Here is a 240,636-nt window from a genome sequence, read left to right as displayed (position 1 = left end):
GAGGTCAAGAGGTTGACTTGCTGTTTGGGGTTTGGATATTGTTTTCAAGTCTGTTGGGGTGTGAACTGTTTTGAAGAAAGTTGATTTTTCCTGCCAAGGGAAAAGGAACCGCCCAGCTCACCTCTTTCTCTACCTCTTTCTAGAAACCCTGCAAAGATCCAGTGTGGGAGAGCTAAAATCCCTGGTGCTGCATCTCTCCCAAGAAGCTGGAAAACCTTGTGATTCAAGTGTGCTGTCTGAAACCCCTGATGCCACACGTCCTGGAAAACCTACCAGACAATTTCTCGACACCTCCAGAACGAATTGTTTCTGAAAAGATCCCAGTGACCCATCTCTGTCTACCCGGATGCCAGACAAAACAGGACAGTTAACATCCTTCCATATCTTCTCTTTTTTCTTCAAGAATTAGCAAGTATTTGGCCAAAGTATTCTTTTTTGTCTTTTTTTTTGTAACAGACCTCTGCAGAGAGAATTTCTGTTTTTTTTGGTATGTGTGTGTGGGGAATTTAAAAAGGGAACTTTCATATTTCAATCTGTGTGTTAATGTTTTGCTTCATTACTGGTTAAGTCTTGTTTTATAATAAACTGATAATTTTGTTGTTTATTAAAGAAACCTGGTTAGTGTGTTTTATCTGGGAAAGATAAGAGTATATAGATTAACTGTATTGGTAAGTGGGAAAATTGAAATATATATTGTGACCTGTGGAGAAGTGGGACTGGAAAAGACAGTGCACTCCTTCCACCTCGGTCGTAACGGTTTTTCAGACTGAAGGAAGGAATACAGTGGGGTTCCCCAGGGTTTGGTGCTGGGACCCCTGCTTTTCTTGATGTATATTAATGACCTAGACTTGGGTGTATGGGACACAATTTCAAAACTTGCGGATGACACAAAAATTTGAAGTATTAGGAACATAGGAAATAGGAGCAGGAGTAGGCCATTCAACCCCTCAATCCTTCTCCACCATTCAACCAGATCATCTTCTACTTCAACGTAATTTTTCCGCACTATCCCTGTAATCCTTGATATCTTTAATATCAAGATACATACCATTTGCCCTCCTTATTGCTTGCTGGATCTGCATGTTAGCTTTCAGTGACTTATGAACAAGGACACCCAGGTCCCTTTGGACATCAACACTTCCCAATCTCTCACCATTTAAGAAATACTCTGCATTTCTGATTTTCCTACCAAAGTGGATAACTTCACATTTTTCACATTATATTCCATCTGCCAAGTTCTTGCCCACACACGGAGCTTGACTAAATCCCCTTGAAGCCACTTTGCATCTTCCTCACAACTCACATTTGTGTCATCAGCAAACTTGGAAATATTACAATTGGTCCCACATTCAAATCATTGAGATTGATTGTGGAAACACTGATCCTTGCGGTACCCTTGCAGTATTGTGAACTGTGAGGAGGATAGTGATAAACTTCAAGAGAACCTGAAACAGTTGATGGAATGGGCAGAAAAGTGACAGATGAAATTTAATGCAGAGAAGTGAGAAATGATTCATTTAGGCAGGAAGAATGAGGAACGGCAATATAAAGGGTACAATTCTGAAAGGGGGCGCAGGAACAGAGAGGTTTTTTTTATTCATTCATGGGTTGTGGGCGTCACTGGCTATGCCAGCATTTATTGCCCATCCCTAATTGCCCTTGAGAAGGTGGTGGTGAGCTGCCTTCTTGAACTGCTGCAGCCTATGGGAGGTAGGTACACCCACAGTGCTGTTAGGAAGGGAGTTCCAGGATTTTGACCCAGCGACAGTGAAGGAACGGCGATATAGTTCCAAGTCAGGATGGTGTGTGACTTGGAGGGGAACTTGCAGGTGGTGGTGTTCCCATGCATCTGCTGTCCTTGTCCTTCTAGTTGGTAGAGGTCGCGGGTTTGGAAGGTGCTGTCGAAGGAGCCTTGGTGCAGTTTATCTTGTAGATGGTACACACTGCTGCCACTGTGCGTCTGTGGTGGAGGGAGTGAATGTTTGTAGATGGGGTGCCAATCAAGCGGGCTGCTTTGTCCTGGATGTTGTCGAGCTTCTTGAGTGTTGTTGGAGCTGCACCCATCCAGGCTAGTTACAAACTGTGTGGTTATGCTTTACTTTATTAATGGTTAAGAATTGTTTTATAATATAATGTTGTTGTTTATTCAAGACACCTGGTTGGTGTGTTTTATTCTGCGATAAAAATAGAGTCTATGATTGACCGTATCGGTAAGTGGGAAAAAATGTAAATATATGTTGTGACTCGTGCAGAAGTGGAACTAGAATAAACAGTGCACTCCTCCCACCTCGGTCATGACAATAGTGAATATTAGTCAGTAGGCTAGCTGCAGAACTGGTGACAGAGAAGTCAAGGAAGGGAAGGGAAGAATCAGACATGGAGAAAGTGAAGTTGAACCAAGGGTCAGAATTGGAAGCAAAGTTGAAGAAGTTTTCTGATTGAGGGCTCTGATGTATTCCGGTACCGGAAGAGGAGGTAAGGGAGGGGGGCCCGAGTACAACTGGAACAAGAGATGTTCGACATATCCCACAAAAAGACAGGGACAGCTCGGACCTGTGCGGGTAGCCATGCAACACCTTTTATTTGGAGGAAGTGAGTGGAGTTGAAAGAGAAGTTGTTCAATGTGAGAACAAGTTCGATGTGGTTCTCACTTGTATTATCTATTGTGGCTTTCAAAAGGGAATTGTACAAGCAGCTTGTGCTGGGATATGAACAGTGTGGGATCTCTGCACTTGTGCTGAGATATGAACAGTGTGGGGATCTCTGCACTTGTGCTGGGATGTGAACAGTGTGGGGATCTCTGCACTTGTGCTGGGATGTGAACAGTGTGGGGATCTCTGCACTTGTGCTGGGATGTGAACAGTGTGGGGATCTCTGCACTTGTGCTGGGATGTGAACAGTGTGGGGATCTCTGCACTTGTGCTGGGATGTGAACAGTGTGGGGATCTCTGCACTTTTCCAAGGTGCAGAAAAGTATTACTCATCCACCACTAGATGGCGCTCTCTGTCTATTTAACCCTTCACCTGATTGGTTACTGGAAATGGTAATCAAAGCTGCTTCTGCCGCACGAATTCCCGCCTCCCGGTTTCCATTGGACAACATGGTTACAAGTGTAATAAAAACAAGAAATGCTGGAACCACTCAGTAGGTCTGGCAGCCTCTGTGGAAGGAGAAGCAGAGTTAACGTTTCGGGTTAGTGACCATTCTTCGGAAGTTACCGATTAGGCACACTACAGCATGCCGGACTGAACATTGAATTTCAATAATTTCAGAGCATGTCGGGCCCCCCATTTTACTTTTATTTTTAGTTATTTTTTCTTTTTTACATTTTTTACAACTTTTTTTTTCATGTGTATTTCATTTCATCTTAGTTTGAGTTTGCTTACCCACTGTTTTTTGCATGTCTGTACTTGCTGGTGTTCAACCTTCAGTCCATTAACACCCTATCTGTACTAATGCTTTGTCTTTCAACACACCATTAACATATTGTTTGCCTTTGCTCCGTGACCTTTTGGTCAGCTATGTGGCCTGGTCCAATCTGCACCTTCTCCTTTGTTATCTCTTGCCCCACCCCCACCTCACTTGTTTATAACCTGTGACTTTTCTAATATTTGCTAGTTCCAAAGAAGGGTCACTGACCCGAAACGTTAACTCTGCTTCTCTTTTCACAGATGCTGCCAGACCTGCTGAGTGATTCCAGCATTTCTTGTTTTTATTTCAGATTTCCAGCATCCGCAGTATTTTGCTTTTATTTATTATGTTTACCAATGTAGCCTGATTGGCCAGTTCAGATGTCAATCCTGCCGTTCTCAGCTTTTCCAGTCCCCACACGGGGGCCGCTACAGCGCGCACGCGCGGCCCATCTGCGGCGTGGGGCGGGGTGAGGGGGGGGGGACATTCGCTGCACCAATCAGACACCTGATCCCGTCCTCCTGCCTGTGATTGACATTCCGAATCGCACATTCAGCCACACTGGGATGGAGGAGGAGGAGGAGGCGGGGCCAGGCTGACTGACAGGCGGACGCACCATTAAGAGACCAGTACAGTGTGCATTTGATCCAATCGTCAGCAGGGGGTGGGCGCTGGATTCTTGGAGCGCTCGCGCTGCAAAGTTTGAGGTTCAGAGCGCGAGTCAGTGACAGTTAGAGCGCGAGTCGGTGACAGTTAGAGCGCGAGTCGGTGACAGACAGAGCGCGAGTCGGTGACAGTTAGAGCGCGAGTCAGTGACAGACAGAGCGCGAGTCGGTGACAGACAGAGCGCGAGTCGGTGACAGTTAGAGCGCGAGTCGGTGACAGACAGAGCGCGAGTCGGTGACAGTTAGAGCGCGAGTCGGTGACAGACAGAGCGCGAGTCGGTGACAGACAGAGCGCGAGTCGGTGACAGTTAGAGCGCGAGTCGGTGACAGTTAGAGCGCGAGTCAGTGACAGACAGAGCGCGAGTCGGTGACAGACAGAGCGCGAGTCGGTGACAGAGCGCGAGTCAGTGACAGTTAGAGCGCGAGTCGGTGACAGTTAGAGCGCGAGTCGGTGACAGACAGAGCGCGAGTCGGTGACAGAGCGCGAGTCGGTGACAGAGCGCGAGTCGGTGACAGACAGAGCGCGAGTCGGTGACAGAGCGCGAGTCAGTGACAGTTAGAGCGCGAGTCAGTGACAGACAGAGCGCGAGTCAGTGACAGACAGAGCGCGAGTCGGTGACAGTTAGAGCGCGAGTTAGTGACAGTTAGAGCGCGAGTCGGTGACAGAGCGCGAGTCAGTGACAGTTAGAGCGCGAGTCGGTGACAGAGCGCGAGTCGGTGACAGAGCGCGAGTCAGTGACAGTTAGAGCGCGAGTCAGTGACAGTTAGAGCGCGAGTCAGTGACAGACAGAGCGCGAGTCAGTGACAGAGCGCGAGTCGGTGACAGACAGAGCGCTAGTCTGTGACAGACAGAGCGCGAGTCGGTGACAGTTAGAGCGCGAGTCAGTGACAGACAGAGCGCGAGTCAGTGACAGTTAGAGCGCGAGTCGATGACAGACAGAGCGCGAGTCGGTGACAGTTAGAGCGCGAGTCAGTGACAGTTAGAGCGCGAGTCGGTGACAGTTAGAGCGCGAGTCGGTGACAGACAGAGCGCGAGTCGGTGACAGACAGAGCGCGAGTCAGTGACAGTTAGAGCGCGAGTCGGTGACAGACAGAGCGCGGGTCGGTGACAGTTAGAGCGCGAGTCAGTGACAGTTAGAGCGCGAGTCAGTGACAGACAGAGCGCGAGTCGGTGACAGACAGAGCGCGAGTCGGTGACAGACAGAGCGCGAGTCAGTGACAGTTAGAGCGCGAGTCGGTGACAGACAGAGCGCGGGTCAGTGACAGAGCGCGAGTCAGTGACAGACAGAGCGCGAGTCAGTGACAGACAGAGCGCGAGTCAGTGACAGTTAGAGCGCGAGTCAGTGACAGACAGAGCGCGAGTCAGTGACAGAGCGCGAGTCGGTGACAGACAGAGCGCTAGTCTGTGACAGACAGAGCGCGAGTCGGTGACAGTTAGAGCGCGAGTCAGTGACAGACAGAGCGCGAGTCAGTGACAGTTAGAGCGCGAGTCGATGACAGACAGAGCGCGAGTCGGTGACAGTTAGAGCGCGAGTCAGTGACAGTTAGAGCGCGAGTCAGTGACAGACAGAGCGCGTTAGAGCGCGAGTCGGTGACAGACAGAGCGCGAGTCGGTGACAGTTAGAGCGCGAGTCAGTGACAGTTAGAGCGCGAGTCAGTGACAGACAGAGCGCGAGTCAGTGACAGACAGAGCGCGAGTCGGTGACAGACAGAGCGCGAGTCGGTGACAGACAGAGCGCGAGTCAGTGACAGTTAGAGCGCGAGTCGGTGACAGACAGAGCGCGGGTCATTGACAGAGCGCGAGTCAGTGACAGACAGAGCGCGAGTCAGTGACAGTTAGAGCGCGAGTCGGTGACAGACAGAGCGCGAGTCGGTGACAGGGCGCGAGTCAGTGACAGACAGAGCGCGAGTCGGTGACAGACAGAGCGCGAGTCGGTGACAGAGCGCGAGTCGGTGACAGAGCGCGAGTCAGTGACAGTTAGAGCGCGAGTCAGTGACAATTAGAGCGCGAGTCAGTGACAGACAGAGCGCGAGTCGGTGACAGACAGAGCGCGAGTCGGTGACAGAGCGCGAGTCGGTGACAGAGCGCGAGTCAGTGACAGTTAGAGCGCGAGTCAGTGACAGTTAGAGCGCGAGTCGGTGACAGACAGAGCGCGAGTCGGTGACAGACAGAGCGCTAGTCTGTGACAGACAGAGCGCTAGTCTGTGACAGACAGAGCGCGAGTCGGTGACAGAGCGCGAGTCAGTGACAGTTAGAGCGCGAGTCAGTGACAGTTAGAGCGCGAGTCAGTGACAGACAGAGCGCGTTAGAGCGCGAGTCGGTGACAGACAGAGCGCGAGTCGGTGACAGTTAGGGCGCGAGTTAGTGACAGTTAGAGCGCGAGTCAGTGACAGACAGAGCGCGAGTCAGTGACAGACAGAGCGCGAGTCAGTGACAGAGCGCGAGTCGGTGACAGACAGAGCGCGAGTCGGTGACAGTTAGAGCGCGAGTCAGTGACAGTTAGAGCGTGAGTCGGTAACAGACAGAGCGCGAGTCGGTGACAGACAGAGCGCGAGTCAGTGACAGAGCGCGAGTCGGTGACAGACAGAGCGCGGGTCAGTGACAGAGCGCGAGTCAGTGACAGTTAGAGCGCGAGTCAGTGACAGTTAGAGGGCGAGTCGGTGACAGACAGAGCGCGAGTCAGTGCCAGTTAGAGCGCGAGTCAGTGCCAGTTAGAGCGCGAGTCAGTGCCAGTTAGAGCGCGAGTCAGTGACAGTTAGAGCGCGAGTCGGTGACAGTTAGAGCGCGAGTCACTGACAGTTAGAGTGCGAGTTGGTGACAGACAGAACGCGAGTCAGTGACAGAGCGCGAGTCAGTGACAGTTAGAGCGCGGGTCGGTGACAGAGCGCGAATCAGTGACAGTCAGAGCGCGAATCAGTGACAATCAGAGCGCGAGACAGTGACAGACAGAGCGCGAATCAGTGACGGTCAGAGCGCGAGGCAGTGACGGTCAGAGCGCGAGGGAGTAACAGACAGAGCGCGAGACAGTGACAGACAGAGCGCGAGACTGTGACAGTCAGAGCGCGAGACTGTGACAGACAGAGCTCGAGTCAGTGACAGTCAGAGCGCGAGACAGTGACAGACAGAGCTCGAGTCAGTGACAGTCAGAGCGCGAGACTGTGACAGACAGAGCTCGAGTCAGTGACAGTCAGAGCGCGAGACAGTGACAGACAGAGCGCGAGACAGTGACAGACAGAGCTCGAGTCAGTGACAGTCAGAGCGCGAGTCAGTGACAGTCAGAGCGCGAGACAGTGACAGACAGAGCTCGAGTCAGTGACAGTCAGAGCGCGAGTCAGTGACAGACAGAGCGCGAGTCAGTGACAGAGAGCGTGAGTCAGTGGCAGTCAGAGCGCGAGTCAGTGACAGACAGAGCCTGAGTCAGTGACAGAGTGTGAGAAGAGAACCAGACAGACACAGTGTGAGATGCACAGTGTCTGACACACACATACACAAACAGACACAGCGTCAGACACACACACACACAGACAGTGACAGACAGACAAACACATAGACACACAGACTGACACGCACACAAGCAAACACAGTCTCAGACAGGCGCACACAGACTGTGCCAGACAGTGACAGACAGATATAGGTATATACACCGAAAGGCTGGAACAGGGGAGGGTAGCCTGAAAGGCAGATACTGAATGAGAGGGACAGTGAGATAGACAGACGGGAAACAGAGCCAATTACATATACATAGCCAGCACCATAGGGATATATTGACACAGATATAGGCGATACACAATATAGTGAGAAAGCTGTCAGTCAGTAACCCTGAGAAAGGGATAGGTAATAGAGAGAGAGAAAGAGAAAAACTGCAGTATAAATACAGAGAGTGGTTCGGCAGATGTCCAAATAGTGAGAGAGGCCAGTCAGGGAGACAGAGAACGGTGTCAAGGCCATTTCATGAAGAAGACTGAATCAAACAAAAGATCTACAGGCACGAGAAGGTCACAAGGATGGCATCATTCTGCCCCAAGTGTACTAAACCTGTCTACTACGGTAAGTGCACTGTCCTAACAGAGGCCCATGATTCACAAAACGGATCCGAGTCTATTTATCAGGAGGAGGGGGAATGATCCCTGATGTGTTCCATCCCCATTGATAAGGAGGAGGAGGAATTATCCCTGACGTGTTCCATCCCCATTGATCAGCAGGAGGAGGAATGATCCCTGACGTGTTCCATCCCCATTGATCAGGAGGAGGAGGAATGATCCCTGACATGTTCCATCCCCATTGATCAGGAGGAGGAGGAATGATCCCTGACGTGTTCTATCCCATTGATCAATTGGAGGAGGAATTATCCCTGACGTATTCCATCCAATTGATCAGGAGGAGGAGGAATGTTCACTGACGTGTTCTATCCCATTGATCAATTGGAGGAGGAATGATCCCTGACATGTTCCATCCCCATTGATCAGGTGGAGTAGGAATGATCCCTGACGTGTTCGATCCCCATTGATCAGCAGGAGGAGGAATGATCCCTGACGTGTTCCATCCCCATTGATCAGGTGGAGGAGGAATGATCCCTGACGTGTTCCATCCCCATTCATCAGGAGGAGGAGGAATGATCCCTGACGTGTTCTATCCCATTGATCAGGTGGAGGAGGAATGATCCCTGACGTGTTCTATCCCCATTGATCAGGTGGAGGAGGAATGATCCCTGATGTGTTCCATCCCCATTGATCAGGTGGAGGAGGAATGATCCCTGACGTGTTCCATCCCCATTCATCAGGAGGAGGAGGAGGAATGATCCCTGACGTGTTCTATCCCATTGATCAGATGGAGGAGGAATGATCCCTGACGTGTTCTATCCCATTGATCAGGTGGAGGAGGAATGATCCCTGACGTGTTCCATCCCCATTGATCAGGTGGAGGAGGAATGATCTCTGACGTGTTCCATCCCCATTGATCAGGTGGAGGAGGAATGATCCCTGACATGTTCCATCCCCATTGATCAGGTGGAGGAGGAAAGATCCCTGACGTGTTCCATCCCCATTGATAGGGTGGAGGAGGAATGATCCCTGACGTGTTCCATCCCCTATGATCAGGAGGAGGAGGAATGATCCCTGACGTGGTCCATCCAATTGATCAGGTGGAGGAGGAATGATCCCTGACGTGTTCCATCCCCACTGATCAGGAGGAGGAGGAATGATCCCTGACGTGTTCTATCCCATTGATCAATTGGAGGAGGAATTATCCCTGACGTGTTCCATCCAATTGATCAGGAGGAGAGGAATGTTCCCTGACATGTTCTATCCCATTGATCAATTGGAGGAGGAATTATCCCTGACGTGTTCCATCCAATTGATCAGGAGGAGGAGGAGGAATGATCCCTGACATGTTCCATCCCACTGATCAATTGGAGGTGGAATGATCCCTGACGTGTTCCATCCCCATTGTTCGGGAGGAGGAGGAAGGATCCCTGACGTGTTCCATCCCCATTGATCAGGAGGAGGAGGAGGAATGATCCCTGACGTGTTCCATCCCCATTGATCAGGAGGAGGAGGAGGAATGATTCCTGATGTGTTCCATCCCCATTGATCAATTTGAGGAGGAATGATCCCTGACGTGTTCCATCCCCATTGATCAATTGGAGGAGGAATGATCCCTGACGTTGTCTATCCCATTGATCGGGACGAGGAGGAATGATCCCTGACTTGTTCCATCCCAATTGATCAGTAGGAGGAGGAATGATCCCTGACGTGTTCCATCCCCATTGATCAATTGGAGGAGAAATGATTCCTGACGTGTTCCCTCCCCATTGATCAGGAGGAGGAGGAATGATCTCTCACGTGTTCCATCCCCATTGATCAGGAGGAGGAGCAAGGATCCCTGACGTGTTCCATCCCCATTGATCAGGAGGAGGAGGAATGATCCCTGACGTGTTCGATCCCCATTGATCAGGAGGAGGAGGAATGATCCCTGACGTGTTCTATCCCATTGATCAGGTGGAGGAGGAATGATCCCTGACGTGTTCCATCCCCATTGTTCGGGAGGAGGAGGAAGGATCCCTGACGTGTTCCATCCCCATTGATCAATTGGAGGAGGAGGAGGAATGATCCCTGACGTGTTCCATCCCCATTGATCAGGAGGAGGAGGAGGAATGATTCCTGATGTGTTCCATCCCCATTGATCAATTGGAGGAGGAATGATCCCTGACGTGTTCCATCCCCATTGATCAATTGGAGGAGGAATGATCCCTGACGTTGTCTATCCCATTGATCGGGACGAGGAGGAATGATCCCTGACTTGTTCCATCCCAATTGATCAGTAGGAGGAGGAATGATCCCTGACGTGTTCCATCCCCATTGATCAATTGGAGGAGAAATGATTCCTGACGTGTTCCCTCCCCATTGCTCAGGAGGAGGAGGAATGATCTCTCACGTGTTCCATCCCCATTGATCAGGAGGAGGAGCAAGGATCCCTGACGTGTTCCATCCCCATTGATCAGGAGGAGGAGGAATGATCCCTGACGTGTTCTATCCCATTGATCAGGTGGAGGAGGAATGATCCCTGACGTGTTCTATCCCCATTGATCAGGTGGAGGAGGAATGATCCCTGACGTGTTCCATCCCCATTGATCAGGTGGAGGAGGAATGATCCCTGACGTGTTCCATCCCCATTCATCAGGAGGAGGAGGAATGATCCCTGACGTGTTCTATCCCATTGATCAGGTGGAGGAGGAATGATCCCTGACGTGTTCTATCCCATTGATCAGGTGGAGGAGGAATGATCCCTGACGTGTTCCATCCCCATTGATCAGGTGGAGGAGGAATGATCTCTGACGTGTTCCATCCCCATTGATCAGGTGGAGGAGGAATGATCCCTGACGTGTTCCATCCCCATTGATCAGGTGGAGGAGGAAAGATCCCTGACGTGTTCCATCCCCATTGATAGGGTGGAGGAGGAATGATCCCTGACGTGTTCCATCCCCTATGATCAGGAGGAGGAGGAATGATCCCTGACGTGTTCCATCCAATTGATCAGGTGGAGGAGGAATGATCCCTGACGTGTTCCATCCCCACTGATCAGGAGGAGGAGGAATGATCCCTGACGTGTTCTATCCCATTGATCAATTGGAGGAGGAATTATCCCTGACGTGTTCCATCCAATTGATCAGGAGGAGAGGCATGTTCCCTGACATGTTCTATCCCATTGATCAATTGGAGGAGGAATTATCCCTGACGTGTTCCATCCAATTGATCAGGAGGAGGAGGAGGAATGATCCCTGACATGTTCCATCCCACTGATCAATTGGAGGTGGAATGATCCCTGACGTGTTCCATCCCCATTGTTCGGGAGGAGCAGGAAGGATCCCTGACGTGTTCCATCCCCATTGATCAGGAGGAGGAGGAGGAATGATCCCTGACGTGTTCCATCCCCATTGATCAGGAGGAGGAGGAGGAATGATTCCTGATGTGTTCCATCCCCATTGATCAATTGGAGGAGGAATGATCACTGACGTGTTCCATCCCCATTGATCAATTGGAGGAGGAATGATCCCTGACGTTGTCTATCCCATTGATCGGGACGAGGAGGATTGATCCCTGACTTGTTCCATCCCAATTGATCAGTAGGAGGAGGAATGATCCCTGACGTGTTCCATCCCCATTGATCAATTGGAGGAGAAATGATTCCTGACGTGTTCCCTCCCCATTGATCAGGAGGAGGAATGATCTCTCACGTGTTCCATCCCCATTGATCAGGAGGAGGAGCAAGGATCCCTGACGTGTTCCATCCCCATTGATCAGGAGGAGGAGGAATGATCCCTGACGTGTTCGATCCCCATTGATCAGGAGGAGGAGGAATGATCCCTGACGTGTTCTATCCCATTGATCAGGTGGAGGAGGAATGATCCCTGACGTGTTCCATCCCCATTGTTCGGGAGGAGGAGGAAGGATCCCTGACGTGTTCCATCCCCATTGATCAATTGGAGGAGGAGGAGGAATGATCCCTGACGTGTTCCATCCCCATTGATCAGGAGGAGGAGGAGGAATGATTCCTGATGTGTTCCATCCCCATTGATCAATTGGAGGAGGAATGATCCCTGACGTGTTCCATCCCCATTGATCAATTGGAGGAGGAATGATCCCTGACGTTGTCTATCCCATTGATCGGGACGAGGAGGAATGATCCCTGACTTGTTCCATCCCAATTGATCAGTAGGAGGAGGAATGATCCCTGACGTGTTCCATCCCCATTGATCAATTGGAGGAGAAATGATTCCTGACGTGTTCCCTCCCCATTGATCAGGAGGAGGAGGAATGATCTCTCACGTGTTCCATCCCCATTGATCAGGAGGAGGAGCAAGGATCCCTGACGTGTTCCATCCCCATTGATCAGGAGGAGGAGGAATGATCCCTGACGTGTTCGATCCCCATTGATCAGGAGGAGGAGGAATGATCCCTGACGTGTTCTATCCCATTGATCAGGTGGAGGAGGAATGATCCCTGACGTGTTCTATCCCCATTGATCAGGTGGAGGAGGAATGATCCCTGACGTGTTCCATCCCCATTGATCAGGTGGAGGAGGAATGATCCCTGACGTGTTCCATCCCCATTCATCAGGAGGAGGAGGAATGATCCCTGACGTGTTCTATCCCATTGATCAGGTGGAGGAGGAATGATCCCTGACGTGTTCTATCCCATTGATCAGGTGGAGGAGGAATGATCTCTGACGTGTTCCATCCCCATTGATCAGGTGGAGGAGGAATGATCTCTGACGTGTTCCATCCCCATTGATCAGGTGGAGGAGGAAAGATCCCTGACGTGTTCCATCCCCATTGATCAGGTGGAGGAGGAAAGATCCCTGACGTGTTCCATCCCCATTGATAGGGTGGAGGAGGAATGATCCCTGACGTGTTCCATCCCCTATGATCAGGAGGAGGAGGAATGATCCCTGACGTGTTCCATCCAATTGATCAGGTGGAGGAGGAATGATCCCTGACGTGTTCCATCCCCACTGATCAGGAGGAGGAGGAATGATCCCTGACGTGTTCTATCCCATTGATCAATTGGAGGAGGAATTATCCCTGACGTGTTCCATCCAATTGATCAGGAGGAGAGGAATGTTCCCTGACATGTTCTATCCCATTGATCAATTGGAGGAGGAATTATCCCTGACGTGTTCCATCCAATTGATCAGGAGGAGGAGGAGGAATGATCCCTGACATGTTCCATCCCACTGATCAATTGGAGGTGGAATGATCCCTGACGTGTTCCATCCCCATTGTTCAGGAGGAGGAGGAAGGATCCCTGATGTGTTCCATCCCCATTGATCAGGAGGAGGAGGAGGAATGATCCCTGACGTGTTCCATCCCCATTGATCAATTGGAGGAGGAATGATCCCTGACGTGTTCCATCCCCATTGATCAATTGGAGGAGGAATGATCCCTGACGTTGTCTATCCCATTCATCAGGAGGAGGAGTATTGATCCCTGACGTTTTCCATCCCCATTCATAAGGAGGAGGAGGAATGATCCCTGACTTGTTCCATCCCAATTGATCAGTAGGAGGAGGAATGATCCCTGATGTGTTCCATCCCCATTGATCAATTGGAGGAGAAATGATTCCTGACGTGTTCCCTCCCCATTGATCAGGAGGAGGAGGAATGATCTCTCACGTGTTCCATCCCCATTGATCAGGAGGAGGAGCAAGGATCCCTGACGTGTTCCATCCCCATTGATCAGGAGGAGGAGGAATGATCCCTGACGTGTTCGATCCCCATTGATCAGGAGGAGGAGGAATGATCCCTGACGTGTTCCATCCCCATTCATCAGGAGGAGGAGGAATGATCCCTGACTTGTTCCATCCCCATTCATCAGGAGGAGGAGGAATGATCCCTGACGTGTTCCATCCCCATTGATCAGGAGGAGGAGGAATGATTCCTGATGTGTTCCGTCCCCATTGATCAATTGCAGGATGTATGATCCTTGACGTGTTCCATCCCCATTCATCAGGAGGAGGAGGAGGAATGATCCCTGATGTGTTCCATCCTCATTGATCAGGAGGAGGAGGAGGAATGATCCCTGACGTGTTCCATCCCCATTTATCAGGAGGAGGAGTATTGATCCCTGACGTTTTCCATCCCCATTCATAAGGAGGAGGAGGAATGATCCCTGACGTGTTCCATCCCCATTCATCAGGAGGAGGAGGAAAGATCCCTGACATGTTCCATCCCCATTCACCAGGAGGAGGTGGAATGATCCCTGACGTGTTCTATCCCATTGATCAGGTGGAGGAGGAATGATCCCTGACGTGTTCTATCCCCATTGATCAGGTGGAGGAGGAATGATCCCTGACGTGTTCCATCCCCATTGATCAGGTGGAGGAGGAATGATCCCTGACGTGTTCCATCCCCATTCATCAGGAGGAGGAGGAGGAATGATCCCTGACGTGTTCTATCCCATTGATCAGGTGGAGGAGGAATGATCCCTGACGTGTTCTATCCCCATTGATCAGGTGGAGGAGGAATGATCCCTGACGTGTTCCATCCCCATTGATCAGGTGGAGGAGGAATGATCCCTGACGTGTTCCATCCCCATTCATCAGGAGGAGGAGGAATGATCTCTCACGTGTTCCATCCCCATTGATCAGGAGGAGGAGCAAGGATCCCTGACGTGTTCCATCCCCATTGATCAGGAGGAGGAGGAATGATCCCTGACGTGTTCGATCCCCATTGATCAGGAGGAGGAGGAATGATCCCTGACGTGTTCCATCCCCATTCATCAGGAGGAGGAGGAATGATCCCTGACTTGTTCCATCCCCATTCATCAGGAGGAGGAGGAATGATCCCTGACGTGTTCCATCCCCATTGATCAGGAGGAGGAGGAATGATTCCTGACGTGTTCCGTCCCCATTGATCAATTGCAGGATGTATGATCCCTGACGTGTTCCATCCCCATTCATCAGGAGGAGGAGGAGGAATGATCCCTGATGTGTTCCATCCTCATTGATCAGGAGGAGGAGGAATGATCCCTGACGTGTTCCATCCCCATTTATCAGGAGGAGGAGTATTGATCCCTGACGTTTTCCATCCCCATTCATAAGGAGGAGGAGGAATGATCCCTGACGTGTTCCATCCCCATTCATCAGGAGGAGGAGGAAAGATCCCTGACATGTTCCATCCCCATTCACCAGGAGGAGGTGGAATGGTCCCTGACGTGTTCTATCCCCATTGATCAATTGGAGGAGAAATGATTCCTGACGTGTTCCCTCCCCATTGATCAATTGGAGGAGAAATGATTCCTGACGTGTTCCCTCCCCATTGATCAGGAGGAGGAGGAATGATCTCTCACGTGTTCCATCCCCATTGATCAGGAGGAGGAGCAAGGATCCCTGACGTGTTCCATCCCCATTGATCAGGAGGAGGAGGAATGATCCCTGACGTGTTCGATCCCCATTGATCAGGAGGAGGAGGAATGATCCCTGACGTGTTCCATCCCCATTCATCAGGAGGAGGAGGAATGATCCCTGACTTGTTCCATCCCCATTCATCAGGAGGAGGAGGAATGATCCCTGACGTGTTCCATCCCCATTGATCAGGAGGAGGAGGAATGATTCCTGATGTGTTCCGTCCCCATTGATCAATTGCAGGATGTATGATCCTTGACGTGTTCCATCCCCATTCATCAGGAGGAGGAGGAGGAATGATCCCTGATGTGTTCCATCCTCATTGATCAGGAGGAGGAGGAGGAATGATCCCTGACGTGTTCCATCCCCATTTATCAGGAGGAGGAGTATTGATCCCTGACGTTTTCCATCCCCATTCATGAGGAGGAGGAGGAATGATCCCTGACGTGTTCCATCCCCATTCATCAGGAGGAGGAGGAAAGATCCCTGACATGTTCCATCCCCATTCACCAGGAGGAGGTGGAATGATCCCTGACGTGTTCTATCCCATTGATCAGGTGGAGGAGGAATGATCCCTGACGTGTTCTATCCCCATTGATCAGGTGGAGGAGGAATGATCCCTGACGTGTTCCATCCCCATTGATCAGGTGGAGGAGGAATGATCCCTGACGTGTTCCATCCCCATTCATCAGGAGGAGGAGGAGGAATGATCCCTGACGTGTTCTATCCCATTGATCAGGTGGAGGAGGAATGATCCCTGACGTGTTCTATCCCCATTGATCAGGTGGAGGAGGAATGATCCCTGACGTGTTCCATCCCCATTGATCAGGTGGAGGAGGAATGATCCCTGACGTGTTCCATCCCCATTCATCAGGAGGAGGAGGAATGATCCCTGACGTGTTCTATCCCATTGATCAGGTGGAGGAGGAATGATCCCTGACGTGTTCTATCCCATTGATCAGGTGGAGGAGGAATGATCCCTGACGTGTTCCATCCCCATTGATCAGGTGGAGGAGGAATGATCTCTGACGTGTTCCATCCCCATTGATCAGGTGGAGGAGGAATGATCCCTGACGTGTTCCATCCCCATTGATCAGGTGGAGGAGGAAAGATCCCTGACGTGTTCCATCCCCATTGATAGGGTGGAGGAGGAATGATCCCTGACGTGTTCCATCCCCTATGATCAGGAGGAGGAGGAATGATCCCTGACGTGTTCCATCCAATTGATCAGGTGGAGGAGGAATGATCCCTGACGTGTTCCATCCCCACTGATCAGGAGGAGGAGGAATGATCCCTGACGTGTTCTATCCCATTGATCAATTGGAGGAGGAATTATCCCTGACGTGTTCCATCCAATTGATCAGGAGGAGAGGAATGTTCCCTGACATGTTCTATCCCATTGATCAATTGGAGGAGGAATTATCCCTGACGTGTTCCATCCAATTGATCAGGAGGAGGAGGAGGAATGATCCCTGACATGTTCCATCCCACTGATCAATTGGAGGTGGAATGATCCCTGACGTGTTCCATCCCCATTGTTCGGGAGGAGGAGGAAGGATCCCTGACGTGTTCCATCCCCATTGATCAGGAGGAGGAGGAGGAATGATCCCTGACGTGTTCCATCCCCATTGATCAGGAGGAGGAGGAGGAATGATTCCTGATGTGTTCCATCCCCATTGATCAATTGGAGGAGGAATGATCCCTGACGTGTTCCATCCCCATTGATCAATTGGAGGAGGAATGATCCCTGACGTTGTCTATCCCATTCATCAGGAGGAGGAGTATTGATCCCTGACGTTTTCCATCCCCATTCATAAGGAGGAGGAGGAATGATCCCTGACGTGTTCCATCCCCATTGATCAGGAGGAGGAGGAATGATCTCTCACGTGTTCCATCCCCATTGATCAGGAGGAGGAGCAAGGATCCCTGACGTGTTCCATCCCCATTGATCAGGAGGAGGAGGAATGATCCCTGACGTGTTCGATCCCCATTGATCAGGAGGAGGAGGAATGATCCCTGACGTGTTCCATCCCCATTCATCAGGAGGAGGAGGAATGATCCCTGACTTGTTCCATCCCCATTCATCAGGAGGAGGAGGAATGATCCCTGACGTGTTCCATCCCCATTGATCAGGAGGAGGAGGAATGATTCCTGACGTGTTCCGTCCCCATTGATCAATTGCAGGATGTATGATCCCTGACGTGTTCCATCCCCATTCATCAGGAGGAGGAGGAGGAATGATCCCTGATGTGTTCCATCCTCATTGATCAGCAGGAGGAGGAGGAATGATCCCTGACGTGTTCCATCCCCATTTATCAGGAGGAGGAGTATTGATCCCTGACGTTTTCCATCCCCATTCATAAGGAGGAGGAGGAATGATCCCTGACGTGTTCCATCCCCATTCATCAGGAGGAGGAGGAAAGATCCCTGACATGTTCCATCCCCATTCACCAGGAGGAGGTGGAATGATCCCTGACGTGTTCTATCCCATTGATCAGGTGGAGGAGGAATGATCCCTGACGTGTTCTATCCCCATTGATCAGGTGGAGGAGGAATGATCCCTGACGTGTTCCATCCCCATTGATCAGGTGGAGGAGGAATGATCCCTGACGTGTTCCATCCCCATTCATCAGGAGGAGGAGGAGGAATGATCCCTGACGTGTTCTATCCCATTGATCAGGTGGAGGAGGAATGATCCCTGACGTGTTCTATCCCCATTGATCAGGTGGAGGATGAATGATCCCTGACGTGTTCCATCCCCATTGATCAGGTGGAGGAGGAATGATCCCTGACGTGTTCCATCCCCATTCATCAGGAGGAGGAGGAATGATCCCTGACGTGTTCTATCCCATTGATCAGGTGGAGGAGGAATGATCCCTGACGTGTTCTATCCCATTGATCAGGTGGAGGAGGAATGATCCCTGACGTGTTCCATCCCCATTGATCAGGTGGAGGAGGAATGATCTCTGACGTGTTCCATCCCCATTGATCAGGTGGAGGAGGAATGATCCCTGACGTGTTCCATCCCCATTGATCAGGTGGAGGAGGAAAGATCCCTGACGTGTTCCATCCCCATTGATAGGGTGGAGGAGGAATGATCCCTGACGTGTTCCATCCCCTATGATCAGGAGGAGGAGGAATGATCCCTGACGTGTTCCATCCAATTGATCAGGTGGAGGAGGAATGATCCCTGACGTGTTCCATCCCCACTGATCAGGAGGAGGAGGAATGATCCCTGACGTGTTCTATCCCATTGATCAATTGGAGGAGGAATTATCCCTGACGTGTTCCATCCAATTGATCAGGAGGAGAGGAATGTTCCCTGACATGTTCTATCCCATTGATCAATTGGAGGAGGAATTATCCCTGACGTGTTCCATCCAATTGATCAGGAGGAGGAGGAGGAATGATCCCTGACATGTTCCATCCCACTGATCAATTGGAGGTGGAATGATCCCTGACGTGTTCCATCCCCATTGTTCGGGAGGAGGAGGAAGGATCCCTGACGTGTTCCATCCCCATTGATCAGGAGGAGGAGGAGGAATGATCCCTGACGTGTTCCATCCCCATTGATCAGGAGGAGGAGGAGGAATGATTCCTGATGTGTTCCATCCCCATTGATCAATTGGAGGAGGAATGATCCCTGACGTGTTCCATCCCCATTGATCAATTGGAGGAGGAATGATCCCTGACGTTGTCTATCCCATTGATCGGGACGAGGAGGAATGATCCCTGACTTGTTCCATCCCAATTGATCAGTAGGAGGAGGAATGATCCCTGACGTGTTCCATCCCCATTGATCAATTGGAGGAGAAATGATTCCTGACGTGTTCCCTCCCCATTGATCAGGAGGAGGAGGAATGATCTCTCACGTGTTCCATCCCCATTGATCAGGAGGAGGAGCATGGATCCCTGACGTGTTCCATCCCCATTGATCAGGAGGAGGAGGAATCATCCCTGACGTGTTCGATCCCCATTGATCAGGAGGAGGAGGAATGATCCCTGACGTGTTCTATCCCATTGATCAGGTGGAGGAGGAATGATCCCTGACGTGTTCCATCCCCATTGTTCGGGAGGAGGAGGAAGGATCCCTGACGTGTTCCATCCCCATTGATCAATTGGAGGAGGAGGAGGAATGATCCCTGACGTGTTCAATCCCCATTGATCAGGAGGAGGAGGAGGAATGATTCCTGATGTGTTCCATCCCCATTGATCAATTGGAGGAGGAATGATCCCTGACGTGTTCCATCCCCATTGATCAATTGGAGGAGGAATGATCCCTGACGTTGTCTATCCCATTGATCGGGACGAGGAGGAATGATCCCTGACTTGTTCCATCCCAATTGATCAGTAGGAGGAGGAATGATCCCTGACGTGTTCCATCCCCATTGATCAATTGGAGGAGAAATGATTCCTGACGTGTTCCCTCCCCATTGATCAGGAGGTGGAGGAATGATCTCTCACGTGTTCCATTCCCATTGATCAGGAGGAGGAGCAAGGATCCCTGACGTGTTCCATCCCCATTGATCAGGAGGAGGAGGAATGATCCCTGACGTGTTCGATCCCCATTGATCAGGAGGAGGAGGAATGATCCCTGACGTGTTCTATCCCATTGATCAGGTGGAGGAGGAATGATCCCTGACGTGTTCTATCCCCATTGATCAGGTGGTGGAGGAATGATCCCTGACGTGTTCCATCCCCATTGATCAGGTGGTGGAGGAATGATCCCTGACGTGTTCCATCCCCATTCATCAGGAGGAGGAGGAATGATCCCTGACGTGTTCTATCCCATTGATCAGGTGGAGGAGGAATGATCCCTGACGTTTTCTATCCCATTGATCAGGTGGAGGAGGAATGATCCCTGACGTGTTCCATCCCCATTGATCAGGTGGAGGAGGAATGATCTCTGACGTGTTCCATCCCCATTGATCAGGTGGAGGAGGAATGATCCCTGACGTGTTCCATCCCCATTGATCAGGTGGAGGAGGAAAGATCCCTGACGTGTTCCATCCCCATTGATAGGGTGGAGGAGGAATGATCCCTGACGTGTTCCATCCCCTATGATCAGGAGGAGGAGGAATGATCCCTGACGTGTTCCATCCAATTGATCAGGTGGAGGTGGAATGATCCCTGACGTGTTCCATCCAATTGATCAGGAGGAGGAGGAGGAATGATCCCTGACATGTTCCATCCCATTGATCAATTGGAGGTGGAATGATCCCTGACGTGTTCCATCCCCATTGTTCGGGAGGAGGAGGAAGGATCCCTGACGTGTTCCATCCCCATTGATCAGGAGGAGGAGGAGGAATGATTCCTGATGTGTTCCATCCCCATTGATCAATTGGAGGAGGAATGATCCCTGACGTGTTCCATCCCCATTGATCAATTGGAGGAGGAATGATCCCTGCCGTTGTCTATCCCATTCATCAGGAGGAGGAGTATTGATCCCTGATGTTTTCCATCCCCATTCATAAGGAGGAGGAGGAATGATCCCTGACTTGTTCCATCCCAATTGATCAGTAGGAGGAGGAATGATCCCTGACGCGTTCCATCCCCATTGATCAATTGGAGGAGAAATGATTCCTGACGTGTTCCCTCCCCATTGATCAGGAGGAGGAGGAATGATCTCTCACGTGTTCCATCCCCATTGATCAGGAGGAGGAGCAAGGATCCCTGATGTGTTCCATCCCCATTGATCAGGAGGAGGAGGAATGATCCCTGACGTGTTCGATCCCCATTGATCAGGAGGAGGAGGAATGATCCCTGACGTGTTCCATCCCCATTCATCAGGAGGAGGAGGAATGATCCCTGACTTGTTCCATCCCCATTCATCAGGAGGAGGAGGAATGATCCCTGACGTGTTCCATCCCCATTGATCAGGAGGAGGAGGAATGATTCCTGACGTGTTCCGTCCCCATTGATCAATTGCAGGATGAATGATCCCTGACGTGTTCCATCCCCATTCATCAGGAGGAGGAGGAGGAATGATCCCTGATGTGTTCCATCCTCATTGATCAGGAGGAGGAGGAGGAGGAATGATCCCTGACGTGTTCCATCCCCATTCATCAGGAGGAGGAGTATTGATCCCTGACGTTTTCCATCCCCATTCATAAGGAGGAGGAGGAATGATCCCTGACGTGTTCCATCCCCATTCATCAGGAGGAGGAGGAAAGATCCCTGACATGTTCCATCCCCATTCACCAGGAGGAGGTGGAATGATCCCTGACGTGTTCCATCCCCATTGATCAGCAGGAGGAGGAATGAACCCTGACGTGTTCCATCCCCATTGATCAGGAGGAGGAGGCGGAATGATCCCTGACGTGTTCCATCCCCATTGATCAGGAAGAGGAGGAATGATCCCTGACGTGTTCCATCCCCATTCATCAGGAGGAGGAGGAATGATCCCTGACGTGTTCCATCCCCATTGATCAATTGGAGGAGGAATGATCCCTGACGTGTTCCATCCCCATTGATCAATTGGAGGAGGAATGATCCCTGACGTGTTCCATCCCCATTGATCAATTGGAGGAGGAATGATCCCTGACGTGTTCCATCCCCATTGATCAATTGGAGGAGGAATGATCCCTGACGTGTTCCATCCCCATTGATCAATTGGAGGAGGAATGATCCCTGACGTGTTCCATCCCCATTCATCAGGAGGAGGAGGAATGATCCCTGACGTGTTCCATCACCATTGATCAGGAGGAGGAATGATCCCTGACGTGTTCCATCCAATTAATCAGGAGGAGGAGGAATGATCCCTGACGTGTTCCATCACCAATCATCAGGAGGAGGAGCAATGATCCCTGACGTGTTCCATCCAATTGATCAATTGGAGGAGGAATGTTTCCTGATGTGTTCTATCCCACTGATCAAGTGGAGGAAGAATGATCCCTGACGTTTTCCATCCCCATTTGATCATGTGGAGGAGGAATGATCCCTGACGTGTTCTATCCCAATGATCAGGAGGAGGAGGAATGATCTCTGACGTGTTCCATCCCCATTTGATCAGGTGGATGGGGAATGATCCCTGACGTATTCCATCCCCATTGATGAGGAGGAGGAGGAATGATCCCTGAAGTGTTCCATCCCCATTCATCAGGAGGAGGAGTATTGATCCCTGACGTTTTCCATCCCCATTCATAAGGAGGAGGAGGAATGATCCCTGACGTGTTCCATCCCCATTCATCAGGAGGAGGAGGAAAGATCCCTGACATGTTCCATCCCCATTCACCAGGAGGAGGTGGAATGATCCCTGACGTGTTCCATCCCCATTGATCAGCAGGAGGAGGAATGAACCCTGACGTGTTCCATCCCCATTGATCAGGAGGAGGAGGCGGAATGATCCCTGACGTGTTCCATCCCCATTGATCAGGAAGAGGAGGAATGATCCCTGACGTGTTCCATCCCCATTCATCAGGAGGAGGAGGAATGATCCCTGACGTGTTCCATCCCCATTGATCAATTGGAGGAGGAATGATCCCTGACGTGTTCCATCCCCATTGATCAATTGGAGGAGGAATGATCCCTGACGTGTTCCATCCCCATTGATCAATTGGAGGAGGAATGATCCCTGACGTGTTCCATCCCCATTGATCAATTGGAGGAGGAATGATCCCTGACGTGTTCCATCCCCATTGATCAATTGGAGGAGGAATGATCCCTGACGTGTTCCATCCCCATTCATCAGGAGGAGGAGGAATGATCCCTGACGTGTTCCATCACCATTGATCAGGAGGAGGAATGATCCCTGACGTGTTCCATCCAATTAATCAGGAGGAGGAGGAATGATCCCTGACGTGTTCCATCACCAATCATCAGGAGGAGGAGCAATGATCCCTGACGTGTTCCATCCAATTGATCAATTGGAGGAGGAATGTTTCCTGATGTGTTCTATCCCACTGATCAAGTGGAGGAAGAATGATCCCTGACGTTTTCCATCCCCATTTGATCATGTGGAGGAGGAATGATCCCTGACGTGTTCTATCCCAATGATCAGGAGGAGGAGGAATGATCTCTGACGTGTTCCATCCCCATTTGATCAGGTGGATGGGGAATGATCCCTGACGTATTCCATCCCCATTGATGAGGAGGAGGAGGAATGATCCCTGAAGTGTTCCATCCCCATTGATCAATTGGAGGAGGAATGATCCCTGATGTGTTCCATCCCCATTTGATCAGGTGGAGGAGGAATGATCCCTGACGTGTTCCATCCCCATTGATCAATTGGAGGAGGAATGATTCCTGACGTCTTCCATCCCCATTGATCAATTGGAGGAGGAATGATCCCTTTCATGTTCCATCCGCATTGATCAGGATGAGGAGGAATGATCCCTCTCATGGTCCATCCCATTGATCAGGAGGAGGAGGAATGATCCTTGACGTGTTCCATCCCCATTGATCAGGAGGAGGAAGAATGATCCCTGACGTGTTCCATCCCATTGATCAGGAGGAGGAGGAATGATCCCTGACGTGTTCCATCCCCATTGATCAGGAGGAGAAGGAATGATCCCTGATGTGTTCCATCCCCATTGATCAGTAGGAGGAGGAATGATCCCTGACGTGTTCCATCCCCATTGATCAGGAAGAGGAGGAATGATTCCTCATGTGTTCCATCCCCATTGATCAATTGGAGGAGGAATGATCCCTGACGTGTTCCATCCCCATTGATCAATTGGAGGAGGAATGATCCCTGACGTGTTCCATCCCCATTCATCAGGAGGAGGAGGAGGAATGATCCCTGACGTGTTCCATCCCCATTGATCAGGAGGAGGAGGAATGATCCCTGACTTGTTCCATCCCCATTGATTAGTAGGAGGAGGAATAATCCCTGACGTGTTCCATCCCCATTGATCAATTGGAGGAGGAATGATCCCTGATGTGTTCTATCCCATTGATCGGGAGGAGGAGCAATGATCCCTGACTTGTTCCATCCCCATTGATTAGTAGGAGGAGGAATAATCCCTGACGTGTTCCATCCCCATTGATCAGGCGGAGGAGGAATGATCCCTGACGTGTTCCATCCCCATTCATCAGGAGGAGGAGGAATGATCCCTGACGTGTTCCATCCAATTGATCAGGAGGAGGAGGAATGATCCCTGACATGTTCCATCCCCATTGATCAGCAGGAGGAGGAATGATCCCTGACGTGTTCCATCCCATTGATCAGGAGGAGGAGGAATGATCCCTGACGTGTTCCATCCCCATTGATCAGGAGGAGGAGGAATGATCCCTGACGTGTTCCATCCCCATTGATCAATTGGAGGAGGAATGATCCCTGACGTGTTCCATCCCCATTGATCAATTGGAGGAGGAATGATCCCTGACGTGTTCCATCCCCATTGATCAATTGGAGGAGGAATGATCCCTGACGTGTTCCATCCCCATTGATCAGTAGGAGGAGGAATGATCCCTGACATGTTCCATCCCCATTGATCAGGAGGAGGAGCAATGATCCCTGACGTGTTCCATCCCCATTGATCAATTGGAGGAGGAATGATCCCTGACGTGTTCTATCCCATTGATCAGGAGGAGGAGGAATGATCCCTGACGTGTTCCATCCCCATTGATCAATTGGAGGAGGAATGATCCCTGACTTGTTCCATCCCCATTGATCAGTAGGAGGAGGAATGATCCCTGACATGTTCCATCCCCATTGATCAGGAGGAGGAGGAATGATTCCTGACGTGTTCCATCCCCATTGATCAATTGGAGGAGGAATGATCCCTGACGTGTTCTATCCCATTGATCAGGAGGAGAAGGAATGATCCCTGACGTGTTCCATCCCCATTGATCAATTGGAGGAGGAATGATCCCTGACGTGTTCCATCCCCATTGATCAGGAGGAGGAGGAATGATCCCTGACATGTTCCATCCGCATTGATCAATTGGAGGAGGAATGATCCCTGACGTGTTCCATCCCCATTGATCAGGAGGAGGAGGAATGATCCCTGACGTGTTCCATCCCCATTGATCAATTGGAGGAGGAATGATCCCTGACGTGTTCCATCCCCATTGATCAATTGGAGGAGGAATGATCCCTGACGCGTTCCATCCCCATTGATCAGGAGGAATGATCCCTGACGTGTTCCATCCCCATTGATCAATTGGAGGAGGAATGATCCCTGATGTGTTCCATCCCCATTGATCAGGAGGAGGAGGAATGATCCCTGATGTGTTCCATCCGCATTGATCAATTGGAGGAGGAATGATCCCTGACGTGTTCCATCCCCATTGATCAGGAGGAGGAGGAATGATCCCTGACGTGTTCCATCCCCATTGATCAATTGGAGGAGGAATGATCCCTGACGTATTCTATCCCATTGCTCGGGAGGAGGAGGAATGATCCCTGACGTGTTCCATCCCCATTGATCAATTGGAGGAGGAATGATCCCTGACGTGTTCCATCCCCATTCATCAGGACGAGGAGGAGGAATGATCCCTGACGTGTTCCATCCCCATTGATCAGGAGGAGGAATGATCCCTGACGTGTTCCATCCCCATTGATCAGGAGGAGGAGGAGGAATGATCCCTGACGCGTTCCATCCCCATTGATCAGGAGGAGGAGGAATGATCCCTGAAGTGTTCCATCCCCATTCATAAGGAGGAGGAGGAAAGATCCCTGACGTGTTCCATCCCCATTCATCAGGAGAAGGAGGAATTATCCCTGACGTGTTCCATCCCCATTGATCAGCAAGAGGAGGAATGATCCCTGACGTGTTCCAGCCCCATTGATCAGGAGGAGGAGGAGGAATGATCCCTGACGTGTTCCAGCCCCATTGATCAGGAGGAGGAGGAGGAATGATCCCTGACGTGTTCCATCCCCATTGATCAGGAAGAGGAGGAATGATCGCTGACGTGTTCCATCCCCATTCATCAGGAGGAGGAGGAATGATCCCTGACGTGTTCCATCCCCATTGATCAGGAGGAGGAATGATCCCTGACGTGTTCCAACTCCATTCATCAGGAGGAGGCCGAATGATCCCTGACGTGTTCCATCCCCATTGATCAGGAGGAGGAGGAATGATCCCTGACGTGTTCCATCCCCATTGATCAATTGGAGGAGGCATGATTCCTGACGTGTTCCATCACCATTGATCAGTTGGAGGAAGAATGATCCCTGACGTGTTGCATCCCCATTTGATCAGGTGGAGGAGGAATGATCCCTGCTGTGTTCTATCCCATTGATCAGGAGGAGGTGGAATGATCTCTGATGTGTTCCATCCCCATTTGATCAGGTGGAGGAGGAATGATCCCTGACGTGTTCCATCCCCATTGGTCAGGTGGAGGAGGAATGATCCCTGCCGTGTTCTATCCCATTGATCAGGAGGAGGAGGAATGATCTCTGATGTGTTCCATCCCCATTTGATCAGGTGGAGGAGGAATGATCCCTGACATGTTCCATACCCATTGATCAATTGGAGGAGGAATGATCCCTGACGTGTTCCATCCAATTGATCAATTGGAGGAGATATGATCCCTGACGTGTTCCATCCCCATTGATCAATTTGAGAAGGAATGATCCCTGACGTGTTCCATCCCCATTGATCAATTGGAGGAGGAATGATCCCTGACGTGTTCTATCCCATTGATCAGGAGAAGGAGGAATGATCCCTGACGTGTTCCATCCCCATTTGATCAGGTGGAGGAATGATCCCTGACGTGTTCCATCCAATTGATCAATTGGAGGAGGAATGATCCCTGACGTGTTCCATCCCATTGATCGGGAGGAGGAGGAATGATCCCTGACGTGTTCCATCCCCATTTGATCAGGTGGAGGAATGATCCCTGACGTGTTCCATCCAATTGATCAATTTGAGGAGGAATGATCCCTGACGTGTTCCATCCCATTGATCAGGAGGAGGAGGAATGATCCCTGACGTGTTCTATCCCCATTGATCAGGAGGAGGAGGAATGATCCCTGACGTGTTCCATCCCATTGATCAGGAGAAGGAGGAATGATCCCTGACGTGTTCCATCCACATTGATCAGGAGGAGGAGGAATGATCCCTGACGTGTTCCATCCCCATTGATCAGGAGGAGGAGGAATGATTCCTGACGTGTTCCATCCCCATTGATCAATTGGAGGAGGAATGATCCCTGACGTGTTCCACCCCCATTGATCAATTGGAGGAGGAATGATCCCTGACGTGTTCCATCCCCATTGATCAGGAGGAGGAGGAATGATTCCTGACGTGTTCCATCCCCATTGATCAATTGGAGGAGGAATGATCCCTGACGTGTTCTATCCCATTGATCAATTGGAGGAGGAATGATCCCTGACGTGTTCCATCCCCATTGATCAATTGGAGGAGGAATGATCTCTGACGTGTTCTATCCCATTGATCAGGAGGAGGAATGATCCCTGACGTGTTCCATCCCCATTGATCAATTGGAGGAGGAATGATCCCTGACGTGTTCCATCCCCATTGATCAATTGGAGGATGAATGATCCCTGACGTGTTCCAAACCCATTGATCAATTGGAGGAGGAATGATCCCTGACGTGTTCTATCCCATTGATCGATTGGAGGAGGAATGATCTCTGACGTGTTCCATCCCCATTGATCAATTGGAGGAGGAATGATCCCTGACGTGTTCCATCCCCATTGATCAATTGGAGGAGGAATGATCTCTGACGTGTTCTATCCCATTGATCGATTGGAGGAGGAATGATCCCTGACGTGTTCCATCCCCATTGATCAATTGGAGGAGGAATGATCTCTGACGTGTTCCATCCCCATTGATCAATTGGAGGAGGAATGATCTCTGACGTGTTCTATCCCATTGATCAGGATGAGGAGGAATGATCCCTGACGTGTTCCATCCCCATTGATCAATTGGAGGAGGAATGATCCCTGACGTGTTCCATCCCCATTGTTCAGGAGGAGGAGGAATGATCCCTGACGTGTTCCATCCCCATTGATCAATTGGAGGAGGAATGATCCCTGACGTGTTCCATCACCATTGATCAGGAGGAGAAGGAATGATCCCTGACGTGTTCTATCCCCATTGATCATGAGGCAGAGGACAGATCCCTGATGTGTTCTTTCCCCATTGATCAGGAGGCAGAGGAAAGATCCTTGACCTGTTCTATCCCCATTAATATGGAACAGGAGGAATGATCCCTGACGTGTTCCATCCCCATGGATCAATTGGAGGAGGAATGATCCCTGACGTTATCCATCCCCATTGATCAATTGGAGGAGGAATGATCCCTGACGTGATCTATCCCATTGATCGGGAGGAGGAGGAATGATCCCTGACTTGTTCCATCCCCATTGATCAGTAGGAGGAGGAATGATCCCTGACGTGTTCCATCCCCATTGATCAGGAGGAGGAGGAATGATCCCTGACGTGTTCCATCCCCATTGATCAGGTGGAGTAGGAATGATCCCTGACGTGTTCTATCCTCATTTGATCAGGAGGGGGAATGATCCCTGACATGTTCCATCCCATTGATCAGGTGGAGGAGGAATGTTCCCTGACATGTTCTATCCCCATTTGATCAGGAGGGGGAATGATCCCTGACATGTTCCATCCCATTGATCAGGTGGAGGAGGAATGTTCCCTGACATGTTCTATCCCCATTTGATTAGGAGGGGGAATGATCCCTGACGTGTTCCATCCCCATTGATCAGGAGGAGGAGGAATGATCCCTGACGTGTTCCGTCCCCATTGGTCAGGAGGAGGAGGAATGATCACTGGCATGTTCTATCTCCATTGATCAGGAGGAGGAGGAATGATCCCTGACGTGTTCCATCCCCATTGGTCAGGAAGAGGAGGAATGATCACTGGCATGTTCTATCTCCATTGATCAGGTGGAGGAGGAATAATACCTGACATGTTCCATCCCCATTGATCATGAGGCAGAGGACAGATCCCTGATGTGTTCTTTCCCCATTGATCAGGAGGCAGAGGAAAGATCCTTGACCTGTTCTATCCCCATTAATATGGAACAGGAGGAATGATCCCTGATGTGTTCCATCCCCATTGATCAGGAGGAGGAGGAATGATCACTGTCGTGTTCCATCCCCATTGATCAGGAGGAGGAGGAATGATCCCTGACGTGTTCCATCCCCATTGATCAGGAGGAGGAGGAATGATCCCTGACGTGTTCCATCCCAATTGATCAGGAGGCAGAGGAACTATCCCTGACCTGTTCAATCCCCCTTAATATGGAAGAGGAGGAATGATCCCTGGCGCGTTCTATCCCAATTTATCTGGAGGAGGAGTAATGATCCCTGACTGAATCACCCACTGACTGATTTACATTGGCTCCCTGTCTGGCAACAGCTCAGTTTTAAAAATGTCATGACTTTGCCAGTAGTTCAGCTATCGCTGCTGCTCTCTGCATCTCCATCTAGAATGTCTGTTCACTTCTGATCAAGGCGCTTGCAATCCATAAGCTTACTTTGGATGATTGCATCAAATCTTGTCCTTGACGGAAACCTGGCTGAGAGGTGATGACACCTTCCCCTAACTGAAGCCTCCCCACCTGTCTATACCTTCCACCACTTGCCTCGCCCAGACCATCATGATGGTGGTGTAGCTCATGTAACCAAATCTCACCTTGTATCGCTTTCCACCCACATCCCGCTTCCCTCTCCAAACCCTACTTCCTTCTGTATCCGACCCTGGAAAAAATTCTCTCCTCCCATTCACTTAGAACTGCAGTCTCAATTCCCAATTGTCTTGTCTTCGGCCCTCCGTGCACCACACCATTTCTACAGCTGCTGATCTGCTTAACCTCACCCTCACCTCCCCATTAAAATCATTATTCTCTCTCACCATGTCCATTCCCTCTGATATGTTCCCCCATCTCTGCTCCCTTAAATCTGTTGAACGGAGACTTGAACGGATATGATAGGCAACTAGTTTTGACATTCATTGCCAGACTTGGCTTGACCACATAAAATACTATCGGACCCTACTCTCATTTGTGAAAACTTCTCACTATTCCAAGATCATTCTCGAATGCAAAGGTAACCCCCAGCTTTTCTCTACTGCAAGCTGTCTTCTTAAACCCCTCTCCAGCGTCTCCGCCTCCCTCACCCCCAACGACAAGTGCGAGCAGCTCATGGATTTCTTTGTCACTAAGATCGATCATTCAATCAGCTGCTTCTGTGACTTCAATCCTTTTCCCTAGCCCACAGGTCCAAACTTCCTTTAAATTATTCCTCTGCTTTAGTTCTGAACTCACATTTTTCTTTATCTATCATCCTATCTCCTCTCATGCCCTCTCTGAGCTCATCTTGTCTATGAGACCCACCTCCTGCTCTCTTGACCCTATTTCTACTAAACTGCTGCCCACCCAACTTTCCCTTCTGGTTCCCATGTTAGCTGATATTGTTAACGGTTCTCTGTCCTCAGGGTCTGTCCCTCTGCCCTTCAAATCTGCCGTCATCACCCTGTCCTCAAAAAAACCCTTGACCCCTCCATCCTTGCAAATTACTGCCCCATCTCCATCCTCCCTTTCCTTTCCAAAGTCTCTGAACATCTTGTCACCTCCCAAATCATGCCCATGTTTGAGTCCTTCCAGTCAGGTTTCCGCCCTGGCCACAGTACTGAAACAGTTCTTGTCAAAGTCACAAATGACATCCTTTGTGACTATGACAAAGGTAAACTTTCCTTCCTGGTCCTTCTCAACCTGTCTGCAGCCTCTGACACAGTTGACCACACCATCCTCCTCAACAATCCTCCACTGTTATCCAGCTGGGTGAGACTTCACTCGCCTGCTTCCATTCTGATCTATCTAATTGTACCCAGAGAATCAGCATCAATGGCTTCTCCTCCTGCTCCCACACCGTTACCTCTGGTGTCCTCCAAGGATCTATCCTTGGCCCCCTCCTATTTCTCATCTACATGCTGCCCCTCAGCGACATCATCTGAAAAGCACTGCGTCAGTTTCCTCAGGTATGCTTTCGACACCCAGCTCTACCTCACCACCATGTCTCTTGATCCCTCCACTTTCTCTAAATTATCAGACTTCTTATCTGACATCCAGTTCTGGATGAGCAGAAACTTCCTCCAATTAAGTATTGGGAAGACTCGAGCCATTGTCTTCAGTCTCCGCCACAAACTCCGCTCTGTTGCCACTGATTCTATCCCTCTCCCTGGCTAGCATCTGAGGCTAAACCAGACTGCTCATAACCTTGGTGTCATATTTGACCCCAAAATGAGCTTTCAACCACATATCCGCGCAGTCACTAAGGCCGCTTATTTCCACCTCTGCAACATCGCCCATCTCCATAGAACCAGAGAACCATAGAAACATTACGGCACAGAAGGAGGCCATTCAGCCCATCGTGTCTGCGCCGGCTGAAAAGACTAGCCACCCAATCTAATCCCATCTTCCAGCACCCGGTCCATAGCCTTGCAGGTTATAGCACTTCAGGTGCAAGTCCAGGTACCTTTTAAATGTGTTGAAGGTTTCTGCTTCCACCACCGTTCCTGGCAGTGAATTCCAGACACCTACCACCCCCTGGGTGAAAAAGATTTTCCTCATGTCCCCGCTAATCCTTCTACCAATCACCTTAAATCTGTGCCCCCGGGTAATTGACCTCTCCACTAGGGGAAACAGGTACTTCCTGTCTACTCTATCTAGGCCCCTCATAATTTTGTACATCTTAATTTATTCACCCCTCAGCCTCTTCTATTCAAAGGAAATCAACCCTAGCCGATCCAATCTTTCCTCATAGCTGCAACTTTCAAGCCCCGGCAACATTCTTGTAAATTTCTGCCCCTTCCTCAATTCATCTGCTGCTGAAACCCTCATCCATGCCTTTATTACCTCCAGTCTTATCTATTCCAATGTACTCCTGTCTGGCCTCCCACATTCTACCATCTGTAAACTTGAGGTCATCCAAAACTCTGCTGCCTTTGGCTTAATTCACACCAAATCCCGTTCACCTATCACCCCTGTGCTCGCTGCCCTACTTTGGCTCCTGGTTAAACATTACTTTGATTTTAAAATTCTCATCCTTGTTTTCAAATCCCTCCATGACCTCGCCCCTCCTTATCTCTGTAATCTCCTCCAGCCCCACAACACTCTTAGATCTCTGCAGACCTCTAATCCCTGCCTCTTGAGCATCCCCGATTTTAATTACTCCACCATTGGTGACCGTGCCTTCAGCTGCCGGGGCCCTAACTTCTGGAATTCCCTCCCTAAACCTCTCGGCCTCTCTACCTTCACTTTCCTACTTTAAGAAACTCCTTAACACCTGCCTCTTTGACCAAGCTTTTGGTCATCTGCCCTAATATCTCCTTATCTGGCTCAGTGTCAAATTTTATTTTATAATGCCTCTTGAAGCACCTTGGGACTTTTCATTACATTAAATTTGCTATAGAAATATAGTTTTTGTTTTTATTGTATTAGGTCACCTCTCAGCCTTCTCTTTTCTATTGAAAAGAAGCCCAGCCAGTTATCTAGGGAGCCCTGACCCTGGTGTCCTCCGTTTAACTTGGTTAAATATTTCTCTGTTGTGATGCTGATTCAATAATTTCTGCTGGGAATCTGGCCCAGAGTGATTGTTTGAATCCAGTGAGAGAATGATTAACATTCCTGGCACTTTTCCAGTTAGATTGAAGGGCTGATACTAATTCTTGTGTTTTTACCTTCCTTTAAACTGAAGGGTTTGATTTTGGATATGTCACACTATCAGAGCATTACTGGGATGGCCTTTGGGCAGATGTTTGTGAATTCACTGATTGGGCTTTTAACTCCATCTGGTTTGATGCCTGAGGTGAAGGGCAGGAGGTTTGGATCTTGTGGCAGTGCTTTTATTCTTTAAAGGTACAGGATCACGGTGGAGCTCTCTGACTGGGTAATCGAAGCACAAAACCACAGACAGTCATTTGGCTCATCAAGCTCTCGAATAAACCATGAGCTCCTTCAACTCACTTACCTTCTTTTCAATTATATACCAGTAAAACTGCCAAGAAGAGAAAATGTCTTTCTCATCTCCAGTACTAATTAAACAATCTCCAGCGCATCAGTTTAACAGCATAATCGACATTATTCAGCCCTGCCCAGCTGCCTTGCACAGAGAATATTTCATAGCCCGAAGAGCACAAGAGCCGTTACGTCCTGTTAAGTATTTCATGCCGTATATTACAAAGTATTACATAGAATTTAACAGCACAGAAAGAGGCAGTTTGACTCATTTGGTCCATTCTGGTGTTTATGCTCCACAGGAGCCTCTTCCACCGACTTTGTCTCACCCTATTAGAGTCATAGAGTTATACAGCACAGAAACAGTTCCTTCAGCCCATCGAGTCTGTGCTGCCATCAAGCACCTAACTATTCTAATCCCATTTTCCAGTACTTGGCCCATAGCCTTGTACGCTATGACGTTTCAAGTGCTTGTGAGGGTTCCTTCCTCTACCACCCTTTCAGGCAGTATGTTCCAGATTCCAACCACCCTCTGGGTGAAATTTTTTTTTCTCTAAACCTCTCTAAACCTCCTTCCCCTTACCTTAAAATTATGCCCCCTGGTTATTGACCCCTCCGCCAAGGGAAAAAGCCTCTTCCTATCTAACCTATCAATTTTGTATACCTCAATCATGTCCCCCCTCAGCCTTCTCTGCTCTAAGGAAAACAACCCTAGCCTTTCCAGTCTCTCTTCATAGCTGAAATGCTCCAGCCCAGGCAACTTCCTGGTGAATCTCCTGTGCACCCTCTCCAGTGCAATCATATCCTTCCGATAGTGTGGTGCCCAGAACTGTACGCAGTACTCCAGCTGTGGCCTAACTAGCGTTTTATACAGCTCCATCATAACCTCCCTGCTCTTATATTCTATGCCTCGGCTAATAAAGGCAAGTATCCCATATGCCTTCCTAACCACCTTATCTACCTGTGCTGCTGCCTTCAGTGATCTATGGACAAGTACACCAAGGTCCCTCTGACCCTCTACTTCCTCGGGTCCTACCATCCACTGTATATTCCCTTGCCTTGTAAGTCCTCCCAAAATACATCACCTCACACTTCTCAGGATTAAATTCCATTTGCCACTGCTCCACCCATCTTACCAGCCCATCTACATCGTCCTGTAATCAAAGGCTTTCCACCTCACTATTTACGACACCGCCAATTTTCGTGTCATCTGCGAACTTACTTATCATACCTCCTATATTGGCGTCCAAATCATTAATGTACACTACAAACAGCAAGGGTCCCAGCACCGATCCCTGCGGTACACCACTGGTCACAGGCTTCCACTCGCAAAAACAACCCTTGACCACTACCCTCTGTTTCCTGCCACTAAGCCAATTTTGGATCCAATTTGCCAAATTGCCCTGGATCCCATGGGCTCTTACCTTCTTAACCAACTTAACCAGCCATGCTGGACCTTATCAAAAGCCTTATTGAAGTCCATGTAGACTACATCAACTGCGTTACCCTCATCTACACATCTAGTCACGTCTTCGAAAAATTCAATCAAGTTAGTTAGACACGATCTCCCCCTGACAAATCCATGCTGACTATTCCTGATTAATCCCTGCCTCTCCAAGTGGAGATTAATCCTGTCCCTCAGAATTTCTTCCAATAGCTTTCCAACCACTAATGTTAGACTCACCGGCCTGTAATTATCTGGTTTATCACTGCTACCCTTCTTGAATAATGATACCACATTCGCTGTCCTCCAGTCCTCTGGGATCCTCTCAGAGAGGATCTGAAAATTTGTGTCAGAGCCCCTGCTATCTCCTCCCTTGCCTCACATAACAGCCTGGGATACATCTCATCTGGGCCTGGGGATTTATCCACTTTTAAACCCGCTAAAACATCCAATACTTCCTCTCTTTCCATGCTAATATGTTTAAGTATATCGCAATCCCCCTCCCTGATCTCTACATCTACATCATTCTTCTCCATAGTGAACACAGATGAAAAGTAATCATTTAAAAACTTACCTGTGTCCTCCGGCTCCACACACATTGCCACTTTGGTCCCTAATGGGCCCTACTCTTTCCCTGGTTATCCTGTTACCCTTAATATACTTATAAAATGCCTTGGTATTTTCCTTTGTCTTGCCCGGCAATGTTTCTTCATGTCCCCTCTTCGCTCTCCTAATTACCTTTTTAAGTACCCCCCATACTTTCTATACTCCTCTAGTGCCTCCGCTGTTTTCAGCGCTCCGAATCTGCCATAAGCCTCCTTTTTTTCCTGATCCAATACTCTATATCCCTTGACATCCAGGGTTCCCTGCACTTGTTGATCCTACCCTTCACCTTAACGGGTACATGTTGGCTCTGAACTATTTCCTCTTTGAATAACTCCCACTGGTCTGACCTACAAGTAGCTGCTCCCAGTCCACTTTGCCCAGATCTTGTTTTATCTGTCTTCCCCCAATTCAGTACCTTTATTTCTGGCCTGTCTTTGTCCTTTTCCATAACTACCTTAAATCTTACAGAGTTATGGTAATTATCCCCAAAATGCTCCCCCACTGACAATTCTACCACTTGTCCAGCTTCATTATTTAGGATTAGGTCTAGTACTGCCCCTTCTCTTGTAGGACTTTCTACGTACTGGCTCAAAAAACTCTCCTGTATGCACTTTAAGAATTCCGCCCCCTTTAAGCCTTTTGCACTAAGACTATCCCAGTTGATATTAGGTAAGATGAAATCCCCTACTACTATTACCCTATTATTTTTACACCTCTCTGAGATTTGCCTACATATCTGCTCCTCTCTCTCTCCCTGACTGTTTGGAGGGCTGTAGTACACGCCCAACCAAGTGATTGCCCCCTTTTTGTTTTTAAGTTCTACCCATATGGCCTCATTCGACGAACCTTCTAAGATATCAACCCTCTTTACTGCAGTAATTGACTCCTTGATCAACAGTGCAATGCCACCTCTCTTTTATCCACTCCCCTGTCACGCCTGAAGATTCTATACCCTGGAATATTGAGCTGCTGATCCTGTCCCTCCCTCAACCATGTCTCTGTGATAGCAATAATATCATAATCCCATGTGCTAATCAATGCCCTTAATTCATCTGCCTTATTAGTAAGATTCCTTGCATTAAGATAAATGCAATCCAGCTTTGCATTTTTTACTTGTGCCTTAACAGGTCTATATTTTCTCTGCCCTTCAGAATGACTCAGTTTCTCTTCTATATTTGACTGTGCATCATTCCCTACTGTACACTAAATGTGTAGTCGCTTGGCCAAGGTCTTTTCTGCTTGGAAGTAAACCTTGCTATGTGATTTTTTTTTTATTCACTCATGGGATGTAGGCATCGCTGGCTAGCCCAGCATTTATTGCCCATCCCTAATTGCCCTTAAGAAGGTGTTGAGCTGCTTTCTTGAACCGCTGCAGTCCATGTGGGGTAGGTACACCCACAGTGCTGTTAGGAAGGGAGTTCCAGGTGGTGGTGTTCCCATGCATCTGCTGCCCTTGTACTTCTAGGTGGTGGAGGTCGCGGGTTTGGAAGGTGCTGTCGAAGGAGCCTTTGTGAGTTGCTGCAGTGCATCTTGCAGATGGTATACACTGCTGCCACTGTGCGTTGGTGGTGGAGGGACTGAATGTGGATGGAGTGCCAATCAAGCGGGCTGCTTTGTCCTGGATGGTGTTGAGCTTCTTGAGTGTTGTTGGAGCTGCATCCATCCAGGCAAGTGGAAAGTATTCCATCACATTCCTGACTTGTGCCTTGTAGATGATGGACAGGCTTCGGGGAGTCAGGAGGTGAGTTACTCGCCTCAGGATTCCTAGCCTCTAACCTGCGCTTGTAGCCACAGTATTTATATGGCTACTCCAGTTCAGTTTCTGGTCAATGGTAACCCCCAGGATGTTGATAGTGGGGGATTCAGCGATGGTAATGCCATTGAATGTCAAGGGGAGATGGTTAGATTCTCTCTTGTTGGAGATGGTCATTGCCTGGCACTTGTGTGGCGCAAATGTTACTTGCCACTTATCAGCCCAAGCCTGGATATTGTCCAGGTCTTGCTGCATTTCTACACGGACTGCTTCAGTATCTGAGGAGTCGCGAATGGTGCTGAACATTGTGCAATCATCAGCGAACATCCCCACTTCTGACCTTATGATTGAAGGAAGGTCATTGATGAAGCCGCTGAAGATGGTTGGGCCGAGGACACTACCCTGAGGAACTCCTGCAGTGATGTCCTGGAGCTCAGATGATTGACCTCCAACAACCACAACCGTCTTCCTTTGCGGAAGGTATGATTCCAGCCAGTGGAGTGTTTTCCCCCGATTCCCATTAACTCCAGTTTTGCTAGGGTACCTTGATGCCAAGCTCGGTCAAATGCTGCCTTGATGTCAAGGGCAGTCACTCTCACTTCACCTCTGGAGTTCAGCTCTTTTTTCCATGTTTGAATCAAGGCTGTAATGAGGTCAGGAGCTGAGTGGCCCTGACGGAACCCAAACTGAGCATCACTGAGCAGGTTATTGCGAAGCAAGTGCCACTTGATAGCACTGTCGACAACACCCTCCATCGCGTTACTGATGATTGAGAGTAGACTGATGGGGTGGTAATTGGCCGGGTTGACTTGTCTTGCTTTTTGTGTATAGGACATACCTGGGTTATTTTCGATATTGCCGGGTAGATGCCAGTGTTGTAGCTGGACTGGAACAGTTTGACTAGGGGCGCGGCAAGTTCTGGAGCACAGGTCTTCAGTACTATTGCCGGAATGTTGTCAGGGCCCATAGCCTTTGCAGTATCCAGTGCCTTCAGTCATTTCTTGATATCACGTGGAGTGAATTCAATTGGCTGAAGTCTGGCATCTGTGATGCTGGGGACTTCAGGAGGAGGCCGAGATGGATCATCAACTCGGCACTTCTCGCTGAAGATGGATGCAAATGCTTAGGAACACAGGAAGATAGGAACAGGAGTAGGCCATTCAGCCCCTCGAGCCTGTCCCACCATTCAATGAGATCAAGGCTGATCTGCAGCCTAACTCCATATACCTGCCTTTGGCCCATATCCCTTAATATCTTTGCTTAACAGAAATCTATCTATCTCAGATTTAAAATTATCAACTGTTCTCGGTTCAGCTGCTGTTTGTTGGAGAGAGTTCCAAACCTCTACCACCCTTTGCATGAAGAAGTGCTTCCTAACATCTCTCCTCAACGGTCTGGTCCTAATTTTTAGACTATGCCCCCGAGTTTTAGAATCTCCAACCAGTGGAAATAGTTTATCTTTATCTCGCCTGTCTTTTCCTGTTAATATCTTAAAGACTTCGATCAGATCACCCCTTAACCTTCTAAATTCTAGTGAAAACAGGCCTAATTTGTGTAATCTTTCCTCGTAACTTAACCCCTGTAGTCCAGGTATCATTCTTGTAAACCTACGTTGCACTCCCTCCAAAGCCAATATATCCTTCCTAAGGTGTGGTGCCCAGAATTGCTCACAGTACTCCAAGTGGGGTCTAACCAGGGTTTTGTACAGCTGCAGCATAACCTCTGTGCCTTTATACTCCAATCCTCTGGATATAAAGGCTAGCATTCCATTAGCCTTTTTGATTACTTTCTGCACTTGTTTGTGGCATTTTAAAGATCTGTGCACCTGAACCCCCAAGTCTCTTTGGACATCCACTGTACTTAACCTCTTCCCATTTAGAAAGTACCCTGCTCTATCCTTTTTCGGTCCAAAATGGATAACCTCACACTTGCCCGCATTGAAATCCATCTGCCACAGTTTTGCCCACTCACCTAGTCTGTCAATATCTCTTAGCAATTTTATGCTATCATCTAGACTGTCTACAATGCCCCCTAACTTTGTATCATCAGCAAATTTGGATATATGACTTACTATGCCATCATCCAAGTCGTTAATGAATAATGTGAATAATTGAGGCCCCAACACAGATACTTCTGGGACACCACTAGTTACATCCTGCCAATCGGAGTACTTACCCATTATCCCCACTCTCTACTGCCTCCCACTCAAACAACTTTCTAACCATGTCAATAATTTGCCCTCAACTCCATGGGCTTCTACCTTAGTTAACAGTCTCTTATGTGCGACTTTATCAAATGCCTTCTGGAAGTCCATATAAATAACATCCATAGACATTCCCCTGTCCAATACCTTAGTCACCTCTTCAAAAAATTCAATGAGATTTGTCAGGCATGACCTTCCCGTCATGAATCCATGCTGGCTGTCCCTGATTAACTGAAATTGTTCTAGGTGTTCAGTCACACTATCCTTGATTACAGACTCCAGCAACTTGCCCACCACAGATGTCAGGCTAACTGTTCTGTAATTTCCTTGGTTCCCCCTTTCATCCTTCTTAAAAAGTGGAGTGACATGTGTAACTTTCCAATCCAGAGGGACCACTCCTGAATCTGGGGAACTCTGAAAGACTATAGTTAGGGCATCTACAATGTGCTCCCCTACTTCCTTTAACACCCTCGGATGGAAACCGTCAGGTCCTGGGGATTTCTCACTCTTTAGTTCCATTAATTTCCTTGTTACTGATGATTTACTTACTTAATTGTATTAAGTCCCTGTCCTCTATTGGCTATTAATTTTTTCGGGACGTCTGGCAAGTTATCCTCCTTTTCAACTGTAAATACTGAGGCAAAGTAATTGTTCAACATGTCTGCCATTTCTCCATTATCAGTGACTATATCTCCAGTTTCAGCTTTTAGTGGGCCTCCATTGCTCTTGACCACCCGTTTTCCCTTTATGAAACTATAACATTTCTTCTTTTTGGTTTTGATGTTCCGTGCAAGTTTCCTTTCATAATCTCTTTTATAAGCTGCTTTGTGACCCTTTGCCGGTCTTTGTATCAATCCCATTCGGCCGGATCTGTGCTGCGTTTAGCATTTTTGTAAGCCATTTCTTTTTGTTTTATGTTATCCCTAATCTCTTTAGTTGTCCATGGCTGTTTTTTCTGTGAAGTGGAGCTTTTTCCTCTCAGGGGTATATACTCGCTCTGTATTTCGTTAAACGTTTCTTTAAATATTCTCCACTATTTTTCAGTCGTTTGACCCATTAACAGATCTACCCAGTTTACTGTGGACAGTCTCTGATTCCTGCTTTTCACTTTCAAACGCTACCTTGAATTCGATCATGTTGCGATCACTATTTGATAAATGTTCACGTACAGTTAGGCTACTAATTAAATTTGGCTCATTACTCATAACTAAATCTAATATTGCCTGTCCCCTTGTTACATCTAGGACATATTGCTGTAGGAAACTATCCCGGACATGTTCCAGAAATTCTGACAGGTGCTAGTCTGCCTCTCCCAATTTATGTGTAAGTTAAAATCCCCCATTAATACTATGCTGTCTTTGTTATACACTTGCCTAATTTGTGCATTTATACAATCTAACACCTCAGAACTGCTACCAGGGGGTCTATACACAACACCTATTACAGTTTTATATCCTTTTCTGTTCCTCAGTTCCACCCATAAGGTCTCCACTGGATGCTTTCCCCTCATTATATCCTCCCTCACCGATGAGGTGATATTATTTCTAATCAGTAAGCCTACTCCACTCCCTCTGCCATTTTCCCTGTCCCTCCTGTAAACTTTATAACCAGGTATATTTAGTTCCCAGTCCTGACCATCCTGCAGCCACGTCTCCTCAATGGCCACCATATCATAATTTTCCATTTGAATTTGTGCCTGCAGTTCATCTAGCTTATTTCTTACACTCCGTGCATTTGTATACAGAACTCTTATTTGGGCTATATCCCCTAACCTGTCCCTCAGCACTGTTTATTGCCTGTTTATTATTTCTCTCTTCTGGTTTAACCAGAACTTCTTGCAGTTTGGTAACAATCAGCCTCACCACTAACCTGCACTCCTACCTTCTCCTTTAACTTCCTGATTTTCCATGCAACTGAACCCTCCCCCCACTATTTAGTTTAAAGCCCTATCGACAGCCCTAGTTATACAAATCGCCAGAACTCTGGTCCCAGCATGATTCAGGTGGAGCCCGTCCCATCGGAACAGCTCCCTCATCATTGAGGATGGGCATATTTGTGGAGCCTCCTCCTCCTGTTAGTTGTTTAATTATGCACCAACATTCATGACTGGATGTGGCAGGACTACAGAGCTTAGATTGGATCCGTTCGTTGTGGGATTGCTTAGCCCTGTCTTTTGCATGCTGTTTTTGCTGTTTGACACGCAAGTAGTCCTGTGTTGTAACTTCACCAGGCTGACACCTCATTTTTAGGTGTGCTTGATGCTGCTGCTGGCATGCCCTCCTACACTCGTCAGGGTTGGTCCCCTGGCTTGATGGTAATGGTAGAGCGGGGGAAATGCCGGGCCATGAGGTTGGGGTTGAATACAATTCTGCTGCTGCTGATGGCCCACAGCACCTCATGGATGCCCAGTTTTGAGTTGCTAGATCTGTGTCCCATTCAGCATGGTGGTAGTGCCACACAACTTGATGGAGGGTACCCTCAGTATGAAGACAGAAATTCGTCTCTACAAGGACTGTGTGGTGGTCACTCCTACCAATACTGTCATGGACAGATGCATCTGCAACAGGTAAATTGGTGAGGATGGGTAGGCTTTTTTCCCTCTTGTTGGTTTCCTCACCACCTGCCGCAGACCAATTCTAGCACCTACATCCTTTCGGACATGGCCAGCTCAGTCAGTAGTGGTACTACCGTGTCACTCTTAGTGATGAACATTGAAGTCCCCCAGCCAGAGCACATTTTGTGCCCTTGCTACCCTCAGTGCATCTTCCAATTGGTGTTCAACATGCCCACTTCTGGCCTTATGAACATCTCCACTTCTGTCCTTATGATGGAGGGAAGGTCATTGATGAAGTAGCTGAAGATGGTTGGGCCTCAGACACTACCCTGAGGAACTCCTGCAGTGATGTCCTGGAGCTCAGATGATTGACCTCCAACAACCACAACCATCTTCCTTTGTGCTAGGTATGACTCCAGCCTGTGGAGGGTTTTCCCCCTGATTCCCATTGACTTCAATTTTGCTGGGGCTCCTTGATGCCATACTCGGTCAAATGCTGCCTTGATGTTAAAGGCAGTCACTCTCACCTCACCTCTGGAATTTAGCTTTTTTGTCCATGTTTGGATGAAGGCTGTAATGAGATCAGGACCTGAGTGGCCTCTTCTAGTTCTTTTGCCAATGACCTTAAATCTGTGTCCTCTGGTTACCTACCCATCTGCCGCAGAACCATTGCAGTCCATGTGCTGTTAGGGATGGAGGGAGTTCCAGTGATATTTGTTAAGTAACTTGCTAATTTCTGATTATTCTCTACTAATTCATGATCCTCTCCTCTCAGGGGTCTCAAATCATAATTAAAAATTCTCTTCTATGTCTCATTATTTAGTCTATCAAAACCTTTCATCGGACAGGTTTTAGAAAGATGAGGAGTTTGTTAGCCGGTCTGAGCTGGAAGGAGAATTTGGCACATGGGACTATTTATTGATAATGCGATAGTTTTAAAGAGAAGGTTGCAAACTTTCAAAATAAATATATACCACTTTAAAAAAAAAACTCTGTTTTAGAATACCATGGCTAAATAGAGCTTAGAAATAAACTGGAAGAAGAGGGTGGACATATGGAAACTATAGCGATGGTAAAAATAAGAGAAATTGGGAAAGAGATTAAATATGGAAGGCAGGGAGGACAAGAGGGGAGAATCTCAAAAATATTTTTAAAAAGTGAAGTATTGAACAAATATGTCAGTTAAAAGTGAATTTTTAACTATGATCTGAGACCCCTGAGAGGAGAGGATCATGGGTTAGTGGAGAATAATCAGAAATTAGCAAGATACTTAACAAATATCACTGGAACTCTCTCCCTAATGGGTGTACCTAAATCACATGGACTGCAATGGTTCAGAAAGGCAGCTCACCACCAGCTTCTCAAGGGCAATTAGGGATAGGCAACAAATGCTGGCCTTGCCAGTGATGCTCACATCCCATGAAATAACAAAAAAAATGGACTTGGCTCTAGTGTTTCCAAAAGAGAAGGATCCTGAAGTAAATCCTGAATTGGTTAACAAGATGAGCAGTATAATGATAAATAAAAATAGTCGTTTGGTAGTACAGAACTTGAGAATTGCTGGAAATAGAAACATGTTGCTGAAGCTTTTCGCCTTGCTGAAAGAATTACGTTGACAGCCAATTTAAGATTGTCGCAGTGTGGTGCATTTGCGCGTACTGGAAGCTACATATATTAATACACAGTGCCCTGTTCTTCGCAGATAGAAAGAACATGCACACACATTGCGCCTGTTTCAGCTAAACAAAATAAGTGACTGCCATTCGCTGGTTCATTCCTCAGGGCAATGACTTGACCGATCAGAGTCAAGCTGCCTAGTTTAAATTTCAAACAAAGCTTGGCAGTTAACTGTCAGTCACCGTAAACTGGTGCATTCTCCATGGCAACACCTCTATCAATCAGAGTTCACTTGCCAACCAATCAGCACTCTTCTCATGTAGTATAAGTTGTTTTGCTTTACATTGGTTATTCTTGCGTATTGTCCTGATGAGTGCAAGACGAAAAGCTTCGATAACATGTCTCTATTTTCAGCAATAAATAAAAGTATTAAAGAAGTTAGTTATACTAAGGGAAGACAACATGCTGGGACCTTATGAGATACAAGGATCCTGAGGGAATGGGGGATGAAATAGCTGAGGTCCTAGAAACTATATTTAAAAAGGGCCCAATTTTAGCTCACTTACACAGAGTTAAAATTGGGCACATATTTCAAGGCTTCTATTGAGAACAGATGCGAGCCGATGGTTTGGAGATTGGTGAGTGTAATACACATTTTCAGAAAAAGAGCCAGATTTACCTTGAGTAATTACAGGCCAGCTAGTTTAACCACTGTGGTAGTGAACTTTTTCAAGTCTGTAATGAAGGATGAAATGAGTAAATATCTTGATGAAGAGTTTTCAGAAAGGAAGATGATATGTGAGAAACCTGATGGAGGTTTTTAAGGAGACACAGATACGGTGAATGGGGGAAATGTGGTGGATGTGGTGTAGCTGGACCTTTGGAAAGCCTTTAACACAGTACCATGCAGGAGACTACTGGAGAAGATGAAAAGGTTTGGAATTAGAGGAAGAGTAGCAAGTTGGATTGGAAACTGGTTAGGATGGAGGAAATAGAGAGTAGCAGTTAAGGCAGTTTCTCGGAGTGGATGGAAGTGTTAATATTGTCCCATAGGATTCTCTTCTGGGACCACTTCTGTTCACTGATTTCATCAATGATTTGGATTTGGGGCTATTGGGAGTGGTGCCTAAAATTGCACACAGTACTAAAATAGGAGGAAGAGTAAATCATTCTGAGGATCAAAGGAAGCTGCAAGGATGATAGAATGGGCAAATAAAGTGGCAGATGGAATTCACTGTCAATAAATGTGAGGTGGTGGATTTTGGTAAAAATAAGAATAATAATACTTTGGGGAAAATTAAATGATGTGGAAGAGCTGAGGGATTTGGGGGTTCAGCTTCACAAGACATTGTAAGCTCAGGTTCATAAGGTCATATAACAGCAAATGGAATTCTGGGTTTTATGGTAAGTGGTGTAGAATGTAAAAGTTGAGGTGGGACTAATTGGATAGCTCTTTCAAAGAGCTGGCACAGGGATGATGGGTTGAATGGCCTCCTTCTGTGCTGTAAGATTCTATGATTCTATGTAATGATGAATTTGCATAAAAACAATATTAAGTACGGTGTGCGATTTTGGGCTCCACACTGTAGGAAGAATATTCAGGCAATAGAGTGGGTACAGTACAGATTCACTGGGAACTGTCTGGAATAAGGAAACACAAATACAAAGAAAGATTTGGATAAAGTGGAACTGTTGGATTCATGAGAATAGTGGAGATTACGGGGTGATTTGAGAGAGGTTTTTCAAATTATGAAGGGATGGGACAGAGCAGAAAGAAACAGACCATTCGCAGTGGTTGAGGGGAAATAGATATATTACTGCATGAGCAGTCTAGGGGCTCTGAGTGCAAATTACCCCACAATTTGTAAAGAAACTCTGCACAAAATGTTTCACGTATGAATTTCCAACTTTTCACAGAGAGGGGGGAACTCACCAGCGCCCTTCTGTACCAGGATAATCTGATTTAAATATGCTTCACTGAGATTTCATTACTGGGTCTGTTGAACAGACAGGAGTAGCTGTTTAATGGAAGATGAGCTGTAGCCCGTATATATTTGTAATAATCACCTCCTCAGGTATTCTGAAAGTTAACGGTCCAGAACAACAACTTGTATTTATATAGCACCTTCAACATTGTAAAACATTCTAAGGCACTTCACAGGACTATTACCAAACAAAATTAGACCAAGAGCCAAATAAGGAGTTATTAGGACAGGAAACCAAAAGCTTGGTTTAAGAGGTAGGTTTTAACGAGCATCTTAAAAGAGGAGAGAGAGGCAGAGAGTTTTAGGGACAGAATTCCAGAGCTTAGGGCTCAGACAGCTAAAGGCCTGGCCACTAATGGTGGAATGATTAAAATGGGGGATGCTCAAGGGGTTAGAATTGGCAGAGTGCAGAGATCTTGAAGGGATGTAGGGCTGGAGGAGATTACAGAGATAGGGAGGGGAAGGCTATGGAGGGATTTGAAAACAAGAATGAGAATTTTAAAACCAAGTTGTTTCCAGACTGGTAGACAAAGTAGATCAACGAGATGAGGGGTGATGAGTGAATGGGACTTGGTGTGATTTAGGATGCGGGCAGCAGAATTTGAATGACCTCAAGTTTACGGAGGAGGGCAGGTGGGAGACCAGTCTGGAGTGCATTGGAACAGTCAAGTCTAGAGGTTAACAAAGCAGATTAGCTGAGTCAGGGATGGAGCTGGATAATATTACAGAGGTGGAAATAGGCAGTCTTAGTGATGGTGTTGATATATGGTCGGAAGCATAACTCAGGGTAAAATATGACACTGAGGTTGCAAACATTTAAATAATTCTTTTGTTTCATGGCATATTTCTAACAATATCACAAAGCAAATTCAATTTTTTAATCCCCTTCCAATCTAGAGAATCGATTCGTCCCTGCCTCAGCTCATCTGCTGCTGAAGCCCTCGGTCATGCCTTTGTTACCTCTAGACTTGACTATTCCAATGCACTCCTAGCTGGTCTCCAACATTCTACCCTCATCCAAAACTCTGCTGCCTGTGTCCTTACACGCACCAAGTCCCGTTCATCCATTACCCCTGTACTTGCTGATCTACATTGGCTCCCGGTCAAGCAATGCCTTGATTTTAAAATTCTCATCCTTGTTTTCAAATCCCTCTTTGTAATCTCCTCCAGACCCATAACCCTCCGAGATATCTTTCTTTTTCTTTTGGGCCTCCTTATCTCGAGAGACAATGGATACGCGCCTGGAGGTGGTCAGTGGTTTGTGAAGCAGCGCCTGGAGTGGCTATAAAGGCCAATTCTGGAGTGACAGGCTCTTCCACAGGTGCTGCAGAGAAATTTGTTTGTTGGGGCTGTTGCACAGTTGGCTCTCCCCTTGCGCCTCTGTCTTTTTTCCTGCCAACTACTAAGTCTCTTCGACTCGCCACAATTTAGCCCTGTCTTTATGGCTGCCCGCCAGCTCTGGCGAATGCTGGCAACTGACTCCCACGACTTGTGATCAATGTCACACGATTTCATGTCGCGTTTGCAGACGTCTTTATAACGGAGACATGGACGGCCGGTGGGTCTGATACCAGTGGCGAGCTCGCTGTACAATGTGTCTTTGGGGATCCTGCCATCTTCCATGCGGCTCACATGGCCAAGCCATCTCAAGCGCCGCTGACTCAGTAGTGTGTATAAGCTGGGGATGTTGGCCGCTTCAAGGACTTCTGTGTTGGAGATATAGTCCTGCCACCTGATGCCAAGTATTCTCCGAAGGCAGCGAAGATGGAATGAATTGAGACGTCGCTCTTGGCTGGCATACGTTGTCCAGGCCTCGCTGCCGTAGAGCAAGGTACTGAGGACACAGGCCTGATACACTCGGACTTTTGTGTTCCGTGTCAGTGCGCCATTTTCCCACACTCTCTTGGCCAGTCTGAACATAGCAGTGGAAGCCTTACCCATGCGCTTGTTGATTTCTGCATCTAGAGACAGGTTACTGGTGATAGTTGAGCCTAGGTAGGTGAACTCTTGAACCACTTCCAGAGCGTGGTCGCCAATATTGATGGATGGAGCATTTCTGACATCCTGCCCCATGATGTTCGTTTTCTTGAGGCTGATGGTTAGGCCAAATTCATTGCAGGCAGACGCAAACCTGTCGATGAGACTCTGCAGGCATTCTTCAGTGTGAGATGTTAAAGCAGCATCGTCAGCAAAGAGGAGTTCTCTGATGAGGACTTTCTGTACTTTGGACTTCGCTCTTAGACGGGCAAGGTTGAACAACCTGCCCCCTGACCTTGTGTGGAGGAAAATTCCTTCTTCAGAGGATTTGAACGCATGTGAAAGCAGCAGGGAGAAGAAAATCCCAAAAAGTGTGGGTGCGAGAACACAGCCCTGTTTCACACCACTCAGGATAGGAAAGGGCTCTGATGAGGAGCCACCATGTTGAATTGTGCCTTTCATATTGTCATGGAATGAGGTGATGATACTTAGTAGCTTTGGTGGACATCCGATCTTTTCTAGTAGTCTGAAGAGACCACGTCTGCTGACGAGGTCAAAGGCTTTGGTGAGATCAATGAAAGCAATGTAGAGGGGCATCTGTTGTTCACGGCATTTCTCCTGTATCTGACGAAGGGAGAACAGCATGTCAATAGTCGATCTCTCTGCACGAAAGCCACACTGTGCCTCAGGGTAGACGCGCTCGGCCAGCTTCTGGAGCCTGTTCAGAGCGACTCGAGCAAAGACTTTCCCCACTATGCTGAGCAGGGAGATTCCACGGTAGTTGTTGCAGTCACCGCGGTCACCTTTGTTTTTATAGAGGGTGATGATGTTGGCATCGCGCATGTCCTGGGGTACTGCTCCCTCGTCCCAGCACAGGCATAGCAGTTCATGTAGTGCTGAGAGTATAGCAGGCTTGGCACTCTTGATTATTTCAGGGGTAATGCTGTCCTTCCCAGGGGCTTTTCCGCTGGCTAGGGAATCAATGGCATCACTGAGTTCCGATTTGGTTGGCTGTATGTCCAGCTCATCCATGACTGGTAGAGGCTGGGCTGCATTGAGGGCAGTCTCAGTGACAGCATTCTCCCTGGAGTACAGTTCTAGGTAGTGCTCAACCCAGCGGTCCATCTGTTTGCGTTGGTCAGTGATTATGTCCCCCGATTTAGATTTGAGGGGGGTGATCTTCTTGATGGTTGGCCCAAGAGCTCTCTTCATGCCATCATACATTCCTCTGATGTTTCCGGTGTCTGAGGCCAGCTGAATATGACTGCATAGGTGTTGCCAGTAGTCGTTTGCGCAACGCCTAGCTGTTCTTTGTGCAGTACTTCTGGCTGCTTTAAGTGCTGCGGATGTTAAATCGCTGGGGGCTTTCTTGTAGTTCAAAAGTGCAATGCGCTTAGCGGCTATGACAGGTTCCAGCTCTTCATTATGAGATTGAAACCAGTCTGCATTTCTCTTCGCACTTTTGCCGTAGGTGGTCAAAGCTGACTCATAGATGGCGTCTCTGATGTGGGCCCACTTGGTCTCAGCATCCCCTGTGGGAGTGTTTTGAAGGGCTGTTACAAGTGAATTTAGAAATTTTTGTAACAGCTGTGGGTGAGAAATTCTGCTCGTGTTGATGCGCGGGTGGCCCTTCTGCTTGGAATGATGCAACTTCTTTGGTCTGAGTCTAACCTTGCTGCACACCAGGGAGTGGTCGGTGTCGCAGTCCGCACTGTGGAAGCTGCGTGTGATTTGAACACTGTTTAAGGCGGCTCGCCTTGTGACAATGAGGTCTAGCTGGTGCCAACGACGTGATCTTGGGTGCCTCCATGAAACCTGGTGACAGGGTTTAGTGTGAAAGAACGAGTTGGTGATGCAGAGGTTATGATAGGTACACAACTCAAGCAGTCTCTGCCCGTTCTCATTCATCCTTCCAACGCCATAGCGCCCAAGGCAGGAGGGCCATGAGTCATGGTCGGCCCCAACCCTGGCATTAAAGTCCCCCAGCAGGAATAGGTGTTCGGTGTTGGGGATGCTGCTAATGATGTTATGGAGTTGTTCATAGAACTGGTCTTTAGCTTCAGGTGCGGAACAGAGTGTTGGAGCATAGATGCTGAGTAGGTGTACTGGACCAGAGGTGGTGAGCAGTCGGATGGACAGTATGCGTTCCGAGCCATTTGAGGGAGGCTCTATCATGCTGAGCAAGGAGTTTCTGATGGCGAAGCCCACTCCATGCTGTCTTGGTTCTTCAGGATCCCTGCCCTGCCAGAAGAAGGTGTAGTCTTGCTCTGCTAGAGAGCCACTCGCGGGGAGGCGAGTCTCCTGAAGTGCTGCAATGTCCACATTGAGTCTACTGAGCTCGTTGTTAATGATGGCGGTCTTCCGAGAATCGTTGATTTGTGTAAGGTCTTCCGACAGGCCAGGACACATAGTTCTGACGTTCCAGCTTGCAAAGCGAAGGGCTGGTACCTTCTTTCCTTTTTTCATGTTGTTTGGTGCGGTGTATCAGTCCACCTTTCGGGCAATGACCCTGAGCTCCAAGCACCCATTGAAGCAGGCAGACTGTGGCGGGACAGAACCTTATTGACCGGGGGCTGCCCGGTTTGAGGCGGGCGGTAGCTGTCCAGTGAGGTGCAATGACCTCTCCCACCGACAAAGGCAACCCGTGGCGCCCAGTTTCTACGCCAATTTATCTGGACTTATAACCCGTAACTGCTGCCTTCCGTGTTGTTTCAGTCGCTGTGAGGCAACTATGGAGTGACCTCTCCATGGCGCATGCCTGGGCAAATTTATGGAGGTTGAGAGTTGCCCAGTCGTCAAAACCCCCCTCTCGGCCTTTCTGGTGGGGTCCAAAGGAGTGCAGGACACGACGTTTGGCACCAGTATGGCTGCAGGAACTGCCGGAAACATGCCAAAGGTGACACATGACCGCCTACGGGGTTCCGCTCCGGATTTTCTGTTAGGGTTTACTCCCTTAGCCTTGGTCTCTCCCGAGACGCCCACAAGGCAGTGGGGTTGTTGGGGCCCCTACACAGGTGTAGGATGGTGCCGGTGGGAGGAGGGGATGCAAGGGGGAGAGGGAGGGGGTGGGGGGGGGGTGCAGGGGAAGGGGGTGCGGGGTGAAGATGGTGCGAGGGGGGGGCGGGCTGGGACGGGGTTGTGAGGGGGTGAGCTGAGAGGGTGGAGCAGGGAAGGGGACGGGGGTGGGGGGGGGGTGGAAGGGGGGTAAAGGGGGGGGAGGGGGGGTGGAAGGGGGGTAAAGGGGGGGGGAGGGGGGGTGGAATCTGGTGCAGGTAATACGCCATTTCCTCAGTGCCCACCATCGACGTCCGGAAAGCTCATCCACGTCCTTCGGGAGGTGAAGCATCATTTGGCAGACTTAGAGGTGATTACATTTGTTAAGGGTTTTTTTTTTTGCAGTGGTTTAAATAAAGGCATGCAGCATTGCCGACAGTGCGCTGCAGATGCTCTCCGAGCCATCTCCCGCGGGCGCTTTGAAGTTGCGGCCGGGGGGGCCGTTCGTGGATGTTTTGGGTGTTCGGGGCACCTTTTCACAGGACTTCTCTCGGGTCCCGCAGCTCCTTCTTCACCTCAATGGACTTACCGCATGCCGTGGCTGCAGACACTCTGGACTGTGAAGACAGCAGGATCGGAGATTAAAGTATCGGCAGCTGTTCTCGTCAGTTTCATCCGGATCAATTTCATTGAGAAAACAAAGAGCAGGTGTGGCTGGGGGAGGGCAGTGGGCCCAGGTAACATACACTAAACTAACTGTTAACTTTTAGATAGGGCTAAAATGAACTGATTTAAAGAGCCAGGGGAATTTAAACAGTTTAAGAGGGCAGATTGGGGGAGAAAACGTTAGGGATGGGAGCAGATGGCCATGGATAGAGTTGAACAGCAAGGGAGCTTCCTAGGGAGCTTCCAGCCCAGGAGCCATCTTGAAAGGAACACTCCTCTAATTCTGGCCTCTTGTACTTCCCCATTTTAATTGCTCCACTATTGCTGGCTGTGCCTTCACCTGCCTGGGTCCTGGATCCCCTCGCTAAACTTCTCCCACTCTCTATCTTGCTTTCCTCCTTTAAGACACTCCTTAAAACCTACCTCTTTAATCAAGCCTTTGGCCATCTCCCCTAATATCTCCTTATGTAGCTCGGTATCTAATTTTGCTTTATAATGCTTCTGTGAAGCAGCTGGGGATGTTTTATTGCGTTAAAGGCGCTATATAAATATAATTTGTTGTTGGTGTTTTATTCATTTGCAAAGAATTAACCTTTGTAACCAGTCATGTGAGCAGTCCAATCAAAACTGGCATATAGGTGAAAGATGCTCCCCTCAGCGATACTGGTAGAGACTCACCAGTGCCTTTCTGTAACAGCCTTCCTGCAAACCTTGACTAGAGTATCGCGAATCCAGTAGACCCTTCATTACATTGTGGGTAAAATGTTGGAAAAGGTTATAAGAGACAGGATTTATAATCATCTTGAAAAGAATAAGTACATTAGAGATAGTCAGCACGGTTTTGTGACGGGTAGGTCGTGCCTCACAAACCTTATTGAGTTTTTCGAGAAGGTGACCAAACAGGTGGATGAGGGTAAAGCAGTGGATGTGGTGTATATGGATTTCAGTAAGGCGTTTGATAAGGTTCCCCACGGTAGGCTATTGCAGAAAATACGGAAGTATGGGGTTGAAGGTGATTTAGAGCTTTGGATCAGAAATTGGCTAGCTGAAAGAAGACAGAGGGTGGTGGTTGATGGCAAATGTTCATCCTGGAGTTTAGTTACTAGTGGTGTACCGCAAGGATCTGTTTTGGGGCCATTGCTGTTTGTCATTTTTATAAATGACCTGGAAGAGGGTGTAGAAGGGTGGGTTAGTAAATTTGCAGATGACACTAAGGTCGGTGGAGTTGTGGATAGTGCCGAAGGATGTTGTAGGGTACAGAGAGACATAGATAGGCTGCAGAGCTGGGCTGAGAGATGGCAAATGGAGTTTAATGCGGAAAAGTGTGAGGTGATTCACTTTGGAAGGAGTAACAGGAATGCAGAGTACTGGGCTAATGGGAAGATTCTTGTTAGTGTAGATGAGCAGAGAGATCTTGGTGTCCAGGTGCATAAATCCCTGAAGGTTGCTAACCAGGTTAATAGGGCTGTCAAGAAGGCATATGGTGTGTTAGCTTTTATTAGTAGGGGGGTCGAGTTTCGGAGCCACGAGGTCATGCTGCAGCTGTACAAGACTCTGGTGAGACCGCACCTGGAGTATTGCGTGCAGTTCTGGTCACCGCATTATAGAAAGGATGTGGAAGCTATGGAAAGGGTGCAGAGGAGATTTACTAGGATGTTGCCTGGTATGGAGGGAAGGTCTTACGAGGAAAGGCTGAGGGACTTGAGGTTGTTTTCGTTGGAGAGAAGGAGGAGGAGAGGTGACTTAATAGAGACATATAAGATAATCAGAGGGTTAGATAGGGTGGATAGTGAGCGTCTTTTTCCTCGGATGGTGATGGCAAACACGAGGGGACATAGCTTCAAGTTGAGGGGTGATAGATATAGGACAGATGTGAGAGGTAGTTTCTTTACTCAGAGAGTAGTAAGGGCGTGGAATGCCCTGCCTGCAGCAGTAGTAGATTCGCCAACTTTAAGGGCATTTAAGTGGACATTGGATAGACACATGGATGAAAATGGAATAGTGTAGGTCAGATGGTTTCACAGCTCGGCGCAACATCGAGGGCCGAAGGGCCTGTACTGCGCTGTAATATTCTAATTCTAATACTATGCTGAACAAGTGGGTGGGGCAGAGATTGTGTAATCTATACTTTTAGGGATTTGGTGATGATTCCAGCAGAGTGGCACAGGAAATTTTGGTGTAGAGTAAGTAATGACACAAGTCACTCACCATAGAAAAAAGAAAGAAAGGACTTGCAATGTTTTTGTGATCTGGAATACGCTGCCTAAAAGGACAGTGGAAGCAGATTCAATAGTAACTTCCAAAAGGGAATTGAGTAAGTACATTAAAATGAAAACTTTACAGGGCTATGGGGAAAGAGCAGGGCAGTGGGACTAATTAGATTGCTCTTTCAAAGAGCCAGCACAGGCTCAATGAACCAAATGGCCTCCTGTGTTGTATCAGTCTATGATTTATACAGTGCCTTTCAAGACCCGAGTTGTCCCAAAGTACTTTCCAGCCAATTAAGTATTTTTGAAGTGTAGTCAAAGTTACCTCCAACCAAGAGCGCAGGCAGGGTTCTTGGTTTAATGTCTCAACTGAATTACTGCACCAGAATAAAGGTGGGAACTATAGATTAGCGCGGTGCAAGTTTTCAGGAAATTCTGGGCATGACTCTGCATTGTGACTGAAGAAACAAACAGGTTACTGGCCTGTGTTGTTCCCCAAAGACTGTCCTATTCTCACTGGCTGATTTCATTCTCTTTTCTTCTTTCCCTAAACAGCAGAGAGAGTCAGCTCACTCGGCAAAAACTGGCACCGGTTCTGCCTGAAGTGTGAGCGCTGTAACAAGACCCTGTCGGCAGGTGGACACGCACAGGTAATGCACAGATGGATGTTTCCATTTCAGGAATTTCCCTTTAATGATGTCCAATGCTGAACAAAATGAGAAATCATGATCCTGAGTGCTGACACACCGAACTCAATAATCCTATCCAATGGCTGCTGTCTAGCATTGAAACAGAATGAGTGCAGAGCTAGGTTTAGAGATTTGTGGACAGTAGCAGAGCCAGGATTGGAGACTGTGGAGAGTGATGGAGCCAGGATTGGAGATTGTGGAGAGTGATGGAACTGGGATTGGAGATGATGGAGGGTTACGGAGCCATGATTGGAGATTGTGGAGAGTGAGAGAACCAGGATTGGAGATTGTGGAGGGTTATGGAGCCATGATTGGAGATAGTGGAGAGTGAGAGAGCTGGGATTGGAGATTGTGGAGAGTGAGGAAACCGGGATTGGAGATTGTGGAGAGTGAGGAAACCAGGATTGGAGATTGGGGAGAGTGAGGGAACCGGGATTGGAGATTGTGGAGGGTTATGGAGCCATGATTGGAGATAGTGGAGAGTGAGAGAGCTGGGATTGGAGATTGGGGAGAGTGATGGAGCCAGGATTGGAGATTGTGGAGAGTGATGGAACTGGGATTGGAGATTGTGGAGAGTGAGGGAACTGAGATTGGAGATTGTGGAGGGTTATGGAGCCATGATTGGAGATTGTGGAGAGTGAGAGAACCAGGATTGGAGATTGGGGAGAGTGAGGGAACCAGGATTGGAGATTGTGGAGAGTGAGGAAACCAGGATTGGAGATTGTGGAGAGTGATGGAACTGGGATTGGAGATTGTGGAGGGTTATGGAGCCATGATTGGAGATAGTGGAGAGTGAGAGAGCCGGGATTGGAGATTGTGGAGAGTGAGGAAACCAGGATTGGAGATTGGGGAGAGTGAGGGAGTCGGGATTGGAGATTGTGGAGGGTTACGGAGCCATGATTGGAGATTGTGGAGAGTGAGAGAACCAGGATTGGAGATTGGGGAGAGTGAGGGAACCAGGATTGGAGATTGTGGAGAGTGAGGAAACCAGGATTGGAGATTGTGGAGAGTGATGGAACTGGGATTGGAGATTGTGGAGGGTTATGGAGCCATGATTGGAGATAGTGGAGAGTGAGAGAGCCGGGATTGGAGATTGTGGAGAGTGAGGAAACCAGGATTGGAGATTGGGGAGAGTGAGGGAACCAGGATTGGAGATTGGGGAGAGTGAGGGAGTCGGGATTGGAGATTGTGGAGGGTTACGGAGCCATGATTGGAGATTGTGGAGAGTTACAGAACCGGGATTGGAGGTTGTGGAGAGTGAGGGAACCGGGATTGGAGATTGGGCAGAGTGACGGAGCTAAGATTGGAGATTGGGGAGGGTGACAGAACCGGGATTGGAGATTGGGGAGAGTGACGGAGCTAGGATTAGAGATTGTGGATGGCGACGGAGCTGGGATTGGAGATTGTGGAGAGTGACGGAGCTGGGATTAGAGATTGTGGATGGCGACGGAGCTGGGATTGGAGATTGTGGAGAGTGACGGAGCTGGGATTGGAGATTGTGGAGAGTGACGGAGCCAGGATTGGAGATTGGGGAGAGGGACGGAGCCGGGATTGGAGATTGTGGAGGGTGACGGAGCTGGGATTAGAGATTGTGGATGGCGACGGAGCTGGGATTGGAGATTGTGGAGGGTTACGAAGCCGGGATTGGAGATTGGGGAGAGGGACGGAGCCGGGATTGGAGATTGTGGAGGGTGACGGAGCTGGGATTGGAGATTGTGGAGAGTGACGGAGCTGGGATTAGAGATTGTGGATGGCGACGGAGCTGGGATTGGAGATTGTGGAGGGTTACGAAGCCGGGATTGGAGATTGGGGAGAGGGACGGAGCCGGGATTGGAGATTGTGGAGGGTGACGGAGCTGGGATTAGAGATTGTGGATGGCGACGGAGCTGGGATTGGAGATTGTGGAGAGTGACGGAGCTGGGATTGGAGATTGTGGAGAGTGACGGAGCTGGGATTAGAGATTGTGGATGGCGACGGAGCTGGGATTGGAGATTGTGGAGAGTGACGGAGCTGGGATTGGAGATTGTGGATGGCGACGGAGCTGGGATTGGAGATTGTGGATGGCGACGGAGCTGGGATTGGAGATTGTGGAGAGTGACGGAGCTGGGATTGGAGATTGTGGAGAGTGACGGAGCTGGGATTGGAGATTGTGGAGAGTCACGGAGCTGGGATTGGAGATTGTGGATGGCGACGGAGCTGGGATTGGAGATTGTGGATGGCGACGGAGCTGGGATTGGAGATTGTGGAGAGTGACGGAGCTGGGATTGGAGATTGTGGAGAGTGACGGAGCTGGGATTGGAGATTGTGGAGAGTCACGGAGCTGGGATTGGAGATTGTGGATGGCGACGGAGCTGGGATTGGAGATTGTGGAGGGTTACGAAGCCGGGATTGGAGGTCAGGATGGCTGACAGGACTGGGATTGATGACTGGGGAGAGTGTAGGGGCTGGGATTGGACTTTGGGCACAGTGACAGGCTGAATTGGAAATTGGGGAGAGTGTTGGGGCTGGAGCTGGAGATTGGGAAGAGTTTCTACAGACCTGGAGGCTTAGGGACATTTGTGGGTGATGTCTTAGCAGAGATGCCTTCAGCTGCTAAATTCTTAAGCTCTGGAATTTCCTCCCTAAACCTCTCTGCTTCTCTTTAGTCCTTTGAAACTTTCCTTAAATTTCTTTGACCAAGTTTTCTTGTCACTTTTCCTAATATCTCGTTATTAATACCCAATTTGATATTTGGGTATCAAATCTTGTCTGGTAATGCTCCTGTGAAACTGCTTGGGATGTTGCTGTAGTCAGAGGCTTTTTATAAAGACAAGTTGTTGTTATTGTTGGGACAGTGTGTAACTGGTTTCGACAACATGAATAATAAGGAGGCTTGCTTTCTGAACATAAATGAGTGAAATGTGGATCAGCAAGAAGCAGTGTAGGAATGCCTAATTCTAGGCTTGGGAGGTACAATGTTGAACTTTAATAAATACCTTGTATTTATCATTACTAAAGAGAAGGATATCAGAGACGCGCTGAATTTTGAAGGGGTTGAGAGTGAGATGAGTGATAGTTTGATGAATAAACAAAAGTATTTTTAAATTTAGTTACTTATGCAATAGGAAGACAAAGTTGTAGGATCTGATGAGATATTTACAAAGATCTAGATGAGATGAGGGAGTAAATTGCCAAAGCCCTAATAATGTATATTTCATGGCTCTGTGGATCTGTGATAGAGGCTGAGTGTCACAATTGTTAAAATAGCTAATCTGAGTAAATACAAGCCAATTAGTTTAACCTGTGAGTGGGGGGAATAGAGTATTTAAGGATTACATTGCCATGTATCTAAATAATTATTTATTTTATTCATTCATGACATGTGGGAATAATTGGAAAGCCTGCATTTATTGCCCATCCCTAAATGCCCTTGAGAAAGTGGTGGTGGCCTCCTTGAGCTGCTGCAGTCTGTTGTAATGGTTATGATACAACTTGCTGGGCCATTTCAGAGAGAAATTAGGAGTCAACCACATTGCTGTGGGTCTGGAGTCATATGTAGGCCAGATAGGGTAAGGACGGCAGATTTCCTTCCCGAAAGGACAAAGTGAACCAGATGGGTTTTTATGACAATGCAGTAGTTCCATGGTCACTGTTACTGATGCCAGCTTTTGAATTCCAGATTTATTTAATTAACTGAATTTAAATTTCCCAACTGGGATTTATCCTCACATCTACTGGATTAGTAGTTCAGCTCTCTGGATTACTAGTCCAGTAACATAACCAGTTATACTACTGCACACATAAAGAGGGAAGAGTTAGAAACAGCCAGAACAGATTCATAAAGGGATGATAATGCAAAACAAACCACATGTTTTCATCTCTTAAGGGGTTCTGACAATGCACTTTTCATCATCATGGTCGTCCTAATAATTCCATGAGTTAGAGGAAGAGGAGGAAGCTGCTGGGAAAGCAAGCTCACAGGAATTAACCTCCTAACAAAGTATAAGCCCATATTGCCATTGTCGTCTTCATCAGTAAACATTGAGGAAAAATAGTAATTTATCATCTCTGCTTTCTCCCTCAGTCTCAGTACTGATGGTCCCTATCATCTATAGGTGGGCTCTCGTACCGTCTGTAAAAACCTTGCTATTTCACTTTATTTTGGCCTCCATTCTCCTTTCAGTCTCTCCCTCATCCTGACCAATCTCCCTTCCAGAGGAAATAGTTTCTCTCTATCGATCCAATTAACTCCTTTCGTCATCTTAAACTCCTCAAAACAGGGTGGGAAGCTGCAGACAGTCCGAGCAGGAGAGCTTTCATTATAGGCAAAAGGATTACATTAGAATTAGAACATTACAGCGCAGTACAGGCCCTTCGGCCCTCGATGTTGCGCCGACCTGTGAAACCATCTGACCTACACTATTCCATTTTCATCCATATGTCTATCCAATGACCACTTAAATGCCCCTAAAGTTGGCGAGTCTACTACTGTTGCAGGCAGGGCGTTCCACGCCCCTACTACTCTCTGAGTAAAGAAACTACCTCTAACATCTGTCCTATATCTATCACCCCTCAACTTAAAACTATGTCCCCTCGTGTTCGCCATCACCATCCGAGGAAAAAGACCCTCACTATCCACCCTATCTAACCCACTGATTATCTTATATGTCTCTATTAAGTCACCTCTCCTCCTCCTTCTCTCCAACGAAAACAACCTCAATTCCCTCAGCCTTTCCTCGTAAGACCTTCCCTCCATACCAGGCAACATCCTAGTAAATCTCCTCTGCACCCTTTCCAAAGCTTCCACATCCTTCCTATAATGCGGTGACCAGAACTGCACGCAATACTCCAGGTGCAGTCTCACCAGAGTTTTGTACAGCTGCAGCATGACCTCGTGGCTCCGAAACTCGATCCCCCTACTAATAAAAGCTAACACACCATATGCCTTCTTAACCGCCCTATTAACCTGGGTAGCAACTTTCAGGGATTTATGTACCTGGACACCAAGATCTCTCTGTTCATCTACACTACCAAGAATCTTCCCATTAGCCCAGTACTCTGCATTCCTGTTACTCCTTCCAAAGTGAATCACCTCACACTTTTCCGCATTAAACTCCATTTGCCATCTCTCAGCCCAGCTCTGCAGCCTGACTATGTCCCTCTGTACCCTACAACATCCTTCGGCACTATCCACAACTCCACCGACCTTAGTGTCATCCGCAAATTTACTAACCCACCCTTCAACACCCTCTTCCAGGTCATTTATAAAAATGACAAACAGCAGTGGCCCCAAAACAGATCCTTGCGGTACACCACTAGTAACTAAACTCCAGGATGAACATTTGCCATCAACCACCACCCTCTGTCTTTCAGCTAGCCAATTTCTGATCCAAAGCTCTAAATCACCTTCAACCCCATACTTCCGTATTTTCTGCAATAGCCTACCGTGGGGAACCTTATCAAACGCCTTACTGAAATCCATATACACCACATCCACTGCTTTACCCTCATCCACCTGTTTGGTCACCTTCTCGAAAAACTCAATAAGGTTTGTGAGGCACGACCTACCCGTCACAAAACCGTGCTGACTATCGCTAATGAACTTATTCTTTTCAAGATGATTATAAATCCTGTCTCTTATAACCTTTTCCAACATTTTACCCACAACCGAAGTAAGGCTCACAGGTCTATAATTACCAGGGCTGTCTCTACTCCCCTTCTTGAACAAGGGGACAACATTTGCTATCCTCCAGTCTTCCGGCACTATTCCTGTCGACAATGATGACATGAAGATCAAGGACAAAGGCTCTGCAATCTCCTCCCTGGCTTCCCAGAGAATCCTAGGATAAATCCCATCTGGCCCAGGGGACTTATCTATTTTCACACTTTCCAAAATCGCTAACACCTCCTCCTTGTGAACCTCAATCCCATCTAGCCTAGTAGTCTGTACCTCAGTATTCTCCTCGACAACATTTTCTTTCTCTACTGTAAATACTGACGAAAAATATTCATTTAACGCTTCCCCTATCTCCTCTGATTCCACACACAACTTCCCACTACTATCCTTGATTGGCCCTAATCTAACTCTAGTCATTATTTTATTCCTGATATACCTATAGAAAGCCTTAGGGTTTTCCCTGATCCTATCCGCCAATGACTTCTCGTGTCCTCTCCTTGCTCTTCTCAGCTCTCCCTTTAGATCCTTCCTGGCTAGCTTGTAACTCTCAAGCGCCCTCACTGAGCCTTCACGTCTCATCCTAACATAAGCCTTCTTCCTCTTGACAAGCTCTTCAACTTCTTTAGTAAACCACGGCTCCCTCGCTCGACAACTTCCTCTCTGCCTGACAGGTACATACTTATCAAGGACACGCAGTAGCTGCTCCTTGAATAAGCTCCACATTTCAATTGTGCCCATCCCCTGCAGTTTCCTTCCCCATCCTACGCATCCTAAATCTTGCCTAATCGCATCATAATTTCCTTTCCCCCAGCTATAATTCTTGCCCTGCGGTATATACCTGTCCCTGCCCATCGCTAAGGTAAACCTAACCGAATTGTGATCACTATCACCAAAGTGCTCACCTACATCTAAATCTAACACCTGGCCGGGTTTATTACCCAGTACCAAATCCAATGTGGCATCGCCCCTGGTTGGCCTGTCTACATACTGTGTCAGAAAACCCTCCTGCACACACTGGACAAAAACTGACCCATCTAAAGTACTCGAACTATAGTATTTCCAGTCGATATTTGGAAAGTTAAAGTCCCCCATAACAACTACCCTGTTACTCTCGCTCCTGTCGAGAATCATCTTCGCGATCCTTTCCTCTACATCTCTGGAACTATTCGGAGGTCTATAGAAGACTCCCAACAGGATGACCTCTCCTCTCCTGTTTCTAACCTCGGCCCATACTACCTCAGTAGACGAGTCCTCAAACGTCCTTTCTGTCGCTGTAATACTCTCCTTGATTAACAATGCCACACCCCCCCCTCTTTTACCATCTTCTCTGTTCTTACTGAAACATCTAAATCCCGGAACCTGCAACATCCATTCCTGTCCCTGCTCTACCCATGTCTCTGAAATGGCCACAACATCAGGATCCCAGGTACCAACCCATGCTGCAAGCTCACCCACCTTATTCCGGATGCTCCTGGCGTTGAAGTAGACACACTTTAAACCAAGTTCTTGCTTGCCAGTGCCCTCTTGCGTCCTTGTAACCTTATCCCTGACCTCACTACTCTCAACATCCTGTACACTGGAACTACAATTTAGGTTCCCATTCCCCTGCTGAATTAGTTTAAACCCCCCCGAAGAGCACTAGCAAATCTCCCCCCCATGATATTGGTACCCCTCTGGTTCAGGTGAAGACCATCCTGTTTATAGAGGTCCCACCTACCCCAGAAAGAGCCCCAATTATCCAGGAAACCAAAACCCTCCCTCCTACACCATCCCTGCAGCCACGTGTTCAACTCCTCTCTCTCCCTATTCCTCGCTTCGCTAGCACGTGGCACGGGCAACAACCCAGAGATAACAACTTTGTCTGTTCTCGCTCTAAGCTTCCACCCTAGCTCCCTGAATTTCTGTCTTAAATCCCCATCTCTCTTCCTACCTATGTCGTTGGTGCCTATGTGGACCACGACTTGGGGCTGCTCCCCCTCCCCCTTAAGGATCCCAAAAACACGATCCGAGACATCACGAACCCTGGCACCTGGGAGGCAACACACCGACCGTGAGTCTCTCTCGTTCCCACAGAACCTCCTATCTGTTCCCCTAACTATGGAGTCCCCAATGACTAATGCTCTGCTCCTCTTCCCCCTTCCCTTCTGAGCAACATAGTAGGACATTGAATGGAAAGGGGGATGGGATGTACTGATTGTAATAATATAGAAGATAAGTTATGCCCACCCATGTTAATCAAGTGCCTTTTTTAACCTCTGGATATTAGAAATTCAGCCTTTGACACATCCCCTATATTGCTAGTTGGAATCAGTTTAACTAATACCATCCCATATTGAAATATCTTCCACTGCTTTCATTTGCAATTTTTTCCACCCAATTAATCTGGGAGTGGTTCACTCCAGCCCTTTAAAATGATCTGGTTTTTGGTTCAGATTGATCTTGTAATCAATCACTATTTCCCAAGTGCTCTCCTATCTTCAGATCACTTGCTCATCCTGCTTCATTTCCTAGATCCATATCTAGCTTATGTCCTTTCTTCAAATGCAAAATACTGCAGATGCAGGAAATCTGAAATAAAAACGGAAAATGCTGGAAATACTCACCAGGTCAGGCAACATTTGTGGAGAGAGAAACAGAGTTAACATTTCAGGTCAATAACCTTTCATCAGAACTCGCTTCTTGTCCTTTCGTCTTGGACATGTAACATAGTGATTAAGGAAACCATCCTGGAGGAATTCTAGAACCCTCCATGATCGGCCCACAGATGTTTCTTATCCCACAAACTCAACATGGCTGAGGTCTCCCATTATTGTAACTGTTTCCTACGAGTAGAGCTATGATTGTTTCAACAGCTCAATCTGTAAATCACGGTGGCACTCCGGAAGCTCACAGAGCAAATATGTTATTGATAGAGGACAGAGACTAGTCATCTCTCAGCTGAAGAGCAACACACAACAAAGAACTGGGGGGAATCAGAAGTAGTGGCGACAATAAAAAACCTAAACAAGATTCAGTTATGTGGGCAGAGTGAGGAAGCTGTGATTGTTCTCCTTAGACTAGGGAAGGTTAAGGGGAGATTTAACAGAGGTGTTGGAAATTATGAAGGGTTTTGATAGAGTAAATAGGGAGAAACTGTTTCAAGTGGCAGGACACAAATTTAAGGTATAAAAACAAGAAATGCTGGAACCACACAGCAGGTCTGGCAGCATCTGTGAAAAGAGAAGCAGAGTTAACGTTTCGGGTCTTCGGAACTGACAAATATTAGAAAAGTCACAGGTTATAAAAGAGACAAATGAAAATCCTGTCGGAGAGAAGAGCAGAACTTCTTCAAGGTAGGCATTCCTGGAAGAGAAGTGGCAGTGAATTTAACACTAAAATAAAAGCAAAATACTGCGGATGCTGGAAATCTGAAATAAAAACAAGAAATGCTGGAACCACTCAGCAGGTCTGGCAGCATCTGTGAAAAGAGAAGCAGAGTTAACGTTTTGGGTCAGTGATTGGCAAAATGAATCAGGCGACGTGAAGAAACATTTTTTTGCGCTGTGAATTGTTGTGATCTGGAATGCACTATTGAAAGGGCGCTGAAACCAGATTCAATTATAACTTTTAAAAGGGAATTGGATAAATACTTAAAAAGGAAATGTTTGTAGGGCTTTGGGGAAAGAGCAGTATGCTGTATGATTCTACGAAGATAAAGATGGAGGCGACGAGGGAGAGGAAATTGACCTTACTATTAAGGGACAGTTACTGAGAGTGTTTCAATACCAAAACCTTTCTTGCAGTATTTTATATCTACTGACATTTGAGAATAACTTGATAACTTTATAAATACAGACATAGAGTACAAAAGCAAGGAAGTTGTGGTGAACCTTTATAAAATACTGGTTCAGCCTCAACTGCAGTCTTATATCCAATTCCAGGCACCCCACTTTAGGAAAGATGTGAAGGCATTAGAGAATGTGCAGAAGAGATTTACAAGAATAGTTCCAGGGATGAGGGACTTTAGTTACCTCAATAGATTGGAGAAGCTGGGGCTATTCTCCTTAGAGAAGAGAAGGTTGAGAGGAGATTTAATGGAGGTGTTCAAAATGATGAGAGCTCTGGATGGAGTAGATAGGGAGAAACTGTTCCCATTTAGCGGAAGGGTCGAGAACCAGAGGACACTATTTAAGGGAAATAGCAAAAGAACCAAAGATGACATGAGGAAAACTTTTTTATGCAGTGTGTGGTTTGGGTCTGGAATTTACTGCCTGAGAGTGTGGTGGAGGCAGATTCAATTATAGCTTTCAAAAGGGAATTGGATAAGCACCTAAAGAGAAAAACATTGTAGGGCTACAGGGAATAGGCAGGGGAGTGGAACAAGTTGAGTTGCTCTTGCAGAGAACTAGCATGGACACGAGGGGTTGAATGGCCTCCATCTGTGCTGTAACCATTCTATGATTCTGTGGTAACTGTGATTTACTGTGTTTTTTTTTTAGCACGATGGGAAACCTTATTGCCACAAGCCATGCTACGCCACTTTGTTTGGACCCAAAGGTTAGTGAGTGTGCATTGCTTCCACAGGCAGTGTTTACACGTAAATGTATGTGTACATTTTTCTCTAATGTTGGTACATGTATGTGGACATTTGGTAATAACACAACCGGGCTTAACTGTTTAGCTACTATGGATGTCCACTGTGTTGAGCTACTGGAGGGTCATCAACAACCCAACATGAATCAGTGCCTTTAGGGAAGAACATAAGAAATAGGACCAGGATTTTTTTTTTATTCATTCATGGGATGTGAGCATCACTGGAAAGGCCAGCATTTATTGCCCATCCCTAATTTCCCTTGAGAAGGTGGTGGTGAGCCACCTTCTTGAACCGCTACAGTCCTTGTGCTGTAGGTACACCCACAGTGCTGTTAGGGTGAATTTCGTGCTTTTGACCCAGCGTCTGCTTCTTCTTAGGCAGTCCCTCGGAAGAAAGGATGACTTTCTTCCAATCCAGGGTTGTGGGTCCTCAGGTGACTGAATCCAATTTTGGATCCTCACACTCTGCCACAGGTGGGGCAGGTGGTGTTTGGTGAGGCGAGTGAATGGGATGCTCAAATTTCCGGTCACTGGTACTTGGTCACTGCCTGGGCATGTCGACATTGTTCGAAGGCTGGCACCTTTGCAGATGCTTCTTCTCCATTTTGGGCGGTCTTGGGCAAGAGATTCCCACGAATCAGTGGAGATGTCACATTTTTTCAGGGAGGCTTTAAGGACATCCTTGTAGCGTTTCCTTTGCCCTCCTGGTAGCCTCTTGCCATGACAGAGCTTGGAGTAGAAAGCTTGTTTTGGGAGTCTTGTGTCAAGCATGCAGAAGATGCAGCCCACCCAACGTAACTGCCTATCCATGACCAGTGTCTCGATACTTGGGGTGTTGGCCTGAGAGAGGACACTAATATTGGAGCGTCTGTCCTGCCACTGAATTTGCAGGATCTTGCAGAGGCACCGCTAGTGATATCTCTCCAGGGCTTTGAGATGTCTGCTGTGCATGTTTCTGACGCATACAAGAGGGCAGGTAACGCTGCGGCCCTGTAGACCATGAGCTTGGTGCCAGGTTTGAAGTCTTTGTCGTCAAATACTCTTTTCCTCAGACGACCGAAGGCTGCACTGGCACACTGGAGGCAATGCTGAGTTTCATCGTCGATGTCTATCTTGCTGAGAGGAGGCTCCCAAGATATGAGAAGTGATGCACATTATCCAGTAGTTCGCTGTGGATCTTGATAGTTGGGGCTTAGTGTTGCGCTGCGGGAGCAAGCTGGTAGAGGACTTTTGTCTTCCGATGTGTAGCTTGAGGCCAGTTCTTTCATACGCCTCCGTGAATGCATCAACGAGGGTTTGAAGCTCAGACTCTGAGTGTGCGCATACGCAAGCCTCATCAACGTACTGAAGCTCGATGATAGAGGTTGGGGTGAGCTTGGTTCTGGACTGGAGGCGACGTAGGTTAAATAGTTTCCCGCTTGTCCTGTAGAGATCTACTTCGGCTGGGAGCTTCATGGAGATGAGGTGGAATGTTGCAGCGATGAAGATGGAAAAGAGCTTTGGTGCGATGACACAGCCTTGTTTGACCCCAGTTTGCACTTTGATTGGATCAGTGGCATATCCGTTGGCAAGGATTACAGCTTGCATGGCATTGTGCAGCAGGCAGAGGATGGTGATCCAGTGACAGTGAAGGAATGACAATATATTTCAAGTCAGGATGGCGTGTGACTTGGAGAGAAACTTGCAGATGGTGGTGTTCCCATGCGTCTGCTGCCCTTGTTCTCCTAGGTGGTAGAGATCATGGGTTTGGAAGGAGCCTTGGGGAGTTGCTGCAGTGCATCTTATAGATGGTACACAATGCAACCACTGCACTGGTGGTGGAGGGAGTGAATATTTAAGGTGGTGGATGAGGTGCCAATCAAGCAAAAACAGCAGCATAGTGTTGATATTACTGGACGAGTAATCTAGAGGCCCAGACTAATGCACCAGAGACATGAGTTCAAAATCCCACCACAGCAGCTGAGGGAATTTAAATTAAATTAATTAATAAATCTGTGGTTTCACCAAAACCCTGTACAATTGTAGCAAGACTTCTTTATTCCTGTACTCCAATCCCCTTGCAATAAAGGCCAACATACCATTTGCCTTCCTAATTGCTTGCTTTACCTACATGCTAACTTTATGCGTTCCCTGTACAAGCACACCCAAGTCTCTTTGAACATCAGCACTTATAAGTTTCACACCTTTTCAAAAATATTCTGCTTTTCTATTCTTACGACCAGTGAATAACTTAACAGTTCCCTACATTATACTCCGTCTGCCATCTTGTTGCCCACTCACTTAACCTGTCTATATCCTTTGCAGCCTCTCTGTGTCTTCCCCACAGCTTACATTTCCACATACCTTTGTATGATCAGCAAGCTTAGCTTGAGATAGAGTGTAAATAGCTAAGGCTCCATCCTTGTGACGTGCCACTATTCATTGCCTGCCAACTTGAAAATACACCATCATTCATGAGGTGCAGTGAGAATCGCAGATGCCCTTCTCCACACCATTTATGCCCATTCTTTGCTTCATGTCCACTAACCAATCCTCTATCAATACACAATGGATGATGGGACCCTAGGAAGTACAGAGGGACCTTGGTGTACTTGTCCATAGATCACTGAAGGCAGCAGCACAGGTAGATAGGTGGTTAGGAAGGCATATGGGATACTTGCCTTTATTAGCTGAGACATAGAATATAACAGCAGGGAGGTTATGATGGAGCTGTATAAAAGGCCACAGCTGGAATACTGTGTACAGTTCTGGGCACCACACTATAGGAAGAATGTGATTGCACTGGAGAGGGTGCAGAGGAGATTCACCAGGGCTGGAGCATTTCAGCTATGAAGAGAGACTGGATAGGCTAGGGTTGTTTTCCTTAGAGCAGAGAAGGCTAAGGGGGTCCTGATTAGGTATACAAAATTATGAGGGGCATTGATAGGATAGATAGGAAGAAACCTTTTCCCTTAGTGGTGGGGTCAATAACCAGGGGGCATAGATTTAAAGCAAGGAGCAGGAGGTTTAGAGGGGATTTGAGGAAATTTTTTTTAATCCAGAGGGTGGTTGTAATCTGGGATACACTGCCTAAAGAGGTGGTAGAAGCAGGAACCCTCACAACATTTAAGAAGTATTTAGATGAGCACTTGAAATGCCATAGCATACAAGGCTACGGGCCAAGTGCTGGAAAATGGGACGAGAATAGTTCGGTGCTTGATGGCCAGCACAGACACGATGGGCCAAAGGGCCTGTTTCTGTGCTGTACAACTCTATGACTCTATCCATGCTGATATATTGCCTCCAACTCTATGAGCCCTTATCTTGCCTAGTAACCTTTTGTGTTGCACCTTATCAAATGCCTTTTGGAAATCCAGGTATACTACATCTACTGGTTCCCCTTTATCTACCCTAGTAGTTACATTCCAAAAAACTCTAATAAATTTGTCAAACATGATTTCTGTTTAGTAAAACCATGTTGACTTGTTATAATCATACTATACTTTTCTAAGTACATTGTTTCCAGCATTTTCCCAATGACTGATTTTAGGCCAACTGTCCTGTAGTTCACTGTTTTTTCTTTCTCTCCTTTCTTGAAATGTGGTGTAACATTTGGCAACTTCCAATCTGATGGGACCGTTCCCGAATCTAAGGAATTTTGGAAAATTATAGCTAGCACATCCACTATCTCTGCAGCCATCTCTTTTAGAATCCGAGGGTGTAAGCCATCAGGTCCCAGGGATTTGTCGGATTTTAATCCCTTAAATTTCTTCAATACTTTTTCTCCGCTAATATTAATTTCCTTACCTTCCTCACTCTTTTTTTTAAGCCCTAAGGTTACTGTCTATTTTTGGTATGAAACTGATGTGAAGATAGACACAAAATATTTGTTCAATGCCTCTGCCGTTTTCTCATTCTCCATGATATTTTCTCCTGGCTCTACTTCTAAGGGACCAATGTTTATAATTATAAAAGCTCTTACAATCTGTTTTGTATATTGTAACGACTGATGCGGGAGTAATGCACTGTTAATTCAGTCCCACTACTCCACAGGTCACAGCATCTTAGTAAAGATTCCTACCTCCCAGAAAAATAGCCAAATTAATCACTATATTTATCCCCAGAACATGCCAACCCAGATTTCTTTAAAAAACAAAATTAATTATTTATTAATAAACCAAGTTTCAAATGATAATGAGATGAATCTATATGTATGAAAAGATTTTATAACTCCTTAATCTTAACCCTCATGCACACACATACATTAAAAAATTGGTTAACCGGGGGAAAAGGGTGTTTTGAGCTGTAGCGGTTTCTTAGGAATAATAAAATAACTGGGTTGTAACTTCCGGTAGTATTCTCTGGATCAATGAGGTGTCCCAGAGTCGAATTGTCAGATGCCACTTGAAGTGTCCAGGTGAAATTAACGTACAGTTTGTGGTGGGTAGGCGTTCAAGGTAGTTCATCTGCAGCAGGCGTCACATAGATCTTTCAGCAACAGGTCTATTTAAATTTTAAAGTAGTAGTCTAACAGTAGAAACTTTCTTGAGCGTGCGATTACATTGCTCGGTGTTGTCTATAGGCCACCAGCTAGTGGGAAGGACATGAAGGAACAAACTTTCAAGGAAATTTACAGAGATGTGTAAACATTATAGGGTATTTATAATGGGAGACTTTAATTATCCAAACATAGACTGGGATAATAGTAGTGTAAAGGGCAGTGAGGGGCAAGAGTTCCTAGAGTGTGTTCAGATAAATTTTCTATAACAGTATGTTGCTAGTTCAATGAGAAAGGAGGCACTGCTAGACCTGGGAATGAGGTGGGCCATGTGAATCAAGTATGCATATTACAGATGCCAGGTAGAAAATACTATTGAGACTGAATATAAAAGGTCCAGCGGGGAAGTGGAAAAGCAAATAAGAGAAGCAAAGAGAGAGCAGGAAAAGAGACTGGCAGCTAGCATTAAAGGAAATTCCAAAGTTTTTTATAGGCATATAAATAGTAAAAGGGTGGTAAAAGGAGGAGTGGGGCCGATTAGGGACCAGAAAGGGGGATTTACACATGGAGGCAGAGGGCATAGCTGAGGTATTAAATGAATACTTTGTATCTGTCTTTACAAGGAAGAAGATGCAACCCAGGCAATGTTGAAAGAGGAGGTAAGTCAGACAGTGGAGGGGTTCAAAATTGATAAAGAGGAAGTATTAGACCGGCTGTCTGTACTTAAAGTGGATAAAACATCAGTACCAGATGAGATGCATCCAAGGATACTGAGGGAAGTGATGATGGAAATCGCAGAGGCACTGGCCATAATTTTTCAGTCTTCCTTAGACTCGGGGATGGGTGTCAGAGGACTGGAGAATTGCAAACGATACACCCTTGTTCAAAAAAGGATGTAAAGATAAGCCCAGCAACTACAGGCCAGTCAGTTTAACTTCAGTGGTGGGAAAACTTCTCGAAAAAATAATTTGGGACAAAATCAATAGTCACATGGACAAATACAAGTTAATTAAGGAAAGGCAAAATGGATTTCTTAAGGGGAAATCATGTTTAGCTAACTTGCTGGAGATTTTTGAGGAGGTAGCAGAGAAGATTGATGAGGGCAATGCACATGGACTTTCAAAAGGTGTTTGATACAGTGCCACACAACAGACTTGTGAGCAAACTTGTAGCTCATGGAATAAAAGGGACGGTAGCGACATGGATATGAAATTGGCTGAGTGACAGGAAACAAAGAGTAGTGGTTAATGGATGTTTTTTGGGCTGGAGGAAGGTTTGTAATGGAGTTCCCCAGGGATCAGTGTTGGGACCCTTGCTTTTCCTGATATATATTAATGACCTAGACCTTGGTATACAGGGCACAATTTCAAAATTTGCAGATGATATGAAACCTGGAAGCATTGTGAACTGTGAGGAGGATAGTGTAGAACTTCAAAAGGACATAGACAAGTTGGTGGAATGGGCAGATAGGTGGCAGATGAAGTTCAATGCAGAGAAATGTGAAGTGATTCATTTTGGTAGGAAGAACAAGGAGAGACAATATAGAATAAAGGGTACAATTCTAAAGGGGGTGCAGGAGCAGAGGGACCTAGGTGTATATGTGCATAAGTCATTGAAGGTGGCAGGACAGGTTGAGAGAGCGGTTAATAAAGCATATAGTATCCTGGGCTTTATTAATATGGGCATAGAGTACAAGGGCAAGGAAGTTATGTTGAACTTGTATAAGACACACGTTCGGCCTCAGCTGGAGTATTGCGTGCAGTTTTGGGCGCCGCACCTGAGGAAGGACGTGAGAGTATTGGAGAGAGTACAGAAAAGATTCACGAAAATGATTCCAGGCATGAGGAACCTCAGTTATGAAGATAGACTGGAGAAGTTAGGACTGTTTTCCTTGGAGAAGAGGAGGCTGAAAGGTGATTTGATAGAGGTATTCAAAATCATGAGGGGTCTGGACAGAGTTGATAGAGAGAAACTGTTCCCACTCATGAAAGGATCAAGAATGAGAGGGCAGAGTTAAAGTATTTGGTAAGAGAAGCAAAAATGACATGAGGACAAACTTTTTCACGCAGCCTATGGTTAAAGTTTGGAATGCGCTGCCTGAGAATGTGGTGGAGGCAGATTCAATTGAAGCATTCACAAGGTAATTAGACAGTTATATGAAAAGGAAGAATGTGCAGGGTTATAGGGAGAAGGCTGGGGAATGGTACTGAGGGAATTGCTCTTTCAGAGAGCCAGTGCGACAGAATGGGCTGAATGGCTTCCTTCTGCACTGTAATGATTCTGTGATTCTGTAAGTTCAGCAACCTCCAAAACACAAAAGTCAACAGGACTTACTCTCAGCAAAGGAGCCTTCTCCACAGAGCACAGCAACTACAGAACTCACTCTTGAGGCAGGGATTCTTGACTGGAGGCAATGGCAACCTGCCACACCCGAAACATAGGTTTCCTTTCTCCAAAGCAGTACTTCTCCACAGAGTGTAGCAATTCCTCTTTTCTCTGGATCTCTTTGTTACAGGAATTATTTTTCAAGAGAGAGAATTTTCTGGGCTGTATCCCTGGCCAGTTTCCAGCAGTAACTCTTTTAGCTGCCCACAGCTCCCCTGGTCACTTTTCACTGCCAAAATGAAACTGAAAGCCTTTTTCAGTAGAAGTCACAAGACAGTCGTAAAATCTTCCTGTTGCTTGGATACAAATTGCCTTGCAGCCTGCACTTCAAATACCAAATGTCAACATTCAGTTACTGTTCACAGAAAATAGCAACAGGTCTTAAAGGCACACAAATCTCCCAATTTTAAAGAAACAAAACTCTTATGACAATATAAAAGCAAAATACTGCGGATGCTGGAAATCTGAAACAAAAACAAGAAATGCTGGATTCACTCAGCAGGTCTGGCAGCATCTGTGGAAAGAGAAGCAGAGTTAACGTTTCGGGTCAGTGACCCTTCTTCGGAACTGCTCCGAAGAAGGGTCACTGACCCGAAACGTTAACTCTGCTTCTCTTTCCACAGATGCTGCCAGACCTGCTGAGTGAATCCAGCATTTCTTGTTTTTGTTTCTTGTGACAATATCTCTGGCTAGTTTACTCTCATATTCTATTTTTTCCCTTTTTATGAAATTTTTGCTGGCCCTTTCTTGTTTCTAAAACACTCCCAATCCTCAAACTTGCTACTCTTGTTTGCAACATTGTAAGCCTCTTCATTTAATATAATACTATCCTTAACTTCCTGAGTGAGCCACGGACGGGTCTTTCTTCCTGAATTGTTGTTTTTCAATGGAATATATTTTTGTTGAACATTTTGAATTGTTTCATGGAATCATAGAAAGCTTAAGGCACAAAAAGAGGCCATTTGGCCCATCGTGTCTGTGCTGGCTGAAAAACGAGCCACCGATTCTAATCCCACATTCCAACATTTGGTCCATAGCCCTGCAGATTACAACACTTGAGGTGCATATCCAGATTCCTTTTGAATGAGTTGAGGGTTTCTGCCTCAACTATCCTTTCAGGCAGAGAGTTCCAGACCTGTACCACCCTCTGGGTGAAAATGTTTTTCCTCATCTCCCCTCTAATTTTTCTACCAATCACTTTAAATCTATGCCCCCTCATCACTGACTTCTCTGCTAAGGTGAATAGGCCCTTCACCTCCACTCTATCCAAGCCCCTCGAAATTTTGTACATTTCAATCAGATCTTCCACAGCCTTCTCTGTTCCAAGGAGAACAACCCCAGCCTATCCAATCTTTCCTCATAGCTGTATTTTTCAAGTCCTGGCAACATCCTCGTAAATCTCCTCTGTACCCTGTCTAGTGCAATTACATCCTTTCTGTAATGAGGTGACCAGAACTGCACTCAAGTTGTGGCCTAACCAATGAGTTATACAGTTCCAGCATAACCTCCTTGATCTTGTATTATATACCTCGGCTAATAAAGGAAAGGATTCCATATGCCTTCTTAACCACCTTATCAACCTGTCCTGCTACCTTCAGGGATCTGTGGACATTCACTCCAAGGTCCCTCACTTCCTCTACACTTCTCAGTATTTTCCCATTAATCGTGTATTCTTTTGCCTTGTTTGACCTCCTCAAATGCATCATCTCACACTTCTCCAAGTTGAATTCCATTTTCCACTTTTCTGACCATCTGACCAGAACATCAATATCTTCCTGCAGTCGACAGCTATCCTTCTCCCTATCTACCACACGGCCAGTCTTTGTGTTGTCCGCAAACATCTTGATCATGCTCCCTACATTTATGTCCAAATTGTTAATACGCACCACAAAACGCAGGGGACCCAGTACTGAGCCCTGCGGAACGCCACTGGAAACAGCCCTCCAGTCGCTAAAACAGCCGTCAACAATTACCCTTTGTTTCCTGCCACCTGGCCAACTTTGTATCCACCTTGCTGCATTTCCCTGGATCCCATGGGATTTAAATTTTTTAACCAGTCTGCCTTGTCTGAACTTGTCAAAAGCCTTGCTAAAATCCATGTAGACCACATCAACTGCACTACCCTCATCTATCTTCCTTGTTACTTCTTCAAAACATTCAATCAAGTTAGTCAAACAAGATCTTCCCTTAACAACTCCATGCTGACTATTCTTGATTAACCTATGCCTTTCTAAGTGACAGTTTATCCTGTCTCTCAGAATAGATTCCAATAATTTGCCCACTACTGAGGTTAGACTGGCTGGCCTGTAATTAATCGGTCTATCCTTAGCTCCATTTTTAAACAGAGGTACAATGTTAGCAATTCTCCAATCCTCCGGCACCACACCTGTATCTAGTGAGGTCTGGAGACCCTCTGCTATTTCCTCTCTTGCTTCTTTTAACAGCCCAGGATACATTTCATCTGGCCCTGGTGACTTATCAACTTTCAAGGATGCAAATCCCATTAATACTTCCTCTCTCCCTATGTTTATCACATCCAATACTTCACACTGTTCCTCATTAACTGCAATATCTGCATCGTCCCCCTCTTTTGTGAAGACAGACGCAAAGTATTCATGAAGAACCATACCAATATCTTCCGCTCCTACACACAGGTTACCTTTTTGGTCTTTTATGGGCCCTACTCTCTCCTTAGTTACCCTCTTACTCTTAATGTATTGATAAAACATCTTTGGGTTCACCTTGATTTTGATTGCCAATATTCTTTCATGCCTTCTCTTTGTTTTCCTAATTTCCTTTTTGATTTCACCCCTCCACTTTCTATGCTCCTCTCGGCTTTCTGTAGTATTGAGTTCTCGGTGTCGGACATAAGCTTTCCTTTTCTGCCTTATCTTACCTTGTAGGCTCTTTGACATCCATGGGGATGTAGATTTGGCTGCCTCACCCTTTTTCTTTGTGGGAACATGTTTACCCTGAGCCCATTGAATCTCCCCTTTGAATGCCTCCCAATGTTCTGACACTGATTTACCTTCAAGTAGCCGTTTCCAGTCCACTTTCGCTAAATCATTCCTCAGTTTAGTAAAATTGGCCTTGCCCCAATTGAGAACACTAAGTCCTGTTCTATCTCTGTCCTTTTCCATAATTATGTTAAAACTGACTGAATTATAGATTAGATTTAGATTAGATTAGAGATACAGCACTGAAACAGGCCCTTCGGCCCACCGAGTCTGTGCCGAACATCAACCACCCATTTTATACTAATCCTACACTAATCCCATATTCCCAACAAACATCCCCACCTGTCCCTATATTTCCCTACCACCTACCTATACTAGTGACAATTTATAATGGCCAATTTACCTATCAACCTGCAAGTCTTTTGGCTTGTGGGAGGAAACCGGAGCACCCGGAGAAAACCCACGCAGACACAGGGAGAACTTGCAAACTCCACACAGGCAGTACCCAGAATTGAACCCGGGTCCCTGGAGCTGTGAGGCTGCGGTGCTAACCACTGCGCCACTGTGCCGCCCCAAATTATGATCACTATCACCAAAATGCTCTCCCATTGCCACTCCTTCCACCTGCCCATCTTCATTTCCTAAAACTAAGTCTAAAACTGCCCTCTCTTGCTACATACTGGGCACCTCATCCTGAATGCACCTCAAGAATTCTGCTCCCTCAATTCCTTTCACACTAAAACTATCCCAGTTATTATTGGGGTAATTAAAATCCCCGACTATTACTGCCCTATTGTTCTTGCAGTTCTCAGAGACTTGCCTACATATTTGCTCTTCTATCTCCCTCTGACTGTTTTGGGGTCTGTAGTAAACTCCCAGTAGTATGAGTGCCCTTTTTTTGCTCCTTAGCTCAATCCATATGGCCTCATTTGATGAACCTTCCAACATATCATCCCTCCTCACAGCTGTAATAGTTTCCTTGACCAACATTGCCACTCCCCCTCCTTTCTTATCCCCCTCCCTATCGTGTCTGAAAACCCTGTAACCAGGAACGTTGAGCTGCCATTCCTGTCCCTCCTTGAGCCATGTTTCTGTCATAGCTATGATATCATACTGCCACGTGTGCCCTCACGTGCCCTCAGCTCATCTGCTTTATTTGCTATACTCCGTGCATAGAAATAGATACCCTTGAGCGCTGCCAAACTCCTTTTTTTATTTTCTAACCCTCGTTTCCTCTGTCTTCCAGACTCATCCATTAATTTTCCGCCTTCCATTTTAATTTCTGATTTTGTCCCAGCTGAGTCTATCCTCAGGTCCCCATCCCCCTGCCAAACTAGTTTAAACCCTCCCCAACAGCACTAGCAAAACGTGCCACAAGTCACTCAGTCCCGGCTCTGTTCAGGTGCAACCTGTCCAGCCTGTACAGACTCGGTCCCAGGAATCTGAAGCCCTCCCTCCTGCACTATCTTTCCAGCCACGCATTCATTTGTCTTATCCTTCTATTTCTATACTCACTTGCGTGTGGCACTGGGAGTAATCCGGAGATTACTACTTTTGAGGTCCTGCTTGCTAATTTATTAGTTGACCCTTTGCTACTGCTAAAAAAAACCTTACCAATACTACAACAGCTTAGAATTATTCTTAAAACCTTACTAGTATTGATAAATCCTACTAAAAATCAATACAGTTCACTAGTTAAAATAAACCTTACTCAAAAAACCCCCCAGCTACTCACTTGTTCCTTTTTATTAAGCTATTTACACACACGCACCCTAACAGTAGTGTACTAACCCAGCTATTTAGTGTTATTCCCTAACAACAGTTACTCACCAACCAATCACCTTGCAGCTTTCCTGTGATATCACTGCTCACTTTGTTTTCAAACTCCGGTGCGCCTGGACTCCTCTCTGCTGCTCTCCCGGAAGGTAAGTGCACTAGGCTGCGATCCTCAGGCGCTATTTATCGGCCCCCCAATCTGTGTTCTTTGCGCAGGTCCGTTGCTCTCCCGCAGGTTTCCTTAAATGTTTCCCACTGTTCATTTACCGCCGTACCTTTTAGTCTATATAGATGGCAGGACAGGTGATGTGTCATGGCTGCAGTATGTGGGAACTCCTGGATGCCACGGCAATCCATGACAACCACATCTGTAGTAAGTGTCTGTGGCTTGAGGAGCTTTGGCTCAGAGTAGATGGAGGCTGAGCTGCAGACATTGCATCAGGGAAGGGGAATGTTACCTGAACACTTTGTTCCAGAAGGCAGTCACACCCCTTAGGATAGGGTCGTCTGATTTGGTCAGTGGTCAGGGACAGGAGGGTGTGACTGCGAGTCAGGCAGATAGGGGATCGAGAAGGTAGGAGTGGAGCAGCCTCAGCCCTTGCACTTGAGCAAGTTCGAGGTTATTGCAACTTGTATGAACAAGAGCGAGGGCTGTAGTGTGGATGAGCAAACTGACCATGGCACCATGGTACAGGAAGCCGTTCAAGTGGGGTGAGCAATATGGAAAGTCGTGGTAGTTGGGGACAGTAAGTGAGGGGGATTGACACTGTTCTCTGCAGCAAGGAGCAGGTGTCCAGAAGGCTATGTTGCCTGCCTGGTGCCGGGGTTCGGGACATCTACTCAGGGCAAGTTCACATTTTTCTACATTATACTCCATCTGCCAAATTTTTGTCCACTCATTTAACCTATCAATATCCCTTTGCAGACTCCTTATGTCCTCTTCATAACTTACTCTCCTCCCTATCTTTGTGTCATCAGCAAATTTAGCAAAACATTCTGTCCCTTCATCCAAGTTATCGGTGTAGATGGTAAGTAGTTGAGACCGCAGCACTGATTCCTGTGGCACTCCACTGGTTACATCTTGCCAACTTGAAAATGACCCATTTATCCTTACTCTCTGCTTCCTGTTAGCTAATCAATCCTCTACACCATCCTCTTATTTTCAGTTGTAACCTTCGATGTGGCATCTTATCAAATGGCTTTGGAAATCCAAGTATGCCACATCTACAGGTTCCTCTTTATCCCACGTCACTTGTTACTTCCTCAAAGAACTCTAATAAATTAGTCAAACACGATTTCCCTTTCACAAAATCATGTTGACTCTGCCTGATCGCATTAAGATTTTCTAAGTGCTCTGCTATAATCTCTGTAAGAATAGATTCTAGCATTTTCCCAATTATAGATATTAGGCTAACTGGCCTGTAGTTTCCTGCCTTCTGTCTCCCTCCTTCATTGAATAGAGGAGTTACATTCACTATTTTCCAATCTGATGGGACCTTTCTAGGATCTAGGGAAATTTGGAAAAATAGAAGCAATGCATCTACTATCTATGCAGCCACTTCTATTAAGACCCTAGGATGCAAGCCAACAGGTCCTAGGGGCTTTTCAGCCTTTAGTTCTAATAGTTTTCACAGTACCCTTTCCCTGGTGATTGTCACTGACCTGAAACATTAACTCTGCTTCTCTCTCCACAGATGCTGCCAGATCTGCTGAGTATTTCCAGCATTTCTTGTTTTTATCCCTGGTGATTGTAATTGTTTTAGGTTTCTCCCTCCCTTTCACCTCTTGATTTACAAGTGTTTCTGGAATGTTATTTGTATCTTCTACAGTGAAAATTGACACAAAATATCTGTTCAGTGCTTCTGCCATTTCCTTATAGAAACATAGAAAATAGGAGCAGGAGTAGGCCCTTCGGCCCTTCAAGCCTGCTCCGCCATTCATTATGATCATGGCTGATCATCCAACTCAGTAACCTGTTCATGCTTTCCTCCCATATCCTTTGATCCCTTTCACCCCAAGAGCTATATCTAACTCCTTCTTGAAAACATACAATGTTTTGGTCTCAACTGCTTTCTGTGGTAGTGAATTCCACAGGCTCACCACTCTCTGGGTGAAGAGATTTCTCCTCATCACAGTCCTGAAAGGTTTACCCCGTATCCTTAGACTATGACCCCTGGTTCTGGACTCCCCCACCATCAGGAACATCCTTCCTGCATCTACCCTGTCAAGTCCTGTTAGAATTTTATAGGTTTCTATGAGATCCCCCCTCACTCTGCTGAACTCCAGGGAATATAATCCTAACCGACTCAATCTCACCTCATACGTCAGTCCTGCCATCCCAGGAATCAGTCTGGTAAACCTTCGCTGCACTCTCTCTATAGCAAGAACATCCTTCCTCAGATAAGGAGACCAAAACTGCACATAATATTCCAGGTGTGGCCTCACCAAGGCCCTGTATAATTGCAGCAAGACATCCTTGCTCCTGTACTCGAATCCTCTCGCTATGAAGGCCAACATACCATTTGCCTCTTTTAACGCCTGTTGCACCTGCATGCTTACCTACAGCGACTGGTGTACCCAGGTCTCGTTGCATATTCCCCTCTCTCAGTTTATAGCCGTAATTTCCCATTATTAATTCCCCAGCCTCACTCTCTAGAGACCAATGCTCACTTTAGTTATTCTTTTCCTTTTTAAATACTTGTAGAAACTCTTACTGTCTTTTTATATTTCTAGCTAGCTTTCTCTCATATTCTAATTTCTCCTTCCTTTCTTTAGTCTTTCTTTGCTGGTTTTTAAATTCTGTCCAATCTTCTGACCAACCACTAATCTTCGCATAATTATACTTTTTCTTTCAATTTGATACTATCTTTAACTTCCTTAGTTAACCACTGATGGTGCATCCTACTCATATAGACTGGAGGGAATGCCCCAGCAGTCCTCAACATTGCCTCCGGAGCTCATGAAGTCTCATGGCATCAAGTCAAACATGGGCAAGGAAACCTCCTGCTGATTATCACCTACCGCCCTCCCTCAACTGATAATCAGTGCTCCTCCATGTTGAACACCGCTTGGAAGAAGCATTGAGAGTAGCCTGGACATAGAAAGTACTCTGGGTGGGGGACTTCAATGTCCATTACCAAGAGTGGCTCGGTAGCACCACTAATGACCAAGCTGGCAGAGTCCTAAAGGACACAGCTGCTAAACTGGGTCTGCAGCAGGTGGTGAGGGAACCAACAAAAGGGAAAAACCTACTTCACCTCGTCCGCACCAATCTGCCTATTGCAGATGCATCTGTCCATGACAGTATTGATAGGAGTGACCACTACACAGTCCTTGTGGAGACGAAGTCCTGTCTTCACACTGAGGACACCTCCATTTTGTTGTATGGCACTACCACTGTGCTAAATGGGATAGACTCAGAACAGATCTAACAGCTCAAAACTGGGCACCATGAGGCGCTATGGGCCATCTGAAACAGTAGAACGTCTCTATCATAGTATACTTTCCAACCAATCAGCACTCTCTTCTCATACAGTATAAATTTGTTGCTTTCCCTTACATTGGTATTCTTGCGAGTTGTCCTGATGAGTGCAAGTCGAAAAGCTTAGACAAAATGTCTCTGCTTTCAGCAATACTCAGTATGATTGTGTTCAAGCACAATCTGTAACCTGCTGGCCTGACATATCCCTCACTCTACCATTACCAGCAAGCCAGGGGATTAACCCAGCTTCAATGAAGTGTGAAGGAGAACATGCCAGGTGCAGCATCAGGTATACCTAAAAATGAGGTGTCAACCTGGTGAAGCTACAACACACCACTACATGCATGCTAAAGTGGAAGCAGCTAGCTATAGACAGAGCAAAGCAATCCAACAACTAACTGATCAGATCAAAACTCTGCAGTCCTGAGAGATCCAGTCATGAATGGTGGTGGACAATTAAACAAATAACTGGAGGACGAGGCTCCATAAATATCCCCATCCTCAATGATGCGGTGCCCAGCAGGGTCAGTGCAAAAGACAAGGCCAAAGCATTTACAACCATTTTCAGCCAGAAGTGCCAAGTGGATGATCCATCTCAGCCTCCTCCTGTGGTCCCCAGGATCTCAAATGCCAGTCTTCAGACAATTCGATTCACTCCACATGATATCAAGGAACAGCTGAAGGCACTGGAAACAGCAAAGGCTATGGGCCCTGACAACATACTGGCAATAGCACTGAAGACTCGTGCTCCAGAACTTGGCCAAGCTGTTCCAATACAGCTACAACACCGACATCTACTTGACATTGTGGAAAATTGCCCACGTATGTCCTATCCATAAAATGCAGGACAAATCCAATCCAGCCAATTACCGCCACATCAGTCTACTATCAATCATCAGTAAAGTGATGGAAGGTGTCGTCGAAAGTGCTATCAAGCGGTACTTGCTTAGCAATGACCTGCTCACTGATGCTCAGTTTGGGTTCCGCCAGGGCCACTCAGCTCCTGACCTCATTACAGCCTTGGTCCAAACAAAGGAAAATGGTTGTGGTTGTTGGGGATCAATCATCTTAGCCCCAGTCATTGCTGATTGCACAGTATTCAGTACCATTTGCAACTCGTCAGATACTGAACTAATCTGTATCTGCATGCAACAAGACCTGGACAACATTCTGGCTTGGGCTGATAAGTGGCAAGTAACATTCTTGCTACACAAGTGCCAGATAATGACCATGTTCAATAAAAGAGAATCTAACCATCTCCCCTTGACATTCAATGGCATTAAAATCACTGAATCTCCCACTATCAACATCCTGGCCATCACCATTGACCAGAAACTTAACTGGACCAACCAAATAAATACCATGGCTACAAGAGCAGGTCAGAGGCTGGGAATTCTGCAGCGAGTAACTCACCTCCTGTCTCCACAATGCCAGTCCACCATCTACAAGGCACAGGTCAGGAGTGTGATGGAATACTCTCCACTTGCCTGGACGGGTGCAGCTCCAACAACACTCAAGAAGCTCAACACCATCCAGGACAAAGCAGCCCGCTTGACTGGCACCCCACCCACAAATATTCACCACCGACACACAGTGGCATCAGTGTGTACAATCTATAAGATGCACTGCAACAACTCACCAAGGCTGCTTCGACAACACCTTCTAAACTTGTGGCCTCTACCAACTAGAAGGAGAAGGGTAGTGGATGCATGGGAACACCACCACCTGCAAGCTCCTTCCAAATTGAAGATCATGGAATAGAATACTGAGTGGTTCCAGCATTTCTTGTTTTTATTTCAGATTTCCAACATCCGCAGTATTTTGCTTTTATTTTATGGAATAGGAGGGTCAGTGTCCAATTGGATAAAAAATTGGCTTATGGATAGAAAACAGTGAGTCGTAGTAAATAAAAACAAAAAGTGCAGGACATACTCATCAGGTCAGGTAGCATCTGTGGAGAGAGAGAAGCAGAGTTAACGTTTCAGGTCTGACCTTTCATCAGAGTCATAGTAAATGGTTGGTTTTCAGACTGGAGGATGGTAGACAGTGGTGTTCCCCAGGGGCCAGTGCTATGATCGCTGCATTTTTTTGATATATGTAAATGACTTGGATCTTTGAATACAGAGTAGAATCTTAAAATTTGCTAATGACACCAAACTTGGAGGTGTGGCAAACAGTGAGATGACATGAACCGCTTGCAACAGGATATAGATAGGCTAGCAGAATGGGCAAAGCAGGCCCTGCCTGCAACAGTAGTAGACTCGCCAACTTTAAGGGCATTTAAGTGGTCATTGGATAGACATATGGATGTAAATGGAATAGTGTAGGTCAGATGATCGGCGCAACATCGAGGGCCGAAGGGCCTGTACTGCGCTGTAATATTCTAATTCTAAAAAAAAAATGTGAGGTTCACCAAGGGTCAGTGCTAGGACCACTGCTTTTTATGATATATGTAAATGACTTGGATCTTGGAATACACAGTAGAATCTCAAAATTTGCTAACGACACGAAACTTGGAGGTGCGGCACACACTGAGAGTGGCAGATGGAATTTAATACTGATATATGTGAGGCACAGTGTGGCTTTCGTGCAGAGAGATCGACCATTGACATGCTGTTCTCCCTTCGTCAGTACAGGAGAAATGCCGTGAACAACAGATGCCCCTCTACATTGCTTTCATTGATCTCACCAAAGCCTTTGACCTCGTCAGCAGACGTGGTCTCTTCAGACTACTAGAAAAGATTGGATGTCCAACAAAGCTACTAAGTATCATCACCTCATTCCTTGACAATATGAAAGGCACAATTCAACATGGTGGCTCCTCATCAGAGCCCTTTCCTATCCTGAGTGGTGTGAAACAGGGCTGTGTTCTCGCACCCACACTTTTTGGGATTTTCTTCTCCCTGCTGCTTTCACATGCGTTCAAATCCTCTGAAGAAGGAATTTTCCTCCACACAAGATCAGGCAGCAGGTTGTTCAACCTTGCCCGTCTAAGAGCGAAGTCCAAAGTACGGAAAGTCCTCATCAGAGAACTCCTCTTTGCTGACGATGCTGCTTTAACATCTCACACTGAAGAGTGCCTGCAGAGTCTCATCGACAGGTTTGCGGCTGCCTGCAATGAATTTGGCCTAACCATCAGCCTCAAGAAAATGAACATCATGGGGCAGGACGTCAGAAATGCTCCATCCATCAATATTGGCGACCACGCTCTGGAAGTGGTTCAAGAGTTCACCTACCTAGGCTCAACTATCACCAGTAACCTATCTGTAGATGCAGAAATCAACAAGCGCATGGGTAAGGCTTCCACTGCTATGTCCAGACTGGCCAAGAGAGTGTGGGAAAATGGCGCACTGACACGGAACACAAAAGTCCGAGTGTATCAGGCCTGTGTCCTCAGTACCTTGCTCTATGGCAGCGAGGCCTGGACAACGTATGCCAGCCAAGAGCGACGTCTCAATTCATTCCATCTTCGCTGCCTCCGGAGAATACTTGGCATCAGGTGGCAGGACTATATCTCCAACACAGAAGTCCTTGAAGCGGCCAACACCCCCAGCTTATACACACTACTGAGTCAGCAGTGCTTGAGATGGCTTGGCCATGTGAGCCGCATGGAAGATGGCAGGATCCCCAAAGACACATTGTACAGCGAGCTCGCCACTGGTATCAGACCCACCGGCCGTCCATGTCTCCGCTATAAAGACGTCTGCAAACGCGACATGAAATCGTGTGACATTGATCACAAGTCGTGAAAGTCAGTTGCCAGCATTCGCCAGAGCTGGCGGGCAGCCATAAAGACAGGGCTAAATTGTGGCGAGTCGAAGAGACTTAGTAGTTGGCAGGAAAAAAGACAAAGGCACAAGGGGAGAGCCAACTGTGCAACAGCCCCGACAAACAAATTTCTCTGCAGCACCTGTGGAAGAGCCTGTCACTCCAGAATTGGCCTTCATAGCCACTCCAGGCGCTGCTTCACAAACCACTGACCACCTCCAGGCGCATATCCATTGTCTCTCGAGATAAGGAGGCCCAAAAGAAAAAGAAAGATGCATTTTGGCAGAATGAATGTGGCGAGTCAATATATACCTAATGACAAAGTTCTAAAGAATGTGCAGGAACAGAGTGTTGGGGTCCGAAGTTCTGTTAATGGATGATAAATACCTGGTAGTTCAAGATAATAGGGTGAACAGGTGTTGGGTGTTAATTAGTTAATGGTATTCAAGTGTGTATATGTAAAGAAGAGCCAACCAGCACTGGCTGGAGGTGTTGTTTGGAGGTAAGCTCTGTGGCAAGTAATAAACAATCTCCACCAAAGCATCCTAGTCTCAGTGTGTTCTTCACAAACAGGCTTGGATATTTCTCTAACACAGAGGGACCTGGGGGTGCATCAATCTTTGAAGGTGGCAGGTCATATTGAGGGAGTGGTGAGTAAAGCATATGGGATCTTTAGCTTCATAAATAGAGGCATAGAGTACAAAAGCATGAAGATTTGCTGAACTTTATAAAGCTCTGGTTAGGCCCCAACTGGAGTATTGTGTCCAGTTCTGGTCACCACACTTCAGGAAACATGTGAGGGTCCTTGAGAGAGTGCAGAGGAGATTTACCAGACTTTTAGTTGTAAGGTTAGGTTGGAAAAAGGAGATTGAGGGAAGATTTGAAAGAGGTGTACAAGATTATGACAGGCTTAGATAAGTTCAACAAGGAAAAGCTGTTCCCAATAACAAATGGTATAAGGACTAGGGGATACAGAATGAAAGTTTTGGGCAAGAGATGCAGGGGGAATGTGAGGAAGAACTTTTTTTTTTACATATATCATGACACCTGGAACCCGCTGCCCACAAGGGTGGTGGAAGCAAAGACCATCAATGACTTCAAGGGGACGTTGGATGGCCACCTGAGAGAAATAGACTTGCAGGGCTACAAGGATCGAGCCAAGGAGTGGGACTGAAAGCATAGATCTGTGGAGAGCTGGCAGGACTCAATGGGCCAAATGGCCTCCTTCTGTGCCGTAAATGACTCTATGACTCTGATTATCCTGACTTGGAAGTATATTGCAGTTCCTTCACTGTTACTGGGTCAAAATCCTGGAACTCTCTCCCTAACAGCACACTCACCAGTATTCAGAAATGAATACCGGTTGGAGAATGAGATGCACTCTGAGGACCTCTAAATTAACTGCCTTGTGTTTCTTGACTGCCTGGCAGTCATCTATTCCCTCTCTGCCTGTATACATTTAAGCTATGGTGACCATATTCAGAAACTGGCTATCCACAAAACTCTTAATCTTGCAGTACTGCCCCTCCGACAGTACGGCATTTCCTCAGTACTGACCCTCCAACAGTGCAGCACTCCCTCAGTACTGACCCTCTGACAGTGCAGGGCTCGCTCAGTACTGACCCTCTGACAGTGCCGTGCTCCCTCAGTACTGACCCTCTGACAGTGCCGTGCTCCCTCAGTACTGACCCTCCAACAGTGCAGCGCTCCCTCAGTACTGACCCCTCGACAGTGCAGCGTTGCCTCAGTTCTGACCCTCTGACAGCGCAGCACTCCTTCAGTACTGACCCTTCAACAGTGCAGCGCCCCCTCAGTACTGACCCTTCAACAGTGCAGCACTCCCTCAGTACTGGCCCTCCGACAATGCAGCGCTTCCTCAGTACTGGCCCTCCAACAGTGCAGCGCTTCCTCAGTACTGACCCTCCGACAGTGCAGCGCTTCCTCAGTACTGACCCTCCGACAGTGCAGCAGTCCCTCAGTACTGACCCTCCGACAGTGCAGCACTCCCTCAGTACTGCCCCTCCAACAGTGCAGCGTTCCCTCAGTACTGCTCCTCTGACAGTGCAGGGCTCGCTCAGTACTGACCCTCTGACAACGCAGGCCTCCCTCAGTACTGACCCTCTGACAGTGCCGCGCTCCCTCAGTACTGCCCCTCCAACAGTGCAGCGTTCCCTCAGTACTGACCCTCTGACAGTGCAGCACTCCCTCAGTACTGACCCTCTGACAGTGCAGCACTCCCTCGGTACTGACCCTCCGACAGTGCAGCTCTCTCTCAGTACTGACCCACCGACAGTGCAGCGCTCTCTCAGTACTGACCCTCTGACAGTGCAGCGCTCTCTCAGTACTGACCCTCTGACAGTGCAGTGCTCTCTCAGTACTGCCCCTCCAACAGTGCAGCGCTCCCTCAGTACTGACCCTCCGACAACGCAGGCCTCCCTCAGTACTGACCCTCTGACAGTGCAGTGCTCTCTCAGTACTGCCCCTCCAACAGTGCAGCGCTCCCTCAGTACTGACCCTCCGACAACGCAGGCCTCCCTCAGTACTGACCCTCTGACAGTGCAGCGCTCTCTCAGTACTGCCCCTCCAACAGTACAGCATACCCTCAGTACTGACCTCCGACAGTGCAGCACTCCCTCCGTGTGTCGTGGGTGTACGAGCCTGGATTTCGTGCTCCACTCTGTGGAGTGGAACCCAAACCCACCAGTACTGTTTCATTGAACTCGATTAACCTTATACTCTCACTGCAAAGAACTCCCTCCTTTCCGGCTTGCACATTCCATGAGAATTGTTCTCTGCAAAGGGATTGCGTGTTGATGAATTTCAGTTCTGTGTTTCACACATTGGGCACTGCTACCTTCCTGTTTACTTGAAGATCCACTGCCTGCTTTCCAAGATGCTGTTGGTTTTACAGTAACAAACCTGAAATCAGGGTGGGCAGTCCTGCTGGCGCAGTGAGTACATACACCATGCAGTTTGAACAAAGAACATAGAACAGTACAGCACGGGAACAGGCCATTCGGCCCTCCAAGCCTGCGCCGATCTTGATGCCTGCCTAAACTAAAACCTTCTGCACTTTCACGGTCCGTATCCCTCTATTCCCATCCTGTTCATGTATTTGTCAAGATGCCTCTTAAACGTCGCTATCATACCTGCTTCCACCACCTCCCCCGGCAGCAAGTTCCAGGCACTCACCACCCTCTGTGTAAAGAACTTGCCTCGCACATCCCCTCTAAACTTTGCCCCTCTCACCTTAAACCTATGTCCCCTAGTAACTGACTCTTCCACCCTGGGAAAAAGCTTCTGACTATCCACTCTGTCCATGCCACTCATAACTTTGTAAACCTCTATCATGTCGCCCCTCCACCTCCGTCGTTCCAGTGAAAACAATCCGAGTTTATCCAACCTCTCCTCATAGCTAATGCCCTCCAGACCAGGCAACATCCTGGTAAATCTCTTCTGTACCCTCTCCAAAGCCTCCACGTCCTTCTGGTAGTGTGGTACTGAGTGAAGTGGATTGGGAAGGTCCTTGGCTTCATCACCGGTCCGAGCCTAGTCATTTAATGCCAGATGGGGCAGTACCCTCTGGGGACAAAAAAGGCAAAATCAGCCAAGGCTCCTGTTACTAATTATGAACATAGGAACAGGAAAGGCCTTTCAGCCCCTCAAATCTGTTCTATTATTCAGTTAGTTACTTCATGGCTGATCTGCAACTTAACTCCATCTACCCACCTTGGTTCTGTAACCCTTAATACCCTTACTCAACAACAATATGTCAATCTCAGTTTTGAAATTTTCAGTTGATCCCCAGCCTCAACATCTTTTTGGGGGAGAGAATTCCAGATTTTCACTACCCGTTGTGTGAAGTGCCTCCTGGCATCACCCCTGAACAGTCTGGCTCTAATTTTAGGTTATCGAGTCATAGAATCATTCATGGCACAGAAGGTGGCTATTCGACCCATTGAGTCCATGCCGGCTCACCACAGAGCAATTCAGTCATTCCCACTCCCCTGCTCGATCCCTGCAGCCATGAAAGTCTCTTTGTAGAGTCATAGAGTCATTTACGACACAGAAGGAGGCCATTTGGCCCATGGAGTCCATGCTGGCTCTCCGCAGAGCAATCCAGTCAGTCCCACTCGCCTGCTCGATTCCCGTAGCCCTGCAGGTTTATTTCCTTCAAGTACCCATCCAGTTTCCTTTTGAATTATTGATTTTTTCCATTTCAACCACGCTCGTGGGCAGAAAATTCCATGTCATTACCACTTGCTGTGTAAAAAAGTTCTTCCTCACATTCCCCTTCAAATGACCACCCGATTTTCTTTTGAAGTCATTGATTGTCTCCACTTCCACCACCCTCATGGCAGCGAGTTCCAGGTCATTACCATCCGCTGTGTATAAAAGTTCTTCCTCACATTTCCCCTGTATCTCTTGCCCAAAACCTTCAATCTACATCCCCTAGTCTTTGTACCATTGGTTAATGGGAATAATTTTTCCTTGTCTAACTTATCTAAGCCTGTCATAATCTTGTACACGTCTATTAAATCTCCCCTTAATCTCCTTTGTTCTAAGGAGAACAGCCCCAGTTTTTCCAACCTAACCATATAACTAGAATTCCCCCATCCTTGAAATCCTTCTGGTAAATCTCCTCTACACCCTCTCAAGAACCCTCAAGTGTGGTGACCATAACTGGACGCAGTACTCCAGTTGGTGTTAATTGTGTATCAATAGTTTAATTATATGCAGGTGGAGGGGGTTAACTGGGGTCTTACATGAGCACTTAAAAGGAGACTCTTACTGAGACTGAACGGTTTTGAGTGAGGAGCTTCATGTTTGTAACCCTTTTACTCTGTACCATAAATGTGAAACTGAGTAAAGATAGGCTCCAGCATTATCCTTCCACAGCAAGCTTTCTGGAATTTAACATGGTATTAGAGGTGAAGGTTGGAAACTAGGAATTTTTTTTTACATGGAAAACTAAAATTTCACTGACTATTGTGGAAAATATGGCAGAAAGCAAATATAATTTGTCAGGGTGTGATTACCCTCCAATGTTCTCTGAGTCTGAACCATATGACCAGTGGAAGAATGAAGTGGATATATGTCTGCCAAAGAGGAAACAAGGTATGGCCTTGGCGTTATCACTTCCTACCAAAAGTAAAATCAGATGGGCAGCACAGTGGCGCACCGCAGCCTCACAGCTCCAGGGACCCGGGTTCGATTCTGGGTACTGCCTGTGCGGAGTTTGCAAGTTCTCCCTGTGTCTGCGTGGGTTTTCGCCGGGTGCTCCGGTTTCCTCCCACATCCAAAGACTTGCAGGTAATAGATAAATTGGCTGTTGTAAATTGCCCCTAGTGTAGGGAGGTGATAGGGAATATGGGATTACTGTAGGGTTAGAATAAATGGGGTGGTTGTTGGTCGGCACAGACTCGGTGAGCCGAAGGACCTGTTTCAGTGCTGTATCTCTAAATAAATAAATAAAAAAATAAATAGTGTTTTGTGAACTGGATGCTAGTCAGTTGGAATAAAAACAAGAAATGCTGGAAACACTCAGCAGGTCTGGCAGCATCTGTGGAGAGAGAAGCAGAGTTAACGTTTCAGAACAGTGAGCCTTCTTCAGAACTAGTCAGTTGGATACTGATGAAGGTTTGGATCTTCTGTTAAAATTCTTGGATGAAATTTATAAGAAAGATAACCTATTGAATGCATATGAGGCATGGTCAGACTTTGATAGATTTCAGAAAACATGGTTATTGATGGAGGTCTGTATCATGGACTTTAACAGACTGTGAAACAGGGCTGTGTTCTCGCACCCACACTTTTTGGGATTTTCTTCGCCCTGCTGCTTTCACATGCGTTCAAGTCCTCTGAAGAAGGAATTTTCCTCCACACAAGATCGGGGGCAGGTTGTTCAACCTTGCCCGTCTAGGAGCGAAGTCCAAAGTACGGAAAGTCCTCATTAGGGAACTCCTCTTTGCTGACGATGCTGCTTTAACATCTCACACTGAAGAGTGCCTGCAGAGTCTCATCGACAGGTTTGCGGCTGCCTGCAATGAATTTGGCCTAACCATCAGCCTCAAGAAAACGAACATCATGGGGCAGGACGTCAGAAATGCTCCATCCATCAATATTGGCGACCACGCTCTGGAAGTGGTTCAAGAGTTCACCTACCTCGGCTCAACTATCACCAGTAACCTGTCTCTAGATGCAGAAATCAACAAGCGCATGGGAAAGGCTTCCACTGCTATGTCCAGACTGGCCAAGAGAGTGTGGGAAAATGGCACACTGACACGGAACACAAAAGTCCGAGTGTATCAGGCCTGTGTCCTCAGTACCTTGCTCTATGGCAGCGAGGCCTGGACAACGTATGTCAGCCAAGAGCGACGTCTCAATTCATTCCATCTTCGCTGCCTCCGGAGAATACTTGGCATCAGGTGGCAGGACCGTATCTCCAACACAGAAGTCCTCAAGGCAGCCAACATCCCCAGCTTATACACACTACTGAGTCAGCGGCGCTTGAGATGGCTTGGCCATGTGAGCCGCATGGAAGATGGCAGGATCCCCAAAGACACATTGTACAGCGAGCTCGCCACTGGTATCAGACCCACCGGCCGTCCATGTCTCCGCTTTAAAGACGTCTGCAAATGCGACATGAAATTCTGTGACATTGATCACAAGTCGTGAAAGTCAGTTGCCAGCGTTAGCCAGAGCTGGCGGGCAGCCATAAAGACAGGGCTAAAATGTGGCGAGTCGAAGAGACTTAGTAGTTGGCAGGAAAAAAGACAGAGAAGCAAGGGGAGAGCCAATTGTGCAACAGCCCCGACAAACAAATTTCTCTGCAGCACCTGTGGAAGAGCCTGTCACTCTAGAATTGGCCTTTATAGCCACTCCAGGCGCTGCTTCACAAACCACTGACCACCTCCAGGCGCGTATCCATTGTCTCTCGAGATAAGGAGGCCCAAAAGAAAGAAAGAAAGAATAGAAGATTGAGGAAATTCAATTTGGAGATCCCTGGTTCAGTGCTCGCATTTAAATTTGCTAGATTGTGCTCGGGTGTCGCACATGACAGGCTCTTTGTTCCAACTGGGTTTCGGTTCTTGATAAAAGATTCCCTGTTAGATCAGATGTCTGTTGGCTTAAAGAAGTCCCTGGGGAAACAGTCATTTCCTGCAGCGCTGGTAGAACAAACAGGGAATTCTGTGGTGACACAAAGAATGGAGGACTCAATGTTTATTGGATTTCGAAATGGTCCAGATACTGGATTGCAGGCATAAATACAATAGAAGAGTTAAAGACAGGAGGAATGGGGATGAAAGCACCTTTACTGGTTCAGACTATTACAGTGGAAGACAGAATTGGAACAGCAATCATAGGTGAATGAATCCCAAAAATACCCAAGATGCTTCAGGTGTGACTCAAAGTATCCTTATGCAATGAACTACCTAAAGCGGAGGGGCACAATCCTCAAAATAACACAAGGCACAGGAAATTCTGAGGCAGAAGAGGAAGATACTTATGAATCTGAAAGAATTGTACTAGTTACAAAGAGTTTTAGTCCTGTGATGAAAGCGTTAGAATCATATAAAGTTTAAGGCACAAAAAGTGGCCACTTGGTCCATCGTATCTGTGCTGGCCGAAAAACAATCCTCACAGGGCGGCACAGCGGCGCAGTGGTTAGCACCACAGCCTCACAGCTCCAGCGACCCAGGTTCAATTCTGGGTACTGCCTGTGTGGAGTTTGCAAGTTCTCCCTGAGTCCGCGTGGGTTTCCTCCGGGTGCTACGGTTTCCTCCCACATGCCAAAAGACTTGCAGGTTGATAGGTAAATTGGTCATTATAAATTGCCCCTAATATAGGTAGGTGGTAGGGAAATATAGGGACAGGTGGGGATGTGATAGGAATATGGAATTAGTGTAGGATTAGTATAAATGGGTGGTTGATGGTCGGCACAGACTCGGTGGGTCGAAGGGCCTGTTTCGGTGCTGTATCTCTAAACTAAACTAAACTAAACTAAACATTCTAATCCCACCTTCCAGCATTTGGTCCATAGCCCTGCAAATTATGGCACTTAAGGTGCATATCCAGACTCCTTTTGAATGAGTCGAGGGTTTCTGCCTCAACTACCCTTTCAGGCAGTGAGGTCCAGGCACCCACCACACTCTGGGTGAAAAACTTTTTCCTCATCTCTCCTCTAATTTTTTTCCCAATCACTTTAAATCTATGCCCTCTCATCACTGACCTCTTTTTTTATTCATTCATGGGATGTGGGTGTCACTGGCCAGGCCAGCATTTATTGCCCATCCCTAATTGCCCTGAGTGGCTTGCTAGGCCATTTCAGAGGGCATGTAAGAGTCAATCACATTGCTATGGGTCTGGAGTCACATGTAGGCCAGACCAGGTAAGGACAGCAGATTTCCTTCCCTAAAGGACATTAGTGAACCAGATGGGTTTTTACAACAATCGACAATGGTTTCATGGCCATCATTAGACTAGCTTCTTTTTTAAATTCCAGATTTATTAATTGAATTCAAATTCCACCTTCTGCTGTGGTGGGATTTGAACTCATGTCCCCAGAGCAATACCCTGGGTCTCTGGGTTACTAGTCCAGTGACAATACCACTACGCCACCGCCTCTGCTAAGGTGAATAGGCCCTTCACCTCCACTCTATCCAGGCCCCTCAAAATTTTGTACATTTCAATCAGATCTCCCCTCAGCCTTCTCTGTTCTAAGGAAAACAACCCCAGATCTTTCCTCATAGCTGCATTTTTCCAGTCCTGGCAACATCCTTGTAAATCTCCTCTGTACCCTCTCGAGTGCAATTACATCTTTTCTGTAATGAGGTGACCAGAACTGCACACAGTACTCAGGTTGTGGCCTAACCAATGAGTTATACAGTTCCAGCATAACCTCCCTGCTCTTATATTCTATACCTCGCTTAATAAAGGAAAGGATTCCATATGCCTTCTTAACCACCTTATCAACTTGTCCTACTACCTTCAGGGATCTATGGACATTCACTCCAAGGTCCCTCACTTCCTCTACACTTTTCAGTATTTTCCCATTAATCGTGTTTTCTTTTGCCTTGTTTGACCTCCTCAAATGCGTCATTTCACACATCTCTAAGTTGAATTCCATTTGCCACTTTGCTGCCAATCTGACCAGGCCATCAATATCTTCCTGCAGTCGACAGCTATCCTCCTCGCTCTCTACCACACGGCCAATCTTTGTGTCGTCTGCAAACTTCTTGATCATGTCCCCTACATTTACGTCCAAATCGTTAATATATACCACAAAAGCAGGGGACCCAGTACTGAGCCCTGTGGAACGCCACTGGAAACAGCCCTCCAGTCGCAAAAACACCCGTCAACAATTACCCTTTGTTTCCTGTCACTGAGCCGATTTTGTATCCACCTTGCTGCATTTCCCTGAATCCCATGGGATTTTATTTTTCCAACCAGTCTGCCATGTGCGAACTTGTCAAAAGCCTTTCTAAAATCCATGTAGACCACATCAACTGCACTACCCTCATCTATCTTCCTTGTTACTTCAAAAACTTCGATCAAGTTGGTCAAACAAGATCTTCCCTTAACAAATCCATGCTGACTATCCTTGATTAACCTGTGCCTTTCTAAGTAACAGTTTATCCTGTGTCTCTCAATAGATTCCAATAATTTGCCCACTACTGAGGTTAGACTTACTAGCCTGTAATTATTCGGTCTATCCTTTACTCCCTTTTTAAACAAAGGTACAACGTTAGCCGTTCTCCAATCCTCCGGCACCACACCTGTATCCAGTGAGGACTGGAAAATGATGGCCAGACCTTCTGCTATTTCCTCTCTTGCTTCTTTTAACAGTCTGGGGTACATTTCATCTGGCTTTGGTGATTTATCAACTTTCAAGGATGCTATTCTCATTAATACTCTCCCTTTGTTTATCACATTCAATACTTCACACCCATCTTCCTTAACTAAAATATCTGCATCATCCCCCTCTTTTGTGAAGACAGACACAAAATATTCATGAAGAACCAGACCAATATCTTCCGCTCATCCACGTAGGCTACCTTTTTGTCTTTTATGGGCCCTACTCTCTCCTTAGTTATCCTCTTACTCTTAAGGTATTGATAAAACATCTTCGGGAACACCTTGATTTTGCTTGCCAATATTCTTTCTTGCCCTCTCCCTGCTTTCCTAATTTCCTTTTTGATTTCACCCCTCCACTTTCTGTACTCCTCTCGGCTTTCTGTAGTATTGAGTTCTCGGTGTCGGACATAAGCTTTCCTTTTCTGCCTTATCTTATCCTGTATGCTCCTGACATCCATGGGGCTGTAGATTTGGCTGCCTCACTCTTTTTCTTTGTGGGAACATGTTTACCCTGAACCCATTGAATCCCCCCCTTTGAATGCCTCCCACTGTTCTGACACTGTTCTGACGACTTCAAGTAGTTGTTTCCAGTCCACTTTTGCTAAATCACTCCTCAGTTTAGTAAAATTGGCCTTGCCTCAATTGAAAGCTCTAACTCCTGTTCTATCTCTGTCCTTTTCTATAATTATGTTAAAACTGACTGAATTATGATCACTACCACCAAAATGCTCTCCCACTGCCACCCCTTCCACCTGCCCATCTTCATTTCCTACACTAAGTCTAAAACTCCACCCTCCCTTGTTGGACTTGCTACATACTGGGCAAAAAAGTTCTCCTGAATGCACCTCAAGAATTCTACTCCCTCAATTCCTTTCACACTAAAACTATCCCAGTTAATATTGGGGTGATTAAAATTTCCTTCTATTACCGCCTGTTGTTCTTGCACTTCTCAGAGACTTGCCTACATATCTGCTCTTCTATCTCCCTCTGACTGTTTTGGGGTCTGTAGTACACTCCCAGCAGTGTGAGTGCCCCTTTTTTGTTCCTTCGCTCAATCCATATGGCCTCATTTGATGAACCTCCCAACATATCAACCCTCCTCACAGCTGTCATAGTTTCCTTGACCAAAATTGCCACTCCCCCTCCTTTCTTATTCCCCTCCCTATCACGTCTGAAAACCCTGTAACCAGGGACGTTGAGCTGCCATTCCTGTCCCTCCTTAAGCCATGTTTCTGTAATAGCTATGATATCATACTGTCACATGCCTATCTGTGCCCTCAGCTCATCTGCTTTATTTGCTATGCTCCTTGCATTGAAATAGATACCCTTGAGCACTGCCAAACTCTTTTTTATATTTTCTAATCTTTGTTTCCTCTGTCTTCCAGACTTATCCATTAATTTTCTGCCTTCCACTTTCATTTCTGATTTTGTCCCAACTGAGTCTACCCTAAGGTTAGTTGTGGATTCATTCAACTGTGCTGTATTAGATAGCGCTTGTTCATCGACTGTATGTGGAACAGATTGGTTACAATGTTATTTGGATTCAATCAGTATTGGAGGGAGATGGTGGTGTAGTGGTAATGTCACTGAACTAATCAACCAGAAGTCCAGGTGACATTGATTCAAATCCCACCATGGCCCCTGGTGGAATGTAAATACAATTAATTAATAAAATCCAGAATTGAAAGCTCACCTCAGTAATGGGGCCCTTAAATTATCATTGAGTGTCATTAAAAACCTGTCTGGTTCTCTAATGTCCTTTCGGGAAGGAAATCTGATGTCCTTCCCTGGTCTGGCCTACATGTGACTCCAGACCCACAGAAATCTGGTTGACTCTTCAAATGCCCTCTGAAATGGCCCAGCAAGTCACTCAGATATCAAGGGCAATTCAGGATGGGCAGCAAATGCTGGCCTTGCCAGCAATGCACACATCCATAAAATAATTTTTAAAAAGTGAGGATTGATGCCAGGTCAAGGAGTATAAAAGTATGACCAGCTTTAGGTTTGGTGATGACAACATATTGAAGCCACTGAAGAGAGTAGTAATTCCATGTAAAATAGCTGGAGTCAGCCACTTTATCAGTACTGATGTGTCTGTAGTGAGATACCTTTACTGTTGAGTAAACCTTCAATGAAAGAGGCACAAATAAAACTTGTTAAGGAGCATGAGAAGGCAGTTGTTTTTGGAAAGTTAGTGAATTTGCAGTTTACCATTCAGGGCATTATTGTATCTCCTGATCAAAAGTTGACGTTTTTCATCAGTATTAAAGAAGTATTAATGGCATCAGGTGATAAGAATCAGAGAGATAAAAAGCAAATTGTCTTAAGGTTACACAATTTGCTCACCCTTCCTGTCAAAGATTAAGAACCCCTCTAAAGGATGCAGGTGTGATTGATGAAGAGTATACGAGGATAATAGAAGAGATTAGGGCGGCACAGTGGCGCAGTGGTTAGCACCGCAGCCTCACAGCTCCAGGGACCCGGGTTCGATTCCGGGTACTGCCTGTGTGGAGTTTGCAAGTTCTCCCTGTGTCTGCGTGGGTTTTCTCTGGGTGCTCCGGTTTCCTCCCACAAGCCAAAAGACTTGCAGGTTGATAGGTAAATTGGCCAATATAAATTGTCACTGGTATAGGTAGGTGGTAGGGAAATATAGGGACAGGTGGGGATGTTTGGTAGGAATATGGGATTAGTGTAGGATTAGTATAAATGGGTGGTTGATGTTCGGCACAGACTCGGTGGGCCGAAGGGCCTGTTTCAGTGCTGTATCTCTAATCTAATCTAAATTAGTGAGAAGTGTGAAATCTGTAAAATGTATTGGAGGACACCATCACATCCTATTGTAAGCCTTCATTGGCACCTGACGTTAATGAGGTAGTTGCCATTGATTCAAAGGTATGGGACAAAGACAAGAATATTTTCATTCTACATTTTATAAACCTAGCAACTAGATTTCGTCTTTCTATAATAATAAATACCAAGGACAAAAGGATGATTATAGGTAAAATCATGGAGAAATGGATAGGGTTTGGACTTGGGGTACCAGCTAAGTTTCTAACTGATAATGGAGGGGAATTTGCCAATGACGAGTTCAGAAACATGTGTGGAAATGTGAACAATATGGTTATGAATACTGCAGCTGAAAGTCATTTGGGCTCTGTGAACACAGAGACTGGACACAGTGACTGATGAAATGCTGCATAAAATCTTAGCTGACAATCAAACTACAACTTCCCTGGTGATTGTAATTTTCTTGAGTTCCTCCCTCCCTTCCATTTCCTGACTTACAGCTAATACTGGGATGTTACTTGTATCCTCAATAGTGAAGACCGATGCAAAATATCTGTTCAATTCATTTGCCATCTCCTTATTATCCATTATTAATTCCCCAGGCTCACTTTCTATAGGACCAACGTTCACTTTGTTAACTCTTTTCTTTTAAAATATCTATCGAAACTCTTACTATCTGTCTTTATAGATGGATTTGTACAGAAAAGTCCGTCCTAATGGGACTTAAGGCTAAAGCCTTAAGGCCAGTTGCGAGGGATTGTGAAGAACGACTGGGTGACCGATGTTGGAGTAGACTTTCCCACAGCTGGAAAAGTAATCTTGAAAATCTTTTCAGCTCTTTTGGGCACATATTCATGGGAGTTGATACATTGGCATAAAAGCCACAATTCTGAAGGGTGATACTAAAGAGGCAACTGAACAAATGTGTCTCTGGCATAATGATATTTCCAGGATGTGGTATTTCTTGGTGAGATCTGTTTTGTTGAAAATTGGTTGAGTTCAACTAAAAGCAGATCCTGCCATGTTTTATTGGTATCATAATCCATGATCTTTATCATCTAGAAGGATAAGGGCAGCAGATGCATGGGAAGTTCCTCTCTAAGCCTCAGATCATCCTGATTTGGAACTATATCGCCGTTTCTTCACTGTCACTGGGTCAAAATCCTGGAACTCCTTTCCTAACAGTGCTGTTGGTGTACCCACACCCCAAGGACTGCAGTGGTTCAAGAAGGCAGCTCGCTACCACCTTCTCAAAGGCAATTAGGGATGGTCAATAAATGCTGACCTAGCCAGTGATGCCCACATCCCACGAACAAAAAACAAAAAGGGGAAACTTTCAAGCACCTTCATGATGCACGTTGATGATTTCTCATGGGGTGGTATTGCAGATTTTGAAAAATATGCCCTTAATAAGATTAGGGCAGAATTTCTGATTGGAAGTCGGGCTTGTGGGGCCTTTAAATATATTGATTTAGATATTAGGCAAACTAATTCTGGAATAACTTTAAATCAGCAACCTTATTTAGAGTGTGTTACTCCCATTCCGGTTAATCATTGTCAGGCAAACCCCCACTTGCCAAGACTGAGGTACACATTATTTCGCTACATAAACATTAAAACTTTAAAAATTGCAATCTCTGACTGGAAAGACATTTCCATGGTAACAGACAATGTTGAAACAATGGAGACTCTGCAGTTGCTCTCCACAGAAGTGGTCAGACTAGTTTTAGTCATATGGCTAGCTGGCTGGGGCAGACAAATTTGAGCCTCCAGCAAGGGCTGTGAAGAGACTGTTCCATATAAGGAACTAGTCACATGACTAACCTGCTGAGTACCCTGGGAGCTTTTTGAATTTGAAATCCCAGAGGGTTTTGAGGCAGAATGCCGTGTGCTCTCCTGGAACTAAGAACAGCTCCTGTCTTCCTGCCTGCTGCCTGTCTGCCTGCCTATTTCTCAGGGAACTGAAACCATTGAAGACTTGAAAGTCAAAGAGAGAAAGGTTTGCCACATGAACAAAGTTTTAAGATTACTGGACCCCAACGAAACGCAAGAATATAACTTCAATTAAGGACTACAGTGAACTCGAGAAACAGTAACAAGATATTGCCTCAAACTGGTCTACTTATCTCTTCTACTCTTTTCTGTCCCTATCTTGCATGTTTGCATCACATGTGCATGTTAGTGTGACCGCGTCGTATATCCTCAGGCATGACCTGTATTAGAATTAAGGTTAAGGTTTAATAAATTTAATCTTTCTGCTTTAAACCAAAGAAAGCCTGTTTGTGCTCAGTTGTTTGCCTGATAATTGGAAACTGTGCACACGGATTCACAAAAAGGGAAACTCAAAACACAGTGTGTTTAAAATTAAATTCTGTTACAATAAGACCAGGTGAAGTCAGCAAGAGACCTCCTAGACATATTGCTCACCTGGTTGTAACATCATGTTAGGTCATCACAGAGAGATGTTGATATATCTAAAACAGAGACTGAGCAATTGTGAAGCTTGATTGGTCAATTAAATTGGTTGTGCACTCAGAATAGACCTGATTCTAGTTTTGATGTACTGGAGCTAAGTACGATGATGCGAAAGTTGAGAATGTTTTAAGGGCAAATTAAACATTAAAAAATTACATCTGGAGAAATGTGTTCTGAAATTTCCATCCTTAGGCGACCCAAAGAACATGAAGCTAATCATTTTTAGTGATGCTTCACACGTTAATCTTCCTGATGGGAATTCGTGTGCAGCTGGTTTCATAAAATTTCTGATGGGTGAAAATGGGAAATGTTGTCCTTTAGCTTGGGAAGCTAAGAAAACAAAAAGGTTCATTAGAAGCACTTTAGCTGCAGAAACACTGGGTCTTGTGGAGGCAGTGGATATGGGGTTCAATTTGTCAAATATTTTAGGTGAAATTCTGAACAAGGGACATATTGAAGATAGGACACCCATTGAATATTATGTGGATAATCGTTCTTTGTGGGACAATGTGCATTCTACAAAAACTGAGTGAGAATTGACAATGCTGGATTGAAACAAATATTGGAGAGAAAGGAAATCTCCAAACCTAAATGGGTAGATGCAAGTCATCAGCTATTTGATTGTTCCACAAAAATAAATATTAGTACAAAGGAATTGTTAGAGGTGCTAGAGGAGGTGCACCTTGCAATGTAATACTTAATACCTAATATGGAATTTATTATGATTTATTTTGAAATGTTCTTTGAACACATTAATACTTAGTACATAATATGGAATTTATTTTGGAAAGAAAGAAAGGAATCTGTTAATTATGTATCAATTGTTTAATTATATGCAGGTGGAGGGTGTTAACTGGGGTCTTACTTGAGCACTTGTAAGGAGACTCTTATTGAGACTGGTGAAGGGTTTAAGTAGGAAGCTACATGTTTGTAATCCTTTTACTCCGTACATTAAATATGAATGTGATTAAAGATAGGCTCCAGCATTATCCTTCCACAACAAGCTTTCTGGAATTTAACAGTTGGGCTTTATAAAGGTTCAGCATGACTTCCCTGCTTTTGTACTCAATGCCTCTGTTTATGAAGCCCAAGATCCCATATGCTTTACTAACCACTCTCTCAATATGTCCTGCACCTTCAGAGATTGAATCACATGCACCCCCAGGTCCCTCTGATCCTGCACACTCTTTAGAACTGTGCCAATAAGTATATATTGACTCTCCCTCTTCCTTCTGCCAAAATGCATCACCCCACACTTGTCAACATTAGATTCCATTTGCCACCTGTCTGCCCATTCTGCTAGCCCATCTATGTCCTGTTGCAGGCAGTTTGTTTCATCCTCACTGTTTGCCACACCTCCAAGTTTGGTGGCGTTGGCAAATTTTGAGATTATACTCTGTATTCCAAGAGCCAAGTCATTTATATATGGCAAAAAAGCAGTGACCTCAGCACTAACCCTTGGGGAACACCAATGTCTACCATCCTCCAGTCTGAAAAACAACCATTTACTATGACTCACCAATTTTGTTTTATCCAATTGGACATTGACCCTTCTATTCCATGAGGCTCAATTTTGTTAATCAGCCTTTTATGCCCCCATGATCTGGACTCCTGTACCAGAGGAACTCGTTTCCCTCTATTGTCCCCATCAAATCCTTCAATCATTTTACATTCAGTTACAGTAAGTCTACAGCTTTTGGTTCAACTGGTTCATGTTGGTATTTATGCTCCACACGATCCTCCTCCCTGTATGCCGATCAGCGCCTCATCTTCAGAGAGGGCCAGTCCAAAGCCGTGGAGACTATAACCAAGCTCATCCAGACCACGAACACATTGCTGTCTAACACCAAACCGCTCCAGCTAAAGATGCAGTCGATGAAGAAGGGTGCCTTCTTCATCTCACCCTATGAGCATATCCTTCTGTTCCTTTCTCCCTAATGTGCTTATCTAGATGCCCCTTAAATGCTTTTTTAAAAATTTGTACATCTATGTTGCAAAACTGCCCAAATACACCAATGAAACTTCGACCCAATAGTAAAAAGATAAATCATCACCCCTTTTCCCCACATGAAGACCTATTTGTGTTGTATCTCCTCCTGTATGACCATGTTGAACATTTGAAGATTTTTTAAATCTTCTATCAAGCATGCAGGTTCTGTACAAGGCCAATTAGATACAGGCTTTAAGCTTCTTCTTCACTGCACCTCCTAATAAGGTGTAGCGTGGGTGGGTCACAAGGTAGTTTTATTACCAGTCTGAACTAGCGCTATTTTCTACAGCATGACCACGGTGCTCACACAGGTGGTCAGTATTAAAAAGGCAACCCAAAGATGACTGATGTGGGGAAACAGATATTTTACAATATTGCAGTACAGATGTCCTTCTGAGATTAGGATCTTAAATTGGTCAAGAAATTTAAGAGGGCAATTAGTCTGCATGTAACTTAAGCTGTTCAGAACTTGTACATATGGAAACTTTTCAAGGTTGTTCCCTCCATTTATCATAGAAAATTAAAGAAAAACTCTAACTTGGGTGCTGTGTAATCATCTCATTGTTCATAAATGCAGATGCACACTTCCAAAATCTTTAGAAGGACTGAATATTTGTAGACCAGATGGGCAAGATTAAACCATCCTATTTGTCTTTATAGCCTAAATTAAGTCTTGTAGCTGGTAATGTGAAACTTGCTAGCTTTGTCATGCACTATTAGTCTGATAAAACATAACGCAATTTCAGTTAGAATCACCGCTCCAAGTTATTACCAGATCACAAAATAATTCTGTTCGACATCCGTTGTCTTGGTGAAGACATTACTACCAATCCAAAAAAACAGATAATTCATAATATTTCATTTATACGTACAAAACTACAAAATATAGCACAAGCAGCTGAGACTAATATATTTAATATGTTTATTTAGGTGCCAACATCACCAACTGGTGTGCAAAGTGAGTTTTTTTTTAATTTTTAAAAATATATATATAGTTAAGGTTGCTTTGTGAATAAGGACAGAAGAATTATTCAATTTCAGCAACTACCACCAGCAGCCCAAACATTTGCTTAAAAGTGAATTGAAATTGCCTTTTTTTTTTAACTTAAACACATCTATTAGATCACCCCTTAATCTACTATGCTTCAGGGAGCACATGCCTAGCCTATGTAACCTGTCCTCATTACTGAACTCTTTTCACCCCGGAATCATTCTGGTGAAGATAGCTTCCCAGTGCCTACTGCTGGATAGTGCCTGGTGAATTGGGTGGTCAGGAAAATGCCCATCCGTGAGACACTGCACTGTCAACGAGTGGCTACTCCTTTGTTTCACTCAGGAATATGAAGCATTTTACACATGTTCAACATAGTTAAATCTATTGAACTAACTTTTTTTAAAAAGAACATTTGATAAAAAAAGAACATAAGCTCCCTCACCAGAAAAGAGTTAAAAGTGGAAGTTAAACAAAGCCCATTTCCCAGATTGTCTGCTCACTGTTCTCTTTATCTCCGCAGGGGTAAATATCGGAGGTGGCGGTTGTTATATTTATGATACAGACTCATTGGCAACCCCACCAGTCAACGCATCAATGCAGAAACTCCCCACCGGTTCTTCTGACCTTTCGAGAGCTGCAACTCCACCAACAGTGCAGACATCCTTTGCCAAATCTTCTCTAACTCCCATACCAGTGAGCACGATAGCACGGAATCCTTTGGACAGCCCACCTCCACCAGTGAGAACTATGACTCCTATACCAAAAGCACAACTCAAAGGTAAGGTACCCTGGCACAGAATGGACACCAAGTGTGCATAAGAACAAAGAAATAGGAGCAGGAGTAGACCATATTGCCCATCGTGCCTGCTGCACCATTCAGTATGATCTTGGCTGATCTTCTGCCTCAATTCCACTTTCCTGCCCATTCCCCAGATCCCTTGATTCCCTGAAAGACCAAAACTCTATCTATCTCAGCCTTAAATATACTTAGCGATAGAGCATCCAAAGCTCTCTGGGGTAGAGAATTCCAAAGATTCACAACCCTCTGAGTGAAGAAATTTCTCCTCCTCTCAATCCTAAATGATCGGCCCCTTATACTGAGACGTGCCCCTGTGTTCTAGATTCCCCAGCTAGGAGAAACAACCTCTCAGTGTCTACCCTGTCCAGCCATTTCAGAATCTTGTATGTTTCAATGAGATCACTTGTCATTCTTCTGAATGCCAGACAATAATAGGCACAATTTACTCAGCCTCTTATCGTAGCACAGCCCCTCCTCCTGGAACCAATCTTGTGAACCTTTGCAGTACCACCTCCAATGCCAGTATATCCTTCCTTAAATATGGGGACGAAAACTGCACACAGTACTCCAGGTGTGCTCTCAGCAGAGCCCCGTACAATTGTAGCAAGGTTTCCTTATTCTTGTACTCCAATCTGCTTGCAATGAAGGCCAAATGCCATTTGCCTTCCTAAATGTTGCTGTACTTGCATGGCTAACTTTTTGTGTTCCTTGTACGAATACACTCAAGTCCCTCTGAACATCAACATTTACAAGTTTCATGCCTTTTAAAAAATATTGTGCTATTTTATTCTTGCTGCCAAAATTAATAACCTCACACATTATACTCCATCTGACACCTTGTTGCCCACTCACCTAACCTGCTTATATCTCTTTGCAACCTCTCTATGTTCTCCTCACAGCTTATCTTCCCACCTAGAACAAAAGAAACAAAGAACAAAGAAAATTACAGCACAGGAACAGGCCCTTCGGCCCTCCAGGCCTACGCCGATCCAGATCCTCTATCTAAACCTGTCGCCTATTTTCTAAGGGTCTGTATCTCTTTGCTTCCTGCCCATTCATGTATCTGTCTAGATACATCTTAAAAGACGCTATCGTGCCTGCATCTACCACCTCCGCCGGCAACGCATTCCAGGCACCCACCACCCTCTGTGTAAAGAACTTTCCACACATATCCCCCCTAAACTTTTCCCCTTTCACTTTGAACTCGTGTCCCCTAGTAATTGAATCCCCCATTCTGGGAAAAAGCTTCTTGCTATCCAACCTGTCTATACCTCTCATGATTTTGTACACCTCAATCAGGTCCCCCCTCAACCTCCGTCTTTCTAATGAAAATAATCCTAATCTACTCAACCTCTCTTCATAGCTAGCGCCCTCCATACCAGGCAACATCCTGGTGAACCTCCTCTGCACCCTCTCCAAAGCATCCACATCCTTTTGGTAATGTGGCGACCAGAACTGCACGCAGTATTCCAAATGTGGCCGAACCAAAGTCCTGTACAACTGTAACATGACCTGCCAACTCTTGTACTCAATACCCCGTCCGATGAAGGAAAGCATGCCATATGCCTTCTTGACCACTCTATTGACCTGCGTTGCCACCTTCAGGGAACAATGGACCTGAACACCCAAATCTCTCTGTACATCAATTTTCCCCAGGACTTTTCCATTTACTGTATAGTTCACTCTTGAATTGGATCTTCCAAAATGCATCACCTCGCATTTGCCCTGATTGAACTCCATCTGCCATTTCTCTGCCCAACTCTCCAATCTATCTATATTCTGCTGTATTCTCTGACAGTCCCCTTCACTATCTGCTACTCCACCAATCTTAGTGACGTCTGCAAACTTGCTAATCAGACCTCCTATACTTTCCTCCAAATCATTTATGTATATCACAAACAACAGTGGTCCCAGCACGGATCCCTGTGGAACACCACTGGTGACACGTCTCCATTTTGAGAAACTCCCTTCTACTGCTACTCTCTGTCGCCTGTTGCACAGCCAGTTCTTTATCCATCTAGCTAGTACACCGTGGACCCCATGCGCCTTCACTTTCTCCATCAGCCAACCATGGGGAACCTTATCAAACACCTTACTGAAGTCCATGTATATGACATCTACAGCCCTTCCCTCATCAATCAACTTTGTCACTTCCTAGTTTTGTATCGTCACCAAGCTTAGATACATTACTTTCTGTCTCTTTGTCTAAGTCATTTTTTTTATTCATTGGATGTGTGGGCATCGCTGGCAAGGCCAGCATTTATTGCCCATCCCTAAATGCCTTGAACAGAGTGACTTGCTAGGCCAATCCAAAGGGAATTTAAGAGTCAACCACATTGCTGTGGGTCTGAGTCACATGCAGGCCAGACCAGGTAAGGAAGGCAGATTTCCATCCCTATAGGACATTAGTGAACCAGATGGATTTTTACAACAATTTACAATGGTTTCATGGTCACCATTAGATTAGCTTTTAATTCCAGATTTATTAATTGAATTCAAAGTTCACCATCTACATGGTGGGATTTGAACCCATGTCCCCAGAGCCTGGGCTTCTGGATTACTAGTCTGGTGACATTACCACTACGCCATAGACTCCCCAAATATAGTTTGTAAATAGCTGAAGTCCAAGCGCTGATCCTTGCGTCAGTCTACTAGTTACAGCCTGCCAACATAAAAATGCCCCATTTATCCCTACTCTCTGCTTCCTATCCATTAACCAATCCTCTATCCATGCTAATATATAACCCCCAACTCCATGCGCCCTTATTTAACATATTAGCCTTTTGTGTAGCACCTTATTGAATGCCTGCCATTCGGAAAAAGACCCATTTATCCCTACTCTTTGTTTCCTGTCTGCCAACCAATTTTCTATCCATCGCAATACACTACCCCCAATCCCATGCGCTTTAATTTTACACGCTATTCTTTTATGTAGGACTTTGTCAAAAGCCTTCAGAAAGTCCAAATATACCACATCCACTGGCTCCCCCTCATCAACTCTACTAGTTACATCCTCGAAGAATTCTAGTAGATTTGTCAAGCATGATTTCCCTTTCGTAAATCCATGCTGACTCTGCCCGATTCTACCACTGTTCTCAAAGTGCTCTGCTATAAAATCTTTGATAATGGACTCTAGCATTTTCCCCACTACTGATGTCAGGCTGACTGGTCTATAATTCCCTTCTTTCTCTCTCCCTCCCTTTTTAAATAGTGGGGTTACATTAGCTACCCTCCAATCTGTAGGAACTGTTCCAGAGTCTATAGAATCTTGGAAGATGACCACCAATGCATCCATTATTTCTAGGGCCACTTCCTTAAGTACTCTGGGATGCATACCATCAGGCCCTGGGAATTGATTGGCCTTCAATCCCATCAATTTCCCCAACACCATTTCTCTACTAATACTGATTTCCTTCAGTTCCTCTCTCTCACTAAGCCATGTGTTCACCAACATTTCTGGTATGCTTTTTGTGTCCTACTTTGTGAAGACAGAACCAAAGTATGCATTTAGTTGGTCGGCCATTTCTTTGTTCCCCATAATAAATTCCCCTGTTTCTGACTGTAAGGAACTTACATTTGTCTTCATCAATCTTTTTTTCTTCACATTCCTATAGAAATCTTTACAGTCAGTTTTTATGTTCCCCGCAAGCTTGCTCTCGTACTCTATTTTCCCCTTCTTAATCAATCCCTTTGTCCTCCTTTGCTGAATTCCAAACTGCTCCCAATCCTCAGGTCTGTTGTTTTTTCTGGCAAATTTATATGTCTCTTCCTTGGATCTAACACTATCTCCAATTTCCCTTGTAAGCCAGGGTTTGGCTACCTTTCCAGTTTTACTTTTGCACCAGACAGGGATAAGCAATTGTTGCAGTTCATCCATGCACTCTTTAAATGTTTGCCATTGCCTATCCACCGTCATCCCTTTAAGTAACGTTTCCCAATCTATCATAGCCAACACGCGCCTCATACCTTCATAGTTTCCTTTACGAAGATTCAGGCCCTTGTCTCAGAATCAACTATGTCACTCTCCATCTTGATGAAGAATTCTATCCTATTATGGTCACTCATCCCCAAGGGGTCTCACACCACTAGATTGTGAATTATTCCTCTCTCATTACACAATACCCAGTCTAGGATGGCCTGTTCTCTAGTTGGTTCCTCAACGTATTGGTCCAAAAAACCATCCCGTATATACTCCATGAATTCCTCCTCTATGGTATTCTGACTAATTTGATTTGCCCAATCTATATGCAGATTAAAATCACCCATAATTACAGATGTTCCTTTATCACATGCATCTCTAATTTCCTGTTTAATGCCATTCCCAACATCACCACTACAGTTTGGGGGTGTACGTACAGCCCCCACTAACGTTTTTTGCCCCTTAGTGTTTCTCAGCTCTACCCATACAGATTCCACATCATCAGAGTTAATATCTTTCCTCAATATTGCATTAATTTCCTCTTTAACAGCAATGCAACTCCACCGCCTTTTGCTTTTTGTCTGTCCTTCCTAAATACTGACTACCCCTGGATGTTCATTTCCCATCCCTAGTCACCTTGCAGCCATGTCTCCGTAATCCCGACTATATCATACCCGTTTACATCTATTTGCGCGATTAATTCATCCACTTTATTGCGAATGCTCTGCGCGTTAAGGCACAAAGCCTTAAGGCTTCTCTTTTTAACATTACTTGTCCCCTTCCGACTATTTTTCACTGTAGACCCTGTTTGATTCTGGCCCTTGATTTCTCTGCCTATCACTTTTCTTATTCCCCTTACTGTCTGTTGTTCTTGTCTTTGATTCCCCCCTCCTCTGACTCCTTGCAAAGGTTCCCATCCCCCTGCCATTTTAGTTTAAACCCTCCCCAAGCACTCTAGCAAATACTCCCCCTAGGACATCAGTCCCGGTCCTGCCCAGGTGTACCCCGTCCAGTTTGTACTGGTCCCACCTCTCCCAGAACCAGTCCCAATATCCCAGGAATCTAAAACCCTCCCCCTCACACCATCTCTTCAGCCACGTGTTCATCCAATATATCCTGCTATTTCTACTCTGACTAGCACGTGACACTGGTAGTAATCCTGAGATCACTACCTTTGAGGTCCTACTTTTCAACTTACTTCCTAACTCCCTATATTCTGCTTTTAGGACCTCATCCTTTTTTTTACCTATGTCGTTTGTACCAATGTGTACCACGACCACTGGCTGTTCACCCTCCCCCTTCAGAATGTCCTGTAACAGCTCTGAGACATCCTTGACCCGAGCACCAGGGAGGCAACATAACATCCTGGAGTCTCTTTTGCAGCCACAGAAATGCCTTGGGCTGTTGCTGCTTTCCCCTGAGAGACCATTCCCCCCAACAGTATCCAAACAATATCCAGGTATATCTGTTTTGCAGAGGAATAGCCATGTCATTATTATCCCCCCAATTCCATTCCTTCTTTTTAATCCCCGACCCAAATCCATTCCATGTCTTTATGTCACTACCAAAATCCATTCCATGTCTTTAATCCCCTACCCAAATCCATTCCATGTCTTTAATCCCCTACCCAAATCCATTCGATGTCTTTAATCCCCTACCCAAATCCATTCCATGTCTTTAATCCCCTACCCAAATCAATTCCATGTCTTTAATCCCCTACCCAAATCAATTCCATGTCTTTAATCCCCTAGCCATATCAATTCCATGTCTTTAATCCCCTACCCAAATCCATTCCATGTCTTTAATCCCCTACCCAAATCCATTCCACGTCTTTAATCCCCTACCCAAATCAATTCCATGTCTTTAATCCCCTACCCAAATCCATTCCATGTCTTTAATCTCCAACCCAAATCCATTCCATGTCTTTAAGCCCTACCCAAATCCATTCCATGTCTTTAATCCCCTACCCAAATCAATTCCATGTCTTTAATCCCTACCCAAATCCATTCCATGTCTTTAATCCCCTAGCCAAATCAATTCCATGTCTTTAAGCCCCTACCCAAATCCATTCCATGTCTTTAATCCCTACCCAAATTAATTCCATGTCTTTAATCCCCTACCCAAATCCATTCCATGTCTTTAATCCCCTACCCAAATCCATTCCATGTCTTTAATCCCCTACCGATATCCATTCCATGTCTTTAATCCCCTACCCAAATCCATTCCATGTCTTTAATCCCCTACCCAAATCCATTCCATGTCTTTAATCCCCTACCCAAATCCATTCCATGTCTTTAATCCCCTACCCAAATCCATTCCATGTCTTTAATCCCCTACCCAAATCCATTCCATGTCTTTAATCCCCTACCCAAATCCATTCCACGCCTTTAATCCCCTACCCAAATCCATTCCATGTCTTTAATCCCCTACCCAAATCCATTCCATGTCTTTAATCCCCTACCCAAATCCATTCCATGTCTTTAATCCCCTACCCAAATCCATTCCACGCCTTTAATCCCCTACCCAAATCAATTCCATGTCTTTAATCCCCTACCCAAATCCATTCCATGTCTTTAATCCCCTACCCAAATCAATTCCATGTCTTTAATCCCTACACAAATCCATTCCATGTCTTTAATCCCTACCCAAATCCATTCCATGTCTTTAATCCCCTACCCAAATCCATTCCATGTCTTTAATCTCCTACCCAAATCCATTCCATGTATTTAATCCCCTCCCCAAAACAATTCCATGTCTTTAATCCCCTACCCAAATCCATTCCATGTCTTTAATCCCCTCCCCAAATCAATTCCATGTCTTTAATCCCCTACCCAAATCAATTCCATGTCTTTAATCCCCGACCCAAATCAATTCCATGTCTTTAATCCCCTACCCAAATCAATTCCATGTCTTTAATCCCCTACCCAAATCAATTCCATGTCTTTAATCCCCTACCCAAATCCATTCCATGTGTTTAATCCCCTACCCAAATCAATTCCATGTCTTTAATCCCTACACAAATCCATTCCATGTCTTTAATCCCCTACCCAAATCAATTCCACGTCTTTAATCCCTACCCAAATTAATTCCATGTCTTTAATCCCCTACCCAAATCCATTCCATGTCTTTAATCCCCTACCCAAATCCATTACATGTCTTTAATCCCCTACCGATATCCATTCCATGTCTTTAATCCCCTACCCAAATCCATTCCATGTCTTTAATCCCCTACCCAAATCCATTCCACGCCTTTAATCCCCTACCCAAATCAATTCCATGTCTTTAATCCCCTACCCAAATCCATTCCATGTCTTTAATCCCCTACCCAAATCCATTCCATGTCTTTAATCCCCTACCCAAATCCATTCCACGCCTTTAATCCCCTACCCAAATCAATTCCATGTCTTTAATCCCCTACCCAAATCCATTCCATGTCTTTAATCCCCTACCCAAATCAATTCCATGTCTTTAATCCCTACCCAAATCCATTCCATGTCTTTAATCCCCTACCCAAATCCATTCCATGTCTTTAATCTCCTACCCAAATCCATTCCATGTATTTAATCCCCTCCCCAAAACAATTCCATGTCTTTAATCCCCTACCCAAATCCATTCCATGTCTTTAATCCCCTCCCCAAATCAATTCCATGTCTTTAATCCCCTACCCAAATCAATTCCATGTCTTTAATCCCCGACCCAAATCAATTCCATGTCTTTAATCCCCTACCCAAATCAATTCCATGTCTTTAATCCCCTACCCAAATCAGTTCCATGTCTTTAATCCCCTACCCAAATCCATTCCATGTGTTTAATCCCCTACCCAAATCAATTCCATGTCTTTAATCCCTACACAAATCCATTCCATGTCTTTAATCCCCTACCCAAATCAATTCCATGTCTTTAATCCCCTACCCAAATCAATTCCATGTCTTTAATCCCCTACCCAAATCCATTCCATGTCTTTAATCCCCTACCCAAATCAATTCCATGTCTTTAATCCCCTACCCAAATCAATTCCATGTCTTTAATCCCCTACCCAAATCCATTCCATGTCTTTAATCCCCTACCCAAATCCATTCCATGTCTTTAATCCCCTACCCAAATCCATTCCATGTCTTTAAGCCCTACCCAAATCCATTCCATGTCTTTAATCCCCTACCCAAATCCATTCCATGTCTTTAATCCCCTACCCAAATCCATTCCATGTCTTTAATCCCCTACCCAAATCCATTCCATGTCTTTAAGCCCTACCCAAATCCATTCCATGTCTTTAATCCCCTACCCAAATCCATTCCATGTCTTTAATCCCCTACCCAAATCCATTCGATGTCTTTAATCCCCTACCCAAATCCATTCCATGTCTTTAATCCCCTACCCAAATCAATTCCATGTCTTTAATCCCCTACCCAAATCAATTCCATGTCTTTAATCCCCTAGCCATATCAATTCCATGTCTTTAATCCCCTACCCAAATCCATTCCATGTCTTTAATCCCCTACCCAAATCCATTCCACGTCTTTAATCCCCTACCCAAATCAATTCCATGTCTTTAATCCCCTACCCAAATCCATTCCATGTCTTTAATCTCCAACCCAAATCCATTCCATGTCTTTAAGCCCTACCCAAATCCATTCCATGTCTTTAATCCCCTACCCAAATCAATTCCATGTCTTTAATCCCTACCCAAATCCATTCCATGTCTTTAATCCCCTAGCCAAATCAATTCCATGTCTTTAAGCCCCTACCCAAATCCATTCCATGTCTTTAATCCCTACCCAAATTAATTCCATGTCTTTAATCCCCTACCCAAATCCATTCCATGTCTTTAATCCCCTACCCAAATCCATTCCATGTCTTTAATCCCCTACCGATATCCATTCCATGTCTTTAATCCCCTACCCAAATCCATTCCATGTCTTTAATCCCCTACCCAAATCCATTCCATGTCTTTAATCCCCTACCCAAATCCATTCCATGTCTTTAATCCCCTACCCAAATCCATTCCATGTCTTTAATCCCCTACCCAAATCCATTCCACGCCTTTAATCCCCTACCCAAATCCATTCCATGTCTTTAATCCCCTACCGATATCCATTCCATGTCTTTAATCCCCTACCCAAATCCATTCCATGTCTTTAATCCCCTACCCAAATCCATTCCATGTCTTTAATCCCCTACCCAAATCCATTCCATGTCTTTAATCCCCTACCCAAATCCATTCCATGTCTTTAATCCCCTACCCAAATCCATTCCACGCCTTTAATCCCCTACCCAAATCCATTCCATGTCTTTAATCCCCTACCCAAATCCATTCCATGTCTTTAATCCCCTACCCAAATCCATTCCATGTCTTTAATCCCCTACCCAAATCCATTCCACGCCTTTAATCCCCTACCCAAATCAATTCCATGTCTTTAATCCCCTACCCAAATCCATTCCATGTCTTTAATCCCCTACCCAAATCAATTCCATGTCTTTAATCCCTACACAAATCCATTCCATGTCTTTAATCCCTACCCAAATCCATTCCATGTCTTTAATCCCCTACCCAAATCCATTCCATGTCTTTAATCTCCTACCCAAATCCATTCCATGTATTTAATCCCCTCCCCAAAACAATTCCATGTCTTTAATCCCCTACCCAAATCCATTCCATGTCTTTAATCCCCTCCCCAAATCAATTCCATGTCTTTAATCCCCTACCCAAATCAATTCCATGTCTTTAATCCCCGACCCAAATCAATTCCATGTCTTTAATCCCCTACCCAAATCAATTCCATGTCTTTAATCCCCTACCCAAATCAATTCCATGTCTTTAATCCCCTACCCAAATCCATTCCATGTGTTTAATCCCCTACCCAAATCAATTCCATGTCTTTAATCCCTACACAAATCCATTCCATGTCTTTAATCCCCTACCCAAATCAATTCCACGTCTTTAATCCCTACCCAAATTAATTCCATGTCTTTAATCCCCTACCCAAATCCATTCCATGTCTTTAATCCCCTACCCAAATCCATTACATGTCTTTAATCCCCTACCGATATCCATTCCATGTCTTTAATCCCCTACCCAAATCCATTCCATGTCTTTAATCCCCTACCCAAATCCATTCCACGCCTTTAATCCCCTACCCAAATCAATTCCATGTCTTTAATCCCCTACCCAAATCCATTCCATGTCTTTAATCCCCTACCCAAATCCATTCCATGTCTTTAATCCCCTACCCAAATCCATTCCACGCCTTTAATCCCCTACCCAAATCAATTCCATGTCTTTAATCCCCTACCCAAATCCATTCCATGTCTTTAATCCCCTACCCAAATCAATTCCATGTCTTTAATCCCTACCCAAATCCATTCCATGTCTTTAATCCCCTACCCAAATCCATTCCATGTCTTTAATCTCCTACCCAAATCCATTCCATGTATTTAATCCCCTCCCCAAAACAATTCCATGTCTTTAATCCCCTACCCAAATCCATTCCATGTCTTTAATCCCCTCCCCAAATCAATTCCATGTCTTTAATCCCCTACCCAAATCAATTCCATGTCTTTAATCCCCGACCCAAATCAATTCCATGTCTTTAATCCCCTACCCAAATCAATTCCATGTCTTTAATCCCCTACCCAAATCAATTCCATGTCTTTAATCTGCTACCCAAATCCATTCCATGTGTTTAATCCCCTACCCAAATCAATTCCATGTCTTTAATCCCTACACAAATCCATTCCATGTCTTTAATCCCCTACCCAAATCAATTCCATGTCTTTAATCCCCTACCCAAATCAATTCCATGTCTTTAATCCCCTACCCAAATCCATTCCATGTCTTTAATCCCCTACCCAAATCAATTCCATGTCTTTAATCCCCTACCCAAATCAATTCCATGTCTTTAATCCCCTACCCAAATCCATTCCATGTCTTTAATCCCCTACCCAAATCCATTCCATGTCTTTAATCCCCTACCCAAATCCATTCCATGTCTTTAAGCCCTACCCAAATCCATTCCATGTCTTTAATCCCCTACCCAAATCCATTCCATGTCTTTAATCCCCTACCCAAATCCATTCCATGTCTTTAATCCCCTACCCAAATCCATTCCATGTCTTTAAGCCCTACCCAAATCCATTCCATGTCTTTAATCCCCTACCCAAATCCATTCCATGTCTTTAATCCCCTACCCAAATCCATTCCATGTCTTTAATCCCCTACCCAAATCCATTCCATGTCTTTAATCCCCTACCCAAATCCATTCCATGTCTTTAATCCCCTACCCAAATCAATTCCATGTCTTTAATCCTCTACCCAAATCCATTCCATGTCTTTAATCCCCTACCCAAATCAATTCCATGTCTTTAATCCCCTACCCAAATCAATTCCATGTCTTTAATCCCCTACCCAAATCCATTCCATGTCTTTAATCCCCTACCCAAATCCATTCCATGTCTTTAATCCCCTACCCAAATCCATTCCATGTCTTTAAGCCCTACCCAAATCCATTCCATGTCTTTAATCCCCTACCCAAATCCATTCCATGTCTTTAATCCCCTACCCAAATCCATTCCATGTCTTTAATCCCCTACCCAAATCAATTCCATGTCTTTAATCCCCTACCCAAATCAATTCCATGTCTTTAAGCCCCTACCCAAATCCATTGCATGTCTCTAATCCCCTACCCAAATCCATTCCATGTCTTTAATCCCCTACCCAAATCCATTCCATGTCTTTAATCCCCTCCCCAAATCAATTCCATGTCTTTAATCCCCTACCCAAATCCATTCCATGTCTTTAATCTCCTACCCAAATCCATTCCATGTCTTTAATCCCCTACCCAAAACAATTCCATGTCTTTAATCCCCTACCCAAATCCATTCCATGTCTTTAATCCCCTCCCCAAATCAATTCCATGTCTTTAATCCCCTACCCAAATCAATTCCATGTCTTTAATCCCCTACCCAAATCAATTCCATGTCTTTAATCCCCTACCCAAATCAATTCCATGTCTTTAATCCCCTACCCAAATCCATTCCATGTCTTTAATCCCCTACCCAAATCCATTCCATGTCTTTAATCCCCTACCCAAATCCATTCCATGTCTTTAATCCCCTACCCAAATCAATTCCATGTCTTTAATCCCCTACCCAAATCAATTCCATGTCTTTAATCCCCTACCCAAATCAATTCCATGTCTTTAATCCCCTACCCAAATCAATTCCATGTCTTTAATCCCCTACCCAAATCCATTCCATGTCTTTAATCCCTACCCAAATCCATTCCATGTCTTTAATCCCCTACCCAAATCCATTCCATGTCTTTAATCCCCTACCCAAATCCATTCCATGTCTTTAATCCCCTACCCAAATCAATTCCATGTCTTTAATCCCCTACCCAAATCAATTCCATGTCTTTAATCCCCTACTCAAATCCATTCCATGTCTTTAATCCCTACCCAAATCCATTCCATGTCTTTAATCCCCTACCCAAATCCATTCCATGTCTTTAATCCCCTATCGATATCCATTCCATGTCTTTAATCCCCTACCCAAATCAATTCCATGTCTTTAATCCCCTGCCCAAATCCATTCCATGTCTTTAAGCCCCTACCCAAATCCAGTCCATGTCTTTAATCCCCTCCCCAAATCAATTCCATGTCTTTAATCCCCTACCCAAATCAATTCCATGTCTTTAATCCCCTACCCAAATCCATTCCATGTCTTTAATCCCCTACCCAAATCCATTCCATGTCTTTAATCCCCTACCCAAATCAATTCCACGCCTTTAATCCCCTACCCAAATCCATTCCATGTCTTTAATCCCCTACCCAAATCCATTCCATGTCTTTAATCCCCTACCCAAATCAATTCCATGTCTTTAATCCCCTACCCAAATCCATTCCATGTCTTTAATCCCCTACCCATATCCATTCCATGTCTTTAATCCCCTACCCAAATCCATTCCACGCCTTTAATCCCCTACCCAAATCCATTCCATGTCTTTAATCCCCTACCCAAATCCATTCCATGTCTTTAATCCCCTACCCAAATCCATTCCATGTCTTTAATCCCCTACCCAAATCCATTCCATGTCTTTAATCCCCTACCCAAATCCATTCTACGCCTTTAATCCCCTCCCCAAATCAATTCCATGTCTTTAATCCCCTACCCAAATCAATTCCATGTCTTTAATCCCCTACCCAAATCCATTCCATGTCTTTAATCCCCTACCCAAATCCATTGCATGTCTCTAATCCCCTACCCAAATCCATTCCATGTCTTTAATCCCCTACCCAAATCCATTCCACGCCTTTAATCCCCTACCCAAATCAATTCCATGTCTTTAATCCCCTACCCAAATCCATTCCATGTCTTTAAGCCCCTCCCCAAATCAATTCCATGTCTTTAATCCCTACACAAATCCATTCCATGTCTTTAATCCCCTACCCAAATCCATTCCATGTCTTTAATCCCCTACCCAAATCCATTCCACGGCTTTAATCCCCTACCCAAATCAATTCCATGTCTTTAATCTCCTACCCAAATCCATTCCACGCCTTTAATCCCCTACCCAAAACAATTCCATGTCTTTAATCCCCTACCCAAATCCATTCCATGTCTTTAATCCCCTCCCCAAATCAATTCCATGTCTTTAATCCCCTACCCAAATCAATTCCATGTCTTTAATCCCCTACCAAAATCAATTCCATGTCTTTAATCCCCTACCCAAATCCATTCCATGTCTTTAATCCCCTACCCGAATCAATTCCATGTCTTTAATCCCTACCCAAATCAATTCCATGTCTTTAATCCCTACACAAATCCATTCCATGTCTTTAATCCCCTACCCAAATCAATTCCATGTCTTTAATCCCCTACCCAAATCAATTCCATGTCTTTAATCCCCTACCCAAATCCATTCCATGTCTTTAATCCCCTACCCAAATCAATTCCATGTCTTTAATCCCCTACCCAAATCAATTCCATGTCTTTAATCCCCTACCCAAATCCATTCCATGTCTTTAATCCCCTACCCAAATCCATTCCATGTCTTTAATCCCCTACCCAAATCCATTCCATGTCTTTAAGCCCTACCCAAATCCATTCCATGTCTTTAATCCCCTACCCAAATCAATTCCATGTCTTTAATCCCTACCCAAATCCATTCCATGTCTTTAATCCCTACCCAAATCCATTCCATGTCTTTAATCCCCTACCCAAATCAATTCCATGTCTTTAATCCCCTACCCAAATCAATTCCATGTCTTTAAGCCCCTACCCAAATCCATTCCATGTCTTTAATCCCTACCCAAATCCATTCCATGTCTTTAATCCCCTACCCAAATCAATTCCATGTCTTTAATCCCCTACCCAAATCCATTCCATGTCTTTAATCCCCTACCCAAATCCATTCCATGTCTTTAATCCCCCACCCATATCCATTCCATGTCTTTAATCCCCTACCCAAATCCATTCCACGCCTTTAATCCCCTACCCAAATCAATTCCATGTCTTTAATCCCCTACCCAAATCCATTCCATGTCTTTAATCCCCTACCCAAATCAATTCCATGTCTTTAATCCCTACACAAATCCATTCCATGTCTTTAATCCCTACCCAAATCCATTCCATGTCTTTAATCCCCTACCCAAATCCATTCCATGTCTTTAATCCCCTACCCAAATCCATTCCATGTCTTTAATCTCCTACCCAAATCCATTCCATGTCTTTAATCCCCTACCCAAAACAATTCCATGTCTTTAATCCCCTACCCAAATCCATTCCATGTCTTTAATCCCCTACCCAAATCCATTCCATGTCTTTAATCCCCTACCCAAATCCATTCCATGTCTTTAATCTCCTACCCAAATCCATTCCATGTCTTTAATCCCCTACCCAAAACAATTCCATGTCTTTAATCCCCTACCCAAATCAATTCCATGTCTTTAATCCCCTACCCAAATCCATTCCATGTCTTTAATCCCCTACCCAAATCAATTCCATGTCTTTAATCCCCTACCCAAATCCATTCCATGTCTTTAATCCCCTACCCAAATCCATTCCATGTCTTTAATCCCCTACCCAAATCCATTCCATGTCTTTAATCCCCTACCCAAATCAATTCCATGTCTTTAATCTCCTACCCAAATCCATTCCATGTCTTTAATCCCCTACCCAAAACAATTCCATGTCTTTAATCCCCTACCCAAATCCATTCCATGTCTTTAATCCCCTCCCCAAATCAATTCCATGTCTTTAATCCCCTACCCAAATCCATTCCATGTCTTTAATCCCCTACCCAAATCCATTCCATGTCTTTAATCCCCTCCCCAAATCAATTCCATGTCTTTAATCCCCTACCCAAATCAATTCCATGTCTTTAATCCCCTACCCAAATCAATTCCATGTCTTTAATCCCCTACCCAAATCAATTCCATGTCTTTAATCCCCTACCCAAATCCATTCCATGTCTTTAATCCCCTACCCAAATCCATTCCATGTCTTTAATCCCCTACCCAAATCCATTCCATGTCTTTAATCCCCTACCCAAATCAATTCCATGTCTTTAATCCCCTACCCAAATCAATTCCATGTCTTTAATCCCCTACCCAAATCAATTCCATGTCTTTAATCCCCTACCCAAATCAATTCCATGTCTTTAATCCCCTACCCAAATCCATTCCATGTCTTTAATCCCTACCCAAATCCATTCCATGTCTTTAATCCCCTACCCAAATCCATTCCATGTCTTTAATCCCCTACCCAAATCCATTCCATGTCTTTAATCCCCTACCCAAATCAATTCCATGTCTTTAATCCCCTACCCAAATCAATTCCATGTCTTTAATCCCCTACCCAAATCCATTCCATGTCTTTAATCCCTACCCAAATCCATTCCATGTCTTTAATCCCCTACCCAAATCCATTCCATGTCTTTAATCCCCTACCCAAATCCATTCCATGTCTTTAATTCCTACCCAAATCAATTCCATGTCTTTAATCCCCTACCCAAATCCATTCCATGTCTTTAATCCCCTACCCAAATCCATTCCATGCCTTTAATCCCCTACCCAAATCAATTCCATGTCTTTAAGCCCCTACCCAAATCCATTCCATGTCTTTAATCCCTACCCAAATCAATTCCATGTCTTTAATCCCCTACCCAAATCCATTCCATGTCTTTAATCCCCTACCCAAATCCGTTCCATGTCTTTAATCCCCTACCGATATCCATTCCATGTCTTTAATCCCCTACCCAAATCCATTCCATGTCTTTAATCCCCTACCCAAATCCATTCCATGTCTTTAATCCCCTACCCAAATCCATTCCATGTCTTTAATCCCCTCCCCAAATCAATTCCATGTCTTTAATCCCCGACCCAAATCAATTGCATGTCTTTAATCCCCTACCCAAATCCATTCCATGTCTTTAATCCTCTACCCAAATCCATTCCATGTCTTTAATCCCCTCCCCAAATCAATTCCATGTCTTTAATCCCCTACCCAAATCCATTCCATGTCTTTAATCCCTTACCCAAATCAATTCCATGTCTTTAAGGCCCTACCTGAAACCATTTTGTGTCTTTATTCCCCTACCCAAATCAATTCCATGTCTTTAAGGCCCTACCTGAAACCATTTTGTGTCTTTATTCCCCTACCCAAATCCATTCCATGTCTTTAATCCCTTACCCAAATCAATTCCATGTCTTTAAGGCCCTACCTGAAACCATTTTGTGTCTTTATTCCCCTACCCAAATCCATTCCATGTCTTTAATCCCCTACCCAAATCAATTCCATGTCTTTAATCCCCTACCCAAATCCATTCCATGTCTTTAATCTCCTACCCAAATCCATTCCATGTCTTTAATCCCCTACCCAAAACAATTCCATGTCTTTAATCCCCTACCCAAATCCATTCCATGTCTTTAATCCCCTACCCAAATCCATTCCATGTCTTTAATCTCCTACCCAAATCCATTCCATGTCTTTAATCCCCTACCCAAAACAATTCCATGTCTTTAATCCCCTACCCAAATCCATTCCATGTCTTTAATCTCCTACCCAAATCAATTCCATGTCTTTAATCCCCTACCCAAATCCATTCCATGTCTTTAATCCCCTACCCAAAACAATTCCATGTCTTTAATCCCCTACCCAAATCCATTCCATGTCTTTAATCTCCTACCCAAATCCATTCCATGTCTTTAATCCCCTACCCAAATCCATTCCATGTCTTTAATCCCCTACCCAAATCCATTCCATGTCTTTAATCCCCTACCCAAATCCATTCCATGTCTTTAATCTCCTACCCAAATCCATTCCATGTCTTTAATCCCCTACCCAAATCCATTCCATGTCTTTAATCCCCTACCCAAATCAATTCCATGTCTTTAATCCCCTACCCAAAACAATTCCATGTCTTTAATCCCCTACCCAAATCCATTCCATGTCTTTAATCCCCTACCCAAATCCATTCCATGTCTTTAATCCCCTACCCAAATCCATTCCATGTCTTTAATCTCCTACCCAAATCAATTCCATGTCTTTAATCCCCTACCCAAATCAATTCCATGTCTTTAATCCCCTACCCAAATCAATTCCATGTCTTTAATCCCTACACAAATCCATTCCATGTCTTTAATCCCCTACCCAAATCAATTCCATGTCTTTAATCCCCTACCCAAATCAATTCCATGTCTTTAATCCCCTACCCAAATCAATTCCATGTCTTTAATCCCTACACAAATCCATTCCATGTCTTTAATCCCTACCCAAATCAATTCCATGTCTTTAATCCCTACCCAAATCCATTCCATGTCTTTAATCCCCTACCCAAATCCATTCCATGTCTTTAATCCCCTACCCAAATCCATTCCATGTCTTTAATCTCCTACCCAAATCAATTCCATGTCTTTAATCCCCTACCCAAATCAATTCCATGTCTTTAATCCCCTACCCAAATCAATTCCATGTCTTTAATCCCTACACACATCAATTCCATGTCTTTAATCCCCTACCCAAATCAATTCCATGTCTTTAATCCCCTACCCAAATCAATTCCATGTCTTTAATCCCTACACAAATCCATTCCATGTCTTTAATCCCTACCCAAATCAATTCCATGTCTTTAATCCCTACCCAAATCCATTCCATGTCTTTAATCCCCTACCCAAATCCATTCCATGTCTTTAATCCCCTACCCAAATCAATTCCATGTCTTTAATCCCCTACCCAAATCAATTCCATGTCTTTAATCCCTACACAAATCCATTCCATGTCTTTATACCCCTACCCAAATCAATTCCATGTCTTTAATCCCTACACAAATCCATTCCATGTCTTTAATCCCCTACCCAAATCAATTCCATGTCTTTAATCCCCTACCCAAATCCATTCCATGTCTTTAACCCCCTACCCAAATCCATTCCATGTCTTTAATCCCCTACCGAAATCCATTCCATGTCTTTAATCCACTACCCAAATCAATTCCATGTCTTTAATCCCCTACCCAAATCCATTCCATGTCTTTAATCCCCTACCCAAATCAATTCCATGTCTTTAATCCCCTACCCAAATCAATTCCATGTCTTTAATCCCCTACCCAAATCAATTCCATGTCTTTAATCCCCTACCCAAATCAATTCCATGTCTTTAATCCCTACACACATCAATTCCATGTCTTTAATCCCCTACCCAAATCAATTCCATGTCTTTAATCCCCTACCCAAATCAATTCCATGTCTTTAATCCCTACACAAATCCATTCCATGTCTTTAATCCCGACCCAAATCAATTCCATGTCTTTAATCCCTACCCAAATCCATTCCATGTCTTTAATCCCCTACCCAAATCCATTCCATGTCTTTAATCCCCTACCCAAATCAATTCCATGTCTTTAATCCCCTACCCAAATCAATTCCATGTCTTTAATCCCTACACAAATCCATTCCATGTCTTTATACCCCTACCCAAATCAATTCCATGTCTTTAATCCCTACACAAATCCATTCCATGTCTTTAATCCCCTACCCAAATCAATTCCATGTCTTTAATCCCCTACCCAAATCCATTCCATGTCTTTAATCCCCTACCCAAATCCATTCCATGTCTTTAATCCCCTACCGAAATCCATTCCATGTCTTTAATCCACTACCCAAATCAATTCCATGTCTTTAATCCCCTACCCAAATCCATTCCATGTCTTTAATCCCCTACCCAAATCAATTCCATGTCTTTAATCCCCTACCCAAATCAATTCCATGTCTTTAATCCCCTACCCAAATCAATTCCATGTCTTTAATCCACTACCCAAATCAATTCCATGTCTTTAATCCCCTACCCAAATCCATTCCATGTCTTTAATCTCCTACCCAAATCAATTCCATGTCTTTAATCCCCTACCCAAATCAATTCCATGTCTTTAATCCCCTACCCAAATCAATTCCATGTCTTTAATCCCTACACACATCAATTCCATGTCTTTAATCCCCTACCCAAATCAATTCCATGTCTTTAATCCCCTACCCAAATCAATTCCATGTCTTTAATCCCTACACAAATCCATTCCATGTCTTTAATCCCTCCCCAAATCAATTCCATGTCTTTAATCCCTACCCAAATCCATTCCATGTCTTTAATCCCCTACCCAAATCCATTCCATGTCTTTAATCCCCTACCCAAATCAATTCCATGTCTTTAATCCCCTACCCAAATCAATTCCATGTCTTTAATCCCTACACAAATCCATTCCATGTCTTTATACCCCTACCCAAATCAATTCCATGTCTTTAATCCCTACACAAATCCATTCCATGTCTTTAATCCCCTACCCAAATCAATTCCATGTCTTTAATCCCCTACCCAAATCCATTCCATGTCTTTAATCCCCTACCCAAATCCATTCCATGTCTTTAATCCCCTACCGAAATCCATTCCATGTCTTTAATCCACTACCCAAATCAATTCCATGTCTTTAATCCCCTACCCAAATCCATTCCATGTCTTTAATCCCCTACCCAAATCAATTCCATGTCTTTAATCCCCTACCCAAATCAATTCCATGTCTTTAATCCCCTACCCTAATCAATTCCATGTCTTTAATCCCTACCCAAATCAATTCCATGTCTTTAATCCCCTACCCTAATCAATTCCATGTCTTTAATCCCCTACCCTAATCAATTCCATGTCTTTAATCCCCTACCCTAATCAATTCCATGTCTTTAATCCCTACCCAAATCCATTCCATGTCTTTAATCCACTACCCAAATCCATTCCATGTCTTTAATCCACTACCCAAATCAATTCCATGTCTTTAAGCCTCTACCCAAATCCATTCCATGTCTTTAATCCCTACCCAAATCAATTCCATGTCTTTAATCCCCTACCCAAATCCATTCCATGTCTTTCATCCCCTACCCAAATCCGTTCCATGTCTTTAATCCCGGCACGGTGGCGCAGTGGTTAGCACTGCAGCCTCACAGCTCCAGCGACCCGGGTTCAATTCTGGGTACTGCCTGTGTGGAGTTTGCAAGTTCTCCCTGTGTCTGCGTGGGTTTTCTTCGGGTGCTCCGGTTTCCTCCCACAAGCCAAAAGACTTGCAGCTTTATAGGTAAATTGGCCATTATAAATTGCCACTAGCATAGGTAGGTGGTAGGGAAATATAGGGACAGGTGGGGATGTGGTAGGAATATGGGATTAGTGTAGCATTAGTATAAATGGGCGGTTGATGGTCGGCACAGACTCGGTGGGCCGAAGGGCCTGTTTCAGTGCTGTATCTCTAAAAAAAAAAAATTCCATGTCTTTAATCCCCTACCCAAATCCATTCCATGTCTTTAATCCCCTCCCCAAATCAATTCCATGTCTTTAATCCCCTACCCAAATCAATTCCAAGTCTTTAATCCCTACCCAAATCCATTCCATGTCTTTAATCCCCTACCCAAATCCATTCCACGCCTTTAATCCCCTACCCAAATCAATTCCATGTCTTTAATCCCCTACCCAAATCAATTCCATGTCTTTAATCCCCTACCCAAATCAATTCCATGTCTTTAATCCCCTACCCAAATCAATTCCATGTCTTTAATCCCTACCCAAATCCATTCCATGTCTTTAATCCCCTACCCAAATCCATTCCACGCCTTTAATCCCCTACCCAAATCAATTCCATGTCTTTAATCCCCTACCCAAATCAATTCCATGTCTTTAATCCCTACCCAAATCCATTCCATGTCTTTAATCCCCTACCCAAATCCATTCCACGCCTTTAATCCCCTACCCAAATCAATTCCATGTCTTTAATCCCCTACCCAAATCAATTCCATGTCTTTAATCCCCTACCCAAATCCATTCCACGCCTTTAATCCCCTACCCAAATCAATTCCATGTCTTTAATCCCCTACCCAAATCCATTCCATGCCTTTAATCCCCTACCCAAATCCATTCCATGTCTTTAATCCCCTACCCAAATCCATTCCATGTCTTTAATCCCTACCCAAATCCATTCCATGTCTTTAATCCCCTACCCAAAACAATTCCATGTCTTTAATCCCCGACCCAAATCCATTCCATGTCTTTAAGCCCCTACCCAAATCAATTCCATGTCTTTAATCCCCTACCCAAATCCATTCCATGTCTTTAATCCCCTACCCAAATCAATTCCAAGTCTTTAATCCCTACCCAAATCCATTCCATGTCTTTAATCCCCTACCCAAATCCATTCCGCGCCTTTAATCCCCTACCCAAATCAATTCCATGTCTTTAATCCCCTACCCAAATCAATTCCATGTCTTTAATCCCCTACCCAAATCAATTCCATGTCTTTAATCCCCTACCCAAATCAATTCCATGTCTTTAATCCCTACCCAAATCCATTCCATGTCATTAATCCCCTACCCAAATCCATTCCACGCCTTTAATCCCCTACCCAAATCAATTCCATGTCTTTAATCCCCTACCCAAATCAATTCCATGTCTTTAATCCCTACCCAAATCCATTCCATGTCTTTAATCCCCTACTCAAATCCATTCCACGCCTTTAATCCCCTACCCAAATCCATTCCATGTCTTTAATCCCCTACCCAAATCCATTCCATGTCTTTAATCCCCTACCCAAATCCATTCTACGCCTTTAATCCCCTCCCCAAATCAATTCCATGTCTTTAATCCCCTACCCAAATCAATTCCATGTCTTTAATCCCCTACCCAAATCCATTCCATGTCTTTAATCCCCTACCCAAATCCATTGCATGTCTCTAATCCCCTACCCAAATCCATTCCATGTCTTTAATCCCCTACCCAAATCCATTCCACGCCTTTAATCCCCTACCCAAATCAATTCCATGTCTTTAATCCCCTACCCAAATCCATTCCATGTCTTTAAGCCCCTCCCCAAATCAATTCCATGTCTTTAATCCCTACACAAATCCATTCCATGTCTTTAATCCCCTACCCAAATCCATTCCATGTCTTTAATCCCCTACCCAAATCCATTCCACGGCTTTAATCCCCTACCCAAATCAATTCCATGTCTTTAATCTCCTACCCAAATCCATTCCACGCCTTTAATCCCCTACCCAAAACAATTCCATGTCTTTAATCCCCTACCCAAATCCATTCCATGTCTTTAATCCCCTCCCCAAATCAATTCCATGTCTTTAATCCCCTACCCAAATCAATTCCATGTCTTTAATCCCCTACCAAAATCAATTCCATGTCTTTAATCCCCTACCCAAATCCATTCCATGTCTTTAATCCCCTACCCGAATCAATTCCATGTCTTTAATCCCTACCCAAATCAATTCCATGTCTTTAATCCCTACACAAATCCATTCCATGTCTTTAATCCCCTACCCAAATCAATTCCATGTCTTTAATCCCCTACCCAAATCAATTCCATGTCTTTAATCCCCTACCCAAATCCATTCCATGTCTTTAATCCCCTACCCAAATCAATTCCATGTCTTTAATCCCCTACCCAAATCAATTCCATGTCTTTAATCCCCTACCCAAATCCATTCCATGTCTTTAATCCCCTACCCAAATCCATTCCATGTCTTTAATCCCCTACCCAAATCCATTCCATGTCTTTAAGCCCTACCCAAATCCATTCCATGTCTTTAATCCCCTACCCAAATCAATTCCATGTCTTTAATCCCTACCCAAATCCATTCCATGTCTTTAATCCCTACCCAAATCCATTCCATGTCTTTAATCCCCTACCCAAATCAATTCCATGTCTTTAATCCCCTACCCAAATCAATTCCATGTCTTTAAGCCCCTACCCAAATCCATTCCATGTCTTTAATCCCTACCCAAATCCATTCCATGTCTTTAATCCCCTACCCAAATCAATTCCATGTCTTTAATCCCCTACCCAAATCCATTCCATGTCTTTAATCCCCTACCCAAATCCATTCCATGTCTTTAATCCCCCACCCATATCCATTCCATGTCTTTAATCCCCTACCCAAATCCATTCCACGCCTTTAATCCCCTACCCAAATCAATTCCATGTCTTTAATCCCCTACCCAAATCCATTCCATGTCTTTAATCCCCTACCCAAATCAATTCCATGTCTTTAATCCCTACACAAATCCATTCCATGTCTTTAATCCCTACCCAAATCCATTCCATGTCTTTAATCCCCTACCCAAATCCATTCCATGTCTTTAATCCCCTACCCAAATCCATTCCATGTCTTTAATCTCCTACCCAAATCCATTCCATGTCTTTAATCCCCTACCCAAAACAATTCCATGTCTTTAATCCCCTACCCAAATCCATTCCATGTCTTTAATCCCCTACCCAAATCCATTCCATGTCTTTAATCCCCTACCCAAATCCATTCCATGTCTTTAATCTCCTACCCAAATCCATTCCATGTCTTTAATCCCCTACCCAAAACAATTCCATGTCTTTAATCCCCTACCCAAATCCATTCCATGTCTTTAATCCCCTACCCAAATCAATTCCATGTCTTTAATCCCCTACCCAAATCCATTCCATGTCTTTAATCCCCTACCCAAATCCATTCCATGTCTTTAATCCCCTACCCAAATCCATTCCATGTCTTTAATCCCCTACCCAAATCAATTCCATGTCTTTAATCTCCTACCCAAATCCATTCCATGTCTTTAATCCCCTACCCAAAACAATTCCATGTCTTTAATCCCCTACCCAAATCCATTCCATGTCTTTAATCCCCTCCCCAAATCAATTCCATGTCTTTAATCCCCTACCCAAATCCATTCCATGTCTTTAATCCCCTACCCAAATCCATTCCATGTCTTTAATCCCCTCCCCAAATCAATTCCATGTCTTTAATCCCCTACCCAAATCAATTCCATGTCTTTAATCCCCTACCCAAATCAATTCCATGTCTTTAATCCCCTACCCAAATCAATTCCATGTCTTTAATCCCCTACCCAAATCCATTCCATGTCTTTAATCCCCTACCCAAATCCATTCCATGTCTTTAATCCCCTACCCAAATCCATTCCATGTCTTTAATCCCCTACCCAAATCAATTCCATGTCTTTAATCCCCTACCCAAATCAATTCCATGTCTTTAATCCCCTACCCAAATCAATTCCATGTCTTTAATCCCCTACCCAAATCAATTCCATGTCTTTAATCCCCTACCCAAATCCATTCCATGTCTTTAATCCCTACCCAAATCCATTCCATGTCTTTAATCCCCTACCCAAATCCATTCCATGTCTTTAATCCCCTACCCAAATCCATTCCATGTCTTTAATCCCCTACCCAAATCAATTCCATGTCTTTAATCCCCTACCCAAATCAATTCCATGTCTTTAATCCCCTACCCAAATCCATTCCATGTCTTTAATCCCTACCCAAATCCATTCCATGTCTTTAATCCCCTACCCAAATCCATTCCATGTCTTTAATCCCCTACCCAAATCCATTCCATGTCTTTAATTCCTACCCAAATCAATTCCATGTCTTTAATCCCCTACCCAAATCCATTCCATGTCTTTAATCCCCTACCCAAATCCATTCCATGCCTTTAATCCCCTACCCAAATCAATTCCATGTCTTTAAGCCCCTACCCAAATCCATTCCATGTCTTTAATCCCTACCCAAATCAATTCCATGTCTTTAATCCCCTACCCAAATCCATTCCATGTCTTTAATCCCCTACCCAAATCCGTTCCATGTCTTTAATCCCCTACCGATATCCATTCCATGTCTTTAATCCCATACCCAAATCCATTCCATGTCTTTAATCCCCTACCCAAATCCATTCCATGTCTTTAATCCCCTACCCAAATCCATTCCATGTCTTTAATCCCCTCCCCAAATCAATTCCATGTCTTTAATCCCCGACCCAAATCAATTGCATGTCTTTAATCCCCTACCCAAATCCATTCCATGTCTTTAATCCTCTACCCAAATCCATTCCATGTCTTTAATCCCCTCCCCAAATCAATTCCATGTCTTTAATCCCCTACCCAAATCCATTCCATGTCTTTAATCCCTTACCCAAATCAATTCCATGTCTTTAAGGCCCTACCTGAAACCATTTTGTGTCTTTATTCCCCTACCCAAATCAATTCCATGTCTTTAAGGCCCTACCTGAAACCATTTTGTGTCTTTATTCCCCTACCCAAATCCATTCCATGTCTTTAATCCCTTACCCAAATCAATTCCATGTCTTTAAGGCCCTACCTGAAACCATTTTGTGTCTTTATTCCCCTACCCAAATCCATTCCATGTCTTTAATCCCCTACCCAAATCAATTCCATGTCTTTAATCCCCTACCCAAATCCATTCCATGTCTTTAATCTCCTACCCAAATCCATTCCATGTCTTTAATCCCCTACCCAAAACAATTCCATGTCTTTAATCCCCTACCCAAATCCATTCCATGTCTTTAATCCCCTACCCAAATCCATTCCATGTCTTTAGTCCCCGACCCAAATCCATTCCATGTCTTTAATCTCCTACCCAAATCCATTCCATGTCTTTAATCCCCTACCCAAAACAATTCCATGTCTTTAATCCCCTACCCAAATCCATTCCATGTCTTTAATCTCCTACCCAAATCAATTCCATGTCTTTAATCCCCTACCCAAATCCATTCCATGTCTTTAATCCCCTACCCAAAACAATTCCATGTCTTTAATCCCCTACCCAAATCCATTCCATGTCTTTAATCTCCTACCCAAATCCATTCCATGTCTTTAATCCCCTACCCAAATCCATTCCATGTCTTTAATCCCCTACCCAAATCCATTCCATGTCTTTAATCCCCTACCCAAATCCATTCCATGTCTTTAATCTCCTACCCAAATCCATTCCATGTCTTTAATCCCCTACCCAAATCCATTCCATGTCTTTAATCCCCTACCCAAATCAATTCCATGTCTTTAATCCCCTACCCAAAACAATTCCATGTCTTTAATCCCCTACCCAAATCCATTCCATGTCTTTAATCCCCTACCCAAATCCATTCCATGTCTTTAATCCCCTACCCAAATCCATTCCATGTCTTTAATCTCCTACCCAAATCAATTCCATGTCTTTAATCCCCTACCCAAATCAATTCCATGTCTTTAATCCCCTACCCAAATCAATTCCATGTCTTTAATCCCTACACAAATCCATTCCATGTCTTTAATCCCCTACCCAAATCAATTCCATGTCTTTAATCCCCTACCCAAATCAATTCCATGTCTTTAATCCCCTACCCAAATCAATTCCATGTCTTTAATCCCTACACAAATCCATTCCATGTCTTTAATCCCTACCCAAATCAATTCCATGTCTTTAATCCCTACCCAAATCCATTCCATGTCTTTAATCCCCTACCCAAATCCATTCCATGTCTTTAATCCCCTACCCAAATCCATTCCATGTCTTTAATCTCCTACCCAAATCAATTCCATGTCTTTAATCCCCTACCCAAATCAATTCCATGTCTTTAATCCCCTACCCAAATCAATTCCATGTCTTTAATCCCTACACACATCAATTCCATGTCTTTAATCCCCTACCCAAATCAATTCCATGTCTTTAATCCCCTACCCAAATCAATTCCATGTCTTTAATCCCTACACAAATCCATTCCATGTCTTTAATCCCTACCCAAATCAATTCCATGTCTTTAATCCCTACCCAAATCCATTCCATGTCTTTAATCCCCTACCCAAATCCATTCCATGTCTTTAATCCCCTACCCAAATCAATTCCATGTCTTTAATCCCCTACCCAAATCAATTCCATGTCTTTAATCCCTACACAAATCCATTCCATGTCTTTATACCCCTACCCAAATCAATTCCATGTCTTTAATCCCTACACAAATCCATTCCATGTCTTTAATCCCCTACCCAAATCAATTCCATGTCTTTAATCCCCTACCCAAATCCATTCCATGTCTTTAATCCCCTACCCAAATCCATTCCATGTCTTTAATCCCCTACCGAAATCCATTCCATGTCTTTAATCCACTACCCAAATCAATTCCATGTCTTTAATCCCCTACCCAAATCCATTCCATGTCTTTAATCCCCTACCCAAATCAATTCCATGTCTTTAATCCCCTACCCAAATCAATTCCATGTCTTTAATCCCCTACCCAAATCAATTCCATGTCTTTAATCCACTACCCAAATCAATTCCATGTCTTTAATCCCCTACCCAAATCCATTCCATGTCTTTAATCCACAACCCAAATCAATTCCATGTCTTTAATCCCCTACCCTAATCAATTCCATGTCTTTAATCCCCTACCCAAATCAATTCCATGTCTTTAATCCCCTACCCAAATCCATTCCATGTCTTTAATCCACTACCCAAATCAATTCCATGTCTTTAATCCCCTACCCAAATCCATTCCATGTCTTTAATCCACAACCCAAATCAATTCCATGTCTTTAATCCCCTACCCTAATCAATTCCATGTCTTTAATCCCTACCCAAATCAATTCCATGTCTTTAATCCCCTACCCTAATCAATTCCATGTCTTTAATCCCCTACCCTAATCAATTCCATGTCTTTAATCCCCTACCCTAATCAATTCCATGTCTTTAATCCCTACCCAAATCCATTCCATGTCTTTAATCCACTACCCAAATCCATTCCATGTCTTTAATCCACTACCCAAATCAATTCCATGTCTTTAAGCCTCTACCCAAATCCATTCCATGTCTTTAATCCCTACCCAAATCAATTCCATGTCTTTAATCCCCTACCCAAATCCATTCCATGTCTTTCATCCCCTACCCAAATCCGTTCCATGTCTTTAATCCCGGCACGGTGGCGCAGTGGTTAGCACTGCAGCCTCACAGCTCCAGCGACCCGGGTTCAATTCTGGGTACTGCCTGTGTGGAGTTTGCAAGTTCTCCCTGTGTCTGCGTGGGTTTTCTTCGGGTGCTCCGGTTTCCTCCCACAAGCCAAAAGACTTGCAGGTTTATAGGTAAATTGGCCATTATAAATTGCCACTAGCATAGGTAGGTGGTAGGGAAATATAGGGACAGGTGGGGATGTGGTAGGAATATGGGATTAGTGTAGCATTAGTATAAATGGGCGGTTGATGGTCGGCACAGACTCGGTGGGCCGAAGGGCCTGTTTCAGTGCTGTATCTCTAAAAAAAAAAATTCCATGTCTTTAATCCCCTACCCAAATCCATTCCATGTCTTTAATCCCCTCCCCAAATCAATTCCATGTCTTTAATCCCCTACCCAAATCAATTCCAAGTCTTTAATCCCTACCCAAATCCATTCCATGTCTTTAATCCCCTACCCAAATCCATTCCACGCCTTTAATCCCCTACCCAAATCAATTCCATGTCTTTAATCCCCTACCCAAATCAATTCCATGTCTTTAATCCCCTACCCAAATCAATTCCATGTCTTTAATCCCCTACCCAAATCAATTCCATGTCTTTAATCCCTACCCAAATCCATTCCATGTCTTTAATCCCCTACCCAAATCCATTCCACGCCTTTAATCCCCTACCCAAATCAATTCCATGTCTTTAATCCCCTACCCAAATCAATTCCATGTCTTTAATCCCTACCCAAATCCATTCCATGTCTTTAATCCCCTACCCAAATCCATTCCACGCCTTTAATCCCCTACCCAAATCAATTCCATGTCTTTAATCCCCTACCCAAATCAATTCCATGTCTTTAATCCCCTACCCAAATCCATTCCACGCCTTTAATCCCCTACCCAAATCAATTCCATGTCTTTAATCCCCTACCCAAATCCATTCCATGCCTTTAATCCCCTACCCAAATCCATTCCATGTCTTTAATCCCCTACCCAAATCCATTCCATGTCTTTAATCCCTACCCAAATCCATTCCATGTCTTTAATCCCCTACCCAAAACAATTCCATGTCTTTAATCCCCGACCCAAATCCATTCCATGTCTTTAAGCCCCTACCCAAATCAATTCCATGTCTTTAATCCCCTACCCAAATCCATTCCATGTCTTTAATCCCCTACCCAAATCAATTCCAAGTCTTTAATCCCTACCCAAATCCATTCCATGTCTTTAATCCCCTACCCAAATCCATTCCACGCCTTTAATCCCCTACCCAAATCAATTCCATGTCTTTAATCCCCTACCCAAATCAATTCCATGTCTTTAATCCCCTACCCAAATCAATTCCATGTCTTTAATCCCCTACCCAAATCAATTCCATGTCTTTAATCCCTACCCAAATCCATTCCATGTCATTAATCCCCTACCCAAATCCATTCCACGCCTTTAATCCCCTACCCAAATCAATTCCATGTCTTTAATCCCCTACCCAAATCAATTCCATGTCTTTAATCCCTACCCAAATCCATTCCATGTCTTTAATCCCCTACCCAAATCCATTCCACGCCTTTAATCCCCTACCCAAATCAATTCCATGTCTTTAATCCCCTACCCAAATCAATTCCATGTCTTTAATCCCCTACCCAAATCCATTCCACGCCTTTAATCCCCTACCCAAATCAATTCCATGTCTTTAATCCCCTACCAAAATCCATTCCATGCCTTTAATCCCCTACCCAAATCCATTCCATGTCTTTAATCCCCTACCCAAATCCATTCCATGTCTTTAATCCCTACCCAAATCCATTCCATGTCTTTAATCCCCTACCCAAAACAATTCCATGTCTTTAATCCCCGACCCAAATCCATTCCATGTCTTTAAGCCCCTACCCAAATCAATTCCATGTCTTTAATCCCCTACCCAAATCCATTCCATGTCTTTAATCCCCTACCCAAATCCATTCCATGTCTTTAATCCCTACCCAAATCCATTCCATGTCTTTAATCCCCTACCGAAAACAATTCCATGTCTTTAATCCCCGACCCAAATCCATTCCATGTCTTTAAGCCCCTACCCAAATCAATTCCATGTCTTTAATCCCCTACCCAAATCCATTCCATGTCTTTAATCCCTACCCAAATCAATTCCATGTCTTTAATCCCCTACCCAAATCCATTCCATGTCTTTAATCCCCTACCCAAATCCATTCCATGTCTTTAATCCACTACCCAAATCAATTCCATGTCTTTAAGGCCCTACCTGAAACCATTTTGTGTCTTTATTCCCCGACCCAAATCCATTCCATGTCTTTAAGCCCCTACCCAAATCAATTCCATGTCTTTAATCCCCTACCCAAATCCATTCCATGTCTTTAATCCCTACCCAAATCCATTCCATGTCTTTAATCCCCTACCCAAATCCATTCCATGTCTTTAATCCCTACCCAAATCCATTCCATGTCTTTAATCCCCTACCCAAATCCATTCCATGTCTTTAATTCCTACCCAAATCAATTCCATGTCTTTAATCCCCTACCCAAATCCATTCCATGTCTTGAATCCCCTACCCAAATCCATTCCATGTCTTTAATCCCCTACCCAAATCCATTCCATGTCTTTAATCCCCTACCCAAATCCATTCCATGCCTTTAATCCCCTACCCAAATCCATTCCATGTCTTTAATCCCCTACCCAAATCCATTCCATGTCTTTAATCCCCTACCCAAATCCATTCCATGTCTTTAATCCCCTACCCAAATCCATTCCATGTCTTTAATCCCCTACCCAAATCCATTCCACGCCTTTAATCCCCTACCCAAATCCATTCCATGTCTTTAATCCCCTACCCAAATACATTCCATGCCTTTAATCCCCTACCCAAATCCATTCCATGTCTTTAATCCCCTACCCAAATCCATTCCATGTCTTTAATCCCCTACCCAAATCCATTCCACGCCTTTAATCCCCTACCCAAATCCATTCCATGTCTTTAATCCCTACCCAAATCCATTCCATGTCTTTAATCCCTACCCAAATCCATTCCATGTCTTTAATCCCCTACCCAAATCCATTCCATGTCTTTAATCCCCTACCCAAATCAATTCCATGTCTTTAAGCCCCTACCCAAATCCATTCCATGTCTTTAAGCCCCTACCCAAATCCATTCCATGTCTTTAATCCCCTACCCAAATCAATTCCATGTCTTTAAGCCCCTACCCAAATCCATTCCATGTCTTTAATCCCCTACCCAAATCAATTCCATGTCTTTAAGCCCCTACCCAAATCCATTCCATGTCTTTAATCCCCTACCCAAATCCATTCCATGTCTTTAATCTCCTACCCAAATCCATTCCATGTCTTTAATCCCCTACCCAAAACAATTCCATGTCTTTAATCCCCTACCCAAATCAATTCCATGTCTTTAATCCCCTACCCAAATCAATTCCATGTCTTTAATCCCCTACCCAAATCCATTCCATGTCTTTAATCCCCTACCCAAATCCATTCCATGTCTTTAATCCCCTCCCCAAATCAATTCCATGTCTTTAATCCCCTACCCAAATCAATTCCATGTCTTTAATCCCCTACCCAAATCCATTCCATGTCTTTAATCCCCTACCCAAATCCATTCCATGTCTTTAATCCCCTACCCAAATCAATTCCATGTCTTTAAGGCCCTACCTGAAACCATTTTGTGTCTTTATTCCCCGACCCAAATCCATTCCATGTCTTTAATCCCCTACTCAAATCCATTCCATGTCTTTAATTCCTACCCAAATCAATTCCATCTCTTTAATCCCCTACCCAAATCCATTCCATGTCTTGAATCCCCTACCCAAATCCATTCCATGTCTTTAATCCCCTACCCAAATCCATTCCATGTCTTTAATCCCCTACCCAAATCCATTCCATGCCTTTAATCCCCTACCCAAATCCATTCCATGTCTTTAATCCCCTACCCAAATCCATTCCATGTCTTTAATCCCCTACCCAAATCCATTCCATGTCTTTAATCCCCTACCCAAATCCATTCCATGTCTTTAATCCCCTACCCAAATCCATTCCACGCCTTTAATCCCCTACCCAAATCCATTCCATGCCTTTAATCCCCTACCCAAATCCATTCCATGTCTTTAATCCCCTACCCAAATCCATTCCATGTCTTTAATCCCCTACCCAAATCCATTCCATGTCTTTAATCCCCTACCCAAATCCATTCCATGTCTTTAATCCCCTACCCAAATCCATTCCATGTCTTTAATCCCCTACCCAAAACCATTCCATGTCTTTAATCCCCTACCCAAATCCATTCCATGTCTTTAATCCCCTACCCAAATCCATTCCACGCCTTTAATCCCCTACCCAAATCCATTCCATGCCTTTAATCCCCTACCCAAATCCATTCCATGTCTTTAATCCCCTACCCAAATCCATTCCATGTCTTTAATCCCCTACCCAAATCCATTCCACGCCTTTAATCCCCTACCCAAATCCATTCCATGTCTTTAATCCCTACCCAAATCCATTCCATGTCTTTAATCCCTACCCAAATCCATTCCATGTCTTTAATCCCCTACCCAAATCCATTCCATGTCTTTAATCCCCTACCCAAATCCATTCCATGCCTTTAATCCCCTACCCAAATCCATTCCATGTCTTTCATCCCTACCCAAATCCATTCCATGTCTTTAATCCCTACCCAAATCCAGTCCATGTCATTAATCCCCTACCCAAATCCATTCCACGCCTTTAATCCCCTACCCAAATCCATTCCATGTCTTTAATCCCCTACCCAAATCCATTCCATGTCTTTAATCCCTACCCAAATCCATTCCATGTCTTTAATCCCTACCCAAAGCCATTCCATGTCTTTAATCCCCTACCCAAATCCATTCCATGCCTTTAATCCCCTACCCAAATCAATTCCATGTCTTTAATCCCCTACCCAAATCCATTCCATGCCTTTAATCCCCTACCCAAATCCATTCCATGTCTTTAATCCCCTACCCAAATCCATTCCATGTCTTTAATCCCCTACCCAAATCAATTCCATGTCTTTAATCCCCTACCCAAATCCATTCCATGTCTTTAATCCCCTACCCAAATCAATTCCATGTCTTTAATCCCCTACCCAAATCCATTCCATGTCTTTAATCCCCTACCCAAATCAATTCCATGTCTTTAATCCCCTACCCAAATCAATTCCATGTCTTTAATCCCCTACCCAAATCAATTCCATGTCTTTAATCCCCTACCCAAATCAATTCCATGTCTTTAATCCCCTACCCAAATCCATTCCACGCCTTTAATCCCCTACCCAAATCCATTCCATGTCTTTAATCCCTACCCAAATCAATTCCATGTATTTAATCCCCTACCCAAATCCATTCCATGTCTTTAATCCCCTACCCAAATCAATTCCATGTCTTTAATCCCCTACCCAAATCCATTCCACGCCTTTAATCCCCTACCCAAATCCATTCCATGTCTTTAATCCCCTACCCAAATCCATTCCATGTCTTTAATCCCTACCCAAATCAATTCCATGTATTTAATCCCCTACCCAAATCCATTCCATGTCTTTAATCCCCTACCCAAATCCATTCCATGTCTTTAATCCCTACCCAAATCAATTCCATGTATTTAATCCCCGACCCAAATCCATTCCATGTCTTTAATCCCCTACCCAAATCCATTCCATGTCTTTAATCCCTACCCAAATCAATTCCATGTATTTAATCCCCTACCCAAATCCATTCCACGCCTTTAATCCCCTACCCAAATCCATTCCATGTCTTTAATCCCCTACCCAAATCCATTCCATGTCTTTAATCCCTACCCAAATCAATTCCATGTATTTAATCCCCTACCCAAATCCATTCCATGTCTTTAATCCCCTACCCAAATCAATTCCATGTCTTTAATCCCCTACCCAAATCCATTCCACGCCTTTAATCCCCTACCCAAATCCATTCCATGTCTTTAATCCCCTACCCAAATCCATTCCATGTCTTTAATCCCTACCCAAATCAATTCCATGTATTTAATCCCCTACCCAAATCCATTCCATGTCTTTAATCCCCTACCCAAATCCATTCCATGTCTTTAATCCCTACCCAAATCAATTCCATGTATTTAATCCCCTACCCAAATCCATTCCACGCCTTTAATCCCCTACCCAAATCCATTCCATGTCTTTAATCCCCTACCCAAATCCATTCCATGTCTTTAATCCCTACCCAAATCAATTCCATGTATTTAATCCCCTACCCAAATCCATTCCATGTCTTTAATCCCCTACCCAAATCAATTCCATGTCTTTAATCCCCTACCCAAATCCATTCCACGCCTTTAATCCCCTACCCAAATCCATTCCATGTCTTTAATCCCCTACCCAAATCCATTCCATGTCTTTAATCCCCTACCCAAATCCATTCCATGTCTTTAATCCCCTACCCAAATCCATTCCACGCCTTTAATCCCCTACCCAAATCCATTCCATGTCTTTAATCCCCTACCCAAATCCATTCCATGTCTTTAATCCCTACCCAAATCAATTCCATGTATTTAATCCCCTACCCAAATCCATTCCATGTCTTTAATCCCCTACCCAAATCAATTCCCTGTCCTTAATCACCTACCCAAATCAATTCCATGTCTTTAATCCCCTACCCAAATCCATTCCATGTCTTTAATCCCCTACCCAAATCCATTCCATGTCTTTAATCCCTACCCAAATCAATTCCATGTATTTAATCCCCTACCCAAATCCATTCCATGTCTTTAATCCCCTACCCAAATCCATTCCATGCCTTTAATCCCCTACGCAAATCCATTCCATGTCTTTAATCCCCTACCCAAATCCATTCCATGTCTTTAATCCCCTACCCAAATCAATTCCATGTCTTTAATCCCCTACCCAAATCAATTCCATGTCTTTAATCCCCTACCCAAATCAATTCCATGTCTTTAATCCCCTACCCAAATCAATTCCATGTCTTTAATCCCCTACCCAAATCCATTCCACGCCTTTAATCCCCTACCCAAATCCATTCCATGTCTTTAATCCCTACCCAAATCAATTCCATGTATTTAATCCCCTACCCAAATCCATTCCATGTCTTTAATCCCCTACCCAAATCAATTCCATGTCTTTAATCCCCTACCCAAATCCATTCCACGCCTTTAATCCCCTACCCAAATCCATTCCATGTCTTTAATCCCCTACCCAAATCCATTCCATGTCTTTAATCCCTACCCAAATCAATTCCATGTATTTAATCCCCTACCCAAATCCATTCCATGTCTTTAATCCCCTACCCAAATCCATTCCATGTCTTTAATCCCTACCCAAATCAATTCCATGTATTTAATCCCCTACCCAAATCCATTCCACGCCTTTAATCCCCTACCCAAATCCATTCCATGTCTTTAATCCCCTACCCAAATCCATTCCATGTCTTTAATCCCTACCCAAATCAATTCCATGTATTTAATCCCCTACCCAAATCCATTCCATGTCTTTAATCCCCTACCCAAATCAATTCCATGTCTTTAATCCCCTACCCAAATCCATTCCACGCCTTTAATCCCCTACCCAAATCCATTCCATGTCTTTAATCCCCTACCCAAATCCATTCCATGTCTTTAATCCCTACCCAAATCAATTCCATGTATTTAATCCCCTACCCAAATCCATTCCATGTCTTTAATCCCCTACCCAAATCCATTCCATGTCTTTAATCCCTACCCAAATCAATTCCATGTCTTTAATCCCCTACCCAAATCCATTGCACGCCTTTAATCCCCTACCCAAATCCATTCCATGTCTTTAATCCCCTACCCAAATCCATTCCATGTCTTTAATCCCTACCCAAATCAATTCCATGTATTTAATCCCCTACCCAAATCCATTCCATGTCTTTAATCCCCTACCCAAATCAATTCCATGTCTTTAATCCCCTACCCAAATCCATTCCACGCCTTTAATCCCCTACCCAAATCCATTCCATGTCTTTAATCCCCTACCCAAATCCATTCCATGTCTTTAATCCCCTACCCAAATCCATTCCATGTCTTTAATCCCCTACCCAAATCCATTCCACGCCTTTAATCCCCTACCCAAATCCATTCCATGTCTTTAATCCCCTACCCAAATCCATTCCATGTCTTTAATCCCTACCCAAATCAATTCCATGTATTTAATCCCCTACCCAAATCCATTCCATGTCTTTAATCCCCTACCCAAATCAATTCCCTGTCCTTAATCACCTACCCAAATCAATTCCATGTCTTTAATCCCCTACCCAAATCCATTCCATGTCTTTAATCCCCTACCCAAATCCATTCCATGTCTTTAATCCCTACCCAAATCCATTCCATGTATTTAATCCCCTACCCAAATCCATTCCATGTCTTTAATCCCCTACCCAAATCCATTCCATGCCTTTAATCCCCTACGCAAATCCACTCCATGTCTTTAATCCCCTACCCAAATCCATTCCATGTCTTTAATCCCCTACCCAAATCAATTCCATGTCTTTAATCCCTGCCCAAATCCATTCCATGTCTTTAATCCCCTCCCCAAATCAATTCCATGTCTTTAATCCCCTACCCAAATCAATTCCATGTCTTTAATCCCCTACCCAAATCTATTCCATGTCTTTAATCCCCTACCCAAATCCATTCCATGTCTTTAATCCCCTCCCCAAATCAATTCCATGTCTTTAATCCCCTACCCAAATCAATTCCATGTCTTTAATCCCCTACCCAAATCCATTCCATGTCTTTAATCCCCTACCCAAATCCATTCCATGTCTTTAATGCCCTACCCAAATCAATTCCATGTCTTTAAGGCCCTACCTGAAACCATTTTGTGTCTTTATTCCCCGACCCAAATCCATTCCATGTCTTTAATCCCCTACCCAAATCCATTCCATGTCTTTAATCCCCTACCCAAATCCATTCCATGCCTTTAATCCCCTACCCAAATCCATTCCATGTCTTTAATCCCCTACCCAAATCCATTCCATGTCTTTAATCCCCTACCCAAATCCATTCCATGTCTTTAATCCCCTACCCAAATCCATTCCATGTCTTTAATCCCCTACCCAAATCCATTCCACGCCTTTAATCCCCTACCCAAATCCATTCCATGTCTTTAATCCCCTACCCAAATCCATTCCATGTCTTTAATCCCCTACCCAAATCCATTCCATGTCTTTAATCCCTACCCAAATCCATTCCATGTCTTTAATCCCTACCCAAATCCATTCCATGTCTTTAATCCCCTACCCAAATCCATTCCTTGTCTTTAATCCCCTACCCAAATCCATTCCACGCCTTTAATCCCCTACCCAAATCCATTCCATGTCTTTCATCCCTACCCAAATCCATTCCATGTCTTTAATCCCTACCCAAATCCATTCCATGTCTTTAATCCCCTACCCAAATCCATTCCACGCCTTTAATCCCCTACCCAAATCAATTCCATGTCTTTAATCCTCTACCCAAATCCATTCCATGCCTTTAATCCCTACCCAAATCCATTCCATGTCTTTAATCCCCTACCCAAATCCATTCCACGCCTTTAATCCCCTACCCAAATCCATTCCATGTCTTTAATCCCCTACCCAAATCCATTCCATGTCTTTAATCCCTACCCAAATCCATTCCATGCCTTTAATCCCCTACCCAAATCCATTCCATGTCTTTAATCCCCTACCCAAATCCATTCCACGCCTTTAATCCCCTACCCAAATCCATTCCATGTCTTTAATCCCCTACCCAAATCCATTCCATGTCTTTAATCCCTACCCAAATCCATTCCATGCCTTTAATCCCCTACCCAAATCCATTCCACGCCTTTAATCCCCTACCCAAATCAATTCCATGTCTTTAATCCCCTACCCAAATCCATTCCATGTCTTTAATCCCCTACCCAAATCCATTCCATGTCTTTAATCCCTACCCAAATCAATTCCATGTATTTAATCCCCTACCCAAATCCATTCCATGTCTTTAATCCCCTACCCAAATCCATTCCATGCCTTTAATCCCCTACGCAAATCCATTCCATGTCTTTAATCCCCTACCCAAATCCATTCCATGTCTTTAATCCCCTACCCAAATCAATTCCATGTCTTTAATCCCCTACCCAAATCAATTCCATGTCTTTAATCCCCTACCCAAATCAATTCCATGTCTTTAATCCCCTACCCAAATCAATTCCATGTCTTTAATCCCCTACCCAAATCCATTCCACGCCTTTAATCCCCTACCCAAATCCATTCCATGTCTTTAATCCCTACCCAAATCAATTCCATGTATTTAATCCCCTACCCAAATCCATTCCATGTCTTTAATCCCCTACCCAAATCAATTCCATGTCTTTAATCCCCTACCCAAATCCATTCCACGCCTTTAATCCCCTACCCAAATCCATTCCATGTCTTTAATCCCCTACCCAAATCCATTCCATGTCTTTAATCCCTACCCAAATCAATTCCATGTATTTAATCCCCTACCCAAATCCATTCCATGTCTTTAATCCCCTACCCAAATCCATTCCATGTCTTTAATCCCTACCCAAATCAATTCCATGCATTTAATCCCCTACCCAAATCCATTCCACGCCTTTAATCCCCTACCCAAATCCATTCCATGTCTTTAATCCCCTACCCAAATCCATTCCATGTCTTTAATCCCTACCCAAATCAATTCCATGTATTTAATCCCCTACCCAAATCCATTCCATGTCTTTAATCCCCTACCCAAATCAATTCCATGTCTTTAATCCCCTACCCAAATCCATTCCACGCCTTTAATCCCCTACCCAAATCCATTCCATGTCTTTAATCCCCTACCCAAATCCATTCCATGTCTTTAATCCCTACCCAAATCAATTCCATGTATTTAATCCCCTACCCAAATCCATTCCATGTCTTTAATCCCCTACCCAAATCCATTCCATGTCTTTAATCCCTACCCAAATCAATTCCATGTCTTTAATCCCCTACCCAAATCCATTGCACGCCTTTAATCCCCTACCCAAATCCATTCCATGTCTTTAATCCCCTACCCAAATCCATTCCATGTCTTTAATCCCTACCCAAATCAATTCCATGTATTTAATCCCCTACCCAAATCCATTCCATGTCTTTAATCCCCTACCCAAATCAATTCCATGTCTTTAATCCCCTACCCAAATCCATTCCACGCCTTTAATCCCCTACCCAAATCCATTCCATGTCTTTAATCCCCTACCCAAATCCATTCCATGTCTTTAATCCCCTACCCAAATCCATTCCATGTCTTTAATCCCCTACCCAAATCCATTCCACGCCTTTAATCCCCTACCCAAATCCATTCCATGTCTTTAATCCCCTACCCAAATCCATTCCATGTCTTTAATCCCTACCCAAATCAATTCCATGTATTTAATCCCCTACCCAAATCCATTCCATGTCTTTAATCCCCTACCCAAATCAATTCCCTGTCCTTAATCACCTACCCAAATCAATTCCATGTCTTTAATCCCCTACCCAAATCCATTCCATGTCTTTAATCCCCTACCCAAATCCATTCCATGTCTTTAATCCCTACCCAAATCCATTCCATGTATTTAATCCCCTACCCAAATCCATTCCATGTCTTTAATCCCCTACCCAAATCCATTCCATGCCTTTAATCCCCTACGCAAATCCACTCCATGTCTTTAATCCCCTACCCAAATCCATTCCATGTCTTTAATCCCCTACCCAAATCAATTCCATGTCTTTAATCCCTGCCCAAATCCATTCCATGTCTTTAATCCCCTCCCCAAATCAATTCCATGTCTTTAATCCCCTACCCAAATCAATTCCATGTCTTTAATCCCCTACCCAAATCTATTCCATGTCTTTAATCCCCTACCCAAATCCATTCCATGTCTTTAATCCCCTCCCCAAATCAATTCCATGTCTTTAATCCCCTACCCAAATCAATTCCATGTCTTTAATCCCCTACCCAAATCCATTCCATGTCTTTAATCCCCTACCCAAATCCATTCCATGTCTTTAATGCCCTACCCAAATCAATTCCATGTCTTTAAGGCCCTACCTGAAACCATTTTGTGTCTTTATTCCCCGACCCAAATCCATTCCATGTCTTTAATCCCCTACCCAAATCCATTCCATGTCTTTAATCCCCTACCCAAATCCATTCCATGCCTTTAATCCCCTACCCAAATCCATTCCATGTCTTTAATCCCCTACCCAAATCCATTCCATGTCTTTAATCCCCTACCCAAATCCATTCCATGTCTTTAATCCCCTACCCAAATCCATTCCATGTCTTTAATCCCCTACCCAAATCCATTCCACGCCTTTAATCCCCTACCCAAATCCATTCCATGTCTTTAATCCCCTACCCAAATCCATTCCATGTCTTTAATCCCCTACCCAAATCCATTCCATGTCTTTAATCCCTACCCAAATCCATTCCATGTCTTTAATCCCTACCCAAATCCATTCCATGTCTTTAATCCCCTACCCAAATCCATTCCTTGTCTTTAATCCCCTACCCAAATCCATTCCACGCCTTTAATCCCCTACCCAAATCCATTCCATGTCTTTCATCCCTACCCAAATCCATTCCATGTCTTTAATCCCTACCCAAATCCATTCCATGTCTTTAATCCCCTACCCAAATCCATTCCACGCCTTTAATCCCCTACCCAAATCAATTCCATGTCTTTAATCCTCTACCCAAATCCATTCCATGCCTTTAATCCCTACCCAAATCCATTCCATGTCTTTAATCCCCTACCCAAATCCATTCCACGCCTTTAATCCCCTACCCAAATCCATTCCATGTCTTTAATCCCCTACCCAAATCCATTCCATGTCTTTAATCCCTACCCAAATCCATTCCATGCCTTTAATCCCCTACCCAAATCCATTCCATGTCTTTAATCCCCTACCCAAATCCATTCCACGCCTTTAATCCCCTACCCAAATCCATTCCATGTCTTTAATCCCCTACCCAAATCCATTCCATGTCTTTAATCCCTACCCAAATCCATTCCATGCCTTTAATCCCCTACCCAAATCCATTCCATGTCTTTAATTCCCTACCCAAATCCATTCCATGTCTTTAATCCCTACCCAAATCCATTCCATGTCTTTAATCCCTACCCAAATCCATTCCATGTCTTTAATCCCCTACCCAAATCCATTCCATGTCTTTAATCCCCTACCCAAATCCATTCCACGCCTTTAATCCCCTACCCAAATCCATTCCATGTCTTTGATCCCTACCCAAATCCATTCCATGTCTTTAATCCCTACCCAAATCCATTCCATGTCTTTAATCCCCTACCCAAATCCATTCCACGCCTTTAATCCCCTACCCAAATCAATTCCATGTCTTTAATCCCCTACCCAAATCCATTCCATGCCTTTAATCCCTACCCAAATCCATTCCATGTCTTTAATCCCCTACCCAAATCCATTCCACGCCTTTAATCCCCTACCCAAATCCATTCCATGTCTTTAATCCCCTACCCAAATCCATTCCATGTCTTTAATCCCTACCCAAATCCATTCCATGCCTTTAATCCCTACCCAAATCCATTCCATGTCTTTAATCCCCTACCCAAATCCATTCCACGCCTTTAATCCCCTACCCAAATCCATTCCATGTCTTTCATCCCTACCCAAATCCATTCCATGTCTTTAATCCCTACCCAAATCCATTCCATGTCTTTAATCCCCTACCCAAATCCATTCCACGCCTTTAATCCCCTACCCAAATCCATTCCATGTCTTTAATCCCCTACCCAAATCCATTCCATGTCTTTAATCCCCTACCCAAATCAATTCCATGTCTTTAATCCCCTACCCAAATCCATTCCATGTCTTTAATCCCCAACCCAAATCAATTCCATGTCTTTAATCCCCTACCCAAATCCATTCCATGCCTTTAATCCCCTACCCAAATCAATTCCATGTCTTTAATCCCCTACCCAAATCCATTCCATGTCTTTAATCTCCTACCCAAATCAATTCCATGTCTTTAATCCCCTACCCAAATCCATTCCATGTCTTTAATCTCCTACCCAAATCAATTCCATGTCTTTAATCCCCTACCCAAATCCATTCCATGTCTTTAATCCCCTACCCAAAACAATTCCATGTCTTTAATCCCCTACCCAAATCCATTCCATGTCTTTAATCCCCTACCCAAATCCATTCCATGTCTTTAATCCCTACCCAAATCAATTCCATGTCTTTAATCCCCTACCCAAATCCATTCCATGTCTTTAATCCCCTACCCAAATCCATTCCATGTCTTTAATCCCCTACCCAAATCAATTCCATGTCTTTATTCCCCTACCCAAATCAATTCCATGTCTTTAATCCCCTACCCAAATCCATTCCATGCCTTTAATCCCCTACGCAAATCCACTCCATGTCTTTAATCCCCTACCCAAATCCATTCCATGTCTTTAATCCCCTACCCAAATCCATTCCATGTCTTTAATCCCCTACCCAAATCAATTCCATGTCTTTAATCCCCTACCCAAATCCATTCCATGTCTTTAATCCCCTACCCAAATCAATTCCATGTCTTTAATCCCCTACCCAAATCCATTCCATGTCTTTAATCCCCTACCCAAATCCATTCCATGTCTTTAATCCCCTACCCAAATCAATTCCATGTCTTTAATCCCCTACCCAAATCAATTCCATGCCTTTAATCCCCTACGCAAATCCACTCCATGTCTTTAATCCCCTACCCAAATCCATTCCATGTCTTTAATCCCCTACCCAAATCCATTCCATGTCTTTAATCCCCTACCCAAATCAATTCCATGTCTTTAATCCCCTACCCAAATCAATTCCATGTCTTTAATCCCCTACCCAAATCCATTCCATGTCTTAATCCCCTACCCAAATCAATTCCATGTCTTTAATCCCCTACCCAAATCCATTCCATGTCTTTAATCCCCTACCCAAATCCATTCCATGTCTTTAATCCCCTACGCAAATCCATTCCATGTCTTTAATCCCCTACCCAAATCAATTCCATGTCTTTAATCCCCTACCCAAATCAATTCCATGTCTTTAATCCCCTACCCAAATCCATTCCATGTCTTTAATCCCCTACGCAAATCCATTCCATGTCTTTAATCCCCTACCCAAATCAATTCCATGTCTTTAATCCCCTACCCAAATCCATTCCATGCCTTTAATCCCCTACCCAAATCAATTCCATGTCTTTAATCCCCTACCCAAATCCATTCCATGTCTTTAATCCCCTACGCAAATCCATTCCATGTCTTTAATCCCCTACCCAAATCCATTCCATGTCTTTAATCCCCTACCCAAATCAATTCCATGTCTTTAATCCCTACCCAAATCCATTCCATGTCTTTAATCCCCTACCCAAATCAATTCCATGTCTTTAATCCCCTACCCAAATCAATTCCATGTCTTTAATCCCCTACCCAAATCCATTCCATGTCTTTAATCCCCTACGCAAATCCATTCCATGTCTTTAATCCCCTACCCAAATGCATTCCATGTCTTTAATCCCCTACCCAAATCAATTCCATGTCTTTTATCCCTCCCCAAATCCATTCCATGTCTTTAATCCCCTACCCAAATCAATTCCATGTCTTTAATCCCCTACCCAAATCAATTCCATGTCTTTAATCCCCTACCCAAATCCATTCCATGTCTTTAATCCCCTACCCAAATCAATTCCATGTCTTTAATCCCCTACCCAAATCCATTCCATGTCTTTAATCCCCTACCCAAATCCATTCCATGTCTTTAATCCCTACCCAAATCCATTCCATGTCTTTAATCCCCTACCCAAATCCATTCCATGTCTTTAATCCCCTACCCAAATCAATTCCATGTCTTTAATCCCCTACCCAAATCAATTCCATGTCTTTAATCCCCTACCCAAATCCATTCCATGCCTTTAATCCCCTACCCAAATCAATTCCATGTCTTTAATCCCCTACCCAAATCCATTCCATGTCTTTAATCCCCTACGCAAATCCATTCCATGTCTTTAATCCCCTACCCAAATCCATTCCATGTCTTTAATCCCCTACCCAAATCAATTCCATGTCTTTTATCCCCTACCCAAATCCATTCCATGTCTTTAATCCCCTACCCAAATCCATTCCATGTCTTTAATCCCCTACCCAAATCCATTCCATGTCTTTAATCCCCTACCCAAATCCATTCCATGTCTTTAATCCCCTACCCAAATCCATTCCATGTCTTTAATCCCCTACCCAAATCAATTCCATGTCTTTAATCCCCTACCCAAATCCATTCCATGTCTTTAATCCCCTACGCAAATCCATTCCATGTCTTTAATCCCCTACCCAAATCCATTCCATGTCTTTAATCCCCTACCCAAATCAATTCCATGTCTTTAATCCCCTACCCAAATCCATTCCATGTCTTTAATCCCCTACCCAAATCAATTCCATGTCTTTAATCCCCTACCCAAATCCATTCCATGTCTTTAATCCCCTACCCAAATCCATTCCATGTCTTTATTCCCCTACCCAAATCAATTCCATGTCTTTAATCCCCTACCCAAATCAATTCCATGTCTTTAATCCCCTACCCAAATCCATTCCATGTCTTTAATCCCCTACCCAAATCCATTCCATGTCTTTAATCCCCTACGCAAATCCACTCCATGTCTTTAATCCCCTACCCAAATCCATTCCATGTCTTTAATCCCCTACCCAAATCCATTCCATGTCTTTAATCCCCTACCCAAATCCATTCCATGTCTTTTATCCCCTACCCAAATCCATTCCATGTCTTTAATCCCCTACCCAAATCAATTCCATGTCTTTAATCCCCTACCCAAATCAATTCCATGTCTTTAATCCCCTACCCAAATCAATTCCATGTCTTTAATCCCCTACCCAAATCCATTCCATGCCTTTAATCCCCTACGCAAATCCACTCCATGCCTTTAATCCCCTACGCAAATCCACTCCATGTCTTTAATCCCCTACCCAAATCCATTCCATGTCTTTAATCCCCTACCCAAAACCATTCCATGTCTTTAATCCCTACCCAAATCCATTCCATGTCTTTAATCCCCTACCCAAATCAATTCCATGTCTTTAATCCCCTACCCAAATCCATTCCATGTCTTTAATCCCCTACCGATATCCATTCCATGTCTTTAATCCCCTACCCAAATCAATTCCATGTCTTTAATCCCCTACCCAAATCCATTCCATGACTTTAATCCCCTACCCAAATCCATTCCATGTCTTTAAGACCCTACCCAAATCCATTCCATGTCTTTAATCCCCTACCCAAATCCATTCCATGTCTTTAATCCCCTACCCACATCAATTCCATGTCTTTAATCCCCTACCCAAATCCATTCCATGTCTTTAATCCCCTACCCAAATCAATTCCATGTCTTTAATCCCCTACCCAAATCAATTCCATGTCTTTAATCCCCTAGCCAAATCCATTCCATGTCTTTAATACGTAGCCAAATCCAATTAAGGAAATTAATATCAGCAGAGAAAAGGTCTTGGAGGACTATAGGGGACTATAACCAGCAAATCCCCGGGACCTGATGGCCTACAGCCTAGTGTTCTAAATGAGATAGCTGCAGAGATAGTGGATGTGCCAGCTATGATTTTCCAAAATTCCTTTGATTTAGGAACGGTCTCATCAGATTGGAAGTTGGTTAATGTTCCACTGCTTTTCAAGAAAGGAGGGAGAGAAAATACAGTGAACTGCAGTCCAGTTAGCCTAACATCAGTCATTGGGAAAATGCTGGAGACTATTATTAAGGAAATCTTAATAATGCACTTAGAAAAGCATAGTATGATTAGAACAAGTCAACATGGTTTTACTAAAGGGAAATCCTGTTTGTCAAATTTATTAGAGTTTTTTGAGGATGTAACTAGTAGGGTAGATAAAGGGGAACTAGTAGATGTAGTTTACCTGGATTTCCAAAATGCATTTGATAAGGTGCCGTACAGATGGTTAATAGGCAAGATAAGGGCTCATGGAGTTGGGGGCAATATATTAGCATGGATTTCTTTTGGGCCTCCTTATCTCGAGAGACAATGGATACGCGCCTGGAGGTGGTCAGTGGTTTGTGAAGCAGCGCCTGGAGTGGCTATAAAGGCCAATTCTGGAGTGACAGGCTCTTCCACAGGTGCTGCAGAGAAATTTGTTTGTTGGGGCTGTTGCACAGTTGGCTCTCCCCTTGCGCCTCTGACTTTTTTCCTGCCAACTACTAAGTCTCTTCGACTCGCCACAATTTAGCCCTGTCTTTATGGCTGCCCGCCAGCTCTGGCGAATGCTGGCAACTGACTCCCACGACTTGTGATCAATGTCACACGATTTCATGTCGCGTTTGCAGACGTCTTTATAACGGAGACATGGACGGCCGGTGGGTCTGATACCAGTGGCGAGCTCACTGTACAATGTGTCTTTGGGGATCCTGCCATCTTCCATGCGGCTCACATGGCCAAGCCATCTCAAGCGCCGCTGACTCAGTAGTGTGTATAAGCTGGGGATGTTGGCCGCTTCAAGGACTTCTGTGTTGGAGATATAGTCCTGCCACCTGATGCCAAGTATTCTCCGAAGGCAGCGAAGATGGAATGAATTGAGACGTCGCTCTTGGCTGGCATACGTTGTCCAGGCCTCGCTGCCGTAGAGCAAGGTACTGAGGACACAGGCCTGATACACTCGGACTTTTGTGTTCCGTGTCAGTGTGCCATTTTCCCACACTCTTGGCCAGTCTGGACATAGCAGTGGAAGCCTTACCCATGCGCTTGTTGATTTCTGCATCTAGAGACAGGTTACTGGTGATAGTTGAGCCTAGGTAGGTGAACTCTTGAACCACTTCCAGTGCGTGGTCGCCAATATTGATGGATGGAGCATTTCTGACATCCTGCCCCATGATGTTCGTTTTCTTGAGGCTGATGGTTAGGCCAAATTCATTGCAGGCAGACGCAAACCTGTCGATGAGACTCTGCAGGCATTCTTCAGTGTGAGATGTTAAAGCAGCATCGTCAGCAAAGAGGAGTTCTCTGATGAGGACTTTCCGTACTTTGGACTTCGCTCTTAGACGGGCAAGGTTGAACAGCCTGCCCCCTGATCTTGTGTGGAGGAAAATTCCTTCTTCAGAGGATTTGAACGCATGTGAAAGCAGCAGGGAGAAGAAAATCCCAAAAAGTGTGGGTGCGAGAACACAGCCCTGTTTCACACCACTCAGGATCGGAAAGGGCTCTGATGAGGAGCCACCATGTTGAATTGTGCCTTTCATATTGTCATGGAATGAGGTGATGATACTTAGTAGCTTTGGTGGACATCCGATCTTTTCTAGTAGTCTGAAGAGACCACGTCTGCTGACGAGGTCAAAGGCTTTGGTGAGATCAATGAAAGCAATGTAGAGGGGCATCTGTTGTTCACGGCATTTCTCCTGTATCTGACGAAGGGAGAACAGCATGTCAATAGTCGATCTCTCTGCACGAAAGCCACACTGTGCCTCAGGGTAGACGCGCTCGGCCAGCTTCTGGAGCCTGTTCTGAGCGACTCGAGCAAAGACTTTCCCCACTATGCTGAGCAGGGAGATTCCACGGTAGTTGTTGCAGTCACCGCGGTCACCTTTGTTTTTATAGAGGGTGATGATGTTGGCATCGCGCATGTCCTGGGGTACTGCTCCCTCGTCCCAGCACAGGCATAGCAGTTCATGTAGTGCTGAGAGTATAGCAGGCTTGGCACTCTTGATTATTTCAGGGGTAATGCTGTCCTTCCCAGGGGCTTTTCCGCTGGCTAGGGAATCAATGGCATCACTGAGTTCCGATTTGGTTGGCTGTATGGTTGGTTAGCATGGATACAGGACTGGTTAATGAACAGGAAGCAAAGAGTGGGCATAAACGAGGTACGTTCAAGTTGGCAGGTAGTGAATAGTGGAGTGCCACTCGGATCAGTGCTGGGGACTCAGCTATTTACAATCTATATTAATGACTTAGCTGAAGAGACAGTGAGTAATGTATCTAAGTTTGCTGATGATATGAAGGTAGGTGGAAAGGTAAGCTGTGGGGAGGATGTCGAGAGACTGCAAAGAGGTAAGTGAGTGAGTGGGCAATACGATGGCAGATGGAGTATAATGTAGGGAAGTATGAAATTATTCACTTTGGTCACAAGAATAGAAAAGCAGAATATCTTTTAAAAGGTGTGAAACTTGTAAGTGTTGATATTCAAAGAGACATGGGTGTGCTTGTACAAGGAACACAAGAAGTTAACATGCAGGTACAGCAAGCAATTAGAAAGGTAAATGGTATGTTGGCCTTTATTGCAAGGAGATTGGAGTACATGAATAAAGGGTTTTGGTGAGACCACATGGAATACTGTGTGCAGGTTTAGTCTCCACATTTAAGAAAGGATATATTTGCATTGGATGTAGTACAGCGAAGATTCACTTAATTAGCTCCTGGGATGAGGGGTTGTCCTATGATGAGAGGCTGATATTCTCTGGAGTTTAGCAGAATGAGAGGTGATCTCATTGAATCATGCAAGATTCTGAGAGATTGTTTTGGCTGGTTGGGGAATTTAAAAAACAGGGGCACAGTCTCAGGATAAGGGGTCGATCATTTAGGACTGAGATGAGGAGAAATTACTTAATCAAACGATTGTGAATCTTTGGAATTCTCTACCCCAGAGGGTTGTGGATGCTTAATTGCTGAATACGATAAATTTTTGGTCTCTCAGGGTAGCAAGGGATATGGTGAGCAGGTGGGAAAGTGGAGATGAAGCCCAGGATCAGTCATGATCGTATTGAATGGCAGAGCAGGCTTGATGGGCCGAATGGTCTACTCCCACTCCTATTTCTTGTGTTCCATGTCTTTAATACCTACCCAAATCAATTCCATGTCATTAATACCTACTCAAATCAATTCCATATCTTCAATGTGTCGTGTTTGACTTTGATTGTGTTCTTTGATAAAGTAACAGGGAATTGATGAAGGCATTGCAGTTGATTTGTACTTTCAAATGGCATTTGATAAAATTACATATAATAGACTTGCTCGCAAAACTGAAGCTTGTGAGATAAAAGTGGCAGTGCCTGCACCAAATCAAAATTGGTTGAGAGATAGAAGGCAGAGAGTAGTGGTGAACAGTTGTTTATCAGAGTGGAGGGAAGTGTGCAATGGAAGTATACCCCTGGGATTGGTATTAGGCCCTCTGATATATATTCATGACCTGGACCTCAGTCTGCAGAGCATAATTTCAACATTTGCATATGAAACCAAGCTTGGAAATATAGTAAACAGTGAGGCTGATCCCAGCAAACTTCAGGAGGACAACAATAGACTGGTGAAATGGGCAGCCACATGGCAAATAAAATTTAATGCAGGGAGATATGAACTGATTTATTTTCATGGGAAGACTGAGGAAAGGCAATATAAACTAAATGGTGCAGGAACGGAGAGATATGGGGGTTCACATGCACAAATTTTTGAAGGTGGCATGGCAGGTTGATAAACTGAAAAAAGGGATATGGGATCCTGAGCTTTATAAATAAGGGCATAAAGTATAAAAGCAATGAAGTTATGCTAAACCTTTATATATCACATGGTTAGGCCTCAGATGGAGTATTATGTTCGATTCTGGGCACCACATTTTAGGAAGGATGTCAAGGCCTTGGAGAGGGTGCAGAGCAGATTTACCAGAATGGTTCCAGGGATGAGGGACTTCAGTTTTGTGGAGAGACAGGAGAAACTGGGATTGTCCTCCTTAGAGCAGAGAAGGTTAGGAAAAATAGAGGTGTTCAAAATCATGAACAATTTTGATTGAATAAATAAGGAAAACCGGCTTTCAATGGTAGAAAAATTAGTAATTAAAAAGCACAGATAAAAAATGATGAGCAAAAGGGCCAGGGGGAAGATGAGGAGAACGATTTTTACACAGCTGGTTGTTGTGATCTGTTGTGATCTGTTGTTGTTCCGAAGAAGGGTCACTGACCCGAAACGTTAACTCTGCTTCTCTTTCCACAGATGCTGCCAGACCTGCTGAGTGAATCCAGCATTTCTTGTTTTTGTTTCAGATTTCCAGCATCCGCAGTATTTTGCTTTTATGTTGTGATCTGGAATGCTCTGCCTGAAAGGGCAGTGGAAGCAGATTCAATAGTAACTTACAATAGGGAATTGGATAAATACTTAAAAAGGAAACATTTTCAGGAATATGGGGAGACAGTGCAAGGGGCAGTGGCCAGATCTCTTTCAAAGACCCAGCACAGGCTGAATGGCCTCTTTCTGTGCTCTTATATTCTTAAATATCCTACCCAAATCCATTTCTGACAGTCTTGAATTAGCCATTTTGAAAAAGTGCCCCCTTGTTAGAACCATAGGAACCATAGAACCTTAGAAAAGTTTTGGCACATTGTGTCTGCGCCGGCTAAAAAAACTAGCCACCCATTCTAATCCCACTTTCCAGCACCTGGTCCACAGCACTTCAGGTGCAGGTCCAGGTACCTTTCAGCTCAGTTCGAAGTGATTCGCTCTCCTGCTGTTAGCTGTGATACTCTGGGGATGCAAAGTGGAAGTTTGAAACATTTAAAACCAGAAAACAGTTAATTCCCAAGAATAATAAATACAGGTGGAAGGGGGAGACAGAAATCTGGGAAAACCCATCACGTTAGTCAGCCTCTGAAAGAGATAGGTCAGACATGGCCGGTTCTGATGTGGAGGCCCCACTGATGCTATCACCTTTTCTCCTCAGAGGCTGTCGGTTTCCAGCATTTTCTATTTTTACATGCAAATTTCCTCATTCAGTTTTACTTCTTTTCTCTGTAGATTCAGAGTTATCTGGTTGTCCTTGAGGTACTGGTCCTAAAATGGTTAATTTTACTCATGGAATGATTGTCCCGTGTTTGCACTAGGTCAACTGTGTCATGCAGATACCCACCTGCCAAGAATAAGGCATATTAATTTTGTTATATGAACATCGATTTTAAACTGTTGCTGGAGTGAAGAAATGACTTGTTTGAAGATCACTTGACACTGGGCTGGAAGGACATTTGCATACTAAGAGACACTGCTTGTGGAGACAAAGGACTATTCCCTGCTCCAATTAACCCAAATGGATTTTGATCACCAGACATTGAAGGAGTGAGGAAGCATATTCCAGGGACTGCTAAAATAATACAATCCACAAACTTCGCAGGAGAGACGGTCCAAATAAGGAGCTAGTCACATGACTAACCTGCTGGGCAACATGGGGTTTTTTGAATTGTGCCACACGGAAAGGATCAGAAAAGTTTGCAACTAAAGCTGGAACAAGCAAGCTTCTCTCCTGGCTGTCTCTCTCTCGCTTTCTCCCAAGCCACCGGACCCATGGAAACAAAGTAAACCCTAAGAGAGAAAAGACTCCTACGTCGAAACAATTTGAAGCATGAACTGGGCCCCAATGAAAAGCAGGACTTACCAGCAACCAAAGACTCCACATTGAACTCAAAGGACAGTAAATAACTAACAGATATTGCCTCAAACTTTTCCCCTTTATTCTTTCTATTTTTTCTGTCTCTGTGTGTGTGCTTATCACGTATGCATGCTCGCGCGGTCGTGTCGCATATTCTAGTCGTTAACCAGATTAGAGTTTAAGATTAATAAACTTCCACCTTTCTTGTTTAAATCTAAGGAAACTTGTCTGATTTCTTTGCCGTATAATTGAAGCAGTGAATAAGGATTCACTGATGGGGAGCTAAAAACACGGTGTTTTAAGATTAAACCCTGTTACGGTTAAACCAGGCACAGGCTGAGAGGAAGGCCCTAGACCCCTTCTCACCTGGTTGTCACAGAAATTTTGGGGCTAGCATCCTGGATTTGACGCACAGCCAAATGAGAAATTGGAAGTGGGAAGCCAAATTGATCCGAATCAAAAAGAGAAAAGATTTCAATACAGGTTTTCTTGTGGTTGTGTGTGCTGGAATACTAACATGTCTGTGACTGAAGTTAGTATCTCCCCAGCCAGGGTGAAGTAACTTGGGATAAGTTAAAAGCACTGTCTATGGAGGAGTTGAGGACAATGGCTGAGCAGTGTGGGATCATTGTACGTGGCAAAGCTAGGAAGTCTGAACTCCTAAGGCTGGTGGCCAACCATTTTTCCCTTGAATCTGAAGAAGCAGAAACAGGGTTACAAATAGACCCCAACAGGATATTGCTAGCAAAGCTACAATTGGAGCAGATGAAACTTAAATTAGAAGACAGGGAAAGAGAAAGAGAGAGACAGGAGAAAGAGAAAGAGAGAGACAGGAGACAGAGATTGAAAGAGCCTTTCAGAAGGAACGTGAAGTCAAAGAGAGGGAGGAGAGAGAAAGAGAAAGAACATTCCAGAAAAAATGTGAAGAGAGAGAGCTAAGACGGTTTGAGTTAACTATGGGGTGACAGAGTAACCCCAGTGAAAGCATGGCCAATATGGAGGAGCGTAATTCAGGGCTGGGTATAGAATTGTTAAAACTCTCCCAAATGATCCCAAAATTCAATGAGGGAGACGTGGAAACATTTTTTGTGACTTTTGAAAAACTGGCAAGGCAGTTAAAGTGGCCAGCTGAGGCTTGGACTCTGCCATTACAGAGCAAATTAGTAGGAAAAGCCCATGAGGTTTATTCCATGATGCCAGATGAGAGTTCATCAATTTATGAACTGACAAAAAATATTATCCTCGGGGCATATGAGTTAGTACCCGAAGCCTATTGTCAAAAGTTAAGAACCCTCAAGAAGCAAGCTGATAAAACTTACCTGGAGTTTGAGAGAAATAAGCAGCTGGCTTTTGACCAGTGGCTGAGGGCTCTTAAAGTGCAGCTCAGCTATGAGAATCTCAGAGAAGTAATTTTGTTAGAGGAATTTAAAATCTCTCTCCCAGTCTCCATAAAGACACATGTAGAGGAACAAAAGGTTCATTGAGCCTGGCAAGCAGCAGTCCTGGCTGATGAGTTTGCTCTCATTTATAAGTCGGTTTCCTAGGGGAAAATCTTTCCTAATCACCCCTACAAATCCGAAAGGACAAAGGGTGGGAAGGTAATAGAAGCCCTGGGAGGGAAAGAAAAGCAGGATACACAGGGGGCCCTCCTCCAGCCAAAAAGGAAGGTGCTGTAGGTAGGAATGAGACCCGGAGACCTGTGTGCTTCCATTATAATAAAGCAGGGCATTTAAGAGCTGACTGCTGGAAACTATGGGGAAAACCTGTAAGGTTAATCAGGGCACACCCGCTCAGTAAAAAAGGGACCCTGGTGGAAAGCACAGCAGAACAAGCTGTGGTTTTAACTGCTGTAAGAGTCAGACCCAGAAAGCCTACCACAGCAAGTGCAGGAAAAGTTAATAGGATTCCTGAAGGTTATCAGGGTTTTGTGCCTGAAGGGAGAGTAACCCCATACCCCTCGAGTGGGGCAAGCAAGCCCATGGTAATCCTCAGGGACACAAGGGCCACTAGATACCTTTTACTGGGAAAAGGCCTGGTATTTCCTCCAAGAGAGTGCAGTGAACACCAGAATAGTAGTGAATGATATTGGAGGGCAGTGTATGGCTGTACCTTTACACCGGGTGCACTTGGAGTGCAACTTAATTTCGGGACTGGTGACCATAGGGATTGTTCCTAGTTTGCCTGTGGATGGGGTTGACCTGCTCCTAGGTAATGATCTGGGAGGGACGAAGGTGGTAGCTTCCCCAGCAGAGAAAGAGAGACTGCAGGAGTTCAGAGAGACAGGGCAGTGGCAGGAAATGGTCCCCTGTAGCTTCCCTGAGTGTGTAATGAGTGAAGCCATGATCAAATGATCAAACCAGCTCCCCCAAGGGAAGAAAGTCCTCAAGAGTGGGGAGAAACCGTGAATGTGATGCCTCATCTAGTTGAAGTGCCACAGGGGCGTGCATCAGACTCTGGACAAATACCTGCAAGCAGGAGTGTCCCACAGGACAAAGAGAAGATTATTAAAGAATCCATCCCCACAGTCAGGAAAAAAGGGAACCAACCATCCCAAAGGTGAAAAACCCTTGCATGACTCATTAAAGCACTGAAACAGAGTTCAGAGTGGAACCACCCACTGCCGCCGCCCCTAAGCAGCACTCCAACCTAGGGCTAATTAAATCTAACACTCCCCTTGCAGACCTCAACAAGAACAAAGAGACCCGAGGCAGTCATGAAGAAGTGCAAACTGAAAAAAACTTCCCCAAAAACCACATGTTTATTGGGATGCCAAAATGGGCTGTTTAAAGCAGCACTGCTACCAAGAAAGGACAGGCTGTAACAATTGTTGGGGTTCTGAATGAATAAGAGATGCATCTGTGTTTTCCTGTCCTTATCTTCTCTCTAGTCCGTTTTAATTAAATGCTCTATTTTAAAAATTTGCATTTCATTCCGCTGTATGGAGGTGTCATGCAGACCCCCACCTGCCAAGAATAAGGCATATTAATTTTGTCATATGAACGTTGATTTTAAACTGTTGCTGGAGTGAAGAAATGACTGGTTTGAGGATCACCAACGCTGGGCTGGAAGGATATTTGCATCCTAAGAGATGCTGCTTGTGGAGACAAAGGATAATTCCCTGCTCCAATTAACCCAAATGGATTTTGATCATCAGCCATTGAAGGTGTAAGGAAGCACATTCCAGGGACTGCTAAGATAATGCAAACCTCGCAGGAGAGACTGTTCCAAATAAGGTGCTAGTCACATGACTAACCTGCTGGGCAACCTGGGGTTTTTTGAATTGTGCCGGAAAGGATCAGAAGAGTTTTGCAACTGAATCTGGAACAAGCAAGCCTCTCTCCTGGCTGTCTCTCTCTTGCTTTCTCCCAAGCCACCGGACCCACGGAAGACAAGGAAATCTCAAGAGAAAAGACTCCTACATCGAAACAAGTTGAAGCGTGAATTGGGCCCCAACGAATAGCAGGGCTTACCAGCAACCAAAGACTCCACATTGAACTCAAAGGACAGTAAATAGCTAACAGATATTGCCTCAAACCTTTTGCCTTTATTCATTCTACTTTTTCTGTCTCTATCTGCGTGTGTGTTTATTGCGTATGCATGCCAACATTGCATATTCGTTGTCATTAACCGGATTAGAATTTAAGATTCATAATCTTCCACCTTTCTTGTTTAAATCTAAGGAAACCTGTCTGATTTCTTCGCCTTACAATTGGAGCAGTGAACAAGGAGTCACCGAGGGGAAGCTAAAAGCACAGTGTTTTAAAATTAAACCCTGGTATGGTTAAACCAGGCAAAGGCTGAGAGGGAACCCCTAGACCCCTTCTCACCTGGTCATAACAACTGTGAATACTTGGGGCTGAATTTTCCCAGCCCCATGGTGGTGGGCTTGGAGGCAGTGGTGGGGATCGTGCTGGGAATTTGGGGGAGCTGTGTTGGGGCAGCTTCCTGATGCGTTTCCCCCCCAACCCTGTGATCGTTCCCAGGGGCTGGCTGGGAATTGGATCAGCTGCCCACTTCACGGAGGCGGGTAGCCAATTACACTGGTTAAGGTCCCAATTAGGGGCACTTTTGCGGCCTCGCCGGCATTTTGCTGCTGGTGGAGCAATGTTCCCTCTGTGTGCTGAAGCTGCCAGCTCAAAGAACAAAGAAAATTACAGCACAGGAACAGGCCCTTCGGCCCTCCAAGCCTACGCCGATCCAAATCCTCTATCTAAACCTGTCGCCTATTATCTAAGGGTCTGTATCTCTTTACTTCCTGCCCATTCATGTATCTGTCTAGATACATCTTAAAAGACACTATCGTGCCCGCGTCTACCACCTCCGCTGGCAATGCGTTCCATGCACCCACCACCCTCTGCGTAAAGAACTTTCCACGCATATCCCCCCTAAACTTTTCCCCTTTCACTTTGAACTCATGTCCCCTTGTAATTGAAACCCCCACTCTGGGAAAAAGCTTCTTGCTATCCACCCTGTCTATACCTCTCATGATTTTGTACACCTCAATCAGGTCCCCCCTCAACCTCCGTCTTTCTAATGAAAATAATCCTAATCTACTCAACCTCTCTTCATAGCTAGCGCCCTCCATACCAGGCAACATCCTGATGAACCACCTCTGCACCCTCTCCAAAGCATCCACATCCTTTTGGTAATGTGGCGACCAGAACTGCACGCAGTATTCCAAATGTGGCCGAACCAAAGTCCTATATAACTGTAACATGACCTGCCAACTCTTGTACTCAATACCCCGTCCGATGAAGGAAAGCATGCCGTATGCCTTCTTGACCACTCTATTGACCTGCGTTGCCACCTTCAGGGAACAATGGACCTGAACACCCAAATCTCTCTGCACATCAGTTTTCCCCAGGACTTTTCCATTTACTGTATAGTTCATTCTTGAATTGGATCTTCCAAAATGCATCACCTCGCATTTGCCCTGATTGAACTCCATCTGCCATTTCTCTGCCCAACTCTCCAGTCTATCTATATTCTGCTGTATTCTCTGACAGTCCCCTTCACTATCTGCTACTCCACCAATCTTAGTGTCGTCTGCAAACTTGCTAATCAGACCTCCTATACTTTCCTCCAAATCATTTATGTATATCACAAACAACAGTGGTCCCAGCACGGATCCCTGTGGAACACCACTGGTCACACGTCTCCATTTTGAGAAACTCCCTTCCACTGCTACTCTCTGTCTCCTGTTGCCCAGCCAGTTCTTTATCCATCTAGCTAGTACACCTTGGACCCCATGCGCCTTCACTTTCTCCATCAGCCTACCATGAGGAACCTTATCAAACGCCTTACTGAAGTCCATGTATATGACATCGACAGCCCTTCCCTCATCAATCAACTTTGTCACTTCCTCAAAGAATTCTATTAAGTTGGTAAGACATGACCTTCCCTGCACAAAACCATGTTGCCTATCACTGATAAGCCCATTTTCTTCCAGATGGGAATAGATCCTATCCCTCAGTATCTTCTCCAGCAGCTTCCCTATCACTGACGTCAGGCTCACCGGTCTATAATTACCTGGATTATCCCTGCTACCCTTCTTAAGCAAGGGGACAACATTAGCAATTCTCCAGTCCTCCGGGACCTCACCCGTGTTTAAGGATGTTGCAAAGATATCTGTTAAGGCCCCAACTATTTCCTCTCTCGCTTCCCACAGTAACCTGGGATAGATTCCATCCGGACCTGGGGACTTGTCCACCTTAATGCCTTTTAGAATACCCAACACTTCCTCCCTCCTTATGCCGACTTGACCTAGAGTAATCAAACATCTGTCCCTAACCTCAACGTCCGTCATGTCCCTCTCCTCGGTGAATACCGATGCAAAGTACTCGTTTAGAATCTCACCCATTTTCTCTGACTCCACGCATATCTTTCCTCCTTTGTCCTTGAGTGGGCCAATCCTTTCTCTAGTTACCCTCTTGCTCCTTATATATGAATAAAAGGCTTTGGGATTTTCCTTAACCCTGTTTGCTAAAGATATTTCATGACCCCTTTTAGCCCTCTTAATTCCTCGTTTCAGATTGCGCCTACAATCCCGATATTCTTTCAAAGCTTCGTCTTTCTTCAGCCGCCTAGACCTTATGTATGCTTCCTTTTTCCTCTTAGCTAGTCTCACAATTTCACCTGTCATCCATGGTTCCCTAATCTTGCCGTTTCTACCCCTCATTTTCACAGGAACATGTCTCTCCTGCACGCTAATCAACCTCTCTTTAAAAGCCTCCCACATATCAAATGTGGATTTACCTTCAAACAGCTGCTCCCAATCTACATTCCCCAGCTCCTGCCGAATTTTGGTATAGTTGGCCTTGCCCCAATTTTGCACTCTTCCTTTAGGACCACTCTCGTCTTTGTCCATGAGTATTCTAAAACTTACGGAATTGTGATCACTATTCCCAAAGTAGTCCCCTACTGAAACTTCAACCACCTGGCCCGGCTCATTTCCCAACACCAGGTCCAGTATGGCCCCTTCCCGAGTTGGACTATTTACATACTGCTCTAGAAAACCCTCCTGGATGCTCCTTACAAATTCTGCTCCATCTAGACCTCTAACACTAAGTGAATCCCAGTCAATGTTGGGAAAATTAATATCTCCTATCACCACCACCTTGTTGCTCCTACAGCTTTCCATAATCTGTTTACATATTTGTACCTCTATCTCACGCTCGCTGTTGGGAGGCCTGTAGTACAGCCCCAACATTGTTACCGCACCCTTCCTATTTCTGAGTTCTGCCCATATTGCCTCACAGCTCGAGTCCTCCATAGTGCCTTCCTTCAGCACAGCTGTGATATCCTCTTTGACCAGTAATGCAACTCCTCCACCCCTTTTACCTCCCTCTCTATCCCGCCTGAAGCATCGGTATCCTGGGATATTTAGTTGCCAATCATGCCCTTCCCTTAACCAAGTCTCAGTAATAGTAATAACATCATACTCCCAGGTACTAATCCAAGCCCTAAGTTCATCTGCCTTACCTACTACACTTCTTGCATTAAAACAAATACACCTCAGACCACCAGTCCCTTTGCTTTCATCATCTGCTCCCTGCCTACTCTTTCCCTTAGTCACGCTGACTTCATTATGTAGTTCCTTACAGGCTTTAGTTACTACCTCCTTACTCTCCACTGACCTAATTTGGTTCCCATCCCCCTGCCACATTAGTTTAAACCCTCCCCAACAGCGTTAGCAAAAGCACCCCCAAGGACATTGGTTCCAGTCCGGCCCAGGTGTAGACCGTCCAATTTGTGATAGTCCCACCTCCCCCAGAACCGGTCCCAATGTCCCAAAAATTTGAACCCCTCCCTCCTGCACCATCTCTCAAGCCACGCATTCATCCTGACTATTCTTTCATTTCTACTCTGACTATCACGTGGCACTGGTAGCAATCCTGAGATTACTACCTCTGAGGTCCTACTTTTTAACTTGGCTCCTAACTCCCTAAATTCTGCTTGTAGGACCTCATCCCGTTTTTTACCTATATCATTGGTGCCTATGTGCACAACGACAACTGGCTGTTCACCCTCCCCCTTCAGAATGTTCTGCAGCCGATCTGAGACATCCCTGACCCGTGCACCTGGGAGGCAACATACCATTCGGGAGTCTCGTTTTCGACCACAGAACCGCTTATCTACTCCCCTTACAATCGAATCCCCTATGACTATAGCCCTTCCACTCTTTTTCCCGCCCTTCTGAACAGCAGAGCCAGCCACGGTGCCATGAACCTGGTTACTACTGCCTTCCCCTGGTGAGCCATTTCCCTCAACAGTATCCAAAACGGTATACCTGTTGTGGAGGGAGATGACCGCAGGGGACACCTGCGCTGCCTTCCTGCTCTTTCTCTGCCTTTTGGTCACCCATTCCCTTTCTCCCTCAGCAATCCTAATCTGCGGTGTGACCAATTCGCTAAACGTGCTATCCACAACCTCCTCAGCATCGCGGATGCTCCAAAGTGAGTCCATCCGCAGCTCCAGAGCCGTCATGTGGTCTAATAAGAGCTGCAGATGGACACACTTCCTGCACGTGAAGGAGTCAGGGACATCAACCATGTCCCTGAGCTCCCACATTGAGCAAGAGGAGCATGTCACGGGTCTGAGATCTCCTGCCATTTTTAATCTTAAGCTTAAACTTAGTTAAATGAAAAAGGAACGAAAAGTTTTTAAACAATCACACGATAAAATAAAAAAAAAGAGAAATAGAAAAAGCCTTACCTTATCTACACACCACCGAGTCCTTTTTTTTTGGTTAGAGGAGGAGGGCGGGCGGGAGACACTACAGGTGTAGTGTCTCGGGTTCAGAAACGGCCCAAATATATAGGGTTTTACTTACCCAGCAGCCCCCTGGTCTCCGCCGAAAACAAAAGGAAATTAAGTTTATTTTAACTGACCTTCCCAGCTGCTCACTCGCTCGCACTCTCTGCTCCCGAAAAAGCTGCTGCAATGAAAGGCAAGTTCTTTTAAACGGCCCAAATATATAGGGTTTTACTTACCCAGCAGCCCCCTGGTCTCTGCCGAAAACAAAAGGAAATTAAGTTTATTTTAACTGACCTTCCCAGCTGCTCACTCGCTCGCACTCTCTGCTCCCGAAAAAGCTGCTGCAATGAAAGGCAAGTTCTTTTAAACGGCCCAAATATATAGCTCAATGGAGGTGATCTTCCTGCGGTAGGCCCGATGGTTATTGGAGCTGGAGGCTTCCCCCCATTGACGGGGCCATGAGCATGAAAGACTGCAATCTTGGTCGAGCCCAATTCAGTGGAGCAGTTTCCCCTCCATCCCAATGGACCTGCTGGCCTAAGTCTTGCTTTTCACTGTTCCATGTTGAGGCACCCTTGTGGTCACCGACCTGCCTCAGCAGCACCCACCTCTCCTGGTAGGGCTGCCAAGGCTCCAGAGCTGCCAACTCTCTGATTGGACGGTGAGCTCAGAGGTGGCCAGTTAGGAGGCCGCCTCTCTGCAGATTGCTGAGCTGGTCTCACTCCTGGCAATGCGAGCTCGGGTCTCTCATATAGTCGCAATGTCGGGATCCTGAAACTTGTGGGAAAATACAGCCCTTGGTTTTAGATCTTTGTGGAGTCAGTGTAGGAAACAATTTAAGTCTAATGGGTTTGAGTGGGAATGTAGTGTGAGTTGCTATTTATTTTGTTAAAGCTTTCTCTCCAGATTGTATCTCTCATCCTGCGGCAATTCGGTCATAGCTTTTTTGGTAAAATAGCAGTGATAACAATTTGAAGCTTTGATCCAGCAAAGGAAAATAATCCTTGAGACCAAATCCGCTTCCTTTTAAAGCATAGTTATGTAAAGGTTTTTTAACTTGTTTCGAGCCCACTCCCAGTGTATGTTGTCCCTGCTGTGTATGAAACCTAAAGGAGACTTCAGTGTGTTTGAAGATTAGATGTTCAAAGGGTCTCCTGCCCTGTCCTCTGCAATTTTCTTCCCTCCTTTCCTGAAGAAACTTATTCTGGCTGTGATCCAGTTATTTTGGGTCAGGTGCCTATTCTTTACATGGGTTTAGACAGTAGATGGATCCTGACTTGCACCAAGTCCCGTTCACCCATCGCCCCTGACCTACATTGGCACCCAGTCTGGTAATGTCTCGATTTTAAAATTATCATCTTTGTGTTCAAATCCCTCCATAACCTGATCCTTCTCTATCTCTATAATCTCCTCCAGCCCCTACCACACTCTGAGAGTTCTGTGTTTCTCCAATTCTGGCTCCTTATGCATCTCCATGCCACCAACTTCCCCACTTTGCCCCACTGTTGACAATCATGGCTGGGCCCTAAGCTCTGGAAACCCCTCCCTAAACCTCTCTGCCTCTCTACTCTCTCTTCTCCTTTAAGGCGCTCCTTAAAACCTGCAATTTACCTATCATAATATCTCCCTATTTGGCTCAGTGTCTGTGCTGTCTGATGAAACACCTTGTTTTTTTTATTACATTAAGGCACTTTAGAAATGCAGGTTGTTGTTAAAGTATCCAATAATAGAATGTGCTGGGGGGAGTCAGTGGTCAAACTATGGACTGTGGGGGAAATGGGCTGGATAGTCTTTTGTCTCTGTGAATGTCTTACTTTTGTGCCATGGAAGCTAACCCTAACAAAGGTGCGAACCTCGAGGAGCAGATGGGTAACATAGTTGCTTTGATCTTGTATTGGTGATGGATGGGATAGTTGGTGCTGAATTCTTTTTAAGTTCTGGAACTGAAGACTGTGAAGTAAATCTTTTCTTCCTGTTTGTTTCAGGCCCTCCCTACATCACTACATTTGCTGGTGAGACTGCTCATTGTCCTGGTTGCGGGAAGGTAGTGTACTTCGGTGAGGAGAATTCTTTTTTAACTGATGATTTAGAAGTGGTAATTGTGTCTTGGAACACAATTCTTTATAGCTGTATGGAATATGCTGGTGCTCATAGCTTTTATCACACCAGTATTCCTCCTGCTCTTGGAAACAATATATTTGCGGTACCTGCCAATCTTTGATTCCAATCCACCTGCGCTAGACCCCTTTTCAACTCGCTGAAATTGATTAACACTCCTCCAGTTGAATATTTTCACCTTTGATAGTTCCATATCTCTTTCCAAAACAACTGTAAACCTGATGATATTATGATCAGTGTACTGAAAAATGCTCTCCTAATGAAATATGCTTCACTTGCCCCATTTCATTCCACAGAACTAGATCCAGCACAGCTTTCATCCTCACTGGGCTGGAAACAGATTAATTTTGAAAGTTCTTGTGCACACTTCAGGAATTCCTCCCTCTCTTTGCTCTTTACACTATTACTATCCCAGTCTAAATTAGAATAATTAAAGTCCCCCATTACAACTACATTATAGTTTTTACATTTTATGCAATTTACCTCCAAATTTGCTCCTCTGTTACCTTTCCACTATTCAGTTGTCTGTAGTATATACTCAGCAGCATAATAGTTCCTCTATTGTTCGTTTTTTATTTTATTTATTCATTCACAGGATGTGAGCATTGCTGGCAAGACCAGCATTTATTGCCCATTCCTAATTGCCCTTGAGAAGGTGGTGGCGAGCTGCCTTCTTGAACCGCTGCAGTCCTTGGGGTGTGTTAGGGAGCGAGTTCCAGGATTTTGATACAGTGACAGTGAAGGAACAGCGATATAGTTCCAAGTCAGGATGGTGTGTAGCTTATAGGGGAACCTACAGGTGGTATTTCCATGACATTGCTGCTGTGGTCCTTCTTGGTGGTAGAGGTTACAGGGCAGGGTGATATTGTTGAAGTAACCTTGCTGAGTTGGTGCAGTAGATCCTGTAGATAGTACACACTGAGGCCACAGTGCCCGACAAGGGAGGGCGTAGATAATGAATCCAGTAGCGGGGAACCGATTGAGTGAACAGCTCTATTCTGGATGGGTATTATTGTTGACAAACTAGTTGGCAGATTTGGCAGGCTGAACCTGCTCCTGTCACCACCCTGCAACCACCCACCCCCACACCCCACCCCACAACACACATACAGACCAGGGCTTGAACCTGTGGCCTTCCTAGCCAGTATTATTGAGCAGTGCAATACTGATCCATTGGGGTAGCAGAATTTGAACTGTTTCTAGTAGACTTTAAAAATTGAAAATCTATCAGGAAATGTGCTGGAGTAGATCTTTCCTGTAGATGGTTCGAGTTCGAGACAGCTAAGGAGACACCTGCTAATGTCAAATACAGCTCATTTCAGGTGGAATCTATCTTGCCCTAACTTTTTGTTTCTACTCTGCTTAAGTATGTGCATCAATCTGAGTAGAACACACTGCAGATTCCAGTGAGGGCAGGTATGCGCCAAGAAAAATCAACTGTCAGGCATGCCTTCTATTGGTCTAGCAATACACCATCGCCCTCCCACTGTGGACCAGCCTCTTTATGTGGATGTGTGCTTGCTGATAATTGCTGTAGCTGCGTATCTGTATGCTCTGGGATTTGGCTCGAAGCTGGAAGCTGGGAGCTGTTACTGCCTGGAATGTGCTTCCTGCTCATGTATATAAACACCAAGAGCCTGTGCTCAGAATCAGATTCTAAAAATAAATCCTTTAAAACTTCCACTCCTTGATCTGATGTTAACTCTGTAATTCCATCTATGATTCACAGTATGAGCTTTCAGGTAGTATCTGGGCTACAATCAATGTTTGTAAAGTGTCCCAGACCCCAGGGAAGAGCCCCCAGATAGTCGGAGCTGTCAGTTAGTATCTCGGCTACAATCAGCGTTTGTAATGTGTCCCAGACCCCAGGGAACAGATCCTGGACAGTCTGAGCTTTCAGTTAGTATCAGGGCTACAGACAGTGTTTGTAATGTGTCCCAGACCCCAGGGAACAGCCACTCAACAGTCTGAGCTTTCAGTATCTGTCAGTGTTTGACAATCCTGGATGAAGTGACCAAGATGTCACATTCTGTTTGGTGACGCCAGGAAATACATTTTTTTTAATATTCGTTCATGGGATGTGAGTATCGCTGGCATGGTCAGCATTTATTGCCTATCCTTAATTGCGCTTGAGAAGGTGGTTGTGAGCCACTTACTTTAACCGCTACAGTTTGTAGTGTAGGTACACCCAGGGATAGGCACTGACATGTTGCACCACGGACATTTGACAAAATTATTGACATGGGGCAATTAAGCTGTATATAAAGTGTATAGCCCACCTAATGCCATCAAAACACAATCCGATTTAAAATACATTTCTCCCTATAAATGAAGTAGCTAAGCATCCAAACATCAATGGACAGCAGCAAAACTGTATTAGCTAGCTAGCTAGCAAACAAAATAGTATGCAATGCCAATGTGAATTACTTTTGTTGACACCATGTCACAGGGTCGTAGATGGACCTTATCGGATGATCTCTATGGATTCGCACTGTGTCAGGAGTGCAAATTCATCCAATCAACCATGAAACTCAAGGAGAGGATTGTTATTAGGTCATTGAGGTGAGGCAGTAAAAAATCAGCAATAGGAAGACGGACCATTTCTCACACTGCTATTGTCACAAGATAACTTAACTTGACATGGTCTCTGTTTGTGCAACTTCTTCACCTGCTTGTCATATGTGTCTGAAGACAGGGCAGCCAAGAAAAGGGCAGTGATCTCCAAATCTGGAGAATTTTATAGGGTGAAGTAGATAGTACTTCAGAAGAGTCATGTAAAACAGAAAAGCAGAGTGGGACAGGAAGGTACAGAGAGATTAACGGTAGGTAACCAAGACTGGTTTATTCATCTTGACAGGCTGTTAGATCAGGTCATGCATTCTAAAATACAGAAACAACAGAATCTCTCATGGACAAAATGTTATTTGCTCACCAAAGCTAATGACAAAATTGGATAAACATAATTATAAAGAGTGCCCTTCAGTTCCTCCAATATAGCGATTCTCTTACATTCACTTATGTTGATATCTCAGTCCATCACTGTCGATTCTGATTCAGCTCTGACAAGATAATTATTAATAAAATGTTTTTCTGTAAAATGTTGAGCGGTTGTTACTGCATGTATTATTCAGTTACAAAATGTTTAGTCACTATCTGTAAGATTGTAGTCCAGACGAACCAATTTATCTCCAAGCTAAATCAATTACCTGTTAGCAAATGTGCACTTTTAATGTAATTATGTGATACAGACAACTTTCAAATGAGACTGGCCACTCAGGTTATCTGCCCTCAAACTGGATAGTAAATGATGCACATTGCAGTTACTGATCTTTGACATACATGTATAACTTGCCCTTTAATCCAATTCGCAGCAAAAAAAAATCAGTTAACAACTGTTTCTAACATGGTCATTGAAACATAGGCCGGGAATTGTACGCCGCACCAGCGGGTCGGATGGTGGCATAGGGGTGGCGTAAAATTGAGGGGCAGGTTCCGGGAGGCCTAACCGCCCCGATTCCGCCTCCGACCAAGTTTACGGAGGTCCGGTGGGGGTGCAGGGGGGTGAGAAGCGGACCGCCCACCCGAGGCCAATTAAGACCCTTAACGGCCACTTAAGGGCCCTCGCCCGCCTCCACGGGTATTTTACCCATGGCAGGCGGGTGTGCTGGGGACGTGAAAGGCTGCCCAGCTATAGCTGCCGGTCTTTTCGCACCCCGGGGGGATGGGGGAGCCTGGCAATCGGACACAGGGTGCCCGATTGAGGGCCGCCCCCGCCTCCCAACCCAACCCTGGGATCCAAGACGCCACCCCCCCAAACAACCACCCTAGCCTCACCAGGGCACGACTGATTCCCCTGGTGAGGCTGCCCGAACTTACCTTCTGTCCCAGTTCCATTGCGTCCTCCTTGGTCAGCTGGGCTGCAGTCTCAGCAGTGGCCACCGCTCCCGGTGGCGCTGCTGAGATTAAGAGCTGCCAGCCCGCTGATTGGCTGGCTGGCAGCTCACTGAGGCGGGACCTCCTCCCTCAAGAGAATGGAATTCCCGCCTCGGGCCAATTAAAGCCTGGGGATCCGTAAAATATAGAACGGATCCCCAGACTAGGCGGGAGCGGGATCGGCACTGACATTTACGTCGGAGTCCGGCTCCCGTCCGCCCAGCGTAAAATTACTACCATAATAAATTTTTACTCTGTCTTCCATAACAGTTTTTAAAACTGCAAATGCAGCATAGATTTTGTTAAGGAATCGTTGACAGTTCATCATATATTAAGGTTTATTAAAGCTATCAGTTACATTCTATTTACTAACTATTGTATATGGGTCATTGGAATCCTGTTAGTGCCAATATCACTCAACCCATTGCACTGTACTGTATTCATGCTGACCTCTGGAGATTCCTTGGATTTTCTTGCCTGGTTTCCCCTCAATACAGGTTCTGGAACAATGGGATTCCAAACAGATAGCAGCGGAATTGTGACATTTATATAGAAGTAAAAGTCCAGCAACTTTCAACATGTCACTGAGCTTGTGTCCCAGGTGAAAGTAATCCATGTCAGAGCACAGAAATCGAGACATTCCCTAAGTGACTTGTGCCATTTGAAATGAGTTCACTTAAGGCTAAAGGCTTGAAGCAGGGGTGTCCAACCCTTTCACTTGGGGGGGGCCACATTACAATTTTGTTTTACATAGGGGGCCAGTGAGAGAGTTTCAGGAAGATAAAGGCATTAAAAATTTATCTTACTATTAATCAAAACAACAAATGTATTGACTTACTTTCTCATCACTATGTTGGACACTGATTTAGTGAGATACCTGGCATTTCTTTGCTTACACATGTAGTCAATGTTTGCTTGTGCACTGGTAGCGATGCGGAGTATTCCGGATAGGTGTCTATCTGTTAGGACTGATCTTGATCACTCTCGCTCCCTCCTTTCTCTCTCTGTCTGTGTGTGTGTGTCTCTCTCTCCTCCCTCTCTGTGTCCCCCTCTCTGTGTGCCCCTCTCTGTGGTTATCCCCCTATCTGTCATTTCCCCCCTCCCTGTGTCATCTCCCCCTCTCTGCGTTGTCCCCATCTCTCTTTCTGTTCCCTCTCTCTCTGTCCCCCCTCCCTCTCTCTGATCCCTTCTCTCTCTGTCTCTGTTCCCCTCTCCCCTCTCTCTCAGTAGCCCTCTCTCTTTCTCTCTGCCCCCAGATTCTCTCTCTCTGCCCCCCTCGCTCTCTCTCCCCTGCTCTCTCTGCCTCCTCTCTCTGTCTCCCTTCTCTGTCTGTCTCTCCCTCTCTCTGTCTCCCCTCTCTCTCTGTCCCTCCTCCCTCTCTGTCTCCCCTCTCTCTGTCCTCCTCTCTCTCTGTCCCCTTCTCTCTCTCTGACCCCCTCTTTTTCTCTCTCTGTCCCCTCTCTCTTTCACTGTTCCCCTCCCTCTCTCTCTCTCTCTCCCTCTATCTGTGACCCCTCTCTTTCTGTTCCTCCTTTTCCCTCTCTCTCTGACCTCCCTCTTTTAAAATAAATTGGAACCGGCTGGAAAACCATGAACTTGTCCGAAGTTCAGAAGCACAGTCTCTGCTTGAAGCACCTGACAGCTGTGAAACTGATGGCTGCAATTTTTTTTAAAGTTGGACTCGTCTGGAAGAAGCCAATGGGAACTTTCTCATCCCTGAAATTACTAGTCACAGACCTCAAAATCTTTTACCACAGGCACTGGTGTCCGTGTATGGACATGTTGCCGACTCCTGGGTACATCCACTGTGCTGTTAGGGACTGAGTTCCACATTTTTGACCCAGTGACAGTGAAGGAATGGTGATCTAGTTCCAATCAGTATTGTGTGTGACTTGGAGGGGAATTTGCAGGTTGTGGTGTTCCCATGTGTCTGACGCCCTTGTTCTTCTCGGAAGTAAAAGTTGTAAGTTTGGAAGGTGCTGTTTGAAGGAGGTGTGGCAAATTGCTGCAGTGCATCTTGTAGGACAGGGTTGACCAACAGAAAGCCCCCGGGCAAGAATGCAGCCCGCCAAAGGTTTCCATCCGGCCCGCGGATGCAAACTGTACCCGGGGCTGTTCCTCATCCTCCCCAGAGCTCCGTGACTGGAGATGGGAAATTTCCCATTGTCTTCTTCTTGCGGCGGGCCTTTTTAAAAACATCGCGCTGGTGGAGGCTTTTTATACGTATATAAAGAGCAAGAGGGTAACTAGGGAAAGGGTTGGCCCACTCAAGGACCGAGAAGGGAATCTATGTGTGGAGCCAGAGGAAATGGGCGAGGTACTAAATGAGTACTTTGCATCAGTATTCACCAAAGAGAAGGACTTGGTGGATGATGAGTCCAGGGAAGGGACTGTAGATAGTCTCAGTCATCTCATTATCAAAAAGGAGGTGGTGTTGGGTGTCTTGCAAAGCATTAAGGTAGATAACTCCCCAGGGCCTGATGGGATCTACCCCAGAATACTGAGGGAGGCAAGGGAAGAAATTGCTGGGGCCTTGACAGAAATCTTTGCATCCTCATTGGCTACAGGTGAGTCCCAGAGGACTGGAGAATAGCCAATGTTGTTCCTTTGTTTAAGAAGGGTAGCAAGGATAATCCAAGAAATTATAGGCCGGTGAGCCTTACGTCAGTGGTAGGGAAATTATTGGAGACGATTCTTCGGGACAGGATTTACTCCCATTTGGAAACAAACAAACTTATTAGTGAGAGGCAGCATGGTTTTGTGAAGGGGAGGTCGTGTCTCACTAATTTGATTGAGTTTTTTGAGGAAGTGACAAAGATGATTGATGAAGGAAGGGCAGTGGATGTTATCTATATGGACTTCAGTAAAGCCTTTGACAGGGTCCCTAATGGCAGACTGGTACAAAAGGTGAAGGGATCAGAGGTGAGCTGACAAGATGGATACAGAACTGGCTCAGTCATAGAAGACAGAGGGTAGCAGTGGAAGGGTGCTTTTCTGAATGGAGGTATGTGACTAGTGGTGTTCCGTAGGGATCAGTGCTGGGACCTTTGCTCTTTGTAGTATATATAAATGATTTGGAGGAAAATGTAGCTGGTCTGATTAGTAAGTTTGCGGACGAAACAAAGGTTGGTGGAGTTGCGGATAGTGATGAGGATTGTCAGAGGATACAGCAGGATATAGATCAGTTGGAGACTTGGGCGGAGAAATGGCAGATGGAGTTTAATCCGGACAAATGTGAGGTAATGCATTTTGGAAGGTCTAATGCAGGTGGGAAGTATACAGTAAATGGCAGAACCCTTAGGAGTATTGACAGGCAGAGAGATCTGGGTGTACAGGTCCACAGGTCACTGAAAGTGGCAACGCAGGTGGATAAGGTAGTCAAGAAAGCATACGGCATGCTTGCCTTCATCGGTCGGGGCATAGAGTATAAAAATTGGCAAGTCATGCTGCAGCTGTACAGAACTTTAGTTAGGCCACCCTTAGAATATTGCGTGCAATTCTGGTCGCCACACTACCAGAAGGACGTGGAGGCTTTGGAGAGGGTACAGAAGAGGTTTACCAGGATGTTGCCTGGTCTGGAGGGCATTAGCTATGAGGAGAGGTTGAATAAACTCGGATTGTTTTCACTGGAACGACGGAGGTGGAGGGGCGATATGATAGAGGTTTACAAAGTTATGAGCGGCATGGACAGAGTGAATAGTCAGAAGCTTTTTCCCATGGTGGAAGAGTCAGTTACTAGGGGACATAGGTTTAAGGTGAGAGGGGCAAAGTTTAGAGGGGATGTGCGAGGCAAGTTCTTTACACAGAGGGTGGTGAGTGCCTGGAACTTGCTGCCGGGGGAGGTGGTGGAAGCAGGTGCGATAGCGACATTGAAGAGGCATCTTGACAAATACATGAATAGGATGGGAATAGAGGGATATGGTCCCCGGAAGTGCAGAAGGTTTTAGTTTAGGCAGGCATCAAGATCGGCGCAGGCTTGGAGGGCCGAATGGCCTGTTCCTATGTTCTTTGTTCTTTGTTCTGTGTTTCAGGGCTCAGCTGATGAAGCCGGAATGCACTTCCCAACTTTGACAGATTCGGGGCTTTCCAACTTTTTTACAAAGCCCGCTCGAAAACCCTGAATCTGTCTGATGTTGGGAAGCAGGTTCCTGCTTCAGCAGCTGAGCTGTGAAACTCAGTGCGATGTTATTAAACAAACTGATCAACCACAAAGCTGCTCTGCTGAGCGTTCCCACTCAGTGCAACTGTCAGAAAGAGGGAGAGAGAGAGAGGGGCGGGTGCGGGGGAAAGAGAGAGAGAGGGGTCAGAGAGAGAGAGGGGAACAGAGAGAGAGGGATAGAGAGAGAGAGAGAGAAAGTGGGGGGGAACAGAGAGAGAGGGGAAAACAGAAAGAGAGTGGCAAAACAGAGAGAGAGAAAAAACAGAGAGGGCGGACAGAGAAAGTGGGGACAGAGAGAGAGAGGGGGATGGGGAGAGAACAGAGAGAGAGAGGACGACACAGGAAGGGGGGAACAACACAGAGATGGGGGAACACAGGGAGAGTGAGAGAAACAGAGACAGAGAGAGAGAGAGAGATCAAGATCACTGCTGACAGATGGATATCTAGCCAGAATACTTTGCATCCCTACATCAAGTGTGCGGGCAGAGATCGACTACTTATGCAAGCAAAAACAATGCCAGGTATGTCATTAAATCAGTTTTCAATATAGTGACGAGAAAGTAAGTCAATAAATTGTCTTCTCATTTAAAGCTTCTTCACAAAAATGTACATTTGTTGCTTTTTTATTAGTAAGATAAATTTTTAATGCTTTTATCTTTCTAAATTTCCTCACCGGCCCCCCGGGCTGAGCAAAAATCGTAATGCGGCCCTCTGCCCAATAACCCTGTTGTAAATGGTACACACTGCTGCCACTGTGTGTCGGTGGTGGAGGGAGCAAATGCATAATGTGATGGATGGGTTGCCAATCAAGCGGGCTGCTTTGTCCTGGATGGTGTCGAGCTTCTTGAGTGTTGTCGGAGCTGCACCCATCCAGGCAAGTGGAGAGTATTCCATCACAGTCCTGACTTCTGCCTTGTAGATGGTGGACAGACTTTGTTGGGTCAGGATGTGGGTGACTCATCACAGAATTCCCAGCCTCTGACTTGCTTTTGTAGCCACAGTTTTTATAAGGTTGGTTTAGTAAGCTCCTGGTCAATGAGGTCCCCAGGATGTTGGTGGGGCATTCAGCAATGATAATGGCCGTTGAACTTCAAGGGGAGATAGTTAGGTTCTCTCTTGTCGGAGATGGTGATTGCCTGGTATTTATGTGGAGCAAATGTTACTTGCCATCTATCAGCTTGTCACATACACTGAAAGTGCGATGATACAACAATCATGGAGTAACTCTGAAGAGTTATAAAAAACTGACTTTGTCTTTAAAAAATAAACCTTTAATTTAAATGGTGAACAATGGTCCAAAATGGATGCTGAAGAAAAAGGGATTGGCCTTTTGTGTATTCAAACTCTCTGACAAAGACAAAGGACAAATCTTCAAAGCTAAGAGGTGTCAATTGAACCCATCCTACACCTATCCTCGAATATTCCAGAAATGAATGTCTTCTTCTGAAACAAAGATGGTGTGAAGTAGCCATGTCCTGGAACATTATGTGATTAAAATGAGGAAGAGACAGGAGGTGAGAGATAACAGCTTTACCTTAAAAAAATGACAGCGAGCGAAGTGACGTCCTAACCACTTGTGTTTCGGCCAAGCCAGAGAGCACATGCTCTGCTGAAAAATCCTAGAAGTAACCCACTGTCTTCAACAGAACCTTCAATCAAGAGAGAAATCTACAGTGATCTCAGGCCTGCATCCATCATCCATCGAGAACTTGATTTCCAAGAAAATTCAACATTTTTATCGTAACCTTCACTCCCCCCACTAAAAGTTGCCTTCCCTTTTCCCTTCTCCATCTGTCTTTTCTTGGATGTGCATGTGTGTGTGTGTGAGAATGCGTGAGTGGGTACGGCAGTGACAATTTCAGGATAAGGTGTATTGATCAATAAACAATTAACTTTCTGTTAAAACCTACAAGAAAACCTGTACCTGTCTGTTTATTTGAAAAATAAAACACCAAAGGGCTAAATTCTAGTAAAAATACACATGCTGAGGTCAGGTGGGGAGTTAAACTGTGAGAACCACCCACATCGAGCTACGTGGTTGTAACATAGCCCAAGTCTGAATGTTGTCCAGGTCTTGCTGCATGTGGGCACGGGCTGCTTCAGTATCTGAGGAGTTGTGAATGGTGCTGAACATTGTGCAATCATCAGCGAACATCCCCACTTCTGACCTTATGGTGGAGGAAAGGTCATTGATGAAGCAGCTGAAGGTGGTTGGGCCTACGATACTACCCTGAGGAACTCCTTCAGTGATGTCCTGGGACTGAGATGATTGACCTCCAAGAACCACAAATAACTTCCTTTGCACTAGGTACGACTCCAAACAGTGGAGGGTTTTCCCCTGATTCCCATTGATTCCAGTTTTGCTCGGGCGCCTTGATGCTATATTCAGTCAAATGCTGCCTTGATATCAAGGGCAGTCACTCTCACCTCACCTCTATATGAGTTATGAACCTCTAATATGAGTTCAGCTCATATTACTAAGCGAAACAAAACTACCAAGGATTCCCCTAGTAACTGCAAGTGAAGAGGGAAGAGTCCAGCGCAGAATCCTCGCTCACCTGGCGGGTGTTGTAAATGTGGCGTATAGAAGACTTCTTTCTCGGACGACACTCCAGGGCCCAAGTCCTTCTAATCGAGGCTGACCTCAGATCAGACGTGGCAACCCGCTGAATTTAAGCATATTACTATTCTAATTAAATTTTTTGATTCATTAACAGAGAAGGTTGATGAAGAGAATGTGTTGGATGTTATATGGATTTCAGGAATGCATCTTATAAAGTATCACATAAAAGTCTGGTTAACAAAATTGAAGCAGTGGAATAGGCAGGCCAGTGTCCAATTGGATAAAATATTGGCTTAAGGACAGAAAATAGCGAGTTGTGGTAAATGGTTGTTTTTCAGACTGGAGAATTGTAGACAGTGGTGTTCCCCAAGGGTCAGTGCTAGGACCACTGCTTTTTTGATATATTAAAATGACTTGAATCTTGGAATACAGAGTAGAATTTTAAAATTTGCCGATGATACCAAACTGAGAGGAGTGGCAAACTGTGAGGATAGTATGAACTGCCTATAAGATTAAAAGAAAAGGCCTTTCAACTTGCCAGAAATATTAGTAAACCTGAAGATTGAGAGGATTTTAGAATATAGCAAAGGAGGACGAAGAAACTGATAAAGAAAAGGAGAACAGAATATGAATGTTAGCTAGCAAAAAATACAAAAATGGACATAGAACATAGAACATAGAATATTACAGCGCAGTACAGGCCCTTCAGCCCTCGATGTTGCGCCGACCTGTGAAACCATCTGACCTACACTATTCCATTTTCATCCATATGTCTATCCAATGACCACTTAAATGCCCTTAAAGTTGGCGAGTCTACCACTGTTGCAGGCAGGGCGTTCCACGCCCCTACTACTCTCTGTGTAAAGAAACTACCTCTGACATCTGTCCTATATCTATCACCCCTCAACTTAAAGCTATGTCCCCTCGTGTTTGCCATCACCATCCGAGGAAAAAGGCTCTCACTATCCACCCTGTTCAACCCTCTGATTGTCTTAAATGTCTCTATTAAGTCACCTCTTCTCCTCCTTCTCTCTAACGAAAACAACCTCACGTCCCTCAGCCTTTCCTCGTAAGACCTTCCCTCCATACCAGGCAACATCCTAGTAAATCTCCTCTGCACCTTTTCCAAAGCTTCCACATCCTTCCTATAATGCGGTGACCAGAACTGCACGCAATACTCCAGGTGCGGCCGCACCAGAATTCTGTACAGCTGCAGCATGACCTCGTGGCTCCTAAACTCGATCCCCCTACTAATAAAAGCTAACACACCATATGCCTTCTTAACAGCTCTATTAACCTGGGTGGCAACTTTCAGGGATTTATGTACCTGGACACCAAGATCTCTCTGCTCATCTACACTACCAAGAATCTTCCCATTAGCCCAGTATTCTGCAATCCTGTTACTCCTTCCGAAGTGAATCACCTCACACTTTTCCGCATTAAACTCCATTTGCCATCTCTCAGCCCAGCTCTGCAGCCTATCTATGTCCCTCTGTAACCTACAACATCCTTCGGCACTATTCACAACTCCACCGACCTTAGTGTCATCCGCAAATTTACTAACCCACCCTTCTACACCCTCATCCAGGTCATTTATAAAAATGACAAACTGCAGTGGCCCCAAAACAGATTCTGCCGGTACACCACTAGAAACTGTACTCCAGGATGAACATTTGCCATCAACCACCACCCTCTGTCTTCTTTCAGCTAGCCAATTTCTGATCCAAAGCACTAATTCACCTTCAATCCCATATTTCTGTATTTTCTGCAATAGCCGACCGTGGGGAACTTTATCAAACGCCTTACTGAAATCCATATAGACCACATCCACAGCTTTACCCTCATCCACCTGTTTGGTCACCTTGTCAAAAAACTCAATAAGGTTTGTGAGGCACGACCTACCCTTCACAAAACCGTGCTGACTATCTCTAATGAACTTATTCTTTTCAAGATGATTATAAATCCTATCTCTTATAACCTTTTCCAACATTTTACCCACAACCGAAGTAAGGCTCACAGGTCTATAATTACCAGGGCTGTCTCTACTCCCCTTCTTGAACAAGGGGACAACATTTGCTATCCTCCAGTCTTCCGGCACTATTCCTGTCGACAATGACGACATAAAGATCAAGGACAAAGGCTCTGCAATCTCCTCCCTGGCTTCCCAGAGAATCCTAGGATAAATCCCATCTGGCCCAGGGGACATATCTATTTTCACACTTTCCAAAATTGCTAACACCTCCTCCTTGTGAATCTCAATCCCATCTAGCCTAGTAGTCTGTATCTCAGTCAACATTTTCTTTCTCCACTGTAAATACTGACGAAAAATATTCATTTAACACTTCCCCTATCTCCTCCGATTCCACACACAACTTCCCACTACTATCCTTGATTGGCCCTAACCTATCTCTAGTCATTCTTTTATTCCTGATATACCTATAGAAAGCCTTAGGGTTTTCTTTGATCCTATCCACCAATGACTTCTCGTGTCCTCTCCTTGCTCTTCTTATCTCTCCCTTTAGATCCTTCCTGGCTAGCTTGTAACTCTCAAGCGCCCTAACTGAGCCTTCACGTCTCATCCTAACATAAGCCTTCTTCTTCCTCTTGACAAGCTCTTCAACTTCTTTAGTAAACCACGGCTCCCTCGCTCGACAACTTCCTCCCTGCCTGACAGGTACATACTTATCAAGGACACGCAGTAGCTGCTCCTTGAATAAGCTCCACATTTCGATTGTGCCCATCCCCTGCAGTTTCCTTCCCCATCCTACGCATCCTAAATTTTGCCTAATCGCATCATAATTTCCTTTCCCCCAGCTATAATTCTTGCCCTGCTGTATATGCCTGTCCCTGCCCATCGCTAAGGTAAACCTAACCGAATTGTGATCACTATCACCAAAGTGCTCACCAACTTCTAAATCTAACACCTGGCCGGGTTCATTGCCCAGTACCAAATCCAATGTGGCATCGCCCCTGGTTGGCCTGTCTACATACTGTGTCAGAAAACCCTCCTGCACACACAGACCCATCTAAAGTACTCGAACTATAGTATTTCCAGTCAATATTTGGAAAGTTAAAGTCCCCCATAACTACTACCCTGTTACTCTCGCTCCTGTCAAGAATCATCTTCGCTATCCTTTCCTCTACATCTCTGGAACTATTTGGAGGTCTATAGAAAACTCCCAACAGGGTGACCTCTCCTCTCCTGTTTCTAACCTCGGCCCAGACTACCTCAGTAGACGAGTCCTCAAACGTCCTTTCTGCCGCTGTAATACTTTCCTTGATTAACAATGCCACCCCCCCCCCCACTTTTACCATCTTCTCTGTTCTTAGTGAAACATCTAAATCCTGGAACCCGCAACATCCATTCCTGTCCCTGCTCTACCCATGTCTCTGAAATGGCCACAACATCGAGATCCCAGGTACCAACCCATGCTGCAAGCTCACCCACCTTATTCCGGATGCTCCTGGCGTTGAAGTAGACACATTTTAAACCAAGCTCTTGCTTGCCAGTGCCCTCTTGTGCCCTTATAACCTTATCCCTGACATCACTACTCTCAACATCCTGCACACTGGAACTACAATTTAGGTTCCCATCCCCCTGCTGAATTAGTTTAAACCCCCCCGAAGAGCACTAGCAAATTTCCCCCCCAGGATATTGGTACCCCTCTGGTTCAGGTGAAGACCATCCTGTTTGTAGAGGTCCCACCTACCCCAGAAAGAGCCCCAATTATCCAGGAAACCAAAACCCTCCCTCCTACACCATCCCTGCAGCCACGTGTTCAACTCCTCTCTCTCCCTATCCCTCACTTCGCTAGCACGTGGCACGGGCAACAACCCAGAGATAACAACTCTGTTTGTTCTCGCTCTAAGCTTCCACCCTAGCTCCCTGAATTTCTGCCTTAAATCCCCATCTGTCTTCCTACCTATGTCGTTGGTGCCTATGTGTACCACGACTTGGGGCTGCTCCCCCTCCCCCTTGAGGATCCCAAAAACACGATCCGAGACATCACATACCCTGGCACCTGGGAGGCAACACACCAACCGTGAGTCTCTCTCGTTCCCACAAAACCTCCTATCTGTTCCCCTAACTATGGAGTCCCCAATGACTAATGCTCTGCTCCTCTTACCCCTTCCCTTCTGAGCAACAGGGACAGACTCTGCGCCAGAGACCTGTATCCCATTGCCTACCCCTGGTAAGTCGTCTCCCCCAACAGTATCCAAAACGGTATACCTGTTGTTGAGGGAAACGGCCACAGGGGATCCCTGCACTGCCTGCTGGTTCCCTCTCCTTCCCCTGACGGTAACCCATCTACCTTCTTCTTTTACCTGAGGTGTGACTGCCTCCCGATAACTCCTCTCAATAATCCCCTCCGCCTCCCGAATGATCCGAAGTCCTCCAGCTCCAGCTCCAGTTCCCTAACGCAGTAAAGGACAGTAAAGGTTTCTATAGGTAGGTAAAAAGGAAACGTTTGGCTCAGACAAATATGGGTACATTACAGGCAGAATCAGGAAAATTTATAATGGGGAATATAGAAATGGCAGAGAAGCTAAATGATTACTCAGTGTCTGTCTTCACTGAGGAAGATACAAGAAATCTTCCAGAATTAGAGATCCAAAGGATTAGGGGGAATGAGGATAATATTAGTAAGAAGGTTGTATTGGAGAAATTAATGGGGCTGAAGGTTGATAAGTCCCCAGGACCTAATATTCTACATCCCAGAGTGTTGAAAGAGGTAGCTATTGGATATTGGATGCATTGGTGATCACCTTCCAAAATTCTATAGATTCTGGAGCGGTTCCTGCAGACTGAAAGGTCGCAAATATAACCTCACTATTTAAGAAGGGAGGGAGAGAGAAACAGGGAATTACGTCCCTTACTGTTAGCCTTACATCAGTCGTTGGGAAAATGCTAGAATCTATTCTAAAGGATGTGATAAATGGACACTTGGATAATCATGATCTGATTGGGCATAGTCAACATGGATTTATGAATGGGAAATCATGTTTGACAAACCTGTTGGACTTTTTTGAGGATGTTACTAACAGAATTGATAAAGGGGAGTCAGTGGACGTGGTATACTTGGATTTTCAGAAGGCTTTTGATAAAGTCCCCCACAGGAGGTTGGTTAGCAAAATTAAAGCACATGGGATAGGAGGTAATATACTGGTATGGATTAAGGATTGGTTAACAGTCAGAAAACAGAGAGTAGGAATAAATGGGTCACTCTCGTGTTGGCAGGCTGTGACTAGTGGGATACTGCAGGGATCAGTGCTTGGGCCCCAGCTGTTCACAATATATATCAATGATTTGGATGTGGGGACCAAACGTAATATTTCCACGTTCACGGATGACACAAAACTCGGTGGGAATGTGTGTTGTGAGGAAGATGCAAAGCGGCTTCAAGGGGATTTGGACAGACTTAATGAGTGGGCAAGAATGTGGCAGATGGAATATAATGTGGAAAAATGTGAGGTTATCCACTTTGGTAGGAGGAACAAATGTGCAAAGTATTTCTTAAATGGTAAGAGATTAGAAAGTGTAAATGTACAAAGGGACCTGGGTGTCTTTGTCAATAAGTCACTGAAAGCTAACATGCAGGTGCAGCAAGCAATTAAGAAGGCTAATGGTATGTTAGCCTTTATTGCAAGAGGATTTGAGTGCAGGAGTAGTGAAGTCTTGCTTCAATTGTACAGAACCTTGGTTAGGCGGAACCTGGAGTACTGTGTGCACTTTTGATCCCCTTACCTTAGAAAGGATATTATTGCCATAGAGGATGTGCAACGAAGGTTCACCAGACTTGTTCCTGGGATGGCGGGACTGTTCTATGAAGAGAGATTGGGGAAACTGGGCCTGTATTCTCTAGAGTTTCGCAAATGAGAGGTGATCTCATGGAAACCTACAAAATACTTAAAGGGATAGACAGGATAGATGCATCTAAGATGTTTCCCCTAGTTGTGGAGTCTAGAACCAGGGGACACAATTTCAATAAAAGCAGAATACTGCGGATGCTGGAAATCTGAAAGAAAAACAAGAAATGCTGGAATCGCTCAGCAGGTCTGGCAGCATCTGTGGAAAGAGAAGCAGAGTTAACGTTTCGGGTCAGTGAACCTTCTTCGGAACTGACAAATATAAGAAAAGTCACAGATTATAAACAAGTGAGGTGGGGGTGGGGCAAGAGATAACAAAGGAGAAGGTGTAGATTGGACCAGGCCACATAGCTGACCAAAAGGTCACGGAGCAAAAGCAAACAATATGTTAATGTTGTGTTGAAAGACAAAGCATTAGTACAGATTAGGTGTAAATACACTGAATATTGAACAGCAGCAAGTGCAAACCTGAAATAAACAGTGGGTAAGCAAACTGAACAAACTAAGATGAAATGAAATAAATGCAAAAAAAGATTGTAAAAAAGAATGTAGAAAAAAGGAAGAAAAAATAACTAAAAATGAAAGTAAAATGGGGGGCTGTCATGCTCTGAAATTATTGAACTCAATGTTCAGTCCGGCAGGCTGTAGTGTGCCTAATCGGTAGATGAGATGCTGTTCTTCGAGCTTGCGTTGATGTTCACTGGAACACTGCAGCAATCCCAGGACAGAGATGTGAGCATGAGAGCAGGGGGGAGTGTTGAAATGGCAAGCAACCGGAAGCTCAGGGTCCTGCTTGCGGACTGAGCAGAGATGTTCCGCAAAGCGGTCATCCAGTCTGCGCTTGGTCTCCCCAATGTAGAGGAGACCACACTGTGAGCAGCGAATACAGTATACTACATTGAAAGAAGTACAAGTAAATCGCTGCTTCACCTGAAAGGAGTGTTTGGGGCCTGGGATAGTGAGGAGAGAGGAGGTAAATGGGCAGGTATTACACCTCCTGCGATTGCAGGGGAAGGTGCCCTGGGACGAGGACAAGGTGGTGGGGGTAATGGAGGAGTGGACCAGGGTGTCGCGGAGGGAACGATCCCTTCGGAATGCTGACAGGGGAAGGGAGGGGAAGATGCGACTGGTAGTGGCATCACGCTGGAGGTGGCACAATTTCAAACTATGGGGGAAGCCACTTAGGACAGAGATGAGGAGAAATTTCTTTACTCAGAGGGTTGTGAATCTTAGGAATTCTCTACCCCAGAGGGCTGTGGAAGCTCAGTCATTGAGTATGTTTAAAGCAGAGATTGACAGATTTCTAAATAGAAATGACATAAAGGGATATGTGGATACTGTGGGAAAAAGGCATTGAAGTGGATGATCATCCATGATTGTATTGAATGGCAGAGCAGGCTCGATGGGCTGAATGGCCTACTCCTGTGTTCCTTTGTTCCTATGCCTGCAACAGGACATAGATAGGCTAACAGTATGGACAGACAAGTGACATATGGAATTTAATACAGAGAAGTGTGAGGTTTTGGCAGAAGGGATAGGGAGAGGCAATATACAGTTCTAAAGAGTGTGCAGGAATAGAGGGACCTGGGGGTCATGTGCATCAATCTTTGAAAGTGGCAGGACATATTGAGAGAGTGGTTAGTGAAGCATATGGGATTTTGAGCTTCATAAATAGAGGCATTGAGTACAAAAGCAGGGAAGTTAAGCTGAACCTTTATAAAGCTCTGGTGAGTATTACTTCTTGTTCTGGTCACCACACTTTAGGATGAGAGAGTCTTTGAGAGGATGCAAAGGAGATTTACCAGAATGGTTTCAGGGATGGGGGATTTTAGCTGCAAGGTTAGGTTGGAAAAGCTGGGGTTGTTCTCCCTGGAGCAAAGAAGATTTGAAAGAGGTTTTACAAGATTATGACAGGCTTAGATAAGGTAGATAAGGAAGAACAGTTGCCATTAACTGATAGTACAAGGACTGGGCGACGCAGCTTGAAGATTTTGGGCAAGAGGTGCAGGGAAATGTGAGTAAGAAGTATTTTATACAGTTAGTGGTAATGATCTGGAACCCGCTGCTCACAAAGGTGGTGGAAGCAGAAATAATCAATGATTTCGAAAGGAAATTGGATGGGCAGTTAAAGAAAATAAACTTGTAGGGCTACAGGGATCGATCAGGGAAGTGGGACTGACTGGGTTGCTGCATGGAGAGCCGGCATGGACTTGATGGGCCAAATGGCCCCCTTCTGTATTGTAGATGACTATGTTAGTGAGGAAGACTTTGCAGGGTTGACTGAGCAGGGTCTGCCTTTGTGATAGCCGGTGCCTAGTTTGAAGCCAGGTCGTATGCATGGTTTTATTCTTATTTGTCTTTTCTGTAGCAATTTGATACAACTGAGTGTCTTGCTAGGCAAGTTAAGAGGGAAGTTAAGAGCCAATCACATTGCTGTTCATCACATGTAGGCCAGACTGGGTAAGGATGGCAGATTTCCTGACCAGAAGGACATTGGTGAACTTGATGAGTTTTTATGACAAACCAGTAGTTTAATGATCATTATTAATGAGACTAGTCCTGTCCTCTGGATTACTAATTCACTACCATTACCACTATGCTACTGTGCCCCAAGTGGCTGGAAACATGGACTAAAATTGATGCAGAATCTTTTGTTTCTGATGCATTCCTTTAAAGTACAAACATCAGCTGGCTGCAGTACATGCTGTGATTGCGTTCTGGCTAAATGTTTTTTATCTTGAGTTCAGTTTGTTTGGTGGCAACATTCTATAGTTGGATATTCCACAGTCCGTGGTCAAATACCACACATAATTGAGGTTAGACTGCTTGCTGCAGCCCTCCCATTTTAATTTATTGCTTTGATCATAGTGCGCTTTTCATGAATTGAGGCCACATGGACATCGTGTTATTGAACTGCTGTTCAAGGCAGGGATAGGGAGGTGGGGGTGGGGGAAGAAATCATCGGTGCAAGTGTGAGTGTGTAATGAAATGCTTTCTCATCAATCCTATGTAACCCCAATCTCAGAACAAATCTTGTGTCTGAGACTTGTGCTGTTCCATTGCACAGGCTGCTAGCCCCACCTATGGGGAGCAATTTGTGGTCCATTGCACAAGGGATCTGGAGCCAAGTCCCTATCATCCTGCCTCATGTGGTGATGACAAAATTGGAGAATAAGCTAAAATTAAACTTCCACTAAACTCCAATTAGCAACAGCAGCTTTTGAGAATATAAAGCCTTTCAGGACAGGAGAAGGTCATGAGGCAAAAAAAACTCCTTTTCCACAGTTTAACCCTGTCTTCTCCCCATATCCCTCAACCTCACCTACACACCATCTCCCCATATCCATCAACCCCACCTACTCACCATCTCTCCATTTGCCCCAACCCCACCTGCCTACCTTCTCTCCATATCCCTCAATCCCACCTACCCATCCCCCTTCTTATATCCTTCAATCCACCTATTCACCTTCTCTCCATATCCCTCAATCCCACCTATCCTCCTTCTCCTCATATCCTCCAATCCCATCTACCCATCTTCTCACCATATCTCTTAACTCTACCAATCACCTACAAACTGTATCCCTTTATTAAAGGACATCATTGGGAAAACTGTCCACTGGTTGGATTCATACCTAGTACAAAAGAAAATGGTTGTGGTTGTTGGAGCCCAAACATCTGAGTCACTGGGCATCACTGCAGGGGTTCCTCAGGGTAGTGCCTTAGGCCCAACCATCTTCAGCTGCTTCATCAATGACTTTACTCCATCATAAGGTCAGAAGTGGGGATGTTCACTGATTCTTGCAGTGTTCAGTCCCATTCAAGACTCTTCAGATACTGAAGCAGTCCATATCCACATGCAGCAAGACAACCTTCTCAAGGGAAATTTGGGATGGGCAACAAATGCAGGCCTAGCTAGCGACACTCACATCCCCTGAAAGAATAAATAAAATCCCCCTAATGAACCCATTTATACTGTTCGCTGTGACATTGCTGGTAACACATTCAATAACTGAATTCCCTTAGTTTCCTTGGCTATTTTCACCTGAGGAATTTCCAGTTGTAAGGGTCAGCTCACTCACTTTCAGCTAGAAGATTCCTCTGTGAGTAATACTCTGTCTTACTCTATCCTATATCATATTCTGACACTCTGCATTTAGGTCGATTCCCAAGGTTGAACAAGCTTTCAGAAAGAGAGACCCATTACTCCATTGGTCACACTTCATAGCAACACTCAAACACCAGAGAGTTTCATGGGGGGTAGTGAATTGTGATGGCTGATCTCAGCTAGAGTGACAATAAGGGAGTAACAATTGGTCTCGATGCTCAGTGCTATGTCTCCTGATCGCTGTTTGGAGACCCCCAACTGGCAGTGTATGTGTGCAGACTTCAGATGGTTCCCACAAATTAATGCCCTGCTGGCACTCTGACACAAAGGTTACACATGAAGACTGATCACTTGGGCAAGCTGATAATGGAACAGTCATAGAAATCATAGAATGGTTACAGTTCAGAAGGAGGCCATTTGGCCTGTTGTGCTGCTCGGCTCTCTGCAAGAACAACTCAGTCCCACACCCACATCTTTTCCCCGTAGTATTGCAATTTTTTTTCCTTCAAGTGCTTATCCAATTCCCTTTTAAAAGTCATCTTCCTCCACCACACTCTCAGGCAATGCATTCCAGATCCTAGCCACTCACTGCATAAAAGGTTTTTCCTCATGTTGCCGTTGGGGTTTTTGGTGTCCTTGGCTTCTTTACTCTTCTGCCAATGGGAACAGTTTCTCCCTATCTACTCTGTCTAAACCTCTCATGATTTTGAACATTTCTATTAAATTGCCTCTCAACCTTCTCTTTAAGGAGAACAATCTGAACTTCGCCAATCTATCCATGTTCTGCATCCCTGGAACCATTCTTTTCGGCATCCTCTCTAATGCCTTCACTACTTCCTGAAGTGTGGTGCCCAGAACTGGACACAATACTCCAGTTGAGGCCAAACCAATGTTTTATAAAGGTTCATTATGACTTCCTTGCTATTGAAACCTATGCCTCTATTTATAAATCTCAGGATCACATATGACTTTTTAACCGCTTTCTCAACTTGTCCTGCCACCTTCAGTGATTTGTGCACATATACCCCCAGGTCCCTCTGCTCCTGCACCCCATTTAAATTTGTATCCTTTAATGTATATTGCCTCTTCTTGTTCTTCCTACCAAAATGTGTCACTTTGCACTTCCATGTCTCTGCCCATTTCACCAGCTTGTTTATGTCCTCTTGAAGTCTTTCACTATCTTCCTCACAGTTCACAATACTTCCAAGTTTTGTGCAAGTCACAAATTTTGAAATTGTGTCCTGTGCACCCAAGTCTAGGTCATTCATTTATATCAAGAAAAGCAGTGGTCTGAGTCCAACACCTGGGAAACCCAGGTGTTGTCCTCCAGTCCGAAAAGCAACCACTTACCACTACTCTCTTTCCTATCACTCAGTCAACTTCGTATCCATGCTGCCACTGTCCCTTTTATTCCCTGGGCTTCAGCTTTGCTGACAAGCCTACTATATGACACTTTATCAAATACCTTTTGGAAGTCCATAGACACAACATCAACTGCATTACCCTTATCAACCCTCGCTGTTACCTCATGTTGCCTGAATGTCAAGGGCAGTCACTCTCACCTCACCTCTGGAGTTCAGTTCTTTTGTCCATGTTTTGACCAAGGTTACATACGAGCATATGAATTAGGAGCAGGAATAGGCCACCCAGCCCCTCAAACCTGCAATGCCATTCAATAAGTTCATGGCTGAACTGATTACTCCACATTCTGCCTACCCCCGATAATCTTTCACCCCCTTGCTTATCAAGAATCTATCTACCTCTGCCTTAAAAATATTCAAAGATTCTTCTTCCACCACCTTTTGAGGAAGAGAGTTTCAAAGACTCACGAACCTCTGAGAAAAAAATTTCTCCTCATCTCTGTCTTAAATAGGCGACCCCTTATTTTTAAATAGTGACCCCTAGTTCTAGATTCTCCCACAAGAGGAAACATCCTTTCCACATACACCCTGTCAAGATCTCTCCGGATCTTATATGTTCCTAACAAGTCGCCTCTTTTCTAAATTCCAGCGGGTAAGAGCCTAGCCTGTCCAACCTTTCCTCATAAGAGAACCCGCCCATTCCAGATGTTAGTCTAGTAAACCTTCTTTGAACTGCTTGCAACGCATTTACATCCTTCTTTAAATAAAGAGACTGTTATGACTAGGTGAGAAAGTGGTCTCAGGGTTCCCTTTCAGCCTTTTCCTGGTTCGACCGTAACAGGGTTTAATTTTTAAAACACCGTGTTTTTAGCTTCCCTCAGTGAATCCTTGTTCACTGCTGTTCAATTATAATGGCAAAGAAATCAACCATACAGGTTTTCTTAGATTTAAACAAGAAAGGTGTAAGTTTATTAACCTACGGTTTGTGCATTGTCCATCTTAGCAGACACCCTCAGTGGGGGGAATGGAATGCTGGCTTTTTACATATTCAATGTCTGGTGATCAAAATCCATTTGGTTAATTGAATCAGGGAGCAGTTCCATTGTCTCCTCCAGGCAACTGTCTCTTAGAATGCAAATGTTTCCAGGCACTGTCCTTTTAAAATGCAGGTACAGCCATATTTCAGTCGGGTAAGAGTTTAAAAATTAATGTTCCATATGACACAATTAATATGCCTCATTCTTGGCAGCTGGGGTTCCCATCACAAGACCAATCCTGTACACAGTACTCTAGATGTGGTCTCACCAGTGCCATTTATAGCTGGAGCATAACCTCTCTACTTTTGTATTCAATTCCCCCCACAATAAACGATAACATTGTATTCGCATTCCGAATTACGTGCTGAACCTACATACTAACCTTTTGCGATTCATGCACTAGGACACCCTGGTCCCTCTGCAATCAGAGCTCTGCAAACTCTCACCATTTAGATAATATGCTTCTTTTTTTATTCTTCCTGCCAAAATGGACAATTTCACATTTTCCCACATTATACTCCATTTGCCAGATCTTTGCCCACTCACTTAATCTATCTATATCCCTTTGCAGCCCCCTAATGTCCCCTTCACAACCTACTTTCCTATCTATCTTTGTGTCATCAGAAAATTTAGCAACCATGCCATAGAAACCATGGAATTGCATGCGGCACAGAAGAAGGCCATTCAGCCCATCGTGTCTGTGCCGGCTGAAAAAACTGGCCACCCATTCTAATCCCAGCTTCCAACACCTCGTCCGTAGCCTTGCAGGTTACAGCACTTCAGGTGCATGTCCAGGTACCTTTTAAAAGAGTTGACGTTTTCTGCCTCCACCACCGATCCTGGCAGTGAATTCCAGCTACTCACCACCCTCTGGGTGAAAAAGTTTTTCCTCATGTCCCCTCTAATCCTTCTACCAATCACCTTAAATCTGTGCCCCCTTGTAATTGACCTCTCCGCTAGGGGAAACAGGTCCTTCCTGTCTACTCTATCTAGGCCCCTCATAATTTTGTACACTTCAATTAAGTAACCCTTCAGTCTCCTCTGTTCTAAGGAAAATAACCCTAGCCTATCCAATCTTTCCTCATAGCTGCAATTTTCAAGCCCCAGCAACATTCTTGTAAATCTCCTTTGTACTCTCTCCAGAGCAATTATGTCCTTCCTGTAATGTGGTGACCACAACTGCACGCAATACTCCAGCTGTGGCCTAACCAACATTTTATACAGTTCCAGCATTACATCCCTGATTTTGTATTCTATACCTCGGCCAATAAAGGAAAGCATTCCATATGCCTTCTTCACCACTCTATCTACCCGTCCTGCCACCTTCAGGGACCTGTAGACATGCACTCCAAGGTCTCTCACTTCTTCTACTCCTCTCAATATCCTCCTGTTTATTGTGAATTCCATTGCTTTGTTTGCCCTCCCCAAATCACCTCACGCTTCTCCGGATTGAATTCCATTTGCCACTTTTCCGCTCACTCAACCAAACCGTTGATATCATGCAGTTGCAGCAGGCAGTTAAGAAGGCAAATGGTATGTTGGCCTTCATAGCGAGGGGATTCGAGTACAGGAGCAGGGATGTCTTGCTGCAATTATACAAGGCCTTGGTGAGACCACATCTGGAGTATTGTGTGTAGTTTTGATCTCCTTATCTGAGGAAGGATGTTCTTGCTATGGAGGGAGTGCAGCGAAGGTTCACCAGACTGATTCCTGGGATGGCAGGACTGACATATGAAGAGAGATTGGGTCAATGAGGCTTGTATTCGCTGGAGTTTAGAAGAGTGAAGAGTCCCACTGACGCCCTACGTCATTTTGACAATTTCCAGTTTCCTGGTCCCAACCGCCTCCTCTTCACTATGGACGTCCAATCGCTCTACACCTCCATCCCCCACCAGGATGGTTTGAGGGCTCTCCGCTTCTTCCTGGAACAGAGGCCCAACCAGTCCCCATCCACCAACACCCTCCTCCGCCTGGCTGAACTTGTTCTCACATTGAACAACTTCTCCTTCAACTCCATGCATTTCCTTCAAGTAAAAGGTGTCGCTATGGGTACCCGCATGGGTCCTAGTTATGCCTGTCTTTTTGTGGGATATGTTGAGCATTCTTTGTTCCAGTCCTACTCAGGCCCCCTCCCCCAACTCTTTTTCCGGTACATTGATGACTGTATCGGTGCCGTTTCCTGCTCCCGCCCCGAACTAGAAAACTTTATCAACTTTGCTTCCAATTTCCACCCTTCTCTCACCTTTACATGGTCCATCTCCGACACTTCCCTTCCCTTCCTCGACTTCTCTGTCTCCATCTCTGGGGATAGGTTGTCTACCAATATCCATTATAAGCCCACTGACTCCCACAGCTACCTCGACTACACTTCTTCACACCCTACCTCCTGTAAGGACTCCATTCCATTCTCCCAGTTTCTCCGTCTCCGACGCATCTGCTCTGATGATGCTACCTTCCATGACGGTGCTTCTGATATGACCTCCTTTTTCCTCAACCGAGGATTTCCCCCCACTGTGGTTGACAGGGCCCTCAACCGTGTCCGACCCATTCCCCGCACCTCTACCCTCACCCCTTCCCCTCCCTCCCAGAACCGTGACAGGGTTCCCCTTGTCCTCACTTTCCACCCCATCAACCTCCATATCCAAAGGATCATCCTCCGCCATTTTCGCCACCTCCAGCGTGATGCCACTACCAGTCGCATCTTCCCCTCCCTTCCCCTGTCAGCATTCCGAAGGGATCGTTCCCTCCGCGACACCCTGGTCCACTCCTCCATTACCCCCACCACCTCGTCCCCGTCCCAGGGCACCTTCCCTTGCAATCGCAGGAGGTGTAACACCTGCCCATTTACCTCCTCTCTCCTCACTATCCCTGGCCCCAAACACTCCTTTCAGGTGAAGCAGCGATTTACTTGTACTTCTTTCAATGTAGTATACTGTATTCGCTGCTCACAGTGTGGTCTCCTCTACATTGGGGAGACCAAGCGCAGACTGGGTGACCGCTTTGCGGAACATCTCCGCTCAGTCCGCAAGCAGGACCCTGAGCTTCCTGTTGCTTGCCATTTCAACACTCCCCCCTGCTCTCATGCTCACATCTCTGTCCTGGGATTGCTGCAGTGTTCCAGTGAACATCAACGCAAGCTTGAGGAACAGCATCTCATCTACCGATTAGGCACACTACAGCCTGCCGGACTGAACATTGAGTTCAATAATTTCAGACAGCCCCCCACTTTACTTTCATTTTTAGTAATTTTTAGTTATTTTTTCTTCCTTCTTTTTTTTTACATTCCTTTTTACATTTTTTTACAATCTTTTTTTGCATTTATTTCATTTCATCTTAGTTTGTTCAGTTTGCTCACCCACTGTTTTTTCAGGTTGTTTTTCTTCAGGTTTGCACTTGCTGCTGTTCAATATTCAGTATATTCACACCTAATCTGTACTAATGCTTTGTCTTTCAACACACCATTAACATATTGTTTGCCTTTGCTCCGTGACCTTTTGGTCAGCTATGTGGCCTGGTCCAATCTGCACCTTCTCCTTTGTTATCTCTTGCCCAACCCCCACCTCACTTGTTTATAATCTGTGACTTTTCTCATATTTGTCAGTTCCGAAGAAGGGTCACTGACCCGAAATGTTAACTCTGCTTCTCTTTCCACAGATGCTGCCAGACCTGCTGAGTGAATCCAGCATTTCTTGTTTTTGTTTCAGATTTCCAGCATCCGCAGTATTTTGCTTTTAGTCCTCTGGTTCTCGATCCTTCTGCCAATGGGAATCAAGAAAAGCAGACTTCCCAACACCGACCCCTGGGGAACCCCACTATATACCTTCTTCCAGTCCGAAAAACAACCGTTCACAACTACTCTCTGTTTCCCGTCACTCAGCCAATTTGAATCCATGCTGCTCCTGTCCCATTTATTCCATGGGCTCTAACCTTGCTGACAAGCCTGTTATGTGGCACCTTATCAAATGCCTTTTGGAAGTCCATATACACCACATCTACCAGGACCCCCAGATGCCTCTGTACCTCAGTTCTGCAGTCTCTCTCCATTTAAATAATATACTTCTTTTCTATTCTTCATGCCAAAGTGGATAAGTTTGTATTTCTCACATTATACTCCATTTGCCAAATTTTTGCCCACTCACTTAACCTATCTATATCTCTTTCCAGACTCCTAACTCTCTCTCAGCTGGCTTTGATTTCTCTTTAACATTGCTTCATTTGGTGTCATGCCCTCATAGGACCTAGGCTCATTGCATACCTTCGAAACCTCTGTGGGAGACCAGGTTCCTTCAGTTGGATGTATCACCCGAACCTTTTGTCCCACGCATAGTCTAGGTAGCTCTACACCCGCATTTCAGTCATACATAGTCATCGTCCTCTCCTGTTTTCCACAAAGGTTCCCTTGCACTTCTGAAAACTTGGACAAATGATGGCTAGGCAGTGTGGTTCTCATTTGGGGTGTTGCTCTCAGGTGTAACATGGCATGACCACTGGAACCCCCTACGACATTGAATCTGTCCTGGTATATCAGCTGCAAAACAGGGACTGACCCGATATGTTTGTTCCTGGCACCTTCTGTTGTTGTTGATGCATTGGAGATCCCGTGAATGGTTACAATGTTCAGTTCCCTGCACATTGATAACCCTGCTACCACTGGTCCACACGTGTCCACCATGTCGAAAACCTGCGGTGACCACTCAGATCTGCTGAGTGTGCCAATACAAGGGATGGGTGATCCGCTGTACACTGTTAATCTGGCTGTTGTAGGTTGCACCATTGACTCTCAACAGTCAAGGTACATGTCCTTTAAGATTCTAACTGGCATTATGTTGCACCCGCTCCAGTGTCAATCTTGGTGGTGAGCTTGTGTTTGCTGCTTTTTTTGGACATATTATGCTAAACGTAGCAATGCTTCAGATTGCATCACGGCACCAACATGTTGTGTCACACTCGTGATGTGGAAAGCTTGTTCATTTCCAATTGGAAGATTTTCCTGTCTTACTGCTGACTTTATGTATGTGCTTACGCCTCTGCTGTGTTCTGGCGCAGTAAGCTGCACAAACTTCTTGCTGGTTGTCTGCATAAGCTTCTTCTTGTCTGGTTGTACTATCGGAACCCAACGTACTGCACTGGTGTGTCCTCTTATACTGCATGCCTTGCAAAGGTCTTAGAATGCAGGGCAGCTTCACGTGGGTGCAGGAGACTGGATTTCCCACATGATTTTTGGATCTTCACACAAAGCTGGTTTTCCAGTGTGCTCCAAAGTTAGGCAAGATCCTTCTGATTCTCCTCGGATAGCCCCGATGTGCTGATTCTGCGGAGCCCCTCCTTTCCAACGGAAAGCTTAATCTTAGCTGCCTGTTTTTCAGGATCTGTGATGGCTACGTCTAAAAACCATAGTTCCATTAACTGTCGGAAAAGCTTAAATTCTGACATGATGTCAGCAGCCTTCCAGTCCATGCCGGGGAGCTTGGTGGTCATGCTTCTGTTTTTCTGTGACTGTCACAGACTCAACGACCTTAAAGGAATTCGACCCTTTCACTTTAAGAAAAAAGATTTTTCAGCTTGCAGTATCAATCTTGCCTATCCTATGGTGCTATTTCCTTGACTGTGTTTCTCAGCTCTCCTGGAGATTACAATACCGTGTGGTACTGTTTCTCATTTCCCATGCTTGTGTTAGACCCTGCCTGCGAAGCAGCCGGGTTGGAGACGGTAATGGCTGTCACAGCTTTGTTTATACCTCGAGGTGGGTCATAACGTACCCATAACCAAGATTGGTTGCCTGAAGGGATTTAAGAAATATTTAGATGAGCACTTGAAACGCCACAGCACAAAAGGCTACGGGCCAAGTGCTGGAAAATGGGATTAGAATAGATAGGTGCTTGGTGGCCGGCACAGACACAATGGGCCGAAGGGCCTGTTTCTGTGCTGTATAGCTCCATGACTATTGACACTGGGGCAAGTGCAAGCATGTTGCCAGTTAGAATTTTAAAGGACATGTACCTCGACTGTTGGGAGTCAATGGTGCAATCTACAACAGCCAGATTAACAGTGTACAGAGGATCACCCATCCCTTGTATTGGCACAAGAACATTGAGGTGCAGTTATGGCAGACCTGGACAGAGTGACCCTGGATTGACCTGCCTCATCTAGTGCCTCCCAGGATCAGCAATTTTAACTCAGGTACTCACTGTGTAGCTTGAATGTTTCACAGACACCTTGACTGTCACTGCCGTTGCTGAAAACTTCCTGTGTGGTCCCAGATTTCTTCAATAGCCCTTTCCTCTCTTTCTCTCGTCTCGCTGCTGTCAACTATCTTATGCCCAGGTAGAGCACCACAACATCGATTTTCTATTGTCTTTGCTTTGAGCTTTTTTTTTAAAACTTCTGCAACGTGGTCCAGTCTTCAAACTCACACCATTGCAACTATGTCGTGTTCTCTCAGCTTTGAATTTAAAAAGAAATTCTGCAATATGGTCCGGTCTTCAAACTCACACTGCTGCCACTATGTTATATTCCTTTGTTTGCTGTACATGAATATACCAATCACACCGAAACGATCAGTATGATCAAGATAGGTTTGTTTTCTTTGAGCCCCACTCCTTTTTACCACCTTTTTACTACTTACGGTAAACATATTACAGAAAACATTGAAAATTTACAACATGAAAGAGATTGTTTGGCCTATCGTGTCCAAGCCAGTCGACAAAGAGCTACCCAGCTTAATCTCTCCTTCCTGCACTAGGTCCATTGCCCTGCAGGTCACGGCTCTTCAAGTAGACTTCCAAGTACTTTTTAAATGTGGTGAGGGTTTCTGCCTCTACCTTTCAGGCTGTGAGTTCCAGGTCCCTATCACCGTCTAGGTGAAAAAATGTTTCTTCATCTCCCCTCTAACCCTTCTACCAATTACTTTAAATCTATGCCCCTTAGTCACTGACCCCTCTGCCAAGGTAAATAGGTCGTCCCTATTTATTCTATCTAGCCCCGTCCACAAACATTCACTCCCTCCACCACCGACGCACAGTGGCAGCAGTGTGTACCATCTACAAGATACACTGCACCAACGCACCAAGGCTCCTTAGACAGCACCTCCCAAACCCGCAACCTCAACAACTAGAAGGACAAGGGCAGCAAATACATGGGAACACCACCACCTGCAAGTTCCCCTCCAAGTCACACACCAACCTGACTTGGAACTATATCGCTGTTCCTTCACTGTCGCTGGGTCAAAATCCTGGAACTCCCTTCCTAACAGCACTGTTGGTGTATCTACCCCACATGGACTGCAGCGGTTTAAGAAAGTAGCTCACCACCACCTTCTCAAGGGCAATTCGGGAAGGGTAATAAATGCTGATCTGACCAGTGACGCCCACATCCCATGAATGAATAAAAAGAAACCAAGTCCTATGGGTTTACCTCATAAATTCCAGCACTCTGAATGAAGATGACTCGTTTTGTTGCAATAATAACACTTTGACTTGCAAACCTCACTTCTATCCTGAGCACCTTCCGTTCTGACCTGAGGAGGTGATCCTGGGGCATTCCCAGCTGTTCCTCTTGTTCCCGGCTACGTGCCTTCCTTTCACTCTCCCACTTTCTATCCTTGTCAGGTTTTTGGGGGAAACGGACAAAATAGGTTGGCTTATTCACAAGCTCAATGTCATCAGCAATCTCTGCTGCTTATCTCGGTTTCAAAACTTTCAGGTTATCTATATGAGTTCTCACTACTGAAGGAATGGAGGTTTTAAACTTTTCCAAGAGAATCAGTTCTCGAAGGTTCTCATATGTGGTTTCTATCTTTAATGCCCATATCCAATGGTCAAAATTCATTTCCTTGACCCTCTCAGATTCTAAATATGTCTGCCCAGCCAATCTCTGTTTGTTCCTAAACTTCTGACAGTAAGCTTCAGGGACTAACTCTTGTGCAGCGAGAATAGCCTTTTTTGCCATCTCATAATCTGCGGAGCCTCTTCAGAAAGCATGGCATAAGCTTCATGAGCTCTGCCTACCAGCCAGCCCTGCATGAGCAATGTCCAGCTTTCTTTCAGCCATTTCATCTGTTTGGCTATTTTTTCAAAAGATATGAAAAATGCCTCTACATCGCTTTCCTCGAACTTAGGAAGAGCCTGTATAAATTTAAACAACTTCTCGCTGGATCCTGATCTAAACTCAGATTCTTCCTGATCCGATTTTCCCTGGATTCAAGGCAACCCTTTTGTCTTAGTTCCATCTCTTCTAACTTAAATTCCCTGTCTTCTCTTTCACTTTCTCTCCGAAATGTTCTCTCTTTCTCCCTTTCCTCTTTTTCCAATTCAAGTTTCTTAATGCTATTGCTTTTTCTTTTTCAATGCAAGTTTTTTCTTCTCTAACTGAATCCTAACCAATGCCCTGCATTGCTCTTGAACTTACTACCTCTTGTATTCCCTTTCTTGTTCCTTGCATTGCCTTTCATCTGTATCATCATCGTCATCTTCTTCTACTAATTCCAGGTGTTCGGCTATTATGTCAATTAGCTCTGCTTTTTTGGCACCTGATTTCAATTCCAACCCCAATTTCGCTGCCAATTCTTTTAATTTGTTCTTAGTTAAAGTTATCAAGTCACTCAGGGAAACATTCTGCTTTCCCAAAAACTCTGCAACAACCCCCTTCCCCCACCCCCTCCCCCTTCGCACCCCCTCCCTCCTCGCACGCCCTTCCCCCTTCCCTCTCCATCCATGAAATCGCACAGTTCTTAAACACTATGAAGATATAAACAACATTTAAAATAGAAAAATTGCAAATTTATGCTCCTACTGGAGGTTGAAAAGTCCAAAGTTGCTTGAAGTCCTCACAGCTGTCCAATGGGGAGAAAAAAAGTTCTTCAACAGTAGAACAGTCCGTAGTCTAATTCCAGCAGTAAGTGATGCTTTCCTTCTCCAGCGATGACCACAGTAGATCAACAACTCGCAACCACTTTCAATAGAATCAATCTGGCTTTAGAATTTTTGAGGCATAAAAGATTGTCATAGTCTAACTTCCCTTCCTTCAGTTTAAATTATCAGAGATCTCTGTTTTGGCTTGGCTTTCTGGAATTTTTGAGAGAGAATAATAAATAAACAGACTAAATTCTCTTCCTTCAGTTGAAATGGTCTGAGAGCACTCCTTTCAGGTGCTAACACACAGCTGTCTGTTTGTGTCTACTGTTAGAACAGGCTGTTTGCACTATAAGCCAATTCAAAATAAATTGTAACAAATGTATCTCTTGATGTTCTGTCTGAGCAGCTGTATCCAAGGCAATGAGAATGCATTCTTTGACTCAGTTTTTAGAGCTTGCTGCCTTAAGGCTGCTCTTTCTGCAGCCTTAAAGGCATACCGCATTCTTTCCGAGAAAAATAAACTGCAGGATCATAACACTGCTTTTACCTGTTGGTCTCAGGCACTGTTTTCCCTTAGACTTGCTCTCTCTGACTCCGTTGGTCTTTCACTGTTCTCCCTCAGACTCGCTCTCTCTGACTCCTTTTTACTCTCCACTTTTACCTGTTGGTCTCAGGCACTGTTTTCCCTCAGACTCATTCTCTCTGACTCCTGCTGACACCCTACTGCTGCTTTTACCTGTTGGTCTCGGGCATTGTTTTCCCTCAGACATGCTCTCTCTGACTCCTGCTGACTCTCCACCTTTACCTGTTGATCACAGGCACTGTTTTGCTTCAGGCTTGCTCTTTCTGTCAGTACTAGCAAGGGTCTATATCTTCAGGAGAAGAAAGGAGGAAATCTTTTTCTAAAAATGAGCAATAATAGTGGTGTAACAGTATCCAAGAGATGTACTCGTCTCAGATCTGCATTAGCCTCTCAGTGGAGAGTGGGTAGAACTGCAGTGAAATATACACATATATGAAGACGGACAGCAAAAGACCATCTGGACTATCCAAGCTGTCCCACACAACTGTATTGCTTTGTTTATCACAACAGATAAACTCTCCACCCCATCCAAATCCATGTAATCACTTGGGAGAGAAATAAACCCAAATAAAAGCCCCAGGCTAATTAAGGGGGAAAATATCTGCAAAATCCCTCTCCGACCACCTTAGGAGATTGAAACTTGTTCAGCACACCGCTCTGATGCCTGCCATTTAACGCAGAACCTACCTTTATTATGAGACCATCACCGTCCTAGCAAGGAACAGATCCAGTTCATGCTTGAAAAGAATTCAGCAAATTGGTATCCGCACAAGCCGCAGGCCTGTTCCAGAGATTCACTATTCTCTGGTTTGGATGAATGACGCTTCACCTCAAAGGTGTGAGTTGCAGGAGGTTCGTCAGACACTCGTGGCAGTGATGGCTGCCTTCAGAAAGGGAAGAATTAACAGCATGCACCTAAAGAACCTGCCTGGAAAGCCCATAACAGCGCTCTGCAATTAGATAAATGATGAGTGATGTAACGAGCCCTTTCTGATGTTCTGATGAAGGGTCACTGACCTGACACGTTAACTCTGCTTCTCTGTCCACAGACATTGCCCGACCTGTTGAGTATTTCCAGCATTTCTTGTTTGTGTTTCAGACTTCCAGCATCCGCAGTATTTTGCTTTTATTTTAGTAAAAAGCCCTTTCCGTGTTTCCCACCCTCCCTCTCAGCAGCGGGTGTGAATTTATTGTTACTTTCTCTCTTGACAGCGGAGAAGGTGACATCCCTTGGGAGGAACTGGCACCGCCCCTGCCTGCGGTGTGAGCGATGCCAAAAGACACTGACCCCTGGTGGCCACGCCCAGGTATGTCAACTCAGCTCCTTTTCTTTTTGTTGGTTGTGGGGCGTGGGCGGGGGTGGTGGTAGTGAGGTGGCACAGTGTGCTCGTGCCTGCTTTGAGCAGAGGCCTGAGGTCTGATACACTCTTAACACTCAACAGATCCAGATGGACTATTGAGAAAAGCTAAGGCTTGAAATCCTAGAGTGGCTTGCGAACAGTTTTCTCTATCAACCCACTTGAACCAGGATTGACACCTGTCCCTTAATGCAGTGTGATCAGCTATCAGAGGAATGTAATGAGGGTGTTTGACAGGCCACCTTGTAGCAAAAGCTGCAGGTTTGCACCTGCGATTCTACCTTTGGTAAAATCCAGAGATTTTAAAAATTTGTTCTCAGGACTTGGACTCTGGTGGTGAACTGCTTTCTAGAACCGCTGTAGTTAGTGTGGCTAAGGTACATGCTATTAGGTCAGGAGTTCCAGGATTTTGCTCCAGTGTTGATGAGGGACCAGCGATATATTTCCAAGCTGGGGTAATGTGTGACTTGGAGGGGAACTTGCTGATGATGGTGTTCCCATGCAGTTGCTGCCCTTGTCTTTCACAGTTGTGGAGTTTGCAGGGTAGGAAGGTGCTGCAGTGCATCTTGTAGACGGTTCACACTGCCGACACAGGGCGTTGATGTTGGAGGGATTGGAACATAGGACTTAGGAGCAGGAATCGGTCATTCGGCCCTTCGAGCCTGCTCCGCCATTCGATAAGATCATGGCTGATCTGGTTGTGGTCTCAACTCCACTTTCCTGTCTGCCCCCCATAACCCTTGATTCCCTTGTCTATCAAAAATCTATCTAGCTCAGCCTTCAATAAATCTTAGAGGTTGAGACTTTGATTCTTAGCCCTGTATGACATTCAAACCCATCTGTCCTCTTGCAGAGGGGTTCTGGTTTAATGCAAGTTACCTGCTCAGAGTGGGAGGAACAATTCAGCAGTAAGCACCTCCTGCTCTATAGAATGCCTTTGGCTGATCCAGAGTGGTGTCACCAGCTGTGCCATTACCATGGGAGGCAGATAGAGGGATTTTTATATTTAAAGAATGGGGTTGAAGGGAATATTTTTTTAGGAGACTAGAATTAATTTCCTATAATAAAAAAAATGCTGCCCAGAACTCCTTAGTCTTATTCTAGTGGATGCTTTACAGAAAAGAGAGGGCCTCACTTGGTGATAATGATCTTTCATAAAAGCAGTGGGGCAGAACTATATGCAGGAAAAGGAACACACATGGAGATTTCATTGGACAGACTGGTTAGAGTTATGTAGATTGGCAAAAGTAGTTTAAAAAAAATTGGAGATTTTCTGTGTAAGGAAAATAAATTTGTGATGTCAAATTATATTGTTTTACCAAATGCATGTGTGTTTTTTTTGTGAGGAGAATATAGCAATGGAATATTGCTGCTAATTATGTACCTCTGGCCATTATTTGACCTTTGCAGTGATGTTTATAGCTGCCAGAGTGAATCAGATTGGTACCCTTGCCATTGGGCTCATAATCCAAACAAGTGGCTGCTTTATCCTGGATAGTGTTGAGCTTCTTGAGCATTGTTAAAGCTGCACTCATTCATGCACACTCCTGACTTGTGCCTTATAGGTGGTGGAGCAGCTTTGAGAGAGATAAGAGGTGAGCTAATCATTAGAGAGTATCTAGCCCTACTTTGATAAGCATGGTGCTGAAATGGCTGGTCCATGGAAACCTCAGGCAGTTGATGGTTTTGTGGAGGTAGTGATAGTAGGTTGTGCAGGTTGTCAGTTTCTCTTGTTGGAGCTGGTTGTTTCTGGTACTTAAGTGGTAGGGTGAATGTTACCTGCTGTTTGTCAGCCAAGTGTGGATGCTATCCAGGTCCCAGCTGGCATAAGGTGCATGATATGGAACTTTCTGCTTCTCACCCTGAGTAATTAGTGGGAACATGGGGGAAGCAGTGAAGTAGGGGTGAAAAAAGTTGTTGCCATATTTATCCAATGGGAAGGTTTCAGTCTGATTGTTGGAGGTTGTTGGTGGAAGCCTCTCACCTGCATGTAACTCTAAAGTGAAACCTTTCCTTTATTCCCTACAGCATGAGGGGAAGCCCTATTGCCATGTTCCTTGCTATGGAATTTTGTTTGGACCCAAAGGTAAAACTTAAGCAACTCTCTATTAAATCGAAACAATGGTTTTGTATATTTCTGACAAGAGCTTCTCTGTAGTTGTGGACTTGCTAATAGTAGGTACATATATCCCACCCATCTCACTGCACCCAGAGAGTAGGACCTTCAACCCACCCATCTCACTGCATCCAGACAGTAGGACCTTTATCCATCCATCTCACTGCATCCAGACAGTAGGACCTTTATCCATCCATCTCACTGCACACAAAGCGTAGGACATTCAACTGATCCAACTCAGTCCATTCAGACAGTAGGACCTTCAGCCCATCCATCTTACTGCACACAAAGAGTAGGACTTTCAACCCATCCACCTCATTGCAGTGAGAGAGAAGGACTTTCAGCCCATCCATCTTACTCTATTCAGCGAGTTGGACGTTCAGCCCATTCATCTTACTCTATTCAGATAGTAGGACCTTCAGCCCATCCATCTTACTGCACACAAAGAGTAGAACTTTCAACCCATCCACCTCATTGCATTGAGAGAGAAGGACTTTCAGCCCATCCATCTTACTCTATTCAGCGAGTTGGACGTTCAGCCCATCCATCTTGCTGCATTTAGACAGTAGGTCCTTCAACCGATCCATCTCACTACACCAAGAGGGTAGGGCTTTCAACCCATCCATCTCATTGGATTCAGACAGTAGGACATTCAACCCATCCATCTCACTGCATTGAGATAATAGGTCCTTCAACCCCTCCATCTCACTGCACCCAGGAATTAGGACCATCAATCCATCCATCTTACTGCATATGAGAGTGGGACCTTCAACCCATCCATCTTATTCTATTCAGACAGTAGGACCTACAACCCATCCATCTTACTCTATTCAGACAGTAGGACCTTCAACCCATCCATCTTACTCTATTCAGACAGTAGGACCTTCAACCCATCCATCTTACTCTATTCAGACAGTAGGACCTTCAACCCATCCATCTTACTCTATTCAGACAGTAGGACCTTCAACCCATCCATCTTACTCTATTCAGACAGTAGGACCTTCAATCCAACCATCTTATTCTATTCAGACAGTAGGACCTTCAACCCATCCATCTTACTCTATTCAGACAGTAGGACCTTCAACCCATCCATCTTACTCTATTCAGACAGTAGGACCTTCAATCCAACCATCTTATTCTATTCAGACAGTAGGACCTTCAACCCATCCATCTTACTCTATTCAGACAGTAGGACCTTCAATCCAACCATCTTATTCTATTCAGACAGTAGGACCTTCAACCCATCCATCTCACTGCACACAAAGAGTTGGAGCTTCAACAGATCCATCTCACTCTATTCAGACAGTAGGACCTTCAACCCATCCATCTTGCTCTATTCAGACAGTAGGGCCTTCAACCCATCCATCTCACTCTATTCAGACAGTAGGACCTTCAACCCATCCATCTTATTCTATTCAGTGAGTAGGACCTTCAACCCATCCATCTTACTCTATTCAGACAGTAGGACCTTCAACCCATCCATCTTATTCTATTCAGACAGTAGGACCTTCAACCCATCCATCTTATTCTATTCAGTGAGTAGGACCTTCAACCCATCCATCTTACTCTATTCAGACAGTAGGACCTTCAACCCATCCATCTTATTCTATTCAGTGAGTAGGACCTTCAACCCATCCATCTTACTCTATTCAGACAGTAGGACCTTCAACCCATCCATCTTATTCTATTCAGTGAGTAGGACCTTCAACCCATCCATCTCACTCCATTCAGACAGTAGGACCTTCAACCCATCCATCTTATTCTATTCAGTGAGTAGGGCCTTCAACCCATCCATCTCACTCCATTCAGACAGTAGGACCTTCAACCCATCCATCTTATTCTATTCAGTGAGTAGGGCCTTCAACCCATCCATCTCACTGCACCCAGAGAGTAGGACCTTCAATCCAACCATCTCACTGCACCCAGAGATTAGGACCTTCAACCCATCCATCTTACTCTATTCAGACAGTAGGACCTTCAACCCTTCCATCTTATTCTATTCAGTGAGTAGGACCTTCAACCCTTCCATCTTATTCTATTCAGTGAGTAGGACCTTCAACCCATCCATCTCACTCCATTCAGACAGTAGGACCTTCAACCCATCCATCTTACTCTATTCAGACAGTAGGACCTTCAACCCTTCCATCTTATTCTATTCAGTGAGTAGGACCTTCAACCCTTCCATCTTATTCTATTCAGTGAGTAGGACCTTCAACCCATCCATCTCACTCCATTCAGACAGTAGGACCTTCAATCCAACCATCTCACTGCATCCAGAGAGTAGGACCTTCAACCCATCCATCTCACAACAATCGTTCACAGCTGACAGTGTGGTGAAGGTGCGCAGTCGAACACTAGGACCTTGTATTCCATTCCTCTCGCTTCCTACTGGTACAGACTCTGTAATGTTTGATATGCAGTCAGGCCGTTGGTTCCTTTATGCCATGCTCTTCCTTTTTCCACAGACTCGCTCCTGATTATTTGAGTCTGTGAAAAGACGATTGTCCTTTTCTGTCCTGCGCAGTCTGGTCACCTGAATATAGGAAGCATAGTATGGCGTCTGTGATGGGACAGCAGGATGGAATAAAAGAAAAGCTGTGTCTGACAATGTTACCAAGGGCATTATACACAATGCATTGTTCCTAAAACATAAAATATTCTGCATAGACTTGACAGGGTAGACACTGAGAGGTTGCTTCCCTGGCTGGGGAATCTAGAACCCAAGAACACAGCCTCCAGGGAAGGGCTTGATCATTTAGGGCTGAAGTAAAGAAAAATTTCTTCACTCAGAGGATTGTGAATCTTTGGAATTGTTGGCCCCAAAGGTTTATGGATGGTCCATCATTTAGTATATTTAAGACTGCCATCGATAGATATTTGATCTCTCAGGGTATCAAGGGATATGAGGAATGGGCAGGAAAGTGGAGGTGAGGTAGAAGATCAGTCAATATTGTTTTGAATGCCAGAGCAGGCTTGAGATGCCAAATGGTCTACTCCTGTTCCTATTTTTATGTTGTTATGAAGTGTAGTCACTGTTATATAGTTAACCGTGGTAGCAGTGAATATGTGCACTGCAAAATCTCACAAACACAATGTGGTCAATAAATGGTTCATGATTTTTGGTGCTATTTGCTAATGAAAGAGTTAGGGCCAGGACATTGGGAGACCTCCCTGCTCCTCTCAAGAGAGCCATGGGGTTCTTCAGCATACACCTTACCAGGCAGACAGGACCCTACTTTAACATCTTATCTGAGGGATTGCATCTTCGACTGTGTAGCGCTCCTTCATAACTGTCCCTACAACCATGCAGGAATCCCTCAGTCCTGACACTTTAACAGTGCTGTGCTTCTTTACTGCTGCTCCTCCAACAGTGCAGCATCACCACAGTGCTGACACTCCAATGGTGCAGCATCCCCTCAGTACTGACCCTCCAATGGTGCAGTTTTCCCTCAGTGATGCCCTGTCGACAATGCAGGGCTTCCTCAGTACTGCTCCGTCGACTGTGTAGCGCTCCCTCAGTACTGCCCCGTTGACTGTGCAGCACTCCCTCAGTACTGACCATCTGACAGTGCAGCACTCCCTCAGTACTGCCCCTCCAACATTGCAGAGCTCCCTCAGTACTGACCCTCCAAGAGTAAAGCACTCCCTCAGTACTGACCCTCTGACAGTGCAGCACTCCCTCATTACTGACCCTCTGACAGTGCAGCACTCCCTCATTACTGACCCTCTGACAGTGCAGCACTCCCTCAGTACTGACCCTCTGACAGTGCAGCACTCCCTCATTACTGACCCTCTGACAGTGCAGCACTCCCTCATTACTGACCCTCTGACAGTGCAGCGCTCCCTCATTACTGACCCTCCAACAGTGAGGCACTCCCTCAGTACTGACCCACCGACAGTGCAGCACTCCCTCAGTACTGACCCACCGACAGTGCAGCACTCCCTCAGTACTGACCCTCTGACAGTGCAGCTCTCCCTCAGTACTGACCCTCTGACAGTGCAGTGCTCCCTCATTACTGACCCTCCAACAGTGCAGCGCTCCCTCAGTACTGACCCACCGACAGTGCAGCACTCCCTCAGTACTGACCCACCGACAGTGCAGCACTCCCTCAGACCTGACCCACCGACAGTGCAGCACTCCCTCAGTACTGACCCTCTGACAGTGCAGTGCTCCCTCATTACTGACCCTCCAACAGTGCAGCGCTCCCTCATTACTGACCCTCTGACAGTGCAGCGCTCCCTCATTACTGACCCTCTGACAGTGCAGCGCTCCCTCAGTACTGACCCTCCGACAGTGAGGCACTCCCTCAGTACTGACCCACCGACAGTGCAGCACTCCCTCAGTACTGACCCTCTGACAGTGCAGCACTCCCTCAGTACTGACCCTCCAACAGTGCAGCGCTCCCTCAGTACTGACCCTCCGACAGTGCAGCGCTCCCTCATTACTGACCCTCTGACAGTGCAGCACTCCTCAGTACAGACCCTCGGACAGTGCAGCGCTCCCTCATTACTGACCCTCTGACAGTGCAGTACTCCCTCAGTACTGCAATGAACAATAAGCCTAGGATACATGCACACATATTACAGTGGTGATTCTCATTCCTCCACTCCCACCTTTGCTGTCTCTGAAACTTTGTTTTGAGAAACACAATTTGCTCTTGTTTCCAGGTGTGAACATTGGTGTTGTTGGCTGCTACATTTATGATGACTAGACCCTGGTCCCCATCACGTGTCGGACCCCGTCCTCTCAGGTAAGAACACTCTTGCTTTCAGCATCTCTGGAAGTTACACAGTCTGAGTGTGCTCAGTGAATGTGGAACTGCCTTATAAATTGAAGGTTAATTGGGAATGGACATTTGGGTAAACTTTGGCACAATATTTTTGCAGCAAGGGTATCCTGTAGTGATGCTTCTAACCAGGGCACAGGATAATACCCTTGCCCACCACCACACTCACCTGATTGTGACTGCTTGAGATTTTGTACACTTGCTCAGACTTGTATAACCATTCGTCAGACCCACGATTGGTCAATCTTAAAATATCACCTTCTCTCTTAAAATCATAGAGTCATAGAGTTATACAGCACAGAAACAGGCCGTTCGGCCCATTGTGTCTGTGCCGACCATCAAACACCTATCTATTCTAATCCCATTTTCCAGCACTTGGCCCATAGCCATGTATGCAATGCCATTTCAAGTGGTCATCTAAATACTTCTTAAATGTTGTGAGGATGCCTGCCTCTACCACCACTTCAGGCAGTGCGTTCCAGATTTCAACCACTCTCTGGGTGAAAAAATGTTTCCTCAAATCCCCTCTAAACCTCCTGCCCCTTACCTTAAATCTATGCCCCTTGGTTATTGACACCTCTGCTAAGGGAAAAAGTTTCTTCCTATCTACCCTATCTATGCCCCAGCACTGTGCCAACCTGCTTCTTCTACTCTCGCCCCTTTAGAATCCTCATCGCTTATCCCTCTCTCTATTTCCTCACCCCCCTCCCCAAACCCCTCAAAGCTCACCCATTCCATTTCACCTCTCCTTCATTCCTTCACCCCATCTCCCTAATCCCTTCACCTCTCTCCCCTAAACAGTTCTCTTTTCTCCATAATCCCTCACATCCCTCACCCCTCTCTATATTTCCTCATCTCCTTTCCCAAATCCCTCATCCCCTCTCCATGATAGCTCATCCCTCTCCCTAAACGCTTTCCCCTCTCCCTACTCACTCACCCCTCTGACCTGGCTGTTCCAGTTAAGTTTCTGGGCAATGGTAACGCCCCAGGATGTTGATGGTTGAAAATGCACAGTTTATCCCTGCTTTCTGCTTCCTGTCCATTAACCAATCCTCTATCCATGCTAATAAAAAATCCCCCTAACTCCATGAGCTCTTATCTTGCATATTAGCCTTTTCTGTGGCACCGTATAGAATGACTTTTGGAAATCCAAGTATACTACATCTACTGGTTCCCCTTTATCTACCCTACTAGTTACATCCTCAAAAAACTCTAATAATGCTAAAAACTCTAAAAATGCTGGGGACCTCAGGAGGAGGCCTAGATGAATCATCTACTCCACACTTCCAGCTGAAGATGGTTGCGAATGCTTCAGCCTTGTCTTTTGCACTGATGTGCTGAGCTCTGACATCATTGAGGATATTTGTGGAGAGTGGAGTCAGTTGTTTAATTGTCCACTACCATGACTGGACCATCACATATAAATACTGTGGCTATAAGAGCAGGTCAGAGGCTGGGAAACCTGCGGCGAGTAACTCACCTCATGACTCCCCAAAGCCTGTGCACCATCTACAAGGCACAAGTTAGGAGTGTGATGGAATACTCTCTACTTGCCTGGATAGGTGTAGCTCCAATAACACTGAAGTACACCTTTCAGGACAAAGGAGCCCACTTGATCAGCACCTCATCCACCACCTTCAACATTCACTCCCTCCACCACAGGTGCACAGTGGCAGCAGTGTGTACCATCTATAAGATGCAATGCAGCAATTTGCCAAAGCTGCTTTGACAAAACCTTCCAAACCTACAACCTCTATCATCTATAAAATTCCAACAGGACTTATCAGGGTAGATGCAGGAAGGATGTTCCCGATGGTGGGGGAGTCCAGAACCAGGGGTCATAGACTAAGGATATGGGGTAAACCTTTCGGGACTGAGATGAGGAGAAATGTCTTCACCCAGAGAGTGGTGAACCTGTGGAATTCACTACCACAGAAAGCAGTTGAGGCCAAAACATTGTATGTTTTCAAGAAGGAGTTAGATATAGCTCTTGGGCGAAAGGGATCAAAGGATATGGGGAAAGTGGGAACAGGTTACTGAGTTGGATGATCAGCCATGATCATAATGAATGGCAGAGCAAGCTCGAAGGGCCGAATGGCCTACTCCTGCTCCTATTTTCTATCTTCCTATGTTTCTTTGTTAAAATGACAAGCACAGCAGATGCATGGAAACACCACCACTGTGAGTTCCCTCCAAGCCAGACACCATCCTGACTTGGAACTATATCGCCGTTCCTTCACTGTCGCTGCGTCAAAATCCTGGAACTCCCTTCCTAACAGCACTGTGGGTGTACCTACCCCACATGGACTGCAGCGGTTCAAAAAGGTGGCACACCACCACCTTCTCAAGAGGAGCTAGGGGTGGGCAATAAATGCCAGCCTTGCCAATGACGCTCACATCCCATGAACAAATAAAAAAAACTGGAATAAAATCTGTTCTCCATAACATAACCATGAAACTACCGAATTGGCATAAAAACCGTTCTGATGAAAGGTCACAGACCTGAAACATTAACTCTGCTTCTCTCTCCACAGATGCTGCCTGACCTGCTGTGTATTTCCAGCACTTTCTGTTTTTATTTCAGATTTCCAGCAGCTGCAATATTTTGCTTTTATGTCATAAAAACCCATCTGGTTCACTAATGTCCTTTAGGGAAGGAAATTTTCTGTGAAAGAGTCATAGAACCTTAGAATGTTTAAGGCACAGAAAGAGTTCACTTAGCCCATTGTGTCTGTGCTGGTCGAAAAACAATCCATCCATTCTAATCCCACTTTCCAGTATTTGGTCCGTAGCCCTGTAGATTACGGCACATGAGATGCATATCCAGACTCCTTTTGAATAAATTGAGGGTTCTGCCTCAACTACCCTTTCAGGCAGTGAGTTCCAGACCCCCATCATCCTCTGGCTGAAAACATCTTCCCTCAACCCCGCTCTAATTTTGCTACCAATCACTTTAAATCTATGCCCCCTAGTCACTGACCTCTCTGCTAAGGTGAATTGACCCTTCACCTCCAGGCCCCTCAAAATTTTGTACATTTCAATCAGATCTTCCCTCAGCCTTCTCTGTTCCAAGGAGAACTTGCAGTGACATGACAGGAATTCTGCAAGGTGATTGGTTGGGTAAGTAACAGCTGTTAGTGCATGTAAATTGCTTAAAAAAGGGGAAAGTTTTTTTGAAAAAACATCAAGTGATAAGTTGTAATTTAAAATAGTGTAATTTATTAAGGATTTTAGATTGTACGGGGTAGTGTTTGGAGTAGAACAAGACCCCTAGTGTAATTAGTATTTTTTAAAGGGAGTAACTAAATTAATTTAAAGGTAAGTCATGGCAGGAGAGCTCGCACCCGTGGTATGCTCCTCCTGCACTATGTGGGAAATCAAGGATGCTTCCAGTGTCCCTGACAACCATGACCACCTTCATGTGCGGCTGCATCAAGCTGTGTGTAGATCCCCAGTACGCAAACTCCAAGTGTCAATACGTGCTGAGGTTCTATCTGTCCCTGGTGTTGCGAAGGATGGGCCTGGTCACATTGCCGCGGAACGCACCATGCAGTTGGGCGGCGCCGTACCACCTATCCTTCGTGGAGCAGTTTCTGCGGGAAAACACCTTTGACCACCGGTCCATCAGGCAGTGGTCTGCACGGAATGTCCTCAAGGCCCTACGGGAAAAGGAAATGGTGGATCCTGTCGGATGGTTCCCCGAGCAGACCGCCAAAGTCATTTGGCGGAATGCCTCATCACCAGAACTTTCAAACAAGCACCAAGACGTAGCTTGGCTGGTGGTGAGAAGGGCCCTCCCCGTCAGATCCTTCATGCACACCCGAAGTCTCGCCCCCTCCGCACAGTGCCCCCGCATTGGCTGTGGTGGGGAAGAGACGGTCGCACACCTCCTCCTGGAATGTGCCTTTGCAAAGCAGGTGTGGAAAGAGATGCAGTGGTTTTTGTCGAGGTTCATCCCAAGCAGCTCTGTAACACAGGAGTCTGTGCTCTACGGGCTGTTCCCAGGAACGCACACCGAGACAAACATCAACTGCTGCTGGAGGACTATCAATTCGGTGAAAGACGCCCTTTGGTCTGCCCGAAACGTGCTGGTCTTCCAGCGCAAAGAGTTGTCCACCACCGAATGTTGCAGACTGGCACATTCCAAGGTCCAGGACTACGTGCTGAGGGACGCACTAAAGCTTGGGGCAGCCGCAGCAAAGGCTCAATGGGGAAAGACCACAGTGTAAGGTTCCCCCACCAAGCTGGACTGAGGGGCTGGATCCATGGGAAACCCCTCGAACTGTATCGTTAATATTCTCAATTGCTGTAAATGTAAAACTGTAATTGACATGACAATTGTGAAACGGAAGGGTTGGGAAGAAACTCATGACAGTATTGAAGGAAACTGATCTCCCTTGCAATGTTTGTATTTTTTGGTGCTGTTTGGAAACTGTTTGGCAATGTAATTTTTACAGATTTTTATGAATAAAGTATATTTTGGAAATAAAAAAAAACCATGTATGCAGGAAGTGGATCCATCTGCAGCTACTGACTACCCGCATTACGGAGCTGGAGCTGGAGCTGGAGCTGTGGGTGGATTCACTGTGGAGCATCCGCAATGCTGAGGACGTTGTGAATAGCACGTTTAGAGAGGTAGTCACACTGCAGGTAATGGCAGCACAGGCAGAAAAGGGATGGGTGACCACCAGGCAGAGTAGTAGGCGCAGGCAGGTAGTTCAGGAGTCCCCTGTGGCTATCTCCCTCTCAAACAGATATACCGCTTTGGATACTGTTGGGGGGGATGGCCTCCCAGGGGAAAGCAGCAACAGCCAAGTACGTGGCAACAAGGATGGCTCTGCTGCACATCAGGGGAGAATGAGTGGAAGAGCTATAATGATAAGGGATTCTATAGTAATGGGTACAGATAGGCATTTCTATGACCACAAACGTGACTCCAGGATGGTATGTTGCCTCCCTGGTGCTAGGGTCAAGGATGCCATGGAGCGGCTGCAGGACATTCTGAAGGGGGAGGGTGAGCAACCAGAGGTCATGGTACACATCGGTACCAATGACATGGTTAGAAAAAGGGATGAGGTCCTGCAACAAGAATTTAGGGAGCTAGGTAGCAGATTAAAAAGCAGGACCTCTAAGGATGTAATCTCTGGATTACACCCGGTGCCAACGTGCTAGTGAGTTTAGAAATAGGAGGATAGAACAGATGAATGCATGGCTGAGGAGATGGTGCAGAAGGGAGGGCTTTAGTTTCCTGGATCACTGGGTCTGTTTCTGGCAAAGGTGGAGCCTGTACAAGTTGGACGGGTCGCACCTGAACCGGAAAGGGACTAACATCCTTGCTGGGAGATTTGCTAGTCCTTTTGGGGGGTGGGGGCGGTTTAAACTAATTTGGCAGGGGGATGACAAACAGACAGGAGGAACAGTAAGGAGTAATATAGAACAGAAAGTGAGTCTGCCTGGAAGGCAGAGCAAATATAGACCTGGTAAGGCACAAGGGAAAAATGTAAGGTTGGATTGCATGTATTTCAATGCAAGGAGTCTTACTAGTAAGGCAGATGAATTGAGGGCAATGATTAGCACATGGGATTATGATATTATTGCTATCACAGAGACATGGTTGGGGGAGGGATAGGACTGGCAACTCAGTATTCCAGGGTATAGAATCTTCAGGCACGACAGGGGAGCGGATAAGAGAAGGTGACATTGCACTGTTGATCAAGGAGTCAATTACTGCAGTAAGGAGGGATGATATCTTAGAAGGTTCCTCAAATGAGGCCATTTGGGTAGAACTTGAAAACAAAAAGGGGGCAATCACTTGGCTGGGTGTGTACTACAGGCCTCCAAACAGTCAGCAAGAGATAGAGGAGCAGATATGTAGGCAAATCTCTGAGAGGTGTAAAAATAATAGGGTAGTAATGGTAGGGGATTTCAACTTCCCCAATATTAACTGGGATAGTCTGAGTGCAAAAGGCTTAAAAGGGGTAGAATTCTTAAAATGCATACAGGAGAGCTTTTTGAGCCGGTATGTAGATAGTCCTACAAGAGAAGGGGCAGTACTGGACCTATTCCTAGGGAATGAAGCCGGTCAAGTGATAGAAGTGTCAGTGGGGGAGAATTTCGGGGATAGTGACCATAACTCTGTAAGATTTAAGGTAGTTATGGAAAAGGACAAAGATGGACCAGAAATAAAGGCACTGAATTGGGGGAAGGCCGATTTCAATTTGATAAAACAAGATCTGGCCAAAGTGGACTGGGCGTAGCTACTTGTAGGAAAGTATACATCACATCAATGGGAGTCATTCAAAGAGGAAATTGTGAGAGTTCGGAGCCAACATGTACCTGTTAAGATGAAGGGTAGGACTAACAGGCCAAGGGAACTCTGGATGTCAAGGGATGTAGAGGATTGGATCAGGAAAAAAAGAAGGCTGAAAACAGCGGAGGCCCTAGAGGAGTATAGAAAGTGTAGGGTGGCACTTAAAAAAGTAATTAGGAGAGCGAAGATGGGACATGATAAAACGCTGGCGGGCAAGATAAAGGAAAACACCAAGGCGTTTTATAAGTATATTAAGGGTAAGAGGATAACCAGGGAAAGAGTACGGCCCATTAGGGACCAAAGTGACAATCTTTGTGTGGAGCCGGAGGACATAGGTGAGATTTTAAATGATTACTTTTTATCGGTGTTCGCTATGGAGAAGGACGATGTAGGTGCAGAGATCAGGGAGGGGGATTGTGATACACTTGAAAATATTAGCATTGAAAGGGAGGAAATATTAGCTGTTTTAGCGGGCTTAAAAGTGGATAAATCCTCAGGCCCAGATGAGATGTATCCCAGGCTGTTATGTGAGGCAAGGGAGGAGATAGCAGGGGCTTTGACACAATTTTCAAATCCTATCTGGCCACAGGAGAGGTACCAGATGACTGGAGGACAGCAAATGTGGTATCATTATTCAAGAAGGGTAGTAGGCATAAACCAGATAATTACAGACCAGTGAGTCTAACATCAGTGGTTGGGAAAATATTGGAATAAATTCTGAGGGACTGGATTAATCTCCACTTGGAGAGGCAGGGATTAATCAGGGATAGTCAGCATGGCTTTGTCAGGGGGAGATCGTGTCTAACTAACTTGATTGAATTTTTCGAGGAGGTGACTAGATGTATAGATGAGGGTAACGCAGTTGATGTAGTCTACATGGACTTCAGTAAGGCTTTTGATAAGGTCCTGCATGGAAGGTGGGATCCAGGGCAATTTGGCAAATTGGATCCAAAATTGGCTTAGTGGCAGGAGGCAGAGGGTAATGGTCGAGGGTTGTTTTTGCGATTGGAAGCCTGTGACCAGTGGTGTACCACAGGGATTGGTGCTGGGACCCTTGCTGTTTGTCGTGTACATTAATGATTTAGACGTGAATATAGGAGATATGATCAGTAAGCTCGCAGATGACACGAAAATTGGTGGTGTTGTAAATCGTGAGGAGGAAAGCCTTAGATTACAGGACGATATAGATGGACTGGTAAAATAGGCGGAGCAGTGGCAAATGGAATTTAATCCTGATAAGTGTGAGGTGATGCATTTTGGGAGGACTTACAAGGCAAGGGAATATACAGTGGATGGTAGGACCCGAGGAAGTAGAGGGTCAGAGGGACCTTGGTGTACTTGTCCATAGATCACTGAAGGCAGCAGCACAGGTAGATAAGGTGGTTAGGAAGGCATATGGGTTACTTGCCTTTATTAGCCGAGGCATAGAATATAAGAGCAGGGAGGTTATGATGGAGCTGTATAAAACACTAGTTAGGCCACAGCTGGAGTACTGTGTACAGTTCTGGTCACCACACTATAGGAAGTATGTGATTGCACAGGAGAGGGTGCAGAGGAGATTCACCAGGATGTTGCCTGGGCTGGAGCATTTCAGCTATGAAGAGAGACTGAAAAGGCTAGGGTTGTTTTCCTTCGAGCAGAGAAGGCTGAGGGGGGACATGATTGAGGTATACAAAATTATGTGGGGTAGTGATAGGTTAGATAGGAAGAACCTTTTCCCTTAGCGGAGGGGTCAAGAACCAGGGGGCATAGATTTAGGGTAAGGGGCAGGAGGTTTAGGGAGGATTTGAGGAAACATTTTTTCACCCAGAGGGTGGTTGGAATCTGGAACACACTGCCTGAAGAGGTAGTGGAGGCAGGAACCCTCACAACATTTAAGAAGTATATAGATGAGCACTTGAAATGCCATAGCATCCAAGGCTATGGGCCAAGTGCAGGAATATAGGATTAGAATAGTTGAGTGCTGGATGGCCAGCACAGACACGATGGGCCGAAGGACCTGTTTCTGTGCTGTATAACTCTATGACTCTATGACCCAAACAACCCCAGCCTATCCAATCTTTCCTCTTGGCTGCATTTTTCCAGTCCTGGCAACATCTTTGTAAATCTCTTCTGTACCCTCTCTAATGCAATTTCATCCCTTCTGTAATGAGGTGACCAAAACTGCCCACAGTACTCAAGTTGTGGCCTAACCAATGATTTATACAGTTCCAGCATAACATCCCTGCCTCGGCTAATAAAGGAAAGCATTCCATATGCCTTCTTAACCACCTTATCGACTTGTCCTGCTACCTTCAGGGATCTCTGGACATTCACTCCAAGGTTTTAGGGAGTTAGGAAGGAAATTAAAAAGCAGGAGCTCAAAAGCCGTAATCTCAGGATTACTCCCAGTGCCACATGCTAGTGAGCATAGGAATGGGAAGGTTGATCGATTGAACACGTGGCTGGAAAATTGGTGTAGGAGGGAGGGCATCAGATTTGAGGCATTGGGACCAGTTCTGGGGCAGGTGGGACCTGTACAAGATGGACGGGCTACACCTTAACAGGACCCGGGACTAATATCCTCGCAGGGAGATTTGCTAGTGCTATTGGAGAGGGTTTTAGCTAGCTTGTCAGGGGGATGGGAACCTGAGGCATAGCTCAAATTGGAAGGAAGTGAAGCTGGTAACAGGAAGTAGAAAAGTAGCAAGTGGCATTAGAAGGCAGGCGAAACAAAGGCGAGCAACAACTAGGCTTAGAATGCAGAGTAATGTCAAAAAGATAACGTTAAGGGCACTCTACTTGAATGCACGCAGCATTCGCAACAAAGTAGATGATTTAAAGGCACAAATAGAGATAAATGGGTTTGATCTAATTGCCATTTTGGAAACGTGGCTCCAGGGTGACCAAGACTGAGAACTGAATATTCAAGGACATTCGACATTTAGGAAGGACAGGCAAAAGGGAAAAGGAGGTGGTGTTGCGCTGATAATAAGGGATGGGATCAGTGCTTTAGATCTCAGATCAGAAGAACAACTGTGGAATCTGGATGGAGCTGGGAAACAGCAAGGGCAAACAACATTGGTAGGAGTTGCTTATAGGCCACCAAACAGTAGTGGTAGTATGGGGCATGGTATTAATCAGTAGAATAGAGAAGCATGTAGCATGGGTAATACAGTAATCATGGGTGACTTCAATCTGCATATAGACTGGATAAATCTAATGAGCACTAATGACATGGAGGATGAGTTTCTGGAGTGTGTTAGGGATGATTTTCTAGAGCAATATGTTGAGGAATCAACTAGAGAACAGGCTATTTTGATTTAGTATTGTGTAATGAGGAAGGGATAATTAATAATCTTGTTGTAAAAGAACCTTTTGGGCTGAGTGACCATAATATGATAGAATTTTACATTATGTTTGAAAGTGAGGTAGTTCAATCTGAAGCCAGGGTGTTAAATTTGAACAAAAGAAATTATGAAGGTATGAGAGGCAAATTGGCTGAGGTGGATTGGGAAAATATATTAAAAGGTATGACAGTACATAGACAATAGATAGTCTTTAAATAATTATTACATCGTTTACAGCAATTAAACATTCCTTCAAGGCACAAAAACCCAAAAAGAAAAGGCAGCCAACTGTGGCTAACAAAAGAAGTTAAGGATTATATAAGATTAAAAGAAAAGGCCTATAAAGTTGCCAGAAATCGTAGTAAACCTGAGGATCGGGAGGATTTTAGAATACAGCAAAGGAGGACCAAGAAACTGATAAAGGGAGAATAGAATACGAACTTAAACTAGCAAAAAATATAAAAACAGACTGTAAAAGCTTCTACAGGCATGTAAAAAGGAAATGTTTGGCTCAGACAAATGTAGGTCCATTACAGGCAGAGTCAGGAAAATTTATAATGGGGAATAGAGAAATGGCAGACAAGCTAAATGATTACTTTGTGTCTGTCTTCACTGAGGAAGATACAAGAAATCTCCCAGAACTGTCTTTATTATGAGAAAAAAAAGGACGGCGCAGTGGTTAGCACCGCAGCCTCACAGCTCCAGTGAACTGGGTTCAGTTCTGGGTACTGCCTGTGCGGAGTTTGCACGTTCTCCCTGTGACCATGTGGATTTCCACCGGGTGCTCCAGTTTCCTCCCACAGCCAAAGACTTGCAGGTTGATAGGTAAATTGGCCATTGTAAATTGCCCCTAGTGTAGGTGGTAGGAGAATTGAGGGAAGATGGGGATGTGGTAGGGAATATGGGATTAATGTAGGATTAGTATAAATGGGTGGTTGATGGTTGGCACAGACTTGGTGGGCCGAAGGGCCTGTTTTAGTGCTGTGAATCTCTCTCTATGACTAATTAAAGATTCAAGGGACTAGGGAGAATGAGAAATTGAAGGAAATTAGTGTTATTAGTAAGAAGGTTGTATTGGAGAAATTAATGGGGTTGAAGGTTGATAAGTCTCCAGGACCTGATATTCTACATCTCTGTGTTGAAAGAGGTAGCTATGGAGATAGTGGATGTATTGGTGATCATATTCCACAATTCTATAGATTCTGGAATGGTTCCTGCACATTGGAAGGCAGAAAATGTCACCCCACTATTTAAGAAGGGAGGGAAAGAGAAAACAGGGAATTACAGACCTGTTAGCGTTACATCAGTCATTGGGAAAATGCTAGAATTTATTCTAAAGGATGTGATAAATGGGCACTTGGATAATTATGATCTGATTGGGCATAGTCAACATGGATTTATTAATGGGAAATCATGTTTGAAAATGTTGGAATTTTTTGAGGATGTTACGAACATTATTGATAAAGGGGAATTGGTGGACGTGATATAATTGGATTTTCAGAAGGCTTTTGATAAAGTCCCCACAGGAGGTTAGTTAGCAAAATTAAAGCACGGGGGATCGAAGGTAATATACTGGCATGGATTAAGGATTGGTTAACAGGCAGAAAACAGAGTAGGAATAAACAGGTCATTCTCACATTGGCAGGATGTGACTAATGAGGTACCGCAAGGATCAGTGCTTGGGCCCCAGCTGTTCACAATATATATCAATGATTTGGATGTGGGGACCAAACGTAATATTTCCACGTTCGCGGATGACACAACTAGGTGGGAATGTGTGTTGTGAGGAAGATGCAAAGCAGCTTCAAGGGGATTTGGACAGACTTAGTGAGTGGGCAAGAACGTGGCAGATGGAATATAATGTGGAAAAATGTAAGATTATCCACTTTGGTGGGAGGAACAGATGTGCAGAGTATTTATTAAATGGTAAGAGATTAGAAAGCGTAGATATACAAAGGAACCTGGGTATCCTCATCAATAAGTCACTGAAAGCTAACATGCAGGTGCAGCAAGCAATTAAGAAGGCTAATGGTAAGTTAGCCTTTATCACAAGAGGATTTGAGTACAGGAGTAGTGAAGTATTGCTTCAATTGTATCGAACCTTGGTTAGACTGCACCTGGAGTACTGTGTGCAGTTTTGGTCCCTTTACTTTAGGAAGGATATTATTGCCGGAGAGGGAGTGCAACGAAGGTTCACCAGACTTGTTCCTGGGATGGTGGGACTGTCCTATGAAGAGAGATTGGGGAAACTGGGAGGTGATCTCATTGAAATCTACAAAATACTTAAAGGGATAGACAGGGTAGATGCAGCTAAGGTCTTTCCCCTGGTTGGGGAGTCTAGAACCAGGGGACACAATTTCAAAATGAAGGGAATCCACTTAGGACCGAGATGAGGAGAAATTTCTTTACCCAGAGGGTTGTGAATCTTTGGAACTCTCTACCCCAGAGGGCTGTGGAAGCTCAGTCATTGAGTATGTTTAAAGCAGAGATTGACAGATTTCTAAATACCAATGACATAAGGGGATATGAAGATAGTCTGGGAAAATGGCATTTAAGTGGGTGATCACCCTTGATAGTATTGAATGGCAGAGCAGGGTCGATGGGCTGAATAGCCTACTCATGCTCCTATGTTCCTATATCTGTAGTGCCTCTCAGTGGGCGAAATGCGCATTGTGACTCTGGGGGGTGTTCTTTGGCCACTGGAAGGAGGCAGTTGAGGAGGATCATTGCAATGAACTTCCCTGTGACAGACAGCAGAGAGACTCCAGTGTAGTAAACACAATCAGAGTATCTCCTTTCTTGAAGATGATCACGATAAGTGTCCCTGAGATCCCCTGGCATGTGCTCCTTTTCCCAGATAGGGGATATGAGGTTGTCCAGTCACACCAGGAGTGTATCTGCTGTGAATTAGGATTTCGGCAGGGATTCCATTTACTCCAGAGGCCTTGTTATTTTTCAGCTGATGAGTGGCTTTTACAACTTCATTCAAGTCTAGGGTAATGGCAAGACTGAGCTGGGTAGTGTACTGAGGGATGGAGTTGAGGACATTCAGGTCAAAGTGTGAGTCTTGGTTGAGGAGCTCTTCACAATGTTCCCTGCAGTGGGCGCTGACTGCCTCTCTGTCTTTGATAACCTCACCTCTGTTCTTGGTTCTCAGCGGGGTAGGCCCTTGAGTATTTGGGCCAGAAATGGTCTTGACAGAGCTAAAGAACCCACATATGTTGTGGCTGTCCGCAAGCTGTTGCATCTCCCATGCTATTTCCACCCACCAATTGTTCTTTATGTCTCAGGTTTTTTTTGTACTGCTGCCTTCAGCTGCCTATAGGTCTGCTGCTATTCTCTTGAAGTGTGGTGATGTTTCCAGTTGATTAATACTTTGTGCTTACACTGGATTAGCTCCTGTATCTCTTGGTCATTCTCATCAAACCAGCCTCTGTTTCCCACTGCAGAAGCCAAGAACTTCTTCACAAGTGTTGATTATAGTGGACTTTAGAGTGAACCAAGCACTGTGCATGCACAGCAGCTCAAGTTGGCTGGGAGGCAAGAGGTTGCCTGTAAGGCACTGGCTGAGAAGAGCTGCCTTTATGGGATCCTTGAGACCTTCAATGCTACTTTATTTGTCAGTGTTTCTGCTGTTGTCACTGTTAAGGAGCCAGGTTGATGGAGGTGATAGACCGAATTAGGTGATAATCGGTCTAGCAGTCATTGGCGCCATCATAGCGTGCGTGACGTGGCATCCCTGTGATCTTCTGCTCGTACGATGATGTAGTGAAGAAGGTGCCAGTGAGTGCATTGTGGATGTTACCAAGAGATCTTGTTTTGTCTCTCTGATGAAACAAGCTGTTGGTTATGACATGGTAATGTTCCAAGCATTTCCTCAGGAGGAGGACTCCATTGGAGTTTGCCTTCTCTACTCCTTCCTTGTCAGTCACACCCTTCCAGAGGTTTGTGTCTTCCTGACAAGTTGCCAGGGAGAATCAGCTTGTTGCCCCGCTGGGATTCACGTTAGGGATTTCTGAAGGCCAGAGTAGCCTCTTTAGCCTTGCCTGTTGCATCTAGGGTAGGAGCATGTGCGTAGATGGCAGTGATGTACTGATTGCTCATTAGGGTGAGTCGAAGGATCTTGAGACACTCGGTTATTCCACCGAGGGAGTCACAGAGTCACCAGACAAGCTCATTCTTGATGGCAATGCCCACCCCATGAAGTCATTATTCCTTTTCAAGGAATACCCTTCCAGAAAAAGGTGTACCCACGGCCTTGTTCCTTGAGCTTGTCTTCTGCCTATCCTGCCTTTCTCACAGTACAGCACAGGAACAGGCCATTCGGCCCTCCAAGCCTGCACTGATCTTGATGCCTGCCTAAACTAAAACCTTCTGCACTTCCGGAGACCGTATCCCTCCATTCCCATCCTATTCATGTATTTGTCAAGATGCCTCTTAAATGTCGCTTTCGTACCTGCTTCCACCACCTCCCCCAGCAGCAAGTTCCAGGTACTCATCACCCTCTGTGTAAAGAACTTGCCTCGCACATCCCCTCTAAACTTTGCCCCTCGCACCTTAAACCTATGTCCCCTAGTAACTGACTCTTCCACCCTGGGAAAAAGCTTCTGACTATCCACTCTGTCCATGCCACTCATAACTTTGTAAACCACTATCATGTCGCCCCTCCACCTCCGTCGTTCCAGTGAAAACAATCCGAGTTTATCCAACCTCTCCTCATAGCTAATGCCCTCCAGACCAGGCAACATCCTGGTAAACCTCTTCTGTACCCTCTCCAAAGCCTCCACGTCCTTCTGGTAGTGTGGCGACCAGAATTGCATGCAATATTCTAAGTGTGGCCTAACTAAGGTTCTGTACAGCTGCAGCATGACTTGCCAATTTTTATACTCTGTGCCCCGACCGATGAAGGCAAGCATGCCATATGCCTTCTTGACTACCTTATCCACCTGCGTTGCCACTTTCAGTGACCTGTGGACCTGTACTCCCAGATCACTCGACCTGTCAATACTCCTAAGGGTCCTGCCATTTACTGTATACTTCCCACCTGTATTAGATCTTCCAAAATGCATTACCTCACATTTGTCCGGATTAATCTCCATCTGCCATTTCTCCGCCCAAGTCTCCAACCGATCTATATCCTGCTGTATCCTCTGACAATCCTCATCACTGTCCGCAACTCCACCAACCTTTGTGTCGTCCACAAACTTACTAATCAGACCAGCTACATTTTCCTCCAAATCATTTATATACACCACAAAGAGCAAAGGTCCCAGCACTAATCCCTGCGGAACACCACCAGTCACAGCCCTCCATTCAGAAAAACACCCTTCCACTGCTACCCTCTGTCTTCTATGACCGAGCCAGTTCTGTATCCATCTTGCCAGCTCACCTCTGATCCCGTGTGACTTCACCTTTTATACCAGTCTGCCATGAGGGACCTTGTCAAAGGCTTTACTGAAGTCCATATAGACAACATCCACCGCCCTTCCTTCATCAATCATCTTCGTCACTTCCTCAAAAAACTCAATCAAGTTAGTGAGATACGACCTCCCCTTCACAAAACCATGCTGCCTCTCACTAATAAGTTCATTTGTTTCCAAATGGGAGTAAATCCTGTCCCGAAGAATCCTCTCTAATAATTTCCTTACTACTGACATAAGGCTCACCGGCCTATAATTTCCTGGATTATCCTTGCTACCCTTCTTAAACAAAGGAACAACATTGGCTATTCTCCAGTCCTCTGGGACCTCACCTGTAGCCAATGAGTATACAAAGATTTCTGTCAAGGCCCCAGCAGTTTCTTCCCTTGCCTCCCTCAGTATTCTGGGGTAGATCCCATCAGGCCCTGGGGGCTTATCTACCTTAATGCTTTGCAAGACGCCCAACACCACCTCCTTTTTGATAACGACATGACCCAGACTATCTACAGTCCCTTCCCTAGACTCATCATCCACCAAGTCCTTCTCTTTGGTGAATACTGATGCAAAGTACTCATTTAGTACCTCGCCCATTTCCTCTGGCTCCATGCATAGATTCCCATCTCTGTCCTTGAGTGGGCCAACCCTTTCCCTGGTTACCCTCTTGCTCTTTATATACGTATAAAAAGCCTTGAGATTCTCCTTCATCCTGTTTGCCAATGACTTTTCATAACCCCTTTTAGCCCTCCTGACTCCTTGCTTAAGTTCCTTCCTACTGTCTTTATATTCCTCAAGGGCTTCGTCTGTTCCCAGCCTTCCAGCCCTTACGAATGCTTCCTTTTCCTTTTTGACTTGGCTCACAATATCCCGTGTTATCCAAGCTTCCCGAAACTTGCCAAACTTATCCTTCTTCCTCACAGGAACATGCCGGTCCTTGATTCTAATCAACTGACGTTTTAAAGACTCCCACATGTCAGATGTTGATTTACCCTCAAACAGCCGCCCCCAATCTAAATTCTTCAGTTCCTGCCTAATATTGTTATAATTAGCCTTCCCCCAATTTAGCACCTTCACCCGAGGGCTACTCTTATCCTTATCCATAAGTACCTTAAAACTTATGGAATTATGGTCACTGTTCCCGAAATGCTCCCCCACTGAGACTTCGACCACTTGGCCGGGCTCATTCCCCAATACCAGGTCCAGTACGGCCCCATCCCTAGTTGGACTATCTACATATTGTTTCAAGAAGCTCTCCTGGATGCTCCTTACAAATTCTGCCCCATCCAAGCCCCTGGCACTAAGTGAGTCCCAGTCAATATAGGGGAAGTTAAAATCACCCACCACTACACCCTGTTACCTTTACATCTTTCCAAAATCTGTCTACATATCTGCTCCTCTACCTCCCGCTGGCTGTTGGGAGGCCTGTAGTAAACCCCCAACATCGTGACTGCACCCTTCCTATTTCTGAGCTCCACCCATATTGCCTCGCTGCATGACCCCTCCGAGGTGTCCTCCCGCAGTACAGCTATGATATTCTCCTTAACCAGTAATGTAACTCCCCCACCCCTTTTACATCCCCCTCTATCCCGCCTGATGCTTCTAAATCCTGGAACATTTAGCTGCCAATCCTGTCCTTCCCTCAACCAAGTCTCTGTAATAGCAACAATATCATAGTTCCAAGTACTAATCCAAGCTCTAAGTTCATCTGCCTTACCTGTTATACGTCTTGCATTGAAACAAATGCACTTCAGACCACCAGTCCCGCTGTGCTCAGCAACATCTCCCTGCCTGTTCTTCCTCTTAGTCTTACTGGCCTTACTTACTAGTCCTCATTATTTCACCTGCTGTACTACTGCTCTAGTTCCCACCCCCCGCCTCACTAGTTTAAACCCTCCCGAGTGACACTAGCAAACCTCACAGCCAGGATATTTGTGCCCCTCCAGTTTAGATGCAACCTGTCCTTCTTGTACAGGTCCCAATGTCCCTGAAGCGATCCCAATGATCCAGATATCTGAAACCCTCCCTTCTACACCAGCTGTTCAGCCACGTGTTTAGCTGCATTATCTTCCTATTTCTAGCTCACTGGCACGTGGCACAGGGAGTAATCCCGAGATTACAACCCTAGAAATCCTGTCTTTTAACTTTCTACCCAACTCCCTAAATAAACTCCCCCTGCAGGACCCTGTCACTCTTCCTGCCTATGTCGTTGGTACCGATGTGTACCACAACCTCTGGCTGTTCACCCTCCCCCTTCAGAATGCCCCCTGTCCGTTCAGAGACATCCTTGAGCCTGGCACCAGGGAGGCAACATACCATCCTGGAGTCTCTTTCACGTCCACAGAAGCGCTCGGGGCAGTGATATCAATGTCATGGCACCTGAGTTACCAAGCTATGATAGCGGTGCGGCAATCAGGTCTGTCGCTGTTGGGGGTTGTCCATGAGGGTCCTGATGTTCCAAATACTGAAACTCATTTGAGGAATGGAAGATGCTTGTGCGTGAGATCTTTTAACGTGGGCTAAGCATTGTACAGCAGCTGCCAATCAGTTTTGTCAGAGCGAGGTCTTTATCCTATAGCAAAGTCCAAAGCGATTGGAGACCAGGCTCTGCTGCATAACATGAACACAATTGATACATAGACATACGCAAGGTTTGTAGACATGCACAAGGCCACACACAGATTACCTACACCACCCCACTGTCATTCACCCCTAAATCTCCCATACCCCCTCACCCAGGTTCCTTCTGCAACAACTTGTCCCAGACTCTGCCATCACCATCCCTGGGTATGTCCTGTCCCACCGGCAGGACAGACCCAGCAGAGATGGCGGCACAGTGGTATACAGTAGGGAGGGTGTTGCCCTGGGAGTCCTCAACATCGACTCTGGACCCCATGAAGTCTCATGGCATCAGGTCAAACATGGACAAGGAAACCTCCTGCTGATTACCACCTACCGCCCTCCCTCAGCTGATGACTCAGTACTCCTCCATGTTGAACACCATTTGGAGGAAGCACTGAGGGTGGCAAGGGCACAGAATGTACTCTGGGTGGAGGACTTCAATGTCCATCACCAAGAGTGGCTTGGTAGCACCACTACTGACCGAGCTGGCTGAGTCCTAAAGGACATAGCTGCTAGACTGGGTATGCGGCAGGTGGTGAGGGAACCAACAAGAGGGGAAAACATGTTTGACCTCGTCCTCACCAATCTGCCTGCCGCAGATGCATCTGTCCATGACAGTATTGGTAGGAGTGACCACTGCACAGTCTTTGTGGAGACAAAGTCCTACCTTCACATTGAGGATACCCTCCATCGTGTTGTGTGGCACTACCACCGTGCTAAATGGGATAGATTCCAAAAGATCTAGCAATGCAAAACTGGGCATCCATGAGGTGCTGTGGGCCATCAGCAGCAGCAGAATTGTACTCAACCACAATCTGTAACCTCATGGTCCGGCATATCCCCCACTCTACCATTACCATCTAGCCAGGAGACCAACCCTGGTTCAATGAAGAGTGCAGGAGGGCATGCCAGGAGCAGCACCAGGCATACCTCAATGAGGTGCCAACCTGTTGAAACTACAACACAGGACTATCTGCGTGCCAAACTGCATACACAGCATGCGATAGACAGAGCTAAGTGATCCCATAACCAATGGATCAGATCTTGGGGTGGCACAGTGACGCAGTGGTTAGCACCGCTGCCTCACAGCTCCAGCGACCCGGGTTCAATTCTGGGTACTGCCTGTGTGGAGTTTGCAAGTTCTCCCTGTGTCTGCGTGGGTTTTCTCCGGGTGCTCCGGTTTCCTCCCACAAGCCAAAAGACTTGCAGGTCGGTAGGTAAATTGGCCATTATAAATTGCCCCTAGTATAGGTAGGTGGTAGGGAAATATAGGGACAGGTGGGGATGTGGTCGGAATATGGGATTAGTGTAGGATTAGTATAAATGGGTGGTTGATGGTCGGCACAGACTCGGTGGGCCGAAGGGCCTGTTTCAGTGCTGTATCTCTAAACTAAACTAAACTAAATTAAACTAAGCTCTGTAGTCCTGTCAGATCCAGCCATGAATGGTGGTGAACAATTAAACAACTAACTGGAGGAGGATCTCCACAAATATCCCCATCCTCAATGATGGGGGAGACCAGCACATCAGTGCGAAAGATAAGGCTGAAGCATTTGCAACAACCTTCAGCCAGAAATGCCGAGTTGATGATTCCTCTCGGCCTCCTCCTGAAGTCCCCAGCATCACAGATGCCAGACTTCAGCCAATTCGATTCACTCCGCATGATATCGAGAAATGACTGAAGGCACTGGATACTGCAAAGACTATGGGTCCTGACAATATTCCGGCAATAGTACTGAAAACCTGTGCTCCAGGACTTGCTGCGCCCCTAGCCAAGCTGTTCCAGTCCAGTTACAGCACTGGCATCTACCCTGCAATGTTGGAAATTGCCCAGGTATGTCCTATACACAAAAAGCAGGACAAATCCAACCCGGCCAATTACAACCCCATCAGCCTACTCTCAATCATCAGTAAAGTGATGGAAGGTATCATGAACAGTACCATCAAGCAGCACTTGCTTATCAATAACCTGCTCAGTGACACTCAGTTTGGGTTCCGCCAAGGCCACTCAGCTCCTGACCTCATTACAGCCTTGGTTCAAACATGGACAAAAGAGCTGAACTCCAGAGGTGAGGTGAGAGTGACTGCCCTTGACATCAAGGCAGCATTTGACCGAGTATGGCATCAAGGAGCCCTAACAAAACTGAGGTCAATAGGAATCAGGGGGAAAACCCTCTGCTGGTTGAAGTCATACCTAGCGCAAAGGAAGATGGTTGTAGTTGTTGGAGGTCAATCATCTGAGCTTCAGGACATCACTGCAGGAGTTCCTCAGGGTAGTGTCCTAGGCCCAACCATCTTCAGCTGCTTCATCAATGACTTTCCTTTAATCATAAGGTCAGAAGTGGGGATGTTCGCTGATGATTGCACAATGTTCAGCACCATTCGTGACTCCTCAGATACTGAAGCAGTCCGTGTAGAAATGCAGCAAGACCTGGACAATATCCAGGCTTGGGCTGATAAGTGGCAAGTAACATTTGCGCCACACAAGTGCCAGGCAATGACCATCTCCAACAAGAGAGACTCTAACCATCTCCCCTTGACATTCAATGGCATTACCATCGCTGAATCCCCCACTATCAACATCCTGGGGGTTACCATTGACCAGAAACTGAACTGGAGTAGCCATATAAATACTGTGGCTACAAGAGCACGTCAAAGGCTAGGAATCCTGTGGCGAGTAACTCACCTCTTGACTCCCCAAAGCCTGTCCACCATCTACAAGGCACAAGTCAGGATGCATGCAAAATTAAAGCACATGGGATTGGGGGTAAGATACTGACATGGAACTGACAGACAGGAAACAAAGAGTAGCAATAAACAGGTGTTTTTCCGAGTGGCAGGCAGTGACTAGTGGGGTACCACAGGGATCAGTGCTTGGGCCCCAGCTATTCACAATATATATTAATGATATAGATGAGGGAATTAAATGTAATATATCCAAGTTTGCAGACGACACCAAGCTGGGTGGGAGTGTGAACTGTGAGGAGGATGCAGAGAAGTTCCAGTGTGATTTGGAAAGGTTGAGTGAGTGGGCAAATACATGGCAGATGCGGTAAAATGTGGATAAATGTGAGGTTATCCACTTTGGTGGCAAAAACAGAAAGGCAGATTATTATCTGAACGGCAATAGATTGGGAAAGGGGGAGGTGCAACGAGACCTGGGAGTCCTTGTGCACCAGTCACTGAAAGGAAGCATGCAGATGCAGCAGGCAGTTAAGAAGGCAAATGGTATGTTGGCCTTCATAGCGAGAGGATTTGAGTACAGGAGCAAGGATGTCTTGCTGCAATTATACAAGGCCTTGGTGAGACTACATCTGGAGTATTGTGTGCAGTTTTGGTCTCCTTGTCCGAGAAAAGATGTTCTTGCTATGGAGGGAGTGCAGCGAAGGTTCACTCGACCGATTCCTGGGATGGTGGGACTGATGTATGAAGAGAGATTAGGTCGATTAGGCTTGTATTCGCTAGAGTTTAGAAGAATGAGAGGGGATCTCATGAAACCTACAAAATTCTAACAGGACTGGACAGACCAGATGCAGGAAGGATGTTCCCGATGGCAGGGGAGTCCAGAACCATGGGTCATAGTTTAAGGATAAGGGGTAAGCCATTTAGGACTGAGTTGAGGAGGAATTTCTTCACCCAGAGAGTGGTGAACCTGTGGAATTCTCTACCACGGAAAGCAGTTGAGGCCAAATCATTAAACATATTGAAGAGTTAGATATAGTTCTTAGGGCTAATGGGATCAAGGGATACGGGGAGAAAGTGGGAACATGTTACTGAGTTTGGATGATCAGCCACGATCGTATTGAATGGGGGAGCAGGCTCGAGGGGCCGAATGGCCTACTTCTGCTCCTATTTTTCGATGACACCCAGGACCTGGAGACTCCAGTCTTAAATCAGGGACTGTCTCAAAAACACAAACATAAGCTTAGTTTATACATGAAGACTCCATATCACAAGTTATTGATATAGATTGTAAATAGTCAAGGCCCCAGCACTGATCCCTGAGGCACACCAATAGTTACAGTTTGCCAACCCGAAAATGATCCATTTGTCCTGACTCTCTTTAGTTACCAATCCTCTGTCCATGCTCATATATTACCCTCAGTGCCATGAACTCTTATCTTATGTAGTAACCTTTTATGTGGCACCTTATCGAATGTCTTTTTTGAAAATCCGAATACACTAGATCTACTGGTTCCCCTTTATCCACCCTGCTTGTTACATCCTCAAAAAACACTAATAAGTTGGTTAAGCACAATTTCCCTTTCTTAAAACCATGTTGAATCTGCTTGATTATATTGTGATTTTCTAAATGTCCTGCTACTACTTCCTTAATAATAGATTCCAGCATTTTCTCATTGACAGATGTTCGGCTAACTGGCCTGTGGTTTCCTGCTTTCTGTCTCAATCCTTTCTTGAGTAAGCCCATTACATTTGCAGTTTTTGATCCACTGACCTTTCTAGAATCTAGGGAATTTTGAAAGATTACAACCAATGCATCCACTATCTCTGCAGCCACTTCTTTAAGACCCTAGGATGCAGGCCATCAGGTCCAGGGAAATTGTCGGCCTTTAGTCCCATTAGTTTTCCTTGTACTGTTTCTCTAGTGATAGTGATTGTTTTAAGCTCCTCTCTCCCTTTTGCCTTCTGATTTTTCTATTCTTGAGATACTTTTAGCGTCTTCTACCATGAAGGCAGATTAAAAATATTTGTTCAAAGTCTGTCATTTCCTTGTTTCCCATTAGTAATTCCGCAGTCTCATTCTCCGACGGACCAGCGTTTACTTTAGCTACCCTTCCTTTTCATATACCTGTAGAAGTTCTTACTGTCTGTGTTTTTATATTTCTTGTTAGTTTACTCTCACATTCTAATGTAGCCCTCTTTTTATTTTTTTTAAGTCATCCTTAGCTGATTTCTAAAATGTTCCCAATCTTCTGGCCTACCACTAATCTTCACAGAATTATACATCTTTTCTTTCAATTTGATATCATCCTAAACTTCCTTAGTTAGCTATGGATGGTGCAACCTTCTCATCGAGTCTTTGATTCTCAATGGAATATATCTTTGTTGAGAGTTATGAAATATCTCCTTAAATGTTTGCCACTGCTTCTCTATTATCTTACCCTTTAACCTATTTTCCCAGTTCACTTTTGCCAACTCTGTCTTCATATCTTTGTAATAAAAACAAAAAGTGCTGGAAATACTCAGCAGGTCTGGTAGCATCTGTGGAGAAAGAAGCAGAGTTAATGTTTCAGGTCTGTGACTTTTCATCAGAACCATGAGTTATCATTGCCCATATCGCTACCCTGCACTATTTCCTTTCTCGTTAACTTTCTAAATTTCGCTGCACTTGAACCCTACTCCCCACTAGTAGGTTTAAAGCCCTCTCTACAGCCCTGGTTATTCGATTAGCCAAGACACTGGTCCCAGCGCGATTCAAGTGAAGGCCGTCCCAACGGAACAGCTTCCTCTTTCCCCAGCACTGATGCCAGTGCTCCATGAATTGAAACCCATTTCTCCCACACTAATCTTTGACTCACGCATTCAACTTTCTGATCTTATTTACCCTATGGCAATTTGCTGATGGCTCAGGTAGTAGTCCGGAGATTATTACCTTAGTGGTCCCGCTACTCCCTGAGTCTCTTAGTCCCACCTATGTCATTGGTACCTACGTGGACCACAACAACTGGATTCTCCCCTCCAAGTTCCTCTCTACTCCTGAGTAGATTTCCTTAACTCTGGCATTGGGCAGGCACCACAGCCTTCGGGACTTATTCTCTCGGCTACACAGAACAGTATCTACCCCCCCTTACTATACTGTCCTCTACTACAACTGCAATCCTATTTACTCCCCCAACTTGAATGGCCCCCTGCACCGTGCTGCTGTGGTCAATTTGTTCATTCGCCTTGCAGTCCCTGCTCTCGTCAACACAGGCTAAAAGCACCTTGTACGTGTTGGACAAGTGCAAGGGCTGAGGCTCCTCCGGTGCTATCTTTCTGGATCCCCATAGCTGCCTCACTCATAATCATACCCTCCTGACCATGGACCAAATCTGAAGTATTTAGCCTATGGGGTGTAACTGCCTCCTGGAACAAAGTGTCCAGGTAACCTTCTCCCTCCCTGATACATCGCAGTGTCTGAAGCTCGGACTCCAGCTCATCAACTCTGAGCAGAGGTGTCCCCCAGCTCCCACATGCACATCACCTGTCATGCCATCTCTATTGTATTTAAGTTGTCATGCAGGCCCCCGCCTGTCAAGCATGAGGCATATTAATTTCACCACCTGGACATTAAATTTCAAACTGTTGTTGAAGTGAAGAAAGGACTTGCTTTAAAACAAATTGCCAGATCTTGGCTGGAAAGACATTTGCATATTAACAGACAGTGTTTGGAAGGACAAAGAAGCCATTCCCTGACACATTCAACCCACAATGGACCCTTGGCTGCAAAGACATTTGCATATTAACAGACAGTGCTTGGAAAGGACAAAGGATCATTCCCTGACACATTCAACCCACAATGGACTTTTGATCACTAGACGTTGAAGGTGGGGAGCTCGCATTCCAGGTTGACTGCTAAGATGGCTGAATACACAAATGGACATGGTCAAACCTGCTAGTCACATGACTAACCTGCTGGGCAAACTGAGTTTTTTGAATTTGGACAAACAGTTTGGTCAGAAAGCAGCATGTTCCTGGACTGAGATGATCTCTCCTGGCTGGCTCGCCACAGCCTCTCCTGTCTGCCTGCTCCCATCTCTTTCTCACAAGCCTCTGAATCCACTGAAGACACATGAACCCCAAGAGAGAAAAGTCTCCTACAGCAAACAAGGTATAAGAAGAACACTGGGTCCCAACAAAAAGCAAGATCTACTTACAATCAAGGACTTTACAGTGAGCTCGAAGACCCGTAACAAAAACTCTTCAGATATTGCCTCAAACTTTTCCACTTTATTTCTTCTGTTCTTTTCTGTCTCTATTTGCATGTGTGTATCGCATATGCATGCTAGCGTGGGCTGGTCGTGTATCCATAGGCGTCAACCAAATTAGAGTTTAAGTTTAATAAATTTCAAGTTTTCTTCTTTAAACCTAAGAAAGCATGTTTGTGCTGGTTTCTTTGCCTTATAATTAGAAAGCGGTGAACAAGGATTTACCAAGGGGGAGCTAAAAACACTGTGTGTTTAAAATTAAACCTTGTTACGGTAAGACCAGGTGAAGGCTGAGAGGGACCCCTAGACACCTTTCGCACCAAGTCATAACAAAGGACATAATAAGAATATGAGAAATAGGAGCAAACGTAGGCCATTCAGCCCCTTGAGCCTGTTCCGCCATTCAATAAGATCATGGCTGATCTGATTGTGGCCTTAACTCCCCTTTCCTGTCTGTCCTGCATAATGCTTGATTCCTTAGTCAATCAAAAATCTGTCTAACTCAGCTTTGAATGCATTCATTGATCCAGCCTCCACCTCTTGCTGGGGAAGAGAATACCAAACACTAATGACCCTCTGAAAGAAGAAATTCCTCCTCATTTCCATCTTAAATGGGAGACCCCAAATCTAGATTGCCCCACAAAGGGAAACCTCCTCTCAGCATCTACCCTATCAAGCCTCCTCAGAATCTTATATGTTTCATTAAGATAGCCTCTTAATCTTCTGAACTCCAATGAGTATAGGCCCAATCTGCTCAACCTTTTCTCATAAGACAATCCCCACACCCCAGGAATCAGCCTAGTGAGCCTTCTCTGATCTGCTTCTAATGCAAGTATGTCTCTCCTTAAATAAGGTGACCAAAACAGTACACAGGTACACAGTACTCTAGGTGGGGTCTCACCAATGCCCTGTACAGTTGTAGCAAGACTTCCTTATTTTTAAACTCCATTCCCCCTTTCAATAAAGTCCAACATTCCATTTGCCTTCCTAATTACTTGCTGTACCTGCATGGTGACATTTTGTGATTCATGTACATGAACACCCAGGTCCCTCTATACTGCAGCATTCTGCACTCTCTCTCCATTTAAATAATATTCTGCTTTTCTATTCTTCCTGCCAAAGTGGACAACCTCACATTTTCCAACATTATACTCCATCTGCCAAATTTTTGGCCACTCACTCAACCAATCTATATCCCTTTGAAGACTCTCTCTATCCTCCTCACAACTTGTAGCATGTTGAGGAACCAACAATTGAACAGTCTATTTTAGGTCTGGTATTGTGCAATGAGAAAAGGCTAATTAAGAATCTCATTGTAAAGGAGACTTTAGGGATGAGTGACCATAATATGATAGGATTTTACTTTAAGTTTGAAAGTGATGTATTTCAATCCAAACCCAGGATCTTAAATCTAAACAAAGGAAACTACAAAGGTATGAGGGGCAAGTTGGTTGTGATAAAGTGGGAAACTACATCAGAAGGTATGACAGTAGACAGGCAATGGCTAACATTTACAGAATTAATACCTGGTTTGAAACAAATTTACATTCCTTTGAGGCACAAAAACCCAACAGGAAAGGTGATCCAACCATGGTAAACAAGAGAAGTTAAAGATTGTATTAGATTAAAGGAAGAGGCTTATAAAGTTGCCATAAAAAATAATAAGCCTGAGGATTGGGAGCATTTTAGATTTCAGCAAAGGAGGACCAAGAACGTGATAAAGAAAGAGAAAATAGTATATGAAAGTAAACTAGAGAGAAACATAAAAACAGACTAAAAGTTTCTATAGGTATGTAAAAAGGAAAAGATTATCAAAAACAAATGTGGACCCATTACGGACAGAGACAGGGGTATTTCAAATGGGGGAATAAGGAAATGGCAGAGATGCCCAAAGGGACCTGGGTGTCTTTGTTCATAAGTCACTGAAAACTAACATGCAGGTGCAGCAAGCAATTAGGAAGGCAAATGGCAATGTTGGCCTTTATTGCAAAAGGATTTGAGTACAGGAATAAAGAAGTCTTGCTGCAATTGTACAGAGCCTTGGTGGTACTGCACCTGGAGTATTGGTCTCCTTACCTAAGCAAAGATATACTTGCTATAGAGGGAGTGCAACAAAGGTTTACCAGACTTGTTCCTGGGATGGTAGGATTGTCCTTTGAGGAGGGATTGAGGAGACTGGGCCTGTATTCTGTAGAGTTTAGAAAATGAGAGGTGATCTCATTGAAGCATACAAAGTTCTTACAGAGCCCGACAGGGTTGAAGCATAGAGGATGTTTCCCCTGGTTGGGGGGGTCTAGAACCAGGGGACACAGTCTCAGAATAAGAGGTAGGCCATTTTGGACTGAGATGAGGAGGAATTTCTTTACTCAGAGGGTGGTGAATCTGTGGAATTCTCAGTCCCAGAGAGCTGTGGAGGCTCAGTCACTGAGTATGTCCCCGGCAAGGCCCGAAACCCCACTCGCTATGTTTAGTGCCGGCGTCCCTCTTGCTCAGTTCAAGGGCAATTAGGGATGGGTAACAAATGCTGCCCTTGCCATTGATGCCCACATCCCATGAAAAAAAAATCTTCATAGAATTGCTTGACTTTCTCCTCTGTGTGATCACTGGTTGTTGCATATAATTGTTGCATACACAATTCCTCCTTCCCTGCCAACTGTATTTGGTGTGAGATGACTCTACTTGAGTAACTATTGACTTGTTTACCATAATATGTCATCTTGGGGTGTATGAAGAATCCAATTCCTCTTGCTTCTTTATTGTCTTCTGTTTTTCCTCAACCACGCACCTCCTTGAATCTCTTCTAGACCTTCTTCCCTTCTTGTTTCTGCTAGACCTATGATGCTCCACTTAAAGTCCTCTAATTCTTCCATCCAGTGATTCTTCTGTTCTTAATGTCCTAGTGATAGAGGTGCATAAATATAGTTTGCTTCGTCCATTCTCACTGCTCTTCTCCATCACAGAGCTTCCTAGCAGCTTTGACTTCAGGACTTCATTTTAAGATCATGCCTCAGAGTATTAACTGTATAATATACCACATGTATGGTACCCAATTTGGTCATGGGCTTTACGGCCTTTTTGTTTCTTGTCTACCATTGCATGAGGGATTTCTGCCATATACTGACACGCTGGCAAGTCATGTTGTCAGCAGAGGTTTGTGGTGCCGTTGCTTCACCCTTAGTCTCTGGTCATGATGATGCGCTTCCCCTCAGACACAGGTTTTTGTGGATGCCATCGATTTATCTGCTGAAGTCAATTCCTTTTCATGGCATTTCCTCCATCAAGGGTTCCACTACCCTACTCAGGTTGCCAGAGTTGACCACATTGTTTGCCACCGCCATGGACTCGGTAGAGGTGTTTGTTGGCTGTACTGACTCACCATATAGGATGGTTTAACGTCACAAGAGAGGAAAGACACCATATTATAATGTTAAAAAGGCAGAATTAAAGGCACTTTATTTGAATGCATGCAGCATTCACAACAAGGTAGGTGCGTTGATGGCGCAAGTAGAAGTAAACAGATATGATTTAATTGCCATTACGGAGACGTGGCTGCAGGGTGACCAAGACTGGGAACTGAATATTAAAGGATATTCAACATTTGGGAAGGACAGAGAGGGAGCTTGGAGTGTATGTCTACAGATCCCTGAAGGTAGCAGGGCAGCTAGATAAGGTGGTTAAGAGGGCATACAGAATGCTTTTCTTTTTTGGCCGAGGCCTAGACAATATTATGCAGTGCGGTTATGCTAGAACTGTATAAAATACGAGTTAGACTGCAGACTGTGTTACAGTTCTGATCATTACACTGTAGTAAAGATGTGATCACACTGGACATGTTACAGAAGAGATTTATGAGGATGTTGCCAGGAATGGAGAATTGTAGCTTGGATAGGCTGGGTTATTTTCCTTTGGAACAGAGGTGGCTGAGGGGAGATTTAATTGAGGTGTATAAAATTATAAGGGGTGGACAGGAAGGCTCTATTTTCCTTAGCAGAGAGGTCAATAACCAGGGGGCATAGATTTAATGTAATTGGTAGAAGACAATGTCTGCATCATCCCTCCCCTTTGTGAAGGCAGAGACAAAAAACTCATTTAGAACCCTGCCCACATCTTCTGCATCCACGCATAAGTTCCCTTGTACATCTCTGATAGGCTCTACCCTTTCCTTAGTTATGCTTTTGCTCTTAATATACTGATAAAACATCTTGGGTTTTCCTTGATTATACCTCGCAATAATTTTTCATGTCCTCTCTTTGCTTTCCTAATTTCATTTTTTACTCCACCCCTGCGTTGATGAGGGGCATTGATAGGTTAGATAGGAAGAAACTTTTTCCCTTAGCGGAGGGGTCAATAACCAGGGGGCATAGATTTAAGGTAAAGTGCAGGAGGTTTAGAGGGGATTTGAGGATCTGGAACGCACTGCCTGAAGAGATGGTAGAGGCAGGAACCCTCACAACATTTAAGTAGTATTTAGATGAGCACTTGAAATGCCATAGCATACAAGCCTACGGGCCAAGTACTGGAAAACGGGATTAGAATAGATAGGTGCTTGATGGCTGGCACAGACACGATGGGCCGAAGGGCCTGTTTCTGTGCTGAATAACTCTATGACTCTATGCACTTTCTATACTCCTCTGGGCTTTCGAAAGTATTAAGTTTTTTGTGACCGTCATAAGCTTTCTTTTTCTGCTTTATCTTACCCTTCGTGCTTCTAGATAATCAGGGGGCTCTAGATTTGGCAGTACTGCCCTTGATCTTTGTGGGGACATGTCTACACTGTGCCCATAGAATCTCACTTTAGAATGCCTCCCACTGGTTTGCCACTGATTTTCCTTCAAGTCGCTGTATCTGGTCCACTTTCACCAGATCATCTTTCAGCTTCCTAAAATTTGCCTTCCCCCAAGTTTGAACTTTTACTCCTATTTTATCTTTGTCCTTTTCCATGATTATGCTAAAACTATCTGTATTATGGTCACTATCTCCAAAATGGTCACCCACTGCTACTTCATCAACTTGCCCAGCTTCATTTCCGAAGACTAAATCTTGAATTGTGACCCTCTCGTTGGTCTTGTTATGTGCTGGCTAATAAAGGACTCTAGAATGCAGTTCAAGAATTTTGTGCCCTCTGTGTCCTTCACACTGTTTGTATCCCAATTTTTATTAGGGTAGTTGAAATCCCCAACTATTATTGCCCTGTAGGTTTTGCACTCAGAAATCTACCTACATATTTGTTCTTCTACCTCCCTCTCACTATTTGGGGGTCTCTAGTATGCTCCTAGTAGTGTGGCTGCCCCTTTTTTATTTCTGAGTTCCACCCATATGGCCTCATTTGATGATTCATTTAGTGTATCATCCCTCCTCACAGCTGTTATTGATTTCTTAACCAATAATGCTGCACCCCCTCCTTTTTTATCCCCCTCTCTATCCCACCTGAAAACTCTATATCCAGGGATGTTGAACTGCCATTTTTGCCCCTCTTTAAGCCAAGTTTCCATTATAGCAATGATATCGTGTTGCCATGTGTCGGTCTGTGCCCTCAGCTCATCGACTTTATTTGCTATACTCCTTGTATTTAAATAAATACTTTTTAACACTGCCAAATTCCTGTGCTGCACACTTTTTAACCTTTGCTTTTTCTTTCAGAGTCACTTGCTAATTTTCTGCCTCCCATTCCCTGCCCTGAATTTGGTCTTTCTGAAACGGCCCTCAGGTTCCCATCCCCCTGCCAATCTAGTTTAAAACATCTCCCACAGCACTAGCAACAACAACTTATATTTATATGGTGCCTTTAACGTAATAAAATGTTCCAAGGCACTTCACAGGAGTATTATAAAACAAAATATGACACTAAGCCACATAAGGAAATATTAGGTCAGATGACCAAAGGCTTGGTCAAAAGGTAGATTTTCTCTGATCACTTCCTTATATCACTCTCTACCCACATCCCCCTTCCCCATCCCAATTCTACTTCCTTCTGTATCTGCCTCTGGACAAATCTTTCCCCCAATTCACTTACTTCTGCACTTTCAAAATCCCAATTGTTTAGCCTTTGGCCTTCCTTCACTGCGACATTCCTGCAGATACTGATTTGCTCAACTGCACCCTCACCTCCACCTTTGATGCCACAATTCCCACTAAAACCATTACTGTCGCTTATTCTGGCTGTTTCCCCAGTACAGCCTCATCTCCGCTCCCTTAAGTCCAAGGGACACAGATTTAAATGGATATGGCGGAGAACAAGTTTAGCCATGCACTGCCAGATCTGGCTAGACTACACAAAGCATTATCAGGTCCTGCTCTTATCTGTCACCGCCAGCTTCTTTACTGCAAGCCATCTTCTTAAGCCCCTTTCTCCTGTCTCCTCCGCCTCACCTCCAACAACAAGTGCGAGAAGCTCAAGGATTTCTTTTTCACTAAGATGAAGACCATCTGGTCTGCTGCTTCTGTGCTTCCCTCACTTCCCTTAGCCCACTGGACCAAACTTCCTTGAACATTGCCCCTTGCCGCAGCCCTGAACTTGCATCTTTCTCTACTTTCTCTCCTATCTCCCCTCATACCCTGTCTGTGCTCATCTTGTCAACGAGACCCACCTCCTGCTCCCTCGTTCCTATTCCCACTAAACTGCTGACCACCTAACTTCCCCTCCTGATCCCCATGTTAATTGATGTTGTTAACGGTTCCCTCTCTTCAGGTGTTGTCCCTGCTTTAAATCTTCTGTCATCACAGCTCTCTTCAAAAATCCAACGCTTGAACCTTCCATCCTTGCAAACTACCATCCCACCTCTAACCTCCCTTTCCATCTCAATGTCCTAGAATGTATTGTTGCCTCCCAAATCTGTGCCCACCTTTCACGGAACTCCATATTTAATCCCTCCAATCAGGTTTCCACCCCGCCACAGTACTGAAACAGCTCTTAACAAAGTCACAAATGACATCCTGTGTGACTGTGACAAAAGTAAACTTTCCTTCCTGGTCCTTCTCGACCTGTCTGCAGCCTCTGACACGGTTGACCACACCATCCTCCTCCAAAACTCCCCAATGTTGTCCAGCTGGGTGGGACTGTACTCGTCTGGCTCCATTCTTAACTGTCTAATCATAGCCAGAGAATCACCAGCAATGGCTTCTCTTGCCACTGCACGCTGTCACCTCTGTTTTCCCTCAAGGATCTGTCCTTGCACCCCTCCTATTTCTCATCTACATGCTGCGCCTTGGTGACATCATCCGAAATCATTAGTTTCACATGTACACTGACAACACCCAGCTCTATCTCACCACCACCTCTCTTGAGTCTTCCACTGTCTCTAAATTATCAGACTGCTTGTCAGACATCCAGTACTAGATGAGCAGAAATTTCCTCCAATTAAATATTTGCGAAGACTGAAGCCATCCCCACTACAAATGTCATTCACTAGCTACTGACTCCATTCCTCTCCCTGGTAACTATCTGAGGCTGAATCAGTCTGTTCGCAACTTTGGTGTCATATTTGACCACAGAATGAGCTTCCAATCACATATCATTGCCATCATTAAGATGGCCTATTTCCACCTCCATAACATTGCCCACCTCCACCCCTGCTCCAGCTCATCTGCTGCTGAAACCCTCATCCATGCCTTTGTGACCTCTATACTTGACTATTTCAATGCACTCCTGACCGACCTCCCACATTCTACCCTCTGTAAACTTGAGGTCATCCAAAACTATGCTGCCCATGTCCTTACTCACATCAAGTCCCGTTGGCTCCCAGTTAAGCAATGTCTTGATTTTAAAACAGTCACCCTTGTTTTCAAATTCCTCCGTGGCCTCGCCCCTCCCTATCTCTATAACCTCTTCCAGCCCCACAACCTTCTGAGATATTTGTGCTCCTCTAATTGTGGCCTCTTGAGCACTCCAATTTTAATCACTCCACCATTGATGGCCATGCCTACAGCTGGCTAAGCCCTAAACTCTGGAATTCCCTCCCTACACCTTTCTGCCTCTCTAGCATGCTTTCCTCCTTTAAGTCGCTTCTTAAAACTATCGCTTTGACAAAGCTTTAGGTCATAGTGGCGCAGTGGTTAGCACCGCAGCCTCACAGCTCCAGCGACCTGGGTTCAATTCTGGGTACTGCCTGTGTGGAGTTTGCAAGTTCTCCCTGTGTCTGCGTGGGTTTTCTCCGGGTGCTCCGGTTTCCTCCCACATGCCAAAGACTTGCAGGTTGATAGGTAAATTGGCCATTATAAATTGCCCCTAGTATAGGTAGGTGGTAGGGAAATATAGGGGCAGTTGGGGATGTGGTAGGAATATGGAATTAGTGTGGGTTTAGTATAAATGGGTGGTTGATGGTCGGCACAGACTCGGTGGGCCGAAGGGCCTGTTTCAGTGCTGTATCTGTAAACTAAAACTAAACCTGTCGTACTATCACCTTATGAGGCTTAGTGCCAGTTTTGCTTTATAACACGCCTGTACAGTTCCTTGGGACATTTTGTTACGTTAAAGGCGCTATATAAATACAAGTCGTTATTGCTGATCTCAGGATGTGGGTGTCATTGGCAAGGCCTGCATTTATTGTCCATCCCTAATTGCCCTTGAGAATGTGTTGGTGGGCCTTTTTCAGTCAGTAGCCTGTGCGGTGAACGTACTCCCACAGTGCTGTTAGGTCAAGAGTTCCAGGATTTTGATCCAGTGACAATGAAGGAAAGGACGATATGTATTCAAATCAGGATGGTATGTGACTTAGAAGTAGTGGTGTTCCCATGCACTTTCTCCTTCTATGTGGTAGAGGTCACAACTTTGGAAGGTGCTGTTGTAGAAACCTCGGCCAGATATTGCAGTACACCTTGTAAATAGTATACACACTGGGGGAGAGGGTGGCGTAGTGGTAATGTCACGGGATTAATACTCCAGAGGCCTGGGGACATGGGTTCAATCCCACCATGACAGCTGGTGGAATTTAAACTCAATTAATTAAATCTGGAATTAAAAGCTAGTCTGATGGTGGTCATGAAACCATTATCGATTGTTGTAAAATCCCATCTGGTTCACTAATGTCCTTTAGGGATGGGAGTCCACTGTCCTTACCTGGTCTGGCCTACATGTGACTCCAGACCCACAGCAATGTGGTTGACTCTTAACTGGCCTCTGAAAGGACCTAGCAAGTCACTCAGTTCAAGGACAATTAGGGATGGGCAATAAATGCTGGTCTTCCCAGCTACATCCACATCCCATGAAAGAATAAATAAAAACACTGCAACCACAGTGCACTGGTGGTGGAGGAAGTGAATGTTGAGTTCATTAGCAGCAGTTCAGATTAAGCCAATTGCTCTCTCCTGGGACCAACACCCAACCAGGTGAGTGGAGAGTACTCCATCACACTCTTGACTTGTACCTTGAATGTGGTGGAAGGGGAGTAAGGAGGGGAGTCATTAGCTGCAGAATACACAACTTGTGACCTGCTCTTGTAGTCATGCAACTAATATTGCTGGTCCAGTTTAGCTTCTGGTTAGTGTTGAATGTTTGCTTTATGCTTTGTGTATGGTCTCTCCGCAGCACTCCACTCACTGACTTCAAACTCAAAAACTTAATAGGAGAATGGAAATTCCAGCAAGATTCAAGTTATTGACTCATTGGATCTGGGCTTGCTTTTAGTGTTATTGAAACTTTCTGCATTGTTTATTGATCATGAATGTGTTTCATAGCTGGTCTGTCACTCTAATTATGTATCCTGTCTTTCTCGCTCTCTAATGTGGAAATTCCAATTTGTGACTGTGTTGTATATCATTCTGTTCCCTTGCCCTGTGTTGTACACCATTCTGTACAGTCGCCCTGTGCTTTGTACCATTCTGTTCCTTCGCCCTGTGTTGTCCACAATTGAGTTTGCTCCCAGTGTCTTTAAGTTTAAATATTTGTGCTCTTGGGCACAGTGATCAATTAGTTCCTTTCTGGTGAAAGCTCTGGGACTTGAGCTCTAACTGGAAATGAAGAATTAAAAGCTGTGATTTTTGCACTTAAATGCACCTGTTATGTTCACATTTGACCATGCTAAACAAAATTGCACGTATTCAACACTTTCTCCCATAGAATATTTTCTAATAAAGATTGGAGAGCTGCATAATTGTATATGTTCTTCCTCCACCTAGGGTGTATTCTCACCCACTGACACAGTGTCGGGGGTTTCTATATTCTGTCCCTCTGACAGTGACCAAGGGTAGTATATTCTGTCATATTGACACAGTGACAGGGGTTTGTGTATTCTGTCCCTCTGACAGTGACCGAGGGTAGTATATTCTGTCCCACTGACACAGTGTCAGGGGTTTCTATATTCTCTTCCTCTGACAGTGACCGAGGGTAGTATATTCTGCCCCACTGACACAGTGACATGGGTTTGTGTATTCTGTCCCTCTGACAGTGACCGAGGTTAGTATATTCTGTCCCACTGACACAGTGACAGGGGTTTGTATTCTGTCCCTCTGACAGTGACCGAGGGTAGTATATTCTGCCCCACTGACACAGTGACATGGGTTTGTGTATTCTGTCCCTCTGACAGTGACCGAGGGTAGTATATTCTGTCCCATTGACACAGTGACAGGGGTTTGTATTCTGTCCCTCTGACAGTGACCGAGGGTAGTATATTCTGTCATATTGACACAGTGACAGGGATTTGTGTATTCTGTCCCTCTGACAGTGACCGAGGGTAGTATATTCTGCCCCACTGACACAGTGACATGGGTTTGTGTATTCTGTCCCTCTGACAGTGACCGAGGGTAGTATATTCTGTCCCACTGACACAGTGACAGGGATTTGTGTATTCTGTCTCTCTGACAGTGACCTAGGGTAGTACATTCTGTCGCACTGACACAGTGACAGGGGTTTGTGTATTCTGTCCCTCTGACAGTGACCGAGGGTAGTATATTCTGTCCCACTGACACAGTGACAGGGGTTTCTATATTCTGTCATTCTGACAGTGACCGAGGGTAGTATATTCTGTCCCACTGACACAGTGACAGGGGTTTCTTTATTCTGTCCCTCTAACAGTGACCGAGGTAATATATTCTGTTCCATTGACACAGTGACAGGGGTTTGTACATTCTGTCCCTCTGACAGTCACCGAGGGTAGTATAATTTGTCCCACTGACACAGTGACAGGGGTGGGTTTGTATATTCTGACCAGCTGACAGTGACTGACGGCAGTACATTCTGTCACACTGACACATTGACAGGGATAG

The 240,636-nt window shown here is 45.1% G+C and overlaps 1 protein-coding gene across 4 annotated transcripts; it reads left to right on the top strand.

Annotated features, from left to right (window-relative positions):
* Positions 1 to 6,873: 6,873 nt before the first annotated feature.
* LOC137359608 (cysteine-rich protein 3-like) lies at positions 6,874 to 239,482 on the top strand. Of its 4 annotated transcripts, none has more exons than XM_068025439.1 (10): positions 26,360 to 26,624; positions 53,931 to 54,025; positions 64,199 to 64,256; positions 101,177 to 101,204; positions 101,761 to 102,018; positions 163,979 to 164,050; positions 197,785 to 197,879; positions 199,959 to 200,016; positions 204,715 to 204,797; positions 238,961 to 239,482. In XM_068025439.1, the coding sequence occupies exons 3-9, from the start codon at positions 64,203 to 64,205 to the stop codon at positions 204,756 to 204,758; spliced, it is 609 nt and encodes a 202-aa protein (XP_067881540.1). In that variant the 5' UTR covers positions 26,360 to 26,624; positions 53,931 to 54,025; positions 64,199 to 64,202; the 3' UTR covers positions 204,759 to 204,797; positions 238,961 to 239,482. The 4 variants fall into 4 exon arrangements, with proteins under 4 accessions (XP_067881538.1, XP_067881539.1, XP_067881540.1 ...); XM_068025441.1 differs by lacking the exon at positions 26,360 to 26,624 and adding an exon at positions 33,215 to 33,270; XM_068025437.1 differs by lacking the exons at positions 26,360 to 26,624; positions 101,177 to 101,204 and adding an exon at positions 6,874 to 8,125.
* Positions 239,483 to 240,636: the final 1,154 nt, after the last annotated feature.

This window comes from Heterodontus francisci, unplaced genomic scaffold, assembly GCF_036365525.1.
Source record: "Heterodontus francisci isolate sHetFra1 unplaced genomic scaffold, sHetFra1.hap1 HAP1_SCAFFOLD_461, whole genome shotgun sequence".
Taxonomy (NCBI): domain Eukaryota; kingdom Metazoa; phylum Chordata; class Chondrichthyes; order Heterodontiformes; family Heterodontidae; genus Heterodontus; species Heterodontus francisci.
Note: the sequence above shows the minus strand (reverse complement) of the source record. Positions and strands in the feature narration are given on the sequence as shown.

Excerpts from the sequence above, each read along its gene's own strand:
- LOC137359608 (XM_068025437.1), top strand. The coding sequence starts at position 8,083 with ATGGCATCATTCTGCCCCAAGTGTACTAAACCTGTCTACTACG. Across the intron at positions 54,026-64,198 it reads CGGCAGGTGGACACGCACAG|CACGATGGGAAACCTTATTG; the intron begins GTAATGCACAGA and ends TTTTTTTTTTAG. Across the intron at positions 164,051-197,784 it reads CGGGAAGGTAGTGTACTTCG|CGGAGAAGGTGACATCCCTT; the intron begins GTGAGGAGAATT and ends CTCTCTTGACAG.